General features: G+C 40.9%; 1 protein-coding gene across 1 annotated transcript; it reads right to left on the bottom strand.

The window, feature by feature from the left end:
- Window positions 1-5,451: 5,451 nt before the first annotated feature.
- RabX4 (RAS oncogene family member RabX4) lies at window positions 5,452-242,621 on the bottom strand. The gene is made up of 6 exons (XM_067141160.2): window positions 242,498-242,621; window positions 91,414-91,474; window positions 63,712-63,850; window positions 24,832-24,921; window positions 10,716-10,829; window positions 5,452-5,652 (listed from the first exon to the last, which is right to left on the bottom strand). Exons 1-6 carry the CDS (start codon window positions 242,619-242,621, stop codon window positions 5,554-5,556), a joined length of 627 nt encoding a protein of 208 aa, XP_066997261.1. The 3' UTR covers window positions 5,452-5,553.
- Between the last annotated feature and the right edge of the window lie 45,737 nt (window positions 242,622-288,358).

The raw sequence follows: 288,358 nt of genomic DNA on the forward strand, positions 1-288,358 counted from the left end.
TTGATTTCAGTGATAAACTCTTTAAGTAGGGTAGGCCAGAAGCATTTTGAAGGAATCACTTCTCATATTATCTTGGTCAATGCTACTTATCACCCTTTTTGGTATAGCTCTTACTTTCATGGGCGCCGGGAGGACGTTTGCATCCCACAGGTTTATCCATGGATATTTTAAAAAATAGCGTGAAAGACGATTTACTTTTCCTTTGAATTTCATGACATATTCAAAAAAAAAAAGTAAATAAATTCCTCTCAATAACTGATCGCAACCCTTTCACTAATGAAACATTTTGTGGTATCGTTACAATTAAATAGTTGTCTAAAGACCTTGTACAAACATCACCGAATCGGTACAAAAGGAGGTAACGTACAAACGGTTAGTAAGTTTAGTAACAAATTAATGAAAATAGAATGCTATGTTTGGTTACTGAAAGAGCATAATCATCAGATTCTATCAAATCACATTCATATATATACACACCTTATGAATTGATTAATTTTATTAAGTGTAAAACCATTTATGTTTAAACCTGTGTCCACTATTCCAATAATTGAAGACTTCGGGGATAAAAAATGATAATCTTAATATTTTATTACATTTTTCAGTTCTTTGTTAACAGTTCTATCCAACATGAAGTTTTTTAAAAAGAAGGTAATAGATTAACGAGAGATGGCAGCAGAGTTCAGCTTCATTTTCAACAAGCCACGTGTCTCTGCAGTCAACAATCACAATCCACATTTCCAAGACTGTGGATTAAGTTCTTGAAGGTGTACTTTCTTCTAAAGAAAATCTCATTTATGGTAAACAAAATACTGAAGATGTGGATATTATTGACAGAGATTATAGTTTAAAGGATCCTGATTACACTGAAATCCTGGAAGTTGATAGAAGTTCATCAGAAAATAGTGAACAGATATGTTTTCCAGAATGCTAGCAACTGTGTTTACCATGTGGTTTTCAGCTCGGTGGTATTTGAAGGTGCTCAAATACGTCAGCCTCGTGTCGGTAGATTTACCGGGAGGTTAAAATTATTATGGGACAAAATTCCGACACCTCGGCGTATCCGAAAACCGTAAAAGTAGTGAGTGGGACCTAAAAGTAATATCTTAATTATTTATTCTCTTAGTTCGTTTTATTAAACATAATTGTCCACATTCAGCATTTTTATTACTTTCCTAGGGCGGTAAACAAAGCACTTCAGTCAGAACTTCAGAAAGTGAGATGTTTTCTTGTATTGCCAGTTCACTACTTTTATCAATATTGAATGTAAACAATTATAACCCTCAAATTAATAGGCACATTCAGTGTTTAATATACTCTAATTACCTACAATAGGTGCTGATTCTGTATCCATATTTTCTCCAGGCTATTGTAAAGAAGGATTACATGTATCACTCCACTGAGTGAGATGTTTTGAAAGATTAAACATTTTAGCAGTAAATATTTTGTGAAAATTCATTCTTTTATATCCCAGAACTTACAAAATGTGGTTTGTCATTATTTACCCCCGAAGTCTTAAATTGTTGAAATATTATAACTTATATTAATGAAGTACTTCTCATGTTTCTCTCATCACTGGTCCACCTAGGAATGTAATCTATTATTACCAAATATGTTTTCTTTTTCAGATATTATCTAAATTATGTATTTATTCATAAATTAGTTTCGTAAGACCGAAGAATCTAACAGTTATAAGCTATTTCAGTTGAAACTAAAGAGAAATGGCTTCCACAAAGAAAAAAAATAATCTAACGAGGTAAGGCATTTACCATTATAACAGAGTTGTTAAATCAATATCTTCTCAGTTCTGTACAAACCATATCAATACTGTGTCAACCATTGGCGTTGACTCTATGGGGACAAGGTTCTGCCCCTGCCCTCTCTCCCTAATAAATAATAATTAAAAATGAATCAGCCAGATCTCCTACTAAATAAATAAATTACTCCCGGCGCCCTTGATCGTGTTATTTACAAGTTTCACATGAAAATTGAACATAATCCGTGCATTCACCAACAGCACGATATTCACATAAACATTAACAGACTTACTTTAAGTTACATTTAAAAATCAATTGTCCAAAAGCGCTGAAAACATATTGACATGAGGCACTGCAATGTTAAAGGACTACATCTACTTGTTATTACAACTAGTTTACTTCTTCGTTTTCTGTCGTTTCCATCTGATTGGATTTATTTTCTGGTACCAGGAATTCCCTCGATGGAGCTGTCACGCAGCTACGGAGTGAGGTGAAGGTCAGGCAGAGGGAACACGGAAACCAACATGGAGGTCACTGGGTCAGGTCGGGCTACAGACGAGGCTGTTGCAAAGGCACAACACTTGAATATTAACTATTTTCTATGACCAGAGTAGTGATTAGCTTGCTTCCCGTAAAGGAAAATATGAAGGAACTGGGTGTCAAAATAACACGTTTTCATGTTGAAATGATTTCTTCTTAAATAGTACGTTCTGGACTTATTTGTCACATGTATAAGGTATAACAAACATTCTTCGGTCCTTTGAGAGCTCAAATCTGTGGCAAAATAAACAGTACTTGATTTTAGTCAAGCATCGTACCAGGGGATGTGCCAAGGTACAGGAACGCTGTGGCTGAGAAGGCCAATCGCACTCTCCAGGGTAACAAGTGAATGATTGACATTTTTTTGAAATGGAATCGACTGGGGGAGATTGGATGTCTCAGAGTAAACCTGTTCCACGCCTACTTTATCCAGCACATATTCACTTGTAGTCTTCGAGATTTGAACCTAGAATCTAGCGAAGCAGTCTAATATCCAACCAATTAAATAACTAAGGGATACAGTACTATCGTAGGGCTCTCAAACAACATTTAACGAGAGCTGGAACGACCTAACTAATCAATGTTAAAATCGTAAAATATATCCGCAATATCTCTGAAACTTGGTCTACTGGAACGTTGAAAATTTTAGATATTCCAACATCTCTTTTACGTTTACTGAACAACAGTAAGGTAATCTTCATGGTTTAAATAATGTTAATGATTTCCTTTGGGAAAGAAGCGATCGTGGCCTTGATTAAGGTACAGCCCCAGCATTTGCCTGGTGTGAAAATGGGAAACCACGGCATACCATCTTCAGGACTGGCGACGGTGGGGTTGGAACCCACTACCTCCCGAATGCAAGCTCACAGCTACGCGACCCTAACCGCACGGCCAACTCGCTAGGTGTATTATCTGATAAACTTTATATTATTTTAGGAACAAGACACCATTGTCTATGATCAATGAAATGAAGATAACGTGAATTTGCAATGTTTCATCTCAAGGAATCATTTTTGAAATATGAGCACTATCTGAGATTTAGAAGCACTACTAGATTTCAAGTACCTACATAAACACTTTTCCCAACCTTTCATTGACGAGATCGACTGCAGTTTGATTGTATAGCAGAAATGAAGAGACGAAATGACACAATGGATTTCGTATTCGTGTGCTGTGAACCCCCTGTGGGAAGGGGGTAAAATACCATCCACGGTATCTCCTGCCTGTCGTAAGAGGCGACTAAAATGACCCTCAGGAGCTCTTAAGTTGGGAGCGTGGATTAACGATCACGGAACTCTCAGCTGAAGCCTCCACTTACTTATGCCAGGCTCCTTTCTTTCATCTATCCTAAGCGACCTCCCTTGGTCAACTCTTGTTATTTCCCAACTCCGACATTATTAGGTTTTCGAGGCCTAGAGAGTCTTTCATTTTCATGCCCTTCGTGGATCTTCTCTTTCTTTTGCCGATACCTTCATTCTTCGAAGTGTTGGACCTCTTCCATTACCGTCCGGTTACGGGCGCGCAGCTGTAAGCTTGCATCCGGGAGACAGTGGGTTCAAACCCCACTGTCGACAGCCCTGAAGGTGGTTTCCCGTGGCTTCCCATTTTTGCAGCAGGCAAATGCTGGGCTTGTTCCTTAATTAAGCCAATGTCCGCTTCCTTCCCACTCCTAAGCTTTTCCTATCTCATCGTCGCCGTAAGGTCTATCAGATTCGGTGCGACGTAAAGTAAATTGTAAAAAGAAAACAAAACCTCTTCCACTTTCCTTCGGATTAGTGTTAATAAAGAATGGGTGCCCAGTTGTACTTCCTCATAAAACCTCCTCCACCCCCACACCACCTAATACGGAGATAAAATGTAGTCTGAGAGAAATTAAAATTCCAATGTTGATGGCGACGTTTTCCTCGGCATGTTTCAAATCCTCAGGACGAATAATTGCATGAAAAATATAATACTTTTCGTTAAAACCCAATATAGTTGATATTGTGATGTCATTTATTGCGAGTGTGGTATCAAATATCTGTTATTTTCGGACTTCGTGAATCAAATTCGCCAATTTAATATGTAACGTCTCAGAACTAATTCTTTTGCCGATATAATATTTCAGAATGATATCAGAACCTCATCCATAGGATGTTTTATGCATTATTTCATATGTAGAGAAAATAAACTATTTTATTTTGGAATTCCTTTGACAAACATTGATTGAAAATTTTGATCCTGCAGAACGAGTTGGCCGTAGGATTAGAGTCACGTACCTGTGAGCTTAAATTTAGGAGATGGTGGGTTCGAATCCCACCGTCGGCAGAATTTGGTTTACCGTGATTTCTCATTTTCACACCAGGAAAAAGTTGGAGGTGTACCTTAATTAAGGCCACGGCCGCTAACTTTCCACCTCCTTTGATGTGTTAGTGCAACGTTAAACCACTAATATTTTGATCCCGAACCTCATAGATCCTAATACCGTTCAGAGACAGTGGAGTAAGGAACTCTTGTCAGTCACGAGTTATACACGTGGCAAGAGGTGTAGTGACACACGTATGGCGTGTTTGGAGGTCTAAAACTGCCGGCGAACTCATTTCAGCTCGAACTTTAATTCGAATAAGCCACCGCGGCTGAGATGGATCTCCTAAGTAGAGCAGGATTTAATATAGTCATCTTTACTTTCCATCACTTTGCATGTCATTATCAGTCCATTCATTAAAAGTCTTCTTTTTGGAATACTTCATGCTAACATTCTAAGGCAGTATTCTCTAAACATGGCTCGTTATTCATTTTATGTAGTGAAAATTTTAGACGATATTCTTAAGGAAAATCTTTTAAGAAAACATTTGTAGGGCCTAACTAAACTTTCTGAGGGGGTCAGTTTCTTGAAATATCGGTAAGTTAAATTTTACTCTAAAGGACTGAAAAGTACAGAAATGTTCTTAGAGAGACCGAAGAATATTAATGACTATTTCTGAACACAGTCTTACTAACTTTCAGTATGATGAAGTTTACGCTTAAGATAAATCACATAACGCCTTATTTTCCAATATGATGATTTATTTTTTGTGAAAAATGAAGATAAGGCTGAGTTATTTTAAATATTCAGGCGTAGTAAAATTAAGATTCATTCACTCATTAAGTTGTTCATGAAGTTGTGAAAACGGCTTTTTAGAGACTGTGATGTGCTGCAACTGCTCGTCTGTAGCCAGCTTCTGAACTACAGTTAGGAGAGGGAAGAAGAAGCCGGAGCACCATATTACAGTCACTGGAGCTAGCAGCCACATCGCCATGCATCACTACCTGGAGATGGTTTCGACTTCGTCAAGTCGATTTCGGATTGTGATTTTTCTGCGTTATCGAAAAGGCTTGCCTGAAAATGAGAGAAAAATGTGTAAGACTCAATACTTCTAGAGAAAAATTAAATAATTACTGTATAATGCTATCAATGTTGTTACTGCAGCACACGTTTGTAGTGCGTTTTGCAGGAACCCGTTCTTTGTAAAGCATTACTAAGGGAATGCTTGTTGTTACTGTGCTGTCATAGTATTCTGCCAGTGAATATGTCTTGGATTTTTTTTCTTTTGAAGAAAATAAAAACAGAATTGTGCATTAGGTAATACGCGATGATTAGCGTCAGTTAATTAATAAACCATCGTCTGACATTTGCAATCCATGGGCGTAGTTCAGAAATAGGATACGGTTCTTTGAGTCTGAAAGGTTTCTAACAAAAAAGAAAAGTCAACGCGTTACTATTTGTGTATATTTGCTTGTTTTCTATAGTTCTGCTTCTGAACAACACCGATCACCTCTGTCTCAGATAGTTGTGACTGTTGATGACAGACGGTACCTTAATGTCCACATCAAGAAAATAAAGGAATGAATGAGCTCTATGATAAAGCAGGTTTACGTGCAAAATATCAATCTTCAGATTTAGTGGGACAAGGAAAGCGTCGATCCATTATGAATTGTTTCTAAGAAATGCTGCCATCAAGAAAAATCACCGGGAAGGCAGCGTTAGATGATTTTTAAACATGATGTCCGTTTGCATACTTAGAACAATTATTACATGAATGATTAAACAAGACCTAGGTTGGGAGATTATTCCATTTTTACACTATTATACAGATTTCGTATTTATGTTCTCCGTCCAACAGTAACCGAGGAATGCCTTTCGATTATGAAGCAGCTCTTAATATTCACGAGAATTCTTCAATTCATATCACCAGATTATTTCAGACGTGGAATTGAAAACCTGTCGAAGATTTGGGCAGCAGTCATAATCAATTCAGGAGAATATACCTCTGATTAATTTATGTAGAAGGGTGTCATGTAATCATTTTTTTCATAGAAAACTCATGTATCAACGTATTAATTCGAGGCAATGAAAGCTGTTCGAGATTCATCAAGATATATAATAATGGGCCTGAACAGTGCATTTCTTGTTAAATTCTTAACGAGACATAGAGTTTAACTCCATCAATCTATAGTCTGTAGGCTTAGTTGAAATAAAATGCCATTTTCAGTGGTTTTAAAGGGGGCACAGAACTTAATGACATACAAGATGGTGTACAAAAATAAGCATGCAATTCGATTGGATAGCAAATCACCTGCAATGCATTACGAGTATCCACTATGGCAGTAACGTACTGAGACCAGCAGACCGTCCGTTTTTTGTAGGCTGATCTCTCGGATTCATTTCAGCAAAACTTCCCCAGCCGCATGAAGCGGTGATGACTGCGCTCAATATCTCAAGGGACAACATCCCACCTCTACACTACTACAGAATTATCACCGACTGGAAACATCTGGCATATGATCAGAGGCCGGATACAGCATTACAACAGTTTGCCAGCAAATACTCAGGAACTTAAAACTCAGTTCAATGATGCGTGGGTGGCCAATTATCACCAAACCTTTTAAGCGTTATTTAATGTCCAGAAGAGTGCAAGCCAGGAGTTTGTTTCATTCTGTGAAATTTGTACAGGTCCGCCTCTGTGGTGTAGTGGTTAGTGTGATTAGCTGCCACCCCCGGAGGCCCGGGTTCGATTCCCGGCTCTGCCACGAAATTTGAAAAGTGGTACGAGGGCTGGAACGGGGTCCACTCAGCCTCGGGAGGTCAAATGAGTAGAGGTGGGTTCGATTCCCACCTCAGCCATCCTGGAAGTGGTTTTCCGTGGTTTACCACTTCTCCTCCAGACAAATGCCGGGATGATACCTAACTTAAGGCCACGGCCGCTTCCTTCCATCTTCCATGTTTATCCCTTCCAATCTTCCCATCCCCCCGCAAGGCCCCTGTTCAACATAGCAGGTGAGGCCACCTGGGCGAGGTACTGGTCACTCTTCCCAGTTGTATCCCCCGACCCAGAGTCTGAAGGTGCAGGACACTGCCCTTGAGGCGGTAGAGGTGGGATCCCTCGCTGAGTCCGAGGGAAAAACAGACCCTGGAGGGTAAGCAGATTAAGAAAGAAAGAAAGAAAGAAAGAAAGAAAGAAAGAAAGAAAGAAAGAAAGAAAGAAATTTGTACAGATGACAATGAAATTCATCATTTCTTCAGTACTGCATAATAAACATAATATGCTGTGAATATCAGAAGACTATCGCAACTCTTGTATGCTGTTCGAATGTTTAGGAACAACAATTTATCAATCAGTAAGAATGTTAAACATTTCCATTTGATTGAGTACAATTTGGTAATATAAACGAACTACGTATTCAAATATTCAGATATCACGGTGTCTCTTATAAAATGTATAGTATTTATATAGTAATTAAACAAATTATGTTATTATTATTATTATTATTATTATTATTATTATTATTAAAAATATTAAACATATTATTATTATTATTATTATTATTATTATTATTATTATTATTATTATTATTCACAGAAAAGCGTAGGAATGTGCATTACATAGATTGTTGATTACTTTAGTCTTTGTTGTAATCATACAGAGATTTACGTTTTTTTTTACATCTTGTAATGCCGTATATGTCACAGAACTGTCCGCATAATGGGCACACGCAATTTTCACTTGGGTCGTGATAAGACATGTTATTGTATATTTTATGGCGGTACCCGTGTACTGGTAGTGTTATTACCACATGTCTTAGTGCCGGACGAGTTGGTAGTGCAGTTAGGAGCGCGCAGCTATGAACTCGCATCCGGGAGATAGTGGGTTCGAACCTCACTGTCGGCAGTCCTGAAGATGGTTTCCCGTGGTTTCCCCATTTTCACACCAGGCAAATGCTGGGGTTGTACTTTAATTAAGGCTACGGCCGCTTCCTTACCATTCCTAGGCCTTTCCTTATCGTCGCCCTAAGACCTATCTGTGTCGGTGCGACGTAAAACAAATAGAAAAAAAAAGAAGAAGAAAAAACATGTCCTAGTCTCTGGTTGGCAAAGGTCCAGTTCCGATCTAACATGGCAACCGTGCTGTAGAAATCCAGAGGGATTTCTTCTCTCTTCTTCCTTCTCTCTACTGGTGCTCTTCGACGTTCTTTGTGGACGGCAGCGGTAGTTTCGTCCTCAGTTCCTCGATGAGGAAAGGTTCCCGTACCAATTCATATGTGAGGCGGGAGCGCTTGAAATTTGAGATTCCCATTATTGATTTAAATACTTTTGCTTTAACTCCATCGATGGTGGCCAGATCTTTCTTCGTCAGTTTTCCCCATATGCCTATCAGATGTATCCCGTAAGTGAGTATTGGCAAGATCTTTGTTTCGAATAGGCGCACAGCTGTTTTTAAGGATAGATACTGTAGATAGTTAATGACGTAGGCCTACATGGCTTTCATGGCTATCAATGTTTTGTCTTTGATGTGTAATCTGAACGTCCCGGTAGTCTGTAAGTAATTTCCAGGTATTTAAATTAATTTATTATTTCGACTTTGTCTTCTTTATAATATATGTTGTCTTCTGCTACTGTGCGTCCACCATTTCGGAAAATCATCTGTAGTGTTTTTGCCCATTTTATTTTCAGGCTGTTATTTCTAGCCCATTCTACCAGCGCTAAGAAGGCACGTTGCAGTTCTTCCTTGTTTTGTAATCCGAGGACCTTGACGTCCGCGAACATCTAGACCACTGCATCCTTCGATCTCTCTCGGGTCTGAGGAGGTCACCTTGCAGGACTCGTTAGTTTAAGTGATTTCCTTTGTTTTGCAGATCGCATCATCTTTAGTAATTTGGTTGTATGCCAGAATATTTTTACTATGACCGTTAGGAGGGTTTTGATTTTCGATCATTTCTTGGAGTTTCGATACCAGTTTTTGCCTGTCTATTAGATCTAAGGCTTTTGTACATTCTTTAAAGACTGCGTAACATTTTGCTTTCTGGTATCTCTGTGTTCCTCTATGTCATTTAGTAGGATTTTGACTGCAGGCAAGGTTCCTATGCCTCTCTGCTTCCACTTTTCTGTTGGTTAGAATTCTTCTTAGCAGCTTGAAGGCACTATTTTCTAGTGCGATTCCTCTGTACGAGTTAGAGTCGTTGGGTTCACCTTTCCCTTTGTAGATGGTTTTAATTGTCAACTCACTCCATTCTACAGGGATATTTCCTGATTCTAGGCACTTGTTAGACATCTTGTGCCATAATTCTGTCAGGCACTGCGCAGATTCCTTTAGGTGTTCATTAAAAAACCCGTCTGGTCCAGCGGCCTTGATGGTGTCCATCACTTCTTTCGCAGTGATGGAGGATATGGCTTCAGGTTGGTTGCTGGTTTCAATCTCGTATGCCACTTATTGCTCCGTACTATTAAGAATATTGGTGAGGTGTGTTTCCCATATTCCTATGTTGCTAGATCTTGATGATCTTCTGGATCTAGTGACTACTTATGGATCCTTTATTGCATATTCGGTGATTATTTCACCTTCATTCTCTGTATATTGGGTATGTTTTTGTTTTAGAATATTCTTGTAATATCTCCTACTTTCCCCATAAACTCGTAGGTCTTCTGGTTCTGACGTTATTCCAGCCTTATGCAGTGCATTCAGCACAGTCTGTGTTTCTGTATAACACTCCTTATCGAAGCACGGTTTGGGTGTCCTTGTGTTCGGTTTGTGGGTTATGCTTGCTCCTAACATCTTGTTGATTGTTGTTAGGGCTGCGTTTAGGTCGATCTGTTTGGTTGTCATCTCCGCTTCGGTTTCTTTTGCTAATTCTCCCTCTAGTGCTGTCATGTTTATGTTTCTGGGTATTATGGTTTTGACTTAATTTGAAACTGCATTCTTTGGAGTTCGGAGTGTGAGCCTCGTATGGATGGGGATGTGATTTTATTATGTGTTTTTATGTGTTGTTATTATTAATATTATAATCATCATCGCACAAAACATCTAAAAGTACACTGAAGGAAATATAGAATTGAACTGATATATCAAATACAGCAATTCACTAGTGATATTCTTTTCAATAAGAAAGGGGGAAGAATTTTCTCACCCGACGACTGCGTTGTTCCCGTATCCGTCTTGCCAACGTTAGGAACGCCTCTTCGATGTTGATGTCATGCTTGCACGAAACCTCGAAGAACGGCATATCGAAACTTTCGGCGATCTGAAACAGCAAATATGAATTGTAATCGTAGAAATATTCACAAACAGGTAATGCTGAAAATAAGGAAATGTTACTCAAATATCAATAGATCTGGATTTTAAGATAATAATAATAATAATAATAATAATAATAATAATAATAATAATAATAATAATAATAATAATAATAATAATAGTATGGTCTCAGCTATAGTACAATGTACAGGCATTTTAATTTGATGCCATATAGGTTGCCTGCATGTCAATTTTGATGTTCTATTTTATTCCTGCAGATGGCAGAGTAAACTCACGCTCTCTTGGTTGATCTGTGGCTGAGTTTCAATTAATATTTTTCGGTGAACACCAACACCTAACATACCGACATGCAATTGACTTTTTCCACCCTTCCTAAAACCCGCGATCTTGGGATTCGGAGACCGACACACTACAACTCAAACACGGAGAGCGCTTAGTTATAATGTTATACGAAATCAGACAACTGAGAAAATTGTTCTCGTATCACGAATTGACTCGACTCCATCAGATACGACATTGCTATTCTTTCCTGGTAAGGCCATTTCCAGTACGAATTGCCTTTTGTATGACTAGGAGCAAACCTCGACTAATGTAGGTCTATATCAGCTGGAGCTTATCTTTGGTCAAGGGCGAACAGGTCATCAATGTGCTCAATGAACTGCTTATGCTGCAACGGGTGGGGGGAGGAGATTGATAAAAGAAATCCGTGTTCTCATCCCGAGATGGTGCAGCTCTTTTCAGACACGTTCCCAATGGAACTGAGCTGCATGTACCATTTTAACCACATAACAGCCCTTCTTTCATTTTTAAATTTCTGGCAGTACTGGGAATAGAATCTGGACCCCCGAGGACGGCAGCTAATAATAATGACCGTTACGCTACGGAGGTGAATAGGGGATTGCTTTTTTCTAGAAAATACATAATTATATTAGGTTATATTTAACATTCTTTTTTAGGTCGTTTTTAGCTACATTTAACAGATGTTTGATTGTATATTTCGATTCTCGTGATTGAACCTTAAACTTCCTATAGCATTAGTATTTTTAAGCTCAGTATAAAACTCCAGTCTGCCTCTGTGGTGCAGTGCTTAGTGTGATTAGCTGCCACCCCCGGAGTTCCGGGTTCGATTATCCGGATCGGCCATGAAATTTGAAATGTGGTACAAGGACTGGAGCGGAGTCCACTCACCTTCGGGATGTCAAAAGGGTAGAGGGGTTTCGATTCCCACCTCAGCCATCCTCGAAGTGGTTTCCGTGGTTTCCCCCTTTTCTCCAGGCAAATGCCGGGATGGTACCTAACTCAAGGCCACAATTGCTTCCCTCCCTCTTCCTTGCCTATCCCTTCCAATCTTCCTATCGCCCACAAGGCAGGTGAGGTCGTTTGGGGAAACTACTTGTCCTCCTCCCCAGTTGTATCCCCGACCAGATGCCTCACGCTCCAGGATACTGCCCTTGAGGTGGTAGAGGTGGGATCCCTCGCTGAGTCCGGGGGAAAACCAACCCTGGAAGGTAAACGGATGAAATAAAAAAGCCCTCCTCGTTTATGCATTTACCCGTTGGAAAATCCCTTTACAGTCATCTGTTGCCATACCGTCGTGTAGGTGTTTTTTTCTTTCCATTCCAGGACCGGCGAGTCACCACCCACGCCTTTTGAGGGGCGAGTGACAGGTAGACTACACAGTCCGCCACGTGGCATGCCCCGGTCAAGCCCTCTGAGTCACTTCCTTGATCGATAAGCAGCCGACTGGCCCTGCCTCGCTCTCTTGTCGACACTGGATTTCGAGCGCGCGGCTATAAAAAAGAGTATGGAGACGCCAATGCAGGTGCTATCCTCGCCACGTGCCGCGAGGGTGGATGTAGGTGACAGCTAACAGCATGTCACGCAGGGTTAAGAACGACTTCTACCCGTGTAGCTGAATCTCCTGCCCAAAGTTCCTTATGTTACTGATCAACAGGACCCGAATCTTTTGGAAATGCATATGCGCATATATAAATCCATATTTAGAGGGTTTATTAGCGTTATTGGATATTCTAAACATTACATCATATTTCAGCATATAGGCTATATTAGTTAGAAATTAAGGATAAACAAAATCAGCTTTGCCTATGTTTTGGGCATTCTTTGCCAACAGGAAAAACACGCTCATTTCCGTCTACTTTGAGTATAATATAACGGAACTGTTAATCCGCAAGGTGTAGTGTGTCGTCCATTTATGATCGTCGTTGAAGTGGATCTGGCTGGCGAAGTAAAAGGCTGAAAGAAAATGTCAGCGTGAAACGTTTGACCGTTATCCTTAAATGTTCTCCACCTCATTTTAAGTCATTTTCTGAAAATGCCTAAAGAAAAGTTTCGCAGGAGAGATTGTGGTTGTCGGGTAATAGTGGCTATTCAAGAGATCGAAGCGACATGTACTGTCAAGCTTGTTCAGTGTGAAAAGGAACCCAGCGTATAAGTACTGTCCGCAGGCCAGTTGACGAAGAAAAACATTCCCAGCATATAAATTCATTTTGTCTAACAATAGACGTAGTTTCCTCCAGAAAACTTTTAAAGATTTCTAGTTGATGCAACTTTCTACAGTGATTGATATGTCCAAAGAGGTGAAATAATAAATTTACACGATTTTTACGTTCATATTCATTCAGGTTTGTGTGTGAAAATGTCCTCATTTTCCTTGCATAATTGCATGCATACTCGAGCCATTTTTAGTGCACGAAAATCCGGACACTACTAATCAGACAAGCATCCAGTGGACTTAGTGACGCTCCCTCTCCCTAAAAAGACTTGGATCTTTTTAATGGGTTGTTATAGGCCTACAGCAGCGGTTATATCTCTACCAATAAAAGCCTTAAGTGGGAGCGATGTTTGTGTGTGCCTTTGTTCTCCCGTAACTAGCAAACGGCTAGAGATATTTGAATTAAATTAGATCCAAGTTTAGGTTCATACTTAACTTAAATACTAAAAAGATACCTTAAACGAGGTGCATGCTGCAGACTGACAGAAAATGACCGAAAATGTCGGTAAGAAACGCTTAATCTTGACCCTTAAAAGTTCTATATTTTGGGCATTCTTTGCCAGCAGGAAAAACAAGCTCATTTCGGTCCACTTTGAGTATAATATAATGAAACTTTTAGTCCGCAGATGTAGTGTGTCGTCCAGACAGAAAGAGAACGTTAAGGACATTTTTTTACATGGTAAATATATTGGTCACAATAAGCGCTTTTACGCTATCTCTTTAGACCATTTACAGACCAGTGCAATGCTCGTATGAAATAAAAATGAAATGGCGTATGGCTTTTAGTGCCTGGGGTGTCCGAGGACAAGTTCGGCTCGCCAGATGCAGGTCTTTTGATTTGACTCCCGTAGGCGACCTGCGCGTCGTGATGAAGATGAAATGATGATGAAGACAACACATACACCCAGCCCCGTGCCAGCGAAATTAACCAATTATGGTTAAAATTCCCTACCCTACCGGGAATCGAACCAGGGACCCCTGTGAGCAAAGGCCAGCATGCTAACCATTTAGCCATGGAGCCGGACGCAATGCTCGTATGATCATTGCGAAAACGCTAGACTCTTCATGAAAAAGAAAACACTATCTCATAAATGAGTGAATTTAATAATGGTGAAGAAAAAGCTTTTTATGGTAATTATTGTCCGGCTCCATGGATAAATGATTAGCGTGCTGGCCTTTGGTCGCAGGGGTCCCGGGTTCGATTCCCGGCAGGGTCGGGAATTTTAACCATCATTGGTTGATTTCGCTGGCACGGGGCTGGGTGTATGTGTCGTCTTCATCACCATTTCATCTTCATCACGACACCCAGGTTGCCTACGGGCGTCAAATCAAAAGACCTGCACCTGGCGTGCCGAACATGTCCTCGGACACTCCCGGCACTAAAAGACATACACCATTTCATTTTTTTCATGGCAATTATTTTGAATTAATTCGAGATATCTTTTCCGAAAACATTTGGTAAATGAATCTTTCAGGAACGAACAGGCACATCGATGGGAGAACAGCCGGCCATGTTCGAACGCGGGATGCGCAGCTCCAGCTCTCCCAGAGGCTTAGTTTCATTGTGGTGAAGTCATTTACAAACAGTTCCTGAAGATGCACGAGGAATGCCACAGGCAATAGATAGTTACTAATATTTTGCTGAAGTCCTTAATGCTAATAACTTGCAGATTGGAAATATGCCCGGGATGATGATGGTAGTTTTCGCGCATTTTCGAATATTGTACTAGCTCTAAAATTAGCAGCTGTGGCGGCTCTATTGTCCAAATTGCTGGTGGTTAGAGGGTATTTAGCTCCTTAGTTGAGTGATCAGCGTCGAGGCCTTTGATTCAGAAGGGTTTTGGGTTCGGTTCCAGCCGAGTAGGGGAATTTTTAACTATATCTGGTTAATCCTTTTGACTCGGAGACTGGGTATTTGTATTTTTTCAATACACTTCTCTTCATACATACACAAAACACACCACACTACCAACCACCGCACAAATATGCAACAGTGAATACAGAGTGTTAGGTGTATACCTGCAGATATTTCTTCTAGCAATAGAGAACGATGTGACGAACCACTATATATCAAACTTTTAGTAATTCTCGGAAGTTATTTTCTAGAGCAAAAATATACGATGTTTTTAGAATAGGTAGTATGGCTTGTTTTTGTGAATGAATAGCTTCCCTTTGAGAACAGGCGAGTCACGCGCCATGCGTGCCAAACTGGTTTCTGTTTCTGTTTACGAGCAACAGCTGAACGCTACCTATGCAATGCACGAGATGTTACGTAACATACTTGTCAAACTGGTTTTATTTTTAAGAGCAACTGAGCTACGATAACAGCTGAAGGTGGCTACTACAGTAGCGTATGCCTTGTTACGTTACATTCTCGCCAGCCTGGTTTCGTAGTTGTCAGTATTCAGTTTCCGTCTTAGGGGCTTCAGACAACCCTGGTCATCGGTTTCGGACCCTGGAGATGTACCGAATTCTCAGCGTTAATACTGGTTCATTTGCTGTTATGTCCTTTAAGGGATTGGGATATGTGTGGTCATCAGCCCCGTGGTCTAGTGAGTATGGAAATGACCTGAAAACCTGAATCGGTGCGGGACCTGTACGAGCGTGTGATATAATTATTGGTTGGGTTAGGCGCGCCGGGACGTGAAATACAGTAGGTCCCCGTTGTGCATTGCGTAAAGGTAGAAGAAAGATGGCAGGTCCTTACGCCAACGAAAGCAGTCATGGGATGCCCAAATGAGTAGCATCGGAATTGAATTATCGAAACACATCGAACGTTTAGTTTCAAAGGAATATTGGACATGTTATACAACTAAATAAATTAAACGTACCTACATTTCGTGCCTCCTTCCGGGCTGAGTTGCTCAGATGGTTGAGGTGCAGGCCTTTTGACTCCAACTTCACAGGTTCGAACCTGGCCCAGTCCGGTGGTATTTGAAGGTGCTCAAATACTGTAGGTCAGCCTCGTGTCGGCAGATTTTCTGGTACATAAAAAGAACTCGTGCGGGAATACATTCGGGCACCTCAGCGTCTCAGAAAACCGTAGAAGTAGTTAGTGGGACGTAAAGCACTTAACGTTATTATTATTATTATTATTATTATTATTATTATTATTATTATTATTATTATTATTAGGTCATTAAAAGCTGAAATACGTGGAAGAAAATAGTAAAATATGCGTGGTTTAAGAGGAAACAAGATGAAATGTATGTCACGTGAGTTAGCATCGGTCGCAGTAGTTACCTACAGATTACTATGCGTAAAACGAGAACCAGGTCAAGCTCGTGGGGATGAGTCAGCTGTAATCTCGTCTTGTGTATAAACATCAAACATACACATCAACAAATATAAGAAACATAAACAAGGTTACACGTTAGAGACATGTAGCTATTAACCTGAACGCCAGGCCGACGGTCGCTTTCATGAGTACAGATGAGTTATCAAATTATACACAATCCACAGATGTCGAACATATCTAAGAAGATTCCGCCACAACTATATTACATTTTACTATGATGGTGCTAATAACAAATCGCAGCAGCTATTGGCTTTACGTCGCACCTACACGGATAGGCCTTATGGCGACGATGGGACTGGAACGGGCTAGGACAGGGAAGGAAGCGGCCGTGGCCTTAATTAAGGTACAGCACCAGCATTTGCCTGATGTGAGAATGGGAAACCACGGAAAACCATCTTCTGGGCTGCCGAGAGTGGGGCTCGAACCCACTATCTCCCGAATAATGGATACTGGCCACACTGAAATGAAATGTCGTATGGCTTTTAGTGCCGGGAGTGTCCGAGGGCAAGTTCGGCTCGCCAGATGCAGGTATTTTGATTTGACTCCCGTAGGCGACCTGCGCGTCGTGATGAGGATGAAATGATGATGAAGATGGCACATACACCCAGTTCCCGTGCCAGTAAATTTAAGCAATTAAGGTTCAATTTCCGACCCTCCCGAGAATCGAACACGGTACCCGTGTGACCAAAGGCCAGCACGCTAACCATTTAGCCATGGAGCCGGACTTAAGCGACTGCAGCTATCGAGCTCGGTAAATCGCAGCAGATTACGCTACTGCGTGTTGAGATGATGTCGGTAGAATACAGTATACCTGTTAAGACATAAGGCTGCAGTAGAAGAGGGGGAAGAAGAAGGTAACGAGAGCCACATAGTCAAGCAGCACACAGCTGAACAAAGTGCACATTAGTGACACAGACATAAGAGTGGCGTGGTCGCGGGCACTACAGTCGCATTCGTAACACTCTGTTGTAGAAAAATAATGAACTAACATACAGTGCGGGCTCCGTAATTCCAGGTGGACGGTAACAAGACTATCTCGAATAGAAAAGTACGGATTTACGAACGTACACGAAAACGCCTGTGAACAACATAATGTACCTATGTTAAACATTACAGTACAACAGTTTAGAAAACAAAAACATACAGATTGCATTAAAAGAAATGTTAAACTTTCTTTTGTAAATTAACAAAACACTCTAGGCAATCTTAAGTTAAATGTTAACTTATAGTTCCTATTTCAGTAATGATGAATATAAAACGATTATTTTTATTGAATATTTATACGTGACGACGACGACGACGACGACGACGACGATGATGATGATGATGATGATGATTGCTGTCTTAATGTCATCGGGCCTTAAAAACGCAAAGTGTCCTCTGTTTTAACTCGCAGGGAATAAGAAACAAAATATAAATTGCTGGAAGCCTTTCCCGACAGATTCATGAAGGGCGACCCGTGTTCTGCTTTGCCACACGATACACTAGCAGCATATAATGGTATTCGTGGTATTCATACACTGGCATTATTCAAATACTACTACTACTACTACTACTACTACTACTACTACTACTACTACTACTACTACTACGAAGTAACTCGCGTACTAGTACGGACGATAATTCGCATCTCTGACAGCTGTTATTCAGGTCAAGGTCAGACAGACAGGTTTCATGTAGGGGTGGGGAAACAACCCGTGTTGACGTGTACGTAAATAAAGTTTATTACGTCAACGAAAGAATGCATGGGATAGAATTTCAAAGTGAGTAGTATCGGAATTGAAATGTCAAAACACATCGAACGTTTTACTTCATACCAGTAAGGGACATGTTATAAACATAAATTAATTAAACGTACCTTCCTTTCGTGCTTCCAACCGAAGAGAACATGTTTAAATGTAAATGAGAACCTTCTAGCTTACTGCTGATTTTGCAGTGCCTATTCAACGTATCAAAATAAACGTTGCCAGGCTGAGTGGCTCAAACGGTTCAAGCACTGGTTTCATGAACTTAGCAGGCTCGATCCTGGCTCAGTCCGCTAATATTTGAAGGTGCTCAAATACGACCGCTTCTGATCGGTAGATTTACGGGCACGTCAAAAAATACCTGTGGGCAAAATTCCGACACCGCGCGTCTCCATTGGCACGTGAAGATTTATTATTATTATTATTATTATTATTATTATTATTATTATTATTATTATTATTATTATTGGGCGAGTTGGCCGTGCGATTAGCTTGCATCCGTCGAAAAGCCACTAACAATATTATTATAAAAACCGTGTTAGTCTATTATTACTGACTATTATGAAAATAAAAGTTAATCGCCCCACTCAAACTTCGTAGCTCGTAATCTGTCAGAAAACACTAAAGAAAATAGTGAACTTTTAACAGGTCCGAATTATTATTAATATTATAATTGCAGACATGTCTCCGAAATTACCGAAGCATGTACTTACAAATTGTTTTACGTCGCACCGACACAAATAGGTCTTACGGCGACGATGGGAGAGAAAAGGGATACAAGTGGGAAGGAAGCGTTCGAAGTCTAATAAAGGTACAGTTCCAGCATTTCCCTGATGTGAAAATGGGAAACTACCGAAAACCATCTTCCCGGCTACCGACAGTGGAGTTCGAACCCACTATCACCAGAATACAAGCTCACAGCTGCGCGCCCCTAACCGCACGATCAACTTACTCTAAGCTCCAATGCCGGTCTGCGTAGCTCGGACGATAGAGCGCTGGTCTTCTGATCCCACCTTGGCAGGTTCGATGGCGGCTCAGTTCGGTGGTATTTGAAGGTGCTGAAATACGCCAGTCTCGTGTCTGTGGATTTACTTGCATTTAAAAAAGTACTGCGTTACAAAATTCTGGCACTTCAGCGTCTTCGAAAACCGTGAAAATTAGTTAGTGGAACGTAAAGATATTAGTAGTAGTAGTAGTAGTAGTAGTAGTAGTAGTAGTAGTACATTATTATTACGGACGTTTTAATTAAACGGGTCCGTTACATTACCTATCGGCACTTACTGTCCAATAATTAGCCTTCTGTCCACCTCTGTGGTATAGTGGTTAGTGTGATTAGCTGCCAACCCCCGGAGGCCCGTGTTCCATTCCCAGCTCCGCCACGAAATTTGAAAAGTGGTACGAGGGCTGGAACGGGGTCCACTAAGCCTCGGTAGGTCAAATGGGTATAGGTGGTTCGAATCCCACCTCAGCCATCCTGAAAGTGGTTTCCCTTAGTTTCGCACTTCTCCAGGCAAATGCCGGGATGGTACCTAACTTAAGGCCACGGCCGCTTCCTTCCCTCTTCCTTGTCTATCCCTTCCAATCTCCCCATATTCCCGCAAGGCCTACACAAGACCCCTGTTCAGCATAGAAGGTGAGGCCGCCTGGGCGAGGTACTGGTCATTCTCCCCAGTTGTATCCCCCAACCCAATGTCTCACGCTCCAGGACACTGCCCTTCAGGCGGTAGAGGTGGGATCCCTCGCTGAGTCCGAGGGAAAACCAACCCTGGAAGGTAAACAGATTAGGAAAAAGAAGAATAAGCCTTCTATTAGAAATGCCCGGCGGCAATTCCACAGTAGACCGAGCTCGATAGCTGCAGTCGCTTGTGCGGCCAGTATCCAGTATTCGGGAGATAGCAGGTTCGAACCCCACTGTCGGCGGCCCTGAAGATGATTTTCCGTGGTTTCCCATTTTCACACCAGGCAATTGCTGGGGCTGTACCTTAATTAAGGCCACGGCCGCTTCCTTCCCACTCCTAGCCCTTTTCTGTACCACCGTCGCCATAAGACCTATTTGTGTCGGTGCGACGTAAAGCACCTAGCAAAAGAAATCCACAGTAGCTATTTTTCCTTCGAGCAATGTTCACGCATGGTTGCAACTACGGTTTTTGAAATCTGTCTCCTTAATAACAATATGACTGAATACTTACAGCCTTTTCTTTCAGTGTCCACCGTCCTTTCATTGACCTGAAAAGTTTATGAATAAGCATAGACAACTCGCATTGTCTATTGTCAGAAATTCATCGTAGACTGTCGCAATAACAGCACAGAAATGTTGCGCTCATTTTTCATTTACTTATTAACTATTTCCTTTCATTTTATCAGCTTGGATCACTGAGTAATGCCATTGACGTCTTATAAATCACACACAACTACACAATACTTTATTCGCACGTATGTGCTGGTGCGTATCTTCGACGTCACTGTAAGGATTCTGTGTACATTTCACACAGAGTACCCTAGACCGGTTTTCGAGTACAGCAAGTGGCCTGGCACGTGAGTCATGCTCTCCTACTTGCCAAGCCTTTAGGGGAAGTGCACAACAACATGTGTTGGCCTGCGATAAGAAACAGGTTCAACAAGCCCTAGACTCTGCTACTGTACTTCCACTATGCGTGGACAGAATGACGTAACCGGCATATCCTGCTACGGCCGTTCAAAACACATTAGGTCCTGAAATACTTGGCTCAGTTATGGGAAAACTAATAGGACAAGATAAAAATTACATAGCATATATTGTGAGATGTCTTTTTCTTTGCCGACTAGCTTAATATCTGTACGTATACACCTAACACCCTGTATATCGCTCCACAATGAATTGGCATTACAAAGAGTATCCGGCGTGAAAACAAGACCAAGCCCGCAGGTGCGACACAATTCGCACCTGTGACCGCACCATGCTGTGGGCAAATTAAAAGGGAAAGAAGAAGAAGAAGGAGAAAAATAAGCTAGTGCTTAGAGGGCAGTTGAGGTATAAGTAAAGATGCATCTGGTCTTGATTTTCTTCGCAAACGCAAGGTTCATCCTGTAGTAAGTTCCATTACTTGATGTAGTCCTTGGTACCCTTCTACGTATTCTGTTAAAAGTTCACCATGATGGACATGGTAAATTAATATGAGACGGGACACTGTCCTTAAGACTATCCCAGCTCATGAAAGTGTGATGTTCGTCTCCTGCAATCCTGTTTCTCTCTGTATTAGTATCAGGTGCGTTAGTGCCAGATAGGAAACACCTTCTTGACTTCAGCTATTGTCGTTCTCTATTTTGTGATAGTTAATGTAGATATTAGACTCTTTCAGTCTTATGTCTTTCAATTCTTTCTAAACAGTTGATCTAACAAGAATGTTAGTCCCGAGAAATCATATATAACAGTCAAATATCCTAGAAATAGGAAATTATAAATATTAATTTATGGTAAAATCATGCACCAAAGACCTAATCGACCCTTTTAATATTTTTGAAGATTCTCTTGGCTTCTCCAAATGACTGAAGAGTTTAAAGGATAAACGAGGCACATGCTGTAGACTGAGAGAGATTGACGAAAATGTCGGCAAGAAACGGTTAACCTTGACCCTTAAAAGTTCTGGCATTCCCAAGGATTGCAGATATAGAAAATTATAATGGAAATAATGAAGTCGACAAGGTATACCTGAAGCAATTTACACATATCTGATCAAAGTTCAACGTCATATTCACGCTTGAAGAGAAAAGTGATCGTGGCGTTATTCTTTTAAAGGTAAGTAGAATTAGGCAATCATTTCCTTATAACTGTGACTAAAAGTGGAAAATAAATACATTTGTGCCTTCGAAGATGAAGCCATTGGCAAATGGAAGGTATGACCCTCGTAGAGTAGGAAAATGAAACCGACTTCCTATGGATTTACGTACCATTAACTGCTTTTGTAGTTATCGAAGACACTGAGGTGCCGGAAGTTTGTCCCGTGAAAGTACCTTTACGAGCCGGTTAGTCTACCGAGATCAGGCTGACGTGTTTGAGCACCGAACTAACTAAAGTCGAACCCGCCAACTTGGTCTCGGAATGCCAGCGTTCTTCTATTGAGCCTCTCAATCTGGTTGGATAGATAACAGTGAGGAGCTTGACACAAGTCATCATCATCATCATCATTCTCTAAAGGCAAAGCCTAGTTGCTGCAGTCACAGTTTTCTATTCTCAACAACCTCTTCATCTATGCGTACGATGCATATCTCATCTCGCTGACTATGCTTCTCAGGTAGCCCATCTCCATGATATTATCTACAAGAATATTTTGGAGGGGATTTTGTGCCTTAGGAGGAGACCAATCGCACCTTCGCTTTCCTATTCTTTACTTTTAATAACAGTTCCCTCTTTGGATCTTTTTTAATAGAATTTCGTCATTACCTTTCCTTCGTGTCTAGCTAGTTTTGGTGATCAATTTTCAGAAACACGTTTCTGCTGCCTCAAGTCTTGCTGACGGAAGCAAGTGTACGCAATTCCAGACTATAGAGGAAACGTGGTCGGCATCCCACACTCTCAAATTGTAAGCCCCTGGTGAGTTCTAACAACAGGCTGGATATACTATACATGGATTCTATGTGCCCTTCCACAAGGTGATTCGGCATTGGAATTTGCCTAATATGATAAACTTGTAGAATCATCTTCAAAACTCAAGACACTGGGGTTATCGCTCGTTGTCAACTCGTTCAGTAATTCAAATATTACCTAAAATAAGTGTTATACGAAGTTCGTCAATTAATAATAACAACAACGACTTATTAACCAAACATAAAGACTTCCTGCAGTTAGCCTCTGTCTGCTAGCTCTTCCATGTTTTTCAGTAGTGAAAAAGCGTTCTTCTGTTTTCCATAGCCAGCAAAACCTGGTCGTATATAACGTAGTGTTGATTTCCTTAAATATAAGCCGATGTGGTAGATAATATTTATTGTTACCCTTGGCAATCGCTTAAGACAAGATTTGTGCCTGTGCCCCCGACAAAAATGCTACTTTGTAGTTGTTCCTAACCTACGCTGAGCAATATATTCATTACTGAAGAATACCTAATTGACCTTGACACACGGCATGAGCTATCTCCCATCCTCATTCATTACAGCAGTTTTCAGAAAACTCTCTTTAATTTTGCATGTTTTCGTAGCGAGATTTGCGATGTGTAGAACTTCTAAATTTCATAAATCAGTACAACCTGTTTCTTTCGAAAACAATGATCTCATTGACAAAATTAACTGTCCAGTATATTACCCAATAAAATTCTCAGTTACAAACATACCACATGTAAGTTGAAATTTTATCCCAAGTAGTAATTCACCGGCAACACCTGCGCCAATTAAACTCTGCTACCACCATGATATTTTATGTTCCTTAACTGTATCTTACGATTTCTTGATTCACTGAGTATCACTGCGACAAGCACCAGTCAATAGTTACGTTTTCCACTATATGTTTTAGTACACGCACGCACATTAATGGTGTCCCGACATAAACAATCAACACTGCCCCACCCCAGTACTGAAAAGGAGGGGAAGGGAGTGAACAGGTAGTGCTGAATGCACAGTGTGTGTATTCCGGCGTTATACTGTAACATTGTAATAAGCTGGCTCCTATCCTATCGCTGGTGAATCAAGGACGTATTATTGGCATGTGGGAGGCTCACATGGTCCCCCAAGCAATACCATGCAGTTTTAAGACAGTTTGGAGATGGATAGAAATATGGCAAGAACGAGGTGAAGAAGGATTGGTAGACCCGATATAACGCAGCTACAAAATATCCCTAACTAGTATAAAATACTTTTCGGTTAAAAACCTCCTTTACCCCTTAATACTGTAATTATCAGAGTAGGTTACTTTTTATTTTTTAAATGTTAAAATGCTATTTGTTCGGGGCGTCGACTTATAGAGTTCTTTTGCCCCTACTTGCACAATATATGAACCTGCATGTCATTGGAATTGCGGAAGTGTTGAGTGTTGAATGTGAGAAACGTTAAGGACGACACAAACACGCAGTCCCCAGGCCAGGGATATAATCATTTACAATTAAAACCCCCTGACCCGGCCGGGAATCGAACCCGGGGTGGCCGGACGCGTTGCCCCGTACACCGCGGGGCCGGACGAGTAGGTAACCTAATGCTATACGTCAATACATCCTCCACTGTGCCCATTTCGATCACAACGAAGTCTTGTAGCGGGCTGTCTGCATGCAGTCCATCCAGCAATGCGTTAAGCGAGAAGGTGAGTCATTGTGCCTTCAACACTACCCCTTCACTCTCTCCCCTTCTTTTCAGTACTGGAGTGGGGCAGTGTTGATTGTTTATGTCGGGACACCATTAATGTGCACGCCTGTACACGTGATTTTGATTACAATTACTATGAAGATAAATGTAAACAGATTTTAGGTCTTACCTTCTGACCACGTTCTGCTTCCACTGCTCGTTGCGTGACAGCGTCGCACTTGTTGCCAGCTAGCACCTTAACCACATCGGGTGACGCGTTCTGTGGAGCACAATAGATGTTATAAACGATGTATTCTATTACATGGAAGAATTTCTGGTTAAATATGTTATATCAGTTTCAGTTAACAATGTAGCTAGTCATAATCTCAAATTAAACGAAAAATGGAGAGTATAAAACTGAAAACAGATGTAAATGGAATTTATTAATTTAGAATTGCATATAAATAACAAGTAATTAAATTTGGGTTTCGTATACTGGGTGACCCAAACGTTGAGTAAAATAGGTCAACGATTCCTCAAGTACGATTTCATAGAGCTAATTAATACGAAAATAGCTGATATGATTTTTTTTCAAAACATATTCCATAACATTTGGCGGGTCTATTCCTGCTTTCTTATTCTTAGCCCAGCATTCTAACCTGAACGGTAGTGGGGCTCAAAATGCACCACCGTCCTTCAATTATTTACATTCTTCTCCTCTCTGGACTTTTTACCAATTTATTGGGTTCGGCACTTGAAGTGAACTGGGCGCAGCTTTTCGGCTGGATGCCTTTCCTAACGTCAACCCCATAGGGAGGGATACACTCACTATTGCGTGTTCGTGTATAGTTCTTAGTGTGGTGTGTTGTATGAACATGAATAGATATGTATTAAGACGAATACGAACACCTGGTTTCTGAGTCAGAGGAAGTAATCATACACAATTAAAATCTTTGGCCCTGCAGGAATAGAACGCGGGATTTTCTGATCCTAATTCCAGTAGGCTGACCATTCAGCCAACGAGTCAGACTTTTATATAATGTTTCGACACGACGTTCTCTTAGTTCCCACTTGCATAGATAGACAACGTTGAGATTTCGTCGGACTTTCCAGGTTTTCCTTTACTCAAGCAATGTTTTCTGGTGTAAGAAATCTTTTCGGAAAGCCACGGACTTTATTCGCTAGAGAGCCTGTTACACGCCATATTGCCACTAAGTTTTGCCCTGCAGACCTTGCTGGAGGTTTCGCCAAAACACTTCCAGTCTTGGACTCTTACATAAACAGTTCTGCACAGATTTTACACGAATCGTGCTTCGCATAACACTCGAAAATGAACACGCGCTGTTTTATCGTGAGCTCCATTTTGTGTTGTTTTCAACTGGTCACTAACACGTCTACTCCTCTCGCTCACTCACACGTAATGACATTGCGATGCACTTGGGAGATGCGCACGCGCGAACATGTGTCAGCAAGCGATTGGTGCATCGAAATCACGGTTTCCAGCATTTTCTGCGATCGGCAGTTCTCCTGTTCATTAACAAGGGTCAATTCCGCGTCAGTCTTATAAATATTTTCCGGGCCAGTTTTATTTTGCCCGCCCTGTATAATTTGTTTAGCAGGCCCCGCGGTGTAGGGCTAGCGTGTCTGCCTCTCACCCGGAGGCCCCGGGCTCGATCCCCGGCCAGGTCAGGCATTTTTAACTGGATCTGAGGGCTGGTTCAAGGTCCAGTCAGCCTACGTGATTACATTTGAGGAGCTGTCTGACGGTGAAATGGCGGTCTCGATCTAGAAAACCAAGAATAACGGCCGAGAGGATTCGTCGTGCTGACCACACGACACCTCATAATCTGTAGGCCTTCGGGTTGAGCAGTGCTCGCTTGGTAGACCATGACTCTTCGGAGTTGTTGCGCCGTTTGGTTTGGTATAATTTGTTTAAATACGAAATTGTATCTGCAGAAAACAAAAATACAAGTTGGCAACAATACTGAAATTCAGACACGCGGCATCTGTCCTGCTGCTGAAGTGTCAGATTTTGTTTTGCTTGATTACTGATGCTGATTTCTTTTTATGGGGCTACAGGCCTGAATGCTAGCCGGTAGAATTATTATTCGATGCCGATGGTTACATTTTCGTATTTTAAAAAAGATTTAAATCTTAATTCATGAATATTTAATCCTTGTAATATCAATTGCAATAACGAACCCTAGAAGAATTGAAATTCATTACAGTGGACAGGACCGAGCGCGTTGGCCTTGCGGTTAGGACTGCGTAGCCGTTAGCTTGTTTTCGGGAGATGGTGGGTTCGAATCCCACCGTCAGCAGCCCTGAAGATGTTTTCCGTGTTTCCCATTTTCACACCAGGAAAATCCTCGGGCTGTACCTTAATTAAAGATCACGGCCGCTACCTTCTCAGTCCTAGCTCTTTGCCATCTTTGCGTCGCCCAAAACATTCGATGTGTTAGTGCTACGTTATCCACTATAATCATTACAAACACGAACACGAGGATAAGCCAGCCCTTCCTATGGAATGTCGCACCTTTTACAACAATATTGTAAGTTTATACGTATTGTTTGCACACTCCTACACTTGTTCTTTCGCCGGACAGAGTGGTTCAGACGGTTGAGATGTTGGCCTTCTGACCCCAACTTGGCAGGTTTGATCCTTGCTCAGTCCGGTGGTATTTGAAGGTGCTCAAATACATCAGCTTCGTGTCGGTAGATTTACTGGCACGTGAAAGAACTCCTTCGGGTCTAAATTCCGGTACCTCGGCGTCTCCGAAAACCGTAAAAGTAGTTAGTGGAATGTAAAGCAAATATGGACCTTAGAGTCCGGAAACCGGTTTAGGATTAAAACAGTGTGCTGATACGACTGTTTGTGATTAATAATAATAATAAATAAATAAACTTTATGCACTAGCAAAAAGAAAAATAAACTGAACAGTGTGTATAGTGATAAACAAAAGCGTATTGTATTCATTGTTCCGTTGAGTTTAACCCTGTCTCATTTTTACAGTCCCACGGAAAAATGGTCAGCCTAGTTTTATAGACCACAAAACTTTGTCTAGAGTTCGAACCCGTCTCGCGCATCCCGAAAACCTACTCGTTTGCGGTGACACAGTACATTGTTGCTTCATGCATATCTTAAAGAGAATTTTACATTAGCGAATTTCTTGGCATTTATGATCTAATTATTTCTATCAATAAATAAAATCTAAATAACACCACAGAATGAACACTAGTATTAGGCTATGTATTCGTTTCGGGATGTATATGTAGTAAAGCAGTAATACATGCTCACCTGACACGGAACTATTTGTCGACCTCTCTAACTACAGCTACTTTGAAGTAGCGTGTGCACCACACTCTAGAATTAAGTTATAAAAAAAGTAAACTTTTGCAACAACAGATACAGAAACTTTATAGCTCGAGCCATTAAAAAAAGGGGTTTAGACGTTTATTCGCCAAGGTAGCAAAAAACAAGTGAATGTTGTCATGCGACGGTATGTTTCCATGGTTACGACACTTGTAATTCCAGCTTTCAGCTTTGCCCATGCTATCTTATCACGTATTAACTTAATATTCTGCCTGTTGCTAATTCTTGATGGGTACAGCATTTCCTGTGTCTGTCTCTTAGTACAGGCCACAACAAAATGTAGTTTCCACAAAAGTCTCACAAGGGAAGTGCATGAAGTTCCCTCTTAGGATTTTGATGAAATGCTCCCAATTGAAAGAAAGAAACTATGGTGTTCTGCGTTTAACAGTTGTTCCAGCTTTTCCTCTCTATACAGGGTCGCTGTGTTTGATGAACTTCTTCCATTTCTCTTTGTCCAGTGCCCACTGTTCACGTAGGTTCTTCTCCTTCAGGTCTTCAGAGATTAGTTCCCTGTACCTTCTTCTGGGCGACCTTCTTTTACTCTCAATCGCCATCTTTATCACCTTCTTCCCCACACAATCACCCTTTCCTCTCGTAACATGTCCAAACCATCGCAATCGTGCCTCTCGAATTTTTCCTGCTATTTCTGCAACTGTCAGTGTTCCTCTGAAGTGTTCATTTCAGACACGGTCCAGTCTGTTACTCCACACATCCCTCTCAATATCTCCATTTCTGCTAGTCCCATTCTGTTGATGTGTCCTTTATTAAAAAGCGAGGTTTCTACCATGCATCATCGCTAGCCGCACCATTATCTTGTACACTATACCTTTTAGCCTGGCTGGTTCCCTTCTATCACAGAGCAGCCCTTTTGACCACTTCCAGTACTTCCAAACTGCATGTATTCTGCTAGTGATTTCCAATCCTACATTTTCAGTTTCTTCCCCGACTGACCCCAGATATTTGAAGTGGCACACAGCCACTCGCTCGGTTTATTCAGCAATATATCTGCCTAACTGTCTGTACAGTCTTCTAGCCAATACCTGCTCTAAGTAATACTTTGGTTGGATTGGGTATCAGGCTAATAGTTCACAGTCTATATAATTAAAGTTACAATTTTGGCTGTGCACCTCAAATGCTTCATACTTCGTATTAGTCTCGGATTAGAAATACAACAGTCGAAAATAGATTCAGGTTAATTTGTCTGTCCGTTAGTGTCGACATCAGTGGAAAACGGCTTAGTAGAATTCCTCAAACCTCGGTATTTAAGTTCAGGGATAGCCAGGATGTGGACTAGGCTATATATTTTTTGATCAGTATAGAGTGGCGTAGCAGTATTATGGGGTCCAAAATAGGACATTTCAACTTTTCCGATTTCGAATACATGAACAGAATAGAAATTACGTAAATTATTTTCGATCTTTAATGTTTCAGGTAACTTATTTTTACCGTGCGAGTAATAATATCGGAGATATTCATGATTACTACAACATTTTTCACAAACTTTCCAGTATATACGGCAACAACAGTTCTTTATAAAGAGTGCACAAAACAGAAAATTCAAGTTCAATATTATCTCATACATTTTTACCGTACAATGGAGATATTCACGAATTTAGATTTTTATAGCCAACTGGGAGCATTGCTGACGTGAATATATTGTTTACTCGTCGAGGTAATGATTTGACTGGTGATAGTGGTGACTGTTGTCGTGATTTTTATAAGCTGCAAAACCACGTGGTCATTAGCTCCTCTTCACCAAGAAGGTAATGAAGAGAGAAATGAGAAGAAAAAGGTGAAAGAACGATCGATCGATTAATTACGGAAAATGGAATCATAAAGGAGAAGGGGATGGGGTAAGTTGAGAGCTCTAATATCACTGAGACGGAAGTAAACAAACTACGATGGCCTACCATGTTCTAAGCTCCTGTAACATTTCACCAGTAACTTCATACAGGCTGTAACAATAAGGTCGACCAAACTTTCAGGCCATTCCTCACGCGTAGAAGAAAATATTTTATGAAAAAATGAAATGGCGTATGACTTTTAGTGCCGGGAGTGTCCGAGGACATGTTCGGCTTGCCAGGTGCAGGTCTTTTCATTTTACTCTCGTAGGTGACCTGCGCGTCGTGATGAGGATGAAATAATGATGAAGAGGACACACCCCCTGCCCCCGTGCCAGCGAAATTAACCATTGATGTTTAAAATTCCCTACCCTGCCGGGAATCGAACCCGGGACCCCTGTGACCAAAGGCCTGCACGCTAACTATTTAGCCATGGAGCCGGACAAAATATGTTATGTGGACATGGGGCCAGAAAATCTTTATTCCCGTGTTGGAATGAATTTCCTACAACTCTACATAGTACATTAATAATGGGAAACACACCGGAACAGAACGTACCAACATACCAGATGAAACTCTTTCCTACATGAAATGTCCAAAATGCCCTCTTGCCTACGTCTGGTGAATCTGTAATTCTTAGCTTTACCAACAGTGTTTTATGTTCCTTTTGAATGAGGATAATGTTGACATGCCATGTCGGAGCTATGTCCATGCGTGGGGAAAGAACACAATATGAAAATAAAGTTGGAAATCAAGAGAACAAATTGGGGTAAATATTAATTTATCGGACGAGGAGTGGAATGATTTATCAAGAGCAATGCTCGATACACTTCCAAGTTCTTTGAAAACGTTTAAGAAAACGTTACCTTCTCACACCCTAAGTGCAAGAACTTAAAATTCCTCAGTGAAGCGGGCAGAAACGAAGTGAGATCTGACGCTAGGAAGTTTATTGCAACAAGAAGTAACCAGCTTCAAGTTGCAGAAAATTCCAACCCAGAGCCTCCAACGAAGAAGGAGAAAAATAAGGGATTTTCAGTGAATTTGAAAATTCGTCTGACGATGAACGTGCAATAGATACTAGCGCTACATTGGCTGCAGTTTCGAGGTACAATAACGAAAAGATCAAGTCCACGGATCTACATGATTTGATTACTTGGTGGCATGAACATGAAAACCAATATCCTCATCTTTCCAAACTGGCCTATTTTATCCATTCCATTCCAACATCTAGCGCTCCCCCGGAGAGGAGCTTCTCCACTGCAGGGCGTATAATGCAAGATCGGCGGATAGGGAATCTGCCACTTGAGCGAAAGTCTTAAATGCGGATCATTGATGATTGTTGTTGATGATGATGTTGGAATGTGTCCTGAAAGTTCCGGGCTGAGTAGCTCAAACGGTTGAGGCGCTGGCCTTCTGACCCCAACATGGTAGGTTCTATCCTGGCTCAGTTCGGTGGTATTTAAAGGTACTCAAATACGCCAGTCTCGTGTTGGTAGATTTATTGGAACGTAAAAGAACTCCTGCGGGACTAAATTCCGGCACCTCGGCGTCTCCGAAAACCTGAAAGTAGGTAGTGGGACATAAAGCCAGTACCATCAATTAATAATTAATGTATTTTATAATGGCTTTAAGGACATAATAGCTGTTAAAATAATTTAATTTGCCTTGGATGATATGATTCTCATCTTACTCTCCCAGATGAGGAGTTACATGTAAATGTTTTCCTATAACCTGCGACTTGTGAAATAATGATAGGACATGTGTTTTGTCATCAATAGTGAAGGGATTAAGGTGCAACGCCTTTCTAAATATATAGCTATTTTCGTACAGATACGTCAACCTTTTGCACCTTTTTATGTGAGATTACTACATTTTGCCACCTTTTCCCTTCTGTTTCATGCTTCACACTTTTTTCTGTGTTTTTAAAAGATTGGACAGAATTTGTTTTCTCCTCTTGAACAGATTTAAAAAATGTTTGGTCAGAAGTCAATAATAGTGAATAAATAAATATTAAAATAATTATAATATATAGAAATCTCCATTAATTCATATCAAGACAACAATGGCCAACCTCAGCAAGAATGGCCAATTTGCAGCTGTGAAATCAAAAATGTAAACAATGATGCTGCAATAGTTTAAACCAGGTTTAGTTAGTACTGGCATTAATTTAACGGTTCGACCAATCGACTGTGTACTCTCTATGTACTTCGAAAGTGCTTTTACCAGTCTGGACCAGACTGAACAACTGAATTGACTGGTATAGCAAACCTGTTATCGACCTTCGAGCTTAGGTTGACTCCCACAGTTCAAATATCACCCACGTTCACTGAGCAGCAATTTGTATTTTTCATAATACAAGGTCATGTCGAAGGTTAAGAAGTTGTATGCACTTTCAGAAGAATTCAAGATGAAATTTATTGAAACTAATGGGATCATTCTTCGATGTGCCGTCTGCGAAGTAAGTATTGCAATCGATGACAAGCATCAAAGAAACAGAATAAACCAGCACATCCACTACAGCAAACATGTAATGAATACTGGACTTCGGAAGTCGAAACCTAAGCAAACTACTCTGACACATGCCTTCGCTTAAGGATCTGAAAAGCAGCGGTCATTGCATGAGTTCAGTACAGTTATTGCCATGGCATTAATCCAGTCATAAATTCCAGTCTACACAAATCCTGCATTCAAGTAATTCTTTGAGAAGTGCCCGCAAAGGTCAATACTGGATGAGAGCACTCTCAGAAAATATGACATACAGCCAATATATGAGAACGTCTTCGAGAAAATAAAAGAGGCGGTCGTCAAACACGAAGTGGGATTCATTTTAGATTAAACGATTGATGAGCTGAAAAAATATATTTTGAATGTGTTGGTATTTTCATTATCTGTTGAACAGGTGAAATCTATGCTTTTAAACATGTACCAACTCGAGAAGACAGTAATGCAATCATTCAATGACTCGTGTATTAACCTATGGTCAGCGGGCATACAATACAAAAATGTCAGTCTTGTGGTGACTGATCAAGCTCGCTTTATGCTTTCGGCTTTCCAACAAATGAAGAACATGTATCCCAACCTCAGCCATGTGACATGTATTGTATATATATTTTTTTTTGCTACTTGCTTTATGTCGCACCGACACAGATAGGTCTTATGGCGACGATGGGACAGGAAAGGGTTAGGAGTGGGAAGGAAGCGGCTGTGGCCTTAATTAAGGTACAGCCCCAGCATTTGCCTGGTGTGAAAATGGGAAACCACAGAAAACCATTTTCAGGGCTGCCGACAGTGGGGTTCGAACCTACTATCTCCCGAATACTGGATACTTCCCGCACTTAAGCGACTGCAGCTATCGAGCTCGGTATTGTATATTGACTGCGCCGTGTTTGCGAAAGTATCAGGGAGAATTACAGCAAGGTAAATTACTGCATTGCCCCGGTCTCAAAAGCCACGAATAACGGCCGAGAGGATTCGTCGTGCTGACCACACGACACCTCGTAATCTTCAGGCCTTCGGGCTGAGCAGCGATCGCTTGGTAGGCCAAAGCCCTTCAAGGGCTGTAGTGTCATGGGGTTTGGTTTGGGTTTAAATGACTTCATTGCTGTTCTGAAGAAGATTATCGTAAAGGCTACTTGGAAAATATGCGCAGTTTTCTTGTGCGAAAATTAAATCAAATGCTTCACGTGTGCCCTAGACTCAATGGACACAGCAGCCATCAAACAAGCCCAATAATTACTTAACAACAACGAAGACCTACAGTTGGAACTTTTGGCGGTGCATGGCTAAAAAGTATTTACCTGATGTGATTCAGAGTTTGAAAGAAGAATGTATGGAGAAGGACGAACAGTGGAAGATGTTGATGAGTGTTAGGGACACCCTTGATAGATTTTCTGAAGACAAATTTTAACTAAATTTGAAGGAACAATCCAGATGTGGAAATCTTTGCAACTTTGACTGAACTCCCTCTACGTCTGCTGACAAGAATGAACGAGAGTCGACTATCAAAGAAAATCTTTAACTACATCATCAGATTAAAAGAAAATACTAAATGGGCAGAAGAAACAAGAAAAGACATGGAGGAAGTCAGCATCAATCCAAAATAAATCTTTAACAGAGATATGTTTCGAACTAAAATGTATAAATTCAAGGAGTTCCAGTAAAAGTAAAATGAAAAGCCCAAGAATATGTGGTCAGAGGAGAGGAAGGGGAACCACAACGAAATGATGAAGCAGTTAAAAGGACTAACCAGCAAGTCAACTGTTTACCGTGGTCCAAAGTAGGCCAAAATCGAAGAAATAATAATAATCTATTCATCTAAAGAAAAAGAACTTCATGGGTACAGTCAACGTAAACACTCTTATGAAAACTGGGGAACTCAAACAACTAATTGACATCCTGAATAAATTTGATATTCAAATTGCAACCCTACAGGGAGGACGCTTCCAAGACGAGAACCATTTTGATTCAGAAAATTTTAATATATATAAGGGTAACCCAGCCATAAAAACTGGCGAGAATCTCCCGTAATTTGGAACAACCTTTTTGATAAGAAAATCAATAGCATATTCAGTACTCAATTTTACATCCCTCTCTGAAGGCATCTCTGTGCGCACAGAAAAATCAAGTAACAAACCATCTTCTTTGATTAATGCTCATGCAGCCATAAACAGTGACAATAGGAGAATTCCTCAGAAAGTTGAAGACTTCCGGGAATTCCTTGAAGAAGCCATCAGCAGCATCCCTAACACCATCTGAAGATTTTGCTAGGTGATTTTAATGCACAGATTGGTGAAGAAAGAAAGTATAGATGGATCGTAGGCCATCACCAGCACATCGTAGGACAAATAAGGGTGGTGTGCACCTAATAGATTGCTGTAAATCCTTTCATATGCAAGTCATGTCTACATATTTCTGCAGGCCTCCACACAAGAAGAAAACATGGAAATCACCAAATCCCTTATTAGGGGAATTCCAGATCGACCACGTAGCAGTGTGTGACATGTGTGAAATCGAAAATGTTAGAGTACGTAAGGGAGTGGTCGATTCTGATCACCATTGAATCAAAGTCAAAGTGAAATTTCCAACCTAATAGATCCAAGCCCAAAGCTCATAGATTACCAAGAGTGGATCCTGAATACCTTAAACGAAACTCAAATGCATTTTCTCAGGGCCAAGGGCGCCCATACCCGGGGGCAAGGTGGGACCGCCCCCCCCCCCTAGCTCTCAGGGAAAGGTAAAACTCTAGTCTATTTAGGTGTTTTCCTTTCAGGAAAATGATGCAAAAGTCAGTATTACGTAGAAGCGGTAGTACCGTTCCCCACCAACAAGCAGGGAACACCGTGGGTTATTCTACCACAGAATACAAGTGGCCATTTATCTTCCAAAATATTAAAAATACTACATACCCGCAGGTCTGCCCCCCCCCCCCCCTACAAACTGCCATATGGGCCCTGATGCTCAGGGCATAAAAGAACAAGAACCCAAGGATTGGCCTGACTTGCGATATACAATTCTAACATCAGCACAGAAGGTAGGAGAGCCCCCGAGGAAACGAAAACACAGATGGTGGAATACAACCTGTGATAAAGCAATTGAAGACAGAATCAAAGCCTGGAAAAAATGAAACGGACACCAGACGACGGGAGGCATTCATTAAGGATCAGAAATTCACAGCTAAGATAATTCGCAGGTATAAGGGCGCATACGACACGAACAAGCTCATAGATATAGAATAGGATTTCATCAAAAACAACTAGGAAATTCTACAAGACGTTCCGTGAGAGTCTATCCAGTTATCAGCGTCCAGGCATATGTATTCGTAGATCAGATGGCACACTAGAGACAAACACCAAAGAAAACTGAAAGATCCTAGCAAATTACTTCCAAAACCTACTCAATTGTGACCCACCAAAGGAGATATTGCACTTTGAAAAGCCCACGCCAAACCCAGATTCACATCCACCGACACTGGAAGAAACAGCAGAGATCATTCGATCCCTTAAAAATAAAGCACCGGGAAGAGATGGCATTACCTCATAGATGTTGAAGCTTGGAGGAGAAGGGCTTACTAGAAGAATCCACACAATTCTAAAATAAATCTGGAAAACAGAAGTGATCCCGCAGGACAGGAAGTGCGCGTTGATTCATCCTTTACATTAAAAAGGTGACAGAATGGATCCAAATAATTATAGAGGTCTATCCCTAGTACCCGTTTATAAAGCTCTATCTAAAGCCCTCCTAAACCGACTAGAGAAACAAGCAGATCATTTGATTGGGGAATATCAAGCCGGTTTTAGGAATGGACGTTCGTGTGCTGAACAGATATGGAATCTGATGATGATTCTGAAGATCAGCAGAAGCAACAACACGATAGTCATCTTCGTTGACCTGAGGAAAGAAGAAATTCGAGTGGACAGGAAGACCAGAGAATTGATACATCAAACCCTAACAAACACAACATCTAAAGTGACTTTTTTTGGAAAAATTTCTGACCCTTTCGAAGTACACACAGGTGTTTGTAAAGGAGATGGACTCTCTCCTCATCTGTTTAACTTGGTTTTAGATAAAGTGATCAGAGAGTGGGAAAAGGATATCTCAGGCATAATCATCGGGACTGGTGGCAACAAAATTAAAGTGAAATGCTTGGCTTTCGCAGATGACCTAGCTATCATCACTAAGAACAAGGAGGAAACTACTGTCGGGACATTACGCAGAATAGCATCACTGACAGGCCTTCAGATATCATTCGAGAAAACCAAGTATATGCAGAATTTTCACCAAAAGTGCAAGAAAGATAACACTGAAACGGCATATGAGACAATTTCACAGGTATCTTCTTTTAAATACCTTGGAGAAATAATTCTTCCTTCGGGATTAGGCAGTTTGGCCAATTCAGAAAGGACCTCAAAATTTCAGAGGGTATTTAGACTAACATAGGATCACTACAATAAGCGAGTAATGTCACGTAATGCTAAAGTGAAACGTTACAAAACAATTATTCTACGGGAAGCAATGCAATACATTCCCAAAACAACAGAAGAAATTGGCTGGAGGAAACAAGAGGGGATCTGAATGAATTGAACATCGGGGAAGGCATCATGAAAAATCGCAAAATCTTTAGGGCTTCAGTAAATAAATACAGATTTGTGGTCAAACCTAACAGCAGGACTGGTACAAAGTGGTCAGAAGAACGGAAGAGGCAACACAGTGAGTTCATGGAGAGATTTTGGAAGAATAGGAAGGCGAAAGTCATCCAGCCAATGAACAAGTTCCAACGCGCTCTATGAATGGGCATAACGAAACAAGAAGGAGAATGTTCGGCTCCGTGCCTAAATGGTTAGCATGCTGGTCTTTGATCCAAGAGGTCCCCGGTTCGATTCCCGGCCGGGTCGGGGATTTTAATCGGTTAATTCCCATGGCTCGGGGACGGGTATGTGTGCCGTCTTCAACATCAGAATTCGTCATCGAGCTCTGTTCTCCGTATGGTGAGTGTAGTCTTTATACCCCTTTCGAGGTACGTTTTTTGCCTCCTGTCGTACTGAAACGCATCATGTAACGTAGCTCTTCTATATTCTATTCAGTGGGCAGTATATCTTTATTTTGAAATGTAACTGTAATCGACAAAGCTTCAAATAGTCTGGTCTTTTTCACAGTCATTGGCATCACATCCCAAAACGTTTCTAGATTAGAGAGGGTATTACAAATGAAATTAAATGGCGTATGGCTTTTAGTGCCGGGAGTGTCCGAGGACATGTTCGGCTCGCCAGGTGCATGTCTTTCTATTTGACACCCGTAGGCGACCTGCGCGTCGTGATGAAAATGAAATGATTATGAAGGAGACACATACACCCAGCCCCCGTGCCAGAGAAGTTAACCAATGATGATTCAAATTCCCGACCCTGCCGGGAATCGAACCGGGACCCCTGTGATCAAAGGCCAGCACGCTAACAATTTAGCCATGGACCCGGGCAGGGTGCTACAATTTTTCTTATATAGGCCTATTACGGCATAACAGCGTAATTCACATCATACATCTTTCGGCTGCTATTTTGTGGTGTCTAAGACAACTAACAAAGTCACAACAAAGGTTTCATTTACTGGATTTAAAAATATCCCCTTTATAACGTGTCTAAATGGCAAGTCTACTGTATATGAGATTGAAAAGTACATATTAAATTAATATTGCTTACATTATGCTTTGTACTGTATGTATATAACAACATGGAAGAAAATATGTTATGTTTAAACGAGGAATAGCACGAACACGCACACTTTTTTAATTTACCCGCGCTGTTTTCTCTGACGGAGTTATCTGCCAGTTTTCCTAGGTTCCTAGAAGTTGTCTGCTCCTGGTTCAGTTTTGAGAACGCGTAGAGGAAACTGCTTCATCAGTGCAGCGTCGGAAGGAAAGTCTTGTCTGCAGATAGTGTATTCCTTGGATTCTCGTAATTCTGGGCACAAGGTTTACAAGTAGAAGCATAGCAAGACAATTCGCGCGCAAACATTGCAGGGCAACAATAACAACGATTGAAATAATCACGCATACCCAACTGATAGTTTTAGAACTGATTCTTTTTACAGAATCATATTCCCTCTTGAGTAACTCTTCTTCTGGTGGAAGAAATATACAATCAGAAGTTGGTAGTACTGGTTGTCGTTTTGTTCACGATACTTAGCCACTGAGAACTAAACATCAACAGAATCTTATGTAGAAAGCCAGTGGAGTTAAACACAAAACTTTCATAGCGCAACGACTCTTGTTTTACAAGATAGCATGACCTTTTATGCACTTTGGTACTTTACTAGAAGGAAGTGGAAAGTTTCGCTCTTTCAGTCGTAGAGGTCAAAGTTCTGAATAACTTGCTCCCTAACAAGGTAATAAAGAGAGGTATTATCTTTCTGCTAATGGTTTAACATTACATTACTTCTACCGCTTTTCCCACACATGTGGTTTCGCGGGTGCAAACTGCATATCACATGTGGATTTGGCCCTGTTTTACTGTCGGATTCCTTTCCTGAAGTCAACCCTATATATAGGGATGTAATAACTATTGCGTATTACTGTGGTGGTTGATAGTGTGGCGTGTTTATTTAATATGAAGAGGAGAGTGTTGGGACAGACACAAACACACAGTTCCCGAGTCAGAAGAATTAATCAAAAGCGATTAAAATCCCTGACTCTGCCGGAAATCAAATCCGGGACAGTCTGAACCAAAGGGCAGTACGTTGATCATTCAGTGAGGGGGTCGGACTGTTTTAACTTCGGAAGTTTTCAGTGACGCAAGGATGAAAAAAAACTAGGATTGGAAAGGTAGCGGCCATGGCCTTAATTAAGGTATAGCCTCTGCATTTGCCTGGTGTGAAAATGAGAAACCGCATAAAACCAATGTTACCAACGGCGGGATTCGAACCCACAATCTCCCGAATGCAAGTTCTCAGCATAGGCGTCTTATTGTTTACCCTGGTTGCTTGCAAATGACTTTCATACACAACTATGGCGACTGAGACCTTTAGATTGAAGTGTTGCAGAGCCGTTGAACTCTAAAGTCTGGAACAGCCACCAGAGTGCCACAACGATTGTAAGGACAGTGTTGTTTGCCATGTGGGTTTGACAGTCAATCGGCATAGTGAAGGAAGGTTACCGAATGAGAAGGGTCAACGGTTGCAGAGTAGGCAACGGCAACGGCTGGTCTGTGGTCCGACAGCTCTACACTTCGACTGACCGAACAATCGAGTAGAGGAAGGGGTGGCCACGGCTCTACCGTGGCTCTACGCCTCTGTATTCGGGAGACTGAAAGGAGCTGGTCCCCACAGTTGGTTGTCCTGGGAATGGTTTTCCGTAGTTTTTCATTCTCCTGCAATAATAATGCCGGGGCAGTTCCTAGTTCTCATCTTCTCACCTTCTCACCGTATCACATCTCCCTGACCTGAGAGACGGCATTGCCGTCTAGGAGACCCACCGTCCCCTTCAGAGGACGTAACGAAGAGTTCGGCTCGTAGCCGGATTAGATAGTACAATACTTGTTGGAGCTTGATAGGAGTCGTATTGTGGCTTTTCATGAGAACGGGCAGTCGTATTGTCCAAATGCCAAGCATATGAGTCATTCAGGCGTCAAAGTAGTCCAATGTTGGAACCATTGACCGTCACGTGGGAACGCTCTCACACGTTATGTAGGTTGCGGTCGACCAAGACACACCATTCGAAGAGAGGATTACCGTATCGTGTATGAAGCATATCAACTGCAAAACATACAATCCTACCATCTGGCCAAAGTTCTTAGACTTTCTACAACACCTTGTATCATCCCGAAACATGGGTTCAAGCGGAATATGGACTCACCGCAGAATGCGTAGAGCAGAGACGGTTATGTTTGGGGAGGTGCCGTGATTGGGAGGTATGAACTGATGACGAGTGGTGTCGCAGCATGTACAGCAATTACTTTCGAGTCTGCACAATCTCAGATTACCATCGAGTGCGGGTATGGTGGTGCCGAATGAAGAGGACACATCCTATCAAAGTTTGAAACGCTCGGCATTAATCTTAGCATCGTAGAGTGACTTCCGGCCACCTCTGGTGGTACAGAAGTACGTTGGCGACATCCTGCATTCTCATGTGTTGCCTCTCATGAGGAAGTACCTTGGTACTTTCAACAACTCTCGTCCACACAATAAACATGCGTCTTCGAACTGCCTGCGTTTTACTGAGGTATTTCTGCGGTCAGAAAGGACACCCGATTTGTTCCCTATAGAACATGTGTGGAATTACATTATCGTACATTAACTATAACCCAGTGCCAACCTGAAGGGTATTGAGGGCCAGTTAAAATAGCTATGGGCCGACTTGCCTCAGGAAACAATGTAACAGTTCTGCGATTCACTTCCGAACCGAATAGGAGAACGTACCCAAGTTCGAGTGAGTATATCATACTAGCAAGATACCCGTGCTTCGCTACGGTATTATACTGAAATTTATAAGTGAATGCTTATTGTTTTAGATATGTAATCCGCCTAAATTCGCGATCTGACTCGTTTTCTGCGAGAATCCGCCGAAATTCGCGATCTGACTCGTTTTCTAATAGATTACGGCAATTTTCCTCCCATTTTTCAATTTTTTTCCAGCAATCAGTTTCGTACTTCCTGGGCAAGGTCCAAGTATTCCACCCGGTCAGTTGGGTCCCTAAATCTTTGCCATCTTTTCCTATAAACATTTTAAATATGGATCAAATCCTTCAGGAGATCCGGCGTGGTGTCGTCTTTGGTGCCTTGGCGGTACTGAACCCGCGGCCGGATTGCATTCTTAGTCATTACCCGTCTAGGTCCCCTTTCCAGCGCGGTCCGCACATTTGACAATGGTCCAGAACATTATTATTATTATTATTATTATTATTATTATTATTATTATTATTATTATTATTATTATAGATGTTCTGGTCCCCACAGCAAGATGCAAGACCGCTACTTGGCGGTAAATTACATCTGCTGCCATTATCATTGTTGACAATGTGACCAGCACCATTGTCGCGCGTAGGCAAGTGTGCGGGATTTCGCGATACGAATGACATACTTCCGTGCATTATTGACTTTATTATAGAGATGAACAATTGGACGGTTTATTTCAAATGTGTTTCAATTTTTATTTATATGCCAGGAGAATGTACTGTAATCTAAGAACGTTCTCCGAAGGAAAAGATGGCTTTTGAAAACGAACCCAGGAAAGATTAAAGATTAAAGATTTATGATCAGAATAAGTACATCGAAAATATACAGCCTGTTTCCAGTCATCCGACAGGGTCAGGAATGGAATGAATAAAGCCCCATCTAGCGCCGACAAGAGGAATTGTGCCGGTTGCCGAAGCACTCCTCTGGGGCAATGATCGATGAATGAAAAATGAAATGAAATATTGGACAGTGTTGCTGGAATGAATGATGACAGGGAAAACCGGAGTATCCGGAGAAAAAATGTCCCGCCTCCGTTTTGTCCAGCACGAATGTCACATGGAGTGACCGGGATTTGAACCAAGGAACCCAGCCGTGAGAGGCCGGTGCGCTGCCGCCTGAGCAACGGAAGCTCCTTATAAGTACATTATGAACAGTAAAATCAATTGGTCTCACCTCCTTTCACACCCCACCGCCGTTAAGTTTATTTACCCCCCCCCCCAAATTAAAAGAAGGGAGTGTTTCTTTATATTTAAAGAGATTCCAAACACCAATGTTCACGTCTATTACCTTCAGTTTTGAGATATAAGTATCCCCATAAAAATAATTCACATTTTTAACTTCTTTTCACACTTCTTCCCCCTCCCCACCATGTGAATTTTCCGGCAAAAAATACTTCTTTCTTTAATAGTAAAGGATATTCTAAATACCAATTATAACGACTCTAACTTCTTCAGTTTTCGATTTATGTATCCTCATGAAAGGAATTCAACTCCTTTCCACTCCCGCCCCCCAAGATGGTTTCCCCCCAAAACGCGTTTGTTTTTAAAGCAGATACAAATACCAATTTTCACGTCTGTAACTACTTCAGTTTTAAATAGATGTATGTATTATCATACAATTAAGACAATTATTTTTTCAATTCCTTCACCCCCCCCCCCCCCCCCGACTTCATTGGATTTTCCGAGAGAATACGTGTTTCTTTACTTTTAAAGCAGATTCCAAATATCAAATTTCACGTCTGTAACATCTTCATTTTTGAGATATCAGTAGCCTAATTAAGAGAATTCAACACCATTTTCCGTCATGTTTTCTCTCAAAAAATTCACCCCAATTTGTCACTCAAGTTTAACAGCCGTTAATTGGATTTTCTAAAAACAAAAAAAAAAAACAAAAAAATACGTGTTTCTTTATTTTTAAAGGAGATCCCATATACAAATTTTCAGTTCTGTAATATCTTCAGTTTCTGAGATATATGTATCCTCATTAAAGGCATTCAACCCATTATTCACCCTTTTACACCCCTCCTGTTGGGATTTACAGAAAAAAAAGTACGTGTTCCTTTATTATTAAAGGAGATTCTAAATACCAATTTTTACATCCGTAAACTTTTAAAGTTTTAAGATTTAGACACACTCATTTTATAAATTCACCCCCCTTTTCACCCCCCATTATTTGGATTTTCCAAAAACGAAAAAATACCTGTTTCTTTATTTTTAAAGTAGATCCCAAATACCAACTTTCAGGTCTGTAATATCTTCAGGTTCTGAAATATAAGTAGCCTCATTAAAGGCATTCAATCCGTTTTTCACCCTCTTCCATCCCTCCTATTGGGATTTTCCGAAAACAAAAGAAATACATGTTTCTTTATTTTTAAAGGAGATTCTAAATACCAATTTTTACATCTATAAACTTTAAAAGTTTTGCGATATAGATACACTCATTTTAAAAATTCACCCCATTCCCCGCCCCCAATAATTGGATTTTCCAAAAACAAAAAATACGTGTTTCTTTGTTTTTAAAGGAGATCCCAAACACCAATTTTCAGGTCTGTAATATCTTCAGATTCTGAAATATATGTAGCCTCATTAAAGGCATTCAACATCTTTTTTCACCTTTTCAACCCTTCCTATTAGGATTTTCCGAAAACAAAAAAATACGCGTTTCTTTATTTTTAAAGGAGATTCTACATACCAATTTTTACATCTATAAACTTTAAATGTTTTGAGATATAGATACACTCATTTTAAAAATTCACCCCCCTTTCACCCTCCCATTACTTGGATTTTCCTAAAACAAACAAATACGTGTTTCTTTATTTTTAAAAGAGATCAATTTACCAATTTTGAGGTCTGTAATATCTTCAGTTTCTGAGATATAAGTACCAGTATCCTGATTAAAGGCATTCAACCAATTTTAACCCTTTTTCACCCCTCCTACTGAGATTTTCTGAAAACAAAAAAATACGTGTTTCCTTATTTTTAAAGATGATTCTAAATACCAATTTTTATATCTGTAAAGTTTTACAGTTTTAGGGTATAGATACATTCATTTTGAAATTTCACCCCCCTTTTTACCCCCTTAGCGAGAGAATATCCAAAAATCCTCTCTTAGGAACACCTACATCTTAATATGAATGTATCCCCAAAATTTCATTTCTTTATGTCCAGTAGTTTTGGCTCGGCGATGATGAATCAGTCAGTCAGTCAGTCAGTCAGTCAGTCAGTCAGTCAGTCAGTCAGTCAGTCAGTCAGTCAGTCAGTCAGTCAGTCAGTCAGTCAGTCAGTCAGTCAGTCATTCAGTCAGTCAGTCAGTCAGTCAGGACAAGTTATTTTATATATAGATTGGCATTGGACCAGCAGTACGCTCATAATGGCAAGTCTACTGCCCGTCTGATTTTATACTGTGATTATTCCAATGTAATGACATGATCTTTCAATTTCCATCGCTCCTTCTAGATGGTTAATTTTCTTTTTGTCAGAGTGTGTATTACATCGTGGAATGTTCAATATATGTTCCACCTAGGTCTACACACTGTAGCCTGCGGCCTGAAATTTTATGAATGGCAGCAGGAAAACGTTTCTTAGGTATAGAATAAACATATTTGCCAACAATAGTTTGAAGTTCGTGTGATGAAAATTGTCGTCATAGGAGAAGTTTCTTCATCTTACTGAAGAGACTGTGGTTTTACAGATCAACACAATATGGTTTTCTCATTTTACTTTGATCTCCGCTGTATTCAGCAATGAAGGAGATTCATGCAGTGTGCTTCGCTATTTATGACTCTCTTGGCATATAACCATTTGATGGGTTTGATACCATCCATGACCCAGAAAACGGGAAAATAACAAAATGTTCACTTTTGTGTTAGTAACATCACACTCTTCCGTTCACAGACAAGTCTTTATTGATAATGAGTGAATCTATCCATAGTGAATCTGGACTCATTGGAACGAATTTTCGTTGTATCATCACTTCATGTTTGTGCAGTATTTCTAAATACCGACACCGCCATTCGAAAATAAAATCTAATTAATATTCCGTTATATTAGGACATATTGCTAACGTAGAATACGTTTCTTTGGAGGACCTGTTTGATATGGACAGCGTTAACAACAGTAAACATGTACTGTACTCTGCCATGATTGTAGTCCTAGTTACGATAAACCATTGTTAACTCTAGGAAGTCCTCGAACCCACTGAATAAAATGTACCTTTTTATTTCTGAAGTATGTTTTAATTGTTAATGACTGTGAAATTCAATTAAATAGGGATTTTATATGCTAGCAATGTAGCATATATTGCAGTCTATCTCAAAAACATATGTTTCTTCCATCAAATACAAGTCTATCAGTTAATGTGATACGAGCTGCTACACTTATGGCTTACAACCATTTTCACACTGTGCTTGATACAAACATGCTTTCTGCAAGTAGCACATCCTTCTTTGGGGTTTGAAAGAGATGTGAACTTGAGTTTCTTGCTTTTAATTTCTTCCACACATTTCCGGCGACGACTTCTCCCTTTACCTAGTTCTTCACATACCGGTACTTCATACTTTTGATTGAGCTTTTTCCTCAACACAGATTCAATTGCAAATACGTTGTATTATTGTGCCAACCAACCAGATGACAAAGGTCTCTTTGTATGCTACAAGGTACATTCTCCTTCCTACCAAATGAGTTGACCGTGCGGTTAGGGTCGCGAAGCTTTGATTTGCATTCGGGAGATAGTGAGTTCGTATCCGGCCGTCGGTAACCCTGAGGATGGTTTTCCGTGGTTTCCCATTCTTACTTAATTAAGGCCATGGCCTTTCCCATGCATGGGTCGCCGAGTTAGTGCGACGCTAAACGACTAGATAAGACCCTCCATCGGACAAACAACATTTGTCTGACCAACATACCAATTTATAAATCACTCATATTATGTGAGGTTCTTGCTGCGAACTATCGAAAAATAAACTTCTCATATCCCAGTCTATACCTCTCAGATTTGTCGTGGCGTAGTGTGGGATCGAGGCCGTTACCTCAACCGTGGCAGGTAAGAATTCTAACCACTATTCAATGAGGGGCTCTTTGCAAATCAAAGTCACTAATTTTGGTTATACTTCAAGAAAATCCGTATCATGCATATCCAAAGAGGGGCCTGCACTAGCCCACAACGAATTTTCGACGCCTTCCTCCATATTTCCATAATTTGTTTGAAACAATCCTAGTGTGTTTTCTTGTCGGAAAGAGCCTAACAAACAGCAAAAATAGGCCTGATAAATCTAAAATATCAGAACAGAAGGCTCGAGGACTCCCCCCCCCCCCCCGCCGTTAAACTTCCTAGGGTTAAGTATAACTTCAGAGAATGAAGAAGACAATTTATATATTACATGGTGCGTTTATCTATTTGTGTATTTTTTAAACATTTTTAGGGAAAATATATTGTGCATTAGAATAGAACAATGGAACTAATAATTATAAGCACATTGTAAATAGTAATATAGTAATATTACCGATCTCGATAGCTGCAGTCGCTTAAGTGCGGCCAGTATCTAGTATTCGGGAGATCGTGGGTTCGAACCCCACTGTCGGCAGCCCTGAAGATGGTTTTCCGTGGTTTCCCATTTTCACACCAGGCAAATGCTGGGGCTGTACCTTAATTAAGGCCACGGCCGCTTCCTTCCCACTCCTAGTCCCTTTCTCCCTCATCGTCGCCATAAGACCTATTCTATTCGTGTCGGTGCGACGTAAAGCAAATAACAACAACAATATAGTAATATTAATAAATAATAGTTAAAATAATATTAATAAAACAATAATGCCCGAACCTAAATCCTTTGTAGTTGATACTTTGAGTAAGTGAAAGGAGTGAGTAAAGTCGGATTATGAAATAATATACTGTAAATAACATTTTCCACTTACATGTTTGTGTCGTTTCATTATTATAAAAACGAACTTTACACACGAAGTTTTCATGAATACTGTTTGATTTGTATATTTATTTATAAAATTAGCAGTCAGGGAAAAATAACGGAACTTTTTGTTCAAACTCGATCACAGCATGTAAGAGGAATTTTCTCTCTGTTACCAATCCTTTCTGATCACTCATGCAACTCCAGTTTAGAGCAAAAACTCGTATAGCTGCTGGTGTGTAGAATTTTCTGAATGTCACCCTGAAACTTGGCTTGTATGAGCCATTTACGGGAAAGGCTCATTCGTGTACTATTAATTTATTGATCAGATCGTGCTCCCTTAGTTACCATGGAAGAGCACGAAGCGTCTCCTGACGCCATTCTGTCAAATGCACTCAGTACTGGAATAGAAATTGAGAAGAATACGGGGAAAATACAGTATGAATGACGAAATATCTCCTTAGTTCTCTCTTGAATCCAGTGCCTGCCTGTGACGGGCTGCAGAGTATGGTGAACAGCGACAAATAAGTAGGCCTATTATTCACAACAAAAATATAATCCTCCCGCTAACATTCTTCGAGTAGCGGAAGTTTGATTGTAGGACACGGTTACATTTTACAGCTACTTTGAATGCAGTTTTTCCTTTTTCCTCCACCGTCAATCTAGGGCAGTGTTTTCCCGTCTTTTTATTTACGGAGAATACTAGGAATATTTTACAAACATTTGGGGAATTTGTCTGATGCATATTGTAATCTGGGGCAAAATTTAAAATAATGTACATTAGGTAACCCAACTTGCAGTTCGAGATGAAATGAAATGGCGTATGGCTTTTAGTGCCGGGAGTGTCCGAGGACATGTTCGGCTCGCCAGGTGCAGGTCTTTTTATTTGACACCCGTAGGCTACCTGCGCGTCGTGATGAGGAAGAAATGATGATGAAGGCGACACATACAACCAGTCCCCGTGCCAGGGAAATTAACCAATGATGGTTAAAATTCCCGACCCTATCGGGAATCGAATCCGGAACCCCTGTGACCAACGGCCAGCACGCTAACCATTTAGCCACGGAGCCGGACTGGAATTCGAGATTTTCATATGTGACACAAAGATAGATCCAGAAATTATAATCTGGAGCTCGAGTTGTACCTATTTTGCCAATTTAGTGAATAACTACAAGTAGTGATAAAAGTGTATAAGTTTAAAACAAATCAAATGTACAGGTATTCATAACTTATACAGAGAACGAAACTTCCTGCACGGAAATATATTTTTATGTTCTGCATTCATAAACTTTTTTGGTGACACTCTCCAAATATGTCACCTGTCGGCTTGATCAGAATAACAAAGTTAATATGTTATTCGAGACAACTGAAGGACGATATACCAGGAAATGAGGTGGTCAGAATATGCTAGTGTGTTGAATTTACATAGATACATACATCATCATTATAGACTGTTATGCCTTTCAGCGTTCAGTCTGCAAGCCTCTGAGAATTTACTAAACGTCGCCACAATCCTCGATTTTCAACTAGTGTTGTGGCCTCATTTAGTTCTATACCTCTTATCTTTAAATCGTTAGAAACCGAGTCTAACCATCGTCGCTTTGTCTCCCTCTACTTCTCTTACCATCCATAGCAGAGTCCATTATTCTCCTAGGTAATCTATCCTCCTCCATTCGCCTCACATGACCCCACCACCGAAGCCGGTTTATGCGTACAGCTTCATCCATCGAGTTCATTCCTAAATTAGCCTTTTATCTCCTCATTCCGAGTATCCTCCTGCCATTGTTCCCACCTGTTTGTACCAGCAATCATTCTCGCTACTTTCATGTCTGTTACTTCTAAGTTATGAATAAGATATCCTGAGTCCATCCAGCTTTCGCTCCCGTAAAGCAAAGGTGATCTGAAAACAGACCGATGTAAAAATAGTTTCGTCTGGGAGCTGACTTCCTTCTTACAGAATACTGCTGATCGCAACTGCGAGCTCACTGCATTAGCTTTACTACACCTTGATTCAATCTCACTATATTACCATCCTGGGAGAACATACAACCTAAATACTTGAAATTATCGACCTGTTCTAGCTTTGTATCACCAATCTGACATCCAATTCTGTTGAATTTCTTACCTACAGACATCAATTTAGTCTTCGAGAGGCTAATTTTCATACCATACTCATTGCACCTATTTTCAAGTTCCAAGATATTAGACTGCAGGCTTTCGGCACAGTCTGCCATTAAGACCAAGTCGTCATCATAGGCCAAACTGCTTACTACATTTCCACCTAACTGAATCCCTCCCTGCCATTTTATACCTGTCAGCAGATGATCCATGTAAACTACGAACAGCAAAGGTGAAGGATTTCAGCCTTGTCTAACTCCTGTAAGTACCCTGAACCAAGAACTCATTCTACCATCAAATATTCTCACTGAAGCCCAATTGTCAACATAAATGCCTTTGATTAATTTTAATAATCTACCTTTAATTCCATAGTCCCCCAGTATGGCGAAAATCTTTTCCCTCGGTACCCTGTCATATGCTTTCTCTAGATCTACGAAACATAAACACAACCGCCTATTCCTCTCGTAGCATTTTTCCATTACCTGACGCATACTGAAAATCTGATCCTGACAGCCTCTCTGTGGTCTGAAACCACACTGGTTTTCATCCAACTTCCTATGAACGACTGATCGCACCCTCCCTTCCAGGATGCCAGTGAATACTTTGCCTGGTATACTAATCAATGAGATACCTCGATAGTTGTTGCAATCATCCCTGTTCCCTTGCTTATAGATAGGTGCAATTACTGCTTTTGTCCAATCTGAAGGTACCTTACCAACACTCCACGCTAATTTTACTACTCTATGAAGCCATTTCATCCCTGCCGTCCCACTGTACTTCACCATTTCAGGTCTAATTTCATCTATTCCTGCTGCCTTATAACAATGGAGTTTATTTACTACCCTTTCCACTTCTCCAAGCATAATTTCACCAACATCATTTTCCTCCTCCCCATGAGCTTGACTGTTTGCAACACCACCATGATGATTTCCTTTTACATTGAGAAGATGTTCAAATTATTCCCTCCACCTCTCCAGTGATTCCCTGGGATGTATTATGAGTTCACCTGAATTACTCAAAACACTGTTCATTTCCTTTTTCCCTCCGTTCCTAAGATTCTTTATTACTGTCCAGAAAGGTTTCCCTGCTGCTTGACCTAGCCTTTCCATGTTATTACCAAAATCTTCCCATGACTTCTTTTTGGATTCAACAACTATTTGTTTCGCTATGTTTCTTTCATCTACGTACCAATCCCTGTCTGCCTTGGCCCTTGTTTGGAGCAATTTCTGATAAGCCTTCTTTTTACGTTTACAAGCTGCTCCCACTTCATCATTCCACCAAGATGTTCGCCTTTTCCCATCTTTACACACAGTTGTTCCTAGACATTCCCTTGCTGTTTCTATTACAGCATCCCTGTATGCCACCCATTCACTATCTATATCCTGAATCTGCTTACTGTCTACTGTTCGAAACTTCTCACTAATCATATCCATGTACTTTTGTCTAATTTCCTCGTCCTGGAGACTTTCTACCCTTATTCGTTTGCAGACAGATTTCACTTTCTCTACCCTAGGCCTAGAGATACTTAGTTCACTACAGATCAGATAGTGGTCTGTATCATCGAAAAATCCGCGAAAAACTCGTACATTCCTAACAGATTTCCTGAATTCAAAGTCTGTTAAGATATAGTCTATTATGGATCTGGTACCCCTAGCCTCCCATGTGTAGCGGTGAATATCCTTATGCTTGAAGAATGTATTCGTAACAGCTAAACTCATACTAGCACGGAAGTCCAGCAAACGCTTCCCATTCCCATTAGCTTCCATATCTTCCCCACATTTACCAATCACCCTTTCGTATCCTTCAGTTCTATTCCCAACTCTCGCATTGAAATCGCCCATTAGCACTATTCTATCCTTGCTGTTGACCCTGACCACGATGTCACTCAATGCTTCATAAAACTTGTCAACTTCATCCTCATCTGCACCCTCACATGGTGAATATACGGACACAATTCTTGTCCTAATTCCTCCAACTGACAAATCTACCCACATCATTCGCTCATTTACGTGCCTAACAGAAACTATGTTGCGTGCAATGGTATTCCTGATAAAGAGCCCTACCCCAGACTCTGCCCTTCCCTTTCTAACACCCGTCAAGTACACTTTATAATCTCCTATCTCTTCCTCATCTCCCCTTACCCGAATATCACTTACTCCTAGCACATCCAGATGCATCCTCTTTGCTGACTCAGCCAGTTCTACCTTCTTTCTTCCATAAGCCCTATTAATATTGATAGCTCCCCATCGAATTCCATTTCGTTCGCCAAGTTGTTTCCAAGGAGTCCTTCGCCTGTCAAATGGGAGTGGGACTCCATTACTCCCATAGGTCCGAGGCTTGCTTAAAGTGTTCTGAGCTCGGTAAATTCATGAAGCAGGATGCTGCCCTACTTGCACATAGTCCAAGTGAGGATCTCTCCTCTAACGGGTTATGGACCACCGGTGAATTGTATAGTCCTAGCCGCCTGAGCACAAGGAGGGCCACGACTCAGAATATGTCCGAGATGCCCACTCCCATTCCATAGCAACTGGTATCCCGACTCTCAGGACCACTTACTAGGCCACTCAGCCGTTGCCCATGGTTCACGAACTAGGACGTGACTACAGTAACCCACAAACATGAACCATGTGTTGAATTTATATTTTTTTAAAATGCACTAGGTGCAACATTGAAAATGAAAATGCACAGCCTGTTTCCATTCATTCGACCGGGTCAGGAATGCAGCAGGAATGTAATGAATGAAGTACCGTCTAGCGGCGAGGATACGAACCGTGCCGGTTGCCGAAGCCTGTCGCACTCCTCTGGGGCAAAGATTAATGACTGACAAATGAAATGAAATGATATTGGAGAGTGTTGCTGGAATGAAATATGACAGTGAAAACCGGAGTACTCGGAGAAAAACTGTCCCGCCTCCGCTTTGCCCAGCACAAATTTCTCAAGGAGATTTGAACCACGGAACCCAGCGGTGAGAGGTCGACGCGCTGCCGCCTGAGCCACGGAGGCTCTGTTAGGTGCGACATTATAAATTGATAATTTTGTTGCAAAATACAGCTGTTGATTGGTTCAAAACCAACTCCAATACTTAGGCCGTAAGATAGAAAAACCATGGTGGACGTAATAGTCAGTCTTCTGCTACTGGCTGAAACGACATAATTATTACGTAGAGTACATACTCCGGCAGAAAATGTGATCCCAACACCAAGAAAGAGTTGTGCCAGATAAACGAAATTCGGGAGGCGTGTGTGCACATCTGAAAGATTTCACCTATTCAGATTTGCGCACGAGTAGACGAAGTTGGTGCTAGTAGTGCCACTATGACCTTGCAAAGTAAGGTTGCTTTAAATATGCGCTGTACACTTCGTGAGCTTTAGTCTATGTCCGATGTTGACGTTGTGAGGTACGTGTGAGTCAAACCTGCCTTTAAAGAGGCGAAGAAGACAGTATCAACAGATTACTGAGTTTCAACGAGGTCGCGGTATTGCGATATTGCAGAAAGACTTGGCAGGGATGCCACGGGAAGGCACTGTCTCAAGAAGACCGGGAACTGGCCGCACACGAGCCACTACGGAGAGGGAAAACCGCCATATTCGCCGCATGGCTGTGGTGATCGTACTGCATCTGCAGCAGGCATTAGAGCTTCACTTGGCATCAGATTGACACAGCGAACCGTAATAAATCGATTAGTTGAGCGACAGCTCTGAGCCAGCTGTCCTACAGCGTTCATGCCACTAACTCCGAATCACTGCCATCTGCGACTTCAATGGTGTCAAGCTAGAGCTTGTTTGAGGGCGAAGTAGAGATATGTGTTCTCAGATGAGAGCTGTTTCTGTCCTGATGCCAGTGATGGCCGTAGGTTGATAAGGAGGTGGCCAGGTGAGCGCTTCGAACCAAGCTGTCTGCGGCGTCGACACACTGGACTTACACCAATAGTTATGGTCTGCGGAGAGATTTCCTTTGACATCAGGAACATTCTCATCGTTATCACAATAACCTTGACAGCGGATGTATACGTCAGACTGGTGACTGAACTGGTTGTACTGCCATTCATTCGCAGTATTCAGGGGGGTGTTTCTTAATAGGAAAACCTTCGTCCTCATACCGCAGATGCCACACAGCTTGGTCTACGGAGAGTCAACAAGTTGGCTTGACCAGTGAGATTACCAAACCTTCCGCCCATTGAGCACGTATGGGATATTAATGGACAACAAATCCAGCGTCATCCAATACCAGCATTAACCGTTGCTGATTTGACTGAGCAGGAGCAAGAGGCGTTGAACCCCATCCCACATAAAGACATACGGCACCTGTACGACACAATGCCTGCACGTTTGTATGATTGCATTCAAAATCGTGGCTACTATAGCGGTTAATAATGTACCACCATGTCACATGTCTTCTCGCGCATACTTGAACCTGTGACCTGGAAACTTTAATCAAAGAAATGTGTTACTGGTACCTAGACAATTTCTTAGCTTAAGTTGCATTCCTCTTAACTAATGTCTTCTTGGTGTTGGGATTTCATTTCCGCCGGTGCATTATGCCAAACGAAAGCCCGTCTGGTGGCGATAATTGTAAAGGCGTCAAGCTTGTACGGTCAAACCGTGGTTAGCCAGTTCGAGTCCCGTTGGTCGAAAAAATTTCACCATCAGGATGTTGGCCGGTAGGATAGCAGAGGTGGTGGTATGCAATTTTTAATCAGATTGCGCGCCAAAACCCTGCATTTAATTCAATCCCCTCCACAGTGTTCATATGAAGTAAGGACATATCACGCTGTTGATGGAGATTCGTCCGTCGGATGGAGACGTTAAGCCTTGGGCAGATCCCTTGGTGCTATTCGACAGGAATAATGTGCTGGTACCGGTTTTACCCTCTCCCTTCCTTTTATATCACGACATTTATTTCACACTAGTACGTAAGCATGTCTTCGACAGTCGGTTTCTTTTGCCTTATCCAAAAAAGTAGCCCATCAAGAACACGGAAAACATCCCCTCTAATCGCACATTTATCCTCAAATATTTTAATGAATCATAATGAATTATTTGTAACTACGAAATCATCACGACGAGTACACTTGATCTGAATTTAGTCTGCTTTAATATGAATTACATCCAAGAACACAATACGATCGACAAGTCCTAATATACCATATTAGGTCTTCTTCTTCTTCTTCTTTATTTGTTTACCCTTCAGGGTCGGTTTATTCTTCGGACTCAGCGAGGGATCCAACCTCCACCGCCTCAAGGGCAGTGTCCTAGAGGTTCAGACTCTGGGTTGATGGATACAACCGGACAGGACGACCAGTACCTCGCCCAGGCGGCCTCACCTGCTATGGTGAACAGGGGATGGGAAGATTGGAAGGGACAGACAAGGCAGGGAGAAGGAAGCGGCCGTAGTCTTAAGTTAGGTACCATCCCGGCATTTGCCTGGAGGAGAAGTGGGAAACCACGGGAAACCACTTCCAGGATGGCTGAGGTGGGAATCGAACCCACCTCTACTCAGTTCTTTCTTTATTCGTGTCAGAAGTATCAACTTTACTTACAGATATTTAACAAAAACCAACAAGATATTTACATTCCTACTATACAAATATACAAGTCTATTATACAATCACAGATAGAGGCTGAGTGGACCCCGTTCCAGCCCTCGTACCACTTTTGAAATTTCGTGGCAGAGCCGGGAATCGAAACCGGGCCTCCGGGGTGGTAGCTAATCACACTAACCACTACACCACAGAGGCGGACACCATATTAGTTTTAAAACCAAATTTCAATAAAAACATCACTATACTAACGTTTCCTAATCAAACCAAACCAACAGAAATAAATAAGATATTATTGACCTTCCCTGCTATTATTTTGTCAACGGATACACCATATAATCTCAAAATTGGCGTTTAACATGTAATGCAAGAACTTGAGAGAATTCTAGTGATTCGTGTTTTTACAACCGGGTGACCTTTCCGACTCATCAGAAGGGTTAATGAGATGAAATGAATGACGTGATATAATTATGATAGTGGGAAGAAAGAGGGCACATAGACTACTCGTGTCTAATAGCACCAAAGGGCCTGCTCAAGGCTTTACGTCTGTATCGGACGGACGAATCACCATCTACAGAGCCACATGCCCTCACACGATACAACCGCTACGAAAAGGTTTGGAATTGAATCCAGGCTTTTGGCACGCAAACTAGTGATCAGAAATTGTATACCACCGCCTCCCTTACCTTTCCGGCTTACATTCTAACGGTAAAATTTTTGTCAACCAACGGGATTCGAACCGTATAACCACGGTGCCTGACCATAAATTTAACGCCTTTAACGAACACGGTCAGACACAAACTGCCTGCTTACATGCTTATCGATGGAGATAATGTGTTTTCATAGCTGAGAATGGAAAAAGAATGATTCATTTATTTTACTGAAAGAGCATTTTTCACTTAAGAGTATGATGGTCAACACTGCATTGTTCTTATAACCCATATCTGTACCAGCTGAAAGCAACGGAAGTCAGGGTCACCACCGTCTCGATCATTCTGTCAGGGTGTAGGCCTACGAGGTGTGTTCAAAAAAGACCGAACTTTGTAAATTGCGTGCAAACCGCAACATTGAGCGAGTTGTGACTGTGGCGGCGCCTAGCGGCAACTTCTGACAACAGACCGCTGCTTTCCGCATTCCATTGCCTGCATTATCAGTTGAGTTAGAGCCTCTGAAGTGATTGCGTGTGTCACATGTTCGTCGAATTCTATAATGAAACAGCTTGAGGAACAACGCGTGTGAGTGAAGTTCTGCTTCAGATTTGGGAAAACGTTTGTGGAAACACTGGAGATGAGACCAATCATCACAGTGGGTGGGGAAAGGTTCTCCTCGACCGAAAAAAGCACGAATGAGTCGTTCAAACATCAAGGTGATGCTGATTGTGTTTTTTGATTGGAAAGGCATTGTCCATCACGAGTTTGTACCCCGAGGCCAGACAGTGAACAAAGAACTGTACCAGAATGTTTTAACGCATTTGAGAGATGCTATGCGCAGGAAGAGGCCTGAACTGTGGGAAAACAAATCCTGGATGTTGCACCATGACAATGCGCCAGCACATGCCTCTCTCTCGGTCCGCAAAACACCAAATTCCTGTTGTGCCCCATCCGCCCTATTCTCCCGACTTGGCCCCAGCAGACTTTTTCTTATTCCCCAAATTGAAAACCACCTTGAAAGGACATCGTTTCCAAGACATTGAAGAGATCAAGGAGAATGCGTCGAGGCAACTTCGCGCCATCAAAGAAAGTGCATTCCAGGAAGCATTCCAAAAGTGGAAGAAACGTTGGCAACACGCTGTTGATAGTGCAGGGGACTATTTTGAAGGGGACAGTCTGTGAAATGATGTAAGCTACATAATAAAGTTTTTCTAGCCACAGTTCGGTCTTTTTTTGAACACACCTCGTACTTAACTCCAAATCATGCCGATAGATATATCTGTGTACTTACGTCATCATGGCGATGAACAATAACTTCGTTGACAGAAGACTGTTTTTCTTTAAAAAAGTACAAAATTCTTGGTCGTGAGAGGTTCATTGTATTTTTCTTCTAAAGAAGACATAGAAGTCTGTAACTGGTACCAAATACAGCCGTTGAAACCTTCTAGTTTTCTCAATATCGCTGTGAAATTATATGAAATGGCGTATAGCTTTTAGTGCCGGGAGGGTCCGAGGACATGTTCGGCTCGCCAAGTGCAGGTCTTTTGATTTGACTGCCGTAGGCAACCTGCGCGTCGTGAAGGGGATGAAATGCGGATGAAGACGACACATACACCCAGTCCCCCTGCCGTCGGAATTAACCAATGATGGTTAAAATTCCCGACCCTGCCGGGAATCGAACCCGGGGCCCCTATGGCCAAAGGCCAGCACGCTAACCATTTATCCATTGATCAATATCGCTGTGAATGACAGACATAATTAAGCATTTTATATACATAGACTAATCCGCCTCTGGGGTGTACTGGTTAGTGTGTCCTTGAGGCGGTAGAGGTGGGATCCCTCGCTGAGTCCGAGGGAAAAGTCAACCCTGGAGGGTAATCAGATTAAGAAAAAAGAAGAAAATATATATAGATTAGCTATATTACCCGGCGCTGCCCGGGCATTTTATTGTTTCCTTTAGGTATTTTATTACCTATTATTTATGTGTGAAGATAATTTTTGTGTATTTAGTTATTGTGGCTTTGACAGATTAAGAACGAATTTGTAGTATAGAAGTAATTGTTGTGTTTAATTTCAAGTCTTATAGATTATTTTCTTTCTCGTTAATCAAACTAATCTCGGTTAAGTTTGGACATTTTCTTCATCACCACATTTCGCCATGCCTACGCAGCTGAACTGGTACTTAAACGGCATCTAGAGTGCCCCAATACAACTCAGCGACCACGGAAACTATGGATTCGACGCTAATATCGGTCGTTTTCGATTATTCTTGTACGCAATTCCCTCCCTTAGGTTTGCTAAAAGGTGCTTTACTCCTCCAGTATCTTTTCGAGATATTCGTATTTGTACGAAGTTTGGTTGAGAGTTATTCTGGAAGATAGTGTACACACATACATCTACTTTCTTCCTTTACCGGGCGAGTTGGCCATGCGGTTAGAGTCGCGCAATTGTGACCTTACATCCGGGAGATGGTGGGTTCGAATCCCACTGTCGGCAGCCCTGAAGATGGTTTTCCGTGGTTTCCCATTTTCACACAAGGCTGTACCATAGTTAACGCCACGGCCGCTTCCTTCCCACTCCTAGGCCTTCGCTATCCCATCGTCGCCATAAAGCAAATAGCTTTATTTATTTCTTTCTTAATCTGTTTACCCTCCAGGGTTGGTTTTTCCGTAGCACTCAACGAGGGATCGCACCTCTACCACCTCAAGGAAAGTGTCCTGGAGCTTCAGACTTTGGGTCAGGGGATACAACTGGGGAGGAGAACCAGTATCTCGCCCAGGCGGCCTCACCTGCTATTCTGAACAGGGGCCTTGTGGAGGACGGGAAGATTGGAAGGGATAGACAAGGAAGAGGGAAGGAAGCGGCCGTGCCCTTAAGTTAGGTACCATCCCGGCATTTTCCTGAAGGAGAAGTGGGAAACCACGGAAAACCACTTCCAGGATGGCTGAGGTGGGAATCGAGCCCCCTCAACTCAGTTCACCTCCCGAGGCTGAGTGGACCCCGTTCCAGCCCTCGTACCACTTTTCAAATTTCATGGCAGAGCCGGGAATCGAACCCGGGCCTCCGGGGGTGGCAGCTAATCACACTAACCACTACACCACAGAGACGGACACATACATCTAGAATTTTTGTAATTTTCTCTTTCACACCTTTTACTTTTAGGATTTGTATTACTTGTTTCAATTTTTTTTTTCCTAACTGTGACGTTGACTGATTGTTTATGGACTCTTTTGTAAATGTGTAAATTTAGAAATATTGTTATGTGTATTATTTTACGGTTTAGCTTGAAATTCTTTTGCCTTAAAGTATTTCCTTGTGTCAGCCCAGATTGTCTGGGAAGTAGCTGATCCTTTCAAACAATAATAAAAATAAGTTATTACGTAATGTATTTACGCGTCGCATTATAGATATGACGTACACGATTCCAACGGCCACTGGGACTGTCACCAATCAGCCGAGCGACATTGAAAACTGTGTAAACAACATTAATCTCGGTGAATTTGGACATTTCTCCTTTATCTCTTTACCTTCCAGGGTCGGTTTTTCCCTCGGACTCAGCGAAGGATCCCACCTCTACCGCCTCAAGGGCAGTGTCGTGGAGCTTCAGACTCTGGGTCGGGGGATACAACTGGGAGGGATGACCAGTACCTCGCCTGCTATGCTGAACAGGTACCTTGCGAGGGGGATGGGAAGATTGGAAGGGAGAGACAAGGAAGAGGGAAGGAAGCGGCCGTGGCCATAGGTACTATCCCGGCATTTGCCTGGGGGAGAAGTGAGAAACCACGGAAAACCTCTTCCAGGATGGCTGAGATGGTAATCGAACCCATCTCTACTCAGTTGACCTCCCGAGGCTGAGTGGACCCCGTTCCAGCCCTCGTACCACTTTTCAAATTTCGTGGCAGAGCCGGGAATCAAACCCGGGCCTCCGGGGGTGGCAGCTAATCACACTAACCACTACTCCGCAGAGGAGGCTATTTTCTTTATCACCCCTTCTAAATCACCATGCCGATGGGTGCTGAACTTGGACTAAAACGACATCCGGAGTGTCACTATTCATCTCAGTGACCCAGGAACTATGGATTCGACACTAATATAGGCTCTTTTCGATTATTTTACATGTCACCCCCTCCCCTAGGGGTGTCTTCACCTACAGTACGTTTTTGAGATAGTAAATCATATTTGTACCGAGTATGGTTGAGAGCTGATGGGACATGACCTTCAACTTAAAGACACCCGGAGTGTCAGAATTCATCTAAGCGAACCCGAAAACTATGGATTCGTCAGTAATATTCGCCATTTTCGATTATTTTTTAGTGTCATCCCCTCCGCCAGGGGTGTTAGGGGTGTCTTACCCCACGTAATTATTTTTCCACGTAGTAGTCTATAGTAAGTCAAGCCTCCGCGGCTCAGGCGGCAGCGCGTCGGCCTCTCACCGCTGGGTTAGGTGATTCAAATCCCGGTCACTCCATGTGAGATTTGTGCTGGACAAAGCGAAGGTGAGGCAGGTTTTTTCCGGGTATTCCGGTTTTCCCTGGCATCTTTCATTCCAGCAATACTCTCCAGTATCATTTCATTTTATCTGTCAGTCTTCGGCAACCGGTACAATTACTATCCTCGCTGCAAGATGGGGGCTTCATTCATTCCATCCCTGATCCGGTCAATGACTGGAAAACAGGTTCTAGATTTTCAGTAATCACCATCTCGTTGGCTGAATGGTCAGCGTACTGGCCTTCGGTGCAGATGGTCTCGGGTTCGATTGCCGCCCGGGTCGGGGATTTTAAGCTTAACTGGTTAATTCCAGTGGCTCGGGGGGTGGGTGTTTGTGCTTTCCCAAACATCCCTGCAACTCACACACCACATACCACACATAACACTATCCTTCACCACAATAACACGCAGTTACCTACAAATGGCAGATGCCGCCCACCCTGAACGGAGGGTCTGCCTTACAAGGGGTGCACGCGGCTAGAAATAGCCACACGAAATTATTATTAGTAATCACCTTGCCGATGGGTGCTGAACTTGGACTAAAACGGCATTCGGAGTGTCACTATTCATCTCAGTGACCCCGGAAACTATGGATTCGTCACTAATATTGGCTGTTTTCGATTATTTTACATGTCACGTGTGTCATGAGCCATGTGTGCACCAATTTTAGTTGAGAGCTATGCTGGAATATAACACATACATCCATAATCTCGGTCATTTAGAACATTTTTTCACACCTTCTCAACCTCCATTCCGATTGGGCCTGAAGTCCTGCCTTTACAGTCATTTTTTGTTTGTTTGTTTGTTTGTTTGTTTGTTTGAAAGCTATGCTGAAACATACATTCATCCATAATCTCAGTTATTTTGGGTATTTTCTTTTCTTTTTTTACCCCTTCTCACCCCCGTGCCAATGCGGGTGAACTTGGACTTAAACGACATCTGGAGTGTCAATATTCATCTCAGCGCAGCCGAAAACTATGGATTCTACTGTAATATTGGTCGTTTTCTATTACTTGTATACATCCCCTCCACTGCCGCTCAGAGGGCTGCACACCCACCAATCCATAAACTGAGCCATTTTGTACTTTTTTTTTTCCAGCCCTTCTCACACCCATTCCGATGGGGACTGAACTTGGACTTAAACGATATGCGGAGTGTCACTGTTCATCTCAGCGCCCCCGAAACCTATGGTTTCGACACTATTTTCGATTATATTTATATATGCCACACCCCTCCGGACCATAACCCCTAGGGGTGGCTTACCCCCACAGTGATTTTTTCGAGACAGTTATATGTGTAGCAGAATCTCTCCTAGGCCTAGCCTACATTCATGCACATGCCTACTTCGAACACCCCCATGGCACTACAGCCCTTCAAGGGCCTGCGCTGTCCGAAGGCCTACAGATTACGAGGTGTCGTGTGGTCAGCACGACGAATCCTCTCGGCCGTTATTCTTGGGTTTCTAGACCGGGGCCGCCATCTCACCGTCATATAGCTCCTCAATTCTAATCACGTAAGCTGAGTGGACCTCGAACCAGCCCTCAAGTCCAGGTAAAAATCCCTGACCTGGCCGGGAATCGAACCCGGGGCCTCCGGGTAAGAGGCACGCTACCCGTACACCACGGGGCAGGTTTTCTAATTCGAACGCCAGGCCTTGTATTCTACTGCAGAATCCTTGAACTGACGTTGCCATGTTTGCGGCTGGTCATTTCTTCATCCAATTCCTTGAGTGGGGTAGTGTGATACCAATATCTCCAAAACGTTGGTTTTAGGCCCTTAAAACAAAGTTTCCGGGGCCCGTAGGGCCTCACTGAGTTTTGTTCTACGCGTCTCTAGGATTAAAATAAGCTTTGTCTTGCCCTTGTACGTTCGTTCGTTCGTTCGTTCGTTCGTTTGTTCGTTCGTTCGTAATCTGTTACCCTCCAGGGTCGGTTTTTCCCTCGGACTCAGCGAGGGATCCCACATCTACCGCCTCAAGGGCAGTGTCCTGGAGATTCAGACTTTGGGTCGGGGATACAACTGGAGAGAGTGACCTGTAGCCTACCTCGCCCAGGCGGCCTCACCTGCTATGATGAACAGGGGCCTTGTGGAGGGATGGGGCGATTGGATGGGACAGGCAAGGAAGAGGGAAGGAAGCGGTCGTGGCCTTAAGTTAGGTACCATCCCGGCATTTGCCTGGAGGAGAAGTGGGAAACCACGGAAAACCTCTTCCAGGATGGCTGAGGGAGGAATCGAACCCAACTCTACTCAGTTGACCTTCCGAGGCTGAGTGAAGCCCGTTCCAGCCCTCGTACCACTTTTCAAATTTCGTGGCCGAGCCGGGAATCGAAGCCGGGCCTCCAGGGGTGGCAGCTAATCACACTAACCACTACACCAGAGAGGTGGATCAGTTATCTTTGTAATATTTTAAATTACATTTTGGGTGGGGATTATTGTGGAGAACTCATTAAATGTTTGAGAGTTGAAATATTTTGATTACGTAATAAGCTATTTCGAGTTTGTTCATTGTTTACAATGTAGGGCCTACTGTATTTACATGTATATACAAAATGCAGGCAGTATAATTTTACGTTTACTTTTTTTAAACTTATAATGACTTGCGAAACGAGGGAGTTCGGCTCCCTGGATGAATGCTCAGCATAGAGGCCTTCGATTCACAGGGGCCCCGGGTTCAATTTTAATCGCGTATGTTAGATTCCTCTGTCCCGAGGACTAGATGTTTGTATTCGTTCCGATATTCTCACCTTCATACACTCACAACATATTACAATATGAAATGCCACAGAAAACACGCAGTAGTGAATACATCCCTCCACATAGGGTTGGTGTCAGAAGTGGCATCCGGCCGGAAAACAGGATCAAGTCCACTCGCGACCGCATCAAGGTGTGGGAAAAGCGTTAAAGGGGGGGGGGGGAGAAGAAGATGTACAAACGAAGAACTGCAGGAAAAAGTTTTGGTGTTCTTGAGCAATATGTAGCAGCATTATCCTTAAGTTTTTTTTTTTTTTTTTTTAACAGACAGATCAATTCTTGCAGGAAGAGCTAGAATTTCATCCTGGCAATGTCTTCCACTGTAACCCCTCATTTAAGAACTTTACAGCTTCTGAAATCAACGATATCACTGAAACTTTCTTTGAATTTTACTCCATCAGGTTTTGGCTTTTGAACTACTATCCAGGCAGTTTTAAATCATTTCAATTTGGATGTGTTGACCGACATGGTTGCTGCTCCTTCAATGTTTAGGAATTTTCTTCCTATTTTCAGGTTCTTGAACGGCCTGGAAGGTGTCATTTCTTCAATGGCAGCACCAATGTCGTTCAGAACTCCATTCCTTTTGTAATCTTCTAACGTCGATCCATTCAGGCAAAATCACGATATGCAGAACCAGAAATATGGTCCACTATCAGCAATTTCTATTCGATCTTGCCAAATAAACGTACGGCAATCAAATGCAGATACAGAAATATCATACGACTTTTAAGTTGACCGCAGCAGTGATCGCTCGATATCATCAATTTATTCTCGGCCATGATGAAATTATTCTTCATTGCATACTGTAAACAAGGAGCTATGCCTCCACGTCCTGACTCACTTTCGTCTCATACATCTGAGGTGTCTTGAATGTGATCGCCAAAATTAGAGACACTGAATTGCACCTAGAAAAGCATGTTGGTGTATGTGAACCTAGGTATCTGAAAAAGCTTCTGCAGATCGATACTTCAGCAGCATGTGTCAGTCGAAAGAAGAGCGCTTTATTTCCCGTAGCTTTTAAAGCCCACTCACACTACTTGGAATATGTTTAGTGCACAGCTCTGTTAGCCACGAATGAATTAGCGGTAATTCATATAATATTTACAAGTTAGTTTTGAACATTTTGACACTTTAGCTTCTTTGGCTTCGTAAGCCTATATTTAAGAAATGGTGAATATAGAAAAGAAACAAGGCTGTCTGAAATTTATTTTTCTATCAATATTGGGTAAAACATCCCATTCTATCTTTAATAATATTTTTATTTGTTTTACCTATTATTTTACATTACAAGTCCTGTTCAATAAAATGGAAAATGTTCACATTCTCACTGCTAGCAAGTTGACACCGAAGAACAATGTTTCTAACCAATCAAATTTTACGTGATTAGAACAAATGACTTGTTCAGATTGAGGCACTTGATCCTGAAGAATTAAATAGACCAGACTATATAAAAGGAATATAAATGATGACACTTACCTCTTGGATATTCCGCAGCCAGTACGAGAGGTGGTTGAAGGAGTCAAGGCTCGTCACATCATACATGAGCAGGATGCCCATCGCTCCTCTGTAGTAGGCCGTAGTGAGTGTGCGAAACCGTTCCTGCCCCGCTGTGTCCCTGTAAAAGGAACAGCAGTCTTTAATGACATCAGTTTAATCTGCTGTGGAGTGCTCTTCCTTAAAGTTATAAAAGTTAAACTCATCACATCTTCCCTAGACGACAGGTTCTGCCTCGATCGAAGTAAAAGTTGATGTCAACGCCACTTCGTCCTGCCTTCCTCGCCATAATAACTCCTGGGACAAAAAGTTTGGATTACTACTACTACCATCACCACCATAGTGTAGATATGCCGTCGCAATAAATTTCTTGACAGATACACGTTAAACTTGGTTATGTATGTACGTACATAATATGTTCGTTTGTTTCTTAACGTTTATTTGTCTATTTGTCCAATAAATGGAAATGGCGTAAGCCTTTTAGTGCCGGGAGTGTCCTCGTGTACCGGCCCCGTGCTGTAGGGGTAGCGTGCCTGCCTCTTACCAGGAGGCCCCGGGTTCTATTCCCGGCCAGGTCAGGGATTTTTACCTTGACCTGAGGGCTGGTTCGAGGTCCACTCAGCATACGTGATTAGAATTGAGGAGCTATCTGACGGTGAGATGGCGGCCTCGGTCTAGAAAGCCAAGAATAACGGCCAAGAGGATTCGTCGTGCTGACCACACGACACCTCGTAATCTGCAGGCCTTCGGGCTGAGCAGCGGTGGCTTGGTAGGCCAAGGCCCTTCAAGGGCTGTAGTGCCATGGGAGGGGGTGTCCTCATTTGATTTGACGCCCTTAGGTGACCTACGCGTTGTGATGAGGATGAAATGATAATGAAGACGACACATACACCCAGCCTCCGTGCTAGCGGAATGGTTAAAATTCCTGACGCTGCCGGAAATCGAACCCGGGACCCCTGTGACCAAAGGCCACCATGTTAACCATTTAGCTATGGAGCCGGACGGTTAGCGTGCTGGTCTTTAGTCACAGGGGTCCCGGGTTGGATTCCCGCCAGGGTCGGGAATTTTAATCATAATTAGTTAATTTCGCTGGCACAGGGGCTGGGTGTATGTGTCGTCTTCATCATCATTTCATCCCCATCACGACGCGCAGGTCACCTACGGGAGTCAAACCAAAAGACCTGCATCTGGCGAGCCGAACTTGTCCTCGGACACACCCGGCACTGAAAGCCATACGCCAAATTACATTAGCACGCTAACCGTTTATTCACGGAGCCGGTATTTGTTCAGCTCTCAGCACGAAGGCTGACTGAATACGCCAAAAGTTTCACCACCTGTTAGCCGTCCAGGAAAGCCCGGACATCAATGACGAGCAGGGAAATATGCAGTGAGTGATTTTCCTTGATAAAACAGAAGGTTCCTTAGTGGTGGTGGTGGTGGTGATCATTATTTTAAGAGGAAGTACAACTAAGCAACCATCCTCTATTAACATTAATCAGAAGGAAAATAGAAGAGATCCGATCCTTCGAAGAATGAAGGTATCGGGAAAAGAAAGGGAAGGTCCACGAACGACTTGAAAATGAAAGACTCCCTAGGTCTTAGCAACCTAATACTATCGGGGTCGAAAGAGAACAAGAGTTGACCAAGTGAGGTCGTATGGGAAAGATGAAAGTGAGAAACCTGACACGAGTAAGTGGAAACAATTCAGACTCAGTTAGTGGAACTGTAGTAACCAACCCATGCTCCCAAGTTCAAAGTCTCTGGGACACTTTTAACCCCCTCTTACGACAGACAGGAGGAACCGATGATTTAGAATAGTCCCAACCAACAGGGTGTAGAAGAAGCTATACTCGGTATCGGGTAGCCAGAACCACGGAAATGCGCATACACCATCCAAATCTACAAGTCAGTTTTCACACTGTTCAGCTCACAGACTTAATGTATATATAAGATATGGCGTTACCAACATCCCTATACCTCAGTCAAAGTAAATAAATAAATAAATAAATAAATAAATAAATAAATAAATAAATAAATAAATAAATAAATAAATAAATAAATAAATAAATAACCACAGATCTGCATTTAGAGGAGTCACCCAAATGATTCCTCATCAGTCGTTTACCTGCTCTTTTTTAAAACTAATTTCAAAGAAGTTGGAAATTTTTCGAACATCTCTCTTTTAAATGATTTTTTGCTAAGGGCTTTACGTCGCACCGACACAGATAGGTCTTATGGCGACGATGGGATAGGAAAGGCCTAGGAGTTGGAAGGAAGCGGCCGTGGCCTTAATTAAGGTACAGCCCCAGCATTTGCCTGGTGTGAAAATGGGAAACCACGGAAAACCATCTTCAGGGCTGCCGATAGTGGGATTCGAACCTACTATCTCCCGGATGCAAGCTCACAGTTTTAAATGATTAGTAATTAGTTAGTTATCATTCCATTTATGTTACTGGTTAAATGTAAGACAGGGACAGCTGTCCCTAACTTAGCCAGGATAAATAAATTATCTATCTATATATCTAAATTACCCGAATCTATAACGCCTCTTTCTATAAACGAATATTTCCCTCAATATGTTCTCTTGAATTCCAACTTTACCTTCATATTTTGATCTCTCCTACTTTTAAAAACACCACTCATCCTTTTTCACCGCGCGAGTTGGCCGTCAGTACGATTAAGGGCGCGCAACTGTGAGCTTGCATTCGGGAGATAGTGGGTTCGAACCCCACTGTCGGCAGCCCTGAATATAGATTTTCGTGGTTTACCATTTTCACATCAGGCAAATGCTGGGTCTGTATCTTAATTAAGGGGCTGCCTGGCCGATGCGGTAGAGGCATGCTCGGTTCGCCCGGAAGGACGTGGATTCGAATCTCCGTCAGGAAGTCGTAAAATTTAAGAAACGAGATTTCCACGTCCGGAGGTGCATTTGGACCCGAGGTTCACTCAGCCTACACCAAAAATGGGTACCAGGTTAATTCCTGGGTGCAAAGGCGGCCGGGCGTAGAGCTGACCACTCTACCCCATCACGTGCCGAGGTTAACAATGGTGGAAGCTTTTGCCTTCCACTCCTCCAAGGGCTTTCATGGCCTGTATGGAGGTGACTTTGACTTTTTGTATCTCAATTAAGGCTATGGCCGCATCCTTCCCATTCCTGGCCCTTTCCCATCTCATCGTTCCTATAAGACCTATCTATGTCGTTGCGACGTAAAACAAATTGTATTGACCACATTCCTCGACAACTCCCTTAACGTAATTCCTGGATAACATTCTTCCCTGGTTTATTTTCCTCCACACTTTCCCCATATGCCTAACAATGGAGTGCCCATAACCAGAGCCTCAATCCCTCCTAGCTCATTTGGACCCTCTCCTCCTTGTCACCTCCATCTTTCCTGACGGCTGCAGAACCGACTTTCTACTCCCTTTTATCCCTTACATGACTCTGTTTTTGCCTTTACTTATCCTATACTCTACATATCCCTTTCCTTCCACCTCTTCCTTCCTCAGCAACTGTTCCCTGTTCCTCGTCTTCCCTCTACTGTTCTCACTGCAATAACTCATACCTATTTATCACCGATACAAATTCTGAATTCTGCCGCTGAATAGAGCCCTTAGCCCTCAGTTTCCATCCTCTTAAAACCCACCTGTCTTCTACAAATTTCCCCTTTCCTTCCCATCTCTCTTACATACCAGCCGTATCCTGTACATTGCTTGCGGTAGACCTACCTTCATTTCTGTCCTCCGTGAGAATCCTAACTATCTCCTTCAAACTCTTCCTTCATACTCCTTAATGCCCACTCACACCTACAGTGCTTATAACTGCATTCCTTAGCCAGTCTATACTCTTCTTCTTTTTTTTTTTTTTTGCTTTACGTCGCACCGACACAGATAGGTCTTATGGCAACGATTGGATAGGAAAGGCCAAGGACTGGGAAGAAAACGGCCGTGACCTTAATTAAGGCACAGCCCCAGCATTTTCCTGGTGTGAAAATGGGAAACAACGGAAAACCATATTCAGGGCTGCCGACAGTGGGATTCGAACCCACTGTCTCCCGGATGCAAGCTCACAGCCGCGATATACTCTTCTTTAAGCATGAAAAATAATTACGTATTGCACAGTCCAAAACGAAATAGTGACAGGTTGATGAATGTAACACACATAAGTAACAAAGCAAATACCAGAACATATAAACGTCCATACCGACAATGAAGGCCATTGAAGGACTCGAAGGTAAATGCTTCCACTATTCGTAACCTCGGCACTGAGTGGGAAAGAGTGGCTAGGGCTGTGACCGCTCGCCTTGAACCCAGGAGTAACCTGTTGCTCATTTCTGGTGTAGGTCGAGTCAAATGTGCATGTCCAGAAGTAGAAATTTCGCTTTAAAATAATTCGACTTCCTGATAGTGAATCGAACGCACATTCTTCTAGGTGAATTGGGCACGTCTTTAATGCCTCGGATATAATTATTATGATATGGAGAATGAACTTAAAATTCTAGTTTCCTGCCTAAGTAATCAAGAGCAAGCAGTAGAAGTGGGAGGATATCGATCGATCGATCGATCGATCGAACTTCATATTCAAGTATTCAACATGGAATCGCAAAAGGCTTTGTCTTACGTCCTTCTCTGTTTCTTGTACAAGTAAATAATTTAACTTATAACATGGGGCCTACTTCTACTTCGGTTTATATGCATATGATTCTGCATCTTTAAAGGAGACCAATATAGTCGAACAGCTGAGTGTACTAAGTAGAGAAACTTTGAATCTGACTGTTGTTGCAAGTTTCTTGGTACCTATATGATAAAAGGACTCCAACAATGGCATTGAAATACATTAAATTGCGACAATGAGGCAGTAGAATTATTAGGAATACGTCTAGATCCGAAGTTGAACTTGGATGTTCACATGGATGTTTCGAGTAAACTATTAAGAGTAGTGTATCTCTTAAGGACTCTTCATCAGAGATGAAGTTCCCAGTAAATATCTTTTGAGTCCCTACTTTGCATTCTTTCACATTATTCTTCAGTATGGAATTCTACTCCATGGGTTCTCCAGTCGGATTTCTACAACTGTCTACTGCAGGCCTCTTTTCGTTAAACTGTCATACTTGTCACAACTGTATATTTATAACACACTTGTTAAAGATGTGGAGAAACCTAAGAAATCAAACTGAAAATTGACGTTCACATGTTACACCAGAGAAGAAACTGATTCTGATTTATTTTTAACGACAGCTGACTGGTTTATGTGAAATGTTCTGTTCCGTGTCGTAAATTAAGAGTTGAAATCACGTTTACTAGACTAGTAACCGTGGTTGAAATGATGCGTATCACTCTTATTACGTAGGATCTCATGGCCGACATCTAAAAGGTCTCAGAAAGCCAGTAAGTACCCTACCGTCTGTATAACCTAGACAGGCATTATTATTATTATTATTATTATTATTATTATTATTATTATTATTTCCTTTCTTTCTTTCTTTCTTTCTTTCTTTCTTTCTTTCTTTCTTTCTTAATCCGTTCAACCTCGAGGGTTGGCTTTTCCCTCGGACTTCCACCTCTACCGTCTTGAGGGCAGTATCCTGGAGCGTGAGACTTTTGGGTCGGGGGAAGAGGACCAGTACCTCGCCCAGGCGACCTCACCTGCTATGCTGAATAGGTGCCTTGTAGGGGGGTGGGAAGATCGGAAGGTATAGACAAGGAAGAGGGAAGGAAGCGGCCGTGGCCGGCATTTGCATGGAGCAGAAGTGGGAAACCACGGAAAACCACTTTGAGGATGGCTGAGGTGGGAATCGAAGCCCCCTCTACTCAGTTGACCTCCCGAGGCTGAGTGGACCCCGTTCCAGCCCTCGTACCACTTTTCAAATTTCGTGGCAGAGCCGGAAATCGAACTCTGGCCTCCGCGGGTGGCAGCTAATCACGCTAACCACTACGACACAGAGGTGGATTATTATTATTATTATTATTATTATTATTATTATTATTATTATTATTATTATTATTAACTTGGTTTTGAGGACTCAAATGCCAAAGCTAGGAATTTCAATTTCAAGAATCTAATGAAAGGACGTTAATGGTATAGCCGCGTTGAAACACCGTGACAGATTTGGTGGGGAAAAGGAAACTGGCCAACCTACCAAAAGTAAGCTCTGGTTTAGGATGCGTGGTCAATGGCCTTTTGTCTAGCTGGGACATTGACTGGAATAACAATGTCCATGTCAATGCGATGGTGGGTTTATGCATTTACATCTATGCTAACGGAGGGCATGTTCAACATTTTATTTAAGAAAGAGTTTGATGTGCCATGCTGGTACCTCCTGTTCCTGTGTGTTTCCTATGATTAATGTATTCTGTAAAGTTGTAAGAAACGAGTTTTAACATGAAAATAAAGCATTTCCGAACCTATGTCCATATAACATATTTTCTAATAATAATAATAATAATAATAATAATAATAATAATAATAATAATAATAATAATAATAATAATAATGGCTTTACGTCCCACTAACTACATTTTTTCAGGTTTTCGGAGACGCCGAGGTACTGGATTTTTGTCGTGCAGAATTTATTTTACGTGCCAATAAATCTACCGACACGAGGCTGACGTATTTGAGCACCTTTAAATACCACCGGACTGAGCCAGGATCGAACCTGCCTAGTTGGGGTCAGAAGGCCAGCGCCTCAACCGTCTGAGACACTCAACCCGGCAGTATTTTCTTCTTCTACGTGCGAGTAACGAGTTTGGCCGTACGTGATTGTTACATTCTGTATAAAGACAAGCCAAAATATGTAACTTTTCTATTTAACGTTTGCTTGGTATAATTCTTCTTCTTCTTCTTGACCTGTTTATCTTCCAGGGTCGGTTTTTCCCTCGGACTCAGCGAGGGATCCCACCTCTACCGCCTCAAGGCAGTGTCCTGGAGTTTCAGACCCTGGGTTGGGGGATACAACTGGGGAGGATGACTAGTACCTCGCCCAGGCGGCCTCACCTGCTACCTGAACATTGGCCTTGCCTGGGGGGGGAATGGGAAGATTGGAAGGGATAGACAAGGAAGAGCGAAGGAAGCGACCGTGGCCTTAAGTTAGGAACCATCCCGGCATTTGCCTGGTGGAGAAGTGGGAAACCGCGGAAAACCACCTCCAGGATGGCTGAGGTGGGAATCGAACCCACCTCTATTCAGTTGACCTCCCGAGGCTGAGTGGACCCCGTTCCATCCCTCGTACCACTTCAAATTCCGTGGCAGAGCCGGGAATCGAACCCGGGCCTCCGGAGGTGGCAGCTAATCACACTAACCACTACACCACGGACGAAAGCATTTTATAAGCTGTCATTACAAGCATGTTTCTATGAAACAATGCAACATAATCTTATAAATAAAGTTGTAGGGGGTCCGCTGTCTGTAATTCCTTTTGTTTTGCCAAATTTTCAAATATTTATCCGTTTTGGGTCAACTCAAGACCGAATCGGTGGTTTTTACTTTTCGTGTCTGTTTGCCTGTTTGTCTGTTTGTCAGTTCCACCATCACGTCGAAACGGCTGGATAGATCTCAACCAAACTTCATATTTAGAGTATACTCATCCCGGGGAAGGTTTCGATATGCATATCATTTTAAAATCTTTGAAAAGACGGGGGTTTTATAGGAAAACCACAACGGTTTTCCTCAATTTTCTCTTATACTATTGATTTTCTGTAAACTCTGTGGACCGTATGTGAAAGGTCTCTTCATTATAAACAACTTTCGTTATGTTCATAATTGTGCGGCTTCGTCAAGGGTGCTGGAACAAGCGATGCCATCTTCACTGCCAGAATGTTCATTGAAAAGCACCGAGAGAAAGAAAAGCCGCTGCATATTGCCTTCCTTGACCTTGAAAAGGCTTTCGATCGTGTTTCACATCGTGTGATCTGGTATGCACTTCGTAACCATGGTAACCATGTTTATCAACTGGATCAAGATGCTATACACCAACACCACAATACGTTGTGCATCTCGGAGAGCTTCCCAGTGAAATTCGGTGTACAGCAAGGCTTCGCACTGTCCCCATTGCTCTTTGTCCTCGTCATGGACACAATCACACGGGACCTGCAGAGGAGTGTCCCTTTGACTCTGTTATGTGCAGATAATGTCGCCCTTGCTGATACCACCAGAAATGGATTGCAGAATCAAGTTGAAGATTGGAACAGCCGTCTCTCATAATACGGTCTTAGACTGAAAAAAAAGAAGACCGAATACCTGGAAACCATCCTAAGAAACCGCTCAATTCAAGTTGATGGAGAGGCTTCAGGTATCTAGAATCCCGCATACAGACTGAGGGTGGAATAGGTGATGAAGTACGAAGTAGGATAAAGGCAGCATGGATGAGATGGAGGGGAGTCATAGGCGTACTCTGCGACAGAAGATGCCACAACATCTGAAGTCCAAAATATACCGCATGATAGTACATCTAGTTGCTTTATACAGTGTTGGATGTCGACCAGATGACAAAGCTATGAAGCGCTAATTACACACCATGGAAATGCGTATGCTTCGTTGGTCGATGGGCATCACACTCCTGCATCATGTCAGAAACGATAACGTCCGCCAGCAAATGGGCATTGTATCCAACACTGAGAAGGCACGGGAAAAATGTCTCCAATGGCATGGTCTGGTCCTGGGTGCTGCACCTGGAACAGTTGCCAATTTCACCCACACCTTTGAAATGAATAGGCAAGGACCACGTGGATGTCAAAGCAGTGCTGGCATGACACAGTAAATGCTGATGTGAGGACTCTGAACTTAAAACCACATGATGCCCAAAACCGTGCAAAATGGTGAGCCAAGATTAGAACAGTGGACCCTGCACCAGCGGGAAAACGCTAGGAAGAATAAGACTAATGAGAATAATAATAAGAAGATTTGAGTAACACAGTGCTATATTTAAATGAAATAATGAAGGTTCCTTTCATGTACACATACGGCCACCTCTTCTTTCAGTTGACTTTCACGCACCTCTCAGCCAATACCATATTTGTTCAACATCTACAGTAATACTTGTTCTGTTCTTGTCTGTGTCCCTCCATGCGTATCTCCTTCTTCCAGTTCAGTGCTAATGACGAATACATAGGTTTGTGTCCTCCCACGGGTCAAGAGACAATGCTCACCGGAGAGATAATGACCTCTTCACTGTTGGGTGATGTCATCCTTCCAGTTGAGCGAAGAAGAGTTGAATAGAAATGCGCGTGTCCTGTGTCCAACACTCCCTTGCCCAATAGGCTATCTCGAAAAGCGCAGAAGGCATGCAATTCTAGCCTAGGAAAAAATACAAGTTTTCTGCCTTGTATGTTGACTTTATTATTATTATTATTATTATTATTATTATTATTATTATTATTATTATTATTATTGTACCAGTTGGTACACCTATACGCCGCACATTTGAATTTTCCGCCTTAAAGTACTCCTCTACAGCTGAAACTCTGAACTTTAAAACTGAATTATTCAACCATTTATCAGAAGATGTCACTGTGTTAATTTCGAATTGTGTTTGTTTACTAATTATCAAGAAGTGTGGACATTCTCTCACAGATGTCTCTACCAAAAACTATGATCATGCACCCTGGTGCGAAGTGATGGAACTTTTCTTGAAGATATTTTATACTCATAAGTTTTCCTATAACTAAATTTCGTTCTTTCATTTGTAGGTTGGCAATATAAATATTTCTTTCCGCCAGTTTTGAACTTAGCCAATCCCGAATTTCTTTAATTAATTTTGGACCAATCGTGTCCTTCTTCTTCACATTTGATGTGTAAACTTTAGCCGACCAATAAGCGCATGTGGGTGTGTCTTAATTATTCATGAAAGGTCTCGAATCTTCCCCCAGAGTATAAAAACTGCTGATTTTCCGGGCTCTCGGCTACTCGTACAACATCTAGCTTAGTGTATAGCAGGAGGCGGGAAGCGCCTCTTTCATCCGCCAGCAGCTCTTCAACAAGGTAATGGCAGTTTAACATCGTTCTTTTTTCCTTGCTATCTCAGCAGTTTAACCCGCGGGGCAGGTCCGAAACCTTTAATATGTAACCTATAACTTAAAACATGTAAATATTTTCCATCTTTGTAAGACTTCATATATCTTTAAATGTAAGTCGGGGATAGAGAGTGCTTTACCCTCTCGAGCTCCCTTTCATTTTGATTTGAGGTGACTACGTTTTCATAACCGATTTTCTTCTCCTTCCTTATGTATTAAAATTTTCTTATACGACTCACCTCCCTAGTGTGGGAATAGCCCCTGTGGAATCGGCCTAGCGCCACTTAGGTTTTAACAAGCTTTCATGTAGGAGTGCAAGTACTCGCCTCCATTCTGCTTTGTATTTTGGGCCATTAACTTTACCCGTTTTGTTTTCCTTCCTGCGAAGGCCCAGTAGATAGGGTACGAGATACCCCTGTACCATGATAAGTTGTGCCTTGATGGCAGTTAAGTGTAATAGTCTGTTATTGCCTTTAAATGGCTTGGACGATTGAGAGCGGATCAGTTCTTTCTGGTATTTTGAAAGGTGCCTCTAGGAGGCTTGACATTACGAGGTGGGAGCAAGTGCTCCATGCAATTAGGGGTTTTCTGCCCTTTGGTAATTTGTGGTTGTGAGCCGAGAGCTCAAGGATTGTCAAATTGGGGCTCGAAGCCCAGGATTTGTAAAGACACCTTTACTTGTGTTTTCGCTTGTAAAATTATCATTGTACCTGGATATTCATTGTTATTTCACCTAGTGAAAAAATTGTTAAATCTTGTTATCTGTTGAAAATATAACCTTTATTTAAATTTTAAATTTTCTTTCGGACTTGTAGTTAGACCCATTCCAGCCCGCACCTTCTTTCACCTCTGCTGATCCACCAAAATACGGTAACAATTATTATTATTATTATTATTATTATTATTATTATTATTATTATTATTATTATTATTATTATTATTATTATTATTATTATTATTGATCAAAATCTACAATTTACAATTTTCTGCGTCGGGCTGAGTGACTTAGACGGTAGAGCACTAGCTTTCGGAGCTCAACGTGGCGAGTTCAATCCCGACTCAGTACAGTGGTATTGGGTGGTGCTAAAATACTCCAGCCTCGTGTCAGTAGCCCTTAAAAGAACTCCTGTGAGACAAAATTCCGGCACCTCGACGTCTTCAAAAAACGTAAAAGTATTTAGTGAGATATAAATACTTTGTACAGTTTCTGAAACTTTTTTTTTGCTAGGGGCTTTACGTCGCGCCGGCACAGATAGGTCTTATGGCGACGATGGGATAGGATAGACCTAGGAGTTGGAAGGAAGCGGCCGTGGCCTTAATTAAGGTACAGCCTTAATTTGCCTGGTGTGAAAACGGGAAACCACGGAAAACCATTTTCAGGGCTGCCGATAGTTGGATTCGAACCTACTATCTCCCGGATGCAAGCTCACAGCCGCGCGCCTCTACGCGCACGGCCCACTCGCCCGGTGTTTCTGAAACTGGTCAACGGTCAGGCCTGAGTGATTACCTATTTAATAATACGTTGTTAATAATAATAATAATAATAATAATAATAATAATAATAATAATAATAATATACTAGTTTTCAGATAGACTTTACTGAATGGGAGTGAAAGCTGGGTGAACTCAAGATATCTTATTTATGAGTTGGAACTAATAGAGGTAAAAGTAGGGAGAATGATTCTTGGTCTAAACAAATGGAAGCAATAGCCGGTGGTTACCCGCAATGAGGAGATAAAAGCTGTTATGAATGAACTTGATGGATAAAGTTGTTTGAAAATAAGAAATCAGAAATGTATTTATTTATTAATTACAAGTAGGACCAGAGGTCCCTTCAGCTGTAACTAACTGCCACTGTAAGTTAAATTTATCAATTAATATACAGCAATATATTAACAATGAAGATAATTAATAAATATGAAGGCAAACTATCGTTTCAAAAATTGAATAATCACGTTATTGATTTTATATCTCACTAACTGGTTTTACGGTTTCCGCAGACGAATGAAGAGCGTAAGATACATTTTCATATTGAGGATAAATTATTAAAACCTATCCTTTGAAATCTATATGTAGGAGATTTCAATTTTTCTTTTAACATTTAAGAAGTATACTATATTGGTGAACATTTATATTCATAGCTTAAAGGGAAAGCGGAATTTTAGACATTTTTTTCCTGGGTTTTGATACTACTTAGCTCTGTTTCGTATACAGTTTATTGTATAATTAAGAGGCAGCGACAATAAACGAATTACTGCACTTCACCGTAAGATGCTGTGGAACCTAAAGGATGCCAGCTGTAAATCTACTGTCCCGATCAAGCACTCTACTTATATGAACAATGGGAGTGGGAAAATATGAGAGAGCATTACATTTTAACATTACCAGCAGTAAGCAAGGCACTGAGAATGATCGTCTATCCCTGAGTTTCTGCCAACCTGCAATATTGTAGTAAGATGTTACATGGCAGTCTTTACGAATGTTAAAGACAAAGCTCACATAAGCAATCTGAACTCGTTGGAGATTCGTACTATGTTTCTCTGAGATATCGCTGTAAATTAGAGCTCCGTAATCCAAAATAGGAAATACCATGGTTTGGATCAACATGCAGTGTTTTTTTAAAGGAAACGTTTCAACGAATCTGATGCAATATACCAGATACTTTCTTGACTAAATGTTTGGTGTGAAATGATCAGCAATGAGTATTATCCATAAGAATACCTAAATTCTTAACACTTTTCTGGTACGTAACTACAAATCCGTTTACAATGACGGGAAGAATGCCCCTATTGAAAAGGTTTGATACATTTCTTCAGTATCCTAGTGCATGTCCACGGTTTTGTTTTAATTTATAACAGATGACATAGTGAATATTGATGTAGTATTATCTATTTTACTAATAAATTCATTAATACGATTCACAGGAAAATTGTAATAGATCTGTAAATCATCGGCGTACACATGAAATCTCGTGTGGCATAAAACTCTAGGCATAGTCGGCAGCCATGAAGATGGTTCTCCGTGGCTTTCCATTTTCACACCAGGCAAATGTTGGGTCTGTACCTTAATTAAGACCACGGCCGCTACCTTCCCAACCTTAGCCCTTTCTCATCCCTTCATCGTCGAAAACCCTCCATGTGCTAGTGCGACGGTAAACAAGTAGAAAAAAAAAAAGCTGTAGGCAGACATTTTATACCCGGTGAAAACTGTGCATATAAACCGATTTCGATAGCGAGGTCATGTAGCCTAAGGTGAATGCAGGAGGATAGCTCATCTACGAAAGTAATAAATTCGGCCATGGAGGGTAAGAGAAGCAGAGGGAGACCAATGCGTTGATGGTTAGACATAGCTTTTAATCATAAGAGGTGTGGAACGAAACTAAATGAGCCACAGAGCTAGTTGCAAATAGAGGATAGCTGAGTCACTTATTTAAGGGTTTTCAGACTGAACATTGAAAGGCATAACAGTCTATACTAAGTGCTTAATATTATTTGAATTGTTATAATTTTGAGGGATACCAAAATGCCGAAATGATGCCGTAGAAATGGGTTCTTTATCTCTGAATCTCCTTCTACATACGAGGGCTGTAATGGAATGGCGTATGGTTTTTAGTGCCGGGAGTGTCCGAGGAAAATTTCGGCTCGTCAGGCGCAGGCCTTTCGATTTGACTCCCGTACGCGACATGCGCGTCGTGATGAGGATGAAATGACGATGAAGACGACACATACACCCAGCCCCCGTGTCAGAGAAATTAACCAATTATGGTTAAAATTTCCGACCTTGCCGGGAATCGAATCCGGGACCCCGGCGGCCAAAGGCTAGTACGCTAACCATTCAGCCATGGAGTCGAACACGAGGGTTGTGAATACAGTAGTGGCAACGTAGTCCAGACACTCGTAGTGGGCATGCGCAAATAGGATATGGGAGGGGTCAGGTGGCGCTGTTGTCGATGTGTAGTGTGCATTTGACGGGCATCCAGCTGGGAGTGGCGCTGAAGTGAAGAGTGCCGATTTCACCGCTCCAAAGCATATTTTCTTCAGGTGATCAGCGTTCGTGTATTAAAATCGAGGTTGCCCGTGGTAAAATGCATCAGAATTTTATCGAGGATTACGTGAAGCATGTGGCGAGAATGCGTTACCGTATAGGATGGTTGCATGGTGGGTCAAGGCGTTTCGTGTTGGTTGGAATGAGACTGCGGATTTGTACCACACTGGTCGGCCGTCCGTTCCTCGAAATCAGATTGACATCCGTAAACCTTCGATGGACTGTCCGGGAATTATCCGCAGAGTTTGGTCTCAGTCATCAAACGGTGTGGCACATAGTGACGAAATGTCCTAATATGAGGAAAATTACGTCCCGTTGAGTTCCACATGAACTCACCGACGTACAGAAACAGCACCGGTATGCATTGGCTGCCATCCACCTGGACAGATTTGTTCTGTGATGTTTTACTGTGTCTTTTTTATTGGTATTATTGTTTGTCATTTGTGCATTGTTAGACGGGTAGTACGTATGCATTCTAGGGGTCGCGAGTTCTACTCTCGTCCTTGACTATGAGTACGGGCTCATGTTAAATTCAGCGCCTTTTGGGGGGTATCAAAAAGTCCTATTTTTTATTCGCGTGATGTATCCCAGGTTCATGGAAATTATATAAGTTTTAGTTTCTTTATGTACGAAGGAGACGTTCTGCATCTTATTGTCGCCATTGATGAGACATGGGCACGAGCCTAGGAGCCTGAATTAAAACGTCAGTCGAATGAATGGCGTCACGCAGGTTCACCCCGTCCACAGCAATTTCGACAGGAACCTTGTCGGGTGAAGCTTATGCTGATAGTGGCATACAACTACGAGGGTGTTATTCTTACGCATGCTGTGCCTGAGGGACAAACCGTCAACAGTGACTACTATTGCCAATTTCTGGAGCTAAATGCGGCGCAAACATCCACGTTTATTGCATGGCGAACGTCCGATCGTGTTGCACGTTTTTATGTATCAAACAATGTCACGCTCTTATTGCGACGGTCGCACTGGGAGGTCTTCGAACACTCTCCGTACTCACCAGACATGACTCTTTGTGACTTCGATCTGTTTACGAAGTTGAAGGAACTCCTCCGTGGCCGCAGAATTTTTGCTGTGGCATCTGTACTCCACGCAGTAGGGCACCCCGTCGCTGTCATCAACGGTCCCCTACGGATTCCCGACATTTGGCGGGTGACTACTCTGAAGAAATTTAATGCAATTATATTTGTTAGTTCATTAACTATTGCGTTCTACTTTATTTACAGCCCTCGTAGTACGAGTGTCTGTCATTTGAACACTTGAAATACCAACTGACCACAATGGAATTCAGTTCTTCAACCTTAAGCACACAGAGGGAGAGCCTACGCATCCATGTGCCTCAGTGAGTAGAACCATAAATTAATATCACATTCAATCGGCCCGAATTATTCACTAGCATTCGATTTCAACGTGACAGATTTTGTCTTCCGTACCACTTCCTAAACTTGCTAATTTTTACATTACTTTCAATCAATATATTTAGCTTTACTATTCTCATAATCTAAACTAAAACAGTTAATCACTTCACCATACAGGAAACCTGCAATAGTAACTATATAAAAATACGAATTTTGTCTTTATTATGGTCAGAATTTTTTAAAATAGGTACTTATTTATCGGTCATGTCTGGAATAGGAAGGAAATGCAGTTTTTAAATTTTCATCATGTCTGCCTGTCTATATTGTTACATGCTCATGCGGCTGTTAGCTTTCTGAAAGCCTCTTTCGGTATTTTCTGGAAAGAATGAGTGAATCAGGCCGGTGATGTCCCAGCTAGCCTGAGGGCATGAGACGGCCTCTCCTTTCACTTGCTCTTTTCCTTTTTCTATAAGGCGAAGATGGAAGTTTCTTACTTTGGGCGCTCTCCGAAGATATCAGAACATCATTACTAGGCATATAAATGCGACTGTTGTTTTGCTGTTATTGTGGGAGTCATTGCGATGGAGCCAATGCGTCTGTTGAGAGAAGTAGTGAAGTGCTGAAGTCTTTGTTGTCGTTGAGTGCGTCACAGTGGTGTTCGAGAATAGCTGGATTGGTGCTGGGTTACTGTCGAGTGGTAAGTGTTAAGTGAAGATGTTCAAATATCTGTGATATCTGTCAGGAAAGCTGATGTTCAGAGCCATTCTTCATTCTTAAGTTTATGAATAGTTTCAGCGTCAACTTTTCCATTGGCTGCTAAGAAATGTCAGACTTCATTTCTTATGCAGACAAATTCTTTAACCCTCTCCAGCCCAAATGTATTTAACCGACGAAAAAAAATGTCTTGCAAATCCCCTTCAAATAGGTATTAATAAAGCTTGTGTGTCACAATCCATGCATTTTTTGGAAAAATAAGGAAAATAGAAAAGTGATTCCATTTGGAATCATTGTGCAATACGAATGCGGAAGGTCTGAAATAAAGGGCAATGTGGAACCTAATATTATGTAATGTATTAGCCAACAGTATTACTTGCACACAATATCAAAGTATATTCTAAACATGTAATAGTGTACCATACAGTGGAGGTTCGTGACATTTTACTCTGGCAGGGTTGTGCCGCCATATCTTCCCCGTCCCCTATCGGTTCAGTTTTGACTGACCACCAACACCACGACATTTTAGCTATAATAATAATAATAGTAATACTACTACTACTACTACTACTACTACTACTACTACTACTAATAATAATAATAATAATAATAAATTTATTCAATTAGTTTTTAAGTCCATGTTACATCCAATGATTCTACGCATTTGTATACACACTTCTTGCACACCATTTACGGTACCAGGACCGCCTCCATCTGGTCCATCATTGTTTGCAAGTCCTCCGTCCACAACTCGTCATCCAAGTTGCCTCGTCTGAAGTCGATTAGCACACTCTCACATGTTCTTTTTAGTAAAATGGTCTGTAGGTAGGCCTGTAGCTGTTTGCTCACTTCCAATTTGTCCATGTGCTTCTTGAACAAGTTGGTAACTAGCCCGTCCCATGTTATTACCACAGGGACCATCGTCACCTTGGCCCCATTGTACATAAGTGAGAGTTCGTTGGCTAGCATCTCGTACTTTCTTCCTTTAGTGGTTTCGGTCTGTTTCAGGATATTTTTGTTTGTGATTCCAACTTCAATTAATAGGATTTCATTCTTTACAAGGTCATGTATCATCAGATCCGGTTTATTGTGTTCAATGCGAAGCTCAGTCTGTATGATGACGTCTGACTTTATTCTAATTCGCTGATTGGATATGACATTTTCAACTTTATAGTTCTTTATTTTCTTAGAATTATTCAGCCCATACTTTTTGGTGAACATGAAATGCAAGCATCTGACAACATCATTGTGGCGTTTCTTGGAGTCCAAATTAAGCATTCGTCCACATTGTGTTGCCAGGTGATCTAGTGTCTTATTGCCCTGGTTGCAGTGTGGGCACCTCTGGAATATACTCCCATGACTAAAGAAGATGTTTCTGTCTTGTATCTTACAGAACATTCCTTCTTCCTGTGGAGATATATTCCCCCTCATTAGCCATAACGATGACTGTTTTACGTCAACAAATTTCTCCTGTTGTTCACGGAACAATGTGGAATGCATTGACTTAGCCATGATTCGATCCATTCGCATCTGTTTTTGTTTCTGTTTAACTACTTTTACCGTGACATCGTTTCCTTCCTCAATTAGGTACTTCCGTTTCAAATGTTCTTCAATCAGTCCAAGATGGGTTGCATTTCTTCTTTCACTTTCTGCGATAAACTTCGTTCTTGTGTTTGTTGCCAAATATTTACATAGTTCTAGTAAAATCAATTCGGCCTTCTCAGAAATATTTTGTAGTCCTCTTCCTAACTCATGTCTTTTCAGGTACAGTCGTTCCATATTACCTGCTGTTCTGACGATATTATGCTCTCTCAAGATTCCTCTCACCTTCAGATCAATGTTGTTAAATTCTTCGTGCTCGTACGGGATCAGGCCAATATAATAGTTAATAGTTGATAACGCGTACTCATTTATTGCTGCAAACAGGTTTCTCGCGTTCAACTTTGTTTGGCATACATTTGTTACCCGTGATTCGATCTTGTTGGCTATGATAACTTTATTCTCGGGTTTAATTACATTTCTCGAGTCTTCTAATATTCCTAGGTATTTGTATCCTTCCACGTCATTTACCTTCTCTCCAAAGATATGGTTCGAATTGATATTGTTCGCTGACTTTTGCTGATTGATTGTAAAACCCATGTTGTTGAGACATTGCTTCGTCCACTGGCTCAGCTCGTTCAATGTCTGCACATCTTTGGCGAACAATTTAATGTCATCGATGAAAATGAGGTGGTTGCACTCAATTCTTCCATGTTCATCTGCTTGGATCTTCTCGCAGTTCTTATTTAGAATTCTGCTTAATGATTCCATAGCAATTACGAACAACTTGGGTGAAAGAGCATCTCCTTGTAATATTCCTCTATTTATTTTCACGTCACCGACCACTTTATTTCCACATATTAATGTTGTTCTCTGTTTGTCAAGTGTTCTATTGACAAATTTAATGATGTTTTCTGGCATATGTATCTTCCGTAGGCATTCAATTAGGTATTCATGTGACAACGAATCATATGCTTTCTGAATGTCCACCCAAGCAGTACACAATTTATTATTGTACTTTTCATTTATGGTTTTGCTTATAAGTGCTTGTTCCTTAGCGCCTTGACATCGGTTGCGTGTTCCCATTTGATTACTTGAGATAATATTGTTCACGTCACAGAAATCATTGACTATTACCGTGAACACTTTGCTGATTAATTTGAATAAATTTGAAAGGCATGTAATTGGCCTCAGGAGCTGCGGTATGTTTGCATTCGGGACTTTTGGAATCAAATATGTTATCCCAGCATAAAGCTCTTCATCGATCAAGTCTGGGTTTTGGATTATTTCGTGGATTAGTTGTTCTAACCTCTCATGTAGTGCATACATTCTCTTAATAAAGTAATTATATACAAAATCAGGTCCTGTTGCTTTCCAGTTCGCAAGGTACTTTATACAACTGGATATGACCTCTTTTATCTTATCTCTATCCATATCTACCTCCACTTCCGCTGGACTTAGTTCTTGGATCAGTTGTTCATAATCTTGTCTTTCATCATATTGCCAAATTGTAGTCCAAAAGCGTTTGGTTTCTTCAAGATTAATATCTTCACTTACTGTAAATCTGTCGCCTTCAAGGTCACGATAGAAGGTCTTCCTATTAAACTCAAACTTTCGGTTTGTGTTTCTAGATGCTATACGATTTTCAGCTATCACTGTCTTCTTCTTGTAAATAGCTATTTTCTCAAGAATCATATCACGCATCTTCTGAATATCACTACTCTTGTTTGAATGAATTCGATTTTCTCTACACATTCTAATCAACTCTTTACTTGCTCTTTCATTTGGGCGGTGGGCATCAATTATTTCCAATTTTCTATTCAATTTGTTGATCTTGGCTTCGATAGAGCTTTTCCAGACAGATGCCTTCTTTTCTTTAGCTGTCACCATCTCATACGTCTGTTGGCATGCATACAACACATCATTCATTTCGGCGATCGTGGTTATTTGCTGTTCTACATAATAATAATAATAATAATAATAATAATAATAATAATAATAATAATAATAATAATAATAATAATAATTGTACCGGGCGGTACACCTCTACGACGCAAGTTCAAATCTTGCGCCAATTGAAACTCCTCTACAGGAGAAGCTCTGAACTTTAAAAACTGAACTAATTCTACTGGTTATCAGAAGATGTCACTGTGTGTTTTTGATTTGCTTTTGTTTTTCATTGATCAAGAAGTGTGGACATTCTCTAACAGACGTCTCGACCAAAAACTATGATAATGCGCTCTGGTGTGAAGGAATGAACCTTCTTGGAGAAATTTTGTATTCATAAGTTTTCTCTTTACTAAATTTTGTCGTCATTTGTGGGTTGGCAGTATTAATCCTTTCTTTCCGCCTGTTTTGAATGTAGCCAATCAGGAATTTCTGTAATTAATTTTCGGCCAATCGGGGCTTTCTTCTCCAATTTTGTATGTAACTGTGTACTGTAGCCAATGAAAGTTTGAGGGCGGGTTGTCATCATTCATGAAAGGTCTCGAACTTTCCACGAGGGTATAAAAACTGCTGATTTTCTTGTCTCCGGGCCACTTCAGTAACATCTAGCTTAGTGTGTGGATATGTAGCAGGGGGCGGGAAGCGCCTCTTTATTCGGGCAACAGATCTCCAACAAGGTAATGGCCTTTAAACATTTTTATTTCGTGCTAGCTCAGCAGTTTAACTCTCGGGGAGGGTTCGAAACGTTTCATATGTAAACTATTAAACATGTAAACCCTTTTCCTGGTAAACTTCAGTTTTCTTGAAATTTAATTCGGGGATAGAAAGTGCTTTACCCTCTCGAGCTCCCCTTCATTTGAAATTGAGATGACTACGTTTTCGTAACCGTTTCTTCTCTTCCTTAATGTATTAATGTTTTCTCATACGAGTCACCTCCCTAGCTTGGGATTAGCCCCTGTGTATCGGCCTAGAGCCACTTAGGTTTTAAAATGTGTATTTAGGAGTGCAAGCTCACGCCTCCAGTTCTTTCTGTACTTTGGGCCAGTAACTTAACCTGATGTTTTGTTTTCTTCATGCGAAGGCCCTGTAGGTTGGGTATTAAATACCCCTGTTTCTTTGTATGCCTTGAGGGCAGTTAGAAGTAAAGTTTGTTGTGGCCTTTGATAGGCTTGTAAATTGAGAGCAGGCCAGCTCTTTCTGGTATTTTGGAAGGTGCCTCTAGGAGGCTTGGTATTACTAAGCGGGAGCAAGAGCTCCATGTAATGAAGGGGTTTTCTGCCCTTTGGTAATTTGTGGGTGTGAGCTGTGAGCTCAGACTTTGGGGCTTGTAGCCCAGAATTTGTAAAGTTGCCTTGTACCTCATTTAACTGGTTGTTATTTGTTGTACGCTCTAAATTCTATGTCACCATTGTTAAGTTTTGAAAATATAACCTTTGTTGAAATTTTAATTCATCTTTCGAACATGTAGTTAGACCCATTCCAGCCCGCACCTTCTTTCACCTCTGACTTCCACGGATAACTCCGTAACAACAACAACAACAACAACAACAACAACAACAATAATAATAATAATAATAATAATAATAATAATAATAATAATAATAATAATAATAATAATACTCCAATGACTTTGGCCAGCTAGAAATCTGTCTCCGAGAAAGAACGATCACGTAGCAAAAATCAGATAACATCGAAAAAACTCGAAAAATACCTGGGTTGTCAGATGTATCTGCCTGAGCGCTAGTTCAAACTGCTCATAGAACTTAACGGCATATATTCACTTACTAAGAACGTAGGATCAATGACATTCATTGCCAAACAAGAGTAACAAAAGAACGAATTCCTTATTTCACATCCGCACAGCCATTCAGCGTGCTTATAACGTGAAGGACTGAATTTCCCAGTTAATGCATTTTCGTTCTTATAACCCCTCTGTTCTTGTGCAATATTTAAATTCGTCCGAGGAGGCCCTAACTTCCTTAAATCTAGCCAACGTTCAAAACTTATATTCCCGTCACTACTTAAAATGCTACTTACAGAATTCATCTTCTTTGTCTTCTTAAATTAAGACCGTAACACTTGCTGTAGTTTTCAATTAGACTTATAAAGACTAAGAACACGAATGAAGATATAAACACGAGACTTAAATACTGAAGGTAGAATTTACACGGCTATTTAAACTAGAATGGTGCCGTAGTTTTATATATTGCATACTTGCACCACAATACAATGGCACGTATAAGCACATTAATAGGCTAACAGATACTGCTGTCACGACTACTATGTCATTGCACTGTTTCACTGATCACAAGCGACAATAACGACATTCGCGAAAACAGTGCACGCCCGAATTTCACTCGCTATTTCAAAGTTTTATTAACCCTTTCATTGCCAAGTGAATTCGTCACTCTCATTGCACACGGTTTAAATAATAGCGGATATATTGAATATTTTATTAAATGTATCTCCACTAGGGCATGCAGCCTCCTAGATTCTCGATTTTATTTTTACAATTGGCTTTACGTCGCACCGATACAGGCAGGTCGTATTATGACCACAATAGGATGGAAAAGAGCTAGGAGTGGGAAGGAAGTGGCCGTGACCTTAATTAAGTCCCAGCATTTTCTTGGTGTGAAAATGGGAACCACGAAAAACCACTTTCAGGGCTACCGACAGTGGAGTTCAAACCCACTATCTCCCGAATGCATGCTCACAGCTGCGCGCTCCTAAGAGCACTCCAACTCGCTCGGTAAATAATATTTTAAAGTTTGTATTTTACTGATTTCATGTTAATAAATGCTATTTATATCCTTAAGAATTCCGGAACTACTATTACTAGTGAAATGTTTTCATTCCCTCGCTGAAGGGGAGGGGCGGGCCACTTAGACGGTGACGCCGTCTCTCAGGCCGGGAGATTTGTTCGGTAAAAAAATGAAATGTCGTATGGTTTTTAGTGCGGGATATCCCAGGTAGGGTTCGGCTCGCCAGGTGCAGGTCTTTCTATTTGACTCCCGTAGGCGACCTGCGCGTCGTGATGAGGATGAAATGATGATGAAGACAATACATACACTTAGCCCCCGTGCCGTAGGAATTAACCAATTAAGGTTAAAATCCCCGACCCGGCTGGGAATCGAACCCGAGACCCTCTGAACCGAAGGCTAGTATGCTGACCGTTCAGCCAACAAGTCGGACATTTGTTCGGTGAAGGATATTTTCGGAGAAGGTGAGGGGGTTGGTGAACGCGGCCTATAGTAGGAACTGTCCCGGCATTCGCCTTAGTGCAGAAGAATGGAAAACCACGGAAAACCATTCTCAGGAGAGCCGACGGTTGGAGCCAGCCGTGAGGTCCAGTCCGGTCCCGTCTCCCGAATGCAGAGGCGTAGAGTCACGGCAAAGTCGCTGCCACCACTCATCTGCTCGGTTGGCCGGTCAGAATGCACAGCTGTTGGACCACGGACCAGCCGTGACCACTTAAGGGCAGAGACCCACTCTGCATCTACCGACCAATTCAGGAATCTATCTATCTATCTATCTATCTATCTATAAATGTTTTCATTCCCCACCCTGAAGGGATGGGGCGGGCCACCTAGAGGGTAACGCCCTCTCTCTGTCCAAGAGATGCGGGCGGGTTGAGGAGGTGTGATGGATCAGGGAGATGGGTAGGAGGATGTGAAAAATAGAGGAGGTGGTAGGGGGTTGGGCCTCTTTACTAAGCTTTATTGAATGTGTATTTCCAAAAGTTACAGAGAAGAATTTATAAACATAAACAATACTTTCATTATTAGAAAATTTTAAAGAATATCATACCATAACATAAGAAGGGTGTTTTTTAATTTTTTTTAAAATTTCTTTTTTCTTTTTCTTTTCTTTTTTTCCATCCTACGCCAAATGATATCCAAAAATAATGTGCTATAAATACATCTAAGAATAAGGACGTTTGCAATGCAAGAATGAGGTGGTTTTAATAGCATGCCGTTCTGAAGTGATTCGGAATCTTGTGCATTACAATGCATCATTAAAATATGATGCTATTGTCTATTTTTGGATGCTGAGAGGAGGTTGAGGGGGTTTATACGAGAGTTTTTAAGGGTGTGAAGTTAAAATGAGTATTTAAGCCTGAATGGGTAGTGAGAAAATGGAGATTGAGATTAGCTGCAGCCTGAAGGTGTGTGAGAACCAGGTGTCTATTGTATGGATGGATATTTAGCAAGGAGATTGTAACAAATCTGACAAGATCTTCAATTGTAGGGTGGGGAAAAAGTGAACGAGTGGGCGTGGTTGGTGGGTTAATAGTGCGAATCGGGGCTATGAATTCTGGGTGATTTGAGGGAGGTATCGGACGTCCTCGACAGCGGCGAGATTAGACTGGATGGCTGACCCCGCAAGTATTACAGCGGGCGGGGTGTTGGGGCACTTGATGGTGACATGATGCTGAGTGCAATGACCGCAGATTGGATGATTTGCTTTTCACCGTCTCCGATTTCTCCAGCAAACCCCTTCCGGCACACATGCATTTCTCCAACCCTTCTTCAGAATTTCAGACACCTCAAGCCATCTTCTACACGCTTCTTCGTTACAACATGCGCCGAGAGGACATCGCTGATATCAGGAAGACTTCAAAAGGAATGATAATTCAAATCAACGGGGAAATAGCAGCAAACCAACTCACCATCACAATCGGATCAACTCCGCCCCTGATTGTTATAGAGGAGGCATCGTTCACATCTGATTGACTGTGGAGGTGGAACACGAGAAGGATCGACTTTGTGATGGTGGCGATGTATCGATACACCACTGGCAAGCAGTCCGTCCACGTCGGATGGTGTTGGCAGAAGAATCCGCACCAGGAATGTTGGGCCCTCCACATTTCGGATGCGAAAGGCCTTCCGAGCAGGCAGTCCCTCCGCACTGAGCTCGGCGAGAATCGTCTCTTCTGAAAGTGAAGGATCCACACCAAGGATGACGCATCTTAGGTGATTATAACGTGGCGGCGGAGGTGGTGGTGAGAGGGGTTGAAGAGGGATATCTGATCCGAACGGAGTTGATCCGATTGTGATGGTGAGTTGGTTTGCTGCTATTTCCCCGTTGATTTGAATTATCATTCCTTTTGAAGTCTTCCTGATATCAGCGATGTCCTCTCGGCGCATGTTGTAACGAAGAAGCGTGTAGAAGATGGCTTGAGGTGTCTGAAATTCTGAAGAAGGGTTGGAGAAATGCATGTGTGCCGGAAGGGGTTTGCTGGAGAAATCGGAGACGGTTGATGGGTCATCTAGTGCCAGAAGTGGAGGAATATTCGAGCCGAGAGGAGGTGGGGGTAGTAGTGGTAGTAGATGGGGATATATGCTGTATGGTGGTGTCCATTGGAAGAGATGTTGCGGCTGCTGTAGGCGTCCGCTGCGCAGGTGCCGAGTCCACTGCCAGGCAATGCGGAGCACGCGCTCCCTCGGGTGCCGGTTGATGCGTCATCCTCTGGTACTGAGTTCGCGGGTTGTCTGGATGCGTAGCTGGATTTGCTGATAGAAAGCGTGCGTCGTAATTCGGAGCTGCGTAGCTGGACATGAGAGCCAGGTCGAAGGCTACGGCCGAGGTGTCTATGGTGAATTGTCTGAAGCTGGAGATGGAAGTGGTGGTGGTGCAGGTGGCAGCTGTGGTAGTAGCAGTTGAATATGGCTTGTAGGGGTACATGATTGTGATTGACTTCAGACGCCGGAGCGATGTAAATAAGAAAATTGGTAGACACGGATCAAGGCTAGGCTGTTGACGATTCTTCTATTGTGCAATGTTACCGATGGGCATGTCCTGAGGTGAGACCTCACTGGTTTGAGTTCGTCCACCTGGCTAGTACACAATTTTTAAGAAGCAATACACTTCCGTGGCTGCTTTCGGTGTTGCAAACAGTCGGACGGTGAAGGATGTGCCAATTCAGGAAAGGTCTGTTCACTACTCGACGATCAGTCATTGGTCAGTATCTGGTGGTTTAATTTTAAACGAATACCTTCGTTCAACTAGTTGCGAATATCAGGCGGATACAAACGACAAAATTATTTGAAAGTTTCCTTATGTTATTCCAAAAGGAAATGCATGTTAAGCAATTTTGTCTGTAACAATAGTTAAAAATAGCTTAGAATATTGCATATTTAAACGAAATAATGCGTGAGAGGAGGAAGCCTTGTTGTCAACTGATTTCAGATAATATTTAGTATTTAGGAGTAAAGCTAAAAATAATGTTTAGAAATACGAGGGTTGGGGCAAACGTAATGGCAGCTATTTTTTTCTTGAAGATACCAGTCCGGTTGGAGAATGTGACATATACAGACGAAAGATCAAGGTGTTAACTACATGTGTAGACAATGAATAGCACTGAAATATCGTAACACACTAATTTATTACGGTAGTATACAGGGCAATATGGCCTTCCCGGTGCAAAAGAATGACAACACAGTACACATAATATTGATATGATAAACCTGGGCCTAAAGACCCTCAAAGTAGTCCCCTGCTACTGACGCCACACGTTGCCAACTATGTGTGAGGCGCTGAATACCATCTTCCTCAGCATTTGCTGCACCATGTGTGAATCGGGTCACCTGTTGGCGCACAGCATTAGCAATGTCCTCTCGTGTTGCAAACCGCCTACCACGTAGTGGTTCCTTAATCTTTAGAATGAGATCAAAGTCACAGGGCGAAATGTTGGGAGAGTACGGTGGGTGCTCCAATTCTTCCCATCCCCAACGTCGCAGTAGCTGCCCTACACACTCTGCTTTATGTGGTTTTGCATTGTCGTGCAGGATTATTGCACTGTCTACAAGATCCCGACGTTTCTCCCGAACGCCACGTCGTACCTGTCGCACCAGGAAGTCCCTGTAGTACTGTGTGGTCACTGTTCTGCCATGTGGAACAAAGTGGCAAACAATGCCATCCCTAACGTCATACGCGACGATCACCATCAATTTGACTGGGGACGGATTCTGACGGACCTTCTGCCTCCTTGGTGATCCAGCATGTCGCCACTCAGCGGACTGACGTTTCAGTTCTGGTTCGTATGCCCTGGCCCAAAATTCATCGATGGCGATTATTCGCGATAAGAATTGATCGCCGTCCTGTTGCCAGCGTGCAAGGTGGTCGGAGCATATTGCATAGCGCTCCCACCTTTGACCTTCCGTCAGTGCATGTGGTACCCACCGCGATGCGATTCTGCGCAGTTGCAGCTCATTATGCAATATCCTGTGGACGGTACGTTTCTCGATGGCACTTGCCTTCTCTAACTCCAGTAGCGTCCATCGTCTGTCTTCATCCAGGAGCTGCTCGATAACGGCACGTGCCACGTCGGTCCGCACACTGACAGGTCGTCCCGAACGTTGCTCATCACTGGTTGACACATGTCCTTGCTGAAACTTTCCTGCCCACCGAGCTACTGTACGGTATGGTAGGGCATTATTCCTAAGGGTAATTCACTGTGACATTCCATCGCATTTCTCCCTCGGAGAACGGCTATACTGATGTAAGCGCGCTGCTCAACACGGGTTACTTCCATCTCGCACGACACTCACCAACTGACTGATTTCACAGCCCTCGCTGCGCTACTACCAGCTATTACAGAGCCATCTGTTGTTCTGCATACACACTATGCCTGCAGAACTTCCACACGACACATATACTTTTGTGATGTTCACATATCTACAAGAAAAAAAGTTTATTTTTGCTATTTTGCTTAACGTCGCACCGTCACAGATATGTCTTATGGCGACGATGGGATAGGAAATGTCTAGGAAGTGGAAGGAAGCGGCCGTGGCCTTAATTAAGGTACAGCCCCGGCATTTGCCTGGTGTGAAAATGGGAAACCACGGAAAACCATCTTCAGGGCTGCCGACAGTGTGGCTCGAAGCACTATCTCCCGATTACTGGATACTGGCCGCACTTAAGCGACTGCAGCTATCGAGCTCGGTGAAAAAAATAGTTGCCATGACTTTTGCCCCACTCCTCGTATATATTTATCCATGAATTGACAATACATAAACTGGTGGTATGCATTAACTATGAAAGTTAAATAAGCAAAACTTACCATATTTGGAGTTTGATTGGAGTTCCATCTAAGTTGATAATCTTCTGTTTGAAGTCAATTCCTGGAATGACAACGATAACCTCATATTAAGAAGGTAGTTAAGCTGATAACATTCACAGAATAGGGAAATTAAAAGGAATGCAAGGATGTCAGTTAGGGGTATAACAATATTATACAGTGCTTCCGAAGGAAAATATCAAAATGTCAGTACAATTCTGATGTTCTACTACACAAATACAAGTTTAAAGGGAATCCAACCAACCAACCAAACCCGAAACTAAACAAAATTAAACAATCAACTAAAACACAAACAATGAATGCATTTGACGATGACGTAATGTTAGCTTATTGGAGTAAATACAATTTTAAGGCGCTATCGACAGTACCCATGGCCTCATCTCGTCTTTTGTTATTGCTGATGTCCCTATTTAACTACTTTATTCATAATTTGTATGTCATCGATCAGAACACTTCAGTTAAAGTAGAGCACAATAAGGGGAGATAAAACACATATTGTACCAGTAAAATAGCCCGACTTTATTAATTAATACTAAAGTTAGTACGAAGTAGGTCTCAGGGCAATTCTGGGTGGTTTCTAGCTAGGGCTTGGTACAGGAGGTAGGGTCCTATCTACAAGAATTTTTAAATAGATTGAATAATAGATTTTTATTCATAAAAAGCATTTCAAAGTGCACATCACCTTACTGTTGATAGTTGCTGTCTTCAACATCGCCTTTTGATGACCCGTGCTCCCAGTTAACCAGGCTAAACGGGGCTGGAACACGTTTTGAATGTTGCCAATATTTCGTTGCGATAAGGGAGGAACACCCAGGTTGGTTTGATATGGGTTTGAGTCTCGAACTTTCGACGTTTTGGACGGTCTCCGACGATCTCCGACGATGTTGCGGGGTAATCACTCGTCACATAACTTACACGAGTGTCCAAATGTACACAGTCCCCCGACACTTTGGTTTAACAGCAGTGTTTCATTTAATAGGGTTGAGATATGCGGTCGAATTCACCCTTAATCTTGTAGATAGAATTTATAAGTTCAATAAAGATGAGATGCGGGTAGCATCGAAATTGGAAGAAAATAAAGCACAGTTCATGAATAGAAATAATGAAACTGAAAATTGTTCACGCACTTGGCACAGTTCGTGGTGATTTTCCACTAAATAAAGTAGCACTTGACATTGAAAGAAATGTATGACTGCTCTAGAGTTTATCAAAGACACTGCTGTCAGTCATGAAACAATACTAAACACTTTGACGAAATAAGGTTGAAATGAAAGGCACAGTTTGTTGTTAGGCGCACTTGACATTAAATAAAATAGGTGACCGTTCGAGAGTTTATCAAGGACAATGCTGTCAGACACGCAAAAATAATTTACACACTGTTCAGAAGAACTAATACACAATTTGAATTGAAAAAGAACATAGTTTGAATTCGGGGTGAAACACTCGTGTCGTAGCACACGATTATATTTTATAATGGTAATCACTTGCATTAACATTCATGAGAAAGTTAGAACACTTTCATGAACACTCTTGTCTATTAAGGAGATTATGCTGACTGAGATTTTACAAATGTCACAGTTAACAGTATAACGTAGTAGTGTCACACTGAAATTAATGAAATGTGTTCAGAGATTAAGTACTGCTGACTGAGATTTAAAAGAAATATCACAGTTCCTTGTATATCGCAGTAGTGTCACATTGAAATTAGTAATGTTTGTTCAGAGGCTAAGTTTCACACAGGTAACGTGCTAATAAACTCAGATCCACAAGAACGAAAGTAAGTTATATCGAGAAGTTTCTACAAGCGCACAGAATATAAGTTCAACTCAACTGTTGTCACCTAAGTCCAATACATGTCTTGTCATAATAAGAGTTTCAACACACGCAAAATTTAAAAGTTCAACTTGACGGATATAATCCAAGTCTACTATATAAAGACTTTGAATAATTTGATCTTGACCATACGCAAAAATTACACGTTCAACTTGACTGATAGATTCAATGTCCATTACAAAGACTTTGTTATACATTAGAGTTCACACGCGCACAATTTATAATTTCAACTCGGCTGTCAGAGTGTAAGTCCCACACGAATACTTGGAATCATTCGAAGTTAGACTCTCTCAGCACTTCGACGAACACTGCAGCGTGGAGAGTCAGGCTGGACACCCAGCTATGATTGTCTGATCAGGGTCAAGCGTGCTCAGCTTATATTCAGTTTGGGGCTCCTACGTCATCAGATAACGTGATCCCTTTGAAGCGGACTATCTTGTGAATCCCTGGACGGATTTTCTTGAGATTCATAATTTGAGACGTTTATGTTATCCTCTTCAAAATGACGTATCGCTTAAGTCGCTTCGATTACTATTATAGGAGTTTTAAAAATTTTCTACATCGAATGTTCGCGAAGGCGTGACGTTCATATCCAGAACATACCAGGCCATGCAGGCTATATGTGGCGTCAGGCGGGTAGTCTATTCTGTCGCTGCAGTTACGTCACACACACAGCTGTTGCTGGCTCGCCTGCTCGCTCCTCCGAACGTAAACAAACTAAGTTCGCTCTGAACGTCCTGCATGATGATGGTATACCATTAATAGTAAAAATATACGGCATGTACCAGTACAATATGTAATATATTATTCTTATTCTTCTTCCTCTTCCGAATAGGCCTGTTTGCGACCAACCTTGTTCAACCATTGGAATTTAGTGTCAATATTCTCCCGGTGTAGCTCCTTTCTTCCCTCCGACTAGAGGGTATCGTCCTTCTTCAGTGATTTATCCAGAAAACTATAGAATTTCATCAGTATGTCTCAGAGCCTGTCTATTTTGTAAGCCTGATAGCCCCATTTCTTTTATATCATTCTCAGTCTCTGTGAGCTATGTGGTACGGACTTTCTTGTTTCGTCAGACGGTGAAGAGGCACTTGGGCAGTCTGTTTGGAGATAGTCTTGCCACAAGAAAGCTATCATCCTTCTCCTGAGACAGTCAGAGAGCTTCTCTATCTGGGTGTAGAGCGCAGAATTGTGCCGTCTCCGGTATTCCTCATCTTACAGTAGCGGACCTAGAATCCTTCTGGAAATTCTTCTATCCCTGTATTCCAGTTTATCAACCAAGCTTTCTCTGTTTGGTCACAGACACTCCATGGGATACAGAATTTCCAGGCGAATGACTACTATGTAGTGTTTCAGCTTCAGATTGTATGACTGGCGTCGATTAAAGTTTGTATTTCTCTGATTTTATGAGTTAATAAATGCTGTTTATGACGTGAAGAATTCAGGAGATTTATGTTTTCTACTCGACGATCGGGCATTGCTCTGAGTCAATCAATAGGCCAGTTAAAGTTTAACTCCTGACAAGTTGGGTTCAACCCAGTCACCGAGGTACTTAAATTTCTCCTCTCCCTTGATTTTACCCTTGCTCCAGTGAAATCTTCGTGTTAGGCTTTTCGATATTGGTAAAGTAATTGGAGTCCCACTTTAGTCGCCTGTCTATTGACACAATTGACGTGGTTCGCTGCTATTCTCAGGGATTCAGCAATCAGTGCTATGCCATCTTCAAAGGCCAGACAATGTACTGTCAGACTTTCCTTCATGTGACGCAGGTAGATGCCACTCTTGACTCCCAAGAGACCGGTGGGGAAAATCATTCACCTTATCTGACTCTTGTTTTTATCTCACAGGTTTCCGAAATCTCGTTCCTGTTTTTAAATTTGCAATGAGTGCCAGTCAGGGTTTGTAGAATGAGTCTTCCGGTTCTATTGTCTAGTCGTATCTTCTCGAGAATTTGCTAAGGGTTGTTCTGTTCACGGAGTAGTAGGCCTTCCTAAAATCGACAAAGGTGACTCCCTCTGCGAATTCTAATCTTGGAGTAGACTAGCACAGTACTGTTTCGTGGTTGAATATTTGCTCAGCACAGAATCAGCTCTTTTGAATCCTCCCTGGTTTTCCCCCAGTTGACTGTTCAGTTAATTCTCTGTCCTCATTTGTAAGGCCTTAGACAGGATTTTGTTCGTTACTGAAAGGAGAGAAATCTCTCGGTACTTGTCACGTCTTCAAGGTCTTCAATTTTGAGGAAGAGGTCCAGTCAGATGGTGACTTCTCCGATTCCCTGATGTTCTGAATGATCTCGGTGAGTTTGTTCACTGAATAAACATCTGCACACTTTCATAGTTAGGCCACAATGGATTCTTCCCTAGCTGTCTTGTTGTTCTTGAGTAGCTGGATGATTTGATTAACTTCTTCCACTGAGGGAAGTAGTGAGTCCGGGTCTGGTGTCGTTTGCTGGTGGTCAAAGTCTTCACTGAGTAGATCAACATTTAACAGGTTCTCAAAGTGCTTGGATACGAGGTGGTAGTTGTCCTTTTTGTTGAACGCCAGGTTGCCCACGAGTCTCTGAAGTGAAGGCTAGGTGGAGTATATTTCTGAGTCCTGATATTCTGCTGGAAAGTTCTGTGAAAGACTCTGGAGTTATTTCTAGTGAATGCCTCTTTGTTCTGGGTCATTTGGTGGTGTGTGAAGGTTCTTTTGATTCCTCGGATTATTTTGGTGTGAGCTTCTTCTGTTCCCAGAATTTCTCAGAGTTTTCCCTGGTCTTCTGTTAGTCCCATCTTAGTCATGCTGTTTGTCTTTGGGCTATTATGTAGTCACAGTCTTTAATAAACCACACATTCTTCCTTTCTTACTTCCTCCTATGAGGTGGTGGTGGTGGTAAGGGGCGGCGTGTACGTTAGTTCACTGGTCTTCTTGACGAGGGTTTCCTTCAGCTGGTCCCAGTTATAAATCTGCGTTGTTCAAGCTCTGACGTCTTGGTTGTTTCTATGTCATTCTGGGTCAAATTTGAATATTCTGGAGACTGCGTGTCTTCTAGTTTTTGTGTCAGGAGTCTCAGTTTGATCATTGAGATTTAGTGATCCGAATTCTGGTTGGTGCCTCTAAGTACTTTTACGTGTTGCATTTCCCTTCGGGACTTTCTCGAGATACCTACATGGTCTATATGGAACTCGCTCAGGATAATGCTGAGAGATATGTAGGTCTCTTGTTTTCTAGGTAGGTGTCTGAAGGCTGTGGACTTCATGAGCACGCTGAAAGTTATTTTCCGTTGAGGTTAGGTCGCCTCTGCACCGGATGTCGCCCACTATGTTTCTGTATTTTCTCTCTTCGCAACTAGGCACTGAAGACGGCTATCATAATGGTGCTATGCATCTCCGGTGTTTCATAAAGAATATCCTGAAGATTCTCGGTATTTGTCTGTTTTATCCGGGTTCCACCTATTGCCCTTGTTGAATGAGGCGTGCACACTGACTAAGGTGTAGCCCTTGTTAACACACTTGAGAAGGATGATATATATTTGACTGCTCGGGGAATTAAAGTCAATAACTGAGTCGAGTGTCTTGTGGCTCATTATAAATCCCGTACCTAAGTGGAGTACTTTCTGCATTACCGCAGGCCCACTTTTTCTTTAAGAATGCTGTAACCTTGTGACTCGAAGGCATGATCGTCGGTGAACCCGGTTTCCTATAACGCTGTCAGTAAAATGTCGTACTGTGTCAGTGTCGAGCACATGTTTCAGCTTATCGACTTTCAGCAATAAATGTGCCCTAAATGTTGCGAAGAAGTTTCGTTGTCTTTACCGGTGTTTACAGAATGTTCAGACGTATCTTTTGTATCATGTTGGTGCGGACTCCCCAGAATCCGACGGTCCGTTGACGTTGCCGTGGACGACGGTTTAGTGATAGCGCTTGGAGTAGTGCCTTTAGGGGACAGCGACGTATCACTGTCTAAGGTACAACCCAAGTTGTTACTCTGAGAGGATTTATTATTCGCGGCTGTCTCTCTAGAAATAATGGCTTCTCTAGGTCTTATATGGCTCCTTCCGCACTTTAAAAAATACATTATGGCTTATATGAACTGTTTGTTATGAAATGGAAATATGTAGTGTACGTACGACTCGCAGACGAATCCTTATAATGGGTCTCACCTAGCCAAGGATTTTATTATGCTATTGCTTCACTAGTTCTTGTTCTAGTTCTTAAAATGCATAACAATAGTCTTACTGATATTAATTCCTATACTTCGGTCATGGAATGCCTTCAAAATTTTTCAGGTCATCTCTGTATTTTGATAAAATTAACACATCATCTGATAAACTGGTGCCTGTATCCATTTTGCTTATTTTTCCCTTACATTGTTATGATGAGTATGGAGTGAGAGTTGAATCCATCACTTTGTCAATTTTTTCCATTGTACATTACTGAGAGGTTTGTCCATTTGTCCTGACAGTCCCTAAGACAAAAGTTTTGTGTTATCTTAGTCAATTTAGGTGTTAATGAAACTTGCCAATGGCCTTGTGAAGCCATAGAAACACCTTCGAGAGTTCCACTTTCACTGCTAGGCAGCAAGACAACCGGAACGTTGAAATAGGTAGGTAGGAAGGTCACCTAGATGGCTCTACTTCAAAAACTCTGCAGCCAGGTAACTGAAGCCATACGATTATTATTATTATTATTATTATTATTATTATTATTATTATTATTATTATTGTCGAGCGTCGTCGCCGCGCGTCTTAACGGCCGTGGAGCCAAACCCTGCATCTGCGAGAGGCGTGGGTTAGAACGCCATCGTCTCTGTCCTGAGAATGTTTTTCTGTGGTTTTCCATTTTCACTTCCAGGCAAACGCCGGGGCGATTCAAATTCATAAGCCACATCCGATTTCTTTCACCTTCTTACCCAATTTCATTCACAATCATTCATTTCTTCATTAGCTCCTCAACTGAGGTTGGCGTCAGGAAGGGCATCCGCCCGTAAAATATGCCAGATACATTCATTTCAACTCATACCCGACCCCGTATCAAGAAACGGGATTAAGGGGCGGACAAACAATTATTATTATTATTATTATTATTATTATTATTATTATTATTATTATTATTATTATTATTATTATTATTATTATCGAAATCGACTTTCAACCAATACCGAATACGATATAACAGATCGTAATATCAAAACCAAAATGGTGCACGTCATAAGGGGATCAGATGCCGACTGTTCAAGGTTAGGGATTCATCTAAATTACTTCATTTCGATGCGAAAGCTTCGCTTGTTAGATTACTTTCCTCCATGAAGTCCAAGATTGATGTCAAAACCATGTACTTAGTAGCCAATAATTGGAATGATGCACAATAAGCAAGAAGAGGGTTACGAACGAATGCATTAGTTAGGTTAATGCATTACCATAGCATTGTTTAAAATAGAAATAACACGACACTGATATAACGAAACATGTAAGTAAATATGAGATGCGATAGATCAATTTTATCTAACAAACAGCTGGTTCCACTTAACATCGTAATAAAGGATGGTAGGGTTCCTTTTATTATGGTGCACGAAGGCGGTAGATATGACGATATCCGTCAATGCAATCCTAACTGAGCATTTACAGAAATATTAAGACAGAATTGCTACGGTAGGAAATTCAAATTAAGTTATTGTGAGCATATAGGCTGGGCACACCTCTGTTGATCCAATATTTAGATATTACATTCAGAAATTGGACAGTGCCCTCACAAATAACAGTACACTCATTACTGGTATGTAAAATCTTATGATATGTTAAGATAAATGCTCATAACTAGAGCAACTTCGGTAGCTGTGGGATACAAGGAGTTCCTGGTCAAATTTAGGGCAAGCTTTAATAGTATTCTTTACCGAGATCGATAGCTGCAGTCGCTTAAGTGCGGCCATTATCCAGTATTCGGGAGATAGTGGGTTCGAACCCCACTGTCGGCAGCCCTGAAGATGGTTTTCCGTGGTTTCCCATTTTCACACCAGGCAAATGATGGGGATGTACCTTAATTTAGGCCACGGTCGCTTCCTTCCCACTTCTAGCCCTCTCCCGTCCCATCGTCGCCAAAAGACCAATCTGTGTCGGTGCGACGTAGAGCAAATTGTATAAAAAATAGTATTCTTACGAACCTATTCTATCAAAGATGTACATGATGAGACAGAACCATGATATTACTTCTTTATATCAAATGATGGGATCTTGGACATGTGTGAGAAATGGTAAGAGTCCATATCAGAAGCTCTGGTGGATACTGTGCCCTGTGCCCCAAGGTGAAAGTAATAACTGCAATATCATTCCAAAGCAAATATTATTTCCTACTTATAAATATATCCATATCACTATATCACGAATGGAGGCATCCTCTACAATACTCACTAGGATATAAATCCTAATGAAGGAGAAAAGATGTTGGTAATTGTAAATTGACTCACCAAATTGTACAGCTTATCCCAGCTGTCATACAGAAGGTCTCGGTTGGTACACATCTATTTTCTTATAAAATACCTTCACATTCAAGATACTCAACACTTCGAAACAGGCATTTAATAACAGATACAGTATCCTTAAATCTACCACAATCGTGTAACTTAATAAAAAGAGCACTATCATCAATGTTAAGTGGAACCAGGGGTTTGTTCTGAGGTCATCAAAAGTAGATCAAATCTTAGCAATAATCAACTCATCTCCCTAGAATACTACGACATCCTGTTGGAAAGAGATACTTTCTAACCACAAATCTTGGTTCAGTACGTTAAACGCTTTGGCCCTTGACTTCATTTTCCCAATGAATATATTTCTCCCTTAAATCTTTATGTTCAGGGAGTTTAAAAACTGAAGTATCTGCAACAATATAATTTTATTTTATTTTATTTAGAACCTAGTACGCAGCACGAACGATCCGTTCGCGCAAATGCTACAGCCGTTACAGTACAATAATAGACTCTGCTTTGAAAAATACTTATTTATACCTCTAACACTAAAAAAAAGCAAAGTCATCTCCGTACATACCATGAAGGCCCCTGGAGGGGTGGAAGGTAAAGGCTTCCACTAACCTCGGCACTTGGTGGTGTAGAGTGGTTAGCTCTACGCCCGGCCGTCTTTGCCGCCAGGAATTAACCTGGTACTCATTTTTGGTGTAGGCTGAGTGAACCTCAGGGCCATATGCCTTTCCGGAAGTAGAAATCTCGTTTCTTAAATGTCACGACTTTTTGGCCGGGAATCGAACCCACGTCCTTCGGGTTGAACCGAGCACGCCTTTACTGCCTCGGCCAGGCAGCCCCTCACCTCTAATACTAGGCCTACACAATATGAATTACTCGTTAATGACTGCGTATATACTTTGTATGTAATATCGCGGATGAAATAGTACTCCCTGCCCTTTAAACACAATGTCAATAAAATATGTTCGAACCACACATCCCTTACGACCACTACGAATTCCACCTTTTTGCCGCCAATCGATAGTAACATTAAGGTCTGAGATATTGTAGTCGGCCTTGTTTCAAACTATTGGGTCGTGTTACGTCATTTAGTACCTGTTGAAGAGATGTTAAGTACAGAACAGAAGTGGCCAACCGGACACCAGTGGAATCCGAACCTACAACCTCCCGATTTCGCGTCGGTTGCTCTACCAATTTAGTTATGGCGGCCTAGACCATCTTTGTTCTGTTGGAAAGGATTTAAACTACAGATCTGGCACTGCTGCCATCACACTGTAGAGTGCGTTCAAGTCGCCCGTTGTGGGCCAAGTCAAAGAATATTGAATTTTCACGACCGCATTGTAAACGAAATCGACCTTCAACCTATTAGGTCGTGTATTATATTACACAGGTGATTTCTTACGAGTGAAGCTGATTACATTGCACTTCAAAATATTGACTGCATCATCCATTTCTTAGACCACTCACTCATACGAAGGACATCTGACTCCAAAAGTTTGCAGTCGTTTTCAGACTTTATTACCCTAAAGATTTTTAAATCATCTGCATATAAGAGACACTTTCTCGACTAAAAGATAGAAGGAAAATAATTATCACCAAATGAATAGAAGGGGGCCTAGAGTTGAACCTTGTGGAACACCTGATATTGGGTGGTACGGAAAAAATAGGAATCCTTCAGATTGTACAGGACATGTCTATGTGTGATCCATTGTCCAACGACTGGGTGATGTAATTACAATAAAAGCCAAGGTTTGACACCGTAGAACGCTTATGTACAAACCCATGCTGTTCATTTGAAAGGTATTGGTTCAAACAGGCGTATAGCTTCCAATACACTATGCTCTCGGCCATCCCCGACAACAGTGATTGCAAAACAGGCCTGTAATATTCAAATTTACAATTATCCCCTATTTTAAACACTGGAACAACATAGGCTCTCTTCCACTCGGAGGGGAAATTTCCAGCTTTAAAAGTCTTGTCCATTGGGCTGGTTGGTGGGATAGCTAACTCCGGAGCACACGCTTTTGACACAACACCAGGTATATTATCCGGTCCATTTGACTTGTTCATGTCAACTGCCGAAAGAATTTCCATAAAAATTACAGGTCATGGATGGGGCGTGGTGTTTACTGAAAATCAACTCAGACCGTATCAGTAGTTTTTAGCTTTTGTGTCTGTTTGTCCGTCTGTTCCACCATCACGGCGAAACGGCGGGATAGGTCTCGATCAAACTTCATATTTAGAGTATACTCATCCAGGAGCAGGTTTAGATACGCATATGATTTAAATATCACTCAGTAGACTGGGGGTTTATAGGAATACCAGAACAGGTCTCTTCAATTTTCTCTTGTACTATTGATTTTCTGTAAGATTCATAGACTGTATATGAAACGTACCTTCATTTTAAACAACTTTTGTTATGTGTTTAATTTCGCTTTTTCTTCAAATGTCGGAGAAAATTACTATTTTCTGCGGGGTTCATGCTCAGTGTTGAGTGCCCGACAAGGAACCTACCGGTTACCATGGCAACGTCTCTGCCTTTTACCAGGAAGGAACTAATGTAATGTCGTTTTCGTCGTCATTCCTGTAAACTTGTGGTTGTTCATTGGGTAGAAGGCAAGAGAGACGCCAAGCTACCACTCTGCGGTGTATTTCCCTCTTTGTAATGAAAATTCCCCATCTGCATTGTGAATAGCATTAGGCAAATGAGCCTGCCGTTACAGTAGAAATTCCCGAACTTGATTGTGAATAGCAGTAGGAAACGCGGCCTGCCATTTCATCAACGTCAGGGATTTAACTACAAAGTTGTGTGGGTTCAACTTTCCTCGCTCTCCTGGACCACGCTTAACAGGATATGCTGCGGAGTCGGAAGAAGTGCTTCTTCTCTGCATCAGTGAGGCTGGAAAGACTCTCCAGCTTGTGACTCTGGTGCTGAAGCGCAAACCATCGTGCAAATTCTGAAGGACTGCCCTCTACGAGCTTTTACTGGTACCATCGAATACATACATTGTGTGACCCCTGAGGCACTCCCTTGGTTGGAAAAGCTGGACATTCGTTTTTAAGAGACTGAAAGTCTTCAACATGAACCTTTCTTAATGTGGACTTTGTATATATTTAAGGTGTATATAGAGTCGAATGTATATTTTTTGGGTGTGTCAAGAACGTGTACATAGAGTCGATTGTCAACTATAGCATCATACGCTAAATAATGATCATCACCATCAAAACTTCCCAACGCGCTCCGTACATCGGAAACGGACCTCCCAGTGTTTTTTCTCGGATAACACTAAAAGACATGCAAATTAATATATTCTGTCTCACGGCATGTACAGTACTTTACGTAGAAATCCGTATACAATATAGAGTACTGTAACGAAGCACGGGGACATTTGCTAGTCGATTATACTTTTTTCTGCGTTATGCTTTAGTCTATATCAATTTAAAATGAATGTACATTTCTACTACACTTTATTCATTTTTATTTTACTGTTAGTTCTATACAAATGCGATTTTTAGTTTCACGTTAATATTATACCTTTTGATGAATGAACTCACATTTCTGTCTTTCTTCAGAACACCGAGCTCGATAGCTGCAGTCGCTTAAGTGCGGTCAGTATCCAGTATTCGGGAAATAGCGGGTTCGAACCCCACTGTCGGCAGCCTTGAAGATGGTTTTCCGTGGTTTCCCATTTTCAAACCAGGCAAATGCTGGGGCTGTACCTTAATTAAGGCCATGGCCACTTCCCTCCCACACCTAGCCCTTTCCTGTCCCATTGTCGCCATAAGACCTATCTCAGTCAGTGCGACGTAAAACTTGTAAAAATAATTCTTCAGCACACTAAAAAAAAAGCTCATTCAAAAATGTATAAACGCAAAAAAGTGCTAATTTAAGACTTCAAAATGCAAAAATATTACCAACTCTATATATAATCTTCCCTGAAGATCTTGAATAGTTGTAGAATGGAACAAAAAAAGTGACGATGTTAATTACTTGGTGACTGTTGTTTTAAGAGGAAGTACAACTAGGCAACCATCCACTATGTAACACTAATCAAAGAGAGAAAATGGAAGGGTTCTGTTACGTCTAAAAATGAAGGTATCGACCAATGAAAGACAAGGGCCACGAAGGGCGAAAGATTCCATAGGCCTCCATACCGTTGGGGTCGGAAGTGACCAAGAGTTGACCAAGGGAAGTCGGATAGGATGGATGACAGTGAGGAGCCTGGCACAAGTAAGTGGAAACAATGCCAGGACACAAAGGGGTCCCGTGGTCGCCAACCCACGCTCCTAAGTTAGAGTCCCTGGGGCTTTCATGTTCTTGTATAACAATAAGTTTCACAAATTATCACCGGAAGGAATGGATTAATTTACGGCTACTGAATGATTATTGCAATTAAACAAAATAAGCGAGAACTCAAGCTTGTTACATATTATGTTACAATTACGCTAAATTGCACATGTTATTTATGATTGCTTCTGATATAGGGTGTAAGGGAACATTGTATGTAGCTATTTAAGACAGTATTTAATTTTATGGGACATGCATGTGGACTCTCGGGTCGATGAAAGCATCGATACGGCCTATATATAACAGGGAAGTGCTGTGAATTACTGGAATAATATTACGGTTCAGTCTTTGGAAGTTTGATATGTCGGAATTGTTTCTAAGGAAACGTAAAAACTTATTATTTCCACATAGACGTATTAATGTATAAGGAAATGGCAGCTTGTAATACATGCGATACATAGAAATCACTGTTCATTGAGCGTGATCCACCATGTACAGGATCGAAGTAGTAACACTACTACAGCATTTGACATCCGTAAAGGAATATGTGTCCAGAATAGAATGCGAGAGCAGGAGTTTCACAGACCAATTCAACAATCCTCTGTTAGGAAACAATAGAATATACCAGAGAAACTCAGTTCTTTTTTCTTACGACCTTATTCCTCAGTGTAACACAATTTTAAGACCAGGTAGGAAATACTGGGATTGAGGGAAGCCTTCATTTTGCTCTATAGTCACAACACATTCGGTGCACATTCAACACCAAGTCACGACAGAAACATACTATTGTTGAACAGGTCGCTTACTATGCAGTCCGCATTCAGTTAATATAAGAAGGGTAAGAAATGTTTTCGCTATTCCCCGTTCACCCAGCACGCGTCCGTAAGGATTCCGGGGGCGATCAAGCGTGCTGACTCTGGATGGTTGCCACGGGTGATGGCGGGGAGGGGCCATCACTACGGGGAAGCCTGCTGCGATCGCGGTTGTTACTCCCCCAATGTACTTGTTAATATCGTCGGGGTGACAGTCGAACTCGACACGAGGTCACTGCTCCTCAGAACAGGGTTTTTCTCTGTTTTGGGGATTCAGTCCCGAGTGTCGGGAACGACAGAAACTTCGGGGATATTAGCAAATACGTGGGATGAGGTGCGCGTCCGAAAGGATTTCGGGGGCGACAAAGCGCATCGACGAACTGGATGGTCGCCACGGGTGATGGCGGGGAGGGGCCATCACCTCTACGAAAGCTTCTGCTTTAGGTCAAGGAAGCAGGACGCCCTCATCGTATTTGGTGATGTCCTTGGTGTGACAGCCGAAGTCAGACGAGGACAAGGACTGTTGATCTGTTTTGAGGATTAGTCTGCGACCGAGTCGCGTGGATGACTGGAGCCTCGGAAGCATCAGCAAATAAGTGTTGGGTAAGGTGCGCGTTCAAAAGGAGACAAAGCGCACCCCCCAACTTCCACTCTCTGAACGGCAGCCAACATTGTGACTTGCTGCATTCCTCATTTAGGTCAAGACTGAACAAATTATCCTTGGTTGATTTCTTGTGTAAGCCACGTTAGCGGAGCGGTTATTTCCTCATAACCGGCTTCCTTTGGCTGCGAGGCCGCTGGTGTCTTCCAGCTTCGTCCTAACTTCCAAACTGACGTCTGAAAACATTCTGGGGGCAAAAAATTAAAATGCTCTGAATCTCTAGAACATCCCCACGAGTAAGGGCGTGGACCAGCTTCATAATGAAGACAGATATCAAAGTTCCTTTTCCTGATAGCTTTAAGGTAGATGTGCTGAAAGATACTGGGTAAAATGTTTCTTCAGCGCTTTTCTCTGCTCTAGTTGTTGCTGCTGCTGCTGTTCGTGGATTTATCACATACTACAGATGCAGCAGATGAACATAAGAGAAGTTCTACCTACTATCTGACAAGAGAGAAGAGGTAAGGTAAGGGTTATTCTGCCCGAAGGCAGGTCCGAACCTCCGCAGAGGTGTTTCTGAGCCGGAGTTTACGTGCGGTAGGGTGGCCAGTTCCTTTCCGCTTCTCCATTCCCTTACCCCCACCAACAGCACGTGGCAACCCATCCAACTCCTGACCACGTCCAATGTTGCTTAACTTCGGAGATCTCACGGGATCCGGTGTTTCAACACGGCTACGGTCGTTGGCAGAGAGAAGAAGTGTGCATTTAATCGACAAAATGACGCATGTTCAGTTGCTGTGAAGAGCTTTAATTGTACATGTTTGTGTCAATGGATGGTTATAAAATCTATGTATGGATAATTTTGTCTATCCCTATGATATTCGCTAAATAAAATTCAACATCACTGTTCTTAACTGCAGTATTCTTTAATATTCAATCAAATATAGAAGGCTAAATATATCTACACTATCTGTACTACCCGTAGCTGATGAGTTATAGAAAAACTCACAACCATAGGGTTAGCTGGAGATTTAAGATAATACCCATCTTCCATAATCTCAGTTATCATAGATCCGGGAGAGGGTATTGATTACTTTAATCTTAATTTTCGATACATGCAGTTTACAAAACTGAACATAGCATAACTGAAAAACATGGAGTAAAAACACAAATAAAGAATAAGGTGTGTGAAAATTATCAAGAACCAAATTTAACATTTGTAAGTGTTGAAATTGAAAAGGGAAAGAATGGCCTGAAAAGTGTGTTAGAAACATTAGTGTAAGAATATAATAAAAATCTCCCGAGCCATTCTGCCGTGGTCCACTCTCTCATTCCTGCCAGACGTTTCGACTACTGCTGCAGTAGTCATCTATCGAAACTTCTGGCAGGAATGAGAGGAGTTGTTGACCACGGCAGAATAACCCGGAAGATTTTAATTATATTGACTCCGACCGTGAAAGCCTTCATACGACCCCCTCCCCCCACCAAAGAGGTCACTACAGTAGTCATTCTCAGTCCATCCATATCATGTCCAACTCCTGAAATGGATATTAATATTGACTATCGAAAGAAAAACAAAAAAGCATGCAGACTAGTAGAACTACGACGATAAATTATGTATATGCTATAAAGTACCTAACTGCAGTACACTTCAACTGAGTTACATTTTCTAGGTTGCCTTAGGCACAATTCTGTTACTAACTAGCATCTACCACTTCTTTTCCTACCACCAATTTACTACTCCACATGCCCCTAATAATGATGAATAATTTTTCAGTTCTTCCCGGATGCATCCACTCTTTGTTCAATAACTTTACAATTGTATACCGCTGATTTTCGTTATCAATTTTTCTCATATTCTCTTCATCTATAAATATCTCTCATATTTCCCTTCTCTCTAAACAATCTTTTATAAGGTGTACCCATCCCATTTCTTCAGAACATAGTAAACATTTATTTTCATAACTGTTTTTTTCTGTATGATTTATTTCTGTGTACCCCCATTAACCACCATAATATGCCCCTCATTTTCTTATTTGTTATATTATCTATATCTTCATTCTCCAAATTACATTATAAAATTCCCATAACGATCTATTATTTTTCCACTGTGAAGCAATTTGTTGCTTTTCAATATCATTAACTCTTAGAACTATTTATTTACATCATCTTAGCTTCTCCATGCAACGCCTTTCCCAGTAGTATCCCATTCCTATCGTTTACAAAATGTTCCGTAACCCGTCCATCCGGGACCCTTGGTTCTGATATTTCATTTGGTATTGGTAGGTTGTCTGTAATACTTCGCCACCTGCTCCCAACTTCAGTCTCAGCCAATATTTGATTATCTTTTTAACATATATGACTGCAGACTTGCATCCCTGCACATCATTTCTCACTCCACAGTTAGCTGTACACATGGGTAGTCTCATAATTATTTTAGCAATCTACTCGTAATTGCATGAAGTGTATAAACTTTCCCTTCAACTCACCGGATCTCCGTCTAACTCGTTGGCTGAATGGTCAGCGTACTGACCGGTTCAGAGGATCCCGGGTTCAATTCCCGACCGGGTCGTGGATTTTAACCTTCATAGGTTAATTCCAGTGGCTCGGGGGCTGGGTGTTTGTGCTGTCCCCAACATCCCTACAACTCACATACCACACAAAACACTATCCTCCACCACAATAACACGCAGTTACCTACACATGGCAGATGCCGCCCACCCTCATCGGAGGGTCTGCTTTACAAGGACTGCACTCGGCTAGAAATAGCCACATGAAATTATATTATTACCAGATCTCCGCTCCGCACAATACCCTAGATTTTACTAATCCATTAAAAACATTTTTATACACTCTGTAATCAATGTTGGGCACCTTTTTTTATCCAAATTGATAATAGCTGTCAGTGAAATCATACCCTTTAGTCTATCTCGTTTTATTTGTTCTGACCATTTTCCATTTCCACTTAATACTCTACTTTCTTGACAACTTCTAATCTCGTCTCACCCATCCACCATATTTCATTCTTTGACAATTTATATACTTTTTTGGTTTTATGTACATTAATCTTTAATTCCACCCTTTATAGTAATTTACCACTTAATTTATACTTCCCTGCATGCTAGCGAGAGTCAATGTGAGGAGAAGGATGTCATCTGCACCAAAAAAAAAAAAAAAAAAAAAAAAAAGAAAATTGTATCCAAGTTTCACCTTATTCATAGTTTCTAACTCAATCAAACGTATAAACAGAGGGGATGCGAGAAAATATCCCAGGACCAACAATGCAGACCACTAAAAAAAGGGAGTCTGATCATCAAAACTCCTCAACTCGCACCTTACTTCGGAAAGAAGGTATGGGGTGGTGGTGTTTCTCAGATAACGCTAAGAGATATGCAATTTAATAAAATCTTACTCTCTGCGTGTACAGTAATTCGCGTAGAAATCCATAAACAATGAAGAATGCCGTAGCGAAGCACGGGTACATTTACTACAGTTGCGGCCACCAGTTTAGGCGGGTGAGGAAAACTGCGCTGTGGTCAGATATGGGAACAGCGAAGCGATAGATGGTCGAGGATCGCTTACCTGTGAGCACGGACTGGCAAAGCTGATCGTGCAGTGGTGTCCAGTTGAAGACTGTAGTTGAAGCCGGTCCACTCCGGGCCACCCTACCTAAGTCATTTCCTGTCATGCAGCTGTTGAGCTCGCACCGTGAATGCAAGTAAAAATTGTTAGTGAGAAAGAAACAAGAAACGCCTTTGAAGCATCGTCGGTTGGAAAGGCTTAAGAAGAAGGATATCACCAGCCAAAAAAATAAAAAACAAAATAAAATAAAAATCAGTAATTGCGAATGTATTGCAAAACGTGCAGAAATTGGCAGACTAAGAATTTCAATAAAAGCCAAGAAGTGACTGCAGTAATGTGTAATGTTAGCCTTCCTTCAGCCCGGAGATGTGTTAACGAAGCTGAATATTCACCCAACCAAAAATTATTTTCATTTCCAAGGAAAAACAATGTAAGGGAGAAAAAAATGTGCTTAGTGATTTTCACTGCGATGTAGCTAGGTGAACTCTGCTAGAATTTTATGACCATGGTGAATTTCCTACAGCGGAAAAAGTGCGTATAAAGCTAAGAGAGAACTTTAGATATAGTGGAAGTGTACGTTCAGTGGACGAGTGCTGCTCAATTTAAGCTTCAAATACAAGAGGGCTAAAGATGGAAGAGAATTTCTCCTAGGAAGACACGACATTGTCGTAGCTCGTGTAATATTTTTGAGAAGAATGTGTGACCTGCAACATGAACAATACCCGAGGCAACGTGTTTATTTAGACGAGACTTGGGTTAATCAGTCGCACAGTAAATAGTTCATTTGGCAACATTGAGATAAGAGCGGCGGATTGAAGATGCCCACTGGCAATGGTGGAAGACTGATTGTGTGCAACGCAGGTGGTATTAAAGGTTTTATACCCCAGAGTAAGTGGATAAAGTTATAGATAATGCTCCGTATCATTCAAACTTACTTGAAAAAATACCCAATAGAAGATGGAAGAAGAAAGATAGTCAGGAGCGGTTGGTGAACAGAAATATATATATATACGAGCTGAACTTTTGGAAAATGTTGCTCCCTTCAAAGTGGAAAAAGTACGAGTTTGATGAATTAGCTCCCTCAAGGGGCCATGAGATAGTAAGGTTGCACCCTACCACTGCCAGAACAACTCAATTGAACTGATGTGGGCACAGGTCAAGAGAGAAGTTACAGACAGGAACAAGACCTTCAAAATAAAAGGCGTAGAAAAACCCACGTCAGAATTCATCGAACGCGTGACTGCTGCAGATGAGGAAAAGTGCTTCAATCACGCGGAAAATCTTCAAGCAGAGGATTGGGTCAGTGAAATAGTAAGGGACGAAAGAATGGTGGCTCTACGCCTCTGCATTCGGGAGATGAAAAAGGGCTGGACCTCACGCCTGTCCCGAACCGTCGACTGTGCTGAGAATGGTTTACCGTGGTTTTCCATTCTCCTGCACTAAGATGAATGCCGGGTCAATTCGTACGATAGCCCACGGCCGTCAACCCCCTCACCTCTACTCATCTCCTTTACCGTAACAACTCTCCCGGCCTGAGAAATTGCGTCGCCGTCCAAGAGCCTCCCCCCCTTTCGGGGAAGGAATGAAAACAGTTTAGTAGCAGTAGTAGTAATGGAGCTTTTTATTCTTCGTTTTTCTGTGGATGGTTTTAAACATTCTTTAAGGAATATGTCGGGAAGTTCTTCATCTAGCAGTCGCTTACTCAAACTTAAAGAGCCAAACAAATTCAATCTCCTCCTTGGTGCAAGGGATTGGGGAGGAACAGCTGAAGGCTCGGGTTTAACCACTACATTATGCAGTAGCTCCATGCTCGCTTAACGTGAAGTTCCCGCCTAATAATAGTTAAACTTAGATTAGAGGCGCTCAGGAGAGCTGTTAGAAAGAAAGATTGTATTAGCGTGACCTCTCGGGGATAACTTGCTCCATGTTCATTGAAGCGTGGAGGAAACCATTATTTTCTTTAACAAGTCTGCATTTATTGTTACAACATCGTCAACAAGAGCAAAAGAAACTACCTTGTGGCATAAACCGCCCAGGAAGATATGTTTGATTTATGCTGCTATTCGGATACTTCCCCGTTCTTAAACATAACTAGTCCTAAACGTAGCTTGTAAGGCAGACTAGTAGGCGACGTCTGCAGTGTATAAGGGAACTGCGTTTTTATGTGGCAGAGCACAACTATTCAATTCCCAGCAAGAGCAATTAACCTTTCAAGATTAAAATTCCTGGACGCAATCGGAAATAGAAGTCGGAACAGTACCGAAGGCTAAGTCTCTGATAACTGAGCCATGGGGCCGGAGATGATGATGATTTAAACAAAATTGGTCTATAACAATAACAAAGTAATATCCTTGTGAGTTGTGAGAGAATGACGCAAGGAACTGGTTAGATTGGGTATCCAGAGTGGGGTCTATTTGGGTAACAAGAAGGAAGGGTTGACAATGGATTGTCTGGCCTTTGCAGACGACATGGGACGCTGAGTCACTGGGAATAGTGGCGTGACTTCAAGTGTCGCTGGAGAAAACAAAGTACTTTACTAACATCAAAGGATCTAAATTAGAGATGTCACTAGAATAGGCTAAAGGCCATTGGAAACTAACTTGTCAGAAAAGGCAGCCCTCTCCGCGGGAGTGAACAAGCTAGAACTAGCCTATCGACTGACTCAAAATATCTACAAGAAGCTGTCACGCAATCTGAAGCTGAAACACTACACTACATCCATCCGGAAGCGTATGCAATTTGCTTTACGTCGTACCGACACAGATAGGTCTTTACGGCGACGATGGGACAGGAAAAGGGTAGGAATGGGAATGAAGCGGCCGTGGCCTTAATTAACGTACAACCCCAGCATTTTCTTGGTGTGAAACTTGGAAAACACGGAAAACCATCTTCAGGGCTGCCGACAGTGGGGTTTGAACCTACTATCTCCTACTATCTGGCCGCACTTAAGCGACTGCAGTTATCGAGCTTCGTAGGAAGCGAATGCCATGGAGTGTCTATCATTAAACAGATTGAAAATCGGCGAGAGAAGAATTCTCAGAAATATCCTAGGGCCGCTACTGGAATATGGGAATTACCGGAAACATCACAATTCAGAGATATACTCCGATATAGACAAGATCTCTGACTGTGCCGGGAAAAGGAGAGTAGCTATCTATGCCTATGTGGCAAGATTGTCTCCCAACAGACTGTTCAACTGCCTATTCACCTTCTGGCGGAACAAGAAAGCCCGTATCACCTGAGTGAGGGAGACTGAGGAGAACATAAAGCAACTGGGGCTGACATACTTGCAAAACAGACAGAATTGTGAGACAGATCACGAAGAAAACACGTAGTTTTCTGGGGAAAACCCCTGGCCAGAGGAAGAACGGAGTTTCATCGAGCTAGGATGTGCAATAGTGAACAAAGATCAAAGCTGAAAAGTTAAACAAGCGTGGTCCCAAGTAGGCCCATTCGAAGAAAGAAGAAATACAGTAATGCTAATGACGTTGTATAGCCTAATGGTATTAAAGATTAAGTAGTAAGTTATCACATATACCATACTATAAATATGTACCATACTTAAAAAAGTTAAATAAGAGTCACAATATAAATAGTTGTAATGCTAAAATAGCACCATGTGATAGAAGTAAATGTTCCAATTAAAGGAACGTAAGAAAATAAAATGAGACATATTTCAAGAAGACTCCGAATTATCACATTCAATACAGAGATGGAAAAAAGAGTAAGAAGGGGAAGAAAAAGATCCATAAGGGAAGAGTAAAACGTAGATGAAAGAGGAGGAGGAGGAGGAGGAGGAGGAGGAGGAGGAGGAGGAGGAGGAGGAGGAATATTTCAAGGTCATATCTATATGATTTATCCATGTTTTCATAGTATTTCTACACATACATGTTTAAAAGCTGGGCTATTGACATGGCTTACCAGTGCCGCCGCTATGCAGCCAGATGGCCTCCAGATATGGAGTGTACGTGGTTAGCGAGACGATTCCTAATCCTTTTGCTCAGAAAGTCAGCGTTCTACCGTTTGAGTTACTTTACACGGCAGTCTAGTATAAGAGGCCCCGATCCCGGTCAAGGAAACTAAGCAGTATGCTCTAGAAAGTCTCCTCACGCAGACAGCGTGATACTCTCTGTAAACCATCTGGCAGGTCAATAGTCAATTTGGTAGGCCAAGGTCCTTAATGTGCCACAGATATGGATTTTTATTATTATTATTATTATTATTATTATTATTATTATTATTATTATTATTATTATTATATCCGGCTCCATGGCTAAATGGTTAGCATGCTGGCCTTTGGTCACAGGTGTCCCGGGTTAGATTCCCGGCAGAGTTGGGAATTTTAACCAGAATTGGTTAATTTCGCTGGTAGGGGGGCTGAGTGTATGTCATCTTCATCATTTCATCCTCATCGTGACGCGCAGGTCGCCTATGGGAGTCAATTCAAAAGACCTGCACCTGGCGAGCCGAACAACATGTCCTCGGACACTCCCGGCACTAAGAGCCATGCGCCATTTAATTTTATTATTATTATTATTATTATTATTATTATTATTATTATTATTATTATTATTATGGGATGATTATCACAGTGGCCTAGTTGTTGTCTTTCTACAGGGACGGATATGTTCGAGTCTGGGTTGCGATTTTTACCTGAAGAATTACGTGGCGTCAGGAGAAGCAGATGCTCAGTGCCGATGAGAGATCTCTCTGTAGATCAGTTGTAGTGTCGGCTTTCGGAGCTCCCGATCACAGATTCAAAGCCGACAGAGGGAGCTGGATTTTTGAAGGGCGGAAAGAGGTCCATTAGGCACTCCATGTCATACGGCGTCGGCATTTAAGACATCTCTAACAGTCGTAACATATTTGGTGTTTAAATTAATTGAAACTCAGCCATGAATCGCCCAGCAGAGATCTGGTTTACTCTGGCGTTTAGCGTAAGAATCAGCCAATGAATTCCCAATCAATGAATATGCAAAGCAAAGCAAAGCAAAGCAAAGCAAAGTCACTCCGTACAGGCCATGAATGCCCTTGGAGGAGTGGAAGGTAAAGGCTTCCACCATTGTTAACCTCGGCACGTGATGGGGTGGAGTGGTTAGCTCTACGCCCGGCCGCCTTTGCCCCCAGGAATTAACCTGGTACTCATTTTTGATGTAGGCTGAGTGAACCTCAGGGCCATATACACCTCCGGAAGTGGAAATCTCGTTTCTTAAATTTTACGATTTCCTGACGGGGATTTGAACCCACGTCCTTCCGGGCGAACCGAGCACGCCTTTACCCAATCGGCCAGGCAGCCCCTCAATGAATATGACCTAAGGTTATTAATGCCATTACGCAAGCAGAATGAATTATAATAAGAATTATCAATTAATTTATTCGGAAGCACTTTACTTCATGGAAGCCATTATACAATCTTGTACTTTTACACTCGTATGCAAGACGAGCACGCCCACCATATAAACTCACCGTTTATATTTTTCATTAATAATTCATTCAGACCACGTCTCTCACTGCCATTTTGTTCATTCAATGCGCTCTCCACACCCATTCGTTGAAGTTTTAATTGCCCATAGCTCATTGCTCCACCGTAGGTCTTTATTTTGGAGCCTTCATGCAGCTGGAGTTTTCCAAGTTCAAAGTCGTTATTCGTGTCTGTGCTCTATCTCGGCATATTTCAAGAAGGACTCACTCTTAATGGCCGCAAATCACGCTCGTGCGCCATCTAAAACTAATAGAGACCAGTGCTACCTTCCAGCCTTATTGGTCAAGCTTGATGCTGTAAAAGGACAGATGTAATAATAATAATAATAATAATAATAATAATAATAATAATAATAATAATAATAATAATAATACCGAGCTCGATAGTTGCAGTCGCTTAAGTGCGACCAGTATCCAGTATTCGGGAGATAGTGGGTTCGATCACCACTGTCGGCAGCCCTGAAGATGCTTTTCCGTGGTTTCCCATTTTCATACCAGGCAAATGCTGGGGCTGTACCTTAATTAAGGCCACGGCCGATTCCTCCCCACTCCTAGCCCTTCCCTGTCCCATTATCGCCATAAGACCTACCTGTGTCGATGCGATTAAAGCAACTAGCAAATAATAATAATAATAATAATAATAATAATAATAATAATAATAATAATAATAATAATAATAATAATAATAATAATGGCGTGTGGCCTCCTAAGAGGCCTGGTGCAGGTCTTTTGAGCTGACGCCGTATAGGCGACCTGCGCGTCTGTGACGATGAGACCCTACCTATGATGAATTCTAATGATGTCCCCGACCCTTGGAATTAATCAATGAAGGTTAAAATTGCTGACGCGGATGGGAATCGAAACTGGGACCTCCTGGACCAAAGACCATCACGCTGACCACTTTGCCATTAAGCCGGCCATGAACATTAATAATTATATAAAATATCAAAACTGATGTAACACAGACTTTTTTTTTTGCAAGTTGCTTTACGTCGCAGCGACACAGATAGGTCTTATGGCGACGATGGGATAGGAAGGGGCTAGGATTGGGAAGGAAGTCGCCGTAGTCTTAATTAAGGTACAGCCCCAGCATTGGCCTGGTGTGAAAATGGGAAACGACGGAAAACCATCTTCACGGCTGCCGACAGTGGGGTTCGAACCCACTATCTCCCGAATACTGGATACTGACCGCACTTGAGCGCCTGCGGCTATCGAGCTCGGTGTAACACAGATTGAGAAGAAACGTATTCTCATCATAAGATATTAAATGCAAGATATCAAACTTAAAGGAGAGGAATAGACAAATTTAGAAAAAAGTAGTCATAAATAGACAAACACAGCTTAACTGATAAAACAACAAATAGAGAATTTTTAAGATAAACTTAAATATTATAATCAAGTGGTCCGCCTATTCAATACAATTTATCATCATCATCATCATCTGTTTACCTCCAGGGTCGGCTTTTCCCTCGGACACAGCGAGGGATCCCACCTCTACCGCCTCAAGAGCAGTGTCCTGGAGCTTCAGACTCTTGGTCGGGGATACAACTGGGGAGAATGACCAGTACCTCGCCCAGGCGGCCTCACCTGCTATGCTGAACAGGGGCCTTGTGGAGGGATGGGAAGATTGGAAGGGATAGGCAAGGAAGAGGGAAGGAAGCGGCCGTAGCCTTATGTTAGGTACCATCCCGGCATTCGCCTGGAGGAGAAGTGAGAAACCACGGAAAACCACTTCCAGGATGGCTGAGGTGGGAATCGAACCCACCTCTACTCAGTTGACCTCCCGAGGCTGAGTGGACCCCGTTCCAGCCCTCATACCACTTTTCAAATTTCGTGGCAGAGCCGGGAATCGAACCCGGGCCTCCGGGGGGTGGCAGCTAATCACCCTAACCACTACACCGCAGAGGCGGACCAATACAATTTATAAGTTATTATATTAGTACATGTTTCGTCCCCTAAAGACATCATCAGCTATAATATATAAATAAATTATTATTAATTGATAATTAAAAATAGATAAACATATATACTTATTATTACTTAATTAATTATAGCTGATGATGTCCCTGAGGGGACGAAACATTTACTAACATAATAAATTATAAAATATATTGAATAGGCGGACCACTTGTTTATAATATTTAAGTTTATCTTAAATATTCTCTCTTTGATATATAGTCAATATGGGATTATAATTATTAGAAATGAAGATGTTAATGCTTATTACATGTAATGATAAAACAACTATGGCGCTATAATCATAATATGTCAGTGCAGAATCAAGTTAGTTCACTTTGTTATTCATTGCGATGCAGACGTTGCTTCAAGATATTTAAAAAAAGAAACAAAAAAGTCATCTTATTTGGGTGATTTCTGCAGATATTTTGTTAAATATATCGCACATTCTTTTATCTGGAGAATGTTTATGAAATCGGTGTGAAAAGAAAGTTGAAGCCTGCACTAATGTTGCAGTCAGGTCCATTCTGCCATTCTCGAAGGATATGAAGGGATTGCGTATTTTTAGTCGAATTTCAATATACGACCGAGTGCGGTGTGTTTGCTCGGCGGAGCAGACTTCATAAGATGCACAACGCTGATCGATACCAACGACTGGTAAATCTACTTGGCATCAACACGGCGCCTGATGCATAGCCCCGCCGGCGCACTGCCTAGTTTGAAAGATTGCCTAACAAGAGCTTCACTACAAAATCTTCAAAGCGCTGCAGCAGAGTGTAGTGCTCGATGACCTACATATTGAAACCTACAGCAGGCCCACCATCTGTTGTAGTCACATTTTATTTATCGACTGTCAGGAAGAGTTCGGTCAGAACGATTGCATTGATTTCTGCGGTACGAATGTAGTGCTCACCCCGATCCGAGTGACTGGAACACAGATATTAAATCATCGTCAATAAGGCGTCACTTGCCAAACTCAAATAACTTTAGTTCGAAACTCGCCCGGGAATCTAGAAATATAAATCGGGAATTCTACTTGTACCGTACACAATTTGGAAGCCAAGGGACTTCACTTACGCTCCACCTTAGGACTGAGAAGTTGCACAGTTCAGAGACGCGATTTTCGATAGTTAAAATTTATCTTCTTAGAAGTAGACCCCATTTAACCAGAGAAACGCATCGAAGAAGGAGAAGAAGAAGAAGAAGCTGTTTAACGGGGCTCTTGTACAAACAGCTTGTCGTTGATCTTTGGAGTATGACTTTTCTCCGAGGCGTTTCACGCCCTTTCAAGGATATGATGGGAGAACTATCTACCGAAAGTGGTAAAGGCGTCACTTCAAAGCTTGGAAGATCATTAGGCGAATTTGGATATAATTTTAAAATTGGAAATTCCATTTTGAGAGAGCTTAAATCAGAGGTTTTCTTCTTCTTCTTCTTCTTCTTCTTCTTCATCATCATCATCTTCTTCTTCTTCTTCTTCTGCTAAGAAAATGTTGATGATAATTTATTTGCTGTGGATCGAAATAGTTCGAAGGAAGATTTTACCATACTAGACTTTCAAAATTCTTTAATATCGATGGTCTTCTATCGAGATCGCACTTGCCCTAAATCTAATCTTGGAGGATAGTGTGCAAAAGAAACCAGGCAGAGGAGGTGTGGCCACGGCTCTACCGTGGCTCTACGCGTCTGCATTCGGGAGACGGAACAGGGCTGGACCCAACCGTCGGCTGTCCTGAGAATGGTTTTCCGTGGTTTTACGCTCTCCTGCATTAAGGCGAATGCCGGAACAGTTCCTAGTATAGGCCATGGTCACCAACCCCCTCACCTTCTTCGAGCATCTCCTTCACCGTAACAAATCTACCGGCCTGAGTGACGGCGTCACCGTCTAACAGGGCCGCCTCCCCCTTCAGGGGAGGAATAAAAATATTTTAGTAGTAGTAGTAGTGCAAAATATTATATTTCTTTGCGTTACTTCAGAGGTACAAACAAACAAACAAACAAACAAACAAACAAACAAACAAACAAACAAACAAACAAACAAACAAACAAACAAACAAACACAATGTATTTATATTTCAATTGCTATAGATTTTAAGGGACGTTGTAATGCCAGAATTTTGGCCTAAAAGGAAATATTTTACGTACCATTAAATCCACTGATACAGGTTTCCAGGTATTAAACACTCTTAAATGACAATTGACTGTGTTGGGGTTCGATACTCCAATTTGGAATAAAAAAGGGCAAGCGCGTCAACTCACAACACGCAGCTAGTCGGGTACAAAGACAGCCGAGAATAGACCCAACCGTCTTACCAATCAATGTCGTGGTTTCGAATTGTACAAGCCCGTACCAACCACTCTTCTTGAAGTCTTCGTCGCAAGAAGAATAATTGCATTTTACCTTCTAGGTCAGGCCTGGCCAAACAGTGCTCCTTGGGTACGAGCTCTCCGGCTTCGCTTCTGCCTTGCGCACTAAGCGCAGTGGTGGCTTGAGGGCGTGTGACAAGTGGAAATGTTCGCAGTCTGGCCGCACGACAGCAGCACAATCGCCTCGGCAGCCCATCAGGTCCTCCGACTACAGAGAGGTTTAAAGAATTCAAAGGGCACAAAACTGACTTCGATTTACTTATCCGTAGAGCCTGGATTTTAAATTATTAATAGCTTAGAATGCACGTGTTTTCTAGCCCTCACAACTGTTCTGCTGCGAGATTTGCATAAATGTTAAGTGTTTCAGCCTATTGAAACCCATAAAATATATGTAACTCATCTACATAAGCGTAAAGTGGGCTATGTGCCACGTGTACATTCTAACCTATGAATGCTTAAATATCTGGGCTCTCACGCTTGTATCTGCGAATGTTCCCCAATACTTCTTGCTTGAAATGACATCTGCAGTGCAATCCGAGGCTCAAGGATATATTTCTAAAGTTCCGAAATGTGCTCGATATTTTATAAAATATGTCTTCAAAAGCAATATCCTCGACTGCACAGGCAGGCTGCTAAACTTCATTCAATGTTCGGTGGTATCACGTATGTATGCGAGCGTTTTCCTTTTCTGCTATGAAAGTGACATGTCCTGCATGTTTAACGGACATCAACTTATGCAACTCAGTGCGGTTGACTAAGTAGGGAACCCTTAATCTAAATAAACATTGAACACATTGTCTAATACAAACGTAAAGTAACCAAACATACATCCTATCTCAGATTACAGCATTCTTTCTTTTGGCAAAAAGAGTGAAAACACCTGCTGTGCCCGTAGGCAATTTTGTCTTGTTTAGGATCATTAGAGACCACATCAAGTAACACTAAGGAATTTCTGGAAGCCTTTTTTTTTTGCAGCCCAAAAACTTTGCATTCTTTCTCTGGTCACCTGTCTTCTCTCTTCTATCCAGTGGCTATTCTGCTTTTTCTCATCGTGGAAGCCCTTAAGGTTGTTGATCGCTGATCTGTATTTTCATCGGTTAGAGATTTCCTCCTGATTCAGTCCCATGCTCTTGAGGTCTTTCCTTCCTTCCTTGAACCATTTATTCGAGACGTTAGGTCTGTTGTCCAACACATTAAAAATCTGTTTCATTAGTAGGGTTGCATCCATTCTGAACAGATGTCCGTAGAACTTCAGTCGTCGTTTCTTTAATGACTCCATCAGCCGTTCATTATTCCAAAACGTTGTTGTTATTGTTAAATAAAAACACTATTTTTGAAAGGCTGTGAACTTTAGTCCGCCTTCACTATGAACACTTCTACTTTTACGCCTGTCAACATACACCCGTACCTCTCACACACTTTCATCGAATTTCACAGAGGATGGGATAGCCGGAGCGCCGGCCACATGTGGTCGCACTTCTCGGACCCAAATATGGCCACCGCTGTTCTATAACTATAATAATGATGATGACGATAATACTTTGCTGATGAGTATGCTCAGCTACTATTAGAACTGGTAAGTCACATTGGGTGCTCTAAGTGCTTTGTTTGCCTTATTCGGGCATGTCGTGATGGTATGTCTCGTCAGGTTCTCCATCAGTAAAGCATCTCTGATGCTTTCCCTATCGCATACGAATTGAAGCAAGGGCGTGTACTTGCCCCAAACGCTCTTTCCTCTGTACGTGGCTGCTATGCGTTGTGATACATACAGTAATGTACCAACACCTCTGGCATTGATTTAAGTTATCGCCTTAATGGAAGTCTCTTCAACTTGATGAGACATTTCAAGTCGCTTAACTCACGTGACCGGGATAACTCAGTATGCTGATGACACTGCATCATTTGAGGAGCTGCAGCAGTCAGTCAATAGTCTGAAGAGTGCATACAATCTTTTTAGCACCATCGTCAATCCACAATGCACTCTGAAACGGATAGAGCGCTAAGCATATCGTCGGTGAATAAACCAAACCACGTGTGTCACAATGTTCTTCCTATCCATTATGTTCCTTAAGACTGGTCACACCTCCCAGCGACATATGGATATGCAGTCCATCAGAACAATGTTCGTTGTGTTCGTCTTCCTGTGCGAAAGTGTAAAGGAAAATGAACCTTAAATACGGTATACAGTAGGAGTGCGTGAATTCGTAGTGCAAACTTACATACTACAGAAATACGAGGCACTGAATCGGAATTTAGGAAAAACAACCGTCGGAACTTTTATAAGATCTTCAAACAGCACTTGAAAGGTTATTAGTCACAAAGCTTAAACTTTCGGGGAAAGGATGGGGAGTTGGCTGTAAGCAATAAAGAAAACTGTGAGATACTAGCAAGCTATTTTGATGAAATGTTGAACTGTGATGCACCCCGGAATAAATGGCCAAAATTTCTTCCGGAACAAAGAGACGAAGTTGCAGTCCCACCAAACAAAGATGAAATTCGGAAGATAGTCATGGAACTGAAGAACAACGAAGATGCAGGAGATGATTCAATCACAGCAGAGATATTGAAAAGTGGTGGAGAAATAACCATCCAGGCATTAGTCCATGAATTGGTAAAGATTTGGGAGACTGGAAATATCCCAGATGAGTGGAAAATGGCACTGATTCACCCATTAGACAAATAAAGTGAAAACGCAGATGTCAACAATTATCGTGGCATGTCTATTTTATCTATAGCATATAAGTTACTCTCTAAAGCCTTTCAAATCAGACTAGTGGAGCAAATAGATCACCAACTTGCTAAATACTGAGGTAGTTACAGAAAAGGAAGATCATGCATTGAGCACATATGGAGTTCGAAAAGAGTCATGGAAAATTACACCTCAAAAGATCTGGTAGTCGTCTTTGCAGATTTCCAGAAAGCATATGATTCAGTCGAACGCAAAGTGTTAATTAAAATCTTGAGAAAATTTGGAGTGGACGGTAAAACGACAAAAATTATCAAGCAACCCCTAACTCTCACCCGCTCTAAAGTAAAATTCATGGGTGAATTTTCCAGGAGTTTGAAATTAAAACAGGAGTAAGGCAGGGCGATGGACTTTCGCCGACTCTATTTAATTGCATGTTGGAGAAGTTTATCCGTGAATGGGAAAAAGAACTTAACAAGAAAGGTTTACTGAACCAAGTATACATTGGAGGTACAAAGAACGGTGTCAAAATCAACTGTCTAGCTTTTGCTGATGATTTAGCGATCCTTTCTAAAAACACAGATACAGCTGTAGAACAAATAAATATTTTGAAAGAACACGCTGAAAAGGCTGGACTTAGGACCTCTTTTGAAAAAAAAAACCAAGTACTTGACAAATATATCCCCACAGCTCCCAAACAACTAAAGACAAGGTATGGTAAGATTGAAAGAGTTAACAGCTTCAAATATCTCGGTGAGATTGTGCAGATGGGATCTAATGAAAGAGAATCTAACAACAGTAGGCGAGGTAGGATGGCCGCAGCGTTTCGCAGAACACACGACCTTTACAAGAGATTTCAGTACAAGCTAAATTCAGACATTACAACATGGTAAAATGGCGTATGGCATTTAGTGCCGGGAGTGTCCGAGGACATGTTCGGCTCGCCAGGTGCCGGTCTTTTGATTTGACTCCCGTAGGCGACCTGCACGTCATGATGCGCATGAAATGATGATGAAGACAACACATACACCCAGCCCCCGTGCCAGCGGAATTAACCAATGATGGTTAAAATCCCCGACGCTGCAGGGAATCGAACCCGGGTCCCCTGTGACCAAAGGCCAGCACGCTAACCATTTATCCATGGAGACGGACATTACAATACGGTGATTAAACCCTAATGTCTCTATGGAAGTGAATGCCTCCGAGTTACTGGAAAGGCTGGTCTGAAAGAAGCTGAGAAGTTTGAGAGGAAGATCCTTCGACAGATAAAATAGGCCCAAAGATCGTGGCTGGACAATACAGGTTGCGAGAACGACAGGAACTTTTTCAGAAAACAGAACGACTGATGGAATCCATCAAGAAGCGCCAACTCAAGTTCTATGGCCACCTATTTAGGATGGATGACAAGCGGTTGACTAAGAAATGTTTTACCAAACTCGATAGTAGACCTAACACATGTTAAAAGTTGTTAACGGAGGTTAGGGCGGATCTAAAAAAAAATGGACCAAATGAAGACATTGCTATCAGAACCAAGTACCGACAACAGATCAATAACTTCGAGAGATTTCGTGAAGAAGAACAGCAGGACAGCGGGTGGACAGCGGAAAGGAGACAGGCTGCCAGAGAGAGAGAATGCAACGACACTGGGCTGCAAAGAAAGCTTCTAAAAATGTGTAAATGTTGCTTATTGTGGTCTCTAATGGCCGTAAAAGTCTTAATAATAATAATAATAATAATAATAATAATAATAATAATAATAATAATAATAATAATAATAATAATTGTGTATCGATTTTCTAAGTGATAACAGTCTTAACAGTCGAAATTTTGCCCCATCGTGACTGATCTCAACTATCACGAGCAATTGCTTTTAAACACCTTGCAGAGATCTTACCCGAGATCGATCCTACCATCTTGCGGACCTTAGGACAATGACTAAATGACTAGGGAGCTGTGGTAAGTCATCTGTCCGAAAGTGTTCAGGGTTGTAAATCATTTCATGTCATAGGAATCCACCAATAAGAGTGCCAGATACTAACACTAGGTTACGAATTACAACCACTATCGACGGTTTTTCGACATTTTTATCAGGCTCGGTGGATGAGTGATAGATTGTCCAACTCGTGATTCCAAATTTCTCGTTCGAAAATTTTAGCATTCCATGTCAATGTTGTTGGCACGTTCAAGCTCTCCGGTGGCGCACTCACTGTCAAGATACAATTAAGGTTCGTTAGGATACAAATAAACTCAGCCATAGCAACCGTCCAACAGAATCCCACTTTCGTTGGTAGACAAGAACAAAATCAGAGTGTCGAAATTTGTAGGTAGGCCACCTAGGTGGCACCACTGTATGAAGTCATTTCCTCGGGAGTTAGCCATATTATTATTATTATTATTATTATTATTATTATTATTATTATTAGACAATGTTTTCATGTTGGAGGTCCATCACTGTTAGGGATAAATGAAGTTTTAGACCACAAGATTTAGTAGAAGATTTTGAAGAAGTAGATTTTCAGTATGCACCGCGTAATTAGACCTAGAAATTTACTTTGGATTGGCGGTTATGCTTATGTTTAGAAAATTTACGGAAGTATGATAGAGCACTACTAAGAGATAATAATACTGTTGTTTCCTATGCTTTGTACGACACCAATTTTTCTCCGATAGGAGGTTTTTACGTGACAATAAACCTACCATCATGCGGTTGGCATATTTGAGCTCCTTCAAATACCACTGGATTAAACCAAGATCGAAGTCAGCTCTACCATGAGAGACGATGTTGGTCGCACTGAATGATTATGGCATCAAGGGTAGGTTGGCACAGCCATTGATGTTGACAATCAGGCCACAGTTGTAATTGATGGTATTAGGAATCCCTTGTTCAGAGTAGTTACAGGAGGTGGATAAGCCTTTAATTCTTCACCCCCCCCCCCTATTTGTTTATATTGCTAGTTTTAAATTTCCCACTAACTCAAGCAGATTTTCGACGACGGAGGGATAGGAAAGGCCCGTGGCCTTTTTGAGATACAAACCAACATTTGCATGGTGCGAAATTGGTGAAACTATGGGAGACTATCTTCTGGGCTACCGACCTTACAGCTGCACGACCCATACCGCGTAGAAAATGTACTCGGTCCTAAAATTGTTTTACTTATATTGCCCAGAATGTCACGTGAATCGTGATAAACTGTTGTAAAATTTGACTATCTGCGAAGATCTTGCACCAATTAGACTTAATTCCTCTCGTTCCAACTGGAACATAGGGCATCCGTGTCTCCATAGTGGTCCTCGACTTGCCAATGCTTTAACTACCCCCCAGGTCTTCCCTGCTTCAAGAGCCTCCTCTACAGCCCTCTTCCAGATCTTCCTAGGACGACCTCTCCTCCGTGCCTCTTGCAAATTCCATTCCAATGCTGTGCTTTCTACGGATCCCGCTGGCTTCCTCAAAGTATGACCACTTAGCCAGAAGTTGAAATAATCAATCCCGGATCCCCGAGACCAGAAGACTAGGACGTTACGCATTCAGTCACGAAGTCAGAAATTATATTTAATAATTTACATCCTGTTTACGTCGCACCAATACAGATAGGTCTTATGGCGACGATGGGATAGGAAAGGGCTAGGAGTGGGAAGGAAGCGACTTTGGCCTTAACTAAGTTACAGCCCCAGTATTTGCCTGGTATGAAAACGGGAAACCACGGAAAATCATCTTCAGGACTGCCGACTGTGGGGTTCGAACCCATTATCTCCCGAATGCAAGCCGATATCTACGTGACCTAAACTGCGCATCCGCTTGCTAGGTAAAGTTATTTTTTCTCAAAAAATGTTATAAATGGTTGTGAGTAAAACGACCTTATTATTTTCGTAAGTGCGATCTGTGGCATTTTTAACATCACCTGTACAAACTGCGCTCCAATGAGTTCACAAGTCTTCCAAGTCCCTTCATTGTCCCTACATGCCAAAGAAGCATAGCGATAGGGTAAAAACTAAATTTAAAAACGGTCTGAATAAACGTACTGTGAGTAATGAACTCTTAACACGCGAGAAATATTTACAGTAGAAGCAGGCAGCGCACGATGATACAGTGACTGTAGAAAGGCCATGTAGTGAGCTTAAGGGCACTGCACAGTCCATATGGAATATACACAGTCCGCAGCAAAAGTTGATGTTCACCAGCCTAGAATCGACTTTCTTATTTTGGATTGTTCTCAAAGTGTGTTTATAGAACGAACAGGAATTATGCAATGATATACTGACACGGTTACAAATGGAAAGCTTAGGGTTATTGCACAGTCCGTTCGCTGCAAACAACTTTATCGGCCATGAATTGACTTCCTGATTTTGCATTTTTGCATATGGAATATTTATAGTACAATACAAGCAGAAAAATCACAATGATGCAATGGCACAGTTACAGTTGCAGAGATCATGTAGCAAGCTTAAGGTCAGATGTATTGTTCACAAAAAAAAAAAAAAAAGAAGACCTGTACCAGCCAAAATGCACGTTCTTAATTTGAGATTAAAGGCACTACACAGTTTCGACGGAAGTTGTACAGTTCGTACCAAAAGTTCGACTTAGAAACCATGCATTGTTTGTAATTGAGTATATTGCACAAAACTGGTTTATATGCCCAATTATACTTCTCTTTAACAAAGGGTGTTGACTTCTTTATAGGGGCTGCCTGGCGAGGCGGTAAAGGCGTGCTCGTGGGTTCGAATCCCCGCCAGGAAGTCGTAACATTTAAGAAACGAGATTTCCACTTCCGGATGTGAACATGGCCCTGAGGTTCACTCAGCCTACACAAAAAATGAGTATCAGCTTAATTCCTGCCGGCAAAGCCTGCCGGACGTAGAGCTAATCACTCTACCCAATCAAGTGCCGAGATTACGGATAGTGGGAGCTTTAACCTTCCACCCCTCCAAGGGCCTTCATGGCCTGTACGGAGATGACCTTGCTTTGCTTTTTGTTGACTTCTTTATTAAGGCAACTACACAGTCCGTATGCATTATTTTCAATTTTACGTAATTAATGTTAAATTCTGATAGTCGACTGGCATTGCCATTAGCTTCTCACCTAGGCAGCCGTGCATGTGGGATATTTGTAATGAAAATATTCACGTTCCTGTTGTTCGGATGCCAGCCCCGTGGTGTAGGGGTAGCGTGCCTGCCTCTTACCCGGAGGCCCCGGGTTCGATTCCCGTCCACTCAGCCTACGTGATTAGAATTGAGGAGCTATCTGACGGTGAGATAGCGGCCCCGGTCTAGGAAGCCAAGAATAACGGCCGAGAGGATTCGTCGTGCTGACCACACGACACCTCGTAATCTGCAGGCCTTCGGGCTGAGCAGCGGTCGCTTGGTAGACCAAGGCCCTTCAAGGGTTGTAGTGCCATGGGGGGGGGGGCTTGTGGTTCGGATACCACGTGAAACTGGAGGTCCCTTGGCTATGATCACGATGTCAGTGATCATGTAGAAGTTCAACCGGGCGAGTTGGCCGTGCGGTCAGGGGCACGCGGCTGTGAACTTGCATCCGGGTGATAGTAGGTTCGAATCTCACTGCCGGCAGCCCTGAAGATGGTTTTCCGTGATTTCCCATTTTTACACCAGGCAAATGCTGGGGCTGTACCTTAATTAAGGCCACGGTCGCTTCCTTCCACCAAGCTTGATAGCTGCAGTCGCTTAAGTGCTGCCAGTATCCTGTATTCGGGAGATAGTGCGTTCGAACCCCTCTGTCGGCAGCCCTGTCGTACAGTGTGACCGACGGGAATCTGACGTTCTTGGCATGGCTAGTACTCTCTCGGTAGGAGGAGTGGGGAGCGGAATTGTCAAGCAGGACACTCGCCATGCGTTGCCGTTTCAGTAGCTAGAGGTGTGACGGTCCAGAAATAATGTGTCACTGCTCCAACTGCTCGTGACACGACTGGAGCAGTGACACGTTGCCGGTCCAGTGACAAACCGGTCCAGCTACAGATGGAACTGAGGAGCATGGCTCCGCGGTGACACGCTGCCGGTCCAGTGACAAACCGGTCCAACCACAGATGGAGCTGAGGAGCATGCCTCCGCGGTGACAAGCTGCCGGTCCAGTGACAAACCGGTCCAGCCACAGATGGAGCTGAGGAGCATGCCTCCGCGGTGACAAGCTGCCGGTCCAGTGACAAACCGGTCCAGCCACAGATGGAGCTGAGGAGCATGCCTCCGCGGTGACAAGCTGCCGGTCCAGTGACAAACCGGTCCAACCACAGATGGAGCTGAGGAGCATGCCTCCGCGGTGACAAGCTGCCGGTCCAGTGACAAACCGGTCCAGCCACAGATGGAGCTGAGGAGCATGCCTCCGCGGTGACAAGCTGCCGGTCCAGTGACAAACCGGTCCAGCCACAGATGGAGCTGAGGAGCATGCCTCCGCGGTGACAAGCTGCCGGTCCAGTGACAAACCGGTCCAGCCACAGATGGAGCTGAGGAGCATGCCTCCGCGGTGACAAGCTGCCGGTCCAGTGACAAACCGGTCCAACCACAGATGGAGCTGAGGAGCATGGCTGCGTGGTGACACGCTGCCGGTCCAGTGACAACCGGTACAAGCACAAATGGAGCTGAGGAACATAGCATAGTAGGCTTACGTAGTCAGCGGATGCACGATTTGCTTTGTTCGATTATGTCAGGATCACGCCTGTCTTATCTGATTCGATCATGGCACACTGGTGGTAGGTTGAAAGTATCGAAAATATTTTTTATCTTCAATTAATAAATATACACATAATAATGTTATTTGTTTTACGTCCCAATAAGTACATTACGGTTTTCGGAGACGCCGAGGTGCCGGAATTTTGTTCTGCAGAAGTTCTTAAACTTGCCAGTAAATCTACAAATAATAATGTTATTTGCTTGGGAAAATGATAATATTTTGTGTGCAATTCTTCCCTAAGATTCTGACATGTGAATGACCTATAATGTTGTTTAGAAATCGCCGATGATCATTTTAAATATCTGACATTTTAAAAAGTATACAGTGTTGTGAATTTAAAATGTTCATTGATCATATTCGCCAGATTAAATGATTAGTTATAGTATGAAAAGTGACATTTAACTATATTTTAACTATGTTAAGAAAAACAGTCATTAATAATAATCACAATAATAATAATAATAATAATAATAATAATAATAATAATAATAATAATATTATTATTATTATTATTATTATTATTATTATTATTATTATTATTATTATTATTATTTGTAGAAACGTTTCAATGGTGATGTATGGTGGATTTCTTTCGTTCACATGAAATATTGAACACCATACCGGTATGTGTCCGTCCTGTTCTTGTCACAACACCTCCCTAACGGTACGGGACGACGACGGCTGTGTCACTGGACCGTTTGCGAATAGCAGTAACAACACTTCCCGGTACAGCAAACTGCGAGTCGCAGCACAAGACTGTCACAGTTTGGTCACAGTAGTAGACAGCACTGGACCGGTACCGGTAGCAGCAAACTGCGAGTCGCAGCGCAAGACTGTCACAGTAGTAGTGGACCGGTAGAGAAGAGTATCCTGGAGCAGGTTGTCACTGCTCCATTCGGAGAATAGGTGACGCGTACCGGTACGCCAGTACCGACACACCTCTATCAGTAGCTATGGGGCAGTGGTCGGTTGAACATCGTATGTTTGCAGAATGGCGGGTCTGTTATAACAGTGCAGCGACTTTTTCGTGTGCGTTTCAACCGTGGGCGTCGTGGTGCCGTTCCCAGCCGCAACACGATTCTCAGTTGGGTTAATAATGTACGGACAACAGGATCTATTGTTAAAAAGACGCCACCAGGTCCGACTAAGACAGCAAGAACACCAGAAAACAACGCCCCTAGCAAAAAAACATGTTACTTTATGTCGCTCCGACACAGATAGGTCTTATGGTGACGATGGGATAGGAAAGGCCTAGAAGTGGTAAGGAAGCGACCATGGCCTTAATTACAGTACAGCCCCATCATTTGCCCGGTGTGAAAATGGGAAACCACGAAAAACCATCTTCAGGGCTGCCGACAGTGGGGCTCTAACCCACTAAGTTCCTAGATAGCAATCGATTGAGATTGTTCTATTAAGTATTCAAGATCTTGAGGCAATGTTAATCGTGAAATGATCAGCATTTTGCCCCTGTGACACGAGGCTGAGTTGGATTGTTACACCTCTCCAAGACGCTGGCGGCTAGTGCGTCGTTGATACACCACTACAAGCCTACAATGAAACACATACAGTGACATTGCACTAGGGAGTTTGGCAGCGCTGTGTTAACGGAACTCCAGCCGCCAGCTTCTTGGAGATGTGTGGCAATTCAAGCGATGAGCCCGATGCCACACTGGGGCGAAACTAAGGCATTTTAACGATAGAAAAGGCCTAAAGTGCTTGAATACTTACATAATACAGAACTGTTAGGGATGATTTACACCACTCTGAGTACGGACAGGGTGCGGTATCACTACAGTCACGGTCTAGTCAAATATTAATGAACTGATTTGATGAGAACTGTACACACTTGCAGTCACGGTACGTTATCGCTACAGTCACGGTCTAGTCAAATATTATTGAACTGATTTGATGAGAACTGTACATACTTGCAGTCACGGTACGTTATCGCTACAGTCACGGTCTAGTCAAACATTATTGAACTGATTTGATGAGAACTGTACATACTTGCAGTCACGGTACGTTATCGCTACAGTCACGGTCTAGTCAAATATTATTGAACTTATTTGATGAGAACTGTACATACTTGCAGTCACGGTACGTTATCGCTACAGTCACGGTCTAGTCAAACATTATTGAACTGATTTGATGAGAACTGTGCATACTTGCAGTCACGGTACGGTCACGGTACGTTATCGCTACAGTCGCGGTCTAGTCAAATATTAATGAACTGATTTGATGAGAACTGTACATACTTGCAGTCACGGTACGGTCACGGTACGTTATCGCTACAGTCGCGGTCTAGTCAAACATTATTGAACTGATTTGATGAGAACTGTACATACTTGCAGTCACGGTACGGTCACGGTACGTTATCGCTACAGTCACGGTCTAGTCAAACATTATTGAACTGATTTGATGAGAACTGTGCATACTTGCAGTCACGGTACGGTCACGGTACGTTATCGCTACAGTCGCGGTCTAGTCAAATATTAATGAACTGATTTGATGAGAACTGTACATACTTGCAGTCACGGTACGGTCACGGTACGTTATCGCTACAGTCGCGGTCTAGTCAAATATTAATGAACTGATTTGATGAGAACTGTACATACTTGCAGTCACGGTACGGTCACGGTACGTTATCGCTACAGTCGCGGTCTAGTCAAATATTAATGAACTGATTTGATGAGAACTGTACGCACTGACAGTTGTGGTACGGTACGGAATATTTGACTAAAGCGTGTCCGTACTGTTCCATGACTGGACCAGCAGTGAGAATACGCCACGAGCAAGCATCGTGCATAGCACGTGTAGTGCCCGAGTTTTCAGCCTTCTCCTCAGTTTCCAGTCGACTATGAGGCGGACTGCAGTGTGGTAACATATTAAATTCGGCTCCATGGCTAAATGGTTAGCGTGCTGGCCTTTGGTCACAGGGGTCCCAGGTTCGATCCCCGGCAGTGTCGGCAACGTTAACCGTCATTGGTTAATTTCGCTGGCACGGGGGCTGGGTGTGTGTGTTGCCTTCATCATTTCATCCTCATCACGACACGCAGGTTGTCTACCGGCGTCAAATCGAAAGACTTGCACCTGGCGAGCCGAACTTGTCCTCGGCACTCCCGGCACTAAAAGCCATACGCCATTTCATTTCAACACATTGAAGTTCAGTACTTTTATAGATTTTTAAAGAACACGTGGCAGACCTGAACTCGTTTTCTGTGTTGGATGAAAATTGTGGTAATGTTTTCCGTTGTTAAACAGCTGTACACTTAACTTGATTTTTTGGAAAATAAATGTAGACAATATGCACAAAATAATAATGAATTTAAAATTATTGCAAGTATGAAATATCCTGTTACCTACCTCAGAGTCCGCCTCTGTGGTGTAGTGGTTAGCGTGATTAGCTGCCACCCCCGGAGGTCCGGGTTCGATTCCCGGCTCTGCCACGAAATTTGAAAAGTGGTACGAGGGCTGGAACGGGGTCCACTCAGCCTCGGGAGGTCAACTGAGTAGAGGTGGGTTCGATTCCCACCTCAGCCATCCTGGAAGTGGTTTTCCATGGTTTCCCACTTCTCCTCCAGGCAAATGCTGGGATGGTACCTAACTTAAGGCCACAGCCGCTTCCTTCCCTCTTCATTGTCTATCCCTTCCAATCTTCCCCCTTCACCGAGCTCGATAGCTGCAGTCGCTTAAGTGCGGTCAGTATCCAGTAATCGGGAGATAGTGGGTTCGAATCCCACTGTCGGCAGCCCTGAAGATGGTTTTCCGTGGTTTCCCATTTTCACACCAGGCAAATGCTGGGGTTGTACCTTAATTAAGGCCACGGCCGCTTCCTTCCCATCCCTAGGCCTTTCCTATTCCATCGTCGCCATAAGACCTTTCTGTGTCGGTGCGACGTAAAAGAAATAGCAACCAATCTTCCCCATCCCCCGCAAGGCCCCTGTTCAGCATAGCAGGTGAGGCCGCCTGGGCGAGGTACTGGTCATTCTCCCCAGTTGTATCCCCCGACTCTTGGTAGGCGGTAGAGGTGGTATCCCTCGCTGAGTCCGAGGGAAAAAACCGAACCTAGAGGGTAAACAGGTGATGATTATGATGATGATGACTTACCTCAGAAACACAGCCAGTTTCTGCCTTGGAATTTTACTTCTAAATGTAGAGTTTTATTTCTGAAGTTCGGGAGCAATTTTTGACAGTATCAATTTAAAGGTACTATTTATTCAAAAGTGTTGTAAAAATATTTTCATAGTCCATCAAATGAAGAGAGAAGGTATTAAATTCCCTTTCAATTTTCCTATTAATTAATCTCGGATTTAACCAAAATACCCCTCCCCATTTATTTTTTTAATAGCCTATTCCTATTTGGTGTATTACATTTATTCTTCATTCTTCTTCCTCGTCATCCAGCACAATAACAATAATTACTACCTCGTAGAGAGCTCGCCTGGCATTATTATGCAGCAGAGGCGTGATCTCAACTGAGTGGTCAAGCCTGGTGCTCGTCCTACTGTAAATAGCTGCTGTCCGTGTTTGGTCCGTGACTGTGGAGAGAGTGTATCGTGACCGTACCCATAGCCTGAATCATCCCTTGCTTCTCATCGTGTTTGTTTACCATCCTTCTCGTACACGCCATGGCCAAGTCATCATTATCCTAGGTAACCTGTACGTCTCCGTTCATAAAGGACCACAAAATTAATTTCTATGCGTCCATAGCCGCGGCCAAGACTACTATCTAAATGTAACATAACATTATGACTGTTTATTATTTAGACAAATAACTGAAAGGTGAATTGAAAGACATAAAGAAATGTGAATGATGAAATCGCGGCTGCCTGGCTTAGGCTGTAAAAGCGTGCGAGGTTCACTCGTAAAAGTGTGGTTTCGTTTCCCCTTCAGGAAGTCAAATTATTTAAAAATACTCCACTTCTGATGAGGCACATGACCCCGTGGGTCAGCTATGCCCCAGATTACCAGTTTAATCACTGGGTGAAAGATGGGCTGAGAATAGAGCTAACTATTCTCACAAACATAGTACCGAAATTTCGGGTAGTATAAGCCCTTACCTCCTACTCATCTAAAGGTCTGTACGAAGATCAATGTGTTTTTCTTTGTGTTGCGAGATAAGATAAATGAATGACAAGAATTAACCTTATTTTCCTCTTAACATATGATTACAGCATGCGTTTTATAATGAGTGTCCTCCTCTTCCAGAGAATTTGGACTGACGAATCCAAGAATTACTTAGAACTATATAACACTGAAAGTTATGACTTTTAAAAGAAACCAGCGCTGTTAAATTTGATTACTCTTTAGTGATGGTTGTAGAGGAATTACCTGGATATATCGAACGTTTTGCGGAAGGGAGATTGCCGAACTATTGTACATAAAACCAGACACAGTTAAAACAGTCTACAGGAACCAAGATTTCAGTTCAATGAAGAGTAATCGAGGGTGATTACCCTGAGGTTCCGGATACGATTCACGGTTCATCCAAATATTAATCCTGGACTGAGAGTAAGAATGGGATTTATTCAGGCTCGTGAGACCAACTGAGGTGCTGTCTGGTAAGAAAGACAGTGAGCCTGAAATCCATGCAACACAGCTGATAATGTGGACTCACTGACCACGTGGCACTCCAATATCTGTAAACCGTCTGGCAACTCTGTATCGTCATTTTGCTTAACATTTGGACACTAGAGTTTATGTAACGTTGCTAGTTTTTACTTATTTACTGTTACAGTTTTAATGGCCAGCAGTGTTATTTGCTATCTGATAATACGTTCACACAATGTATTGAAATTTCCAAAATAACTAATAATACCAATTGCACTAAGTAATGAGCGCTTTAAATTACACTAGCCTGCAAAATAAAACATTTTTTGTGCGGTAAAAACGAAACTAGGTGGGTTTTATGAATTTCTTAACGCAGAATTCGAGAAAAAAATTAGTTTTGGCGAATCACGTCTGGTTTGGTGGCAATTTTACTAAATATTATTTTGTCCTTACGTAAAATTGTTGATACTTAGTACTGATTAAATTTGATGTATTAATGTAAATTTCAGCTTGCAAAACGTAATCATATTTTTCATGCATTGAATACACATAAATGCTGCTTTGTAAGCAAGTAGATAGTATGTATTATATTTTTAATGTGTATTGAAATTCGTGAAACTGAAGCATAAAGCGCCTATTTAGTTTCGACTGTACAGTTGCTTTTAAATTAATAATTTCCGGGTTTTTGAAGTTCTTGAATGATCTCTAGAAGGGTCGTCTCGTGCAATCGACCAACAGTAATCGGCCATCATATTCACATCCCAACGTCCCTGATAGCTTCGTTTTGCATCTTTGAGATCCTGGTGAAACCTTTCACCTTGTTCTTCACTGACAGCTCCTAAATTTAGAGGGAAATAATCCAGATGCGAAGCTAAGAAATGAAGCTTACGGCTCATATTACAACCGAGTTCCTTAAACTTTACCAACATTTTTCTTACAATTTCTTTGTATTGAGGGTCCTTAATGTTGCCAAGGAATTTAGTCACTACATCTTTGAATGCGTTCCATGCCTCTTTCTCAATTTTGGTCATCGTGTCTGGGAAAATTTTATCCTTCATCTGTTTACGAATATGTGGTCCATCAAATATGCCTTCTTTGATTTTTGTATCTAATAATGAGGGAAATTTAGTGGATAAATATTGGAAGCATAGGCTACTTTTCTCTAATGCCGCGACATACAGTTTCATCAATCCAAATTTGATATGCAAGAGTGGAAGTAGAATTTTTTCACGGTCAATAAGACTTACATTCAAGACATTTTCAGATTCTGGTTGTAGTTGTTTCCTTTCTGTCCAATTCACTGTATCCCAATGTTTATCCCGTGCCCTGCTATCCCATTCGCATAGGAAACAGGGAAATTTTGTATAGCCTTTTTGTTGTCCCAGCAACAATCCAATGATCTTCAAATTACCGCAAATTTGTCACCCATGCTCATGATATTTTATTTTTTCAAGCAGCAACTTTAAGGTCTCGTATGCTTCAGACATTTTTGTGGAGTGTGCAAGTGGACGGATGCCAGAACATTTGTATTATGAAGCAAAACAGCCTTTAAACTTATTTTGGATGAGTCAATAAAAACACGCCAGTTACTAGGATCATATTATTTTTCTCCCAAACGACGTAGAAGATTTGAAACATCCGTACAAAATACAAGTTCATCTTCTTGAGTATAATACTTTCGGACTGTTATCTTTGAAAGGAAACTGCTTTATCAGTCTATCATAAACATTGCATAAGGGCTGGGGCTATTAACACGTCTGATTATTCAAGTGCTCTAAGATGAAAGACAAACTCTCAAACTCTCAACTGTCTTATCTTCAATCCTACATACCTCGCGGACTATTGCGTATCTGGGGGAGTTTGTTATGAATTTACCAGGAAATCCCCAACTACAAAATGAAAATTTAGACAGCAATAAACCTATAATAAAATGCAAACAATAACAAATCAAATCACATAATTGTATTCTAAATAAAGTTGCGCGAGAACATCTCACAACATTACATCTTACGAATTCATGCAGATACTAAAACACCGAATTGCGTCAAAACTAGACGTGATAGGAAAAAAAATAGCATCATTTTCGGAATCAGGGCAGCGACTTCCATAAGAATTACATATTTTCTATTTTACCGCAAAATCATGTTGGCTAGTGTTATTTGTGTTGGTATTTTATAAAATACACAGGTCAGATTTTAAAGACCAGTGATATTCTAGTCAGAAGTCTTCAAAAGCATCGCATATGCTCATAAAGGTGGATCAGAAAGCTATTATACTACTATTGAAGAATATGTTATCCAGGTAGTCTGTAGGGTTACATCAAGGGTCATTAATGAAATCACTCACGTCTAAAAAGTGGGGGACAGCAATTTAAAGTAATTGTTTGCACAATGGTGTGTCGAGTGTGTGTGTGTGTGTGTGTGCGCGCGTGCATCAGGAGCATTAAACAGAAACACATGCATTCCAAGGACGTATATATACTGTAATTATGGAAATACCGCACGGATACGTGGAAATGTATGAGGAGGATTCATTGAAACACACGTCATCAAAGAACATGGACGAGTTTTATTGATGAGAATGTTGTGCTAGCAGTGTCGAGGTGTAGCAGGAGTAATCAATGTAATTTTATTTTCTTTACTAGCAAATGTACTGCACCCGTGCTTCGCTACGGTATTCTACATTGTATTCAAATATCGAAGTAAATACTGTACATGCAGTAAATAAGATTGTTTTAAAATTGCATGTCTCTTAGCGTAATCCGAGAAACAGCATGGGGAGGTCCCCATACGCTGTTTCCAATGTAAAGTGTTTGTTACGGATTTGTGATATAACGGCAGGCTCACTTGCCTACTGCCATTCACAATCGAATTGGGAAGTTTACATTATCATTGCAGGCCCCATTGCCTACTGCGCGGTCACAATCGATTTGGGGAGTTTTCGTTTCAATGGCAGCCCCCTTTCCTACTTCCAGACAGATAACAGTTGAGGAGTTTTCATTATAATGGCAGGCAACTACCCTACTATCAGTCGAAACTGAGTTGTGCAGTTATCATTATAATGTTAGGTCCCTTTTCCTACTGCCACCCAGCTTACTGCCAGTCACACCAAGATGGTGAGTTTCCATCAAAATACCAGGCCACTATGGCTAATGCCAGTCACATTTTAGATGAGGAAATTTATTTATAATTGCGAGCACCATTGCCTACTGCCAAACACAATGGGGTAGGGGAGTTTTAGACAAAACTGCATGCTCCCTTGCCTTCTGCAAGTCAAATCGAGAAGTGAACTATTCATTACAATGGTAGGCCTTCCTTACTACTGCCTGTTACACAGGAGTTGGAGAAGGACCCCATTCCTACTGCTAGTCAAAGTCGGTATGGAGAGTACTGATTACAATAGCAGACACACCCTTTCTCGGTTGCTACAAATCGACACCAGTGAATATATATAGATCGACATACGAAAGTATATGCTTGTTTACAATATTGCAGACCTTCATTTACGGATAACTACTGCTAAACGTACGTCATATCGACAAAGGATTGTACCATAAGACGCCGGATTTAGTGGCCTAAATGGCTGGTCCTATGATATCTCATCTATTCTTGGGTCAGATTGAGTTAGAAACGTTGAAGAGGGTGAAATGTTTGTAAGATTATCTCACATTGCATTACATTTCGGATAATTATGTGACAGCTACATACATAGCATTTGGCTCACATATGGCTACTGGGTGGGCCAATTTTCGTGAAGAGTTTGATGATTCTATATTTCCTATAAGTGATTGAAAGTATGAATTATGCATGTGAAAAGTCCAAATTTACTTAACATCGATTAACAGAGAAAAATCAAACGTAAAAAGGATACAGATACGACAAAAAGGTCATAAGACCAAGGTTGTAGATCATTCCAAATTGAACGGAGATTGTGCAATCCGTTATGTGATAGGATTTCCCGAAGATCTGCACCATCATTAAAACTGCCTCCATATTTCGATATTCTTCGGGGATAAAAAGTGAAAGATTTAAAGATCTTGGAAGTTTTCCGACCGTTACGGGCTAAAACGTATAATTTTGTCAAATTTCCATTTTCTTTTTCGTCTGGCAGATTATGCCGCAATCTGGATTTTGGGTGAGGAGGGTAAAAATTAGAACTTTGAGGAAACTAAACCAAAAAATATGCAGATGGTCATTATTACCCCTTAAACGGTTAGCTGTGCGAAAATTTCGCCAAAATAGTCAATGTACAGGCACACAGTCGTTACGATTTCATTTATATAGATAGATAAGGAATCTGCTCCACGTACAACACCTTTTTGTCTATGTCCGCTGGACTTAACCTGCAAACTGACCATTCATGATATATCCCTTATTAATCCTCCTGACGAAAAAATGCACATGAAAAAAGTTTTAGAGATGGAATTCCATTACGTTTGGTCGATTTCCAGTCAGGTTGGTCTTGTACTGTATATATTGTGGAAGAATCACCATTTCGGTTCCCTATAAACCACCAGTCCATACCGGGAACATGAAATGTGATGGGCCTTTAAAACCTACCTTTGGACAGGTGGCTGCTACATATAAAGTTTGGTTCGAATATCTTCAGTAGTTTTCAAGTTGTAAGAAATACGCTTTACACACACCCGGTCTTAAGTCCGATCGGACTTGTACCGAAAAGCGGTCCGTTAATGATATCTCCCTTATTAATCCTCGTATCGAAATGATGAACATGAGAAAAAAGGTTAAGAAATTAATTTCCATTAAGGTAGGTAGATTTCCATTAAGTTTCGTTGTGTATATTTTGTGGGAGTGCAAAATCACTGTTTCGGTTTCGTATAAACCCCCAGTTAGTTCAGGTATTTAGAAACAATATTTGCCCTAAGACCTACCGAAGGACAGGTGGATTCTAAATATGAAGTTTGGTGGAAATATATCCAGTAGATTCTAGCACTCGCGTACATACGGAGTAATTAAGGAAGAAAATAATACAGTTAAGAAAGTTGAAATTAATAGAAAATGGATTGTAACTGAGGACAGCTGTATAACGACAAATATGTAAATGCCAAGTGAATGTATTGGAAAATTATATGCCCCTCAATAAATTATACTGGTGTGAGTTATGGATATAAATAAAGCGGTAACAGAGGAGAAATTTAGGCGCAGTGATTCTTAGGTAAACAGATAAGAAGATGACTAATGGTGTTATTACTGAATATATTCGAGGGCGGTTATAACCTCCAACAATATTCCGCCAATATCCCGCAGATAGGCAGATTGACGCCTCTCTTGCCTTCTACCCAAGGAACAACCACGAATTTAAAAGCATGATGAGCTAAATGGCAATACGGTACTTCCCTGCTGGCAAGCAGTCAGAGACGTTGCCATGGTAACCTGTAGGTTCGTTGTCCGTCTGTCGGTCACTCAATACAGAGCATGATACCCGCATAAAATAGTAAATTTCTTCGTCATGTGAAGAGTAAGGTAGATTATGTACATAACAAAAGTTGTTTATAATGAAGAGACGTTTCACGTACGGTCCACGGAGTTTATAGAAAATCAATAGTATAAGAGAAAATGGAGGAAAACCGTTCTGGTTTTCCTATAAACACCCCGTCTATTCAAAGATTTTAAAATGATATGCATATCGAAACCTTCTCTGGGATGCGTATACTCTAAATATAAAGTTTCGTTGAGATCTATCCAGGCGTTTCGACGTGATGGTAGAACAGACAAACAGACAGACAAACAAACAAACAGACACAAAAAGTAAAAACCACCGATTCTGTCTTGAGTTAACCCAAAACGGATTATGAAAAATTGGCAAAGAAAACGAAATTACAGTCTTTACAACTTTATTTATATAGATTTAAAGATCCGGGCAACAAGCTATTGGTGAAATTCGAACCTCATGCGTTCAAAGAGGCGGGGAACAAGCAACTGGCGAGTAGTATGCAGGTTTACCAGACATAATCAATTGGACAATACGCTAGTGGTCAGCTATTGTCATGCGGGTAGTATGTGGCAATCTCTGGCGTAATCAGTGAAAAAAGCAACTGTTACAAGAGCGTGGACGATAAGCTATTATTATTATTATTATTATTATTATTATTATTATTATTATTATTATTATTATTATTATTATTATTATTATTATTAAGTAGAAATTCGCACAATGTACATAAGTTGGTAATTAGTTTACACTAGTCTCTGGTACAAAAATCCGTTAGGAACACTTGTCGCTCCTCACACATCCTGCCGTGATAACGATCACAATGTTTGTTGCACAGTTCACAGATGCATCGTCCTACTGGGTCGTGGGGCATCTTGTTGCCGCATCTGAAGTGAAACCCGTCTACTGCAAACCTTGTCATCGTGTGTAGAAGATCGTAATCTGCATGTCTCGATGCTGGTGTCTCTGGAATAGAATTCTCTCCATATTTCTTCCGCCTTTCCATTGAAATTTTATTTAATGGTTTCGTTGAAGGCGTCCGTAGTTTCTAGAGGTAGTTGTAGATGCAGATCTTCCAGATATAATGCTTATTTTGTGAGCTCATATCCAATGCTGGAGCGTGTATAATTGGATAATCTCAAAGCATTTTTAAGGTGTGTTGACTTTGCCTTTTCAGGAGGTCCCTCTTCGTCAGGTGAGTCCAGATGACATATAACCCATATGTGATGATCGGTGTGATATATGCTTTCGGCAGTTTAAATGCTATGTCCAGCATCGGTAGATGCAGAGTGGGTCTCAACCCGCAAGTGGACACGGCTGGTCCGTGGTCCAACGGCTCTGCACTCTGACCGGCCAACCGAACAGAGGAGGGGTGGCAACGGCTCTACCGTGGCTCTACGCCTCTGTATTCGGGAGACGGGAAAAGGCTGGACCTCACGGCTGCCCCCAACCTTTGGCTGTTCTGAGAATGGTTTTCCGTAGTTTTCCATTCTCCTGAACTAAGGCGAAAGCCGGGACAGTTCCTAGTATAGGTAACGGCCGCCTACCCCCTCACCTTCTCCGCTCATCTCCTTCACCGTTACAAATCTGCCGACCTGAGAGACGGCGTCACCATCTAAGAGGCCCGCCTCCCCCTTCAAGGGAGGAATGAAAACATTGTAGTAGTAGTAGTAGTAGTAGTAGTAGTAGTAGTAGTCATGTACAGCGACAGCCTGCGTAGCTGCTTGATGCTATTCATAGCTATGATCGCAGCGGTCGTTCTTTGCTTTTGTGTACCTGGAAAATGTTGTTCCGTGTGTTTGAAATGTGTCCCCAACATAAGTGAAATGGTTCACTTGTTGTAGCCTCTTATTGTTAATGAGGATGCCACCCATATGTGTGGATCGTCCTCCCTTCCTAAATCCTATTAATATGGTATTGTCCTCATTTATGTGGAGGTCATTTTCTATTGCTCATATTATTAGATGTTTGCAGGCTTGTTGTAGATGTTCTTGTGATCTTGAGATCATTGTCGTGTCATCTGCGTATGCCTACATTCTGACAACCTCAGTCATGGTGGCTTGTAGAATCCCGTTCGTCTGTGCTAGGGTGTCTGATCTTTCCATCTGGTTGTCATTAAAAGTAATTACAAGCAAGTATTTTATTTCTGCCGGGCTGAGTGGCTCAGACGATTGAGGCACTGGCCTTCTGACCCCAACTTGGCAGGTTCGATCTTGGCTCAGTCCGGTGGCATTTGAAGGTGCTCAAATACGTCAGTCTCGTGTCGGCAGACTTACTGGCACGTAAAAGAACTCCTGCGGGACTCAATTCCAGTACCTTGGCGTCTCCGTAAACCGTGAAAGTAGTTAGTGGGACGTAAAGCAAATAATATTATTATAATTTTATTTATCATTCTCGTGAGATAAGGTTCTTTCTCTAATCGTCCTTCAAAATCGATTATAACATTCTGTCTACGAAATCCAATGATTTACTATTATCTAGAAAGACTGCGTAGAGCTTGTCTTACTGATATCTGAGTGCTTCCTCTATCTGGTTCTTGTGACATGTCACGGAATGCATGGTCAATCGATCTTTACGAACCCCGAATTGCTCGTCAGGCGTTGGTGAGAGTGTAGTGCGGATGGTATGGGGGTGTCTTAAGCGTAATAAATAAAACAAACGTTACAAGAGCGCGGACGGTAAGCTCTTGGTGGAAGTGTTCAGCGGGTTTCGTAGGCGTAATCAACAAAAATACACACACTGTTGTGCGTGTAATATGGAAGTGTCTCAGGCGTAACCAATGGAAACTATTACAAGAGTCGGGACAAGTTACTGTTGTGCGGGCAGTATGGAACCAGGTGTAACCATTGAAAAAGAAAAAGCATTACATCATAGCACGGACCATAAGCTATTGGTGACCTGGTAGGCGCATCCTCCATAGTATCCCGAGTCGACGCACCTGGGAGGCGCATTGGTATGGAAGGGAAAGTGAAAGGAAAATCACAAAATCTATGAATTTTGCTGCATATTTCATCACGAAAAATACTTTTAAAACTGCTTGTTCCGCACACAGTACTACTTCTCATATGGTCTCCTGCACTCTTGTTAACATATCTGCATTGTTGATGCTTTTACACGAAATTTACGCACGAGGTCAACCCTGTTTGCAAACAATGTTGTTGCATAAATATTATAATGATATTTTTACATCCCACTAATTACTTTTACGGCTTATAGAGACGCCAAGGTGTCGTAATTTTGTTCCCCAGGAAATCTACTGACACGAGACCAAATTTGAGCGTCTTCAAATGCGACCGGACTGAGCCAGCTCTCTACCGTCCGAGCTACTCACCCCGGCTTGCAGAAATATTATCGTCAAAATAGCCCCATATAAATCATATGATGGTTAAATAAGGCGATAACGGATAAATTAAAATGAGACATTACTTACGTAAATTAATAGTATTTGTATAACAAAGTAAATTTATGCTCAAGTGTGTGCTACTCACTTGTTGAGCGATTTACTCACAGAAAGTATCATGACGAGCATGGTCTTCCAGTTGCAAGCACTGAGTTGTGTGTTGTTAGGACGGATGTCAGTGCAGACTATATATTTAATAACTATGTACCTTAACATGATATATTCCCTATATGGGTGCCACGACTATAGCACTTGTATAAGGTTCTGTATCATCAAACAATTACCGTAATGTCCGCACATTCCAAACATATTTCTTTTTCCAGTTATGATATCCTCATCAACATGTTAAACTAACGAATGTAAAATTCCCTACCGTTCAGGAGAGCAAAAATCAGTTTGAATGGAATATTATAACTCTGCCCTTCTTGGTAGTATCTTTCTTTAAATTTATTTTGACTCTCTTTGGATCACATTCTAAGTGCTCGACATTAACATTCTTAAAGTACAAATTTTGATAAATTCCCTACTTTACACAGCATACATTTTCATATACTCCTTACTTTACATGACATACACACTTTAGTTACCAAAAAGTGCCATACTCGTAAATATGAAATTTTCTGTTTCTAAATTCCAAGTTATGTCACATTCAACATGTTATTCTCCCTCTACATTTACATTTGTGTGAATAACGATTATAGTAAAAATATTTGAAAAATCATTACACTACATTCACTGTAGTTATTGCTGTTAATGAAAGGGCAGGGGGGAATGAGAAGCCAAACTTTATCCACCTATCCCCGTAAACATGATTGACTGATGGATTTATTTCTTTATTTCTTTATTTATTTATTTATTTATTTATTTATTTATTTGCTCACTCACTTCCTTGATCCCTTGCTTCTATCAAGATTGCTGAAAACTATTCTATGTTAGTGCGATGTGAAACAGGTAGCATAAAATAATTATTTTCTCACATAGAATTATATAATATTCTGTAAAGTCTGATAATCTTGCAGTAATTTCACTTTAAACAACAATCACCTGTCTCATTACAATAAATTATTCTTATATGGAGAAAACTGAAAATAAATCCTAATACGGTATATCATAATCGAATTCTTCTCCAGTCATCTTCCCTTTTCCTTTCAAGAATATTTTCTATTGGGCGATGCAGGACAGTTGCACGTATACCAACAACAATGTTACTTTTGTAGACTTCAATTTTCTAGTGGCATTTCGAAAAATACTTCAGAATACTGTCAGCTCTCTAAACTTATTTACTTAGTTCAACTAGAGAACCATAACATATAGCATAACGATTTGTCGGACTATCTGAGACTATTTTTCTACCACTCCTGGAAATGAATATACTGTATACTGGATTGGATATTTAAAGAAATGGTTAATATATACCCCAGTCAGCCTTTTCCCTATTTAACAAAATGTCCATTATGAGCTTCCTAATTTGAGCAGATTCAAATATTCAAAGCTCCAATTTTAACCACGGCAACCATGAGTTCGATTACTTCAATTTAAATTATTTATTAACATTACCATAGCATTTTCAATAAACAACCTACTGATCATTCAACGCAGATATTTCAAAAACAAGTCTAATTACCAAGAAATTCAGTGACTAGTTCACTGATTTCATTTGAGGATATACAGCTGGTTAACTACCCTACTTAAAAAAAATATATAAAATGTAATCTTACAAATGGAAGTGAGTATCCATCACTCGCATAGGCCTTAGGCTGCTTAAAATGTTTTGGCTTCGGTTAACTTCTGTGAAGTAGACTGCTACCAAACTTATACTTAATCTAGGTGAGAATTTCCCCTCCCAGCAGTTTAGGGTCTGTAACATACGTATGGACTCACCCTAGTGGTAGTCAACGCCTTAAACGCCTGAATCTAATGAAGTCTCACGGAGACCGTCTGAACTTAATGATAACCATGTACAGTAGTTTATATGTTTATGTACAAATGTCACTACTCTTGGTTTGAAGTTCCACCTAGGGGCTTGGTATGAAAACTGTTTAGTATAAAATTGCACATGTTAGGGGGGTTTACACTCGACTGCTTATTTTATCCGTTTCTAAATTGCCACAACTTTGATTTGAAATTAAATCAACCAATCATCACCCAGCTCGCCCCCATAAACAGAAGCAATCTTGGATCTTATGTCTCTATCGCGATCATTGCTACTACTCTATCATGTGAATTTGCTTACGTGTAGCGACGGGAAGATACCAGTGTTCCTCTCTAGCATATACCAGGTTTGAGCCACTTTTACATGATTTCTAATGTAGCTTTTGCCTTAATATAATTTGTTCTGTAAAATTCTGGGGTTTCTTGATACGGAGTAAAACCACCCTAGCAGGTGTCTAGCAATACATTAAGGATGCACGAGTATAGATCCACGTTTCCCTTGTTCTTATTGAATTTTGGGTGACTAAGCTCTTCCAAATTCTTAATATTTTCTTCTTGCTTTTCGGTAGTCACAAATATAGTATGGTTTATCCTTTTTATCATTGGGCCTTCTGCCCATTAAGTTTTATTACAATGGAAAAGTCCCATCCCCCAGTTTCGAATCACCTGAAAATGGGGGGAGAGTAATAATTTATTTTAATCCAACATGTGTTAAGCATTCTTTTCCTTATTACTATTTGTTTATCTATTACTACATTAAATATTACAATTAAACGTATGAACTTATCCACCCAATTTCTAAATTGTAATTTAAAAATATTTATTTATTTTTGTCCTAGACGTTAACCGTGTTATATAGTCTAGGACAACATCTATCTTACCCTACCTAAGTTGAATTAGTGCTTATTTTTGTGTCACAAGTTTTTATAGAGTTATCCTACAATTACAACATACATTATCAATTATCAATTAAACGAATGAATGATTGCATGAACTGGTGAATAAAAGGTTCATGATTGAATTGTGTTCGTTCATGAATGAATGCATGAATAAGCACTCTTCTCACCCAGTCACGGATAGCGACATTAGGTTTTATTACTAGTCATGTCACTGGACAGTTTGAGTGGGTCACGGGTAACTACATTAAGTTTTATTACTAGTTATGTCACTGCATAGCTTGAGTGGGTCACGGATAACTACATTAAGTTTTATTACTAGTCATGTCACTGCATAGCTTGAGTGGGTCACGGATAACTACATTAAGTTTTATTACTAGTTATGTCACTGGATAGCTTGAGTGGGTCACGGATAACTACATTAAGTTTTATTACTAGTCATGTCACTGGATAGCTTGAGTGGGTCACGGATAACTACATTAAGTTTTATTACTAGTCATGTCACTGCATAGCTTGAGTGGGTCACGGATAACTACATTAAGTTTTATTACTAGTTATGTCACTGGATAGCTTGAGTGGGTCACGGGTAACTACATTAAGTTTTATTACTAGTTATGTCACTGCATAGCTTGAGTGGGTCACGGATAACTACATTAGGTTTTATTACTAGTCATGTCACTGCATAGCTTGAGTGGGTCACGGGTAACTACATTAAGTTTTATTACTAGTTATGTCACTGCATAGCTTGAGTGGGTCACGGATAACTACATTAAGTTTTATTACTAGTCATGTCACTGCATAGCTTGAGTGGGTCACGGATAACTACATTAAGTTTTATTACTAGTTATGTCACTGCATAGCTTGAGTGGGTCACGGATAACTACATTAAGTTTTATTACTAGTTATGTCACTGCATAGCTTGAGTGGGTCACGGGTAACTACATTAAGTTTTATTACTAGTCATGTCACTGGATAGCTTGAGTGGGTCACGGATAACTACATTAGGTTTTATTACTAGTCATGTCACTGCATAGCTTGAGTGGGTCACGGATAACTACATTAGGTTTTATTACTAGTCATGTCACTGGATAGCTTGAGTGGGTCACGGATAACTACATTAAGTTTTATTACTAGTTATGTCACTGCATAGCTTGAGTGGGTCACGGATAACTACATTAGGTTTTATTACTAGTCATGTCACTGCATAGCTTGAGTGGGTCACGGATAACTACATTAAGTTTTATTACTAGTTATGTCACTGCATAGCTTGAGTGGGTCACGGATAACTACATTAAGTTTTATTACTAGTTATGTCACTGCATAGCTTGAGTGGGTCACGGATAACTACATTAAGTTTTATTACTAGTCATGTCACTGCATAGCTTGAGTGGGTCACGGATAACTACATTAAGTTTTATTACTAGTTATGTCACTGGATAGCTTGAGTGGGTCACGGGTAACTACATTAAGTTTTATTACTAGTTATGTCACTGCATAGCTTGAGTGGGTCACGGATAACTACATTAAGTTTTATTACTAGTTATGTCACTGCATAGCTTGAGTGGGTCACGGATAACTACATTAGGTTTTATTACTAGTCATGTCACTGCATAGCTTGAGTGGGTCACGGATAACTACATTAAGTTTTATTACTAGTTATGTCACTGCATAGCTTGAGTGGGTCACGGATAACTACATTAAGTTTTATTACTAGTCATGTCACTGCATAGCTTGAGTGGGTCACGGATAACTACATTAAGTTTTATTACTAGTTATGTCACTGCATAGCTTGAGTGGGTCACGGATAACTACATTAAGTTTTATTACTAGTCATGTCACTGCATAGCTTGAGTGGGTCACGGATAACTACATTAAGTTTTATTACTAGTTATGTCACTGCATAGCTTGAGTGGGTCACGGATAACTACATTAAGTTTTATTACTAGTCATGTCACTGCATAGCTTGAGTGGGTCACGGATAACTACATTAAGTTTTATTACTAGTTATGTCACTGCATAGCTTGAGTGGGTCACGGATAACTACATTAAGTTTTATTACTAGTCATGTCACTGCATAGCTTGAGTGGGTCACGGATAACTACATTAAGTTTTATTACTAGTCATGTCACTGCATAGCTTGAGTGGGTCACGGATAACTACATTAAGTTTTATTACTAGTTATGTCACTGGATAGCTTGAGTGGGTCACGGGTAACTACATTAAGTTTTATTACTAGTTATGTCACTGGATAGCTTGAGTGGGTCACGGGTAACTACATTAAGTTTTATTACTAGTTATGTCACTGGATAGCTTGAGTGGGTCACGGGTAACTACATTAAGTTTTATTACTAGTTATGTCACTGGATAGCTTGAGTGGGTCACGGATAACTACATTAAGTTTTATTACTAGTTATGTCACTGGATAGCTTGAGTGGGTCACGGGTAACTACATTAAGTTTTATTACTAGTTATGTCACTGCATAGCTTGAGTGGGTCACGGATAACTACATTAAGTTTTATTACTAGTTATGTCACTGCATAGCTTGAGTGGGTCACGGATAACTACATTAAGTTTTATTACTAGTTATGTCACTGCATAGCTTGAGTGGGTCACGGATAACTACATTAAGTTTTATTACTAGTTATGTCACTGGATAGCTTGAGTGGGTCACGGGTAACTACATTAAGTTTTATTACTAGTCATGTCACTGCATAGCTTGAGTGGGTCACGGGTAACTACATTAAGTTTTATTACTAGTCATGTCACTGCATAGCTTGAGTGGGTCACGGATAACTACATTAAGTTTTATTACTAGTTATGTCACTGGATAGCTTGAGTGGGTCACGGGTAACTACATTAAGTTTTATTACTAGTTATGTCACTGGATAGCTTGAGTGGGTCACGGGTAACTACATTAAGTTTTATTACTAGTTATGTCACTGGATAGCTTGAGTGGGTCACGGGTAACTACATTAAGTTTTATTACTAGTTATGTCACTGGATAGCTTGAGTGGGTCACGGATAACTACATTAAGTTTTATTACTAGTTATGTCACTGGATAGCTTGAGTGGGTCACGGGTAACTACATTAAGTTTTATTACTAGTTATGTCACTGGATAGCTTGAGTGGGTCACGGATAACTACATTAAGTTTTATTACTAGTTATGTCACTGGATAGCTTGAGTGGGTCACGGGTAACTACATTAAGTTTTATTACTAGTTATGTCACTGGATAGCTTGAGTGGGTCACGGTAACTACATTAAGTTTTATTACTAGTTATGTCACTGCATAGCTTGAGTGGGTCACGGGTAACTACATTAAGTTTTATTACTAGTCATGTCACTGCATAGCTTGAGTGGGTCACGGGTAACTACATTAAGTTTTATTACTAGTTATGTCACTGGATAGCTTGAGTGGGTCACGGGTAACTACATTAAGTTTTATTACTAGTTATGTCACTGGATAGCTTGAGTGGGTCACGGGTAACTACATTAAGTTTTATTACTAGTTATGTCACTGCATAGCTTGAGTGGGTCACGGATAACTACATTAGGTTTTATTACTAGTCATGTCACTGCATAGCTTGAGTGGGTCACGGATAACTACATTAAGTTTTATTACTAGTTATGTCACTGCATAGCTTGAGTGGGTCACGGGTAACTACATTAAGTTTTATTACTAGTTATGTCACTGCATAGCTTGAGTGGGTCACGGATAACTACATTAGGTTTTATTACTAGTCATGTCACTGCATAGCTTGAGTGGGTCACGGGTAACTACATTAAGTTTTATTACTAGTTATGTCACTGCATAGCTTGAGTGGGTCACGGATAACTATATTAGGTTTTATTACTAGTCATGTCACTGCATAGCTTGAGTGGGTCACGGGTAACTACATTAAGTTTTATTACTAGTTATGTCACTGGATAGCTTGAGTGGGTCACGGGTAACTACATTAAGTTTTATTACTAGTTATGTCACTGGATAGCTTGAGTGGGTCACGGGTAACTACATTAAGTTTTATTACTAGTTATGTCACTGCATAGCTTGAGTGGGTCACGGATAACTACATTAGGTTTTATTACTAGTCATGTCACTGCATAGCTTGAGTGGGTCACGGATAACTACATTAAGTTTTATTACTAGTTATGTCACTGCATAGCTTGAGTGGGTCACGGGTAACTACATTAAGTTTTATTACTAGTTATGTCACTGCATAGCTTGAGTGGGTCACGGATAACTGCATTAGGTTTTATTACTAGTCATGTCACTGCATAGCTTGAGTGGGTCACGGGTAACTACATTAAGTTTTATTACTAGTTATGTCACTGCATAGCTTGAGTGGGTCACGGATAACTACATTAAGTTTTATTACTAGTTATGTCACTGCATAGCTTGAGTGGGTCACGGATAACTACATTAAGTTTTATTACTAGTTATGTCACTGCATAGCTTGAGTGGGTCACGGATAACTACATTAGGTTTTATTACTAGTCATGTCACTGCATAGCTTGAGTGGGTCACGGGTAACTACATTAAGTTTTATTACTAGTTATGTCACTGGATAGCTTGAGTGGGTCACGGGTAACTACATTAAGTTTTATTACTAGTTATGTCACTGGATAGCTTGAGTGGGTCACGGGTAACTACATTAAGTTTTATTACTAGTTATGTCACTGCATAGCTTGAGTGGGTCACGGATAACTACATTAGGTTTTATTACTAGTCATGTCACTGCATAGCTTGAGTGGGTCACGGATAACTACATTAAGTTTTATTACTAGTTATGTCACTGCATAGCTTGAGTGGGTCACGGATAACTACATTAAGTTTTATTACTAGTTATGTCACTGCATAGCTTGAGTGGGTCACGGATAACTACATTAAGTTTTATTACTAGTTATGTCACTGGATAGCTTGAGTGGGTCACGGATAACTACATTAGGTTTTATTACTAGTCATGTCACTGCATAGCTTGAGTGGGTCACGGATAACTACATTAAGTTTTATTACTAGTTATGTCACTGCATAGCTTGAGTGGGTCACGGATAACTACATTAAGTTTTATTACTAGTTATGTCACTGGATAGCTTGAGTGGGTCACGGATAACTACATTAGGTTTTATTACTAGTCATGTCACTGCATAGCTTGAGTGGGTCACGGATAACTACATTAAGTTTTATTACTAGTTATGTCACTGCATAGCTTGAGTGGGTCACGGATAACTACATTAAGTTTTATTACTAGTTATGTCACTGCATAGCTTGAGTGGGTCACGGATAACTACATTAAGTTTTATTACTAGTTATGTCACTGCATAGCTTGAGTGGGTCACGGATAACTACATTAAGTTTTATTACTAGTTATGTCACTGGATAGCTTGAGTGGGTCACGGATAACTACATTAAGTTTTATTACTAGTTATGTCACTGGATAGCTTGAGTGGGTCACGGGTAACTACATTAAGTTTTATTACTAGTTATGTCACTGCATAGCTTGAGTGGGTCACGGATAACTACATTAAGTTTTATTACTAGTTATGTCACTGCATAGCTTGAGTGGGTCACGGATAACTACATTAAGTTTTATTACTAGTTATGTCACTGCATAGCTTGAGTGGGTCACGGATAACTACATTAAGTTTTATTACTAGTTATGTCACTGCATAGCTTGAGTGGGTCACGGATAACTACATTAAGTTTTATTACTAGTTATGTCACTGGATAGCTTGAGTGGGTCACGGATAACTACATTAAGTTTTATTACTAGTTATGTCACTGCATAGCTTGAGTGGGTCACGGATAACTACATTAAGTTTTATTACTAGTCATGTCACTGCATAGCTTGAGTGGGTCACGGATAACTACATTAAGTTTTATTACTAGTTATGTCACTGGATAGCTTGAGTGGGTCACGGATAGCGACATTAGGTTTTATTACTAGTCATGTCACTGCATAGCTTGAGTGGGTCACGGATAACTACATTAGGTTTTATTACTAGTTATGTCACTGCATAGCTTGAGTGGGTCACGGATAACTACATTAAGTTTTATTACTAGTTATGTCACTGGATAGCTTGAGTGGGTCACGGATAACTACATTAAGTTTTAATACTAGTTATGTCACTGGATAGCTTGAGTGGGTCACGGATAACTACATTAAGTTTTATTACTAGTTATGTCACTGGATAGCTTGAGTGGGTCACGGGTAACTACATTAAGTTTTATTACTAGTTATGTCACTGGATAGCTTGAGTGGGTCACGGGTAACTACATTAAGTTTTATTACTAGTTATGTCACTGGATAGCTTGAGTGGGTCACGGATAACTACATTAAGTTTTATTACTAGTTATGTCACTGCATAGCTTGAGTGGGTCACGGATAACTACATTAAGTTTTATTACTAGTTATGTCACTGCATAGCTTGAGTGGGTCACGGGTAACTACATTAAGTTTTATTACTAGTTATGTCACTGCATAGCTTGAGTGGGTCACGGATAACTACATTAAGTTTTATTACTAGTTATCTCACTGCATAGCTTGAGTGGGTCACGGATAACTACATTAAGTTTTATTACTAGTTATGTCACTGGATAGCTTGAGTGGATTCAGCATCCCAGTCTAGTTTGGTTTTCGGCCTTTTCTATTAACCTTTACTTTTCTCGTTCTTGGCCGTGTAGTATGAGCTACTGCTCCTGCTTCTTCTGCATCCTTTTGATCCATAGGTTGTGTTGTTGCTTCCCTGCTGAGTAAGGGCAGGGAGTGTCAAATTGGCTAAAAACTGATAAGCTTTTAGTGTACTAAAAGATATTTTGATATGAAATTCACCGATGGATTGCATAGTCCTAGCCACCTGAGCTCAAGGAGAGCTAAGACTCAGAATATGTTCCAGATGCCTACTCCTCTTCCACAGAAACTGTTATCCTGGCTCTTACCACTTACTAGGTCACTGGAACTTCGTCCATGGCTCACAAACTAGACGTGGCTACAGTAACCTTAACTACGAATATATTTCGTTATTATTATTATTATTATTATTATTATTATTATTATTATTATTATTATTATTATTATTATTATTATTATTATTATTATTATTATTATTATTATTATTATTAATGCCGTGAGATAACCATGAAATATTTGTAAAAGTACTAGGTGACGAAGTGCAACTTCATGGTAAGGAATATCTTAATATTCTCGTGGCTGACTTTCCTTTATCCACAGAATCTGGATGAGGTAATGTCAAGCGAGAATAATAACTATTGGTACGAGTCTGCCGTTCTCTCTAAGGATACCACCGTACTACGGTTTGAGTACATTCCCGGAGGAGATACACCGCGACATGTTTACAAAAGCTATTGTGAGCTGACATGAGAAACCTCTTGAGAGTCATGGAACAAAAAAAAATTTCTCCTCGCACTAGCAATATATCATTTATTCACGTGTGGGAAAAAGACGACGGATTAAATCATACTCGTGAAGCTATGAAACATAGGTCACCTATAACGTCTAACAGTAAGCTTCAGACATGCTGGATGTCAACAGATATCAGTTTTAGAACATATTAATGATTTTTGGTTCATATTATACTTGATTCTCCTCTATCTGTAAAATTATTAGTATAGGCCTACCTTCGAAGTCCAGAAGTATGGAAATACGATACCACACTGGAATGGAGGAAGATTTTCAGTTTTAAGTTACTGCTGATACCGTCATCATACTACGTAATCCGGACATGTACATGGGAATCAAATAATAGAGATATTATTTTAGTTTTGAAAATGCTCATGAGCGTTGGCCGGGATTCAAACCACAGCTTTTTTGGAGAGAAGAAATGATGAATGAATTCGGTTATCAAGTACCACTCATCTGGGCGACTTGGATCAAGGAAGTGTTGTGTTACATTGATGCTTTTCTATTAGATTTTGCACAGTTGTCTAACATTTATGCACGCATATTTGTTCAATAATTGACATATATAATGATGATGGTTAAGAAACGATGGTAATTTTGCGTGATGTTTTATACCATGACCACTACTACTAACTAAGCTTTCATTCCTCCCCTGAGGGGGGAGGCGGGCCACCTAGTAGGGAACACTTATTCTCTGGCCAAGAGAGTTGTGGGGGTTAGAAGTGATGTGCTATATGTAGGAGAGGGTAAATAGATGTGATGGGAATGGGATATATGATTAGGGGCGCCTTGGTTTTCCTCTTTCTGTGTTCTCTTTATTTGCGTTTTTTACCATGACCTCAGCCACGTGACCTCCAGTTATATGCGGAATGGAAACCTCGTAAAAGTGAAATTTCATTCCAAAAAACTAAGTGCATAGACCGGGCTTCGAACTGCGAATGAATTGGTGAGAATCCAGTGACAATATCGTTCAGCTATTAGTAATGATACTTATTTTAACTGTGGTTTCGTCGACAAACAATTAAAATTGTTGAAAACTAGTACAGACAATACAATAATATGAACTGTTAAACAACAGTTGACACATTTATCACGGACTTACGCTTGTGGAACAAATACGGGGTTTCAGGTAACGACGGAATTCTGGCAACTGTGGTTCATCAAACGAAGATGGTGAGATGGGTCCTATAAGCGATGCTGTTATTTAAAGACCCTCAATCTTATATTTAGTGCATTTTTCTAGCCTTAAATGTTGAAGTATTGTTTGAATTCGGTGCGCATCGAATGGACTGGTGGCGGCTGAGAGTGGAAGTTTGGCGCGGCGCTTAGCAGCAGCGGGGAGAGGAGAAGCAGTGGCGATCGCGGAGCCACTGGGTAACTTCGCTTTAGGGCGTTCACTGTCGACTGTATTCTGGTGGCATATTTTACGGTAAAAGAATCGGTCTGCTGAATGAAAAATATATTATCTGGCAATGTGAGTGACATGATATTTGCACAATACTCTAAATGATAGGCCACAAAGTCCTTTTTTAAACTATATATTATTAGGTACAAGTTATTAATCACTTTTTAAGCATTCTTCCCTACCCGTCCAACCCCCCCTCCTCACTACCACCATCCTCCCCCATTAGACAAAATTTGTAAGTTTTCCATGAGTTTTTTTGCTAGGGGCTTTACGTCGCACCGACACAGATAGGTCTTATGGCGACGATGGGATAGGAAAGGCCTAGGAGTTGGATGGAAGCGGCCGTGGCCTTAATTAAGGTACAGCCCCAGCATTTGACTGGTGTGAAAATGGGAAACCACGGAAAACTATTTTCAGGGCTGCCGATAGTGGGATTCGAACCTACTATCTCCCGGATGCAAGCTCACAGCCGCGCGCCTCTACGCCCACGGCCAACTCGCCCGGTATGAGAAGTTTTCAAGGCTAATACGAGAACGTACGAACTTACGTGAATGTAGCTGATGATGACTGCAAAGCAGTCGAAACATGTAGGCCTACTATTAATAATTTTATAAAATTGCCAAAGGCAAATAAGGATATCGATTAGCTGGCTAAATATTTCTTTGATTGTTAAAACTACAGTATATAAAAATTCCATACGTTATATTATCATAAAGTCCAGCGACATAATATTATAGAGGATGACCTAAAATTCCGTTGACATTTGACGCGGAAATACTCACGAAATATTGGAGGTAGAGAGGTAATAATTGACACAGATGATTGGCATGATATGGGATTTTATTGACACCAAAATAAAGTATATACAAGTATCGCAAGGCTTGTGCGATCGTCCGACCTTCATTAGGGATGCTAAAAGGCAACATTCGACGGCAATTTCTCACCATACCTATGGATATGCTGTACAGCGATATTCACAAGATTGTCTCTCGACTACAGGTATTGTTGACGAGCATGTGTTATAAAGAACATCGTCTTAGCTAAAACCTAGATTGTTATGCTAATTATTGCTTGTTTATCGCATGAAGCGCCTTCTCCTGGTCATTTTTATATAACCGATAAATAAAATATAACACTAATTTTAAAATTTTAAATGATCTTTCGACTACCTTAGCTAGACCCATTCATGCCCGCACCTTCTTTCACCTCTGTCCACCACGGTATCCCCGTAACAAGTGGTAGCAGAACGTGGTTGAATGGATCTGGATAAAGCCCCTTTTGACGGCTAAATATAGATATTCCGTGAAGTATTGCCTTGTCAAATGTTAAGGGACTTTCGGGTCACCCTGTATTTCATATATAAAGCAAGATGTGTTTAACATATACAGGTGTATCAGAACTATACCGGTAAAAATAAAATCAGGGATTATTTTCGTGTTATATTAAGAACGATGGTGTAATCGGATTGGCGGAGAAAATTTTTCTTTTCGAGAAAATGTGGTTACTTTCTTACTTCCGGGAGAGTGATTCAAATTGACGAACTCACCCTGTTTGCTGTGTCAGAGCACAAGCCACTGCCGTGCTTCAGGTAAGAGAAGGGGAGGGAGGGGAAGTGAAATGTACGATGGAGACAGATATAATGCTCCGCGCATGTGCACAGGATTGTCCTTGTCTCTTGCAGGTAACATCCACGGTCCGTTTACTAAACAGCCATAACTGCACACACAGTACAAGAACACACTGTAATGAAGACACACTATTCAGTGACGGAATGCACCAAATCGTTTCTCCTCTTATCTGTTGGTCGCAGTAACGTTCTTTATTATTTAACATGCTCGAAGGCGCAACGCTGCCACCCCGCTACTGTGTATTCCATCACTCACAACATTTTACAGTAGATGTTCAATAGTCCCCCCCCCCCCCCACCCGCCTACCTCGATGCACAGTTCACAACGATGAAGTATTGACCTTTGGACTCTCTTCAGCATGTGTGGTGTGTCGCGAACGACCTGGAAAGCTGCCTGTAATCTTGGTGCAAGTTCATCTTCTCTTTCTGCAGGGATTGCATAGTGGTCAGTTTGTGCAGAACAAATTGTACACTGGTGTTCATTTAAATCTCGAGCCAGAAATATTCACTTCGGGCAAGGAAATCAGTACAGCCCTCAGAACCGCCCAGTACCAGCTTACACACTCTCTCTTATTGGTCAGATTCATGGGGAAGCATAACACATGGACACACCCGAGGAGTGAGGGGAGAAGGAGAGAGGGAATGACGGGATATCTAACATGAACCAAACACCCACAGAGGGGAAGGTACTTGCTTCCCCGCCTGCACACACGCTCTCCTGTCTTGACTTTGAATATGCGGTAAAGAGGGGAATAAAAGGAAGAACCACGCGGGCTCTTATGTCAATTCATTGAGTCAAACTCTCCCATTTCTTTGTAATTCTTTTGTGCTGTAATGTTAGCGGTCTCGAACATGACCTTATTGCCAAATGGCATCGCGCCCGTCTACTGTAAGAAAAAATGACTCTTAATTTCGTCAATTTAGGACCTATTAAATTACTCTACATTAATAACTTTGCAAGCACTGTCAAAAGAAGAATTGATATATTTTGTACTAAAATATTCACGGGTATCAAATTTGGACACAAGAAATTAAGATGAAGAAAGGTAATCTTTACTAAGAACTTAGGCAATTCGTGTTTCATTTAAAGACATACTCTTTTACTGAAATGTCATACCATGTTTTTTTTAAATTATGGGCAATGGGAGAGAAATTAAAATGGATAAGATGACGTATGAAAGTAAAAGACCGAGACAATGCTTACATTTAAAAGACATGTAAATGAAGAACATTTTTCACAATCTAAAAAAGTAAAGTTGTAACAAATGAAAATAAGGTATTCTCACAATATCATAGTAAAATGTATTAAAGAAACAAACGAGTGTATTTTGTACGAAAAAAGTAAATAAATAAAATGAACTCTTCCTGCACACGATTGTATTTGTATAAAATGAAAAGTAGAGTATAAAAACAATGCACTAGTTTTCCACAAAAATAATCATTTTCTAGCCATTCAAATGATTGGAGGAAACTAATTAGGGAAAAACGGAAATTGAATGGTTTTTCATTACTTCATTACTTTCTGGATCCTAAAGGTGATGTCTTGCCCTCTAGTTGCCTTCTCAAGTTGCCCCGACTTTCTTCGAGTTTTTTTTTTTTTTTTTTTTTTTTTGCTAGGGGCTTTACGTCGCACCGACACAGATAAGTCTTATGGCGACGATGGGATGGGAAAGGCCTAGGAGTTGGAAGGAAGCGGCCGTGGCCTTAATTAAGGTACAGCCCCAGCATTTGCCTGGTGTGAAAATGGGAAACCACGGAAAACCATCTTCAGGGCTGCCGATAGTGGGATTCGAACCTACTATCTCCCGGATGCAAGCTCACAGCCGCGCGCCTCTACGCGCACGGCCAACTCGCCCGGTCTCTTCGAGTTTTAAGGCGCTCCGAACCCTCTTCCTGGGATATTCTTATCTAAAACCAAACTGTGTGTTCTAGTAAGACGGTAGAGTAATATCACCAAAAACGTATAACAGTCGCCGGCTACTGAAGCATTTTAACGTCTGTATGCAACTCCAATGTTTTAGTAGTTTGGAAACACTGGATTACATGAGATACCCGTATTCATGCGAGCCTGTACTTGATCAGTATTCGAATGGGTCGAGGGGCTGTGTCTTATTCTATATTGCCGAACATAAATTACAGGTCCGTAAGTTATTCACAGGGGAAAACGTGCTAAATAGGTCAGTATTTTCCTTTCCTTTCCTTTCCTTTCCTTTCCTTTCCTTTCCTTTCCTTTCCTTTCCTTTCCTTTCCTTTCCTTTCCTTTCCTTTGCTTTACTTTTCTTTGCTTTACTTTTCTTTGCTTTACTTTTCACGAACTGCCATGTTGTATAAAAATATTACTTCCTTTTATGACCATTTTTTCCACCTTTATAAAGCCGTAGAATTTTAAATAACTGCTTAATTACCATAAGGTGTAACAATAATATATCTTATCCTGAACAACCAAAGTAAAAATAACCAGGCATTCAATAATTATGATAATAAGAGAAGCAAGGGTGTTTGGAAAACCGTTCCTATTGAGTTATTGTCAGCGCTGATCAAACCCTTAAATGCCATACGTATTGGGGCTGGATTACATCGCGCACCATTTATTCACGATTAAATTACAGTTAATTATTTTTTCGATTAGGAGAAGCCAGTATAGCCCGAATGTTTAACCATAGAAACATCTTAATCAGTTTCTGAGGAAATGGTGTTGGGAGTGACCTCTGAGTGCTAAACATCACATGTCATACCTCCTGGAATACGAACACATGTGATGTTGTCTCGCTTACTTCCTTTTCATCCTCAGAGTAGGCCAAAATCTGCGCCCAAACGTTACCTGTTTTCCTTTCCACATCGAATCCTTGTGATCACGAGTTTGTAATGTAAATCTCCTCATAAATACAGCAGAATATAATTGTTTTATATAATTTCCCTGTTGGTTGTTGTGGTGTAATTAGATCTCACCAGCATAATGGTAAAGTGATTGTGACAGATGAGAATTTGAAATGGATACGATGTGGTACTGATAAATGTGAAAATAATTACATGCACATTAACTCAAACTCATATGCTGACACTAATTGTGTCAGCGCGATAAATGTATATGAATTATATTTCAACTGGTTGAGCCGGCATATACAGAATGGAGAAGTATCTAGTGAATAGTAATAATAAAATCTTAAATAAAAAGGACGGGGTGTCCGTAAGTACCACCTATCTCAGTGTCAAAAAGAGGTAGTTTTGAGGGGAACATGCACCATTGTCCGTAAAGGAGAATATGCCAGCCCTGTATTGTATACATCTGTGCACGTCAAGATCATGTTGCCCTCAATGAAGCATGCCGGCTGATCACAGGGTGTCATATATCCACAGATATCAGGCAAGCGACTCAATGTTGAAAACATCCCAGGGATATGAGCGACGAATTTTAAGTGAATAAAATATAGTAAATTATGAGAATATATTATTTATTTATTCCTAAAAATTACAGTACGTTTCTTAATCATCATTATTCGGTAGATTAGATTATCGGTTTGCCCTTTTTCTACCACTACGAACGCTAATGTGAGCCAATGCACTGTTTCACTTAAGCACCACTACGAGCGCTAATGCGAGTCAAGGCAGAGTTTTAATTAAGTCCTTATGACTACATTCGGTGTGGACATTTTTCAAAAAATTAATAAAAATGCCTGAGGATATTGTGCCAAGGAACACATTGCAGAAAGAATTATGTAAATCAGTTACCTTGGCTAGGATTTGAATCGTTTTTCAGGAACTGCATTTAGGCGGAAGTGATTTTCGAAAGCTGACTTTTAGTTTGATAAAGCTGTCCTCTCTCTCTCGCTCTCTTCAACCGGATGGTTGGTGGGTAGCATGACTTTCCTCGCCCAACAACCTTTTATCCTGAACCAGCTGCTTGATTAGTTGATATAGACGTCGGCCTTTAAGGCCATCGAGGAACCCTTCTCTTGGTCGCCCTCTTCTAGTCTTTCCTTCCTGTTTCCCTTCAAGCAGTGTGATAATAATAATAATAATAATAATAATAATAATAATAATAATAATAATAATAATAATCGTATGGCCTCAGCTACCGTGTGCAGACATTTCGATTTGACGCCATCTGGCTGTCTGCTCGTCAATTTCGACGTTCCGTTTTACTCTAGGCCCACTAGATGGCAGACAGAGTAAACCGGATCTCTCTTGGGAGTCTATGGCTGAGATTTAATGAATTTTGTCGGGTAAACACCAAATGTATCACCAAAGATCTTTTACATGCCGACATCGTACGACATGGAGTATCGAATGGACTTTTTTTCGCCCTTCAAAAATCCGACTACCTCTGCCGGGTTTGAACCCGCTATCTTGGGATCCGAAGGCCGACACTCTACCACGGATCCACAGAGGCAGCTAAGCAGTGTGATGTACCATGATGAATGCCGGAGTAAATGACCTATCCAACTACATCTTCTTTTCATGATAATTTTCTCTAGACTGATGGTTTCTTCAGCTCTCTGTAAAACTTCTTAATTTGTTAGCCTGTGAGTCCAGGGTATTCGTAACATTCGATGCCAGCAACATATTTCGAGTGCTTCTATTCTTTCCTTATCCGGGTTTCAGAGCCATACGTCGCAATGCTCCAAATGTAGCTCTTAATGAAATGCTTTCCTTTTGCTAGCTTTTTCTTTTGAAAGCTTCTTTAGCATGGGCTACTCAAGAACTGACGTCCCTTTCACACCTCTCATCAGATGCAATAATGCTTCCAAATAACTGAACTGATTTACTTGAGCCGATTGTTCTCCTTCCAAGCAAACATTAAGAGTGATTTCGAGAAAACGAACTCTCCCGGTATTCACTCCTCATACATGCATCTAAATGCTATGGTGGCATCATCCACATTGATCAGCTATCCAAGACTCACAATTTGAAACCTTCCCGGGCCCTTTAGTCCTTAAACTTTTGGCACAATTGAAGAAATTGCTTAATTGTCTGATAGGGAATGTTTTCACTATTAAAACCAGCCCCTGCACTTATGCTGTCCTCCCTTACGAGCATTGCTCCATCTCACACCCGTCATGAAGTAACGCGAATGTGCAGAGGTTAATGTCCATCTTCTCCGCTCACCGTCAACATGTACATCATCTGCCATCGGAGTAGTTTCCTGCACATTTTAACTAGTTGCAGACTCAAACAAAACTAGGGTTGATATATGTAACTGGAAGTTCCCAGACCGTCTGGTACGTTTGAAACATGAATTAAAACTGCCCCCTGTATGACTATGAGGAATCCCGGACTATATTGAAGTCGTTAAACAGGCTGCGATTTGGGTTCAGGAGACCCAAGAAAATCTGAAGAAATAGAGTTTTATGCTAGAAGGACACGTTCGCGCGATTGTGGTGAACATCAGACGGCATCGCATCTGCCCTATATCCCTATAGCAATGCTCATCTGTTGATTTGGCATAAATCCACACCAAACGTCGCCAAATTTTAAGCTGATGCAGAGTAAATATGAATTTTGTGTTTGTTTGTCTATCTAATTTTTATTTATGGTGCTACTTACAGTATACGAATAAATAAATACCATTAAGGTATAGAGTACATTACACTTTTAGGCTACTTATTAGCAATTTGGTGTGGCTAAGACAGAACCATTACCTCGTATGTACTCGTACATATGTTTACTTATATTACATAACCAATCTTTTATATCTGTCTTCAGAAACGGCATCACGTCTTAATCACTGGGCAAAATTCTCATGAAATTTTGCACAAAATATTCCAGAGGTAAATGTCTCATGACTATGCTTTATTTCAAAATATAGACCTGAAAATATATATTATTTGCGAAAAGTCGCGCTATAGATTACTCCTAGACGAGGTGGTATCATGGTTACGTGAATATAACAATAACATAAGTTTACTGCTTTGGAGACAATAGCTGAACTGGAGTCTGCCGAACGTGGTGAAAGTACGTCGGCCTGTGAAAAGGATTTGTACACCAAAAAATTGTCTTTCCTACTTGACTTCGGGTTTCTAAGAGAGTAATTTTAAGAGAGTTGAACGCTCCAAAGCTAGTTAAAAGTCCGGGAGAAATGAAAGTTAAATTTATGACTTTCGTTGTATTTTAGTTAATAATTTTACAAGGCAATAGGAAATCGAAATTTGAAGTGTAATAGTAGTGGTTGTGCATTGAACTTGGGTATATAAAAAGATAAGACAATATTTTGTGTAATGCTTTAAATCGGGGTTATATTAAAATTCCACATGTATGTACTTCCAAATTTATTCAATTTCTTATTGTAAACGTGCTGCTGGGATATCGGACAATACTATCTTTACATCGATTTGTTTTCAAATTGACTTTGCTCTACGGGAGTGACGGATAGGTAGGCTCAGAATATTTTATTTATAAGTTAGAAGTAACAGACATGAAACCCATCAAAATTGAAAATAAGGCGGAAAAACGCGATAACTGGGCAAGTTTCGAAGCGATAGGTCGGAGGCTGCTATGAAAATTGGCATGTCAATAAATCACCGGTTGCTATAATAGTTTCACTTTATGCCACTTGGTAGCGTGTAATAGTGTTGACTACTGAGTGTATGATTCGAAGCAGTGTGTCGATTCAATCAAGTGTCCGAGTGAATCGATTCACAGGAACGGCGAGCTCACGGCACACGATTCAGCTGACTCGCAATATACAGCGCGCACTCACGGATCAGTGAAAGACAACGCACACACGACTCACTAGTGGGACACTGGACATTGGCGGGGAGCCGAACTTCCGCTGCAGCGAGACATACAGAGCCATAGCACACTGAAATAATCGTACGCAGTCACGGATCAGTGAGACACAACACATACACGGTTCAGTATCGGTACACTGGACATTGGCGGGGAGCCGAACTTCCATTGCAGAAATACATACAGAGCCATAGCACACTGAAAGAATCGTTCGCTATAACGGACTCTCGCGCTCAGCTCATTTGAAAATAATACCCACTAAATAATAGAAGGATTTATTTGCAGTGTTAAAAAGGTAGTCAAAACATAATTCCGAAGTACCTAGCTTGTACGTAGGTAGCGTAGGCTATTAGGTTATTCTGTTTACCGTATTAGTTTAATCAATCAGTAATTTTTTATGCAGTTGACATTCGACAATTAATTAAACTCAACTCTATAGTCTATCCGCCTGGCTGAGTGGATCAGACGGTTGAGGCCTGGCCTTCTGACCCCAACTTGGCAGGTTCGATCCTGGGTCAGTCCGGTGGTATTTGAAGGTGCTCAAATACGTCAGCCTCGTATCGGTAGATTTACTGGCACGTAAAGGAACTCCTGCGGGACTAAATTCCTGTACCTCTGCGTCTCCGGAAACCGTAAAAGTAGTTATTGGGACGTAAATCCAATAACATTATTATCTAGCCTACCCTATGACTATGAGTCATGCTCATGACCAATCGAAATTGTCTGTTTTATATTGGGAAGATCCGTTCGGTATTCTCTCAGTTCGTATGTCGCATCATTGCACAATACTTCAATAATCGAATCATGATACCACCGATGTTCGTGGTCAGTGAGTAAATGAGCCGTATGACGATTTAAAAGACTCCTCTGCTGACAGAAAAATATGTTTTCAAAGATGACCGAGCTAGTTGGCCGTGCTATTAGGGTCGCGTAGCTATGAGCCTGCATTCGGGGGATAGTGCGTTCGAATCCTACCGTCGTCAGCCGTTAAGATGGTTTTCCGTAGTTTCCCATTTTCACACCAGGAAAATGCTGGTGCTGTACCTTAATTAAAACCACGGCACCTTCCTTTCCACTTCTAGCCCTTTCCTATCTCATCGTCGCCATAAGACCTATCTGTGTCGGTGCGACGTAAAGCAACTTCTTTTATTTATATTAATATGTAGGTTATTGTAGGCACAGGTATTTTTTTTTGCTAGTTGCTTTACGTCGCACCGACACAGATAGGTTTTATGGCGACGATGGGACAGGAAAGGGCTAGGAGTGGGAAGGAAGCGGCCGTGGCCTTCATTAAGGTACAGCACCAGCATTTGCCTGGTGTGAAAATGGGAAACCACGGAAAACCATTTTCAGGGCTGCCGACAGTGGGGTTCGAACCTACTATCTCCCGAATACTGGATACTGGCCGCACTTAAGCGACTGCAGCTATCGAGCTCGGTACAGGTATTTTTACATCTAATTCTGTGTAACTTATATAATAGAGTTGTGACTTTCAGAGAACTGTGGAAAACCATAAGGTACCGGTAGTGTATAAAATTTGAAGTATATAAATTATTATTATTATTATTATTATTAACTACGTAAGTTTTGTGTTGTAATAAGCGTGTATAGAATAGTAGTATAATAGGACAGTTCTGCCGCCACCTCCTCCTCCGGCTCTCGGGAGAAGCCTCCGCCTCCCGCTGGAAATTTGAATTTTGGCGGGAAATATGAATTTTGGCGGGAAATTTGAATTTTGACTGGAAATTTGAATTTTGACGGGAAATATGAATTTTAGCGGGAAATTTGAATTTTGACGGGAGATTTGAATTTTGGCGCGAGATTTGAATTTGTAAACAAAGCCACGTGCTTTTTGACAGCTGTCGTCGACAACAACGCATCGCTAACCTCACTGCTGCCATCTTGACGTTCCTAAACCTCAGTGGTACCAACTTAACCTTACTAGCGAGATATTTGAATTTGTAAACAAATCCACGTGTTTTTTGACAGCCACGTGCTTTTTGACAGACAACAACGTATCGCAAACCTCAGTGCAGCCATCTTGACGGGCCTAAACCTCAGTGCTACTAACTTAACCTCACTAGCGCGAGATTTGAATTTGTAAACAAATCCACGTGCTTTTTGACAGCTGTCATCCGCCATCTTTAAACTACAGAGCACCGTGCTGCCCTCTTTATCACAGTAGCTGCCAATTCGTCACCTGTCATCCGCAGTGCTGCCATCTTGGCGGGCCTAAACCTCAGTGCTACCAACTTAACCTCACTAGCGTGAGATTTGAATCGGTAAACAAAGCCACGTGCTTTTTTGACAGCTGTCATCTTTAATCAAGAGAGCGCCGTGCTGCACTCTATGTGGTGGCGGCAAATTCGAAGTGCTTTACAAACTCACGTGCTTTTGCCATCCACCATATTTAATCCAGAGAGGACCGTGCTGCCCTCTTTGCGGCGGTGGCAAATTCCACGTGCTCTTGTTTGGAAACAAACTCACGTGCTTTTTTCTGACAGCTGTCATCCGCCATCTTTAATCAAGGAAGCGCCGTGCTGCCATCCTTAGTTGAAATGTGGTGGCGGTAAATTCTACGTTCTCTTGTTTGGAAACAAAGCCACGTGCTTTTTGTCATCCGCCATCTTTAATCTAGAGAGCACCTTGCTGCCCTCTTGCGTCAGCTGTCATCCGCCACCTTTAAACTACAGAGCGCTATGCTGCTCTCTGTAGTAGCGGGTAATTTGAAAAGTTCTGTCAGCTATCATCCGCCATCTTGAATCTAGAGAGCACCGTGCTGCCCTCTTTGTGGTGGTGGCGAATTCCACGTGCTTTACAAACCCACGTGCTTTTTTGACAGCTGTCATCCACCATCCTTAATCTACAGAGCGCCGCGCTGCACTCTAGGCAACTCTAGGCTAGCTGACTTGTCCTTTCGTATCGTATTATTACATCTCTATTACGCTAGGTAATAAAGATCTTTAAATTAAAATAGCTAGGTTAGCTGTTAACGAACCAAGTAAATTTTACAACCTTCATTGTATTTAGCATTTTACGATAGGAGAATTAGAAGGTGTAGACAAGGAAGAGGATAATCTCATGATTTCAAACTCACAACTGTGTCTGACCTCTATTGGTTAAAACTTGGTTTCTTCCAAACATCGCAACTATAGGCTAGCTGACTCGCGCTTTGGTTTTTAGCACTCTAGGATTAGAAGGTGTAGACATGGTAGAGGTTAATCGTGTAACTTCAAACTTACAACAATGTCTGACCTCTATATGTTGAAACGTGTTTTTTCCTCAAACATTGCAATCTCGCGCGCTGATCTTCCCAGGTTCGATCTGCTGCAGAACTCCTAAATTGTAGCACCTCGGCATCGACATCAGCCTGCAGAACTCAGCATAAGGCACTCAGGAGAGCTCTTGTTGCATAAACATTTAGTTCCAACTGTACTGCAAATGTCAGCGACTCTGATATCCGCTTGGTAACAAGCAGCATATTTACTCGCTGCAGTCTGCGTGAAGCGCTCACAGTTCTTTGTGTGTGTTTATTACGTGCACATCCCCGTCTAAGTACTGTCTGCTGTGAATATTATTCTTCAGCCTTCAACTTAAGGTAAGCCTGAACTGTTGGTTAGTGTTTGCAAAGCAACTTCTACGCTAGGTAATAAACATCTACATTCATATATATTTTCTTTTCTTTTTAGGTACAACTAGAATATTATCGTTCGAGTTACAGGCTTGAAAGTACGCATTTTATTCATCCGAGTAACAGTTTGCAGCGCGAAGATTTTAAGGTGTGTCTGACCTCTATATGTTGAAACTTGGTTTTTTCCGAACATCGTAACTTTAAGCTAATCTCGATTGATAAATAGTTATTCTCTTCAATCTGCATGATGTAAAAGAGGTTAATCTTATAATTTTAAACTCACAGCCATGTCTGACCTCTATAGGATGAAACTTGGTTTCTTCCGAACATCATAACTTTAGTCTATAGCTAAATAGTTGTCTTCTTCAATCCGCATGCTGTAGAAGAGGTTAATCTTATAATTTCAAACTTACAGCAATGTCTGACCTCTATAGGTTGAAACTTGGTATCTTCCGAACATCGTAATTTTAGTCTATTGATACATAGTTGTCTTCTTCAATCCTCATGCTGGTTGACCGTTATTAATTAAATTTTCGTTTGTTCCTTGCGACTGACCTCTATAGGTTGAAACTTGGTTTCTTCTGAACATCGTAACTTTAGTCTATTGATACATAGTTATTCTCTTCAATCCGCATGCTGTAGAAGAGGTTAATCTTATAATTTCAAACTCACAGCCATGTCCGACCTCTATAGGTTGAAACTTGGTTTCTTCCGAACATCGTAACTTTAGTCTATTGCTAAATAGTTGTCTTCTTCAATCCGCATGCTGTAGAAGAGGTTAATCTTATAATTTCAAACTTACAGCAATGTCTGACCTCTATAGGTTGAAACTTGGTATCTTCCGAACATCGTAATTTTAGTCTATTGATACATAGTTGTCTTCTTCAATCCTCATGCTGGTTGACCGTTATTAATTATATTTTCGTTTGTTCTTTGCGACTGACCTCTATAGGTTGAAACTTGGTTTCTTCCGAACATCATAACTTTAGTCTATTGATAAATAGTTATTCTCTTCAATCGGCATGCTGTAGAAGAGGTTAATCTTATAATTTCAAACTCACAGCCATGTCCGACCTCTATAGGTTGAAACTTGGTTTCTTCCGAACATCGTAACATTAGTCTAATCATAAATAGTTGTTCTCTTTAATCCACATGCTGTAGACGAGGTTAATATTATAATTTCAAACTTTCAGCAATGTCTGACCTCTGTAGGTTGAAACTTGGTTTCTTCTGAACATCGTAATTTTAGTCTAATCTCTATTGATACATAGTTGTTTTCTTCAATCCTCATGCTGGTTGACCGTTATTAATTAAATTTTCGTTTGTTCTTTGCGACTGACCTCTATAGGTTGAAACTTGGTTTCTTTCGAACATACCAACTTTCGCCTAATCTCTATTGGTTGTTCTCTTTTCAGATGTTCCCCTGCTGTGAGGAATGCAATGTAACGTTTACAAGGCGAGATAACTTCATGCGCCATATGAAATCAAAACACCCTAGCATAACATCTGCTTTATGTAAAGTTTGTGGTGTGTATTTCGCTAACGTAGAGCGATACGAGGCTCACTTAGTAGAAGGGCATCAGGTATTTACTTGCAACTATAACCCTCAGGTAATATGAGAAAAGCGAAAAAAAATGGATGTAGCTGTAGAAAGTACTAGTAGTAAAAAACCCAGAAAACATCATGAACTTCAAACTATTCACTGCGAGCACTGTAACACTGATGTACCATCTTCACATTTTTAGGGTCACTTACGGAGTAATGCGCATACAAATAATGCCTGTAGAAGTGGTAGTAACACAAACATCGAGGAAATTAATACAGCATTTAAAAGTAGGATTTCTAGTTGCAGAATTCGTGCTAGTCAAATGTTTCAGAGTACTGAACACTTTTTAAAATGCATTCAACCGGATGTACAACAGCTTCTTGCTAAAACTTTGTCCAATCATAATTTATTTAAAGTTAATTTTGAACTTTTCGCCTTGTACATTAAAAGCACGGATGAATCGGAAATAACGGACATTAAATCATTTAATACGAAAAATTTCGTCATAAGTCAGTCGACTAATTTTGGTGATGTACTTAGGGATGTCTCGAACATTACTTCAACTAAGAGCGAGGAATTTCAGGAAAAGGAATCAGGGTGGGCTTTAGTTGAAATAATGTATCTAGAAGTTAACATCAATAAGTACAATCCTATGCGTGGATCTTCGCACATCGAGCTGCCGACATGGATTCAGCAAAGAAACGCTGTTGTAAACATCCAAAACAATGACGAAGCATGTTTTTCATGGGCCGTGATGTCGGCTTTAAATCCTATGAAATCGAATGTAGCGAATAGAACATCATCGTATCTACACTATTCAACGCAAATAAATTTCGATAGTATAGAATTTCCTATGCAGTTAAAGGATATTAAGTGCTTTGAAGAACTAAATAACATTAGCATTAATGTGTATGGTGTAGAGAAAAAGTCTGTAGTAGGTCCTCTGTATTATACAAGTCATAAGAAGAGTACTCATGTTAACTTACTCTATATCGAAAACAGTGAGAATAGCCACTTTTGCTGGATTAAAAATCTGAGTAGACTTGTTGGTAGTCAGTTGTCAAAACATGATGGTAAAAAGTGGCTATGTGATGGATGCTTCCAGTATTTTAAAACTGAAGATCAGTTAACGAATCATTCCAAGAATGACTGCAATCATGTACGTACAGAGATACCTACTACGGGCAATGATGTTTTAAAATTTACAAATTATGACAAGCAGATGTGGGTACCTTTCGTGATTCATGCAGACTTTGAAGCCATCCTCAAGCCATGCAGCACATGCTCACCTAATCCTAACAACTCTTTCACTAATACTACGCACATGCATGTCCCGTATAGCTTCGCGTATTACATCAAGTGTAGTTATGATAGTACGCTTAACAAGTTAGAGCTGTATCGAGGACCTGATGCTGCTAAAGTATTTTTAGAAAAACTTGAAAGTGATGCAGTACGTCTTGGTCGTATTCTAAATAGTAATATTCCTATGAAGCCACTCACCGAAATTCAGTTAAATGATCAAGAACGTGCTACAAAATGTGGCATTTGTGATGGCGAATTTTCAAAAAATGACCCTAAAGTTTTTGATCATGATCATTTAACTGGTTTCCACAGATGTGCCGCTCATAATAGCTGTAATCTTAAGTACAGAGTTCCAAAATTTATCCCTGTAATTTTTCATAACTTATCTGGTTACGACTCACATTTCATCATTTCACAGTTTGGAGCTTCAGATGAAAAAGTAGATATAATCCCTCAGAATAAAGAGCGGTACATTGCATTTGCAAAGTCTGTAAAAGTAGATGAGGAGCATTCTATAAAACTGAGATTCCTTGACTCGTTTCGCTTTATGGCGAGTAGCCTCGATAAAATTTCTAGCCATTTACAGCCAGAACAATTTACGGAAATTCGACGCGTTTTTCCTGAAGAAGCGCAGTTTAATTTACTTCGGCGTAAGGGTGTTTTTTGTTATGAATATCTTGACTGCTTAGAACGCCTCGAAGAACGTGCTTTACCATCGAAACAATCCTTTTACAGCTCGCTGAATTCAGCGGATATTAGTGATGATGACTATTTACATGCACAACACATCTGGGAGCAGTTCCACATTCAAACGCTAGGTGAATACTGCGACTTATATTTAAAGACAGATGTACTTTTGTTAGCTGATGTTTTCGAAAATTTTCGCTGTTTGCAAGAAAACCTACAGCCTTGACCCATGTCAGTATTTTACAGCGCCTGGGTTAAGTTGGGATGCCATGTTAAAATACACGCAGGTGAATTTGGAACTGCTAACTGATATTGATATGGTGCACTTTATAAAATCGTCTATTCGAGGCGGTCTAAGTCAGTGCAGTGGGCGGTATTCCAAGGCAAATAATAAGTACATGCCGAGTTTCGATTCTAGTCAGGAATCTCAGTATATTGTTTATCTCGATGCTAATAATCAGTATGGGTGGGCGATGAGTCAGCATCTACCAGTGAGTGGTTTCCGCTGGCTAACGTAGTGCGAAATTGATGCTTTACAGCTGCACGCCCTAAGCGATGAAGCTGATAAAGGCTATTTCCTCGAAGTTGACTTACAGTATCCTAAAGAGTTAGACACTTCTCATAATGACTTACCGTTCTGCCCTGAAAATATGATGCCCCCGTACATCGCATCAACGACGAAAATGGTAATTGCTAATTTGTGTGATAAATCTAAGTATATCATTCATTACCGAAATTTAAAACAGTGTTTGCAGTATGGTTTGAAGTTATCCAAAATTCATCGCGTACTAGAATTTAATCATTCACCGTGGCTAAAGCCATATATCGATCTGAACAATAATTTAAGAACAAATGCAGTTAACGAGTTTGAGAAAGATTTCTACCAGCTCATGAATAACAGTGTGTTTGGTAAGACTATGGAAAATGTTGACAAACGCGTTGATGTAAAATTGATTACAAAGTGGGAAAATATTAAGACAAGATATGGTGCTAACTATTTAATAAGTAAACCAAATTTCCACAGCTGTACCATCATACATGAGAATTTAGTTATTATACAGATGAATCGTGTTAGGGTTAAGTACGACAAACCTACCTACGTCGGCTCTGCAGTACTTGAATTGGCTAAAACACTCATGTATGAATTCCATTACGATTATATGATGAAGAAGTACGCTCGTAATGCGCAATTGCTCTACACAGATACCGATTCGTTTATTTATCAAATCAAAACTGATGACTATTAGAATGATATAAATCCAGACTTGGGTAGGTTTGATACTAGTAACTATCCTGTAAATAATCAATATCATCTACCGCTAGTGAACAAAAAGGTTCCAGGTAAAATGAAAGATGAATATGCTGGAAATATTATCGATTCATTTGTAGGTTAAATCCAAGTCATATTGCGTAAAACTCTTAAATGAACTACAAATAAAGAGATTGAAGGGGGTTAAAAAGAATGTCGTTCAGAATCTGCTAAGTTTTGAAAACTATAACAATTGCATTAAAAGTAATCCACCTATTTTGCATAAGCAAATGTCTGTCATTAGAAGCAAGAAGCACCAGTTGTACACTCATTTAATTAGTAAGGTAGCCCTTAATAATGATGATTGCAAACGGTTTGTCATTCCAAATTCTACCAACACTCTAGCCTGGGGGCATAGTAGTATTGATAGGTACTACTTTACATAAAGCAGATGTGTGTAAAAAAACATTATGCTAGATGTGTGTACTTTGTAATATATACGTTAAGCTGTCTTACATCACAATTCATTGTACATATTGTATAAAGATAGGGGGAGGTACGCTGAGAGCGTAGTACGGCAAGTTTAAACTTGTACATTCAAGAATTGTGTCGAGAATGGGAGAAGTACGCAAACATCACTACGGTAAAATGATTCGAGATAAAACTTGTACATATAAGATGTAAATGAATAATGTAGAATTGGCATATTCTTTTATTTTAGGTTAGGTATTACATTCCTCCCGCTCCTTATTAGCAAGATAGAGTTTTGTTCAATAGTATATCACTCAAGGAAGAAGAGTAAAGTATGTCAAGAAAGAAGGTGATGAGCAGATTCGTAAGTATGTTATCGTCTATCTCATGTTGAGAAGAGCAATATCAGCAACATCGAACTCAAGTATGTGTTCAAGTCTAAACTTGCAATACTCTTGCTTTTGCGATGCACGTTCGATAGAGATGTACCTTGATAGAGGAGGAAGAGCAGCTTATTAAGTATGTTGAGAAGATATTTTTTCTTTCTAAACAGTGTTCGATTCTAGTCATGCAATGCAGTGTTCAACAACGTCGAACTATAAACAGTAGTATGTGTTCAAGTCTAAACTTGTAGGTACGCGATATGCGTGCTGTCTTATGTGTAAGATCGCGTGGTATGTTCGATAAAGCTATAACACGACGCTCCCTTGGCAGCTTTTCAAATTGTCCGCCACCACAGAGTGCAGCGCGGCGCTCTGTAGATTAAAGATGGTGGATGACAGCTGTCAAAAAAGCACGTGGAATTAGCCACCACCACAAAGAGGGTAGCACGGTGCTCTCTAGATTCAAGATGGCGGATGATAGCTGACAGAACTTTTCAAATTACCCGCTACTACAGAGAGCAGCATAGCGCTCTGTAGTTTAAAGATGGCGGATGACAGCTGACGCAAGAGGGCAGCAAGGTGCTCTCTAGATTAAAGATGGCGGATGACAAAAAGCACGTGGCTTTGTTTCCAAACAAGAGAACGTAGAATTTACCGCCACCACATTTCAACTAAAGATGGCAGCACGGCGCTCCCTTGATTAAAGATGGCCGATGACAGCTGTAAGAAAAAAGCACGTGAGTTTGTTTCCAAACAAGAGCACGTGGATGCCACCGCCACAAAGAGGGCAGCACGGTCCTCTCTGGATTAAATATGGTGGATGGTAAAAGCACGTGAGTTTGTAAAGCACTTCTAATTTGCCGCCACCACATAGAGTGCAGCACGGCGCTCTCTTGATTAAAGATGACAGCTGTCAAAAAAGCACGTGGCTTTGTTTACCGATTCAAATCTCACGCTAGTGAGGTTAAGTTGGTAGCACTGAGGTTTAGGCCCGCCAAGATGGCAGCACTGCGGATGACAGGTGACGAATTTGCAGCTACTGCGGTAAAGAGGGCAGCACGGTGCTCTGTAGTTTAAAGATGGCGGATGACAGCTGTCAAGAAGCACGTGGATTTGTTTACAAATACAAATCTCGCGCTGGTGAGGTTAAGTTGGTAGCACTGAGGTTTAGGCCCGTCAAGATGGCTGCACTGAGGTTTGCGATAGGTTGTTGTCTGTCAAAAAGCACGTGGCTGTCAAAAAACACGTGGATTTGTTTACAAATTGAAATCTCGCTCTAGTAAGTTTAAGTTGGTACCACTGAGGTTTAGGCCCGTCAAGATGGCAGCAGTGAGGTTAGCGATGCGTTGTTGTCGATTTCCCGCGGGAGGCGGAGGCCTCTCCCGAGAGCCGGAGGAGGAGGTGGCGGCAGAATTGTCCTATTATACTACTTAGAATTGCACAAGTACCTATTTTCCCGTGCATTTCAATTTTTAACTTATTTATTTTGTATTATGTACTTACCGAGAATATAATGAAATTTCCAAGTTCTTTGTAATCATTTAAGGAAAATAGAGGCAAACAATTGACAGGGAATCTCCCACCTGCGCGACAACTCTAAATGCGGATCATTGATGATCGTGTGTACAAATATGTTTCATCTAACCCTATATACTGTACTTATTTAATGGAGTTGTCACTGTCGGAGGAAGGCTTTGTAGCATCAAAACTTGATGCGAAGAAGTGGTTGCAGGAGGATCGAGAATCTGAAAGCTAGATGACGCATAGGAAAGCAGGTCATAGAACGAAGACCAGATGGCAGCAGCAAGCATTGAATGTTGTTGCTGCTGTCTTATCAGTACGCACTACACAGATGCAATAGGATCGTTGACTCTAATGAGCCGTAAATCGGCTCACTGTATCGATTCAGTAATGCGAATGGAATCAAATGAATCGATTCAGTAAAATGAATCGAATATCTCATCACTAGCATGTAAAGTAAAATTCCGAAGAGAAAAGGGTCGTGGGCAACTCCTCGTGGCGTTCCCTTGGGTATCCTGCGAACCAAGGAAGGTTTCTCTTTTAGCATTTCATATAAGAAAAACACCGTGGGTAAACGGGAAATTCCACTAGTAGTCATTTATGATGGGTCTGTTATTTAAGTGCCTATTTGTTACAAGGCATTTTTGTTGCTTCATGGGATTATGCCAAGGCGTGTCCAAACCCGGCAATTAATGTTGGTAACTGAAGGGCACATTACTAGAGATGCACGAGGCTTTCATGATAATAGGCCTAATAAAGTAACAGACGAGACCAAGGGCAAAATCCATGAGCGTATTTCCTGTCTGAAAGGTCGTAAGTCATACTATAATTTCTAAGAAAGTATATCTGCCAGACACACTTGACATGACTCATCTTTCACGCATCTTACTTTGTAACTGTAGGAATAGGAATGATTTAGGGGCTCTCTTTCCGAGGCCGTCTCTTTTTTACCAATGATGTTGTAATGAGCCCTCCGAGAAATAAGTTACATGCCAAGTACTCTGAAAAATATCCTGACCACCCTACATCTTATGATACGTATAGATCTATTTTTACCGAGCTCGATAGCTGCAGTCGCTTAAGTGCGGTCAGTATTAAGTATTCGGGAGATAGTCGGTTCGAACCCCACTGTCGGCAGCCCTGAAAATGGTTTTCCGTGGTTTCCCATTTTCACACCAGGCAAATGCTGGGGCTGTACCTTAATTAAGGCCACGGCCGCTTCCTTCCCACTCCTAGCCCTTTCCTGTCCCATCGTCGCCGTAAGACCTATCTGTGTCGGCGCGACGTAAAACAACTAGCAAAAAAAAAAGATCTATTTTTAATACAAAGTATAACATTGGTTTTGGGTACCCTCGTACTGATTCGTGCAGTACATGTGACGAATTTAGAGTAAAGGAACGAGACCTCCAAGTGAAAATTGACAACGCAAAAGAAGAAGAAGAAGACACTAAAACTGTACAAGATTAAATGAAACAAATCAAAATTACCCATGAACTCAATACGTTTTGTTGGTTGTAGTCTCCAATGCTGTTAAACTTGTTTATAATAAACGTCCTACAACTTGCATCAAATACAAAAAAAAAAACACTTTAACCTAGAAAAGTGACAGTTTGGTTCTAGCTCATGGTTTTGTGCCAGAAACTTCTTCTTTACATCAGTCATCCTTCCTAACTTAGGTTTCTTCTTAGGGTTGCAACAACTTTCTTCGTCACTAGATTCCATTTTAAAAACACTTAACACTATCAAGTCGTAATGATAAGTAAAACACACTGAGAACAGACAACTCACTCAATGAAGATAACCTCAAAACAAAACACTAACACATAAACACATAAACAATAACACATAAACAATAAAATAGCCAGGAATTATGGGAACAACTGCCTGACCCTCATCAGTCTTCCCAACTGGCAGCTTGACTCCCATCACTTCTCCCCCCCTTGTGGCAAATGTCTATCCGCTTATATCTATTGACTGCATGCTAGTATTGTTGGAAGGTAAAGCATCACCATAGCAACCGACTGGCACTACTAACTCATTTTTATTTTACTCCCATCGTTTTCCCTCCCGGCCCTTCAATTATGTGATCTGATTCCATTGGAAGATTGGGCCAGGAACGAAATGATGCCCCACCTAATTCCAAGTATTAGAATTGTGGCAGCTAGAGAGGTCTGTCACACTACTCGCGGGCGATAATTGATGGATAAGCGAAAAACGTAATGAAGTACACGTATTGGAATGAACTTTGAAACTGACAGGGGAAATATAGGATTCAGGCGAAAACCTGTCCCACCTCTGCATGTTCTGCACGATTCCACTAAATACATAAATAAAAATAAATTATTATTATTATTATTATTATTATTATTATTATTATTATTACGATGTTTTGTGGACTGGCAGAGGTGAAAGAAGGTGCTGGGATGAATAGGTCTCAACTTAGGAAATTAAAGTTAATCTAAAATTTAACAAAGGTTATATTTTCTTTTCAAGATCAAGAAATAACAAGTATGACAGGTACTCAGTAGCATATCAACAAATTAAGAATGTACAATTGCAATTTGTTAATGGATTTGGGCTTCGAGCCCCCAGACACGCAATCCTTGAGCAATGAGCCCAACTTTACCTATGTACAAAGTTCAACAAAGGGGCAGAAAACCCCAATCATGCCAAGGAGCACTAGCTCCCAATTACCCAGTTAAGCCTGCTCGAGGCACACAGAAACCAAATTTAAGAAAGAGCAACCCGCTCACAAAGTTCAAGCCTATTCAAAGACCACACCAAACTCAACCTTCAAGCTGCCCTCCAAGCACACAAGAACAGGGGTAAAAATACCCAACCTACTGAGGCCTATTCAGTAAAGAAACAGGACAATTACATGGCCCCAAAATACCAACTTGAGTGGAGGCGTAACTTGCACTCCTAATACACCTTTTTAAAAACCTATATGGCACTAGGCCGCTTATGCAAGGGCTAATCCCATACTACGGAGGTGACACGATAGGAAAACTTTATTACATTACGAAGAGAAGGGAAACTGTTATGAAAACGTAGTCACCTCAAAACAATATGAGTGGGAGCTCGAGAGGGTTAGGCACTCTCTATCCCGATTTGTAGTTAAAGAGACAGAATTTATACCAAGTGTCTTTTACATTTTAAAGGAAAGTTACATGATAAAAGTTTCGAACCTGCCCCGAGGGTTAAACTGCTGAGCTAGCGAGCAAAGAAGTTATTAAAAGGCCATTACCTGATGGATGAACTGCTGCCCGAAGAAGGAGGCGCTTCCCGCCCCCTGCTACATAATCACACTAGGATAGATGTTACTGAAGTGGCCCGGAGACCAGAAAATCAGCAGTTTAAATACCCTCGTGGAACATTCGAGACCTTTCAAGAATGAGAACCCACACCCCCCTCAATTTTATTGGGTAGCATAAAGCAACGTCTCCATATCGGAGAAGACATACGTTATTGGTCAAAAATTAATTAGAGAAATTCGGGATTGGCTAAATTCAAAACAAGCGGAAAGAGAAGTGATACTGCCAACCCAAAAAATAACTGAAAGAAATTTAACAAAGAACAAACTTATGACTAAAAAATTTCTTCAAAAAAGTTCCTTCACTTCGCACTAGGGTGCACAATTGTAGTTTTTAAGTAGTGCCATCTAGAAGAGAATGTTCACACTTCTTACTACAGAGCAAACAAATATAAATCGAAAAAGACAGTTCAGAACTCTTCAAAATTTACAATAGCGACATCTTCTGAGAAACTTTAGAATTAACATGGTTGTTAAAGTTCAGGCTTCCTCCAGTAGAGGAGTTTCAACTGGCGCAATGTTTCAATTAGCGGCGTGGAGGTGTACCGCCCGGTACAATTATTATTATTATTATTATTATTATTATTATTATTATTATTATTATTATTATTATTAACGGATTGGAGGGATATGGTTAGCTGTGTGACTTAGCTGCTGGCTTCCCACTCGAAAGGATGAGGTTCGAATCCCTCTCGATTCACGTGGGGATAGGAAGGACTTCAAGTTTTAAACCCAACGGTCAAAACCAAGAAATGAGCCTGGGTGGCTCCATCGACCCCAGAAAAAGCTCGGATATGCTGAAGAATGCTGTCGTTGTTGGTATTATTATCATCATCATGATCATCATCACCACAATCGGGTTATTACATGACATAGAATATGTTTATATCATCATACAGCATATTTAAGCATTAGCTTACCTTGTGCAGCAGTAATTTATCTGTATCGAGTGTTGCAAGTTATAAACTTCATATTGGGGTCCATATCGAACTACGTATAAGCTTATGAAAGAATTGACTCGTAGAAGTCCACCTTTTCAATACACATTGTGATTGATTAAAAATCAAAATCGAAGTTACATGTTAAAATATCGGAACATGTTTCGCTTATAATATAATAGACATCTTCATCCGAATTGTCCTTAACGTTAAAATTAAAGTAGTAGACTAGACTTAAGGCTAAACTTAAAGTGCTATCAGTGTGATTCGCTACAAAATAAAACAGTGTATGTGCGTATTGTCCACTAATTATTCATTCTCGAGCCTCTTGTACGTTTGTTGGTTTATTCTTACTCTATATTGTTATTGTGCATTGTGTAATATTGTAAGAGGGAATACGTAAAGTTACTTCAGAACAATGGCGCATTTATGTAGAACACGTGAAAAAGACGGAGAACCACATGTGGGAAGCTGAAGACCTCATAGAACTTCCTGACGACAAAATTGTGATCAACCTCAATGACGATAGCCCCAGCTCCAGTGACACTTCCTGTGCTGACCCCGGCTTTGATTCCAACTTGGGCGTGCAACCACTCGATAAAGCTCATGAAAGAATTGTCTCATAACTTATAACTTGAAGTTTTACCCAGATGACTGGAAATAGGTCCCACGTTCACCAAGGTGAACGCTTCTAACTACACTAGGTCCTCAGACATTGAAGTTTTAAATGTTGTATTTAATAGCATCTCATGATGCAGTTTTCACGTTCTTCATCTGTTCAGTCGAGTACGACTCTCGATTATCCTATGGATTATGCGTCTCAATTCAGCTCTTTTCCAGGTAGCTTCATTCAGTTCGGCGATCGTCATACCAGAATGTCCTTTAACACCGTCTAACCAATGTGATCTTAGTCTTCTATTTCGTATTTTTCCATCTACTATTCCAAGCATGACCTCCATTCCCAGGGAGGTACTTCTCATTATATGCCTGAAGTACGACAGATTTCGTCTCACTATACTCCCTTCCAAGGAGATTTTTGGATTTACCTGGTCCAAGGTTTTCCTATTACTAATTCTGGATGTCCACTGTATCCTCAGCAGACGTCACCTCGCCAATATCAACGCATAAATACATCGATCCTTCTCCTGTCAGTCTTCTTCACGGCCCATATTTCCCAGCTATAAGTGGCTATAGGGAAAACAATGGCACTGACCAATCCGTGTATGGATATTTCACTGATGTCTCCACTTTTCCAGCTATTTTTCAAGTTTATCGTTGAGTTCCTTCCAAGTGCGTGCTACTACTTGATTCAGGGGCTCAATCACCTTGCCGATTCATTTTAGAAGCATGGAAGATAAAATGAATAACCACTTCATGCAGTACACACAGATAATTCCTTAAGGACAAGTCATCTTGCGGAGGCTGCGAAAGATGGGAAAATTAATATCGCGGCTAAAGTTGCAACGTCATCAAATAAGTCAGTTCGCTCCCTCTTCCCAGAACAATCTGCCTGAAATCAATATGCACATTATTCTTACATCTACTTCTCAGCCAGTCAACAGGTGTTGTAGCAGAGCCCTGTTCCTGATATGGATCGCAGAGGCGAGTTTTGATACTTCGTATTTAGGGAAACAATATTACTACCGTTTAGGAGAGTATTGTAAGGTGATTGGATCTTCAGTACACGTCATGCCTGTCTTTAAGAATAGTACCTATAGAAGATTAATGTCGAGATGGTATATTTCTGAAGGTCTATGGTCAGTTCCTCGCCAATACCTTGCTTAAGCTGTCCTCATACCTCGTACTAACACACGCCACGTTATCCTGGGTAATTGTCTGATCCCCTGTTCGAAGCACTGTTCCGAATTAGAGACTCTATCGCAGAAATCTCAGAACTTAAAATATACCGTAAGTACAGGCAATATTTTTATGTTAAATAAAATATCTAAGTAAAAAGAGAACCCATTGTGTGATAAGAACGACGAGTAAATTGTGAATGTCGCTGGCTGTCCTAAAGTGAAAAAGATGAACAAGTTAGGAAAACTAAGCGGCTGATGGCTATAAAATAGTGATGACGATCTTATTTGTTTAATGTTCCTTTAACTGCTACAGATCAGAAACGCAAAGGTGTAGGAATTTTATCTACATGAACTCCTTAAAATGCTGGAAGGCAACGATAAAGAGTTGTCGTACTTTAACATCCTAAATTGCCACCGACTACAGTCAGAATTCCACCCACTATCTTGAGAATAGAAATGCGCTCTACTTGCCACAAGTATGTCATAAATGTAAAACGTGGCAGACTTGAACGGGAAAAAGGACTACTATATGCTGTCTTAGCGCCAAAATAAAAGGACCTTTCCACAAACATGCTTTTCATAGCGTGTCTGTATAATACGAATATATATCGCCAGCACGAACAGGTTAATAAGTTGTGCGAAAAGATTTATTATGGTAGAATGCTAAATGTACGCTGAAAAACACGATATGGAACAGAGATATAAAAGGAGATTACACTGCAAGGTGGAGGCCATACACTTGAAGCAAGTATATGCGCTATACCCAATATGCCAAGCGTGGCTGAAGTGGTAAGGTGCTGGTCATTCTCCAGTGTGGAAAGCAGATTAACGGTTCAATATGGGTGAGCGCACATATTTTTGTAAGTGTCCACAGCTTCCTAGTACAAAGAAAGACAGCAGGCATCACTAGCGCCAATGTTAGTTCGATATTTGATACCCTAGTGCTCTCAAAACGATCACAGATAACACGTAACTGCAGCAGTCTGCTGATGCTGTTGGAGAACAATTATCTGAATGGTCTCAAAACAATCGTCTAACCATGAATTACTACAAATATAAATTTAAATGACCACCAGATATAAAACAAGCTAGAAACACAATTTTAGGCAATTGAATTTAGCATGATCTCAAGTGGAATAAATTAAATTTAAATTCTAAACTGAGCATAATGTGTTTTTCTTTTTGGTATTTTGAAATCTTGCACAAGCATGATAACATTAAGAAATGCATACTTTGTTTATTTCTATGCACACTTAAAATATGCAGTAGACTAATATTTTGGGGCATGTCACCAGGTGTTTTAAGTACTTTCAGGATTCAAAAGGGAACACTTAGAATTATTATGATTGTTGAAACTAGACAATCCTGCAGGTCTCTATTCAAGACTTTCAACATCCTCCCATTTTCCTGTATTTATATCTTTGAAGATATTCTGTTTTAAAAAAATAATTTAGTGAATAAAGATAGTTCCATAAAAAGGAATAGCTGTGTTCATGACTATAACACAAGGCACAAACAAAACATTCATAACTTGCAAATACAAGCACATGTCAAAAAAGAACATTCCACATAGGAAACAAGTTATACAATTAACTACCACAGGACATCAAATTTGCCCCCAAAATAAAAACATTTGAAAGACTATTAAAAGTATATCTGGCATACCATTGTTTTTATTCAGTGAAGGCATATTTAAATAGGTCATAAAGTTTTTTCAATAATGAAAGATTAGAATACAAAATGTGCATAGCTATTTTTTATACGGAATTATCTCTTTGTTCATAATGATTTACTTGTTGTACATAATTATTTATTTGTTTTATATTAAAGCTTTAAGACATATCCAATATCAAAATGTACTTAATATACTATGCTGTATATTTATCTTATCTATCATATTTTTAAAGCGTTCACTTTACATTCTACCACAAAAGATCACTTCGTACAACCAGTTCCTGCTATCGGTGTATATATTATCAAGGCACGCAATAAATAGCATATTTGTGGAGTGGTCCTTTTATCATGGCGCGAAGATGGTTCTTTTTCAGTTTGCTTCATATTACGTTGCTGACATGCCGTTAGCAAGCAGAGCAATATGGACCTTAAAGACTATCAGTGTCATGTGGGTTGAATAACTTATAAGGGGCTGGTAAAACATTCGGTACCGATATTTATATAAAATCCCTATTCCGTCTGTTATTCACAGCGGTATTAAGAAAACGAAAAAGTTTCAATAGCTAAAATCGGCACCAGATAAAGAGATTATCTCCCATTTACAAGAAAATAAATCTATTAATCACGAATGTTGCACCTGCCAAACAAACTTACTTTTCCTTGAATGAAGTGATGCGATTTTTTGCTATTTGCTTTGCGTTGCACCGACACAAATGGATCTTATGGCGACGATAGGAGAAGGAAGTAAGTTGCCGTGGCCTTAATTGAGGTACAGCCCCATCATTTTCCTGGAGTGAAAATGGGAAACCACGGCAAACCATTTTCAAGGCTGCTAAGAGGGGTGTTGGAACCCACTATCTCCCAAATACAAGCTCGCAGCTGCGCGACTCTAACCGCACGGCCACTTGCCCGGTAAGTGTAGCGACTGTACACTCTATTCGGAATCTGTTTGTAGTCTCCATCTACACTTCCTTCTGTTACCGTAACTGTTATTCACATTAGCGATGAATATATTATGAAGGCACGCAATGAACAGCATGTTTGTGGAATGGTCCTTTTATCTTGGCGCGAAGCCTGTTTCGTATTATGTTGCTGACATACCAGTACCAAGCAGAGTAATTTTGAGTCCTTACCACATCTAATGTAATAGGCGACAGAAGAAAAAAGAGAGTGAAGTAAAGAGTACCGAATCTGAATTCTAGCTTGCCCATTTTTGTTGTATCCTGCCTTGCGAGAGACAGGCGCATTTGAGAAGAGAGTTTCAGATGTTGGATGACGAGGAGAAACCAGGAGAGGTATGAAGCTGTGCGCTTGAGGAACGAGTTCTTCCTAATATTGATGAAACCACATCGACCAGTACAAGGAGAATTGCGAAATGAGAAAGCGTTAGTAACATGACCCTCTGAAAAATTCTGCACGAAATCCTTCTGTACTCGCATCACCTTCAACTTATTCAGAGTAACCTGTTTTGTTTTATCGAATTGTCTTCTGTTTTGTTTTATGTTATGCAGAGTAACTTCCATCACATTACAAGACGATATATTCAGAGAGTGAAATGACGGATGTGCACTATATGTATGGCCCAGGGGATGGAAATGAGGCATCAGCACGCCAGCTGTATGCAGAAAGGTGCTCTGGGAAACAGTTAATTTCTGTAGAAATAAGAAACAACAACAACAACAACAAACGTTTGCACGACTCTACCAACGCTTGCAAGGGACAGGCGCGTTTGAGTAGAGAGTTTCAGATGTTGGAAGACCACGAAAGATCAGGAGAGATACGATGCCGTGCGCTTGATGAACGAGTTCTTCGTACTGTGGACGAAATCCCATCGACTAGTACTACAGGACAAATATTTCACCCATATCCCGAATTAATATAAAAATACAGAATCATTTTATCCAGCATTTGGTAGATAAGACAGCTAGTACTGCGTAGGTTTCACTCAGGTGGCATGTGAGGTCCAATATAATTGTGGGGACCGAAAACTGAGCTCCAACGTGAGTCTTAAGGCATACTTCTGTTGTCACTTTCTCACGGGAACCAGGATGGCCGTGGTCACAAAACCGTACCCTCGCATTAACAAAGAGTCAGGGATAGAGAGAGACAAAGCAGAGTGGGGAACAAGGATAAAATGTCACCAAACACCCCTTGACAACTAGTGGTTGAGTCCATCCAGAAGTACGTCACATACCCTCAAGACATATTCAGCCAATGGGAACGCTTAAAAATATTTAGAACCAACACCTCAAATAATTTAGTCAATCTTGGATATCTGGACAATGTAAAAGCAGAAGCAGGAAGATCCCGACAGCAGGAGGAAATAGCGGATTCTCCATTATATTTTTGTAATTAATTACTAATCGAGAAAGTGCGTTGGTGAAAAGCAGATCCCGCGCTCTGAATCACGTGTTGTCAGTTTACGCCCAACTACAGTGCATCGTCAAAAGAAAATAGTGCTATGGACGCTTACAAGTCAATTAATAACTCTACGATCGTTGGTTAATGTAACGTCCGTCAAAGTGTTTGCAGTAATATTGTGTCTTCAGAAATACCTGTAAAAATAGGTGTACGACATGTATGAAAACAAAATTATTTCTGCTGAAGAAAGCCACGCGCATTTGCGGACGGATACTAGTACGCAAAACCCCTGAGGGTAGGATGCGGAGCCCCGTGGTGGCCCAGAACATATAAAATAGGCCTGCCTACCGCATTCTCTCTCGGAACCTCAGTGTTGTTCAAGAGTCTCAGTGTTGCTTCAGTGCGCAGAGTGTGTTGTATCAATGTATTGTAATTCGCCAACTTAAAATCTTTGCAACAGTTGAGTAAGTTACTTATAAACTTTAAATTTTGCTGTGCTATAACATAAACTGTGATGGGAACATCATCATCATCATCATCATCATCTGTTTACCCTCCAGGGTCGGCTTTTCCCTCGGACACAGCGAGGGATCCCACCTCTACCGCCTCAAGGGCAGTGTCCTGGAGCTTCAGACTCTTGGCCGGGGATACAACTGGGGAGAATGGCCAGTAGCTCGCCCAGGCGGCCTCACCTGCTATGCTGAACAGGGGCCTTGTGGAGGGATGGGAAGATTGGAAGGGATAGGCAAGGAAGAGGGAAGGAAGCGGCCGTGGCCTTATGTTAGGTACCATCCCGGCATTCGCCTGGAGGAGAAGTGGGAAACCACGGAAAACCACTTCCAGGATGGCTGAGGTGGGAATCGAACCCACCTCTACTCAGTTGACCTCCCGAGGCTGAGTGGACCCCGTTCCAGCCCTCATACCACTTTTCAAAAATTTCGTGGCAGAGCCGGGAATCGAACCCGGGCCTCCGGGGGTGGCAGCTAATCACGCTAACCACTACACCACAGAGGCAGACTGATGGGAACATTAATTTCGAATTTGCTGTGATAACTCCTAGACAGTGATGGAAACATTAACTTTCAAGCGTTTCAGGCTGACAAGTAACGTAAGACTATTAGGGCACAGTGCTCAAAGGAGAGGAGGTATTTAATCAGAACAGGAATTCTAGTGGGACAATAAACATAACAAACATAACTGTGACAGGTTATCAATTCCATGCTTTATCGCTCAAACTTTGACACTCACAAATTCGACAGCATTTCATGTGGCTATGACTTTTGTAGAAATATAAGGCAGATTCAGTACCAAACCCGCGGCAAGCAACAACATACGGAAGAACAGACTTGGTTACTATTATTGTTTGGTCAAGCCCAGGGAGCTGGCAGAAGACGAATGTGTAATTTACAGACAGTTCATTCTGTCTAGCAGAATTCCCGGAATTGCGAGGTGGCCGACCTCAAAATATAAACAAACAAGCAGGAACCTCGTGAAGGGGATAGGTAAAGCCGAGATAACGTTACTTCAGGGGATAGCTCTTGCCCAGCTGTGCAGAACGGCGGCGGAATATTTTCGTAATGTCTTCATAGTCAGTTTATTAGTGAAATCGTACGCGAAGCCCAATAATGTCAGTTATAGTGGTAACCACAGATATAAAATTTGTATTTAGTGTGTAAGCACCAAGATACAGTACCGTGTGTGTGAAAAATAAGTGTACATCTCAACTATGTCTGGATACAGCAAGTTTAAAATGACTTCCTACATCTCTACAGCCGTGGCTTAAGCTAAAATAGCCACTGGGACGATAGAAGAATCGGCCGGCAAATCTACAATCAGTAAGTGAAAATACCAATCTAAGATGTTGTTTATTTTAATCATGAAAATACAGTTTGTTTAGGACGCGAGTTAACTAAGATTTTAGATCTGTAATTTAATGGTCACTTAAGGTTAGTCATGTAGCATTTACGTCGCAGTCGTCACCTTGTAGATAGCTTTGTTTACTGTTCACGCACAAGTATAATGATGGTTGTGTTGTACTGGAGATATTTTTCCACATCAGCATTTAACTCAGATTTTGTAGTACGAGTAACGTATATTTCATTATGGTGATTTTTCTATTGGATGGTGCATTCAAATATGGTAAGTTCTAGGAATTTTTATTCTCGTGGTGTAACGAGGTAAATGATGGTAATGATACAAATTTATTTTCGCGCAGGGAGATATTTTGATGTTGTGATTTTCTTTTTTTTGTGGTATGCAATCCCGCTACTTGAGATTGCGATAGTCATGTTAGCATATTTTACGCGATCCCTAATGATCAGGGTGGGCGTGGAAATCAGTTGAGATTGTTTGTTGTCCTTTTAATAAGCAAAAATTAAAGAAGCTACTATTGCTACATCCAAGTTGATGAATTGGTTGTGGAAGGTTGACGTTAGTTTTGCCCGTTATGAGGAAGAATTATGAGCATTCGCCGTGAATTTATCCTGAGAGAAATAAAAGAGATATTTCTAGATCAGCGGTTTAGCTGAGAAGCATGTGATATACGAACAGAGATTTAATAAATGCGCGGAGCTCTGAATAAGATGAAATAGGGCAGTTATTTATGTACTAGAGGCAATGAGTGTAATTTGATGTCTTCGACGATATGATTAGTAAGAATAACTGGATAATTAGGAAGTTAAGAAAATGCTCAATACTACGATGTAAAAGGCCTAAGTTTGAATGATCAGCCAGCATAACTAATCATCGAACATTTAATTACGTGATGGATAAATAAGGCATACTGACACGTGCAGCATAGATAAGATGATGTTTTATAATAATATCAAATGGTTTTCATTTTTTTAGAAATTTTAGAAAGATTGGGGAGTGGCCAAGATCCGCTATAATTGGGGTTGTATTAACGTCTTCCGAGAGATTTCTTTTGCGCCATGTTTGATTTTGAGTATTTACCTTCATTTTGCCATGAGATGTTGTTTGAGTTTTTTAAAGCAGTTGACAGCCATGAATAACATAAATATAGGTGATGGTCACCGCTGATTTCAATGAAAGTATCATTGGACATTGAAATCAACACGCGGTGTAGAATTATGTAAATTACTGTCTACTTAAATCTTGTCTTGGTTTCGACTATGTGCGTGAATCGGCATGTATATAAATTAGTGTAGAATATTTGCATATTTTTGTCCTTTATTTCAGACGTATTTTCTTTATTGGATTTTTATTCAGCATAGGTGGCGACTGACTGTGATTTGAGTTGCAGGCGTCCACAAAACTAAACAACATCTCAGAGTCACTTATTAAACGGCAAGCATAATAATTTAAACATCACTAAATAGAGTTCATTTAGAAATAGTGAATATATGAGAGATATTTTGTCATGTTTAGATACGCTAAATTTGGTTCCCTGAGAGACCGAATATGGTGAACACTTATCAGGTAGAAATGTTTTAAATTCAATAGCTGTTCAGTTGATTAGATACTCAAATTTAACTTGAGGTAATTGACCTCCCATCTTATGATTTTATACAGTGATATCAACATTAAACTTAACATAGCCATTTATTGACTATTTTTGTTCTGAGTAAATTTGAAATGTCAGATGGAGACATTCAGCCATCAGAGATCAGTAACTAAATGTCAAGGTTGATCTACAGATGAGGTTGGTAAAGCGAGTTATTTAATCCCAGGAATTATTGAATGTTCTGAGTTATAGAATATGTGTAACCCTATTAATACTTAGTAAATGGTAAAGAATAATGTTTTAAGTGAACAATTTCATTAAGAGATTTTATGCAAGATTCAGACGAATGAGTAACCATTGAGTTAAAGTTACAGGGACGATTGGCGTGCGTCATTCATTTGTAAATGACGTGATTACATTGAGGATATTTGCATTTGATTAATTACTTTTGAGTGTATTTAGTTAATGAGATAAGTCATTTTAGCCATCGTTATCCTACTTTGAATTCATCTGGTATGGAATCACTCGCCTTTATTTATGTTTGTGGTTGGTTTCTCTGTCACGTGCACTGGTCACATAACACACACTTGACTTAATTAAATTTTTGTATTTATGTAATAAAAATATTAATCACCATTTTTCTCTTTTATAATAAATTATGTATATTTTTAACCTCAGTCTGAGCCAATCGTTTAGTTATTTCAATAGTATGGTTTAGCCTAGTAACCTTATATCCCTATCGGGAGAGCACCCCGACAGTCCAGTGAACGTCACCACCCCTGAGGAAGAGGGTCATCAACGGCGAGTATTTTTATTTCAGTGCAGCCGAGGCATAACCCAGGATGAAGAGATCAACGTCAAAATCAGCAGGTAAAGGGTGCAATATCAACAGAGGTTCATCCTCAATGTGTGGGGTGGAGTCACCAATGACCACCTTGTCAGTCCCTGTTTATTTCCACAACGTCTACTGGACACACGTACCTACGTTTACAGAAATTATTTGTTTCATTTACTTGATGATGTACCGCTAGACGTCATCCAACAAATGTGATGTACACGCATGATGATGCTCCACCTTACTTTACTCTGACAGTTCACCAATATCTCGATAACCAGTTTCCGAATGGATGGATTGTTAGAGGGGGATCCATTGCATGGCCTCCCCGATCGCCAGATATGAACCCAACAGATTTTTACCACTGAGGACATTTTGAATCCTTGGTGTATTGAACTCTTATACTTAATTTCGATGTTCTGAGGGAGCGTATCCAAAATATTTTTGACTAAATACGAAACACCTCATGCCTTTTCAACAGAGTACAGCAAAGCATCAAACGCTGGTTCGAGGAATGCATTCAAGTAGGAGGAGGTCACTTAGAACAATGTTTGTAAATGTATCATATGCACCATTAGCAATTAATACACGCAACTCCATAACGAAAGATATTCTTACCCGTGTTCATATGAATATTTTAAAGGGTTTTTGTTGGAAATACTTCCCTACATTTATCTACACCAATTTAGGTACACCCTATATATTACGTACAAAATATAATGATGACCAGATTTGAACTTTTGATCGAAAACTACATTCTTTCAGGGAAGTGAATGGATCACCTCCACCATTCTGGCTTGTGCAACGATATTGCCTCCTCCATAAGCACGAGACAGAACTCTTACCGATGAGACTGGGAAGTGACGTCTAACAAATAACGTGGATGCTTCGTTCTAGGCATTTTCGTGGTAGAGATATGATTCGGGCATTCTTCACACGCTTGGTTCTTTTTCGATGGACTGCCTCTAATTCAGAAAGTCCTGCTGCCTGGTTTTGAAATTATCGCGTATAGAGTACGATATATAAGAAATTACGGGAGAAGCTTCATTGTGAATGGTTGCTAACGATCTAAGAATAACATAGGGATAGTGAAACGGACTGTAAAGCATTCTCTCGCTGAAGCCGAGTTTCGTACCCATCAATGCCCGCCAGCGAGGATAGATTAAGACAGAACACATCACCAATGTGTTGCCAGGCATGAAGACAAAGGACACGCGTGGCAACCATACTGCTTGGTCCACAATATAAGAGACCAGGAACTGTATAATATTTATCAATGTACGACGTTTAAAGTAAATACATTAATTCCCTATTGTGATTTGAGTTTATTGACAAGATGAAATGAGTTGCAACAGAAAGGTATGCACTTAGGTCAGAACATAATAAGATTGCATACAAATGACAGGAAACCGAAAATGTCAGTTAAATAAGCTGAAGAAGTTTTGCAACACTTCATACAACTTCAGTGCCACCAGGCTTTTACATCTAGGTTGTTACCAAGCCCTGTTCAGTCATATTTAAATTATTCTACCATCTTGCCCAAAATTAAGACTTTTAAACTAAGAAAAGAATGTAAAGGCTGTAGATCGTAACTAAAGTCACTTCTAAAACTCGGCCGAAACGATATTATTGAGATTTTACACAATTAGATTTCAAAACACGATTTAATCTCCCCATACAAATGAAAATTCAACTTTTCTTTTACGAAATTAACAGGACAAGTTCACAATATCAACCAACATGTTTTGAACATTTTGAAAATTGACAAAATAACGCATACTCTGTATAATTCGATTCTGTTAATAAATAAATACATTATTCTGTTGAATTTCTCAACTCTCTTCACCCTTCATGCATGCCACCTCATAAGTTATACGTAATGCGTAGTAATTCTTCTTCACGATCTAAATACTAATGCTGGTATGTGCAACGAAATGAGACTGGCGTTGTTCAAAGCTAAACAAAAATATTGTTCATGCAGAAATTCTCATAGGTTCAGCTTCAGAAAGAACATGTTTCGAGTATACATTTGGCAATCCTGCCATACCATTTGTTCTTAAATGGAGTCGTTTCCTCTAAATGCAGCCTTCTCTGTCACAATCAACAAGCAACAGGAACAGACTTTACGTACAGTTGAGATAAATCTCTCCATTCATGTGTACCCACGGACAACTACATGTAGCATCCTCAGATCAGTACCTATCCATAAATACACTAAATATGGTTCTAGAGTAATTTCATAATACCTGCTATGATTCTATACAAATCTCATGCATGTAACATGCAAAGTTTAATTTGCATTCTTAATATGTTCATTTCAATTTTCCAATTACATTTAACATATTAATTTTGATTTTCAAAGAGAGGTCTACGTGCTAGAAAGAAACACAACCCAGAGATTTAAAAATGTTCACACAAAGAAGGAACCGTTGCATTCAATCAAAATTCATTTATCTGATGCCACAGATAAAAGAAAGAAGTGATTACAAAGTCTTTCTATCAAGACAATGCTCCGTCAAAGTGCGGTGTACATTATTAAGGTCATCTGCAGTACCTTGTCGGACTGTCTCGTGTCTGGATATATGAGTTGTTACGATTGGGCATGGAATCAAATAGACGTCAAATGTTTTCATGGAATACATTTACCCACAAATGTTGAAAATAATGCTCTCAGTCACGAAAACTGAAATGCAGAAAAATATAGTGACTCATCTGTTCCATAAATGTCCGATACGCGACAATTCAAATAACCGAGCAAACCAAGGAAGAGTTGAGATATACCGCACACATTCCTGGACACCTGAGTTGTGGACTTAATTTTCATAATTTTAATTTTTCTTATCTCCAGTTAATCTCTGTATATAAAAACGAAAACACACGTTTCACGAATCTAGACGGCTGTTTCCTGTAAGGTAATTACGAGAAGTAAAACTATTCTCTTCCGATGTTTGTGATAAAGCGGGTGAAATTGTGGTAACTAACCTTAACATAATATCACTAAATTGCACAAATACCATAATACTATAGGGATATAATTCGGCACAGGTGTTCCTTATAAGCTAACTAGGGAAAGTAAAGATATATTATTCTGAAGTTTCATGGCAAACGGTGTGAAATATAAACACAATATCACTAAATAACTCACTTCCCATGAAGATTGAGGGCTGAAGTTTGACATAACTGTTTATTATAAAGCTAATTAAGACAAGCAAGAATGTTGTATTCCGATTATTTTTATCAAGGGGTGAAATTGGGTTAACTCCCTTAACTACAATATTTAATTATCACACAGCCCATGAAGCTAAAGAGCTACAATTTAACACAGATGTTTCTCATAAGCTAATTAGGAAAATGAAGTTGTTTCATTCCGATGTTTTGGCTTAAACGGTTGAAATTAGGGTAATTGCCCTAATTACAATATAATTAACTCTAACATTTTCCACGAAGCTAGAGGACCGAAATTTGGCACAGGTGTTCCTTATAAAACCAATTACGAAAAATTAAAGATGTTTTCTGATAAAGGAGGATGAAATTGGAGTTTGCGGTAAGTACCCTAAACACGATAGAATTAAATCGCTCACTTCCCACGAATCTAGAGTGCTGACATTTCACACAAATATTTCTCATAAGCTAATTAAAGAAAGTAAGTTTTCATTTGGATATTTGGGGGTGAAATAAGGTTCCTCCCCCCTTATTGCAATAATTCTCACACATCCTACAAAGCTAGAGAGCTGCAAATTGGCACAGATGTTTTCATGAGGTAATTAAGAAAAGTGAAGATGATTTATTTCGATGTTTTGTGATTAAGGGGTGAAATTGGCGTAACTACCACAATTACATTATCATGGTACAGGGATATAATTTGGCACAGCTGTTCCTTAAAAGTTAATTAGGAAGATCAAAAATGCATTTCCTATGTTTTGTGATAAACGGGGTGAAATTCGAGTAATTACCAGTAAATGGTGAGGGCTAAAATTTTGCACAAGCGTTTCTTGTAAGCTAATTCATATTTTGTTCCGATGTTTTTTGAGAAAAGGGTGTACGATTGGTATAATCACTCTAAACAAAATATCACACACTTCCCACAACGCTAGAGGGATATAATTTGGCACAGGTGTTCATCATAAGCAAATTAGGGAACGTAAAGATTATTTTTTTACGATTTTGTTTAGTAAAGGGGGTGAAATTGAGGTAACTATCATAAACACATTATCGATAAATCAGTCACTTCCCATAAATCCAGAGAGCTGCAATTCGGCACAGATGTTTCTCATAAGCTAATTAGGAAAAGTGAAAATGTTTCATTCCTACTTTTCGTTATTAAAGCGATGAATTTCTGGTATCTAGCCTAATTATATAATTAATATCTAATAATTCCCACGAATTTATAGAGTGGAAATTTGACACAGATGTTCATTATAAATTAATTACGAAAAGTTCGGATGTTTTATTCCGATGATTTGTGACAAACTGGTTGAAATCTGAGTAACTACCCTAAACAAATTATCACTAAATCGCACAATTTCCACAACTAGAGAGAACTGATATTTTGCACAAGTGTATCCTATAAGCTAATTATAATAATTTTCTCTGATGTTTCGTGATAAAGGGGATGAAATTGAGGTAACGACCTAAAACGCAAAATCAAAAAGTCGCATACTTCCCACAACTCTAAGAGGGATATAATTTGGCACAGAATTTCCTTATAAGCTAATTAAGGTAAGTCAAGATGTTTTATTCCGATGTAATGTGATACGTGGGGTAAATTGGGGTAACTATCTAAACACAATAAAAAAACTGCACACTTCCCGCAAAAGTAGAAGGCTGAAATTTGGCACAAGTGTTTTTTATAAGCTCATTAAAAAAGAAAGGTTGTTTTCTTCCGATATTTTGTGATTAGGAAATAAAAGGTATCGTGTTTTCCCGTGCGAAAAACGGGCATTTATATCACGCGTTTCCCCTTATTTAATCTTGGTACATAAAAATCACCATGAAAGCAAAACGATGGTTTAGTGAGCGAACTCACTTTCATCCTGAAAAATACCGATAATCATAGCTGTGTTAACTTTGTTACACCTTGATGCAATAATTAATAATTTAATTTTACTACCAACCAAGGTTAGTACTCTCGAAATGGCCCATCTGTTCCAGTTCCATATTTTGTAACTGGAATGATCAGGTTTCTTGTCAATTGATGTTACTGTAGTCTAGGAAACACAGAATTTTATACATGAAATTAACACGGAAACAATGGATAAGAAATGATAATATCCTAATATGTGATTGACTTGAAGCCATGTTTTTCGGAGTCTACTTGTTGATTGGTTGATCGATCGATCGCCGATTGATTGACTGATTGATTGATTTATTGATTGATTATTTACTTATCACAGTATGATTAATGCCAAATGGCCTACGTTACACCTAATAAGGTTGATAGATTACTTACGTCAAGTTGTTGACCTTAAGTGTATGTGTGTATACACCTAAATATTTGATAATAGGTGACTTAGTTTAAATGAAATATGGTTGCAGTACTTTAATTGCTAAATGTGTAACATGTTTAAGATATTATGCACAATATCAAAATAAGTAATTAATGACTGAACTACTTAGTTAATTGAACCAAAAATTTACAGACCAAATAAAAAAGCAAGCTACTAGAATTATGAGTATATCGTCGTTGCGCCTAGGTAAACAGCTATGTTAATATTTCAGCTTAGAACTCTGACTGGAAAGGTTCTGTCATCTAAAGTGCAGTATTGCATGATACATATCAACAAACATTCATTTTTATTGATATACTAGCTGATATACCCGTGCTTCACTACGGGATTACGGGATTGACTTGGTGGTTTTCCTAACTGAATTCAACATAGGTCATTACAAAAACGTCAGTAGGAATGTAGCGATTGAAAGCAATGTTATCATATAAAATACTCGATCAAATGAAAAACCGCACACTTTCTCACTTTCAACGAAGAGTACTACGGTGCCCGATCTAAGAGTCCAAAGTTCCAGAGCTGGAATAACCAGGTCGCAGACTGCCGTGAACACTCCTCTGTCATTATTCCATTAAATATGCACACTACTCATTCCAATCAGTGGCTCAGAGTAGGGATTCAATAGCTCGAATACTATACTGAACCAGTGTGTTACGTTCTAGATATATCAGAAAATGTATGAACCAGAGGAATGGCATGCTAAGGAAGAAAGTTATCTTACTCCCCAGCTACTTCCCACCAATATACAGGCAGGCTGTTACAGTCGGTACGACCACCCGAGTTGGCCATGTGGTTAGGGGCGCGCAGCTGTGAGCTTGCATCCGGGAGATAGTGGATTCGAACCCCACTGCTGGCAACCCTGAAGATGGTATTCGGGAAATAGTGGGTTCGAGCCCCACTGCCGGCAGCCTTGACGATGGCTTTCCGTGGTTTCCCATTTTCACACCAGGCAAATGCCGGTACTGTACCTTAATTAAAGGCACGACCGCTCCCTTCCACTTCCTAGAACTTTCCTATTCCATCGTCGCCATAAGACATATCTGTGTCGGTGCGACATTAAGAAAAAAAGATGGTATTCCGTGGTTTCCCATTTTCACACCATTCACACCAGGCTGTAACTTAAATCCAAGGCCGCTTCCTTCACACCACTATTCATTTCCTATCCCATCGTCGCCATAAGACCTACCTGTTCACAAAAAACAATGGTCAATGTAATGTTACTGTTGATAAAGTTTATGAGCTTTCTATATTGCAGGCCTTCACATTAGTTTTCTTTCGACTCTGTGATAATAGGGTGTCTTACAAAATTATTTATATCGTAGACTGTAGTTCCTTATTCTCAGACTTTACATACCGATTTTCACTAAATTCTATTCACCCATTTTCTTGTGACTCGGCGCTGATATGGACTTAGTAACAAAAATCAAAATTCATGAATATCTCCGACTATATGCGGTACGGTAACAATGTATAAGCATAAGTGATCGGAAATTTAATAACTTCTTACATAACTACTACTAACTTACGACATAACTAAAGTTATGTTAGTTATGTAGTATTTATCGATACGACCACTAATAACATAAATAACTTATTTGAGAATTACATTTCAGGCCTTCCCCTAAACTACCATTTCACTCAGCGGGAATAAAATAATTTATAGCCGAGCTTGTAGTGGTTCATCACCCGACATTACATACCGATTTTCATTAAATTCTCTTGAGCCGTTTTCTATTGATGCGTGTACAGTACAATCATACATACATACATACATACACACAGAGAGACAGACAGACAGACAGACAGACATTACGGAAAAGTAAAAAATGCATTTTCATGTTACTGTGGACATGACCGATACAGAAATATCATTCTTTTCAAATTCTGAGCAATGTACAGACAAAACTCTTATTTTATATATATATATAGATTACATGTCAGGCCTTCCCCCAAACTACCATTTCACTCAGTGTGAATAGCATTATTGATAGCCTAGATTATAGCGACCTATTCCCCGACTTTGCATACCAATTTTCGTGAAGATACGACCACTGATAAAATAAATATATGACAATTAAATTTTAGTCCTTCCCTTAAACTACCATTTTTCTCAGCTTGTATAGCCTATATTGTAGCGACTTATATCTCATCTTTGTCTAGCGATTTTCATTAAGACACGACCATTAATAACTTAAATATTCGAGAATTAAATTTCAGGCCTTCCCCTAAACTACCATTTCACTCGGCGTGATTAAAATAATTTATAGCTTAGATTGTAGCGGTTCATCACCCGACTTTACATTCCGATTTTCATTAAATTCTCTTCAGCCGTTTTCTCGTGATGCGTGTACATACATACATACATACAGACAGACAGACAGACAGACAGACAGACAGACAGACAGACAGACAGACAGACAGACAGAAATTACGGAAAAGTAAAAAATGCATTTTCTTGTTACTGTGGACATGACCGATACAGAAATACCATATTTTTCAAATTCTGAGCAATGTACAGACAAAACTCTTACTTTATATATATATAGATTTATCGATACGACCACTAATAACATAAATAACTTATTTGAGAATTACATTTCAGGCCTTCCCCTAAACTACCATTTCACTCAGCGTGAATAAAATAATTTATAGCCGAGCTTGTAGTGGTTCATCACCCGACATTACATACCGATTTTCATTAAATTCTCTTCAGCCGTTTTCTATTGATGCGTGTACAGTACAATCATGCATACATACATACACACAGAGAGATAGACAGACAGACAGACAGACAGACAGACAGACAGACAGACAGACAGACAGACAGACAGACAGACAGACAGACAGACAGACAGACAGACATTACGGAAAAGTAAAAAATGCATTTTCATGTTACTGTGGACATGACCGATACAGAAATATCATTCTTTTCAAATTCTGAGCAATGTACAGACAAAACTCTTATTTTATATATATAGATTACATTTCAGGCCTTCCCCTAAACTACCATTTCACTCAGTGTGAATAGCACTATTGATAGCCTAGATTATAGCGACATATTCCCCGACTTTGCATACCAATTTTCGTGAAGATACGACCACTGATAAAATAAATATATGGCAATTAAATTTTAGTCCTTCCCCTAAACTACCATTTTTCTCAGCTTGTATAGCCTATGTTGTAGCGACCTATATCTCATCTTTGTCTAGCGATTTTCATTAAGACACGACCATTAATAACTTAAATATTCGAGAATTAAATTTCAGGCCTTCCCCTAAACTACCATTTCACTCGGCGTGATTAAAATAATTTATAGCCTAGATTGTAGCGGTTCATCATCCGACTTTACATTCCGATTTTCATTAAATTATCTTCAGCCGTTTTCTCGTGATGCGTGTACATACAGACAGACAGACAGACAGACAGACAGACAGACAGACAGACAGACAGACAGACAGACAGACAGAAATTACGGAAAAGTAAAAAATGCATTTTCTTGTTACTATGGACATGACCGATACAGAAATACCATTCTTTTCAAATTCTGAGCAATGTACAGACAAAACTCTTATTTTATATATATAGATATAGATTACATTTCAGGCCTTCCCCCAAACTACCATTTCACTCAGTGTGAATAGCATTATTGATAGCCTAGATTATAGCGACCTATTCCCCGACTTTGCATACCAATTTTCGTGAAGATACGACCACTGATTAAATAAATATATGACAATTAAATTTTAGTCCTTCCCTTAAACTACCATTTTTCTCAGCTTGTATAGCCTATATTGTAGCGACTTATATCTCATCTTTGTCTAGCGATTTTCATTAAGACACGACCATTAATAACTTAAATATTCGAGAATTAAATTTCAGGCCTTCCCCTAAACTACCATTTCACTCGGCGTGATTAAAATAATTTATAGCCTAGATTGTAGCGGTTCATCACCCGACTTTACATTCCGATTTTCATTAAATTCTCTTCAGCCGTTTTCTCGTGATGCGTGTACATACATACATCAGACAGACAGACAGACAGACAGACAGACAGACAGATAGACAGACAGAAATTACGGAAAAGTAAAAAATGAATTTTCTTCTTACTGTGGACATGACCGATACAGAAATACCATTCTTTTCAAATTCTGAGCAATGTACAGACAAAACTCTTACTTTATATATATAGATTTATCGATACGACCACTAATAACATAAATAACTTATTTGAGAATTACATTTCAGGCCTTCCCCTAAACTACCATTTCACTCAGCGTGAATAAAATAATTTATAGCCGAGCTTGTAGTGGTTCATCACCCGACATTACATACCGATTTTCATTAAATTCTCTTCAGCCGTTTTCTATTGATGCGTGTACAGTTCAATCATGCATACATACATACACACACACAGAGAGACAGACAGACAGACAGACAGACAGACAGACAGACAGACAGACAGACAGACAGACAGACAGACAGACAGACAGACATTACGGAAAAGTAAAAAATGCATTTTCATGTTACTGTGGACATGACCGATACAGAAATATCATTCTTTTCAAATTCTGAGCAATGTACAGACAAAACTCTTATTTTATATATATAGATTACATTTCAGGCCTTCCCCTAAACTACCATTTCACTCAGTGTGAATAGCATTATTGATAGCCTAGATTATAGCGACATATTCCCCGACTTTGCATACCAATTTTCGTGAAGATACGACCACTGATAAAATAAATATATGGCAATTAAATTTTAGTCCTTCCCCTAAACTACCATTTTTCTCAGCTTGTATAGCCTATGTTGTAGCGACTTATATCTCATCTTTGTCTAGCGATTTTCATTAAGACACGACCATTAATAACTTAAATATTCGAGAATTAAATTTCAGGCCTTCCCCTAAACTACCATTTCACTCGGCGTGATTAAAATAATTTATAGCCTAGATTGTAGCGGTTCATCATCCGACTTTACATTCCGATTTTCATTAAATTATCTTCAGCCGTTTTCTCGTGATGCGTGTACATACAGACAGACAGACAGACAGACAGACAGACAGACAGACAGAAATTACGGAAAAGTAAAAAATGCATTTTCTTGTTACTATGGACATGACCGATACAGAAATACCATTCTTTTCAAATTCTGAGCAATGTACAGACAAAACTCTTATTTTATATATATAGATGTGCTGCGGCTCAGTATTTCTCCCTTCAACATTGTCACATAACAGTATATCAAGGAGCAAAGACGATATGTCAATTTAAGGTCAGCGAGTGAATTATATTTGGAGGTTTTATAGGAAAATAAGCTGTATTAGTGAGATGAAGAGAAAATAGACAAACCTAATTACACAAGAACTCCCCCACAGCAGTAGTGAAAGCGTTTCAGTTTCATGAAGCCCAAATATTCTCACGAATGTTATTCTACTTACGAGATACGAAAACTATGAAGGAGATGGTGAATGTAGTGATGCTGTGGGTCGGTGAATGCAAGGAGAGTGCTGTTACTTCTGTAATAGTATGGGAAGTGGTATTGTAATGGAAGGATTTTTTTTCAATTTGCTTTACGTCGCACTGACACAAATAGGTCTTATGGCGATGATGGGGTAGGAAAGGCCTAGGATTGGGAAGGAAGCAGCCGTGGCCTTCACTAAGGTACATCCCCAGCATTTGCCTGGTGTGAAAATGAGAAACCACGGAAAACCATCTTCAGGGTTGCCGACAGTGGAGTTCGAACCCACTATCTCCCGGATGCAAGCTCACAGCTGCGTGCCCCTAACCGCACGGCCAGCTCGCCCGGTGAGGGAATTTCTAAGGTAAGTTATTGTGAAAGTCGGTCTCTGTGCTGTAGTGGTTAGTGTGATTAGCTACCACCCCCGGAGACCCGAGTTCGATTCCCGGCTCTGCCACGAAATTTGAAAAGTGGTACGAGGGCTGGAACTGACTCCACTCAGCTTCGGATGCTCAACTGAGTAAAGGGGCTTCGATTCCCACCTAAGCCATCCTCGAAGTGGTTTTTCGTGGTTTCCCACTTCTCTTCCAGGTAAATGCCGGGATGCTACCTAACTTAAGGCCACGGCCGCTTCTTTCCCTCTTCTTTGCCTATCCCTTATAATCTCCCCATCCCCATCCTCCACAAGGCTCCTGTTCAGCATGACAGTTGAGACCACCTGGGCAAGGTACAGGTCCTCTACCCCAGTTGTATCCCCAAACTCAAAGCATCACGATCCAGGACACTGCCTTTGAGGTGGTAGAAGTGGGATCGCTCGCTGAGTCCGAGGGAAAACCATTGCGACGTTCATAAGAGCTCGACATCAATTTATCACAGTTACGTCTGGAGTCGCTGGAGCTACCATGGCCCATTTGATTTCCTGTCGAGGGTACTACGCTTGATATCTTTTCTACCTTCATTTGATGTTTTGAAAATATATCCTAGCGGGGATACACCGAAATTCGAACCTAGGCCCTTGGGAGAGAAAGCTGTTAACGGTTTATTTCGCTCTCCTGAACCTGCATCCTTCTTTTCCTTACATGTTCCAACTCGCAAAACCAGAATTAATCCGCCCTTTCATATTCCGTATTCCCGAATCTCTCTCGTTCAAAGAAGTTTATTTATCCGCATACCAACCCTCCTTAACTCTTTATCTTCTGACAGGAACTTGGACGTTTTTTCTTCGTATCCCTCCTTTAATCGATTCCTCCTTAACTTAACCTAGTTCATTTTCTTCATATTCCTTTTTTCTCTTCTTATTGCTGTCCTCACTTTTTTTACATAATATAATATTTATTTATTTATTTTTACTGTACTATACCGTTACTTAAGTGTTATATCTGTATTTATCTTACTGTGCCTAGCTATAAATTCTTCTCTTCGTTTTACGTTCAATCTTCAATTTTCTCGTTGTTTCTTTAGCCTTTATGTTTTGTTGTTATTTGTTGTGTCTCTGCAGTTATTTTGTTAGTTTTTAATTTTTTCCTCTATTTTTATCATTAGATGTTTTTCCATCATTGTTCTTCCACTTTTGTTTTATGTTTGCCTTGTGCTACTCTATTGTAAATATGTTTTTCATTGCGGAACTCTGTAATTCGGCTTCTCGTTGGTTTGGTTTCCCAAATAAATAAATAAATAAATAAATAAATAAATAAATAAATAAATAAATAAATAAATAAATAAATAAATAAATAAATAAATAAATAAATAAATAAATAAATAAATAAATAAATAAATAAATAAATAAATAAATAAATAAATAAATAAATAAATCCCTGCGCTAATCACGTCCACGTCAGAATCTCTTTATATCCTACTATTTTCTACAGTGTATTTTATGTATATGTTATATAAATATAACATTCAACACACCCAGCCCATAATCCTCTACCTGAAATACTTTACGTTTGGCAAAACGAAAACTAAAACAGCATATTTGTTTTTTTGTAGGCTAGCTATGTTCGTTCATAGATCGTAGCTGAAAACTGCTTATGATGCTAGCCACAAGAGGCAGAGGAGGATAGTGGAAATATATTACTGATTCAGCAGAGTCAGCATTACGTAGATAAGAGCTTCTTCTAAGAGCTCATGAATATGGAGCGGTGAACTCAAGGAGGGTGAAACAAACTGTCCAGCATAATCAGCAACAAAATAACTTTCTCAGGGTTTACGACGAATGTTGTGATGCTCTGTTGTAAGAGTAAAATGCTTATAACAGAAATATCTGAATGCTGGACAGTTATAAAGACCATTGTGACAAAAGGTCAGTAAATGGTTTTGAACATATTAACATGATCCTTGGATATCACAAGACTGGATAAAGACTGCAACGATAGGGTCGGAGAGATGACGAGAGTGAAAGGTGACTCCACCGGTATGGACATGTAAATCTGGGACAGCAACAGCTTCCGAAATTAAAGCACAGGGGAAAAGACCTCAAGAGAGAACATGATAGCCATGATGGTCGTAGACTACTCAACAGCGACATAAAGGAAGCAAATATAAGGCCATATGATGTAAATGAGACAACTAAGTGGACACAGCATTTTGAAAGTGCAGCCCCTGCAACCTGAAGAGGTAAAGTACCCAAACTGCTAGTAAGAAGAGAAGAAGAAGAATATTCCACGATTATATTTTAACTCTATAACTAATGCGAAGTGGTACTTTGTCCATCCAAATATCATCCTTTCACACTACTTTGAACAGAAACGAATAAAATAATTCCAAGACTCTTTGAAGGCTTTGTGCTTAGAAGAAGTCTTCAAAGTTACAATAATCTATCGGTACTTCTTTCAGTGCTCTTATTGGGGACTCTTCATATAAAGTAAAGGGAATGGTACAGAAAGAAGTATTGTGCAAGTATTAATTTATAAATCTGAAAATTCAAAGTTGTGACAATTGTTTCTAAAATAGTAAATTGCTTCGATGATGCTTATTGTTTAAAGGGGCCTCACATCTAAGGTCATCGGCCCATAACTTGCTTCAAACACAATGGAAAATCAATTATTTATCGTGCACTTAGGTGCCACTTCAAACAACAGTGAGGAATTATGCGCGACTCACATTAACCACAATCCACATTCTCCGATCTTCCCATTCACCACATCCAACTGTTCATGTACCTTCATGTCCTCTTCTCCCCAAATCAAAATATCATCTGCAAATAACATGATGTTCATTTCTCTTCCTCCATATGTTGCTTTTACTGTTTTCATCCATTACTATTGTAAAGAGGATTGGTGACAGAATACTTCCCTGTCTCAGCCCACTAGTGATTTTGAACCAACTCGTCCTGCCAACTTGTGTTTGCATGCAACTACAACATTCCTTGTACATTGCCATGATCATTTTTATTAAACCGTATCCAATTCCCATACTATCACACTATTTCATGGCTGAAACCTGATAAACGACGAACGTATGGTATACTGATACAGATATACCGACTGCTCTCTGAAGGCAGACCACTATACATTTCATCCCAGCTTAAGTATTTGTCTATCCGGGAGATAGTGGGTTCGAACCCCACTGTCGGCAGCCCTGAAGATGTTTTCCGTGGTTCCCCATTTTCACACCAGGAAAATGCTGGGGCCGTACCCTAATTAAGGCTAATTAAGGCTAATTAAGGCCACGGCCACTTCCTTCCCATTCCTAGGCCTTTCCTGCCCCATCGTCTCCATAAGACTTACCTGTGTCGGTGCGACATAAAGCAACTAGCAAAAAGAAGTATTTTGTCTTCCTTTCACAACAGTAATACCCGCTCTGGTTCGTCCCTTTTTATTCCTGTCCACCGATCCGCTGTGTGTAACAATTCTTTTGTTGTGACGGGTTCTAGACTGCCTGTCAGTGTCAGATATACCACCTCATTACTTAAATGTAAGACTGTTTGCCGAACTACCCGCTGAATGCAGCTGACCTGGATGAATGAATGAATAACTGTGAGTGAAAAAAGTGTAATGTATTAATGTGTAGATTATTATTTACTATATAGTATTATGTACCCTTACGCTCTGCTCCCATTGATGTACCCTACTACAGTGGTTAATTGTAAGGGAGGGCCAAGAGCCCTAACTTCGCCACCTACAAAGGCATACCGGTAATAAATAAATAAATAAATAAAAATATAAATATAAATATAAATATAAATATAAATATAAATATAAATATAAATATAAATATAAATATAAATATAAATATAAATATAAATATAAATATAAATATAAATATAAATATAAATATAAATATAAATAAATATCACCTTAGTTAAAGATGGAACTACGAGTATCTAGGTTTCATCGGCTAGTACGGCACTGGTAATTTAGTAAAATTTAGCGGCACACTTGTTTTTAACGCACTGCGCGATCAATCGTTTTGTTTCAAACTATACTCTTTCAGACATGGTGCATAGATTGTATGTCACTCAAATATAAGGAGGTCGTGGAGTGTTGATACGAATCATAACAGATTGATAAGCATGTGGTATGTTCTCCCCAGTTGAGGTGACGTCACATCTACAGCAAAAGCAAAGCAAAGGCATCTCCGTACAGGTTATGAAGGCCCTGGGAGGGTGGAAGGTAAAGGCTTTCACCATCCGTAACCTCGGCACTTGGTGGGGTAGAGTGGTTGGCTCTACGAATGAATCAGGTACTTCGTTTTGTTGTAGGCCGAGTGAACATCAGGGCCGTGTGCACCTCCGGAACTGGAAATATTGTTTCTTAAGTTTTCAACTTCCTGGCGGGGAATCGAACCCACTTCCTTCCGGGTGAACCAAGCACGCCATTACTACGTTTAATAGGCAGCCCTAAATAATTTACATCACTGGACATAAACACAATACGATGAAAAGGACATGTTCATTGTAAACGGTGGCTAAGTTGAAGCAGGGCAGGGGTTTTATATTTTAAATATTAATTTGTGTGGAACATGGGACAAACACTTCCGTTATTTATTGTACAGTTACAGACAAAAGGAAAAAATTATCATTTCCAACAAAGTCTACTGAAGAAACAGAGTATGTAATTATGTACTCAGCGAGATTTAAGGAGGCACCGACGTCTGAATAACACCCAACATAAGCACCACATTTAAAACAGTATAGTCTGGAATATTAATTTCCTCCTAAAAAAATTATCATACATTAAAACAAGTGTATCAATGACCTTGCTTAATACATCTGTGTTGGTGAATGAATCCTAAAAAACGAAGTTTGTATCGACATCTCCGTTATTAATACTTCCACGGAAAAGTACACCGTATTGCTTCAAGAACCCTTTGATATTAAGTAAGAATGAGAAAACAGAATGGGAATATCTTTGACGGAATTGGATATGTGATGATGATAATGCTTGTTGTTTAAAGGGGCCTAACATCGAAGGTCATCGGCCCCTAATGAAACGAGATGGACGACATGATATGTGACAGTAAAAATTTTAAAACATATCCACTGACTAGAGTTAAAAAAGGTGATGAAAAATGAGTATGAGATTAAAACAATCAGTGGATCTAATTCGCAATGCCTTATTTTGGAATAAAATAAGAGAAAATATAGGAGACAAAGGAATAAGGCATTGCCTGGTAGTACAAATGTATATACATAATTTACGTTAGACGTTAAAATAACACATTAAAATGCGCAACACAAACTAAAATCAAGTCTATAGGATAAAAGCGCAATTGAGACAAATACACTAGCACAAAACACAACATTACACACGATAAAACAGACCACTATCCCTCATAAAGCGGATGACGAGGTCTGCTGACTGCTCGTCATCACGCAGGATAAGGGAGATGGTACTCGGGGGGTTAAGACTACGGCGAAGATCGACCAGGTCCGTACACTCCGTAAGGATGTGTACCACGGTAAGATGGTCACCGCAGGTACACACCGGAGGAGGTTCTCCTTTCAAAAGATGCGAGTGAGTCACGATACCATGGCCGATCCGAAGGCGACATAATACCACGGCTTCCCTCCGCGAAGCCCGAAGGGAAGTCTTCCATACCTTCGTTGTTCCCTTTATCGCTCTCAGATTATTGGGAAGTGGAATGGCCTGCCACTCCATCTCCCAATGGGATATAACCAGATGCAGCTGAGAGCGAATATCACTTGCTGGAACCTTGAAAGGCAACGGGGGCAGTGTAACTGCCTCCTTGGCAGCCTGATCTGTTAACTCGTTTCCCTCTATGCCCATGTGGCTTGGGAGTCACAGAAACGTGATTCTGGTGCCGGCATCCGAACACCCGGCCAGCAGGTCGTGTATCCGCTGCACCAGAGGGTGCCGAGGGAAACAGGTATCAATAGACTGAAGCGAACTCAAGGAGTCAGTACACACAAGAAAGTGTCGGCGCTCATTGTACAGTGCGTACCGCAGAGCTGCAGAAATAGCATAGAGCTCTACTGTGTACACACTACAGGTTTCCGAGAGAGCAAAAAGAAACCTATCATTGTCGACAACGAACGCACAGCCCACCTTCGTATCTGTCGCGAAATGACTAGCGAGATGGTTAGCAATCGCGAGAGGGTCAGTGGCGACACTGCCTGCAATGGAAATTCCGTGTAGATGACGACTGAACCTGGATAGCGGCCAACAACGGACAGGAAGAGCCTCCGATAAATCGAAGGGTCCGTGTTTTCCTTCGGGCCAGTGTGTAGGTCCAGGATTATTTCAGGTCGCCGTACTACCCACGGAGGTACCCCACTCGGTTGTCTGACAAGGCAAGGAACCGAAGGTACGTTAAACAACCTGTAACTGCTCTCCAAGCGTATTCCAACCGGCCGCGTTGCTCGAGGACAAGCAGCGTACAGATAACGATTGCCATTGTTGAATACGCAAGGATAGCCGGGATGAAGTGGCATCTGTCGCAAATTAGCAGCATACGAAAGAAGCATTTGCTGGCGCCTCAGGTGTAAAGGCGGCACACCTGACTCAGCGAGCAGGCTAGCTATGGGGCTTGTACGAAAAGCTCCCGTCGCCAACCTATCCCCGCTGTGGTGGATGCTGTTTAGCTTCGCAAGAACGCTTGGTCTTGCTGAGCCATGTGCTGCACTGCCGTAGTCTAGTCGAGATAAAATATGTGCCCTGTAGAAACGTAGGAGCACCGTGCGGTCAGCCCCCCAAGAAGTGCTGCTAAGAAACTTCAGGATATTAAGTTTCTTAGTGCATTGAACTTTTAACTGCCCCACGTGTGGCTCCCACGATAATTTACTGTCAAAAAGGAGCTCAAGAAATCGGTAAGTATCAACAACTGGAAGAACGACATTGCCCAAATAAAGCTCAGGAGGGGGGTGAAGAGTACGTTGACGACAAAAGTGGACAACAGAGGTCTTTGCGCAGAAAACCGAAAGCCATGTTCTAAGGTCCACTGCTCCATCCTCCTAATAGCTTGCTGTAACTGTCGCTCTGCGACTGCCATACTGCACGAGTTATAGTGCAGAGCAAAATCGTCCACATATAGGAACGGTATTACTGCTGGGCCAGCAGCAGCGACAATACCGTTTATGGCAATCGCGAATAGAGTGACACTAAGGACCGATCCCTGTGGGACTCCATTTTCTTGAACGTGGTATTGCGAATAGGTCCTCCATACTCGGACACGGAATAGAGGGAGGGACAAAAAATTCGCAGTAAATGCCGGCAAGTTACCTCGGAATCTCCATTGATGCAGGACTGAAAGGATGCCATATCGCCATGTGGTGTCGTATGCCTTCTCCAAGTCAAAGAAAACAGCTACCAAGTGCTGTTTGCGGAGAAGCGCATCCTGGATAGAACTCTCCAGGCGTACCAAGTGGTCAGTAGTCGAGCGAGCGGCTCGAAAACCACATTGGTACTCGGACAAGAGTCCTTGTTTTTCCAGACACCACAGAGTCGGCGATTTACCATCCTCTCAAATAGCTTACACAGGCAGTTTATTAGACAAATCGGTCTGTAACTTCCTGCATACTTAGCATCTTTGTCAGGCTTGAGGACAGGAATGATTATGCCCTCTCGCCACTGAGACGTAAAATCACCCTCTATCCAGATTCGGTTGAACACACGAAGGAGATATAGTAGACTATCATCACTAAAGTGTTTCAACATCTGGTAATGGATGTTGTCCGGTCCAGGAGACGTGTGCTTGCAAAGCGCTAAGGCGTTGCGGAGTTCCCACTCCGTAAAGGGCACGTTGTAGTCCTCTGAAGCTTGGGTGGAAAAACTAAGGTGATGACGTTCTGTCTCCCGCTTCAGAGGGAGGAAATCAGGATGGTAATTCCCGGAGCCAGCCGCGAAATGACTAGCGAGATGGTTAGCAATCGCGAGAGGATCAGTGGCGACACTGCCTGCAATGGAAATTCCCGGTACAGCAGATGATCCTTGAATACCCGAAATCCGTCGAAGCTTCGTCCACACTTGAGATGATGGAGTATGTGACGTCATAGACGACACATATCTCTCCCATGAAGCCTTCTTACTTTGTCGAATAAGAACTCGCGCCTCAGCGCGGAGTTTCTTAAATGTTACCAAGTTGGCCACAGTAGGCTGTCTACGGTAACGTTTATGAGCGCGACGGCGTTCTGTGATGGCTGCTGCTATTTCATCGTTCCACCAAGGAACGAGTTTTCGGCGAGGAGTCCCCGAAAAGAACGGGATGGACTCCCCAGCAGCAGCAAGAATAACTTGGGTGACGTAAGTTATTTTCTCGCCGACGGTCCGCCTGATATCATCATTAAAGACAGCTAGTGATGAGTACTTTCGCCAATCACCATGCTTAAGAATCCATCAAGGGGGAGCCTCGACGGATTTATGTTTCAAAAAGTAAGGATGATGGGAAAATGGTCACTGTCACAGAGATCATCGTGTGTATTCCACCGAAACAGTGGATCCAACGTTCGGCTGCATAGACTTACGTCTATGCGAGAATATGTGCCATAACGTACACTAAAGTGAGTTGGTTACCCTGTGTTCAAAATACATGAATCCAGCTCTGTTGCTAATGTTTCCAGCTCTCTTTCCCGGGGGCAAGGCGTCTCAGAATCCCATATGGGGTGATGGGCGTTAAAATCTCCCAATAAGAGGAAGGGAGCTGGAAGCTGATCTATAAAATCAGCGACATCAGTTATGTTAAGATGCTGGCCTGGTGGATAATAAACTTTACACACTGTTGCTATGACAGGCAGCAGAACGCGAACAGCTACAGCCTCAAACGGGGTTCTTTATGGAACCTCTTCGCTGTAGGTATCAGAACGTACAAAAATGCCAATGCCACCGGAAGCCCGGTGAGCATAGTATCGTTCTGTAGAGTATAGTCTGAAATTTCTCAAGACCGTACGATGACCAGGTCTGAAGTTGGTCTCTTGAATACAGACTGTACTCGCTGCGTACTCACTAATGAGCTGACGTAACTCAGCAAGATGCCTGTTATAACCGTTACAATTCCACTGTAACAGTGCCATAGTGTGAACGATATAAGTGGTGCTAGGTTTTGGGCGACAAAATGCTCGCAAGCCTAAACGCTATCAACATCTACATTCGTAGATGTAGAGGACAGCGCGACATCCATCCCCTCATCAACAGATGGCGGGGATGCCGCCCAGAACTTCGACGCTTTTCGAGGGCGAGTAGGTCCCCTACGAGGAGAGCGCGCAGGTTTGGGGGCAGGAGTACCACCTGCTGGGAGCAGCAACAGTCGCCTTGGGCGCAGCGGTCTGGACAGGTGACGATGTTGTAAATGACGAACCTGGAAGACTCTGAGCTATCATGCTATAGTCGAGTGTACGGGCAGGTGTATTCGTTTAATTAAACTTACGGCGCGCTTCCTGGTAGGAAAGACCATCCAGGGTCTTGATCTCCTGGATCTTCTTCTCACTCAGGTATGTCGGACAGTTCCGATCCCGAGGAGAATGAAAACCGGAGCAGTTAGTGCACTTGTACGGAGTTGTGCACTCCTCCGCGCCGTGAGCTACTCGTCCACATGTACCGCATACAGACGGATTCGAACAGCGAGATACCATATGTCCGAATCGCTGGCACTGATAGCATCGCATAGGAGGCGGGATGTACGGCCTCACATCGCAACGATAAGTTGTTACCTTGACTTTCTCTGGTAACACTAACAACTTGAAAGAGACAATGAAGGCACCAGTGGCAACGTCTTCACCGTTGACCTTGCGCGTAATGCGCCGGACGTGTGTCACGCCACGGTTCTTCATGTCTTCCATCAATTCGTCGTCAGTGTTCAAAATAAGGCCGCGGTGAAAGATGAGTCCGTGAACCAGATTCAAGGACTTATGCTCCTCCACTTTGACGGGGATTTCGCCAAAGTGGTTGCACTTAAGCAACTGATCAGCTTGCAGTGCTGTACGAGTCGTCATAAGCAAACTACCGTTGCGCATTTTCTTGAGGCCCTCAAGTTCGCCGTAGACGCCTTCGATGTGTCTATTAAAAAGGATCGACTTCACCAGCTTAAAATCATGCCCATCGGTTCTGGTAGCGACCAGAAACCTAGGGAAGCTGGATCCCATTCCTTCACGCTGCGCATGTTCCCAGGGAGTTGAACCTCTCAGGGAAGCAAAAGTTAAAGACTTAGGTGGGGGACCACCTTGAGAGAGCCGACTTCGTTTGGAAGCCATGCGTGAAAACATCCTCCCCGAATGCCACCCACTCCGATCAGGGGTCTCTGTAGCCGAACCAAGCAGCCAAGGCAATACCCACCTGGCCATAGCAGGTACTGCCCGGAGTCCGATGTTAGACGATGCCTAATACGGGATGACTGAGGCAATGAGCACTAGTACTCCCTTCCTCCAGTCACCCGCAATAGCATGTACCCCATGGCGTGTACAGAGCACTAAATATAGAGAAAAAATTAAAAAATAATTAATAATAATATGTCCTTCTGGCATTCGGCTGTGCGGGGACCTGTGTTGTCAGGCGGATACTACTGCCAAGGTACATGGCGCTCCCACCCGCAAGAGTCCTGGGTGGTTCATTGCGGGCTTTTGGGCGTAATCGCACACGTAAAAGGCCCATCTCCGGGCAGCACGCACATCAAAATTTGGAAATGGTCTACATCTGACCCTCGGAAAAGTAATAAAAAATAAAGAGGGGACCATGGCCTCATGACCCTTTAAGTCGCCTTCTACGACAGGCAGGGATTGCCTGTGAATGTATTCAACCCCTCCCATCTACAGGAGGTCCAACACATTATACCAAACCGCAATCCATGTCCGCGCCTAGGTCGCCCCTTTTAGTCGACTCACACGACAGGCAGGGGATACCGCGGGTGTATTCTACATGTGCGTCCCCCACCCGCAGGGGGTAGTGTGTTTGGTCCGCGAGAGGTATTTTATTTCCCTCAAGTCCGCCGGCAAGCCGGTTAGGAACCCCCTATCCGCCACCTGGGACGTGCCACGTGGGAGTATCACCTCTCCCCCTTGCTACGCCAGCGTAGCAGGTTCGTGGAATTGGATATGTTTGAAGTGGACCTTCTCATTGACGCATCCTGTATAATAACGATTGTCAGTCCATTTACCGTGACTGGTACGCTGCTTATGAACTTACATTTCATCAGGATCTCCTATTTATTCAGAGCACGATTGTGCAATATACGAGTATTACTTTCTTTCTCTACTAAAAATGCAGCGACATAAATATTCTATAATGTACAAATGGAATGGAATATAAAACATACAATGTCTGTATACCTCTACGTATATCATACATATGACAGAAAAAATATCGATACTACTTGTATTTCTGTCAATGAAGCCTCAAAAAGTGGCTTCTATGATAAATAATAAAATTATAAACATAAGAGAAATGTATAAGCAATGGTTTATGTACCAGTTTACAAAGGTCTGAGCAACTCCGTGTAACAAAATCCTTTCTATCTTCCCAAGGAAAGCATAGTGGAAACTACGCATTATTAAATCCACTTCATGCTTGTGGCTGCGTAGTTAACGAGCTAAATTCCTGCATCAAAAAATCGCGGATTCGGTCCTTGTTGAGGTCGGTAGCACTTTGAAGATGGAGAAGTCGACATTCCAATTCATCTATATCGATTTCTCATTTACACTTCTTGATGCGTCGAGTATTGCGCCATTTATAAGGCGCGACCTTATGGAGATAACCGGATATCAAAACCGCTACACACGTCTCCCACTGATGTAAACTCAGTAAACCTGCGTTCGGCAGCCAAGATTATACGATCCTCATCTTAATTCAATTCTTTCTTCTGGGGTCATTCGTACTCCTTTTGGTTGTTGGCTGCTTTTGTTTGTCTGTCTGTCTGTCTGTCTGTCTGTCCGTCTGTCTGTCCGTCTGTCTGTCTGTCTGTGTTAAAATTAATAGTTTATAAAAAAGACGAATAAGTACATAGAATGCTTAGACTTGTACTTCTTTCTGAAAACTGACCAATAACAAACTCTTGTGCTCACACAACAGGCGACGCCACATTCTCGAAAGTGCTAGAATATACACGGCACTCAACATTCACACTCATGTCACCAGATTATTCTCGATATAAATGTACTACTTTCCAACATTGTTTTTGTCTGAAAAACTTTCCTGGCACCATGTGATATTTCAAGAGATAATTTCACCCACTAGTCAGTGAAATTCAAGCCTGGATCGTTTGAAAGGGACGTGATAGCCGATTAACTTCATCGCTGGTTTCTCACCATCGCGCCTGCTTTTCGAAACCCCACCAAGACATCAGGGAGATTTAAAATGAAAATTCACGTCCCAGTGGTTCGGATTTCACGTAAAACTGGTGGTCATGTGTCCATGATCACGATACCAATATTCATATAAAATTAAGTATACCAATATTCATATAAAATTAAACACATCCTATCTTCTTTGCTTCTTGGCAAACGGAAATAGTATGCTGAAGAATTCGTTCAGACTTGACAGAAGATATATTGACTGAGTGACCCGTGACAACAGTCATGACAATCTTTTGGGATTTCACCACGGCAAAAAAAGAAACGAAAGAAAAAACCAAACAAAAAAACAGAAAGTTTCGTGAAGCATCAACACATATAATGTGACATTCCGAAATCCCCTAAATTATTCTACTAATTTTAGCTCTCATTTTAGGTGAATACATATGTTCACGATAAAGAAATTGTGTAAGCATAAATATACACGACAATAAGCACACTAGAAGAATGATTAATTTGTACAATTGGAAGTTGTACAGCTCGAATCTTCAGTTTTACATAAAACATTGTCAAAACCATCAAATACATCACATTCAACTGGAAATATAGCTTTCTTCCAGGTGTGCTCAATCATGTTCTTGATTATTGGAGTGCTGAACTGATTGGATAAGCACGGATGAAAGGTTTACAGCTTTTTAGGTCGATGCCAATGCTATCGAGCAAAGCTGGTAAAAAGTATAGTCACTCAAAAACGACCGCGTAGTATCGTATGTTCCTCGTACAGTAAAACCTTGGATTGCGCGCAACTTGGTCTACGAGTGTTTTGCAAGACGAGCAAAAATGTAAAATGAATTCTAACTTGATAAAAGGTCCAAGTTTTGCACTACGAATATTACTGAATCGTCCCCCACCCCCTTTTCCTCACGCTGTGGCATTGTGGGAAATATTTGAAGTTAAGTTAGCGTGCCTCACTCATACAGACAACATCCATACGAGCGTATGCCTACTCTACTGTATATTATAGCATTGTAATCATGTACAGTGCAGAAAGCATTTTCTATTTTGTGTCCAAGTGTAGTGACTGTTATTCAGTAACTATGCAACAGCAATGGGCACCGTGGAGGAAAAATATTGAAGAGGAAGGCAGTACGAAGGAGATGATTACGATGAAAGTTAAGCAGGAAATCATCGCAGAGTACGAACGATATCACGAGACTTTAAACAAAGTCTACATCAACTATTTGCTCAATATAAAAGAAGAAAGTACAACTTAATGGTCTGGATGCAGTAAAAGGAGCCATGAGGGAATCAAAGCAACAGCCATGAGTAGAAGATGTAGGAAAGTTGCTTCTTGTCTGAATCAGTTTATATCAATTGATACGAGTATTTTTGGGTTGTGAAACGAATCATCTGTGTTTCAATTATTTCTTATGAGAAAATTCGTTTTGATATAAGAGTGCTTTAGATTTACAAGTACGTTTACAGAACGAATTATGTTCGCAATTCAAGGCCTTACTGCATTTAATATTTTATCAAATTTAAGTTGAAACATCGCTATACTTTTTCATACTGTGAGAGAATGTTTATTACGATAGAAGGTGGGAGGGGAATGAAATGAAAGAAAATGTGGAGCAAGACATGAAATGTACTCTTGGGTCCTCGAATACTCTGTCTCAGTGACGTAATTAAGAAAGGATGAGCTCCCCGCAAAGTACTACTTTGTGCCCCCTTCCTCAAATTCTGACATAGAGCCATAATACCAGAGTTACATAATTAACTGAAACTTATCAGAACTGGTATCCAACACAATTTTCCGTAGCTTCGTTGTTTCTCGTATGCTGCTTTGAGCGGTCAATTGAGATAAAGGTTCAGCACTGTACAGAAATCAGGGACACTACTAGCAATGACCGAGTTTTCTACTACCAGAAGTTCGGCCAGTACTTTGCTGTTCACAGGTCACAAACTTTTATTTCCGAATATCTAACTCACAACTGTACCGGCCATGATTTTTCAATTATATTTTTCACACCGTCATTTCCAAAATCACTCCGTCATGTCGAAATGTCACGAAAATAAATTGTAAAAGAATTATATGCTGAAATGTCACTAACGCAAACATTACATGCCTCTGACTTTTGTGCTGCATTCTCACTTAAATTTTCAACCGACACTCCGGATTCGGATTTATCACAATACGTCACACTATTAACATTATCGGGACTGGAATCTGTTACAGAATCTCCACCTACGCGTTTAAAGAAACAATCATTTTTTACAACTTTTTGACAGATTCATCCTTTTTACGTTCTCTCTTGCGGGTTTGGAAACCACTTATATACTTAGATGTACCGGTACTCAATTTTATAATATTAACCTGTACACACGTCACCAAGTCACGAACTGAACTGACCACAACCGACTCTGAATTACAATTCTGATATTATTATTTGCGGATTGGGGATTTCGCTCTGAATGATGCATTGCGATCAAATGTGAGTTTCTAGTTCAACAGGAGGGGAGAGATGAACTAATCCGAGTCTACAACCTACACTGATTGCGGGAAAGTACCTCGGGAGACTTGGCAACACTCATTGACGATCGGGTTCACTGTGTTGATATTTTCGTGCCTGTGTTTGCATGTCCCATCTCAGTCTATCTCAGCTGTCAATTAATACACATCTCCCGGATTCAACAAATTGCATCGACCGCGTGTTGCATCAATATACGCAACGTTCTAAGAGAAAGTTGCAATATCATATGCAACGTGAATTATATCTGTGAGTAGGCGACGTTTAGGTGTCACATCAGTACAAAAAACAAGAATGTTTTTATATTGCATAATTTAACTTGGCACAGAATAGCTTCGCTGGTTTTATTTCAAAATACACGAAATTACGTATTCAGGTACATTGTACTGCAGAATGGCTTTATGTGCCCCCTGAGCCCACAGGACCCCCGCACGGCGGACCCTGTGGCCCGGTTAATTACGCCCCTGCACTGTCTAACCTGTTAGAGATACAGGCTTTGGAACTAATAAATATTGTCTGCTACAACCTTCAACACGCTAATTGACGTAGAAGTCGTGAAAAGTGACAGAGATCAGAGGTACTGGTCACTATTGTTACCAGCAGTTTTCAAATCCGATTTCTAATTGAGTATTGATTACAACGTGAAGATCTGAAGGCACGAGTTCGAGGGAACATGATTTGATATATTCTTCTCAGTCAGTTTGCTTGCTTTGCGGCTGAAAGACGTCTAAGCAATAAAAGTAAGCAGTGTGAAGCAAGCATGATACCACCCTCGTCTTACCAGACGTTTAACATGTAACTGTCGTGGATGGACATCCGCTTTTGGAGGGGAAGCTGATATTCCTTTCTTCTTCTTTTTTCTTGGGTGATCACATATAGGTTTCATTTCTGGTTAATATCAAAAGTCCTGGATAGGAATGATTGATGCTGTTCATGTGGTAACCTCTAAAAGACAAAGAAGCACAAATCTCTACCCAATTACTTTCTTCCTTTTTTACCGTTTAAAGAACGCAATACCCACACATCCAGTTTCCGAACATTTCCCATTAAGTACAAATGTCACACGAGGTTTGGGGTTGTCACAGATCATTCAATTTGACAATTCCCAGCTTGAATGACGTTAATCATTATAAATCCACGCGTTAAAACAGCCTTCACCAAAGCTGGATGTTCTTCCCGAAAGTTGATATCACTTTTGTCAAAGTGGACCTGTTTAAAGCAATTAAACCCTTTTTATTTCCGTATTTTCCATTATAACATTTTCCCGGTGCGTGGTGCAAATGTTCCGATCCATCTCCGCTGCTTTCGGTCCTGCGTTAAAATCTTTTTTTTTAAATTTATTTAAATGACCTTTGTTGGTACAACATTTGGCCATCCTCTATATACAAGGAACACTCACTGCACACATATAAAAAATAAATTGTCAGTGCAAAGGACATACAAGAATGAAAATCAGATTGTCACAGTCTTCAAGTAGAGAACACGACACTTAATCTCTCTTCCGGAAGAAGAGGGGGAGAACAAACAAAACACAAAACAAAACAGAACACAACACAAAACACTACACAACTATGGCAACAATGCGAAGAGCACGAAGTCAAATTCTTATTTCCGCGGTTCTCAAAAAGTTCATCACAGCATTGAGAACTGAATTATTTTCACCGTGCAACACCAATGCAGCGCTGGTCGGGAACGGCACTTGTAGAGCAGATAGTTCAGATAAAAAGCGGCTGCGAGAAGCTTCATAAAGGCCACACTTAAACAAAATGTGGTTGAGATCGCCATCCTCCGCATACTGACATCGACACCGTGGTGAAGCCAAAACTCCTATGCGATAGAGATGTGAAGGGAAGGATCCATGATTGAGCCGCATTCGGATGACGGATACCGTTAGACCTCGTGACCGATGAAACTTATAATACCATGGCTTAGGAGGGATGTTGGGTTTGACGAGAGCATAGGCTCTACCTTTATGCAGTTGAGATGTTTCCCATTCCGTAGACCATTTGTGACGAATTTCTTGTCGAATAGTGGGAATAAAATCCATCCATGGAAGTTGCAGCGCTGTAAATAGCCCTTCCGATGCACCACGTTTGGCTAGTACATCAGCTTTTTCATTGCCGAAAATTCCACTATGTCCTTTGACCCAAAGAAATGCTATGGAGCAACCAGACGAGTGGATGTTAACAGCTCGCTCCACGATGTCATACAAGTAACCATGCGTTTGGAGATTCCACTTGAGATTTTGTAATTTCTTCAGAACACTTTGGGAGTCCGTAATGATGAGACCAGAATCGAATCGCTTGTTTTTGACAAAAACGAAGTGCAGCACATATAGCTAAAATTTCCGCTGTATATATAGAGGTTTAGGGCGGCAGTTTGAAGCTACCACATTCTTCCGTTTGTTGGCAGTAATATGCATATCCTACCGAGTCGGCGAATTTGGAACCATCCGTAAAGATATAAGTACTATTGGGCCACATGGAGCGAATCAGAGCCGGAATGCAGTTCTGTGTACGAGGTTCTGTGGTGAGATATCTAGGTAGATAGTATATCGGCAGTCGATACGAAGAACACTGAAAGCTGGCTTCAAATCCGGGCATGGTTCGTGTTTTGAGAGTTAGTGCGAAAATCATGTTCAGTTCGTTGTAGCAGCATAACAGAAGCTGTGGCTTGTATCGTGAGCGTCGACCATGTCTCTCCTCGATAACGGTCAATCGTTGAAGTGCAATAAGAATGGGATGCTGTGAAATAGCAGAACGTTGTAAAAGAAATTTCTTGCCTATCATTTCTCGGCGCATTTGCAAAGAAAATTCTCCAGCTTCTATTAAGAGAGCATTTGTTGGTGTGGATCTCATAACACCCAAACAGATGCGGATCGCTCGAAATTGTATAGTGTCGAGTTTCTTCGTGACGTATGCAGGAGCATTCCCATACAAAAAACACCCATAATCAATCATGGAGCGTATCATAGAACGATACAAAGTCAAAAGTATTACAGGATCTGCTCCCCACCAGGTACGGGTCACAAAGCGGAGAATATTAACCGCTCGTTCAATTTTTGGAAGAAGGTGAGCAATATGGCAACTCCAATTTAGTCGACTATCAAAGTGCATACCCAATAGGCGTAATGATGATTTCACTGGAAATGTGAATGGTCCTAAAGGGATATCACCAAGCTGAGGTAAAGTCCTCTTCCGGGTAAAAGTCACCACAGTAGATTTCGATGGAGACAATTCAAGTCCATTATTATGCAACCATTTTGCCAGTTCGCAGGCCACGTAATGTAAACGGAGGGATGTAACCTCGAAGCTAGAGGAAGTAGTGTAAATACAGACATCGTCCGCATATTATAAAACGTGAATCGAGGGGCTGAACAGATGCTCAAGATCAGCAGTATAAATTGTATACAAAAGCGGGCTGAGCACAGCACCCTGTGGGAGACCTTTACACACGCGACGAGGGCCATGTAAACGACTGTGCCCATCTCGTACGTAGATATATCGTTCGTGTAACAATGTCTGAAGACCATATATAAAAGCTGGAGGGATATGAAATGCTTCAAGCTTACTGAAGAGAACCGGAATACTGACGTTATCATAAGCTGAGCTGATATCCAGTGAAAGAGCCGTAAGATATCCATTAATCGCAAAAGCATGTTCTATTGCAGAAGTGAAGATACTGAGAGGGTCCAATGTTCCTCTCCCACGGCGGAATCCATACTGCGACTGAGGAAGCAGCTGCTGGTGCTCTAACCACCACTCAAGTCGTGTTTTCACCATCCTTTCCAGAGTCTTTACCACACACGAGGAAAGAGCTATTGCTCTGTAAAAAGAAGGGTCACTAGGGTCCTTTCCAGGCTTCAGAATAGGGATGACAATTTGAGTAATCCAGTCCAAAGGTAATTCTTCCCGTGTCCAAATGTTGTTAAAAATGTCTAGTAATAGAACATGGGCTGTGCGAGGGAGATGGGATAACATCGAATACTGGATATAGTCCTTACCAGGGGCAGTGTTGTTGTTGTTACATTTTAACGCCTGTTGGAGTTCCGTATAAGTAAATGGCCGTAACAGAAAATGAGTGCGATCCCAGTTCGGTGAAAAGCGCCAACCGGGCAACTGCGGTACAGTCGGTGGAGCAATGTGACTATGAAAAGTCTCGACGCAATCAGACGGAAACGAAGAACGTGGGGAGCTACTCCCCACCCCTTTCAAGGATCTTACTTTATTCCAGATTGTAGTAAGTGGGGTTTCTCTGCTAATTTCTTCACAGTATCTTCGCCAACTGGATCGCTTTTTCTGTTTTAAAAATCTTTTGACCTGCGCGTTGATGCGTTGATAATTAGAATAATTCTCCCAGGAAGAAAGGCGTCGATATTGTTTAAAAGCAAGTTTCCTTCTTGCAATCATTCGGGAACATTCTGTGTCCCACCACGGCGTAAGGGGATGTTTTGGAAAACGAGTAGGCTGTTTCACTGGGATACTAACCGAAGCTGCCGCATTTATGATGTGTATTAAACTGGCGTACCTTGGAAGTGGATCTTTAGGGAGAGTTGCAGTACGAAGTTCGGAGTCTATGTTCTCGCTGAAGGCAATCCAATTTGGTCGTTTGGTGTTCCATTTTGTGGTTGGGTAGAAGGTTGTAGGTAAGGCGTAGCTATTTTGTAAATGAATTTCGATAGGAAGATGATCAGATCCCAGGGAGTATCGTCGTGCTTCCCAGGTTAGGTTGGCAGCGATGGCTGGAGAACAAATAGTTACATCTACTGCCGAAGGTCGATGTCCAGGCCGAGATATTAGGGTAGGACTACCGTCGTTGAGTATGACCAGGTTGTAGTCATCCATCATATTTTGCAGGGCTATTCCAGCACGGTCCGTATAAGCACATCCCCAAGCTACACTATGGGCGTTCAGATCTCCACATATAATGTATGGAGGCTCCAGTTGGTTCAATAAACCGTCCCATTCGCCTGGTTGAATTACAATACGTGATGGGCAATAGATAGATATTAATGTAAATGCCACCGTAGGGAGGAAGATACGAGCCGCTACCACTTGGAATGAAAGAGCTCCGGGAAATGTAAGGGGTATTGCTCTGTGACGAATATTGTTGCCTATTAACAGACCACTTCCTCCATATCCATCATCTCTGTCTGAACGCAGAACACTATATCCAGGAAACCAAACTGGTATACCAGCGCGAAACCAAGTCTCGGATAATGCTGCCAAGTTGATGTGCCGATCATGTAATTATTTTTGAAGACTGTGTTTATGAGCCAGCGCTGATTGGCTATTCCACTGTAATATTTTAAAAGCTTCCATGAATGCTCTGTGTTATCATTTCGCGAAGTTCCGATGCCGAAGGGATACCACGATTGGATAGGAGAATTCCGTGTAGAAGCTGTGTAACTAGGTTAAGGATACCAGTAATAAGGGATTCTGATGAAGTAAGTGGTGGTTGAGAAGAGCTGCCAGGCAAGGGACTTGCACTGCGGGGTGCTATTAAGTGCGGCTGAGGTGGATAAGGGTTGGGGCCCACTGGACCCCCACTGACTTCATGGGGATGATAAAATACTGGTGGGTGGGGGATAGATGGTCTGGGTAACGTCGGAGGAGTTCGCCTAGGTTGGAACACGGTAATTTTGTGATTTTGGTGTCTTGGTAAGGGAGGAAAAGCTTGGTCATGTGTGAGAGGTAATGGCTGAACGACTTCAGCATATGGCTTTTTCATAACAGCTTCCTTAGCTTCCTTGAATGGCATGTTATATTTGGCCGAAATCTCGTTTATCTCTAATCGTTTGTTATAATCCAGGCACTCTTTACTGAGGGCACTGTTTTGACCTTGACAGTGTACGCATTGAGGCTGAGGCAATGAGCAGGGGTTTGGAGTATGCGACACACCACAGTTACTGCATCTGCCCTGTGAACGACAGTGTTTACTTATGTGGCCGAAGCGCAAGCAATTATAGCAAATACGTACTGGAGCCACATATGGAGAAACCTCACAACGTGCCCCATATATTGATACACTGTCTGGCAGCGTCTGAGAGTCAAAAGTAACCACACAAGTCCGTATGGGAACAGCAGTTGAAACATTGTCCTTCACTGTGCGCCTGAACATACGACGAACTCGTCTGATTTTAACAGAAGAATCTATCACTTGTAATAGTTCGTCTTCCTCTATTTCTGTATGTACGTCACGAATGACACCCTGTCGAGTTATGACATGAGACGGAATGTAACCTTCTAATTGATGTTTGGAAAAGAAAGTAGAACTAACGAACCAGTTTGCTGCCTCTGCTGAATGAAATTCCATTTTAAGACGATTTTTCCCGATGGAATAAATATCTTTGATATTCGACGTTGAGATGGACACTCCCGATAAATTATTTTACCAAACGCCATCGGATGTAGTTTACCTATGTTTGTGATACCGGTTAGCCTTGTTATATTCATATGCACTGAGCCGAGGCTGTGCCCCGCTATTTTGAGGAGGAAGCACAGCTGGTTCCACATTCATATCAGAAACACTATCACCTTGACTAGAAGCTGAGCTAGACCCTGAATCACTGGGAGAAGATAGCTGTTGTGAAACATTACCTGTAGCATTTTCTGGTGTTACTGCTTGCTTCTTATCGATGTTACCTGAAGGTTCTTCTAATGCACGCTTATTTGCCGCTGCCACAGATGGAAAACTTGCCTCCACATTACAGTCGTAGGTAGGTGGTAGATTTAGAACCGCCAAAGCACTTCCGACACTACGAGACACCTGCTGTATACTGCTCGGTATGAGCACATTTGACTGTGATATGGGGGGAGGACCGCCCTCCCCATATGGGCCTCCTTCCATAGCACTAACTGCTAATTAAACTGCTAGTTATTTCATGAGGCTACACACCAGTAGACGAAGTCACTGAAAGGCACGGATAAATGTCCACACAACTAAGTCCGTACTTACGTACGATAAGTGAGCGTGAGTCACACAGAGCGAACACACAAGCAACTGCACGCCACGAAGGCTACAAGCAGACTCTTGCGTTAAAATCAAACAGAAGAACACATAGGAAGTGTTAGTTATTCTCCACTTGGCACTCCATCTTTTATAGTCCACAGATTACAGTAAGTTTCTTATAATCTACAAAATTCAAGGCGTATCCTCATGTGCAATATCACTTCAAATAGAAAATACCATACGATAAACTCCTAGCAACCAGAGAGCTGCCAGGCTACATACAAACACAAGACCTACCAACTTTTGCAGCAACATAATAGTACATGTCTGAGGTTAGAAACAGGCCCTGTTGCTAAAGAGAACCAAATGCGTCATCTGTTTTGCGGGGAGAAATGAAGTATTCACGCTTAACACTATATTCTGTGGATGGAAACCAGTGTTTAGACGGAGAATTACTTTTAGTTAGGGCTCAACTATTTTTCCTCCTTCTTCTGCTACTTTTCGATGATCACGTACAATCATAATTTCTGGTTAACCTTAACAATCCTGGATAGGAATAATTTATGCTGTTCATGAGATAACCTCTAACGGGCAAGAGGCTCAACACCAGTTTGAAATACCTCTAACATGTCTAATGATCGCTATGGACAGCTAAAATTAGAAGGTTGAATAAAGAATGCTTACGGCTGATGTTTTCAACTTGTTCAATTCTACATCAACCTGTGCCAGGCACTTCATAAACGCTCATTGTTATATTAAATAACAATACTATGCCTATCATATAGCAGATAGATATTACTTAAATGTATTCCTTAAACTTACACATGGCGTCTCCGAAAACCGTAAAAGAGTAGTTAGTGGGACGTAAAACAAAAAGCATTATTAAACTTACACAGGCGAGTCTTCCTAACAATGATACATTGATACAGTGCAAGCTCATTAAAATAAACTATTCCTTATTTGAAAGCGACCATGCTGGGAAATTCAACTTACACCATACAATAGGTAATTATAACTTTACCATGTATCATTAGGTCAATGCTCGCAGTAAGAGAAACCTATAAACCTGCTTAACAACAACACAGTAGTCTTCACCTGAATAATCAATATTGCACTCACAGTTATTCGCCCAGGAGAATACTGGAATGCAAATTAGGTTCATTATTGAGTATACACCTAGGTGCGTCGTGATCTTCTGCTACGAGACTAATAAAGAGAGTTACTAGTAAACTGGCAAATTGTTTGAGAATTAAATATAACTCCCTACTTTTCGAGAAATATAAGTCTTTAAATACCGTTAAGTTGTAATTGGCAGAGTCTATCACACAGTAAAATAATACAGTTCCTTATAAAAAATGAAAATGGGGTATAGATTTTAGTGCCGGGAATTTTCGAGGACAAGTTCGGCTCGCCAGAAGCAGGTCTTTTGATTTGATGTCCGTAGGCGCCCTGCGCGTCGTGATGAGGATGAAATGATGATGAAAAAATTGAAATGGCATATGGCTTTTAGTGCCGGGGGTGTCCGAGGACAAGTTCGGCTCGCCAGATGCAGGTGTTTTGATTTGACTTGCGCGCCGTGATTAGGATGCAATGATGACGAAGATGACAAGTACACCCAGCCCCTGTGGCAGAAAAATTAACCAATTATGGTTAAAGTTCCTGACCCTGCCGGGAATCGAACCCGGGACCCATGTGACCAAAGGCCAGCACGCTAACCATTTATCCATGGAGCCGGTCTCAGTTCCTTATGTTCATAAAAAATAAGCAGTGTTTTGTATATTGATTCTGAAAGCTATGGTCTACAAATTATTGAATTGTTTTGAAGTTATTAAATTTATAGTCACCTTTATTGTTTATGAATGGAAGCTATCACGAAGGCAGCACAAGGAACTCTCGTTGGTACAAGAATGAGCATAATATTTGTTGATTACATTTTGACTAAAGAAAAGGATCAGAGAGGCATCAAAGAACAGCCTAATGGAGTAAATTAGTTATAATAATGGAGAATCAGAATCCAAGCGGAGAAAAACAAAGAATGGCAAGAGGAGGAGTGACAGAAATAGAGTTTCAGGTCATCATCATCATCATCATCATCTGTTTACCCTCCAGGTTCGGTTTTTCCCTCGGACTTAGCGAGAGATCCCACCTCTACCGCCTCAAGGGCAGTGTCCTGGAGCTTCCGACTCTTGGTCGGGGATACAACTGGGGAGTATGACCAGTACCTCGCCCAGGCGGCCTCACCTGCTATGCTGAACAGGGGCCTTGTGGAGGGATGGGAAGATTGGAAGGGATAGGCAAGGAAGAGGGAAGGAAGCGGCCGTGGCCTTAAGTTAGGTACCATCCCGGCATTCGCCTGGAGGAGAAGTGGGAAACCACGGAAAACCACTTCCAGGATGGCTGAGGCGGGAATCGAACCCACCTCTACTCAGTTGACCTCCCGAGGCTGAGTGGACCCCGTTCCAGCCCTCATACCACTTTTCAAATTTCGTGGCAGAGCCGGGAATCGAACCCGGGCCTCCAGGGGTGGCAGTTAATCACGCTAACCACTACACCACAGAGGCGGACGTTTCAGGTACAGGGGAATATCAGATTTCGAACGAGATATAGCAGCAGTTCTGGGTAAATATGGTGTTTAATAACGTGTGTTATTATGGTGTATGTGATATTGAGTCAATTGTAATGATCTAGGTATGCAACTTGAGGGAATTGAAGCAATAATTTGCCTGGAGTGTGTTTCGAATAATAAGGAGAAACTTCTCACAAGAGAGACTATTTCGGAGCTGGGATTCGAATCTCGGATTTCTGAATACTGTCGGCTCTTAAAATAACGTACATGACTTCGAATATAATAAATAATTATAGTGTTTGTATTAGTTAATATAAATGAAGAAAATAATAATTTAAGTGCCTCGAAATCCTTAATGGAAAGAGGAAAAAGAAAACGGTATCTAGTAAAGAAAGGGAAGGGTTAAAACATTCGTGTGACTACTATGCCGGCCCAGTGGTGTAGGGGTAGCGTGCCTGCCTCTTACCCGGAGGTTACGGGTTCGATTCCCGGCCAGGTCAGGGTTTTTTTACCCGGAACTGAAGGCTGGTTCGAGCTCCATTCAACCTACGTGATTAGAATTGAGAAGCTATTTGATGGTGAGATAGTGGCCCTGGTCTAGAAAGCCAAAAATAACGACCGAGAGGATTCGTCGTGCTGACCACACGACATCTTTTAATCTGCAGGCCTTCGGGATGAGCAGCGGTCGCTTGGTTGGCCAAGGCGCTTCAAGGCATGTAGTGCCATGGAGGCGGGGGTGACAATTATAGCCTTTTGCAGCTCTTTCAAGGCAGATCCTCTAATGAGGATAGGTAGCGTCTGTTGTTCAAGAGTTGTGACTGGAGTGTGAGTAGCAGAGATGTTGGGGACAGCACAAACATGAGCCTACTGAATTAACCGTTTACGGTTATAATCCCACAATCGAACCCGGATTCGGAGACGTGAGGGCCAAGCCTATGACCAATCAGCCACTGAGCCGGTCAAGGAAAAGGTGATGAAAGGTGGAAAATGAAGGATTATTTAGGCCTCAGAAACCTAACACGGTCACCAAGAAAGTGAAAAGGAAAGATGTAACAGTGAAGCGTAACAAAAGTTGAACCATATTAGGCTGCACTGGAGCCTCACAGATACCATCTATATACAAGTTGGAATCAATCAGCAACCACTGATCTGTATTTAGGGCTTTTCGCCCAGGTGATAATTCCCTATCAATTATTTGCCTAGTCGTTTCTTAAATGATTGGGAAGAAACTTCTCTTGAGCACTGTACCTCCAATTCGACCCCTGTTGACTTGCCCACCACTCAATGAGCTCCTTTGTAATTTCGCCCCCTGCAGCAGAGAAGTAACCCTGCGTTTGTTTACATCGACCTACTATCATTTATAGTCTTTAATCATTATAAATTAATAATAATAATAATAATAATAATAATAATAATAATAATAATAATAATAATAATAATAATGTTATTGTTTTTCTGTTCCACTAACTACTTTTATGGTTTTCGGAGACGCCGAGGTGCCGGAATTTTGGCCGACTTTCAAATGATTCAGGTTAATGCGTATTTACAGCAGATCTGAAATTCATTATCAAGCTCTTATCCCAGTCCAGCATTATATTTTCACTCCATGTACGCAGAACAGGAGGATGCTATGAAGGAATGAAGAAGGCGGAAGATAGAGAAGTAAGGAGCGCGACCAAGTGGAAACCCTCCTTTAGGCAGAACAGTAAATGATGATGATGATGATGATGATGATGATGATGATGATGAAATACACAGCCGGGCTGAGTGGCTCAGACGGTTGCGTTGCTGGCCTTCTCACCCCAACTTGCCGCGTTCGATCCTGACTCAGTCGGGTGGTATTTGAAGGTACGTCAGCCTCGTGTTGGTGGATTTACTGGCACGTAAAAGAACTCCTGCGGGACTATATTCCGCCACATCGGCGTCTCCGAAAACAGTAAAAAGTAGTTAGTGGGACGTAAGCCAAATAACATTACTATTTTTTTTTATTATTCCTGATATACGCATTTTGAAGAGAAGCCACTTCTTCTCCTTCTAACGCTTTTCACACATGCGTGGGATCGTGGGTACGATCTGTGTCAAACATGGAGTTTTACGGCGGGATGCTCTTCCTAACGCCAGCCCTATATGGAGGTATGTGATCACTATTGCGTGTTTCTGTGGTGGTTGGTAGTGGGTTGTCTGAATATGAAGAGGAAAGTGTTGGGAGAAACACAAACACTCAGTCACCGAGCTAGAAGAAATAGGTAATCAGGCGCGATTAAAATCCCCGACCTGGTCGAGAATCGAACTCGGGACCCTCTGAACCGAAGGCCTCAACGTCGACCATTCAGCCAATTAGTCGGACGAAGAAAAGTCGCTGTTTAATTAATGTAATGCCAAGTACTAAGATCGGCCTTATCGGGTTCTACAGTACAATGTAGTTCGAGAGAATTATTCCACGCTGAATTTAATAATAATATTTTAACAAGCGTAGAGTCAGAGGAGTCGTTGAATCATTCCAGCTTTTTGACAGAATAAAAGATCTAGGTCAAACACCAAAGAAATAAAATATTGAATTTAACGACCCATGGTCCTTGTTCCCGCCCACAATCGATACTGTGCTGACGTTTGCGAAGGTTGAAAACAGACCTGAAAACTATTTCTGGTGTGATTTTTCAGCTCATCCAACACAATTAGGTATAGTAAGATTGCTTCGTAGTCATGGTTACCTGCGTTCTTTGCTGGTTGGTAAAGGGCGAGTTGCGTATAAAAGAAGAGATGTAAATTAAGACAACCACCCGAGCCCTAGATTCAACCGAGATCCCCGTAGCAGCCGCAGACGAACCTGGCATATTCTGAACCTATGGCCAGCCAGTACAATGACCAGCCAAGGAGGCGTATGCAGTAATATCCTCAACACCAGTTGTATATATATTTTTATTTTGGTCACTCTCCTTAGTTGGATACTTCATATTCCCTAAATATCGCAACCATAACGCGAATAGCATCAAAAGGGCACAATATATACAATAAGAGTTTTGTCTATTCATTGCTCAGAATTGTCTGAACCGTTGGCTGAATGGTCAGCGTACTGGCTTTCGGTTCAGATGGTCCCGGGTTCGATTCCTGGCCGGCTCGGAGATTTCAACCTTCATTGGGTAATTCCAGTGGCCCTGGGGCTGGGTGTTTGTGCTGTCCTCAACATCCCTGCAACTCTCACACCACACATAACACTATCCTCCACCATAGTAACACGCAGTTACTTACACATGGCAAATGCCACCCACCCTCATCGGAGGGTCTGTCTTAAAAGGACTGCACTCGGCTAGAAACAGCCACACGAAATTATTATTATTGCTCAGAATTTAAAAAGAAAGGTATGTCTGTACTGGTCGTGTCCACAGGAAGAAGTAAACGCAATTTTTAATTTTTCGTCATGTCTGTATGCGTGCATGTATGTATAATGCATGCATACCTAGCATGAGAAAATGGCTGAACGGAATTTGATGGAAAATGGTATGTAAAGTCGGGGAATAAGGCACTACAATCTAGGCTGTAAATAATTGTACTCATGCTGGATAAATGAAATGGCGTATGGCTTTTAGTGCTGGGAGTGTCCGAGGACATGTTCGGCTCGCCAGGTGCAGTCTTTGATTTTATAATAATAATATTTGTTTTACGTCCCACCAACTTCTTTGAAGGTTTTTCGAGACGCCTAGGTGCCGGAATTTAGTCCCTCAGGAGTTCTTTTTACGTGCCAGTAAATCTACCGACACGAGGCTGACGTATTTGAGCACCTTCAAATACCACCGGACTGAGCCAGGATCCAACCTGCCAAGTTGGGGTCAGAAGGCCAGCGCCTCAACCGTCTGAGCCACTCAGAACGGCAGTCTTTGATTTGACTCCCATAGGCGATCTGCGCGTCGTGATGAGGATGAAATGATGATGAAGACGACACATACACCCAGCCCCCGTACCAGCGAAATTAACCAATTATGGTTAAAATTTCCGACCCTGCCGGGAATCGAACCCGGGAGCCCTGTGGCCAAAGGCTAGCACGCTAACGATTTAGCCATGGAGCTTGACCTCATGCTGGGTGAAACAGTAGTTTAGGTGAAGGCCTATACTTGAATTCTGCCAGGCTGAATGGCTCAGACGGTTGAGGCGCTGGCCTTCTGACTCCAACTTGGCAGGTTCGATCCTGGCTCAATCCGGTGGTGTTTGAAGGTGCTCAAATACGTCAGTCTCGTGTCGATAGATTTACTGGCACGTGAAAGAACTCCTGCGGGACTAAATTCCGGCACCTCGGCGTCTCCAAAAACCGTAAAAGTAGTTAGTAGAACGTAAAGCAAATATCATTATTATTATTATAATCGAATTCTCCAATATCTATGTTATTATTGGTCCTATCCATGAAAACTACATAAAAATTTATAGCGAATACTTTTTTCACACCTGGCAAATGCTGTATCTTAATTAAGGCCACGGCTGCTTCCTTGCCACTCCTAGGCCTTTCCTATCGCATCGTCGCCATAAGACCAATCTGTGTCGATGCGACGTAAAGCAAATTGTGTACAATTTACAACCATTTATGTCTTATACGAAAACCTAACCCCATGGTGCAACAGCCGCGAACGGCCTTGGCCTATCATGCGACCACTGCTCAGCCCGAAGGCCTGCAGTTATGAGGTGTCATGTGGTCGGCACGACGAATCCTCTCGGTCGTTATTTTTGGCTTTCTTGACCGGGATCGCCATCTCACCGTCAATTGTAATCACATAGGCTGAGTGGACCTCGAACCAGCCATCAGATCCAGGTAAAAATCCCTGACCTGGCCGGAAATCGAACCAGGGGTCTCCGGGTAAGAGGCAGGCACGCTACCCTATAACTGTTAGGAATAATTTTGAATAAATACATTTATAAACTATCTGAAAGATAAAGCATATGATAACAGAATCATACCAGAAAAAGAAATAACTAATTAATAGTCTTTTTGCTATTTTGCTTTACGTCGCACCGATACAGATAGGTCTTATGGCGACGATGGGACAGGAAGTGCCTTGGAATGGGAAGGGAGTTGTCGTGGCCTTAATTAAGGTACAGACCCAGCATTTGCCTGGTGTAAAAACGAGAAACCACGGAAAACCATCTTCAGGGCTGCCGACAGTGGGGTTCGAACCCACTATCTCCCGGATGCTAACTCACAGCTGCGCGCTCCTAACCGCACGGCCAACTCGCCCGGTAATTAATAGTCTGTAGGCCTATGTACTTATATACAATGTACGTACGCCCACCACGAGAATTAATTGTGCTTTTTTAGGTATAATTCTGTTACCATAAGCTTTCTTTTTAAGATAGCTTTTAAAAGTATTTTTCAAAATTAGCTTCGACAGACTGAAGAATCTAATACTTATAAATGAACTGAGTAGAAACTGAAAAGAGATGGCTTCAAATATCACAAATTATACAGGCTTACCGTATGAGCTATGATAACAGAACAAGTCATGAATTTAGACTTTGTGACTTAGTCCATACCAACGTCGAACATCACTAACATGGAAGTATTGTTCAATCGTGTTAACTGGCGACAGTGATCCTTTTTTCGCGATTGTCTTTTGGCTAAAAACCGCGTGGTCATCAGTCCATTAAAAAAATAAAACTTGTGAAATGGGATTTTATCCCGTGTTGAATTCCTAAAAGGTCCAAGGAAATATTTTAAGTGGCAACTCTCCTCCCATTCCATGTCTTGATTTCAGCTACGCTGTGTAGTGTAGATACGAGAAGAATGAAATGTTATTGGGATAGATTTCACAAACGTATTTCTAAAGTAAATAAATCCCTTTCTGGATGAAGTTGGAGGAATCCATTCTAATAAAATGTATTTTGATAAACAGTGTTGTAAATTTATATCGATAGAGTAAAAAATAACCAATGTTTGGCTAGCTCCGCCTTGATGGCTGGCAACTTCAATGCCTGTGCTATATGGGGTGTAGCTTGTGTTACCAGGCGTAAAGGAAAGTAACGCTCGAAGTGTTCTTGGATATCTCGTCGGGCGAAGAGGCGGAAGCAAATAATTTGACACGTGCCTACTGGAATGGACGAAATATAGACTCTAGGACTATTTCAAACAGTAGTATGAACGCTCGCGAACTAATGTCATTGCCCAAAAGACTTGATTTGAAGGCTGTGTTGTATAAAATGTTCCATGTACACTGCAATAATCAGAAATAGGATTCTGATGATGTATCATCTTTTAACGGATGCATCAAAAACATGGTAACGTATACATAAATCCTGATCACGGCCCCTTGATTGCAGAAATGCATATTAAATAACATTTACTAAGCCAGTTTTTCGTCATTTTTTTATTACTTTTAGGTCATTATCCTCCGTTTTGCCTTGTTATTTTCAGAAATTCGTGACATTAGAATAATTAATTTTTTGTTTTTAAGTCATTTTTCTCTGTTCTGCGTTAATAGTTATGGTTATGCATTTAGTTTAGGAAATCAACTTATCTGAATAATCTTCCGAGCTTTCAATAAATGAGAATACTCAAACAACATAAGGTGAAAGCTGAAAAAAGGAGCTTTCTACAATTCTTATCAGTACTCTTTGGCAATACACATCCCTAGAGTGCGATGAGATATTGTTTCTAACCTGAATGGGCTTGCGATGAGAGTGGACGCAGACAGATCTTATGGCGACGATGGGTGAGGAAAGGGCTAGGAGTGGTAAGGAAGCGGCCGTGGCCTTAATTAAGGTATGGTCTCAGCATTTGCCTGGTGTAAAATTGAAAACCACTGAAAATCACTTTCACGGTTGCCAACGGTGTGGTTTCGAACCCACTATCTCCCGAATATTCGATACTGGCTGCACTAAAGGGACTGCAGCTACCGAGCTCGGTGGGAGGTATTATAACTGTAGTAAGTACAAATTCACTTTCAGTAAGGTGTTGAGGTGCCTGAGTACTAACTTCCATAAGCGAGATTGTTAAGTTCATTTTACACAGTGTGAGTTTCATTTAATCGTGTGTGATTCACTTCAGGCATTAGAATACCCAAGATAAAGCCATATACCCTAAAGCAGTCAATTGAAGGAAAATTATGTCGCAGCTCGGCAAGGATATCTTTTCTCCTGATAGTTAGATACTTTTCTGAGAAATATGCGAATTGAAAGGGACAGCAGATAAAATATTTTTCCACTCACCAACATGTAAGTCAGACAAACAAGTGGTATCCACAATATCAGTGGATTGTATAATATCCTCATAATTACGATATTTAGAACCTCTGTTATTTTGCTAGTGAGAACTGCATTTTAAACAAGTACAAGCGTTTTCTTCTTCTTCTTCTTCTTCTTCTTCTTCTTCTTCTTCTTCTTCTTCTTCTTCTTGTACCGGAGGTACACCTTCTCGGTGCATTTGAACTGAACGCCTTTTAGAAGGCCATCTATGTTTTCAATCTGAAACGATGTATTGGAAGAAGTTTGGGCCTTTAATCTGAAGTGTTTGTAGATTGGTTTTGTATGCTAAGATTACTAGCACTTCTATCACTTCCTTAAATTATTAACCACAGAGCTCGGTAGCTGCAGTCGCTTAAGTGCGGCCAGTATCCAGTATTCGGGAGAGAGTAGGTTCGAACCCCACTGTCGCCAGCCCTGAAGATGGTTTTCCGTGGTTTCCCATTTTCACACCAGGCAAATGTTGAGGCTGTACTTTAATTAAGGCCACGGCCGCTTCCTTCCCAGTCCTAGCCCTTTCTTGTCCCATCGTCGCCATAAGACATATCTGTGTCGGTGCGACGTAAAGCAAATATATATATATATATATATATATATATATATATATATATATATATATTAACCAATCAGATTTTTTGTAAATATTTATATCTGTGTCGGTGCGACGTAAAGCAAATATATATATTAACCAATCAGAAATTTTGTAAATATATTTTGTAGCCAATTAAAATTGGGGGTGTGTACAGCTATTCTGCCCAGAGAATGCTGAAACTTTTCCCTCTGCTATATAAGATGGGTGCATTTGGGCCAATTTGTCTTCTTCATCGCTCCAGTCTGGAGTGCATACGGTGTTAGTGGAGGCAGGGGCAGTCTTGCCCCTCATCGGAAGGCCCACCAGCTCAAGATAATGGCAGACATCTTTTAAATAATTGATAGCTCCAGAACGTTAACTTGAGGGGAAGGTTTCAAACTTATTTCTTGATGTAAATATCTAAAGTTAAATATCTCCTTTTAAACATAAATTTTCAGGCAAATCTAAGGGCTCTATTCAAATCCCTGCTGGGAAATACGTATCTTAGGGAATAAAAAGTGTTCACCCTCTTTTAATTTCCATTCATCTTGGTAAGGGGGTGACTGTGTTTTTCTAAACCTATACAATTTTTACACTATTTTGGAACTTAATATTTCTGCATCTAGTCACCCTGTGTAATATAGCTTTGCCTCTGTATCTTAGGGCCATAAGCCCATGTGGGATTTTTTTAATTTTACCGGGCGAGTTGGCCGTGCGCGTAGAGGCGCGCGGCTGTGAGCTTGCATCCGGGAGATAATAGGTTCGAATCCCACTATCGGCAGCCCTGAAGATGGTTTTCCGTGGTTTCCCATTTTCACTCCAGGCAAATGCTGGGGCTGTACCTTAATTAAGGCCACGGCCGCTTCCTTCCCACTCCTAGCCCTTCCCTGTCCCATCGTCGCCATAATACCTATCTGTGTCGGTGCGACGTAAAGCAACTAGCAAAAAAAAAAAAAAAAAAAAAAGGCCGATTTTCTTAAACCTTTTTCTTTTCTGTACATTTAGGCCATTCAGTATGTGCACACTTATTGCCCCTGTTTAAATTTTAGTTATTTATAGACAATTGTGGATCAGACTGTTGAGCAGAAATGACAGTAAACACTACTTTTGAAGTGATCTAATGGAATATTTGGATAAGGTACTTGTGCCTATGAGAGGCCAGGCTATAGTAAATTTTTGGAGCTCACTCTCCTAGAGTGTAAATTCAGTGGACCAAACGAGCTCTTTGAAATAGTGTAACTTTGGAGCTACAAGCTCATTTTTTTGTAAATTATGGTGTACCTGAAGTTTGACGTAAGTCATTCCTGTTATCTGAGCTGACGGGATTATCGCTATTCTATTCAACGTTATTTGTTGTTGTTGTTCATTCAGATTATTTATCAAAGTCCAAACTCAGGAAAAAGAAGGGAAAGAAATATAATTTCAAAGTTTAGTGTTTTAAATTATGCTTTGATCTTTTCTCTGTCCACCCATTCACACCCGCACCTCCTTACTCCTATGCAATCCACAATATTTCCGTAACAATTATTATTATTATTATTATTATTATTATTATTATTATTATTATTATTATTATTATTATTAATGTCTGTCTGTCTGTCTGTCTGTCTGTCTGTCTGTCTGTCTGTCTGTCTGTCTGTCTGTCTGTCTGTCTGTCTGTCTGTCTGTCTGTCTGTCTGTCTGTCTGTCTGTCTGTCTGTCTGTCTGGTCATAAGCCCAGAGGCTGGTTGCAACCTCACATAGCACCACCAAAGGTTATGTGGTTGTGTGGTTGTAGGGAAACCGAAAAAATCAATGGCGGAGCCAAACTAAGGCGTAGGCCTACTAGGCAAGATGAGGAGTGAGGTAGCTTGCCATTGTTTTTCTCACTGGACCAGAAAGTTTTATTGCAGCACGGCTGACCCTAAGAGCAACATCTTCTGTAACAAACAGACGCACTGGTCGTGCTCCGAATGTCATTGTCCTACTCTGCACCACCCATACCCTAGCAGCTTCCATATTGCCACAGCCATGGATGAGACTGGGACTTCGGTAGAAGCTACATTTCTTCTGGCCTGTGCTGCAAACATAATGCACCCATCAAGAAATGAAAGTAGGCGAAATTATTATTATCATCATTATAATAATTATTATATTTATATTTTCTTAAACCTTTTCTTTTCAGTATATGTAGGCCACTCAGTAAGGGCACTTATTACCCCTGTTTAAATTGTAGTTATTTATGGACAATTGTGGATCAGACTGTTGAGCAGAAATGACAAAATGCTACGAGGCGAAGCACTTGCACTCCTTCTGAAACGTTTCTGAAAAACACTAAAAATCCTACATGGGCTGATGGCCCTAAGTTAAAGAGGCTAAGCTATACTACAGAGGGTGACTAGATGGAGAAGTATTAAGTTCCAAAATAGTGTTAAAATTTTAAAGTTTTAGAAAAACATAGTCATCCCCATACTAAGTTGAATGGGAATTAAAAGGGTGAACCCTCTTTATTCCCCAAGTTACATATTTCCCAGCAGGGATTTGAATTTGTTTATATTTATTATTTTGAGTCATAATTTATTTTCTTTAATATTTTTGGGTCATTTTCTCGTTCATGTAAAATCATTTTTGAGGATCTTTAGGTAATTATTCAGGTCATTTTTCGGCACTTATGAAGTAATCAAAATCTGGCACTGGTAATAAGCGTTTCTACATGTTTTCGGTTACTTTTGACTCTATTGGTATAAACTTAGTGCAGACCGTAAAGCTGTTCAGCTCCTTAGCTGAATGATCAGTGTACTGGATTGCGGCTCAGAATACCTCGGGTTTGATTCCTGGGCGGGACGAGGATTTTAACTGCCTCGAAACACTGTAGTTAAGGCCACGGCTTGCTACCTTCCCACTCCTATCCCTGACCTTTCTCATCGTCGCCGAAAACCTGTAGGTGCTAGTGCGACGTTAAACACATATAATGTCGAAGAAGGGATTGTAAATGCTATATAAATTAGTATTTAGTTCATTAATGACATAAGATTATTTTAAGTTATATTTCAAACAATATCACGCCATCGCTACGCATATCAGTCTTGACCTAGCACAATGCTGAGTAGATGATGAAAACTTCCGTGTCGATAATGCAGTGCCAGTCTAAAGGTTAAAAACCAGAACGAGGCCACGCTGTCTACAGATCTTTACGATGGGAGTCTGTATGGTGCCAGTATGATGAGTCACACGTACATTGGGATCGATTAAAGCTGCAGCATTGTATGTTGCAGTCCTTGGTTTGTTCAAAAGTTACGACAACCAAATTTGTTTATTCCATCACCAATTCATCGCATGCACATATCATTATCGCAATCCTCTCAAATGTACTGCTATATATTGTAATCATTGTTTCCGTATATTCAAGAGTAATAGCTGAACGAATTACTGACGATGTTTTAAGAATAACCATTATAGAGGGTGGGACATAAGTCATTTGACACTTACAGTAAAACTGCATTGTTATCCGCGTTTCTGAAGGAGGGAATATGAGATTTTCTTTTACCGGACTGTTGACTCTGGAAATTACTTTGACATTGTGTATGAAGTGGTGATCAACCTTGAGAACAGTTCAATAGTGGAACATCTGAAACCAACTCGTGAAAATCTAATATGGAAGCAAGACGGTACACTTCTTCACTACGAACACATTATAAGGGAGTTTTTAAGGGAGGGGGGGGGGGGGGAGACCCAGCTTAACAAAGGAAAAAATAGGTTGATATTCATTCGATTGTTATATATGCTACAAACGTTGTTGACAAATGCTGCACATATCCCACTATTGGTATGCTTAAGAGCAATCAGGAGCAACTTCAATAATGTCAAAATTCCAATTATAACATTTTAAAATAAAATGTTCAAAATTTTCCGCCTTTTTAACAATATATCACGGTTTCCTTCGTAACTCTCTTACTGATTCACGGATAACTATGATTCTTTCAGAGTTTCCTCCCATAATGTTATACGACAATCTGTACCTCACTCAGACCAATAGGATTTAAATTCAATTTTATACAACATTTTTATTTAAAAAGCGATTAATATTTTCTGGTGCTCGGAATAAAAACGCGACAAAAAATTCCAAATCACAGTCTATGTTAATGATTGAGGTTCATTTTGTAGCTGGAGTTTTGATACACACTTTAAAAAAGGAAAAGTAAGAAAATTCTTATAAACTTGGAATTTATAAGGGAAACAGTGATATACTGTTAAAAAGGAGGGAAATTTTGAATATTTTATTTTAAAATATCAAAATTATTAAAATTCTGACATTATTGAAGTTGCTTCTGGTTACCAGGAAGCATGCCAATACTGGAATATGTGCAGCAATTGTCGACAACAATTGTAGCATATTAAACACTCGAATGAATATCAACCTATTTTTTTCCTTTGTTAAGCTGGGTCTCCCCCCTCAAATGATCCATTTCGTAGATGGAATACAGAATGGCCTGAACGTTCCTCAAATCTAAATCTAAATGGATTTCTCTGCGTGGGATATAACAAAATATGGATTGTATTAAAAATAGGGATTTGAGGCATTTCAAAAAATGTATTGAGTCGGAATTCATCAAAGTATCATCCAAGAACACTGCTGACTCCATATGTGATTCTGTACTGAAATGATGTTACTTATGCATTGTAAATGAAGGACACTTTAAGCACGTAACGTTTATATGCCGACTCCTTGTTATCAAGTTGCATACAACTATCCCTTTGTAGTAGTTATTTGATACTGAAATGGTATTTTATCAAGCGATTTGTGCCCCCCATCCCCTCTGTACTTTAACCGACTACAAATAATTTATAGGAGATCGAACAGACGATTACCGAAATTTATTTTAAGGTTGGCTTCCAAATCCAGCTGTACTTTCTCCCTCGTGTAAGTGAAATTTCTGGTTTATTTTTAGATACCGTCTTTATTTGTGGTGAAGTTACAGCTCTGGGCCCTTTATTACACTTAACCACTGTTACAATTATTAAATTGCTACAAAAATTAAGTACAACTGACAGTGATAATAATTATTAATATCATTATCATCATCATTGTTGTGAGAAGAACATAACTAATCCTAATACATAATTGTAATCTAAGTACAATAATATTTGATCATTCCCTGACGCATTCATATCTCGATCATCCAACAAATCAGTTTGACGAATCAAGAAAGCACCTAAGGTAATCCACCTTAGATTTCTTAAGAGAAGTCACGTCTCTAATGTTGTCAGGAAGGGAGTGGTTGTGAATTATAACGCGGTGTAAAGTTATAGTAAGAGAGGAACCGGATTGAGAACAGAACTGTGGTAATAATTTGATAAAAAGGATAAAGAAAGGTAATTAGGTTTATCTATAATAAATATTATATACAGAAGAGAATAATGAATGCAGTTTGCGACGGTCTTCCACTCGAAGCAGTGATATTTTCAATAATAAGGTGTTATACAGTATTATTATCACAATACAGAAGAAAATAAATTTATATTAAGGAATATTTCGAAATGTCTAGTTTCTTGTCCTAATATTAAGAATCGCGGCCTTTGGTTCAGAAGGTCCTGAGTTCCATTACCGGCCGCGTCGGGGATTGAGCCACATCTGGTTAATTCCACCCAGTCACGGACTAGGTAATTTTGTTTCTCTTAACATACGCCTCTTCATGTGCAAACAACTTATATGAAGCAACACAGCAACATGTAATAATTTGATACATTCCTCCATATAGATTTGGCGTCAGGAAGGACATCTGGTTCTGGTCATAAAACTGGGCCAAGCCCACATGTGTGACACACCCACCAGGGCAGACAAAGAGGAAAGATTTCAATTGTTTGTCCGTGTTCGAACACCAACGTTTTCCTTTTTTCACTTTCTCATGATTGGTGAGAAAGTGTCGCTCATAGGTTCGGTTGATGTACACATTTCAGTCGACTTGACAGACTGATATGTAATAGCACTTTCTGGCTCAGCCAGGTAAGCACCTCTCATTTTCCTAGTAAGCCTATTCAGTCACGCCAAAGCTGATACTTCACACTGATAATATCAAGATGACTGAAGTTTAAGTTATGCATATAATGCATTCCTTAAGGTAACCAGTCCTTGTGCTGGATAGTGTGAAAGTATGGGCAGTGGAGTACACGTTCCAACGAACTTGATAGCCTGATATAAATCACGCAAGCGTGTACTTTTTCGTGACTGTTGAAGGGAGATGTTCAATAAATTTCCAATTTCTTTGCAATCGTTTAAGAAAAGGCTAGGAAAACAACAGATAGGGAATCTGCCACCTGGGCGACTGCCCTAAATGCAGATCAGTAGTGATTAATACAATGATCAAAGCCACTGACCATCCAGTTATACCAGATGGCCCGCCAGCACCATACTTTCTGCTTATAAGCATCCCACATGCACTAATGATGAACAGGATGTCTAGCAACTGATTTTCACAGGAGTACTGTTGTCTGCAAGCAGGTTATATCAAATACGAAGATATAACAACCGGACGGGCGTTCACTGTATGTTCCTCAGCGCTACCCGTCTAATGCACTCCCTTGAGTTAGTAAGCCTTGTTTTTTAACACGCAGTAGTAGGCCTAGGCACAGTAGCACTACTGTTGCAGTCAACATATCGACAATGACTGGTGTGTTCAGCAACGATGAATACGAAGACATAATTTTAATATATGGAGAATTTGGTCGGAATGCAGCCAAAACTCACAGACGATATGCGCAAGAGTTGCCAAATAGTCACCTGGCTTCTATACACGCATTTCGCCGAACAGAGTTGCAATTGATAATTAATGGATCGTTCAAGGCGCATACCGCATACAAGCAACTTTTGGTAGAGTACGTGTATAAATTAATGAATTGAAATGAAAATCCACAGCCTGTTCCCAGTCATTCGACCGGGTCAGGAATGGAATGGATGAAGCCCCCATCTAGCGACGAGGATAGGAATTGTGCCGGCTGCCGAAGCCTGTCGCACTCCTCTGGAGCAATGATGATGAATGACAGATGAAATGAAATGATAAGGGAGAGTGTTGCTGGAATGAAATATGACAGGGTAAACCGGAGTACCCGGAGAAAAACCTGTCCCGCCTCCGTTTTGTCCAGCACAAATCTCACATGGATTGACCGGAATTTGAACCACGGAACCCAGCGGTGAGAGGCCGGCGTGCTGCCGCCTGATCCACGGAGGCTCTAAATTCATGAATTATTAAACTTTATTTTCTGTAACTTTAGAGTATTTACAAATGCACTCTGTTACATGATGCGTGTAGTAAAAGCACGTTGTAACGCTCCTTTGTAAACCAGTGACAAGATATGCCATTCATCATTAGAGCATGCGGAACACTTTAAGTAGAAAGTACGAGGCACACCTGGTATGCGAAATCCGAACCACAAGGACGTGATTTTCATCTCAAAAATCGCACATGTACCGGCTGAAATTATTCGTACTATGGCCACCTTGCTAAGTAGCCAGATAGACTGACATATATCATCATCTACTGGCTCAGTAAAGAAAGGAAACCCCTTCACTCCTTATTTTTCTGATAAGCTTCTTCAGTAATGTTCGGGCTTTCTATGATAGCTGATGGTGAAACTGTTGGGGATTCAGTTACCCCACAGGTTGAGGACTCAACAAACAAGTAAGTAGAACGGGCCACAGTGCGGAGAACAATGCATTACAATTAAATACAGTATATTGTTGAAAAAGGCTCCCATCAGACGAAAACAAGCATGGAGAAGAGTGTTTTTCTCAACCTGCGAATAAATCCTTCAGATAGAGAAAAGAGAATATGGAAAATCAACCGAATGGACGTCGGCCACAATTTTCTGTCACTCTCATTGAACAACTCATTGAAATGGCGTATAGCTTTTAATGCCAGTAGTGTCCGAGGATAAGTTTGGCTCGCCAGATGTAGATGTTTTGATTTGACACTCTTAGGCGATCTGTGCGTCGTGATGAGGATGCAATGTTGATGAAGACGACGCATAAACCCAGCCTCGTGCCAGAGGAATTAAACAATAATGGTTAAAATCCCCGACCCTGCCGGGAATCGAACCCGGGACCATTGTGGCCAAAGGCCAGCACGCTAACCATTTAGTCATGGAACCGGACACCAAATACGCGCAATTCTGCAACGTAACTTTCTTCAGTCAATGTTAGTGTTAGTATAGCAGACATCATCTGGCGGGTATACGCATCCAATCAAAGGACTTTCTTGCAAATGGTATAAAAAGTGCATTCAAGTCGGTGGGGAGTACTGTGAAGTGTGGAATCTAAGAGAAATAATTTAGCAGTAAAAAAAATATCGTCGGGCGACTTCATACTACAGTGCAAGTAAATGCTGTGAAAGGAACAGTCGTGTTGCATTAGCACTTTTTGGTTCAGTGAGCTACGTCACTGTCATCTTGTAACTGTAAGCTTGTATTCGAGAGAAGGTGGGTTTATTCCACCGTGAAGATAATATTCCATGGTTTTCTATATTCATACTAGGTCTTCATTACAGTCCTAATCCTCTCCTGTTCCATCGTCGCTACAGACCTATCCGAACGTAACGTTTATGTATCGTGGGGCTAAACTTGATTAAGGCAATGGTTGCTTCCTTTTCATTCCTAGAACTTTCTTATCCCATGGTCACCTAATTTAGAAATGTGAGTGCGGTGTTAAAAAAAAAAAAAAGGCTATCAAAAGAAGTGAATATTTAAGAATTCAATAAAACCACAACCTGATGAGACGAAATCAATATATATATAATAACATATCATGTGGGTTGCCTCTTTACAAGGGGATTATGCGAAATATTCGCAAATATTGACGCCCACTACTTACAGTTTCATGTTGATACGAATTGACCATTGGAGAGTGTGCACTCAAGTCTATTACTGCGGTATCTGGCCGGTGATGTATTTGTATGTAACTGCAGCAAGTATTCGTATCCTGTATATATAAGAATAACTACTAACTACCTTTTTTGCGGTTTTCGAAGACGCCGAGGTGCCGGAATTTAGTCCCGCAAGAGTTCCTTTACGTTCCAATAAATCTACCGACACGAGGCTGACAAATTTGAACACCTTCAAATACCACCGAATTGACCCAGGATCGAACCTGTCAAGTTGGGGTCAGAAGTCCAGCGCCTCAACCGTCTGAGCCACTCAGCCCGGATGGAAGAGATAAGTTAAATCACTGACAGTGAATGGGATTCAAGTCCACTCTTCCCCTCAGTTGTTCTGACGGAGATGGGTGCATACCATTCAAACGTTCATTCTAGACTTTAGAACCTGTACGGCAGAGTTCGGAATCTAAACCGACTACGTGGGAAGCGTACCGCTTGATCACGGCAGCCTGTCTACTGTGAAAATTCAGATTTCCCATTTGAGAGGCTACCGATATCTCCTTCAAATACCGAGCTCGATAGCTGCAGTCACTTAATTGCAGCCAATATCCAGTATTCGGGAGATAGCGGGTTCGAACCCCACTGTCGGCAGCCCTGAAAATGGTTTTCCGTGGTTTCCCATTTTCACACCAGACAAAATGTACCTTACTTAAGGCCACGGCTGCTTCCTACCCACTCCCAGCTCTTTCCTGTCGCATCGTCGCCGTAAGAACTGTCTGTGTCGGTGCAACGTAAAGTCAATTGTAAAACAAATCTTCAAATATTCTTGGGAATCAATTACAAGAAACTATCCAACGCGTTGTTTTGAAGAATGCAATTTAACAATGAATACTCGTGTTACAACTTACGTAAGTGAACTAAAAGATTTTCGATTATTCAAGCAACAACAGTAATAATAATAATAATAATAAGAAGAAGAAGAATGATAATAATACTGTAACGCTCTTTTTAACTGCTAACGAGCACAGGCGTCTCCAAGTCGTAGTCATTGAAATAAGGTTAAACTTCAATTTTAAGTGCAATTCTTTATGCAATGCATGCTGGAGAAATTTGACACCGGTACTTTGTTTCAAATAGATTGAGGTTAAGATTACTGCCACCGAGTTAGATAATGAAAAGAAGGCTAACTTCTCAGCAAAAAGTTGTAACAGATTGTTATTTAATATATTTTGGTAACAACTTTTTGCTGTATTTTTCTTATAGCAAACAACACAGTTCATCTACACTTTTCGATTTGTTCAAATATTCTCCAACATATTAGTTCACATAAATAATAATAAACACGTCCTTGTAAATATTTCGAGCAATAGTATATATAAATTATGGCTGAATGAATGACTAGAATATTCTTTTCTTCCAGTCACGGAAGATAAATGATCGAATACAGTTTAAATATTGATAACACTGTACCATTGAAAGGCGAATTACCGTACCATGGCAAACGTCACTTAATTCACAGCATCCTCCATACCTGAAACTATGTTTTTTCTGTAAAGTTTGTTCAAATTTAATTACAGCAAACATGTTTTGTTTCCTATAAATCCAAAATGTAAACACTAATCCTAAATTTGTGCCACGAACACCCTTCAGGCACCTTCGAATAGAATTGTAATTATCAATGTTTGTTACTATTAATATTACACATATCTTTCTCAATATGGTGTATTTGTTTGTGTTTGTAATTTAACTACTTCGTGCCATTAAGTTGAACACGTTAGTAATGTATAAACATAACATATCCTGCATTTAAATGAATTCTTGTGGTATAAAAACACTTGTATTAACATGTTTTGTTATTTTTGTTCGCCATTTAAAAATGACCATTATTTTTTTCAAGTACCGGTACGCAAAATTTCAAAAACATCGGCGATACAAATGTTAACTCATTTTAAGCATTTGATTGTTTATTTTCTGAAATGCAATATCATTGAAGTTCCTGTTTACTTATTTTCAAATTGCAAAGCATTACGGTACCGAAAACATTCTATAGTCTGGGACAGCAACAACGATGAATATTTTAGTTTCCAAAATCTCGATACTCTACTGCATACAATACAATTATAAATAATTTCAAAACGTTTGGTACAAGCATTTCATGTTACTTTGGTGCTTATAAAATTTATATCTTATAAATCTTAGTTTGTATATTTGACAGAATCGTACTCAGATACTGGCATCATCATGCACGATGTTGTGCTGCAATAATGTCAAGGTCCACTTAACATGTGAAATACATCTCAGTCTCTGCTCCCTAACATGTAATTAAAACACGCACATCTCCTGAGAATGCAGAAGCAGGTAGGTCAGGGTTGAGATGGGGGTGAGGTCATTTCACTTAGAACACTGTTTACACGAGAACACTGCCACTTACCTATTGTCGAGATGTACGTGTCGTAATATCTTTCATCGCAGTAACGATGTACAATGCATGTCTTTCCAACATTTGAATCACCTAATACGAGCACTTTATACGTAGCTGCGAAATCGAGCGCCATCTTAGTGACTGGTTCCGTCTGCCAAAAGCGCCCCACATGTGCTGTACCAACAATCGATTGTGGCTTGTCATAGAGGATGCGCGCGCAACAATTTCCAGAGCCACCTGTAACGCCTCTGATAACACCGGTACAGACAGCCAGCTTGGCGCCTGCCGATGTCCTACAGTTCTTTCCTGCAGACCCTGAATTCTAAGACAACGCCCTTAGAATACTTCAACCCTTAACCATTTTTTACTCATTTCTCTCAAATAACAACAAAAATTTTAGAGTTTTAGACAGAAAAACCGTCAGTTATCACAGTAATACAGTTTTTAAACGGTTATAAAAATACCTTTGTCCTTACATATAATTAAATATTCCTAACTTCCGTTTAGTTAAACATACTTTGTAAATATATTCTGCGAATGATTATTGTAGAACACCTTTTAATATTATGAATAACTCACAAAATGATAATGCTGAATTGAAGAATTTATTATTTAACCGCAATTCAGGTTATGCAGAAAATACCTATAAGTACGAGACAGTCTACGCATATAAAGCCGATGTTACATGCGTCTGAGGCGTGTCTGGCAGATGTAGGAAGGTGACTAGCTTCACATTCGATCGCTACTCCAATTATTGTCTGGCGCCAGTTATCTAGTGGTCGACTTCGCTCATTGGGCCTACTTCATCCAACTAGGGACACTAATTGTGGATACACATAATTATACACTCGGAAAAAAGAAGAATAAGAAAGAAAGAGAAACGAAAGAAGGAAAGAAAACGAACGTAGGTTTTCGTGGCTCATTGTATTACAGCAGCTCTCCTTCGAACGTTATTTACTAGGATGAATAACGTTGCAGACGCTGATAACCGCTCGGGTGCATTAAGAGAACTGACAATGGAATGGTGGTGGTGGGGTATTCATTCTGGTGATAGAAGAATTTGTAAGCTACTAAAAAGTGAAAGATGACAAACATGTAATTCTATATGTAAGGCTCATCTCTAAAGATAATCGGCAACTTGATGTCTTTGGAGTGTATAGACCGGGAAGGGGTAGCGCTGACGCTGATTCAGAATTATTTGATAAGATAATCAGCTATGCGGGAAACGATAAGGAAAGGAACGTGATTGTAGCGGGAGATCTGAATTTACCAAATGTCAATTGGGAAGGTAATGCGAACGACAGAAAGCATGACCAACGAATAGCAAATAAGTTAATATGGGAAGGATTACTGATTCAGAAAGTGATGGAACCAACTAAAGGGAAGAGTATCCTGGACGAGGTGCTGGTCAAACCAGAGAAGCTCTATAGAGAAACCGAAATAATAGATGGTATTAGTGATCATGAAGCTGTTTTTGTGGTAGGTAAAAATAAATGTGATAGAAAGGAAGGTCTTAAAAGTAGGACTATTAGGCAGTACCATATGGTTGACAAAACAGGCATGAGAGAGTTTTTAAAACGTAAAAATGATCGGAGGAAAACGGAAAATAAAAACGTAAACAGACTCTGGGATGGGTTTAAAGCAATTGTTGAGGAATGTGAACACAGATTTTTACCTTTAAAGAGAGTAAGGAATGGTAAAGACCCACCTTACAATAATAAAGAAATAAAAGAGACTAAGAAGCAGGTGCAGATTGGAAATAAATAGAGTTAGAAATGACTGTGGAAGTAAGGAGAAATTGAAGGAACTTAATAGGAAATTGAATCTAGCAAAGAAGTCAGCTAAGGATAACATGATGGCAAGCATAATTGGCAGTCATACAAATTTTAGTGAAAAATGGAAGGGTATGTAAAGATACTTTAAGGCAGAAACCGGTTCCAAGAATGACATTCCATGAATCATTAATGAACAAGGGGAGTGTGTATGCGAGGATCTTCAAAAGGCAGAAGTATTCAGTCAGCAGTATGTGTTGTTGGTTACAAGGATAATGTCCAGATATAGGAGGTGACTAATGTTAAAGAAGTATTAAAACTTACCTACGATAACAATGACACAATAAGATACAAAAGTTGAAAACTAGAAAAGGGGCTGGAATTGATAAGATTTCCGGGGCTATATTAAAAACGATGGGTTGGGATATAGTACCATATCTGAATTACTTATTTAATTATTGTTGGTATGAAGGAGCTATACCAAATGAATGGAGAGCTGCTATAGTGATTAAAGGAAAGGGTGATAGACATGAAGATGAAAATTATAGGCCAGTAAATTTGACATGCGTTGCAAGTAAGCTTTGGAAAAGCATTATTTCTGATTATATTAGACATGTTTGCGAAATTAATAACTGGTTCGATAGAAGGCAGTTCGTGTTTAGGAAAGGTTATTCTACTGAAGCTCATCTTGTAGGATTCCAGCAAGATATAGAAGATATCTTGGATTCAGGAGGTCAGATGGGTTGTGCCGCGATTGACCTGTCTAAAGCATTTGATAGGGTAGATCATGAGAGCCTACTTGCAAAAATGAGTGCAATTGGACTAGACAAAAGAGTGATTGAATGGATTGCTTTATTTCTAGCAAATAGATCTGAAAGAATTAGAGTAGGCGAAGCTTTATCTTATCCTGTAATAATTAAGAGGGGAATTCTTCAAAGCAGTATTATTGGACCTTTATGTTTTCTTATACATATAAATGTTGATATGAGTAAAGAAGTGGAACCAGTGATAAGGCTTTTTGCAGATGATGTTATTCTGTATAGAGTAATAAATAAGTTACAAGATTGTAAGCAACTGCAAAATGACCTCGATAATGTTGTGAGATGGACAGTACGCAACGGTATGATGATAAACGGGGTTAAAAGTCAGGTTGTGAGTTTCACAAATAGGAAAAGTCCTCTCAGTTTTAATTACCGCCTTATGGGAATCACTGTAATTACCTAGGTGTTAATATAAGGAAAGATCTTCATTGGGGTAATCACGTAGTTACTATTGTAAATAAGGTGTCCAGATCTCTACCCATGGTTATGGGGGTGTTTAGGGATTGTAGTAAGGATGTAAAGGGGAGGGCATATAATTCTCTGGTAAGACCCCAACTAGTGTGTGGTTCCAGTGTATGGGACCCTCACCAGGATTACTTGATTCAAGAACTGGAAAAAAATCCAAAGAAAAGCAGCTCGATTTGTTCTGGGTGATTTCCGAATAAAGAGTAGTGTTAAAAAAAGTTGCGAAGTTTGGGCTGGGAAGACTTGGGAGAAAGAAGACGAGTGCTCGACTAAGTGGTATGTTCCAAGCTGTCAGCGGAGAGATGGCGTGGAATGACATTAGTAGACGAATAAGTTTGAATGGTGTTTTTAAAAGTAGAAAAGATAACAATATCAAGATAAATTTGGAATTCAAGAGGACAAACTGGGGCAAATATTCGTTTATAGGAAGGGTAGTTAGGGATTGGAATAACTTACCAAGGGAGATGTTCAATAAATTTCCAATTTCTTTGCAATCATTTAAGAAAAGGCTAGAAAAACAACAGACAGGGAATTTGCCACCTAGGCGACTGCCCTACGGTAAATGCAGATCACTACTGACTGATTGAACACCCATGAAGAAAACCGGCTATACGTCAGGAGACATAGCACGAGCTGTGAAGATCAAGACGCCTAACAGGGATAGTACAAACCAGGACCACAGTAAAAAGAAAAAAGTATTCCTTCCTTACGTGGCAGTTATAATTGACAGAATAGGGCGCATTCTTAGGAAGTACAATATCATTCCAGTTTTCACCACAGACTGGCATCTCAAATCGCTGTTTCGACCAGTCAAAGAAAAACAACATCTTGAAACACCGGTCGTGTATGAATTTCCATGTGGTTGTGATTGCCCATATAGTGGCATGACAAAAAGGCTTGTTAGCACCAGGGTGAAAGATCACATCAGGTCGGTCAAGAATGTCGCACTACCGGGCGAGTTGGCCGTTCCGTTAGATGTGCGCGGCTGTGAGCTTGTTTCGGGGAGCTAGTGGGTTCGAATCCCACTGTCGGCAGGCCTGAAGATGGTTGTCCGTGGTTTCCCATTTTCACACAATTCGAATGCTGGGTCTGTACCTTAATTAAGACCACGGCTTCTCCCTTCCAAGTCCTAGGCCTTTCCTATCCCATTGCCACCATAAGACCTATCTGCGTCGGTGCGACGTAAAGCCACCAGCAAAAAAAAAAAAAAAAAGAATGTCACTCTTTCACCCTCCATGGAAAATGGTATAAGCTAGTCTGTCATAGCAGAACATTTCTATATGGAGGCCTGTACTGCAGAAATACATGCATAACACCAGCATGGTACAGCGGGACGCACTCAAGAAACTGTCGACAGACGGTGGTGAATCAGTAACTTCCCTCCCAACCAGCGCAGCACAGCGCGACGTTCCTTGAGTCCAGTTAGTGGGGAGGCCATGGATAATACGGTTGTTATTACCACGTTCCTTCGAAGAATTTCTTTGCTCACTGTCGGAGGCAGAACTTCATATGCCCTGACGAAGACCAATGAAATTTGGCGGAAAGCTCGGCTTTGTTATATAAATATATATATAGTGGCTTTAATCCAGTTAGCACATTTATTTCTTTATTTTAAAGAAAGAAAACATTTACTTACCAGACATTTCATAAGGCTGAGTAAGAGTCTACAGTGGTTTCCCATTTTCACACCAGGCAAATGCTGGGGCTGCACCTTAATTAAGGCCACGGCCGCTTCCTTCCAACTCCTAGGCCTTTCCTATCCCATCGTCGCCATAAGACCTATCTGTGTCGGTGCGAAGTAAAGCCCCTAGCAAAAAAAAAAAAGAGTCTACAGTAATTTCCCAGCCGAACTTATATAATAGAAAAATCATTGTACATTTTAAGCAGAGGTCTAGTAAAACTTAATTTAGTTGTATATATTCCCTACTGTATTTATTTTTTAATTTACTTACTTAATGTTTGCTTTACGTCGCATCGGCACAGATAGGTCTTAAGACAACGATGGGATAGGAAAAGGCTAGGAGTGGGAAGGAACCTACAGTGGCCTCAATTATTAAATTACAACCCCTGGTGTGAAAATGGGAAACTACGGAAAACCATCTTCAGGGCTGCCGACAGTGGGGTTTGAACACACTGTCTCCAGGATGTAAGCTGATAGCACGTGACCCAAATCGGGGAGCTACTTACCCGGCATATAATAAAATTACTTCAATGAGAACGTTAGTGAGTAAGTAAACGTACTCTAAATAACGTGCACTTTGAATATTAAACAATATGAACTAGTTGTTTGGGTACATGATAAATGCATATAGAGTAAATATACTCAAATATAAACATCAATTTTGACAAGATGTTCCGTATAGAATTACACAGCGCACATTCCTCATATATATATATATATATATATATATATATATATATTTTGTGCCCTTTTTAAGGCAACAACTGCGGTGATCTCTTCTTTCTTCTGTGCGCCGGCTGCTCCTGTAATAAATGACATGTAAATAATACTCACCGCTGCATGTAGACTCTTCTTTCTCAGTCGTGCCCGTCCGTTATCCCCGGAGAGGCCACCCGCTGATCAAGGAGTGAGGAAATGAAAAGAAGGGGCTAAACTAACTAAAATGACGGTACCCAAGACTGAATTAAAATTTAAAATAAAGGACTGATTTATTAAATAAAATGCAAAATGCTAAAATGAACGTAAACCTGAACTAGTGAAAAATGTAAACAAATGAAACAAAAGTGACTAATAAAATTGCAGATTGAAGATCTGCCTTACAAAACAATCATAAACTGCCTAAATAAACTGACTGAAGGTCAAACACCTTAATTAAAATATTCCAGACTCTCTTGACACTGTCTTCAAGTTAAATAACATGACTCCGTTTAAAACTCTGGTCAGAAAGACCACCTTCTTGAAATACAGAATTACATCACGGAGAAACTGTCTCTCAAAATAAATTAAAAGTAGTAAACTCACAATAAAGTAGATTAAATTAGTTATGTCATCAAACCACTGACTCATAGGAGTTATCAAATGTTTATCACATGTAGGTCATTTGGTAAAATACCCAAATTTAAATAATCATGGACTGCACTAAGCAAGTGTATCACTTATGGAAATAATTCGAAGAAAACAGAACAGCCATGAACATCACACTTCATTTCCGACATAACCATTGTCTTATTCAAACACCTCATGGTTAAACAAAATTAATTATCGAAACGTCACTCTGAGTGTATCCAACCACTCATCTAAATTTTAAACTTCATTTGCATGTCTGTGATAGACTGGACTTCTTAAGAATAAGCCAAAAATTAGGCCAAGTGCCTGATGTTAACATTATCGAATGATAGCGATCCTTGTACATTAAAATTTCTATTGACTTTGCCGCTAACTGCATTTCATTATCAATTCATAGATTTGTGGTACCACCACTAGATGGAGGCAGATGCCATCTTATTTACCATTCATTGCGGCAGTTTTATACAATTGGTTTATTTAAAGATCGCTTCATTTCTAAATAAAAATGTAGTGGATTTTAAAAGAAAGTTTGGTAATTACTTAAATGCCTGGTATGAGCATACCACTACTATTGTTTCGACTGTGACATAATCGATGATTCATAAACCTAATATCTGAAATCTTATTTACAACGTTACATTAATTAACGGAGAAACACTGCTCCCACAAAGAAAATACAGGGATCAAAACAAACTAGCCTATCTACTCCTATCTATTTACATCACAACAAATATAAATAATTCACATACGCTTACGTCCTACAAATACACGGTAAAAGGTACAAACAGAAAGAGAGACAAATAAGCAAAACTAGATCCCACCATCGCGGCCTACTGGAAATTAATAAGGATAGAATGCGCAAAACAAACTCGGAGTCTCCAGAAAAATATACCCCGCTGCGAGTAGCAAAAAAAATATATTGCGGATTTGACGGCAATCTCAAACCTCAGACGATAAATGTCTGGACATGGTAACTATTTAACCTTTACAGACAGATTACTGTTATTTCATGGCATCCATGACTCTACATAATTATTCAAAACACATTGACTCGTCGCTCTGTTCACCTTGTACACTGGCTAGCATTATTTGCCGAGCATCTACTTTCCCTGGAATTATTTAAACAAATACAGGCTCCTGCCTGTAGTACCATAACCCATGTCGTAACACATTTAACACCCGTGGCTAAATTCTTCATTTCACAATTCTATCTACTCATTAATTCTCGACGTCATTATTGTTCATTATTCTCACAATACAGCCTCGCTCGTATCCGGCGGGCAAAAATATCTGTCGTGCACATTACGACTTCTTACGACAGTATCATGACATGGTCCAAATCATATTTCCATCATCAACGTAGATCATCAGGGATATTAATCATCTAGCTCGATCTCTCGATCATTCACTGCTATTAACACATCACAAAAATCTCAGAGCTGACTCATCAATGGCGCTCACTGTTTCTAATATTAAAAAAAATGACGAGATTGCCTCTCAAAACACAGATGTTGAAACGTGCGTAACCGCAACTACACAGAAATAAAATACTCGCGTCTACCAAAAATCGTCGCAAAAATACACGGGATAAGTACCATCAAAACCGGTCATCTGAAGGATGATTCCCCAACATAAAACAAACTGAAATGCGCAAAATAGCAAAATAAACATGAAAACATCGCGGCGGTGTCTACAAGGCCAAAATTCCAACAAAATATGACTCAAAAAACCAACGATCTAAAACATGATGAATAATAATAATAAACTGGCATAACACTCGTAGATCAAATATCAAAGCTTCCTAACTGTCAAAGTGACATGCTACAGAAATCAACCATAAATACACGCAAACAAACATCTACCTAAACAAAGTGCACAAATAAGCCAAGCTGAAAGTGCAACATAAACATATTATTATTATTATTATTATTATTATTATTATTATTATTATAGTTACAAATATCAACCGTGAATTATTTACAATCCTACCTAATCCTTTAAACTACATTGATCATCGATTAAGCACAGTCCTACATATTTATTTACATTATTTAATGATGCTCATACCTGTGATGGTGGAGGCAGGTCAGCTCACCCTCCGGCCCCGGTCATGTTAGAAATTAGAATTCCATCTTCAAGCTGATGTGGTATTCCAGATTTTTACACACGCAAATTTGACACATTCTTGCCATGCCGTGACACACGTTTATATTAGCATAAAACACTCGCATTTCTCTCACTCCAGTGAAAGTTGGAAGATGCCCCTGCAGACTCCTGTTGTGAAGCTGGACGGTCGCCTCGCTATCTACCTGGAAATCACCTGCTGGCCTGCTCGCCTCTCTCAGCTTTGTTTACCTTGCCAGCTTACAGAACATTAACCCCACGGGACATAACTGTTTGCTCCAGGTTGACTACTGCGGCCCTCATTGAAGAAAAGTCATACTCCTCCCTATCTGTCTTTAGTAGTTTCTGCCCGTAAATATCTCGCTTGCCAAAACAGTTTATAGAATGGTAGAAGCAAGCTAAAATACAGTTTATGTTGTGGAGAAAATTTTATGCTGATAACACATGTGAAACTACCCGCTGGTTAGAAATGTTTTTATGTAAATATGCTGAAAACATGGATTTGTTCCTCTCGACTCGTAATGTGAGTTCATTTAAGTTGAAAGTATAGTTCTTGCCTATTCTCCCTGCATTTACAGTAAAGGTTTGTTAAAGTGTTCATTTTTAGAAATGTTGCTCTCCCAAATAAATATTACAAGGCTTTTTCAAAAATGCCCACACGTGTCTCTAATAGCTTTCTTACCAGCCAAAAGTAAAGCTGACTAAGTGAATTAGCTATCACCCTCTGTCACTCTGTCAAACGTAGATACACTGAGATTATTACAGAATTACTGCGAATTAGTCGAAACACTCTGTCAATACTCAAGCCAACAACTGAGAATTCAGAAACACTGAGACTTACAGAATCACTGCCAAGACTCAACAAAACAACTGAGAACTCTGAAGACACTGAGAACGACTGAGAACTTGGAAAGACTGAGAATTCGACCCTCTGGTCGCTGGTTTTTGTAAAGATTCCTCCCACCACCTGAAAAATAGTTCCGTGGAAGGGATGTGGCGTAATGATCTAGTCCTCGGGAGCGCTTTCTCGTACCTCCGTAGGTTATGGTTATCAAAATTATATGCAGAACTTCCTAAATTTTGTCTGACTCACATGTGATATTGCGCCGCGGGAAATGATCACAGGATAATCCACACGACGGCGCGCGTCACTGGTGTTATTTTCTTCCGGTGGATGGCTTCATCCTGCCATGACAGCTCCTCCTTCCGGGTCCTATTACTCCTCCGTGTGAAGTTGAATTTTATTAATTAGGCACTAATTAACCACAGATTCGCGCTGATAATTCACCAAATATTATAAAGAAATCAGGACACTGTTTTCCACTACCACACCGGGCTTCAGATCGCGGAATACTGACTGTAGATTTCCCGGTATGACAGCTCATTCAAATTTAGAATTTTCTGATTGGCTGAGACTTTCGCGCTCTTCCAAACGTGGCTGCATCCATTTCCTCCCAAGGATTGGCGGTTATTGTCGTTGTCCCCTATTGTCCTAGCTAAGTAGGTCAGGCTTCAACGCGTGCTTTTCTCGTGAGAACGAACAGCAAGTCGCCCCTCCTAGGCGGTGTCATAAAATTTATTGGAAGGAGCCCCAAGGATGGTTTACAAGTTGGTCGTGCTTAGAGAAGAGTTTCATGGATTCTCCTCGCCGTCAGGCTGGCGCCAGAAAGTTCCTTTGTGACTGCTAGTTTCACAGCCTCACTGTGGTATCTCATATGCGAAATATTCAATTTAATTGTGAATTAAATTAGGCAAATTCGCTTATGGGTGCAATGCCCCCTTACGACGTTAGAAATCTTACGCGATAGTGGAAGATTTCTCAATTCAACCAATGATATTCTAGGCATACTTGCAGCCATAAGCGAATGTATACTCCTGACTATGAAGTATACCTCTGCTTATGTCTGAGTTTCTCTCTGATTTCTCTCTCTAAAAGTTTGTTCTCTTTCTCGAGGTCATCTGCAATCTGTTTCATGACTGCCAGTATCTCGGCTGAGTTCTGTTCGCATTCCGGACAATTCTCTTCTGTTTGTTGACTTGTCTCAATCTCGAAATGACTGTCGTCTCCTGGGTTCGTTGATAGGGTTTCCTGGTCATCTTCTTCTTCTGCTTCGGTACACGGGTCATCATCATCATCTTCTTCTTCCGTGCCGGAACTTGCGTCTTCTCCTGCGTTTGAGTTCCTTAGTTTTTCCACGAGATTCACTTGAGCTGCGCCTGGTGCTATTCTGTATGTTTTAAGATTGGCTGCGTTCATAACCATTTCATTTTCTCCATCTAAGCTTCTAATTTTATATGCATTGTTTTGCATATCTTGCACAATGCGGTAAGGACCGATGTACAATGGTGCGAATTTTGCGTAATACTTTCTTTCAGGATCGGAGATGGCTGGTCTACGGATCAATACCATTTCACCTACCCTTAATGGCCTGTGATATTTTTTTGTTCGAACCCTTCTCAGCCTGCGGTCAGCTTGCTCTCTTAAGCGCTCTTGTACCTGTTGTATACATAGTTCCGGAGATAATAGGGGTTCAGGCGGACAATTAACGACTGGACTCCACGGCCTGGCCGGTTGTAAGCCATTATGCACTGTGGCCGGGATTTTCGCTGTTGCTTCATGGACAGTATTATTTATGCAGTCAGTGATCAATGGGAGAATATCGACCCATCGCCAATGCTGTTCTGGAATATAAATTCTGCTGAATTTTGCGATGACTTTCATTACTCTTTCTGCCGGGTTCGACTCTGGGTGACGTGTTGAACTCAGAACATGCTGTATTCCTAATTGCCGTAAACCTGTTTTGAACTCTGCGGAGGTGAACTGTGTTCCGTGATCTGTTAATTTCTCCGGTTTTCCCATGGCCGGAATTATTTCCCTATTAATGCATCTTAAAACTGACCTAGTATTGGCCTTCTGCATTGGAGAAAGGTTTGTAAATTTGGAAAATACATCCATGGTGACTAATATGAACTGATTTCCTCTCCGTGATTTCGGGATTTTTCCAATGGTTGAGCTATTCAATGGAGTCCTTAATTCCAATTCGGAATATATTCTTTCTTCCTAGCACCTGTTTCCTTGTGTGCGGGTGCTTCTGGGTTTAGTGGTCTGCTATTCTGGGTTTCTCTTCTGGCTGGCTGCTGGAATTCGTGGCTTCCGTCTCCTGTGATATCCGGATTCATGTCTTGGGATTTCGATTGCCTGCTTCCACGGATCGCGCTGCTGTTTGTTATTCAGGTCATTGATGTATCGGCGCCCCTCTTGGTACCTTGGGTCCGAGTTCCTATCTCGCTGGTAATTCCTTCTCTCGTTCCACCTCCTTTCAGGGTCGCGATAATAAGGCCTATCTCTTCCTCGATCTTCCCATCGCCTTCTGTCTCGTGAGAGGTACCTCCTTTGGTATGGCTGCCTGTCTTGGTATCGCGGTCGCCTATCTGGATAGTTAGGTTTTCTAAACCACGGACGTTGGGTTTCTTCCTCCTGGCGTCTCGTGTTCGTCTCTCGCCGCGGTACAGCACCTGAATTCGGGCCGTTTACCTGCGCATTGCCTCGTGCATTTTCACTTGTGGCATTAGCTAGGTACGCCCTATGTTCCTGTATTTGCCTGGTCACTCTCTGCGGTACATTATTAGTGGATGTAGCGTCTAGCTCCCTTAAAATAGCCTCAACTTGAGCTGGATCATCTACCCTCGCCGTAATGAGCATTCTCTGCACGTCCGACGGAAATTGCTTGATTATCGTCTGCACGATTTCTGCGTCAGACACAGGGGAGTCTAATTGTCTAAGTTTCACGAGCTGTGTTAAGAAGAAGTCTAAGTATCGTGTGGGCTGTGTCGACATGTACTTGCGAGTGTACAAGTCCATCCTGAGTGCTTGTTGTGTGGACAAGGACCAGTACCTTTCGAGGAAAGCCTTCTCGAAATCTTCGAACGTCTTAAAAGTATCTACGAAACCATAGTACCAGGTCTTCGCCTGTCCTTCGAGATATTTTTCTACAATGCGTAGTTTCTTGTCTTCTGGGGCTTTAATATCTTGGAAATATTGTTTCAATTCCCTAAGATATACTTTTGGGGTAATTTGTGACGTTCCACTAAATTTCTTCGGTTGGTCGTCACTCGTACGCACAATGTTTATGATCTGGGTGGAAGCTTCAGCTCTTTGTGTACTTTCCGGCATTGTCCTTTCAACGTTAAATATTTGTGTTATCGGCTCGCTCTGTGTCTGCTCATGCTGCGGCTGTATCCTAATTTCTCTGGCTACCTGGGACTCGGCTTGCTTGTCTACTAGCATCTTGACTAAAGTCGACAGGTTTTCGCCCTGGGTCTTAATTGCCTGGATTTTTCCCTCTATGACCTCGTTAAATTCCTGTCTTACTGACTGCTCACTGAGTGTAATCGCACCCTCAGTCTCGGCTATATTTTCTGACAGTTCGGTTAACCTCTTTGTAATATCCTGGGTCTCCGACTTTAAGGTCATGATTTCGTGGCTCGTTTCCTCCTGAGTCTCTCCAATCTGTACGCATACTTTATTCATTTCTTTCCTAGTCTCATCCTCGATTTTATCTATCCGTTCTTCCAAGAGTATGATACCTCGAGCTAGATCCTTGCCTTGATCTTGCACCATCGCCCTGGTTTCCCTCATACTTTCCTCAACAGTCGCGCGGTGGCTGTCCAACTGTTCTTGTATTTGTGCTTGTGCATCGGCTAACTTCTTTATTTCTTCCATCGTCTCCTGCCTGTTTGCATTACACGCCTGCATGAGTTTATCCTGGTTTTCCCGTAACTCTTTCTTCAATTCAACCTGGCTCTTTATAAATTTCTCCTCGAGCTTTACTTCGCACTGCTTGAATTCTTCTAAAACCTGTCCTCGTACTGCCTCTACTTTATTTGCAAGTTCGGCTTGGCTACTTTCAATCTTATTTGCAAGTTCAGCTTGACTAGATTTCAATTCACTTGTCGTTACACTTAAATCACTAATTGTTTTAATCAACATGTCCCACTGCTCCTGGCTAATCGACATTTTATATGCTGAGAGAATACGACTGAGACCTTCAGGCTCCCCAACAATACCTCCAACACATGCAAGACACAGTAATCACCAATACAAAACAATTTTATCCTAAATTTGGATAAAATTATACAAAACATATCATTTATAATTAATACCACTACTTGTCAAACAGTACTATCACAGCATCCATATTTATCAATATTTAGTAAATCTATGTTCATGGCTGTTAGTCTGCGTACAAAATAAATAAAATGTAAAGTGCAAAGTCCCGGGGATAAGCAAATCTGGCCCCAAAGGTGGGCGACACGCTTTTCACTCCTCACTCCGGCCCCTGTGCCCTTTTTAAGGCAACAACTGCGGTGATCTCTTCTTTCTTCTGTGCGCCGGCTGCTCCTGTAATAAATGACATGTAAATAATACTCACCGCTGCATGTAGACTCTTCTTTCTCAGTCGTGCCCGTCCGTTATCCCCGGAGAGGCCACCCGCTGATCAAGGAGTGAGGAAATGAAAAGAAGGGGCTAAACTAACTAAAATGACGGTACCCAAGACTGAATTAAAATTTAAAATAAAGGACTGATTTATTAAATAAAATGCAAAATGCTAAAATGAACGTAAACCTGAACTAGTGAAAAATGTAAACAAATGAAACAAAAGTGACTAATAAAATTGCAGATTGAAGATCTGCCTTACAAAACAATCATAAACTGCCTAAATAAACTGACTGAAGGTCAAACACCTTAATTAAAATATTCCAGACTCTCTTGACACTGTCTTCAAGTTAAATAACATGACTCCGTTTAAAACTCTGGTCAGAAAGACCACCTTCTTGAAATACAGAATTACATCACGGAGAAACTGTCTCTCAAAATAAATTAAAAGTAGTAAACTCACAATAAAGTAGATTAAATTAGTTATGTCATCAAACCACTGACTCATAGGAGTTATCAAATGTTTATCACATGTAGGTCATTTGGTAAAATACCCAAATTTAAATAATCATGGACTGCACTAAGCAAGTGTATCACTTATGGAAATAATTCGAAGAAAACAGAACAGCCATGAACATCACACTTCATTTCCGACATAACCATTGTCTTATTCAAACACCTCATGGTTAAACAAAATTAATTATCGAAACGTCACTCTGAGTGTATCCAACCACTCATCTAAATTTTAAACTTCATTTGCATGTCTGTGATAGACTGGACTTCTTAAGAATAAACCAAAAATTAGGCCAAGTGCCTGATGTTAACATTATCGAATGATAGCGATCCTTGTACATTAAAATTTCTATTGACTTTGCCGCTAACTGCATTTCATTATCAATTCATAGATTTGTGGTACCACCACTAGATGGAGGCAGATGCCATCTTATTTACCATTCATTGCGGCAGTTTTATACAATTGGTTTATTTAAAGATCGCTTCATTTCTAAATAAAAATGTAGTGGATTTTAAAAGAAAGTTTGGTAATTACTTAAATGCCTGGTATGAGCATACCACTACTATTGTTTCGACTGTGACATAATCGATGATTCATAAACCTAATATCTGAAATCTTATTTACAACGTTACATTAATTAACGGAGAAACACTGCTCCCACAAAGAAAATACAGGGATCAAAACAAACTAGCCTATCTACTCCTATCTATTTACATCACAACAAATATAAATAATTCACATACGCTTACGTCCTACAAATACACGGTAAAAGGTACAAACAGAAAGAGAGACAAATAAGCAAAACTAGATCCCACCATCGCGGCCTACTGGAAATTAATAAGGATAGAATGCGCAAAACAAACTCGGAGTCTCCAGAAAAATATACCCCGCTGCGAGTAGCAAAAAAAAAATATATTGCGGATTTGACGGCAATCTCAAACCTCAGACGATAAATGTCTGGACATGGTAACTATTTAACCTTTACAGACAGATTACTGTTATTTCATGGCATCCATGACTCTACATAATTATTCAAAACACATTGACTCGTCGCTCTGTTCACCTTGTACACTGGCTAGCATTATTTGCCGAGCATCTACTTTCCCTGGAATTATTTAAACAAATACAGGCTCCTGCCTGTAGTACCATAACCCATGTCGTAACACATTTAACACCCGTGGCTAAATTCTTCATTTCACAATTCTATCTACTCATTAATTCTCGACGTCATTATTGTTCATTATTCTCACAATACAGCCTCGCTCGTATCCGGCGGGCAAAAATATCTGTCGTGCACATTACGACTTCTTACGACAGTATCATGACATGGTCCAAATCATATTTCCATCATCAACGTAGATCATCAGGGATATTAATCATCTAGCTCGATCTCTCGATCATTCACTGCTATTAACACATCACAAAAATCTCAGAGCTGACTCATCAATGGCGCTCACTGTTTCTAATATTAAAAAAAATGACGAGATTGCCTCTCAAAACACAGATGTTGAAACGTGCGTAACCGCAACTACACAGAAATAAAATACTCGCGTCTACCAAAAATCGTCGCAAAAATACACGGGATAAGTACCATCAAAACCGGTCATCTGAAGGATGATTCCCCAACATAAAACAAACTGAAATGCGCAAAATAGCAAAATAAACATGAAAACATCGCGGCGGTGTCTACAAGGCCAAAATTCCAACAAAATATGACTCAAAAAACCAACGATCTAAAACATGATGAATAATAATAATAAACTGGCATAACACTCGTAGATCAAATATCAAAGCTTCCTAACTGTCAAAGTGACATGCTACAGAAATCAACCATAAATACACGCAAACAAACATCTACCTAAACAAAGTGCACAAATAAGCCAAGCTGAAAGTGCAACATAAACATATTATTATTATTATTATTATTATTATTATTATTATTATTATAGTTACAAATATCAACCGTGAATTATTTACAATCCTACCTAATCCTTTAAACTACATTGATCATCGATTAAGCACAGTCCTACATATTTATTTACATTATTTAATGATGCTCATACCTGTGATGGTGGAGGCAGGTCAGCTCACCCTCCGGCCCCGGTCATGTTAGAAATTAGAATTCCATCTTCAAGCTGATGTGGTATTCCAGATTTTTACACACGCAAATTTGACACATTCTTGCCATGCCGTGACACACGTTTATATTAGCATAAAACACTCGCATTTCTCTCACTCCAGTGAAAGTTGGAAGATGCCCCTGCAGACTCCTGTTGTGAAGCTGGACGGTCGCCTCGCTATCTACCTGGAAATCACCTGCTGGCCTGCTCGCCTCTCTCAGCTTTGTTTACCTTGCCAGCTTACAGAACATTAACCCCACGGGACATAACTGTTTGCTCCAGGTTGACTACTGCGGCCCTCATTGAAGAAAAGTCATACTCCTCCCTATCTGTCTTTAGTAGTTTCTGCCCGTAAATATCTCGCTTGCCAAAACAGTTTATAGAATGGTAGAAGCAAGCTAAAATACAGTTTATGTTGTGGAGAAAATTTTATGCTGATAACACATGTGAAACTACCCGCTGGTTAGAAATGTTTTTATGTAAATATGCTGAAAACATGGATTTGTTCCTCTCGACTCGTAATGTGAGTTCATTTAAGTTGAAAGTATAGTTCTTGCCTATTCTCCCTGCATTTACAGTAAAGGTTTGTTAAAGTGTTCATTTTTAGAAATGTTGCTCTCCCAAATAAATATTACAAGGCTTTCTCAAAAATGCCCACACGTGTCTCTAATAGCTTTCTTACCAGCCAAAAGTAAAGCTGACTAAGTGAATTAGCTATCACCCTCTGTCACTCTGTCAAACGTAGATACACTGAGATTATTACAGAATTACTGCGAATTAGTCGAAACACTCTGTCAATACTCAAGCCAACAACTGAGAATTCAGAAACACTGAGACTTACAGAATCACTGCCAAGACTCAACAAAACAACTGAGAACTCTGAAGACACTGAGAACGACTGAGAACTTGGAAAGACTGAGAATTCGACCCTCTGGTCGCTGGTTTTTGTAAAGATTCCTCCCACCACCTGAAAAATAGTTCCGTGGAAGGGATGTGGCGTAATGATCTAGTCCTCGGGAGCGCTTTCTCGTACCTCCGTAGGTTATGGTTATCAAAATTATATGCAGAACTTCCTAAATTTTGTCTGACTCACATGTGATATTGCGCCGCGGGAAATGATCACAGGATAATCCACACGACGGCGCGCGTCACTGGTGTTATTTTCTTCCGGTGGATGGCTTCATCCTGCCATGACAGCTCCTCCTTCCGGGTCCTATTACTCCTCCGTGTGAAGTTGAATTTTATTAATTAGGCACTAATTAACCACAGATTCGCGCTGATAATTCACCAAATATTATAAAGAAATCAGGACACTGTTTTCCACTACCACACCGGGCTTCAGATCGCGGAATACTGACTGTAGATTTCCCGGTATGACAGCTCATTCAAATTTAGAATTTTCTGATTGGCTGAGACTTTCGCGCTCTTCCAAACGTGGCTGCATCCATTTCCTCCCAAGGATTGGCGGTTATTGTCGTTGTCCCCTGTTGTCCTAGCTAAGTAGGTCAGGCTTCAACGCGTGCTTTTCTCGTGAGAACGAACAGCAAGTCGCCCCTCCTAGGCGGTGTCATAAAATTTATTGGAAGGAGCCCCAAGGATGGTTTACAAGTTGGTCGTGCTTAGAGAAGAGTTTCATGGATTCTCCTCGCCGTCAGGCTGGCGCCAGAAAGTTCCTTTGTGACTGCTAGTTTCACAGCCTCACTGTGGTATCTCATATGCGAAATATTCAATTTAATTGTGAATTAAATTAGGCAAATTCGCTTATGGGTGCAATATATATATATATATATATATATATATATATATATATATATATATATATATCCTATTTTTATTTTTTAATCAGAAATATGAAAAGGGTCTGTGTTTAAGTCATTGGTACCTTGGGCAAAGTACATTTTCGCGCCACCTTTATATAATGTTACTCCTTCTACTGTACATTTTCCCAATAAATTTCGTCTTTCAAAACTTCCAGCAATCTAAATCTCCTCAGAAACACGCGAAAACATATACATGAAGAAATAAAAATTACGAGTTACAGGACACAAATAAATTGTTTTGTTTCTTCAAGGAGAATTGTTACTGTATTTTTTATAATCACCTCTAGAGGCAGGCACTTAAAAGTATGAGGTTAGAGCTGGTCGAGGTCAAATGTTTATGACCTTAATATTTGAAAGCGCCGCTTCTATTAGACCAATTGTCAGGGAACCATTTATGGCATTTTAAAACAACTGTTTTAATATTCAGCCATAAAAATACTTACTGTTGCACCCAGTGGCGACTGATGGTAAGTTTAAATTTCGACTGGCATTGCTCTAATGGTCATATAAGCACTCAAGCCTTCATCGAGGTAGCTACGGCTGCAGGAGGATTCTGTCCCACTGTCACTTGCCAAAAAATGGTCAAAAATTGGGGTCATCCGGTTCCTAAGTTTTAAGGGAAGGTAAAACCCGAAAATCTGGAAGGAAACGACCTGAGTTGATATGAACAATATTTTAAGTTTATTGGTTCACGATCACAACAGGCACTCAGGCAAGCAGGCGCGTTAGTTGTTAAAGGGCTAGGTACAATACTGGACCTTGACCTAAGCCGGCATCTAATGACATCTATATGGATATCTGACGAAACAATATGTGGAAGAGGATTAGGAACCACCTACCTCAGTAGCGTAATCTTTTATTCGCAGTTCTTCTGTTACGAAGATAGTGGGTTCAATTCCGGACTATGCACGTGGCATTTGAGGGCGTTTAAATGTGCAAACTCCACGTTGTTCGGGTACGATAAAGAACTCCTGCAGGACAAAATCTTTACTAGCTAACGTCTCTTAACATACAGTGACCTTCAAACAAGAGTTTACGACAAAATGAAGCGAGGCGAGTACAGCGAGCTGACGGGTAGGACGGACTATGTTTCCCAACTCAAGGGACGAGCAAGGAGCTACCTGGTTGGAGACAAGAGCTTCCTTGTCCCATCCTTTGTCCTGTAAGGCTTAGTCGTTACTAGAACTCTGCACTCGTGCTAGCGAGACACGTGATTTACTTGCCGCGCTCAGTGGCTGCGTTTATAAAGTGCACGATAACAAATCTCCATCATCGTTAAGTACCCCATTGAGCAACAATGTTTATTCACTCGCGGACAAATAAAAAGGTGGATCACTTCAATTTATTTACCTTAAGATTTGCTTTTCCTTCATTCGTACAACATATTGTTAGTGATCTGCATATTTCATATTGATTTTCGAAGTTCTTTTTTTGAAGTTCATCCAAAAGGTTCTTAGATGCTGTAATTTATGAAAATTCATTACCATTAAATGAACATTGTATGCGTATTACACTGAGAAAACTTATGAACATACCACTGAAAGTTTTCTTGATTACACTCCACACTTATCTTGCCTTAGTACTGGATGTTACCACCTCTGGCGATGATTACGGCCTCCATCCTTCGTGGCATGCTATCTAGAAGGTCCTGGATCGTTTCCTGGGGAATGAGCGCCCACTCTTCCAGTAGGATTGCCAAAATTTCGTTGAGGGTGTCAAAGTTGCGATGACGGACATTTCGACCAAACATATCCCACAGGTGTTCTGTGGGATTGAGGTCTGGACTGCGAGCTGTCCGGTCGAAGGTTCGTATCTGACGTCGCGTAGATATTCCGTCAGGCAGCGAGCGGCATGGGGGCGTGCATTATCATGCATCAGGATGTTTTCACCAACTAAGGTAGAACAGGGGATTACATGCTCTGCTAACACTTCTACGATGCAACGGTGTGCATTCAAAGCACCCCCATCGATGAAAATAATTTCCGTGCGGGCCTCAAAGCTGACACCGGCCCATATCACGATGGAGCCATCTCGCGGGGATGTTGCAAGACGAATATCGCTCCCCACGCCTTCTCCACACACTCTCTCTCTAGCATTAGGTGACCCGAGGCATAATTATTGTGACTCATCTGTGAACAGTACCATTGACCACTGGTCCACAGTTGCCGCGCAAACTATAATCGAGCTGCTCTGTGTTGTGGGGGTAAGCTGTGGATCAGTTGCAGGTTTTCTTGAGGTCAAACTGGCTTCTCGGAGTCTTCGTCAGACAGCCCTCGCAGCCACAGTGTCATTTCTTTACTGCTTCGAATCGATTTTTGGCTTGGACGGCGGTAGTATGGCGTTCGCTCACGATTTGGACGACCAGAAACCTATTGTCCCTAGCAGATGTAGACCTCCGACGGCCTGATTCAGGTCGTCTGTAATAGGTACTAAATTCACGAAATCGTCTTAGAGCACGCTGGATGCTTCTGTATGATGCACCGATGGCATTAGCCGCATAACTAATGCTGCGTCCATCATTCACCAACGCCACTGCTCTTGCAACGTCTTCTGAGCTAAGAGGGATGTTAACGCGTTTCTCTTTCACAAGCTGAAGGAAAACGTTCATTTGTGACAGATATTGTGTCACAGACTGATAACCCATCAATAGCTTCCGCTCCAGTACCGTAAAACTTAGAACGTGTTATTGCTAGACGGCTCCTTTAAGTTTATTGATGATCTCTAAGCATCACATTCTTCTCCAAAATTGAAGAACACATATTAGAAACTGCCTTAAAATAAAAATTAATTTAATGGAACAATTCTCTCTAATAATTGGTGTTAAAATTAATTTAATGGAACAATTCTCTTTAATAATTGGTGTTTAACAATTACGATTGCGTTATCACAAAGTGATCCACGTTTTTGTAGTGAAATGAAATGAAATGAAATGGCGTATGGCTTTTAGTGCCGGGAATGTCCGAGGACAAGTTCGGCTCGCCAGATGGAGGTCTTTTGATCTGACTCCCGTAGGCGACCTGCGCGTCGTGATTAGGATGAAATGATGATGAAGACGACACATACACCCAGCCCCCGTCTCAACGAAATTAACCAATTATGGTTGAAATTCCAGACCCTGCCGGGAATCGAACCCAGGGCCCCTGTGACCAAAGGCCAGCACGATAACCATTTAGCCATGGTGACGGACGTTTTTGTAGTTAAAAAATATCTTTAAAAATGGTGATAGCTCTGTGTGGAATCATTGAAAAAAGAAATTCCGGAAAGTTCTATACCATCAAAATCATGCCTCGTTTTAAAAGTGGCGCACAACTGGATCCATCTGACATGAAATGGCTTTATAAAAAAAGGCCTTAAGTGATGAAAAAGTTGAAGATATGCGAACAATACCTCAGGTATTCCTCGTAAACCGACTAGCATTTAGTTCAGGAGTGTAGTATCTCACCTACCTCGGTGCTGAGAGGGCTTAAAATTCTGAATTTTTTCCGCATAAGCGTTCTATAGTGCAGAAGTTAAACGTTGCAGAGTCTGTCACTAATGTTGTAGGTGCTACAATCCGTGCATTACGGAGATTTAGATCCTTCGCTTTTTAATGTTGAAAAATTTTCCTAGCAGATTTTTTTTTTTTTTTTGCTATTCTGCTTTACGTCGCACCGACAGAGATAGGTCTTATGGCGACGATGGGACAGGAAAGGCTAAGGAATGGGAAGGAAGCGGCCGTGGCCTTAATTAAGGTACAGCCCCAGCTTTTGCCTGGTGTGAAAATGGGAAACCACGGACAACCATCTTTAGTACTGCCAACAGTGGGATTCGAACCCACTATCTCGCGGATGCGAGCTCACAGCTTCGCGTTCCTAACCGCACGGCCAACTCGCCCGGTTTTCCTAGCAGACGAAGTACGGGTCCCATACTACGAAAAACGTAAAATTAAGCAATTTCCTCAATTGTGCCGAAAGTTGAAGGGCTAAAGGGACCATAAAGGTTTCAAACTAAAAACACAAATTTCGAAAAATCACTTCCGGTCTAAATGCAGTGCACTTAAAGTCGCTTGTTTCTTGACTTGTTTTCTTTTTATTCAAATCCTAGCCAAATTAGCTTATTTACATAATTATTTCTGTAATTGTGTTCATTGGTTGAATACCATCAGGGGTTTTCTTTTTCATCATCATCATCATCTGTTTACCCTCCATGTTCGGTTTTTCCCTCGGACTAAGCGAGGGATCCCACCTCTACCGCCTCAAGGGCAGTGTCCTGGAGCTTCAGACTCTTGGTCGGGGATACAACTGGGGAGAATGACCAGTACCTCGCCCAGGCGGCCTCACCTGCTATGCTGAACAGGGACCTTGTGGAGGGATGGGGAAGATCGGATGGGATAGGCAAGGAAGAGGGAAGGAAGCGGCCGTGGCCTTAAGTTAGGTACCATCCCGGCATTCGCCTGGAGGAGAAGTGGGAAACCACGGAAAACCACTTCCAGGATGGCTGAGGTGAGAATCGAACCCACCTCTACTCAGTTGACCTCCCGAGGCTGAGTGGACCCCGTTCCAGCCCTCGTACCACTTTTCAAATTTTGTGGCAGAGCCGGGAATCGAACCCGGACCTCCGGGGGTGGCAGCTAATCACGCTAACCACTACACCACAGAGGCGGACGGTTTTCTTTTTATTTTTGAAAAAATGTCAACACAGAATGTAGTTATAAGGGCTTAAGTGAAACTCTGTGCTGACTCACATTAGCGCTCGTAGTGGTAGTGGTAGCTAATCTAATCGACCGGATAACGATGATTAAGGAAAGGATTGTAAATTTTAGGAATAAATATATATTTTCATATTTTATCATATTTTATTTACCTAAAAAATTGGTAGCTCGTATCCCTAGGATGTTTTCAACATTGAGTTTCTTGCCTGAAGGTCTAGAACTATCTTGTCTGGCGAATCTTTATTTCGTCTCGGTGGGTGCATTAATACTCAAAATGCTCATCACTCAGACATTGAAAATCCCCACGTAAGAAACGAGGTACCCCTTCTTAATAAAAATGTAGGTGTTTGGTGTGCAGTTAGTGGACGAAGAATAATCGAGGACCTGGATACGATATCGACGTTAGTCTATTTATCTTGTTATTGCATACGCATCATTTAAAAATCCTGGAACCCTCTGCTATCCGACAAGCTACGTTTCAGCTCCATCCGAAGTTCCTGAAGGTCAGGGGTAACAGAAACGAATGGTATGCGCCGCGCTGCTGTTGCAAGGAACGTGGACTGGGTGGGTAGGAGAAAATGCTGCATACTAGTGTGACATTACCCCAGGAAGGAGAGTATAATGAATCTAGTTTATCAAATTGTAATAATTCAGATCTGTTTATTTATGAACAAAAAATGGATATTTTAATGTTGTGTTAAATCTGTGAGTGTTGCTATATCCCACACATCCAGTTTTCGTCCTCAAATTCTGCCACTTCTTTCTGTTTCATGTTCATAAATGTCCTTATTTCTTCATGAAAATTTAGGAATCGTTTCAAAATATTACCACAACTATGCCAGCGTACCTCGCTATGATAAATTACATTGCCGTAATCACAATCAATTTCAGCCAGAAATGACTGAACTGCCGATGATTGAGTCCATGTGATCAAATATATACTAATTAATTGTAGATGTCACTGTGTTCATCACATGTCGTAAATTTAATACATTTCAATACAGCATTTCTTGATGAATAATGCAGTGTAATTCAAGAGGCATATCAGTATATCTGTTAGTAAATTCGTTTCTTATTCTTAAAATTGATCCGGTTTGTGTACCACTCATATTCCTTGTTCCATCTGCTGTTATAGCTGCTAATCCGTCCCATCCTAAATCGAGATCCTTCAATGTTTCACTCAGTTGGAGAAACAAATCCTCGCCTTTTGTAGTCCCATGGATGCTTCTTAAAGATGCCAGTTCCTCAGTTATTGTCCGGCTCCATGGTTAGCGTGCTGGCCTTTGCTCACAGAGGTCCCAGGTTCGATTCCCGGCAGCGTCGGTAATTTTAACCACCATTGGTTAATTTCGCTGGCACGGGGCTGGCTGTATGTGTCGTCTTCATCATCATTTCATCCCCATCAAGACGCGCAGGTCGCCTACGGGAGTCAAATCAAAAGACCTGCATCTGGCGAACCGAACATTCCTCGGACACTCCCGACACTAAAAGCCATACACCATTTCATTTTTCATCAGTTATTTCTCACGCTCTGCCAATGCCACGAATAAAAATTAAAATTTGTGCTGTATCACGAACGTCATTTCTTTCATCCAAAGCCAACGAAAAGCACTCGAATAATTTGGTTTTTGCGCGCAGTTGTGAGCACAAATTAGCCCCAAGTTATTCTGTTCTTCTCGTCATTGTAGTCCGCGATAAACAGACCGAATTTATCAGTTATTTCTTTTCCGGACACATTTCATCTATTACATAAAGTATACAGTTCTTCACGAACTCCCTATCAGAAAATGTTTCCGTTTTGCGGCTAATAAATGTATAAGTCTATAACTAGCGCGGACTGCAGCGATATTATCTTCGATATATGTGTGAACATTTGTTTTCGAGCGGTGAGACCTTTGATTAAATATGCAGTAGTTTCCTTCCGTAATAGTCCAATGGGTCCACCTCTGTGGTGTAGTGGTTAGTGTTATTAGCTGCCACCCCCGAAGGCCCGGGTTCAATTCTCGGCTCTGCCACGAAATTTGAAAAGTGGTACGCGGGCTGGAACGGGGTCCACTCAGCCTCGGGAGGTCAACTGAGTAGAGGCGGGTTCGATTCCCACCTCAGCCATCCTGTAAGTGGTTTTACGTGGTTTTCTACTTCTCCTGCAGGCAAACGCTGAGATGGTACCTAACTTAAGGCCACGGCCGCTTCCTTCCCTCTTGCTTGTCTATCCCTTCCAATCTTCCCATCCCCCTGTAAGGCCCCTGTTCAGCATAGCAGGTGAGGCCGCCTGGGGGAGGTACTGGTCATTCTCCCCAGTTGTATCCCCCGACCCAATGTCTCACGCTCCAGGACACTGCCCTTGAGGCGGTAGAGGTGGGATCCCTCGCCGAGTCCGAGGGAAAAACCAACTCTGGAGGGTAAGCAGATTAAGAAAGAAAGAAAGTACTCCCATCATAATTTTATATACAGATCTATGCTTAGAATCATAATGCCACCTGATGTTGTATTCTTTAAAAACGGAAGTATGTTGTTTGCAGTCCGGCCCCGCGGTGTAGGGGGCAACGCGTCCGCCTGTCACCCGGTGGCTTCGATTCCCGGCTGGGTCAGGGGTTTTTAATTGTAATAATTAATATCCCTGGCCTGAGGACTGGGTGTTTGTGACGTCCTTAATCTTCCTTTCCTCACACACAACATTCTACACTACCGCCATTCCAATTACATGTAGGTTCATACAATATGGTGCCAGTAGGGGCAGAAGATCCAAATAGCATTTTTTAAAAAAATGTTCTTTGCATATCAGACACATTACTTTTCCACTGTTCTCAAAACAAAAATAATCATCGGTCCATTTTTTCTTTTAAAACACGGCACTCACTCTTCACTTTTCCACGTTTGGAAAGGGGCATTTTCGTTCACAAACAAACTATTAAAATGACTTTAAATATCAGTAGTTCTAAAAAACGTTAGTTCACAGTAAAGTAGTAAACCATAATGAATCTCCCAAAGCACTTCCCGGGTATAAAGTGGACATTTCCTGTGGATGTCCCAAGATACTGTACCTATATAATCCCGCGTGGAATGCAACAGCTCTTTCAGTCTCCGGGGAAGCCTGCAGCTGTATTTATAAGAAACGAATGGAAGAAGTCTAATCCTTACCTGCTTTCGAATTGGGAATAATTATAATTATGTATCTTAGAACTTTCCTACAGCCCAGTAAAAGAAACATCACGTCAAGAACACGAATAATTCAGGAATTTTTTTCATGGTTCTCCGTAAATTACATCAAAGTTCTTATTAACTAGGTTTTTCGGTATCTACGAAAAACTGAAACTGAAACTTAAGCACATTATAAAAACTCGGCCTTGGGCCACATAAAATGCCTTCGCTGTACGTTGATCACTCCTCGACCCCGGGTGTAAAGTATGAACAACAAAAGTGAAAGATTACAGCCAAACCAATTCCTGCTGATTTATGACAATGGAATTTGTTTACTATCCTTTCCACTTCCTTAAGCGTAGGTTCACTAACATCATCGCCCCCCCACCAGCCCCCACTCCATGAAAATGAAAACCCACAGCCTGCTTTCATCCATTCGACCAGCTCAGGAATGAAATGAATGAAGCCCCGTCTAGCAACGAGGATAGGAATTGTACCGGCTGCCGAAATATGTCGCACTCCTCTGGGGCAATGATGAATGATTGAGAGATGAAATGAAATTATACTGGAGAGTGTTTCTGGAATGAAAGATGACAGCGTAAACCGGAGTAGGCTACCTGGAGGAAAACCTGTTCCGCCTCCGCTTTGTCCAGCACAAACTTCACATGGAGTGACCGGGATTTGAACCACAGAACCCAGCGGTGATAGGCTGTCGCCCGAGCCTCGGAAGCTTCACTTCCACTCCATGATACATGAAATAAATTAATGAATTAATACTACTGATATTTTCTGCTGTTCGATTTTGTAATTTCTTCCCGCTGGAAACAGTTGGTGGTCAGCACACCTTTTCCTTCTCTCACTGACAGCTTCAGATGGATCTAATTTTGACATGCAGATTTTATTATGTATTAGGTGTTGCGTACCCTTTGTTGACGGGTTATCTCTTGTAATTGCAGCAGTATTGCCGTCTAGCGGAATAGAGTGGCAGCGGATGAGACAGAAGGTGGACAGAATACACGCCTCAACTAGCAACAATTAGTCAGTTATTGTTGATGGGTTTTAAGGGCTTAGGACAAAGTAAGCTATCACAGTTTGTTTTCTTCCGGATCTGCAATATTATGGTATTCGAGGACAGGGTTTCTACACCCACACTACCTTTTATGGTTCTTCTTCCCTCTCATTCTTCCAGTGACCGTTCCTTCACGCGTTTTTTACTTAATTTGATAGATATTTTCATTATTTTCTTGATCAAAACTATCTTCAATCAATACTGATCTGCATTTAGGGCAGTCGCCCAGGTGGCAGATTCCCTATCTGTTGCTTTCCTAGCCTTTTCCGAAATGATTTCAAAGAAATTGGAAATTTATTGAACATCTCCCTTGGTAAGTTATTCCAATCCCTAACTCCCCTTCCTATAAATGAATATTTGCCCCAGTTTGTCCTCTTGAATTCCAACTTTATCTTCATATTGTGATCTTTCCTACTTTTATAGAAGCCATTCAAACCTATTCGTCTACTAATGTCAATCCACGCCATCTCTCCGCTGACAGCTCGGAACATACCACTTAGTCGAGCAGCTCGTCTTCTTTCTCTCAATTCTTCCCAACCCAAACATAAAGAGGCTTATAACTGAGAGGTTTTGAAACAGTCACTGCAACAATCATCACTGTCGTCAGTTAGTTCATTACTATGACGAATAAACAATATTTACTCGCCAGTGGCGCTAACCATGATGGTCTTAGGATTAAAAAATAAATTCATGAATATCTGCATTATTATAGCTCATACGGCAAAACTGTAGCGGGCATACAAGAATGTAAATAAGATTTTCCATAATGGTTGTTATTTACATTGTATATTATATAAATAATACATATTGGAAAATATTTTAACTTTCCTTAAAAATGTAATAATAGCGAATATCTCCGTTATTTATTATTAATTAATTAAAAAGTTTCACCCGAAAAGGCATTTATTATATATATTGCCAAGTTACCTTACTGTAACCATTCAAAGATTTTCTTCTATGTGTACATTTCAAAAAAAGGGTATTGTTCACATTTCTGACCACACAGTATGCAAATACAGTCATCATTCGCTTGGCGGATTACTTTTTTTTTTTTACATAGTTATAGTGAAAACGGTGTATTGAGGTCACATTATCCAAAGATATCAACCTAGGTGTTAATATAAGGAAAGATCTTCACTGGGGTAATCACATAAATGGGATTGTAAATAAAGGGTACCGATCTCTACACATGGTTATGAGGGTGTTTATGGGTTGTAGTAAGGATGTAAAGGAGAGTGCATATAAGTCTCTGGTAAGACCCCATCTAGAGTATGGTTCCAGTGTATGAGACCCTCATCAGGATTACCTGATTCAAGAACTGGAAAAAATCCAAAGAAAAGCAGCTCGATTTGTTCTGGGTGATTTCCGACAAAAGAGTAGCGTTACAAAAATGTTGCAAAGTTTGGGTTGGGAAGAATTGAGAGAAAGAAGAAGAGCTGCTCGACTAAGTGGTATGTTCCGAGCTGTCAGCGGAGAGATGGCGTGGAATGACATTAGTAGACGAATAGGTTTGAATGGCGTTTATAAAAGTAGGAAAGATCACGATATGAAGATAAAGTTGGAATTCAAGAGGACAAACTGGGGCAAATATTCATTTATAGGAAGGGGAGTTAGGGATTGGAATAACTTACCAAGGGAGATGTTCAATAAATTTCCAATTTCTTTGAAATCATTTCGGAAAAGGGTAGGAAAGCAACAGATAGGGAATCTGCCACCTGGGCGACTGCCCTAAATGCAGATCAGTATTGATTGATTGAACCTATTAGGAAACATATACCTATCGTAACGGAATTTAAAATTATAACATACCAGCATAGAATCACGCTGACTTTCTAGAAAGGAAGAACATCAAGAATGTTAAATGTCCATTTCATTCAGCAAAATGATGTATTAGTGGCAGAAGCAAGAAGTTACATAACAGAAGGGAAATTAGATAACGCCCTAGAAATAACCGATAATTTAATAAAAGGCGCCTGAAAGCAGGCCACGAAGAGTAGTATGTCATAGTATATTTATGTGCTGGTGAGAAATACTAACTGGTTGTCAGAAGAAGGTGAAGAATCTCTATGTATTAAGAAACTCATGATCCATACGGCTCCCTCCTTGACTACCTGTTAAGTGATTCATTCCAATGGGACGGCCCACTGGTGGCGAACGAAGCACATTTCAATACGTTCTAATTTCTCCAGAAGTCCTTGTCGGATTTTTCAAATAATCACATAATGACATTTCAATACGTTCTGATTTCTCCAGAAGTCCTTGTCGGATTTTTCAAATAATCACATCCTTGAATTCATAATGACCATGACTAATGTGAGGCGTAGAAAATAGTTTTGTACCTTTAAAACAAATAGTACCGTAAACTCGACAGATGTCGACACACTGAAATAGTAGGCATACTGCATGTTCGATTATGAGCCCTTTCGTAAGATTAACCAAAGTGGAAAAAGACTGTAAATATCTTTTACGATTTACGAGTTATTTGATTTGAACGGCTATACAAAATGCCCGGTAAATAGCAGAGCAAGCCAAGCTCAGGAGAACAAGGGCGATAGAAAGGAGTTTTCAATCCAGTTTAATTATGACGTTCGTTACAAATTGTTTTTACTACTTTGGAAAATTCTGTACTGGACAAGAGTATATTAAATACAATTTATTAAGAGGGACCATAGCACGGGAGAGGTAAACGAAGTTCGACGCACAGAACTGTTTTGCCGCTGATTTCTTCTGTACAAGTGTCCGCTTATTTTCTCGGTCAATAGGCTGTTCATGCCGCCCTTGTCCACACGATCATGATTCATTGGCATTTCCGTGTGTTAGCGACGGAAGACACATGACGAGGACACGACGTCGGCTCATTGTTTGAGAGGTGTATGACGTGGCAGATTTTCCCGCTCTTGTTTCAGTGCAAAGAAAGGAGCGCATACAGTGTCGCCTTCCTGTCTCTGTCCTCTTAGGCTTCATATGGAGGATTAGTCAGTTATTCTCTCTCTGTTACCGACTGCCTGCTTTGCATACAACATTCTCTGAACAAGAGAAGCATCAGTCCGGCTATTACTAATTTACGCAGCAGTTTATTACGTTTGTATCTGATTTGAGGGTTTATTGATCAAACTCTGAGCCACCACTCCGATAGTTCTCTGTGGTGGTCGATTAACGACAGTAAATATTTTGACGCAAATAAACTTATTATTATTATTATTATTATTATTATTATTATTATTATTATTATTATTATTAAGCAAAGCCATTTCCTTAGGCCCTGTAAGTCACAAAGACCCTTAGACGAGTGGAAGATAAAATCCTCCACTATTCCCAACCTCGGTACTAAGTGATTAAGTGAAATAGAGTCCGGCTCCATGGCTAAATTCCCCCTGTGGGTGGGGGCGGTAGAATAACACCCATGGTATCCCCTGCCTGTCGTAAGAGGCGACTAAAAGGGCCCCAGAGGCTCTGAACTTTGGAGCGTGGGTTGGCGACCACGGGGTCCTCAGCTGAGTCCTGGTATTGCTTCCACGTACTTGTGCCAGGCTCCTCACTTTCATCTATCCTATCAGGCCTTCCTAGGTCAACTCTTGTTCTTTTCCGACCCCGACGCTATTAGGTTTGCGAGGGCTAGGGAGTCTTTCATTTTCACGCCCTTCGTGGCCCTTGTCTTTCTTTAACCGATATCTTCATTTTTCGAAGTGTCGGACCCCTTCTTTTCTTCTCTCTGATTAGTGTTATATAGAGGCTGGTTGCCTAGTTATATTTCCTCTTAAAACAATAATCACCACCACCACCATGGCTAAATGTTAGCGTACTGGCCTTTGGTCACAGGAGTCCTGGATTCGATTCCCGGCAGGGTCGGGAATTTTAACCATAACACTAGCCTGCAAAAAACTTTTTTGTGCGGTAAAAACGAAAATAGGTGGGTTTTATGAATTTCTTAATGCAGAATTCGAGAAAAAAAATAGTTTTGGCGTATCACGTCTGATTTAGTGGCAAATTTACCAAATGTTATTTTGTTCTTACGTAAAAATGTTGGTACTTAGTATTGATTAAATTTGATATATTTATGTAAATTTCAGCTTGCAAAACGTAATCATATTTTGCATGCATTAAATACACATACATGCTGCTTTGTAAGCAAGTAGATGGTTTGTATTATAATTTTAATGTATATTGAAATTCGTGCATAAAGCGCCTATGTAGTTTCGGCTGTACAGTTGCTTTTAAATTAATATAACCGTACCTTGAATAAAAATTACATGGTTAAACATACATAGTTTTGTTACATTATGTGCAGGTTAGATTCACACCTCCGTCTTTTCCCGTTTTCCGTGGAATTTCTGGGTTTTTGAAGTTCTTGAATGATCTCTAGATGGGTCGTCTCGTGCAATCGACCAACAGTAATCGGCCATCATATTCACATCCCAACGTCCCTGATAGTGTCGTTTGGCATCTTTGAGATCCTGGTGAAACCTTTCACCTTGTTCTTCATTGACAGCTCCTAAATTTGGAGTGAAATAATCCAGATGCGAAGCTAAGAAATGAAGCTTAAGGCTCATATGACAACCCAAGTTCCCTAAACTTTACCAACATTTTCCTTACAATTTCTTTGTATTGAGGGTCTTTAATGTTGTCAAGGAATTTAGTCACTACATCTTTGAATGCGTTTCATGCCTCTTTCTCAATTTTGATCATTGTGTCTGTGAAATTTTTATCCTTCATCAGTTTAGGAATCTGTGGTCCATCAAATATGCCCTCTTTGATTTTTGCATCTGATAATGAGGGAAATTTAGTGGATAAATATTGGAAGCATAGGCTACTTTTATCTAATGCCTTGACATACTGTTTCATCAATCCTAATTTGATGTGCAAGAGTGGAAGTAGAATTATTTCCACGGTCAATAAGACTTACATTCAAGACATTTTTGGATCCTGGCTGTAGTTTTTCCTTTCTGGCCAATTCACTGTATCCTAGTGTTTATCCCGTGCCCTGCTATCCCATTAGCATAGGAAACAGGGACATTTTGTATAGCCTTTTTGTTGTCCCAGCAACAATCCAATGATCTTCAAATCACCGCAAATTTGCCACCCATGCTCGTGATATTTAATTTTTTTCAAGCACCAACTTTAAGATCTCGAATGTTTCAGACATTTTTGTGGAGTGTGCAAGTGGTACGGATGCCAGAACATTTGTATTATGAAGCAAAGAGTCAATAAAAACACGCCAGTTACTAGGATCATACTCTTTCTCTCCCAATTGACGTAGAAGATTTGAAACATCCGTACAAAATACAAGTTCATATTCGTGAGTATAATACTTTCGGACTGTTATCTTTGAAAGGAAACTGCTTTATCAGTCCATCATAAACATTGCATAAGGGCTGGGGATTTTAACACGTCTGTTTTTTCAAGTGGTCTAAGATGAAAGACAAACGCTCAACTGTCTTATCTTCAATCGTACATACCTCGCGGTCTATTGCGTATCTGGGGGAGTTTGTTATGAATTTACCAGAAAACCCCCAACTACAAAATTAAAATTTAGACAGCAATAAACCTATAATAAAATGCAAACAGTAACAAATCAAATCACATAATTGTATTCTAAAAAAAAGTTGCGCGAGAACATCTCTCAACATTACATCTTACGAATTCACGCAGATACTAAAACACCGAATTGTGTCAAAACTAGACGTGATAGGAAAAAAATAGCATCATTTTCGGAATCAGGGCGGCGATTTCCATAAGAATTACATATTTTCTATTTTACCGCAAAATCATGTTGGCTAGTGTAATTGGTTAATTTCGCTGGCACGAGGGCTGGGTGTATGTATTGTCTTCATCATTATTTCATCCTCATGACGACGCGCAGGTCGCCTACGGGTGTCAAATCAAAAGACCTGCATCTGACGTGCCGAAGTTGTCGTCGGACGCTCCCGGCACTAAAAGCCATACGCCATTTCATTTCATTTAATTTCAAGTGAAATAGACTGGTTAGCCCTATACCCGGCCGCCTTTGTCCTCAAGCAATAATAATAATAATAATAATAATAATAATAATAATAATAATAATAATAATAATAATAATAATAATAATAATAATTTTTTGCTAGTTGCTTTACGTCGCTCCGACACAGGTAGGTATTATGGCGACGATGGGACAGGGAAGGGTTAGGAGTGGGAAGGAAGCGGCCGTGGCCTTAATTAAGGTACAGCCCCAGCATTTGCCTGGTGTGAAAATGGGAAAGCACGGAAAACCATTTTCAGGGATGCCGACAGTGGGGTTCGAACCTACTATCTCCCGAATACTGGATACTGGCTACACTTTAACGACTACAGCTATCGAGCGCGGTAATAATAATAATAATAATAATAATAATAATAATAATAATAATAATAATAATAATAATACCGAGCTCGATAGCTGAAGTCGCTTAAGTGGGGCCAGTATCCAGTATTCGGGAGATAGTGGGTTCGAACCCCACTGTTGGCAGTCCTGAAGATGGTTTTCCGTGGTTTCCCATTTTCACACCAGGCAATTGCTGGGCCTGTACCTTAATGAAGGCCACGGCTGCTTCCTTCTCATTACTAGGCCTTTCCTGTCCCATCGTCGCCATAAGACCTATCTGTGTCGGTGCGACGTAAAGCAAATAGCAACAAAAACAACAACAACAACAATAATAATAATAATAATAATAATAATATATGGCCTCTGCTACCGTGTGAAGGAATTATGATTTGTAGACTGCCTGCGTGACAGTTTCGAAGCTCCATTTTACTCTGCCAGGTGGTAGAGCAATGATCTATGTTGGGCGACTGATGACTGAGTTTTAATTCATTTTATCGGACAAACACCAAATGTGTTCGGAGATCTTTTACATGCCGACGTCTTATGACACTGAGGAACCGAATGGTCCTTTTCCTGACCCAGTTTAGCAGAAAACATGGAACTGTTTGTCAATTTTTTCGCAAATCATATAGAAAACCCAACGATTACTTGCACCCTCCATAAATCCAAATATACCTACCTGGTTTAAACCCGCGATCTTGGGATCTGGAGGCCAACACTCTTCCACTGATCCATGGAGGGAACTTGTCCTTAGGTACTGTGCCATCCACTATTCCAGCAATTAAGCTCAATCGAATTAAGACGGACGCGATTACTAGCAATGAAGTTAGACATACATAGAATTACATAGGATATCAGCGAATTGAGAGTAACGCAAAGTCGGAATAAAATCGCGGTGGCAGTGACCAAGACAAAATAGATATTCGAATTGTTAAGGACGACACTGTTTAAAAATACAAATGAAAGCCTAACTCAAGTACATGGACGTATTCTGAAGAAGTAGTAAAATAATGTCAAATTCGAAGAAAGAGTGAAGGAAATGAGAAAGAAAAGCTGTTTATTGGACATATATAAGCCTGCCGCACAATACGCGTAAAATAATAAAATACGACGCTACATAAACTGATTCGCAGCGGCAAACAAGAAGAGCAACGACAAGGCCGTGATTTCAAGAAATAATATTCACTATACCGCACTAGAGACGATAAACAACTATTAAAACCATTCTTTACTATAACAGATTGAAGTATCTGAAGACATATTGGAGATCTAATAGAGACATTGCAGGAGCCTCCATGGCTCAGGCGGCAGCGCGCCGGCCTCTCACCGCTGGGTACCGTGGTTTAAATCCCGGTAACTCCATGTGAGATTTGTGCTGGACAAAGAGGAGGCGGGACAGGTTCTTCTCCGGGTACTCCGGTTTTCACTGTCACCTTTCATTCCAGCAACACTCTCCACTATAATTTCATTTCATCTGTCATTAATCATTGCCCCCGAGGAGTGCGACAGGCCTCGGCAGCCGGCACACTTCCTATCCTCTATCCTCGCTGCAAGGTGGGGGCTTCATTCATCGCATCCCTGACCTGGACATTGACTGGAAAACAGGTTGTAGGTTTTCATTAGAAACATTGCTATTATACGAAGTTATATTAAGCGAAACCCAATTATACAATATTCATGTTAGAAGGCTTTGAAACTATTATTATGTCACAGTTGATCTCATCATTGTATTCTGTATTCTGACTCGAGTTTTTGAAGGAAACCATGGCTTACTAAGAAGATTGAGAGCCGACTATTTGGATGATTCCGAACTGGACCGACATGGCTGAGGAAAATGAACCTTACTGTACCGTACTATACGAATGTATACTTGCATTACGTATTTACGCACTGCTATTGTATAATACATATTAGGTTCATTTTCGGTTACTCGTCGGCATAGGAAAACGAACACAACGGACATTGTTCTGATGGGCTGCATATCCATACGTGGCTGGGAGGCGTGACCAGTCTTAAGGAGAATAATTGATAGGAAGAGCTTTGTGGATTACAACCTTTTACCGGTGAAGCGACGATATCTTCTTGTGCTGCAGGCTTATATATGTCCAATAAACAGCTTTTCTTTCTTATTTCCTTCACTGTTTCTTCGAATTTGACATTATTTTACTACTTTTTCTTCAGAATACGTCCATGTAGGCTACTTGAGTTAGGCTTTCATTTGTATTTTTAAACAGTGTCGTCCTTAACAATTCGAATATCTATTTTGTCTTGGTCACTGCCACCGCGATTTTATTCATTCCAACTTTGCGTTACTCTCAAGGCTAAGCAAGTGACTGTTAACTTGTCCTTTTTGTAGCCGTTTTTTAATCCAGAGTTGTCAGCTAGTGTGTTCGTCCATTCCCGAATGACCTTCTCCGGCAGACAGTTAAACAGGATGGGGGACAAAGTATTGATTCCTTATTTCTTCTTCTTCTTCTTCTTAATGTTACCGGGGTTTCCGTGGTTCAGAGAGGGGCGAAAGAAGGTGTGGGCTTGAATGAGTCTAACTACGATATCAAAAATTCAATTAAAACTTTAAATAAAGGTTATATTTCTTTTCAGAAAATCAAACTTAACAACAGATTAGCAGGTACAATGACAATTTTGATGTAAGAATAGAAAACCCCAGAATAGGGAATATAACACATTTGGGCTTCAAGCCCCTAATTTACAAATTTACAATGTCGCAAATGTTACGTTTAGTTAGATAAGGAGAGAAATCTCCCAAGACACAATTCAAGAGCAGTTTGCTCCAACGAATACCAATACAGCCTTCCAAAGGCCCCCGCTCATTGGTACACAGAGATCTCTTACATAACAACGAAAGAGCTTATAAGCTCCACTTTGAAGTTTACATAAGGATAGAATTACATTACACGGCCTCCTTAGGCACAACCTACAACTTACAATAATTTTACACAGGGGTACCTCGTACCCATCCTACTGGGCCTTCGTGAAAAAGAAGAACAGGTTAATATTACTGGCCCAAACTCAAAATGTATGGAGGCGTACACTTGCGCTCCTTGAAAACCAAGTATAAAACCCTAATTGGGCTCACGGCCCGATGATGCAGAGGCTACTCCCAAGCTACTGAGGTGACTAGAAAGAAGGTTAATTAATGCATTACAGAAAGAGAAATAGTTACAAAATCGTATTCACCTCGAGATAAATTGAAGGGGAACTCAAGAGGGTAACGCACTCTTTATCCCCGATTTGCAGTAAAAGACTTTATGAATTTTTACATTAGCAAGAAGTAATTTACAATTTAGAAATCATAGTTAAAGCTTAGAACCTTCCCCTCGGATAAGTTGGCGGAGATAGGTAGAGAGATAGAAAACTGGTGGCCATTACCTGGGCTGGTGTACTGCCTGCCGAAGAATGAGGCGCCCCGCCTCCTGTCTTAACTCACACACTCAGTAAGTCGACGACCAATAAGAAAATGTAGCTAGATAAAGCCGCAGCTTATATACCGGAGGAGATGATTTGAGAAGGCTCTGGACTAAATCCGGACACACCCTCTCATTTTTTGGATAGTTTAAAAGTTACAAGAAGCCTATTATTGGCTGAAAAATAATTACAGAAAATTTTTGATTGGCCAGATTCAAAAGCTGGCGGAAAGAGAAGGAAGTGTTGCAAACCCTGAAATATTGAAATAAATGAAAGTTAGTTCAGCTGTGAAAACCTATGAACACAAAACTTCTTTAAATCACTAATTCTTCTACCTTGCACCAGAGTGCATTATCTCAATTATTTTGTAATGACATCTATGGAGAAAAGTTCAAACTTCTTGACGTAAACCAAAACAAAACAAATAAATCCAGTCAGTTTAGGCAACTTCAAAATAACACATTACTCAATTATTCAGTGGTGACATCTTCTGGTCAATGTCCCAACTTCATGCATTAGTGGTTTCAAGTTTAGTTTGATAGGTAGTGTTCCTTGAGGCACTTCTTTTAAATGTGCGGGGTTGAAGTGTACCTCCCGGTACAATAATAATAATAATAATAATAATAATAATAATAATAATAATAATAATAATAATAATAATAATAATAATAATAATAATATTATTTCTGATTTTGTTCATATGTCTGCCTACCTGGTGGCATTCTTTTCCATTTCTTTTTGTGATCTGGTTAAGGTCAGACTTGTTATTTTTTCTCTCCATTAATGGATCATATACATACAATGTAGATCTGGAGGGAAAAAAATAAAGAACCAATACGGTATTATAACCTCAACAATTATTGGCTTACATTTTCTCCATCTTTGAAATATAAACTTAACTTTTATACTAATAATGTTTACTTTAGCCCTTCGTATAACCGCAGCAGTTGGCACGGCTTTGGCCGGCCACATATCATATTACTAATTTCAAGTTCCCTTGATAAGTAATACTGCAAATCACACTTACACTTTCTAAGCATTAATATGTTCACAAAAAATCATATGTAAAGTATCTGTCTGTCTGTTAGGTCATCAGCCTAGAGGCTGGTTGGATCCTCAAATAGCACCACCAAAGTTTATGCGATTATAAGGAAACCCCAAAATCCAATGGCAGCACCAAAATGAGGCGTACTAGGCAAGATGAGGAGTGAGGTAGTTTGCCATTGCTTTCCTCACTGGGTCAGAAAGTACTATTGCAGCACGACTGACCCTATGAGAGCAACACCTTTCATAACACTCAGATGCACTACTTGTGCTCTGAATGTCAGTACTCAGCACTACCCATACCCCAGCAACTTCCATATTGTCACAGCCATGGATGTTGACTGGGACTTCGGTGGAAGCTGCACTTTACTCTGGCCTGAGCCAAGAGATGGATGCAAAAGTACTGTATCCATCAAGAAATGGCAGCAGGCAGAATGTAAAGTATACAAAAAGTAAACAACTAAGCAAGAATAAAACTTTAAAACCTTGTAATTAAGTAATGGATCAACTACGTAACAATTACTTATATACTAACATCAAGTAAGAGATGGATTGCAATAGAAGAATTTAAATGGATCAGATGCTGCACTTTGGGGCCGTACCCTGTCCCCTGGCCCGTCAGTTGCCCGATCTTACGGCCCTGGATTTTTTTGATGTTGGACCATGTAAAACAACTGGTGTATGCACAGGAGCCAAGCACTTCTGGTCACCTTAGACAGCTCATCACCGAGGCATGCCGATCCGTTACGCCGGAGATGTTGCAACGTGCCAGACGGTTCTTACAACATCGCAAACAGCTCTGTATCGATCACGAAGGTCGTCAGTTCGAGCCGGTGCTGCGTTACAAGACGTAGGTAATTGAAATCCTGCCACATGTTACCTAGCCTCTTCCAACCCGGCTCCATACCCTATGCCACCATACCAATGGCCCTTTGAGGGCCAAATAAATCCGTCTGTGGAAGTAATTAAGTATGCAACCTTGCCACATTCCAGTCAATTGGCTGTAAAAAAACCCCACTTGCGTGGGATTTCAACCTTCGAGTAACGCGCCCCTGCCAAGTGAGCTATTGCAAGGCTTAACGTGCAGCGCGCAGTTTCTAGCATATACAATACCGTTCCTGGTCTGCGTGTGCACCTCCTGTTGTAAGGTAAATATTCTTCGTATCTGTTCTCATTTTACGGGTTCATTCGGGGTACTCAAAATGAAATAGTGGCACTCACTATTCCAGCTGGTTTTTAGCCCATAACCACATATCTCATTATATTACCATGGTTTAGGGGGAGGGACCGATGTATTTCAGAATTGTAGTAAAAGCGGCAGGATGCATACAACTAAATCGGAAGGGGCTGGTGAAGCACCCGGTATAAGAAAACATAACGGTCCAATAATACTGTCTTGAGGAATTTCCCTCTTAATGATTACAGGATCAGATAGTATTTAACCTACTCTAATTCTCGGAGTTGTGTTTTCAAGAAATATACCTATCCATTCAGTCACTCTTTTGTCTAGTCCAATTGCACTCATTTTGCTCTATTCTATCAGTCAATCACGATACAGTCCATTTGACCTCTCGAATCCAAAACATCTTCTATATCTTCCTGGAATTCTACAAGTTGAACCTCAATGGAATAACTTTTCATAAACCTGAACTGCTTGTCAGAATACTATATTAACTGACAGGAAAGTCGCGTTAAAAGCAATGCTATCATAAGGAATACTCGATCACATGAAAACGGCACAGTTATTCACTTTTCACGAAGAGTACTACGTCGGCATTCTAACAATGCCAAGTTCCAGAGCTGGAATGACCCGGCCACAGGCAACGGAGAACACTGCTCTGCTGTTTTCCGTGAAGTGTGCACACTCCCTGCTCATATGAGCGCCTCACAGCAGGGATCGAATACAGTGACTCTCATAATTATTCGGACATCTTACTTCTACCCTTTACTACACACTGGCCCTATGGTTCAGAGAAAATATTCTACACGCAAACTACAAAGGGCACTAGGAAAGTTTTGTAATACGCAAAAACTGTTGGCTGGATACCCCAATTATGGTGAGTGATGAAACGACGGGTGAAAACCAGTCTAGAAGGCAGAAAGGCGCGACTTTCACACCAGTTGTTACCAAGCAGTGGGATTGTAAGCAAGTTAGGATGTCAGTGTGGTCTAAAGGTGAATATCACGCAATTATTCGCTACAGTTTTGCTCGTGGATTAACTGTTGACCAGTGCCTGGAGGAAATGACTCCTGTGCTGGGGAAAGACTGCCCACATTGGGCAACAATTTTCCGCCGGTACAAAGAGTTCCAGAGGGGAAATTTTGGGGTTGAAGACAATCCTCATTCTGGGCGACCGTCTGAATCAGTGACCGAGGAAAACATTGAAGCTGTGAGGAAAGTGTTGCAGCAAGAGAGGCGGTTGGCATATCGGCAGGTAGAAAAGACCCTCCACATCCCTGCACCAGCTATTCATTCAATTCTTCACGACCATCTCCGTGTTAGAAAGGTTTGTTCCCTTTGGGTGCCCCATTCACTTTCAGTGGAACAAAGGGCACATCGTATAATTATCAATCAATACTGATCTGCATTTAGGGCAGTCGCCCAGGTGGCAGATTCCCTATCTGTTGCTTTCCTAGCCTTTTCCGAAATGATTTCAAAGAAATTGGAAATTTATTGAACATCTCCCTTGGTAAGTTATTCCAATCCCTAACTCCCCTTCCTATAAATGAATATTTGCCCCAGTTTGTCCTCTTGAATTCCAACTTTATCTTCATATTGTGATCTTTCCTGCTTTTATAAACGCCATTCAAACTTATTCGTTTACTAATGTCATTCCACGCCATCTCTCCGCTGACAGCTCGGAACATACCACTTATAATACCAATATAAATGGTCCGTTATTGGACATTATAAATTTTCCAGCTAGCTCATTCTTGGTTGCCAGCGTTTCGCCCTCGTGTGCTAGGGTGGGCTCATCAGTTGGTACCTAGCACACCTACCAATACGCTGGCTAGTGCATACTGTGGAGGCCACTGCGTAGGCTAACTGGAGCCACCGGCAGTGCCAATGCACTAAGAGACTTTGTCTCATCACTAAAAATTGATGCCTGCTTGGCCATCAGATGATATAGATGTTGATTCCCATAGGGAATCTGAAATATTTGTCCTGAATGAGCAAATTTATAATACCAATATAAATGGTCCGTTATTGGACATTATAAATTTTCCAGCTAGCTCATTCTTGGTTGCCAGCGTTTCGCCCTCGTGTGCTAGGGTGGGCTCATCAGTTGGTACCTAGCACACCTACCAATACGCTGGCTAGTGCATACCGTGGAGGCCACTGCGTAGGCTAACTGGAGCCACCGGCAGTGCCAATGCACTAAGAGACTTTGTCTCATCACTAAAAATTGATGCCTGCTTGGCCATCAGATGATATAGATGTTGATTCCCATAGGGAATCTGAAATATTTGTCCTGAATGAGCAAATTTATAATACCAATATAAATGGTCCGTTATTGGACATTATAAATTTTCCAGCTAGCTCATTCTTGGTTGCCAGCGTTTCGCCCTCGTGTGCTAGGGTGGGCTCATCAGTTGGTACCTAGCACACCTACCAATACGCTGGCTAGTGCATACCGTGGAGGCCACTGCGTAGGCTAACTGGAGCCACCGGCAGTGCCAATGCACTAAGAGACTTTGTCTCATCACTAAAAATTGATGCCTGCTTGGCCATCAGATGATATAGATGTTGATTCCCATAGGGAATCTGAAATATTTGTCCTGAATGAGCAAATTTATAATACCAATATAAATGGTCCGTTATTGGACATTATAAATTTTCCAGCTAGCTCATTCTTGGTTGCCAGCGTTTCGCCCTCGTGTGCTAGGGTGGGCTCATCAGTTGGTACCTAGCACACCTACCAATACGCTGGCTAGTGCATACCGTGGAGGCCACTGCGTAGGCTAACTGGAGCCACCGGCAGTGCCAATGCACTAAGAGACTTTGTCTCATCACTAAAAATTGATGCCTGCTTGGCCATCAGATGATATAGATGTTGATTCCCATAGGGAATCTGAAATATTTGTCCTGAATGAGCAAATTTATAATACCAATATAAATGGTCCGTTATTGGACATTATAAATTTTCCAGCTAGCTCATTCTTGGTTGCCAGCGTTTCGCCCTCGTGTGCTAGGGTGGGCTCATCAGTTGGTACCTAGCACTAGCCGGTGGCTCCAGTTAGCCTACGCAGTGGCCTCCACGGTATGCACTAGCCAGCGTATTGGTAGGTGTGCTAGGTACCAACTGATGAGCCCACCCTAGCACACGAGGGCGAAACGCTGGCAACCAAGAATGAGCTAGCTGGAAAATTTATAATGTCCAATAACGGACCATTTATATTGGTATTATAAATTTGCTCATTCAGGACAAATATTTCAGATTCCCTATGGGAATCAACATCTATATCATCTGATGGCCAAGCAGGCATCAATTTTTAGTGATGAGACAAAGTCTCTTAGTGCATTGGCACTGCCGGTGGCTCCAGTTAGCCTACGCAGTGGCCTCCACGGTATGCACTAGCCAGCGTATTGGTAGGTGTGCTAGGTACCAACTGATGAGCCCACCCTAGCACACGAGGGCGAAACGCTGGCAACCAAGAATGAGCTAGCTGGAAAATTTATAATGTCCAATAACGGACCATTTATATTGGTATTATAAATTTGCTCATTCAGGACAAATATTTCAGATTCCCTATGGGAATCAACATCTATATCATCTGATGGCCAAGCAGGCATCAATTTTTAGTGATGAGACAAAGTCTCTTAGTGCATTGGCACTGCCGGTGGCTCCAGTTAGCCTACGCAGTGGCCTCCACGGTATGCACTAGCCAGCGTATTGGTAGGTGTGCTAGGTACCAACTGATGAGCCCACCCTAGCACACGAGGGCGAAACGCTGGCAACCAAGAATGAGCTAGCTGGAAAATTTATAATGTCCAATAACGGACCATTTATATTGGTATTATAAATTTGCTCATTCAGGACAAATATTTCAGATTCCCTATGGGAATCAACATCTATATCATCTGATGGCCAAGCAGGCATCAATTTTTAGTGATGAGACAAAGTCTCTTAGTGCATTGGCACTGCCGGTGGCTCCAGTTAGCCTACGCAGTGGCCTCCACGGTATGCACTAGCCAGCGTATTGGTAGGTGTGCTAGGTACCAACTGATGAGCCCACCCTAGCACACGAGGGCGAAACGCTGGCAACCAAGAATGAGCTAGCTGGAAAATTTATAATGTCCAATAACGGACCATTTATATTGGTATTATAAATTTGCTCATTCAGGACAAATATTTCAGATTCCCTATGGGAATCAACATCTATAACATACCACTTAGTCGAGCAGCTCTTCTTCTTTCTTTCAATTCTTCCCAACCCAAACATTGCAACATTTTTGTAACGCTACTCTTTTGTCGGAAATCACTCAGAACAAATCGAGCTGCTTTTCTTTGGATTTTTTCCAGTTCTTGAATCAGGTAATCCTGGTGAGGGTCCCATACACTGGAACCATACTCTAGTTGGGGTCTTACCAGAGACTTATATGCACTCTCCTTTACATCCTTACTACAACCCCTAAACACCCTCATAACCATGTGCAGAGATCGGTACCCTTTATTTACAATCCCATTTATGTGATTACCACAATGAAGATCTTTCCTTATATTAACACCTAGACTTACAATGATACCTAAAAGGAACTTTCACCCCATCAACGCAGTAATTAAAACTGAGAGGACTTTTCCTATTTGTGAAACTCACAACCTGACTTTTAACCCCGTTTATCAGCATACCATTGCCTGCTGTCCATCTCACAACATTTTCGAGGTCACGTTGCAGTTGCTCACAATCTTGTAACTTATTTATCACTCTATAGAGAATAACATCATCCGCAAAAAGCCTTACCTCCGATTCCACTCCTTTACTCATATCATTTATATATAAGAAAACATAAAGGTCCGATAACACTGCCCTGAGGAACTCCCCTCTCAACTATTACAGGGTCAGACAAAGCTTCACCTACTCTAACTCTCTGAGATCTATTTCCTAGAAATGTAGCAACCCATTCAGTCACTCTCTTGTCTAGTCCAATTGCACTCATTTTTGCCAGTAGTCTCCCATGATCCACCCTATCAAATGCTTTAGACATGTCAATCGCGATACAGTCCATTTGACCTCCAGAATCCAAGATATCTGCTATATTGAACCCTTTGGTCCATATTGAGGGATACCTACCTTTCTTACCTATCAGCAAAGTTCATGAGATCTGTCTCTTGGGTCGTGTCGGGTTCTTCGTCACTTGCTGAGGTAAAGGTAGGGTTCAGTAATTCTAATCTATCTACTGGAATGAAAGGTCTGTTTAAAATATTCCTATTTATTCAGGAAATTCTGAAGCAATCTGATATGTCAACGGTATCATAGAAGTCAATTGTGTCCACTGGACACCACAATCATTTTTACATAAAGGTCAGAACACTGGTGTGAGACTTTAACGTAACTGCCTGACGGGCATTCATACTAGAAACCATTGTCTCAATTATTAATCATTTAAGAAAGGAAAGTCTGGAAATCCTCAAATTCGGCTTCCATGTAAGACCACATGTACCATCATAGTGATTCGTTATGGTCCAGCCCTCGTAACACGAACTCTGGACTCTGGGTATAATTAAGGCAGTCCAATTGGTGTGTGCCACACAGTGGTTCTACGGCATGGACCCTTAATTGAATCGATGTGACCTGCGTCTATGTCATGGACCGGCATCTAATCTTCTAAGTTACTTTAAAGTCATTGTGGATGATGACCGCAAGGAAATGATGCTACAATGGCATATGGCCCTAATCTAAGTCACTGAGGTTGATGACCCCCTGACCATCCAAGTTTCTAGGCTGAAGGCTAAACACAATTAAGTTACATCGGTTGATGACCAAAGTTTCCACTTTACTATCCCCAGCACATTCACTGCTCAATCAATCAAAGTTCAATAATTACAACAATAGCAATGCTCACAAACTTTGTGGCAGTAAAATCCATTTCCTTCGGATATGTCCCCTTAATCGTTACTTTACATTTTAATATTCCCCAGAAAACACACTAAAATTTCCAGAATGCATCTCCAAGTTATTCACTTGATTAAAGTTATTTCAAAATGCGGTTTCACTGAATTTAATAATTAAATAAATTTAAATGATTTATCGAAATGTTAAAGAACAGTAAATTTTATCTCCGCGGACTCTGGTTTCTTCAGAAATTTCTACGCAGCTGTGATGTGAATTCAATCTTGTGATGTTTGTCTGGCTGGAAAAGAATTGTTACATAATTCATGTCCAGTTATATATCTTGTCTCCTGATCTCACACTTTTAAAATCTAATCTAGCCCTAACCGTTATTAACACTTGGATATCCTAATAATCTACGTACGAACCAAACAACTCGCCATATAATTACGATGTCATATCTCGTCATACCATTTATGAATTTTGCACACCCCTCACAGACAAACCGATCATCACAACCATCGCTCTATATTTTGGACAACCCTGAATTTGGTTACTCTGTTCCTTATACTCAAAGTTCGTGATTTCAAATGTTCATTACGTCCCCAATTAAACAAATTTTACAGTATTTCACAATACTCAGATCATTACCGGCTATGAATTTCAACTAAATCCAGCATTTTAACGTTTTCCCCGGCCGAGAATACAGTACAATCTCAATTCCACGCCTGTCCCGTTATCACAGCTGAGGCCTCTCGTCCCCCAGTTCGCTTGGCAGTAACATGAAACACCTGGTTTATTCCAGTTGACTGGCTTCTCAAAATGCTCTCTTTAAACTCTGCCGACAAATTTAAACAAATACGATATTCTAACCAACAAAATGCACAGATTATGCTTCAAGATGCCCACACTAATTATACGCGTCGCCAATTAATACCGCTATGGATTTCTTTCCATTCCCAACATTATAAAATATACCTCGAGCTATCGTGTCCCGGCTTCAATGACA

This window comes from Anabrus simplex, chromosome 1, assembly GCF_040414725.1.
Source record: "Anabrus simplex isolate iqAnaSimp1 chromosome 1, ASM4041472v1, whole genome shotgun sequence".
Classification (NCBI taxonomy): Eukaryota; Metazoa; Arthropoda; class Insecta; order Orthoptera; family Tettigoniidae; genus Anabrus; species Anabrus simplex.

What these genes read in the sequence shown, in the direction of transcription:
- RabX4 (XM_067141160.2), bottom strand. Translation starts at nt 242,621, where the DNA reads ATGGCGCTCGATTTCGCAGCTACGTATAAAGTGCTCGTATTAGGTGAT. An exon ending in CCAATCAAACTCCAAATATG is followed by an intron (nt 63,851 to 91,413) that starts GTAAGTTTTGCT and finishes TTCCTTTTACAG; the next exon opens with GGACACAGCGGGGCAGGAAC. An exon ending in GGCTGCGGAATATCCAAGAG is followed by an intron (nt 24,922 to 63,711) that starts GTAAGTGTCATC and finishes TGTGCTCCACAG; the next exon opens with AACGCGTCACCCGATGTGGT.